Below are 262534 nucleotides of genomic sequence, written 5' to 3'. Positions count from 1 at the left end.
CTGCAAGGGGAAAATCCAACAGACTGAAGCAGCCATCCCCGAAGAAGGTCAAAGGTGACTTTGTCTGAATATCTATGTGGAAATCCAGCATGCCTGTGCTCTTGGCTGCCTCGGCCTCCTGATATCCTGTGCCCCTTCTGAGTCTGCTCGGGTTTGAGGAACCAAGAAAGAGCAGCTCGTTTTGCAGCCATAGGGTCCACAGTGAGCAGCCCTGGGGTTAACCAAGCCTCTTTGGCATTGACTAGACTGGTATCCACAACAATTCAGACCAAGTTTCTCCCTCCTGAGGCTCTGTTCGGGAGCCAGGCTTTAATTTTCTCGTTAAAGTACCATGACATAAGAGGAGAGGTTATTTGGTCAGTTGATTGAAAAACTGACTCACAGAGCCACACTGAGCTCCAGAGGACTCAGGGGGGCCATAGTGGCCATGACATGACACATAGACTCTTCCTGTCTAGGGTTTGGAGATCCTTTCCCCCAGTCCCTCAGCACAGGACAGACCAGCTAGCGTGCTCCCTTGCTGTACCTTCTCAGGGTTCTTTGCATCCCTCAGCAAAGGTCAAGAAAGGCCCCAAGGCAAGGGCAGTGTGATGCGCTAAGGACTCCAGGTGCTCACAGCCCTGCCAGAGTCTCACCGCGCACGGGGGAGGGGGGGGGGGACGACACAAAGCCTCTGTGATCGCCTTCTATGACAACTGCCTTTATCTTCCACGGACCTGGAGATGCTGAGAACATAGTTCGGCTTCATTGCTGTTTGAGGGAGAAGCAAAGCTGAAGGAGTCCCCACCCCCACCCCCCAAAACCAAACAAACAAAAACACTGAGTGTGCAATTTCAGCTGCTTTCGGGGACTCAGCTTCCCTGGGTAATGAGGCTTCCTCTTCTGCCTTCCAAACACCACACAGGCTTTTCGATGGTGGGCCTGCAGATGTATCTGGAATTCTCTTGGCAAAGCCATTCTCAGGCTTCCAGCCGGGAAAGAATAGAGAGAGGGGTATAAAGTGTCCCTGGCACCAAGAGACAGTCCCCTGCACAGGTGGAAAAGAAGATGGAGAGAAAGAAGGAGAAAAGGGGGGATGGAAAGACCTGGAAGGGGGACTTGAGATTGAAATGGTAGGCAAGCCAAGGAACAAGGCTGGAGCAATATAAGCAATGCTGAGAGAGACAGGAAACCAAAGAGTGTGGGGGAGGGAGGCTGGTAGGGATGCTGCAGGTCGAGCCCACCCCCACCCCACGTGAAGTGCATGTCTGGCAGAAAGAAATACGGACCTGTTCATCACTCACCAGACTTAAGTAACTCTTAAACCCTCAAGGCCAAGGCTCCCACACGGTGTTGTGAACAAAAAACCCGTCTGGAGTAACTTGTCTTCAGAACAAAGCAAAAAAAATCTTCAAAGATTCCGATCGAGAAAACTCAAACCCAGGCCTGCGAGTCTGAATTTTTAAAGCTCCCCAGGAATGGATGTGGTCCTTGAGTGACACAGGGAACAACTGGTCTTCCATGCCACCGAATGGGGTGTCTCTCGGGGCTCTGGTAGCCAGAGGGGGCAGAAATGTCTGGTGAATTCCAGCAGGAGGTTTGCTCTGGTCAGAGGCCCCACCCCCAATCTGCTGGAGACACAGGCTGCTACCCAAGAGAGCTCCGAGGTCCCTACCACCCCTACTCACTTTCCCCTTTCCTTCTGGCTTGCAGAGAACTAATGTCCTGGTTGATTTTCTTGCCCTAAACAAGCTAATTAAGCAATAATCCTACCAGAATCCATCACTCTGACAAGGCTGTTGATTAATGGTCCCCCAGCCAAGCCCAAAGTGCTTAATATCCCAGCAGAACGGTCAATAATGAATGCGGCAGTGGCATGGCACGCGGCTGCGGGTCTGGCCACGTCAGAAAAGACGAATGCGGAATGGGCAATGGGGCCCAGGTTTGCGACCCGGTAGAAGGCAGAGGAGGGAAAGGAAGACTGGAGGAACTCTAACCACAGGCAGCAGTGGGCAACCTTTTGACACCGTGACCCAAGGCCATCATCTCTAAATGTGTTTGGACACATTGGTTGCTCTCCTGAGACTTGTGTGGCCCGCATCCATGGAACTCTGTATCCTTCCATCTGAGACCATAAAGTGCTCTCAGAATGTAACCCTGAAAAACTCTGGACCACAGAACGACCCCACACAAGGTAGATGAACACACGAAGGCTTTGGTTTTACAGTAGTGTCCACTCCGGAGCTGCTGGAGTGAAAGGGAAGACAGGCTACCTTTGAGAGGTAGATTTCAAGTGCAGACTGGCATACCTATTCATTCTCTGCACCCAGAACGTTATTGCAAACACTCTAGTCCCTAAAAAGATCCCAAAGTAACTTTCTTCAGTGTTGAGAGACGGGGGCCTTGATCAAGCAGAATGTGATGAAATATTGCCCCCTGGTGGTCACAGTTGCAGCTTCCATGGGTCTACCTTCCTAAGGAACCTGCCCCAGCAGGAAGGTTCAGGAGCCTCTGTGAGGACCCATACTTGGTATCATCTGAACTGCCACAGCAACATATACAACCATACGTACTGGCTAAAGTTCTGCCCATTGTGAAGATTTCCCTTTAATGGCGTCTTTCAGGGTTGTCCCAGAGAGGGGTTGTAACCCTGTAGCTGTCCACTTCTGGGTGGTGTCTGCACAGCGTACAGTACCATCAGTAAATCAAGCCCTGATCTTCTCTTCCTCAGTCAGATGGCCATAGGGAACACCCCCATGAGGCTATAGGTGCATGCTTTAGAGCAAAAGGCATTGTAACAGGAGTAGAAAACACAGGCATTTGGGCAACGTCTTCATGGAACTTGCTGGTGTCCTTAGGACCTGCTTGGGCCTGATCATGTATCTACCACTTCCATTTGATAATGGATTGCCTGTGAAACTGCCCACCATCTTGGAATCCTTTTTTTTTTTTTTCTTCAGAAAGAGTGGATGTTCTTGGCAAAGCATCCTTGACCAAAGAGAGGGAAATGATCCGCTCTCTAGCTCTGCTGCCCCCTCATACATGCACTGACTGGTTCTCTCACATGCCGGGGCATCTTAGGTCTATACAAGTGTCCAGTTCTGTTCAGCTACAAAGAACACAGCATACAATGATATCTCCATGAATGGTAAGAGCGTAGTTGATGGAGCATGGTGTAAAACAGGGGACATGATGGACTAGACAACCTTCCTCTGAACCTCCCAGCCTAAGTCTGTTCTTTCTCTATTCAGCTATGTGTCCTAGGGGAAAGACTTTCTCCTTCTGGGCCTCTTCTCTAAAAATTAAGACTCTGACTCAATGATCTCTAAGGTCTCTTCTAAATGACAGTGTTAAGGATCCAGTTCCTCATAATCTAACCAGCAATCAGCATTGAGGGCAGCCACAAAAAAGACCCCCTGGCACCACAACAGCCCGAGACTCATACTGTCTGGGGCAGTAAGCCAAACAGTGCTCTCTCCCTACAGTATGGGAGAAGATGCTTCTCTGCCTTGGATGTTTATGAACATGAAAACAAAAAAAACCCTTTCCACCTACCTGAAGCTGGCCATCAGCCAACTTCGTTCCCTGGACAGATGCTGGTGGGACAGTGACACCTAGTGGCTATCTCTACTAATTACTGTCCAGCCCCCCTGCTCTGCCCTGAAGGCAAGGAGGCACCCGGGAGTCCAGTCCCAGCCATGGCTAAACCAACAGCCTTAACTCACAGTGTGAGCACTGCGGAACTGATGTAAGCCTCAGTCTGACTTTAATCAGTTTCTTCAGTTAGTTTGGCGTGGCCCCCAAATCCTTCCCTTGTTCCCCAAGTCTCTCTCATGCTTATAAAACAGAGTTCTTACTGGTTAGGAGTAGCCCAAAGCCCAGTATGGGAACACTGGATTTCACCTATGTCCTCATAGCTTTCCATACCCACCTCCATGTGTCTGTGGAGTAGAACAATACAACCATGCTATTGACTGCAGACATTGCATGTCAAGGCTTCCCTTCATCCCAGATGCCAAAACAGCAGACACAACTAGGGTAAGCCTATCCCTGGACCACCGCAGAGGTCTTGTGTAGTAGTAACCCATCAGAGCCCTCCCAGAAGGAAGTGGTCATTGGCTCTGGCTGAGGACACAAATTCAGAGTTGCCATAGCTTCCAGCAATGTATGGCCACTTTCTGTCACGAAACCATGTTTAGCATCACACCTTCTAAAGGTGAGAGCTGGTGTACTGCCGTTTCAAAAATACCTGCTATGAATTTGTCGGAGTCTCTGTTGGAGACATAAGCGTCACACCCGCAACTTGAATAGGGGAATCTAATTGACAGGTACACACAATTACCAAAAGTAAAGGGCAGTTAACTTCTTTAAAGGATTGAAGTTGGAGCCCAGGAGGCTCCCTGCTGGCTTCTGGGGATACTCACTGGAGATGGTACCTGGTTTTTACGCTAAGCTTTGCAATGTCTCACTGGCTCCCTCTAGTGATAAAAGTGAGTGTTGCAAGTGGGGAAAGAAGACATATACAGGGTACAGCTCTAGTGTGTCAAAGTCTGACATCTAAGGACAGATTTTGAGTTGGGAGGCAATGTTAGGTAGGCCCTGTGTTTTGGATGTCTCTCGTGAATTTATCATGATTTTGTTTATAAATCTTTTAACTAGAGATTGCAATCCATTCTAACATTAGAAAAACACAAAAAATGAAGAGAAGTAACTCCAGGTGAGCTTGCAAGTAATTGCTGAACTGGTGTTTAAACTGATATATGTGTGGATCTGGAGTATGCATTTCCACACCCAGCCAGCAGTGCCTTTGCTTATACAGAATTTGGGGCAGTAATCCCTCCCTTTCCAATTCTCCCAGCCCTGACTCAGACTCTCCTTGGAGAGACAGACCATGAGGCAGCCATCCTCTGGGTACAATGATGCTCAAACCAAATCACTGGAGAGCTTTGTGAAGAGTGTCCTGGGCCTGCTCTAGGGAGTCTCATGATAGACCTGGGGTGCTGATGGAAGCCTAGAATTTGCATTTAACCACCCTGTGGTGATACTTGTGCACCCCAATGAAACTTGTCTGGGGATCAGAGAACAGAGTCAACCACCAAATTAGACATAGAGGTCAGGCGTGATGGTACACACCTTTAATCCCAGCACTTGAGATCTCATGTCTGCTTGGGAAGGACACACGCCTTTAATCCAAGGAAGTAATATGGCAGCACACAGAAAGGTATATAAGGTGTAAGGAAACAGGAACTCACACTCTGGAGAATAAGGAGTTGGTAAGGTGAAGTTGGCTGTGGCTTGCTCTGTTTCTCTAATCTTTCAGCTTTTGCCCCAGAATTTGGCTCCAGGGTTTTTTTTTATTAATAATACTATTTAGCAATTCATGTTACACCACCCCAAGTCACTGCTGCACCCCAGGAGAGGATCATAGCTCCTCACTGGGCTAGAAATAGCAAGTGAAGTACTGCCTACTGGATTATAGGAGGGGACGATGAAGGCACCTCGTGGGAAGACTGATAGTGACATCTGGTGTCTGCAGTGGAAATCCAGTAGGGACTGGAGATCCACTTTATGAATGATGGAGTTGTAACACCTCTAACAAAAACAAAACTGATCGCTGTTTGTCGGGCTGGTCAACAAGAGAACTGAGCTTTGAGACACCCTGGATTTTGTCTGGCAGTCCCATCTGGCATACTTTCTCGATGGGAGGTACTTCAGAGTTAGAGCATCTTGCTCGGGGATGAGGGCTTCTGGCTGCTGAACACACCTGTGGAGTGATAGGAATGATGCTGTATTCTCGGACCCCTAAGCACTCCTCATGGACTTACACCACAATTATCAACTAAGGACACAGGGTTGTGCCCAAAGCCATGAGCTAAAGGGGTGAAGCATGGATAACTGCTACAAAGCCACACTCTTTCCACTGGTCTGCACAGATGTAAAAAAAAAAGAAAGGAAAGGGAAGTCTAGGCTGGCTGCCCACAGGCCAGTCCACACAGGCTAAGCACTTATAGACCTGAATGGTTGGACTGCCTACCAGGAAGCAGAACTTGACCAGAAGAACACATAAATGTCCTAGAGGAACAAGAAAGGACACTTACCCTATGCCCCGAGTCTGAGGGTGAGGCAGCATAGGGATGTGCCTTCCTATGGGGCAGGGATCCAATTCTACGGTAATAGACACCCACCAATATTATTATATCAGATCAGGAGCCCTGAGTCACTGCAGGAATGCTTCCAGCACCAACCTGTCCAGTGATTCTGTTTGCCTGCCAGCCCATGCTCCATGTGAGAAAGCCCAGTGAGTGTGGGCTAACTAACAGGAGACCACTTACTACAAAAGATAGGCAAATGAGGTGCATCTGTGACCCCACAAAGCTGTGGCCCTCCAAGATGGCAGCTCCATCCAGCAGCCAGCCTATGCCCGACACATGGTGGACCTTCATCAGGAAGCCACAAAGCTGGGAATAAAATCCTGCAGATCCAGGCTGGGATCCTTGCCACCTTTCACTATATGACCTTCATCCCAGCTTCTGGACCCAGCTGCCCTCCTCTGTAAATAGACATGAAAACACACAATTGCTTGTCTCATGACTCTAATGCCCAGGGTGCCCTACAACAGAATGTATGGACTTGGGGGAGATAATGAGGTGTCAATGTTGGTCCATCCGTTGCATCAAAAGGACCATTCTGGTGGGAGATGCTGATGTTGAGGGAGGCTGTGGGGCCATGGGAAGGAAGTCTACACTTTCTGCTTAATTTTGTCATGAACCTAAAACCTCTTAGAGAAAATGTACTCTTTTTTAATTTTTATTTATTTATTTTTTTTAATTTTTATTTTGCAATACAATTCAGTTCTACATATCAGCCACGGATTTCCTTGTTCTCCCCGCTCCGGCCCCCCTCACCTTCCCCCAGCCCACCCCCCATTCCCACCTCCTCCAGGGCAAAGCCTCCCCCGAGGACTGAGATCAACCTGTACTCTTTAAAGTGTATGTCTGGGGAGTTATTACCTCTTAAGGTTACTGTGAGAATTACGTAAGACAACATCAAACAGCCTCACCTGGTCTTTTCAACACTGTGGGATCCCATGCTAGCTGAATAGTCGATTATCACCCTCTTACACCCCAAGATGCCCCCACAGCAAGGGGGATAGCTGGTTCCATCACAGTCATCTCCCATGGGAATATGGGAGTGGGGACAGGTATCAAGGAGTAGACCCGGCCAGAGAATAGCAAGCCCTCGCTTACTCCTCAGTCATCATCTGGCACACAGGCCTTCCCTTCACTTGCTCAACCCTGTTGTATGTAGCTCCAGGTGCCACTCAGCAAAGCAAAGAGAGAACAAGCTGGTGTCTGCAGACTTGAATTTCAGGGCCGACTTCACGCTTCAATGTGTGGCTTTGTAACATTCTCTTTCCTCTCAGTGCCCTCGGTTTCCCTGGAATGGATTTCTCTCCTTCTGTCACTGAATACATTTCCAGTTGCCAGCGACGAGCCAGGCAACATCTAAAGGTCCTTCCTCCTGTGATAGCGTACGTGTTTTTTAATGATAGGTCGATGTACGGAGAGAAATAGAAAAGGCACGATGCACGCGAAGCCACAGAAACAAACATCTCCATCACCACCTGTCCTGCAGCCGCTGTGTTTCTTCCCTCGCTTGCCTTTTGAATCTGCACTATTGTGGGGCTGTGGTTGCCAGTGCTTGTTTGGAACATGTGTGGATAGCTTTAAGGACTGCGGGGCTGTGATCCTGCTATTGGTATCCGTTCACTACTGGTCATTCTCCAGGCTCTGCCATGAGGGCAGCATGAAGCCCAGACAGGCAGGGATGCTTCCTGGACCACAAATTTGATTTCACTTCTATCTCCCTTTTTGGCCATATCTGTCCTTCCTGCCAGATGCCTACCTGAGCCCAGAGCCTGTACAGCAGTGGTTCTCAACCTGCCTAATGCTGTGACCCTTTAATAACAATTCCTCATGTTGCGGTGACCCCAACCTTAAAGTTATTCTTGTTTCTACTTCATAACTGTAATTTTGTTGCTGTGTGAACGGTAATGTAAATATCTATGTTTTCCAGTGGTCTTAGGTGATCCCTGTGAAAGGGTCGTTCAGCTCCAAGGGGTCACAACCCACAGGTTGAGAACCAGTGCTGTAGAGGGCTCCAAAGCTGCTCTGGGGGAGGTACAATGTGGTAGGACTATCCGTGAATTTTGGTTTCAATCCTAGATCTGTCTGGGTGGTCCTGGGAAGGTATTTAGCATCTCTGGCATTGTGGTGCTGTATCTCAGTAGTGGAAAGGATAAATCTCCATCTGATAGGGTTACACAGACTAAGTAGTGTCAACGGTGATGCCTCCGACCACATACACAGCAGTGTCACTTTATTTAGTGACAGGCTGAATCTAATCATTAAGTCACGTGTCAGGGGTAAATCACATCATATGTCAGGCCCATGCCTAGATGATTACGCTGCATCTAGTAGCGTGATCAATAACTTTTTAGTTTTCTTCATCTTCGGTTATTTTTATTTCCTTCCCCATGACCTCCAGATGGCAGCATGGGCCGCAGAACCAGAGCTTTGCTTTATAGGCTGTTGCTTCACAGGCTGCAGATGCTGGCAGGGCCAGAGTAACAGTAACCACAAGGCTGTTTGCTGGGTTCTTACTATGCTAGGGATGTAGGGAGCATCTCACACAAACAGAGTTCGAGTGCTTTGACTTTACGAGGAATGAAAGGGGTCTCTGACAGAAGGAACCCCTGACAAGGAGAACCAGGAACCAAGCAAATTAGAGCCCAGTTTCTGGAAATGTCCCATCATGCAAGGCACCAGTAAGAGGCTTGGTGCAGGTATGGGAAAGCAGAATCCCTGAATCACCCAAGAGAACCCCTTTCCTACTCAAAGCGATCTTTGATCAAAAGCCAAAATGGGTTGTGGGAAAGTCCCTGCAGCCCTCTGCTGAGCATCCTCTTTCACTGAGCCCGTTAGCCACTGCATTTAGAACTCAGCCTCTAATCCTTTCATCTCAAATGTTCCTGGGGAATCTCTCAGCCAGCCACCTATACAAACACGGGTCCCTCCTGGGGCTTCTTCCATGCTTGCCTTACATTCCCTTCCCATGAAAGCGGCATAGGGCAACGCCTCAGACCTGTGTGTGGTGTGTCTGGATCAGGCATACTGACTCTCTTTCCACTGTGCTCTGATTGGCTCTCAGAGGGATGCTCGTGTGTGAAGTTGGGTCCTCAGTTTCTTCCTCTCCGGAATGAGAAGAGCTCTAGTGTTGCTTTGAAAGGAAAGCTATGAAGAATAAAGTTGTGTATGGAGTCATAGAAAACAACTGGAGTTAGCTGTGTGTGGTGGTTTGAGTAGGAACGGCCCCCACAGGCTCATAGGTTTGAATGCTTGGTCTCACCAGGGAGTGTCATTATTTGAAAGGATTAGGAGGAATGGCCTTGTTGGAGTGGGTGTGGCCTTATTGGAGGAAGTGTGTCACTGGGGGTGGGCTATGAGGTTTCAATGGCTCAAGCCAGGCCCAGTGTCTCTCTCTGTTCCTTCTGCCTTTGGATCTGGATGTAGAACTCTCAGATACTTCTCCAGCACCATGTCTTCCTGCATGCTGCCACACTCTTTGCCATGATGATAATGGACTAACCCTCTGAAACTGTAAGCAAACCCCAATGAAATGCTTTCCTTCGTAAGAGTTGCCATGGTTCACCAGACAGTGGTGGTACATGCCTTTAACCCCAGCACTCGGGAGGCAGAGCCAGGTGGATCTCTGTGAGTCCTAGGCCAGCCTGGTCTACAGAGTGAGTTCCAGGACAGGCACCAAAGCTACACAGAGAAACCCTGTCTCAAAAAAAAAAAAAAAAAATGAGTTGCCATGGTCCTGGTGTCTCTTCGCAGCAACAGAACACTGACTAAGACACTGTGTCTAACCTCGAGCATCCATAGCTGCTGTTTTCATCCCTCGAGGACCACCACCATCCTCTTCCCTCTCCACCTCTGGAAGTGTGGACCCCTGAGGGACCACAGCTGCTCAGAAGCTGAAAGACATGCTGGTATGGGCAGTTGCTGGGCAGTTTCTGGATGTTCTGTGCCCATCAGTGATTTGAGTGCGCAGAGGCAGGCAGGGCTTTGAACAGAACCAACAGTTATGATGTGGTCTTTGAGCAGAAGAGATAGTCAAGGCGCAGGCACCACTGGGCTTGAAACTCAGTGCCCTGAGAGAGGTGAGGGTACAGGACTAGGGAGGCCGACACTGAGCTGGGATCACCGTGCCTTCCCACCGGCCTCAGTCTGGGGAGATTTTCAGACAAGGGAGAGGTGGGAGGCTGGTCAGTTGGCTCCGCAAACTGGGCAGTTAGCGTTTATTTTGTAACCCACAGATTAATGGGGCTCCAACTGCCCCTGAAGAATAAAATTCAATTGGTTCAAGCCCTGTGTGGCAGGGAGCTCAACTCTTCCCCTCAGATTTATGTGCATGCCCTGACTTCCTGTCCCGGTACTCTGTCTCTGCTCTAGGATCTGATGCTGGTCCCTTATCTCCTCCACTACCACGTTAGTCACAGATTCTTACTTTCCTTATGGAACAAATAAAATAAAAACAAAACTCCCACTTCTCAAAGCAAAGGGTCCTCTGCATTCTCTGGAGCTATCCTCTGCCTGGCCCACACCACAGAAGTGTGCCCTAGTCAGCCAGGGGCAGCCCCCTTACAGGAAAACACTAACTCAGCTTCCACCATATCCTGAAGATGTACCTTGAACTGGAATGTCCAGGAAGCTCAGACTGGACCATGAGGAAGCCCATGTTTCATATTCTCCTGAAAAGTCTCTCAACTTAGTCCCTGAAACCTCACCCATATCAACCAGAAATGCTCACCCCTCTGGTCACTAAGGGACTGACCCCCTACAGAGGGAAAAATACAACAGAGGACTTCATCCCTGATCAGCCTTCAAAGTGATTCAAAATGACATTGCTTCAATCAGTAATTTTTCTGGGCTTTTTAAAAAAATGTAATAGTGGTGAATCTCTCCATCTATCTATCTATCTATCTATCTATCTATCTATCTATCTATCTATCTATCTGTCTGTCTGTCTATCTCTATATCTCTGTATCTCTCTCTCTCAGCGCACACCCATGGAGATGTGATCTCCCTTTTCCAACCATCTCTCTCCCCTTAATGCCTGTGCTTGAATTTATATTCCAATTTTCAAAATGACTTGATAAAATCCAATTCTGCAAATAAATAAATGTAACAGAAATATTTGACAGACATGAAAGCTTCACACAGTAACCCCAACCTTCTTGTCTGAATCTAGAGAAGGCAGAAGGTTGGAGAAAGCTTGACCCTAGGGAGGGTCTTCCCCAAACTCTGTAAACACATCCCAGGCCCCTCTGTCTTCTGCAGAAGCAAAAGGTGAATGCAAGTGTTTCTTTAACCTGCGTCAGGATGCCCGGTTTAACTCTTAGTGAGAGAAATGCCAATGAAATCCACACTGAGATACTATTGCGGCTCTATCATCAAATCCGTGGAGGAAGACATTCTACTCTTACAAAAGTGCAAAAACAGACCAATTCTCCTGCGCTGTGGAGGAGAATTGAAATGGGGGCAGCCCCTAGTTTGGCAACAACTGTAATACAAACACACATGTGTGTAGGTCCAGGAATAGCATGGGCAGGCTTGTATGCCACAGATAATCTCTATACATAAGGGAAATGACTTTCAGTGCTGTTTGTAAACAGTGTCAAGGCCAGTAACCAATCTAAATGGCCATCAAGAGGGAGTGGCTGTGGTATGTTTCCAAATAAATAATATGCCCATATAATGGAATATTCTGTAGCCATTAAAAGAAACCCCCTTATTTTATTTTATTTTTTTAGATTTATTTTATGTGTATGAGTGTTTCCCATGTCTGCATGTATGTGTGTGCACCATGTGCATGCTTGGTTATCCATGGATGTCAGAAGAGGGTATCAGATCCCCTGGAACTGGAGTTGCAGATGGTTGTGTGCTGCCATGGAGACGCTGGCAACTGAGCAAGGGCTCTTAACTGCTGAGCCTTCTCTCCAGCCCCCAAATCCTTATTTTAATTAGAAAAGAGGGGCTGGGGAGATGACTCAATGGTTAAGAGCACTGGCTGCTCTTCCAGAGGACCCAGGCTTGATTCCCAGCTGTCTCTTGTCCGTGAACCACCTTAAGTGCTCACAAAAACGAATAGGGAAGGTACGACCCACAACAGCCTCTCTCCTGGTTCAGATCTGAGAGAGAGAGAGAGAGAGAGAGAGAGAGCCAAAGCAACTCTAAAATGACCCTTTGGGAAAAAATGAGGCACTGGGGAAAGGTAACATACCCTAAATCTTCATTATTATTATTATTATTTTAATAATCCTGAAGTGATCAGGCACCGGATGGCCTGGGACTTGAACCCAGGTCCTCTGGAACGTCAGTCAGTGCTCTTAACTGCTGAGCCATCTCTCTCCTCTCTATACCCTAAATCTTGAAAGCATGGTTGAACACCTGCTGCAGCTGAGGGGAGAGAAAAAGAAAAATCCTCCATCCCTGGCTGAGAATTGGAAGCGCATGTAGATAGAGATCTGCACATGAAGGAGAGAAGTATCTCCACGGAGGGCCAGATCTCTGTTCGAGACTGAAGCCAAAACACAGCAGCCAGGCTGTTCCTCTTTTCCCAAGCACTAACTCCCATCTAAAATCCATTGAGTAACGAGTAGTAGCAATCTATTTAGAAAGAGGATTGGAAAAAAAGACCAAAAACAAACAAACAAACAAAAACAAGAACAACTTTCTTGGTCTGTGAGCCAAAGAAAAGCCCTAAAGGTGAGATAGAACTGACATTAAGAAAAGCCTTCTGACCGATAAGGCAGTGTGAGAAAAATTAAATCCGTGGTGCACTGGGGGTAACCATAGAAACACCAAAGTCCAAATGCATCTTGACTCCTGATGAGACTGTTCAGCCCTCCATAAAGAAGGTCCAGTGAAAGATAAGGTGGCCTGGCCAGTCCCAGTATTTACTTCAATCCATAGTGTCCTACACAAGATGCTCAGCTCTCAGCAGCAGCAGCAGCAACAGAGTTATAAAGCAAGAAAAAAAAAACCATGATAGATAAATAGATGGATGGGTAGATGATTGATAGATAACAGATAGGTAGGCAGATAGATAGTGATAGAAGGAGGTAGATGATAGGTAGGTAGGTAGATAGATAGATAGATAGATAGATAGATAGATAGATAGATAAAAAGATAGATGATAGATGACAGAAGAAGACAGATACACCTATCAACAGAACTAAACTTAAATATGATACAAATGTTTAAACTATCAGATAAGAAATTTAAAATAACTATGGCCAATGTGTTAAAACTTTTAGTAAAAAAGTGGGCAAATGTGTGTTCCAGGTGGTAATTCTAGAAAAGAGATACAAGGGGTGGGGGAGCTGGCAGGTAGAAAGACTAGAAATGGAAAACAAAGAGAATGACATCCAAAGTCTCATCATCAGGCTTGATATAGCAGAGTAAACAGTGAACCAAGACAGAGCAATAGAAATTACTCAAACTGAAAAGCAAAGAGGAAAGCAGAACAGCATTGACGACGACGAGTGGGGACAATGTCCAAAAGCTGAACGTAGAACTGCAAGGTGAAGAGCAAGAGTAAGCAGTGCTAGCATTCTAAAACATGTTGACAGCCGGGCGGTGGTGGCGCACACCTTTAATCCCAGCACTCGGGAGGCAGAGCCAGGTGGATCTCTGTGAGTTCGAGGCCAGCCTGGACTACAGAGTGAGTTCCAGGAAAGGCACCAAAGCTACGCAGAGAAACCCTGTCTCAAAAAAAAAAAATGTTGACTGGGGGCAGAGAGCTTGCTGCCCAAGCCTGATGCCCTGAGCTTGATACATCTGTAAAGGTGACAGGAAAAGAACAGACTCCACAGAGCTGTCCTCTGACCTACACACACACACACACACACACACACACACACACACACACACACACACCCCCACATTAATAAACCTATATATGTATTTCTATATGAATAATTAAAAAATTACTAACAGATACTGGACCTTACAGATCTCTCAATCTAAGCACTGTAAAAAATGATAAACAAAAACAAGGTGTTGAAGGATAAAGAGGAAAAGGAGCATGGGAAAGAAGAGGGAGAAACTGACCACACTATATTTAAAGAATTGAAATCAATATCCAAAAACAAAATTTTGAAAATAGACAGAAAAGTAACAAAGAACAAAAGACAGAACACGCCATCTGTCTGCAAAGTCTAAGCCAGCCAGAAGACCGCAGAATGACATCTATACAATTCCGAAAGAGGATGTGGGAGGGGGGTGGGGAGTGCCCACCTAGATTTCCACTCCGTGTGATGAGACCTTTCCATCACAAATGTCCAGCAGAAGCTGTTTCTGTTAAAAATTAAAGCTGAGGGGACCTGGTGCCAGCTGACTGACACTCTAAGAAATAATAACATGTATATATAAACAGCCTGCTTCATTCATTTGGTGTTGCTCGGATGCATGTGTGTCTAGGGCTGACTGCTTGGCGTTGAATAACTGATCAGGGGTGGTCTTGTCTCTGGAGAAGACTGATTCTCCGTCTCTTGGCAGTCATCAATTGCCTACAGCTCTTCTTCTAGGGGTGAGATCTTGTGAGATTTCCCCCACCTACTTTGGCATGTCAGATGGTTTTGTCAATGTGCAGCTCTTGTTTAAGCCACCGTATTGTGAGCTTTCATAGGTACAGCTTCCCTGACATGTATAAAAGACACTGTCTCACAGCAGACATCCTGGTCCTCTGGCTCTTAAGATCTTTCTGCCTGACCCTCCTTCTGAAATGTTCATTAAGCCTTGGGAAGAGGGTTTGTGTCATAGATGTATCCATTGAGGTTAGTGACCCCACAGCAAGTTTTTTTATCTGAATTTTGACCAGTTGTGGCTTTCTGTAAGGGAATCCATCTGTGGTGTGGCCAAAAGAACTTTCTTTGTTGAGAGGCGAGAGCTACTTCTCTGGGGGTTTAAGGATAAGTATTTAGAATACAGTTAGAAAGAATATTGGTTTAAGGAAAAAATGGCAGTAATAAATACTTTCTTAAGGCTCACGGCCTTGACATCCATGAGTAGTTGGCTCGATTTATAGTGCCAGGCATAAATCCCCTCCTACCGAGTGGACCTTAAGTCCAATTAGAAAGCTATTGGTTACCCCAAGATATAAGCGCCACTAACGCACCTTTCAGGAGAGCTTGCCATTCTTGCCGTTGTGGTGTTTCATCGGCATTATAGCTGGATCGGTTGCTTTTCCCTCTTGGAAGCTTAAGCAGCTCCCCCTAGAACTATGAGAATTAGTCCTCAAGGAGGAGGCTTCTGGGACGTTTCCAGATGGATCCCTCCAAGTCCAATGTCTGAAGTGTGTGGTGTCTTCAGCGACGCAGTCTTACTTTCAAGTTCTGACCCAACCAAGGGCAACTGCAGCAGACGATATTCTAATTCTAGAAGTCTCTTTGACCCCCCCCCCCCGACCAACAACTGGAAAGGAATCTTCCTGTGCCTAGCTTTGGGGATTTTGTTAGGTAGCCACCCCCCAACCCCCCTCCTTTGAGACATGGTCTCTTCACCAAACCTGGAACTTACTCATGGGCTAGAATGGCCAGTCAGGAAGTTCCTGGAATCTACCTGTCTCGGCCCTACTCCACGCCAACACCAGGGTTACAAAGGTATACAAGTCATACTTGGCTCTTTACATGGATGCTGGGTATGTAAACAGCAGCAAGCACTTTACCCACTGAACCGCAGATTGGGTTCTTTTAAGAGACGAAAGTAAATTCTGTCTCTTAGTCTAAAGGCAGAGATCAAACTAAAATTGATAAAAAAAAAAGAATATGATGTAAAACCATTCGAAAGTAAGTTGGAGCACTCACATTAATGTCAAGCAGAATAAACTGCAGAAGAAAGTATATTTATTGCTGGTGGCAGAGGATGACAGTTAACAGGGATGGTAGGGTCATTTTCCAAATAGGATAGCAATCCTGCCCTTGCGTCTACTAAAGCCAGAGCTTCGAAATATCGGAAGGAAAGTCTGATAGAGCTAAAAAGAGGACTAGAAACTCCATATTGTGCTTAACAGCCACCATGGTTCTCTGGAAATAACAAATACAGCAAATGGTCAAAAAGAGTCTCCAGAGACACAGAAGGTCTAGAGACCAGCTTAATCTGAGGGATGCTTGTAGAACATTCCACAAACAGCAGCAGTGGGATACCCATTTTTTTTTAAGAGCACATGGAAACAATCACCGAAATAGACCATATCCGGGGCTTAAAAAAAAAAAAAAGTAACACATTTAAAGGAATTTAAATAACACCAACTATGTTCTCTGACCACAGAAGAATTAAACTAGGAACCAAAGCCAGAAAGTATCTGAAAAATCCCCAAATATTTGGGAAGTTTAAAACGACACTTCTAAATAACCAATGGGTCAAAGAGGAGGTAACAGGAAATTGGAAAATAATTTAAAGTGGATGAAAACAAAGCCCACAAAGTATTTAGCTTCGTGTGAGACATTTAAGACAGTGCTCTGAGGGGCATGGGTAGCTTTAAATATGGTACAAAGAAGACATATGTAAAATAAATGACTCGTTTTCCACCTTAGGGGACTGAAATAGAAGAACAAACACAACTCCAGACAGGAAGAAGGTTAGAAGTCTGAAAAGAAAGGGCAAAAGTCAACAAAAACAATAGAATAAAAACAGAGTGAATCTGGGCATGGCAGAACACATCTGTAATCCCAGTACCCAGGAGACTGAGCCAGAAGGATTGTGAAAAGCTTGAGGCAAGCTTTGGCTTATGGTGAGACATGGTCTCAAAAACATGAAAAGAGAAAGGAAGGAGGGAGGGAGGGAGGGAGGGAGGAAGGAAGGGAGGGAGGGAGAAAAGAAGGAAAGAAGGAAGGGAAGGAAGGAAGGAAGGAGGGAGGGAGGGAGGGAGGGAGGGAGGGAAGGAAGGAAGGAAGGAAGGAAGGAAGGAAGGAAGGAAAAGGAAGGGTCTGGTTTTTTAAAAAGAAAAAAAATAGAGTTGACAGACCCTCCCCCCAACCAGACTGAGAAGGAGGACCAAACACTCAACACTTCACATAATTAGCATAGCTTTTGCAATATATACAATATACATATGGTGAAAATTAAAAATACTTCTGAAAGACATTTTAAAAAATGGAGTCAAAAGATGTTAAGATGTCAATTCACCCCAAACTGACATGTGGATTTGATTTAGTTCCAATAAAAATGGAGTATTTGCAAAATTCTCTGTAAATTTTTTATAAATATTGACAAGATGATGCTAAACTTTTATGCAGAAAAGCAAAGAAATTTGAAGAGCCATAACTGTCTTCAAAAACAGAACAAAGTTGGAGGAATCACATGGCTTGATTTCAAGGCTTATTAGGCTTGAAGACTTCGCAACAACTGAACCTAAGTGATACTCACAGAATGTTCCACTCAACAGCAGAAACCTGTGCCAGGGAATGTAACTACAGTAATAAAGAGGAAAGGGTGAGCCAGGCAGTGTTGGCACACACCTTTAATTCCAGCACTTGAGAGGCAGAGGCAGGTGGATCTCTGTGAGTTCAAGATCGGCCTGGGCGACAGAGCGAGATCCAGGGCAGGCACCAAAACTACACAGAGAAACCCTGTCTCGGAAAAAAAAAAAAAGAGGGAAGAGTGTACATACATGCACACGTACATTTGTCTGTTTATATGTACACATATGTGTGTATATACATAATATATAGTTTTCATTGTCAACATGACTGAATTTGCATATGCCTCCTAGGTTTGTCTGTGAGGATATTTCTAGAGAAGTTGAACTAAGACAGCAGTTCTCAACCTGTGGGTCACGACCCTTTTGGAAATTGAATGAACCTTTCACAGGGGTCGCATATCAGATATTTACATTACGATTCATAACAGTAGCAAAATGACAGTTATGAAGTAGCAATGAAGATAGTTTTATGGTTAGGGGTCAGCACAACATGGGGAGCTGTATTAAAGGGTCACAGCATTAGGAAGGTTGAGAACCACAGCACTAAGAGGACAGACCTGAATGTGGGCGGACCATCCCACAGGGTGGGGTCCCTGGCTGTATTAATAGGAGTAGGGGGTGGAGCTAACTGAGCAACAGCATTCATCTGCTGTTTTAGTGTGAGGGGAAACCGGCCCAGAGTAGAAGAGGTGGTCTCAGGTCTCAGGGCTGGGGGCTGGGAGATCCAGTCAGAATGAGCAGTTTTCTTTCTGGCGCTGGACAAATCCCTAGGAAATAGATGTTGTCATCCCATTTTTATGAATGGAGAGACTGAGGGCAAGGGTAACTTAGTTACTCATGAGCACACCATCTGGTCAGTGACAGCAGAGGGAAGGCCTTACCTCTTGCAGGTGTCCAAGGAGGTCCCCTTCTCCCCAGCTCCTCCCAGGAGCAGTGTGACAGTCCAGCCTGCTGTCAGCTAGAGTCTGAGCCAGCTTCGGTTGCAGGGGTCTACACTGGTCCTAGTTCCCGTGGGAACAGGAGCTTCGGAGTAGGTGTGGGTCCTCCAGAGGAAGCAGTGGGGACATCTGTATCTGTGAGCAGCACAGCTGGGACTTGGGTAGAGCGAGCCCTCCCAGGCCTCCCCCTGATGCTCGGCATCTGCCCCTCTAGCTGGGTGGGACCGGGACTCCTTCCTTCCTTCCTTCCTTCCTTCCTTCCTTCCATTTATTTTCTTCTTCCCTCCTTCCCCCCTCTGTCTGCTTCCTTCCTTCTTTTTTCTTTCCTTCCTTCCTTCTTTTTTGTTATTATTTTCCTTTTTATTCATTCTTTGAGAATTTCAATCTATTTTTATCATATTCTTTCCCATCTCCCAACTTCTCCCAGATCCCCACCCACCCAACTTCATGTTCTTCCTCTCCATACCCACCCCCCCCCAAAAAAAAAGGAAGGAAAGGGGAAAGACACTAAAAAAAAAGCATGCAGAGGGTCAACTCCTGAGCCTGGAGCCTGCTCTGAAATGTGATTGATATACCCAGTGTCACTCCATTGAAGAAGCCTGATTTTCCTTTTCCCAGCAGCTACCAGTTGTAAATCATCTCTTGGCCATGACTGGAACATTGTGCGTACTTCATCTCCTGTGTGCTGGAATTTGGGGGTGGGGCATCTTTCCTACCCCACCAGGCAATGACACCTTTGGTTTCAGGTTCTGAACTCTCATGAGATGTTTCTTAACATCTGGATCCATTCACTCAGGCTGCTGTCATAAAACACCATAGACTGAATGGTTTGAACAGTAAGAATTTCTGCCTCATGGTTCTGAAAGCTGGAAATCGCAGGTCAAATGCCAGCACTTTCTAGAGCAAATCCCTTTCCTGGCCTGCAGATTGCTGCCCTTGTGCTAGTTAGTGTCCACACAGTGTAGGAAGGAAAAGGCTCTTGGGTAGCTTTAATTCTGGGGGCACTAGTCATATTAGATCTCGCCCTAGCCTTAGGGCCTCATTTAACATGAATGCTTCCTAAAAGGCCTATTTCCAGATATGGCTATGCAAGGAGTTAGGAATTTTAAAGGAATAGAAGCATCACTCAGTAATATTTTTTAGAAACAGAAAGTCATGGGTTCTCTTTCCATTTCTGTCCCTCTAACCCTGTGGCCTTGGGGGAAATCATGCCTTGAGTGTTAGATTCCTAGATGTTGGTACTGACATAAATGGCCCCTGGTTTAAAACAACGCAAGCAATACTTCGTAGCTCTGAAATCAGAAGCCAAACTCAGTTTCACTAAGTTAAAACCATAAGCCTTCTGGCTCCCAGACTCTCTCCTTTCCTTTTCCAGCATCTAGAAGCTGTTCATGCTCCTCAGCCTCAAGTCCAGTATCATTTATACAACAGTTTCCATGGCCATATCTCCCTAATTCTAAACTCCAGCCACCCTTTTAGAAGACCCTATGGGTGACACTGGACCCACCATACAACTTTTCTCATCTCAAGATCCTTTATTGTGTCTACAACATTCTTTTTTCCATGTAAAGTGAGTCAGTCACACGTTTTGGAGCTGATAATGTGGACATTAGTATGGTATTACTCAGCCTACCATGCCTCAGTTTCCCACTTGTAAAATGAGGATGACAATGCTCTGTAGGGAGGTCTTGGAATGTTGCTAAATGCTCAGCACCATACCTGACACCGAGGTTATATGAATACATGGATGGGTAGTTCCTGACTTTCTATGTTTTGAGTGCATCTGGGGTCACCAAGGCCCAACTCCATGCCTGCTTCTAAGAAGTGACTCAAGATACCCGGCTGAAATAACATGCCTGGTGGTGATTGACGGCTCTGACTCTCAGGTGTTGCAGTTGGACTCTGCTCGCCCATCTGAAGGCCTCTAGGCAGCAGCAGAAGGACTGTGGGTGGAATGTGGAGCACTCTGTGCAGAGACACAAATGCCACGTGATTTTTGTCAGGAGTGCTGAACGCAAACTCATTCCATCTACCTCCCCCATATTGGAACTGCTCTCCCAGCCGTCTTGGTAGAGACCCATTCTAGCCCCCAAACCTACCTGAGGCAGAAGTGAATCCCTATATAAGTGAGCACAGAAACCTGAGTCCCATGTTCCTGCAGGAGCTGTCGCTGTCCCACTGTCTGGGCTGCGGACAGTGACAGATCACAGTGGCAGGAGCTGAGCCACAAGTGTTAAGTCGAGGCACACAGTTGGAAAGACCTCTGGCCTCATTCCTTCCCCGCCACCCCCTGGTTCACCATGTTAGAAGTGAACTTAAGAACATTGATACCCAGACAGTAGAAAGTACACTGTACACAGCTGGTGCCTAATAAAATCAGGGAACCGTTTCTGAACACCTTGGAAGTCCACTTTATAGAAAGCCCCTCAAAGAACAAGACAGAGTACCCACATTTCCTGTACCTCAGAGTCCCAGGAAAGTGGGTCACACCCATACCTTGCTTTTCCCCAGTACCACACATGTCAGAACAGAGTGGCTGGGGACCCCTTGCCCAATCCCTGAAGTGTGGGATTTTGTTCTTCTAACTTCGAGTCTAGATCTCTGGGTAATCCTGGAGCCTGGGGATGCTCCAAGCTGAGAGGGTCATGTCTCCTCAGATGAAGAAGCTTCAAATGCTTTATGGCTAGTGGCTTGCACTTCAGCATCAACCTTACTCCAGAGGCTGGTACAAGGTGGTGGGCAAACTGTTCATTGCTCATTTCCAGAGTCTTTGGCCAAGTGTTTTGCCTGAGGAGGGCTCATGGAGTGGCAATTAAAAAGTCTTGGAGGCTCCCTCCAGGGCTGGGTCAAATGCAACACCTGATTGGTGGAGGGTAGGGTCAAATGCAATATCTGCTTGGTGCAGGGCTGGTTCAAATGCAACACCCGATTGGTGCAGGGCAGGGTCAAATGCAATATCTGCTTGGTGCAGGGCTGGTTCAAATGCAACACCCGATTGGTGCAGGGCAGGGTCAAATGCAATATCTGCTTGGTGCAGGGCTGGTTCAAATGCAACACCCGATTGGTGCAGGGCAGGGTCAAATGCAATATCTGCTTGGTGCAGGGCTGGTTCAAATGCATCACCCGATTGGTGCAGGGCAGGGTCAAATACAACCCCTGATCGGTACCTTAAAGTCATTCTGAGAATAGACTTGGAGACAGGAGACCCAAAGCAGAGGCTTATGTGGAGTGTCTTGAGTCTAAGAAACATAAAGCAAGATTAAAGAGCTTGATACAGCCAGCAGGAAGCCTGCTCTGGTCACACTGGTTACACCACAACCCACACAGTGCAAAAGCAAAGCCTACTTGATCGTGGTCCATTTCCAAACACTGGCATTGGATGGTGCTGGATCAGGGATGAAGTCAAGGTCAGAGTCCTTGACGCCTCCACCACCAGGTCAGAAAGACTTGTCACTCTGCATGGGAAGGGCCACCAGGGCCGGATCCGCCATGCTATGAAGGGGGAAAGGGAGTATCAGAGTACTCATGGGTAGAACCATCCCACCAGAGAATCCAAGGCTCACATCAGGTCTGGCCAGAGAACAAGGTACAAGGGCTTCGGGAATGTGTTCTGACCTGAACCCCTAGCAGCTAGCTTTTTTTTCCTTATATAGGCACAGAAATGATGGGCTGCATATCCTCTGATGTCCCAGCTGGACATTCTTGGCTTTTGTGGGGGTGTGGGGGAGTCATCTCATCCCTAGCTATCTTCTAGCCTGAGCCGAGAGCCTAGTAAACAGTATGGCACCTAGAGGTGATTCGGCACTACTAATGGGATTCTGAGATGTGAAAAAGGACTACATTTACTTGCTGAGAGGTAGGGAAGGCACACTAAGCCTTGCTCTTCCCCATCCTACCCTACTTTAAGCACTGGAGAAAGTACCACTCTGTCTGGTAGCCTCTGTGGCATTCTGTGAACCAATCTGAAATACAACATTAGAGACAGGAAGCCATAACCACTCCCCTCCCAATGGCCCTCAGAAGCTCTGCCTGGTACCTCATCCAGTGCCTCTGTCACATATCCATTGGCAGTTTTGACATGGAGGGCACCTCATGCATCTGGACGGTCTCTCTTAGAGGATGAGCGGCATCAGAAGAACAGACCGCATCAGGACCAAGGTCTGGTTCTAGAGTGATGGACAGTCTCCATGGGCCTTGGATGGAAACACTGCAGGCTTCCTTCTGTAACTTTCCTTAGTGGAGAGTTAGGATACAGGCCAGAGGCATGTTGGCCAAAATCCTGTGAGAACAGACATGGAGACTTGTCCTGTCTCACTAGTCCCCAGGACCTGGGGCTGAAAATATGGAGTAAGGAGTCAGATCACCAGCACTGTGCCTGCAGAAAACCCTAGCAATGATAGTTAGCAACAACAGTTCAAATGGCTGACATACTCTGTGCTGGTAGATTTCTGTGTCAGGGTGGAGGGGCCGGTGGATGGAGTTCATGGGGTCTGGGAACTTGGATGGGAAAAAGTTACATCCTTGATTTCACTGCCCTTGCTCTGAACTTTAGCTGCATTTATGGATATATGGAATGGAGCGCAGATGTTCCAGGAGTACCTGTGATTTGTCACCCATAGAAATCAAAGTCCTCTTCCATAGCATAGTGTACTTGTTGAAAATATTCCATGCTCCTGTTTCAGCTCATCACTGCTCTGGAATTAGGGAGGTTGTTACACCTTGTGTGTTCACACACACTTGTATTGCAGCATCTCGAGTTTGGAGTTGTAAAATGTGTGTGTGTGTGTGTGTGTGTGTGTGTGTGTGTGTGTGTGTGTGTGTGTCTTTTGTATTTCAATCTGTTTGGTTTCCTGTATAATCCCATGCATTCTATCTTATGCATTTCACACTGTTGCTCTGAGGAAGGGTTCCTAAGTTTGATCCAGCTGTGCTAAGTATCAGAGGTTGGAGAGATTGCTCAGCAGTCGAGAAGAGCGTGCTTGCTTCTTGAGTATCACTTTGCATAATCTTCCCAGCTAGCCAGTGTGCTGAGGCAGTGTTGAAAGGACCTAGGTAGACCTGTGGACATTTTACCGATGCTAGTCCCCGCGTTCAAACAAAATGTTTATCAGGAAGCCCCAGCATGGTGCTGTCTAAAGGTGGGACTTCTCTGGTTGAATTTGGGTGTGGGAGTGTGGCTGGGAGCTATGTGCCTTCCACCACCCGGCCACAAGGTGCCTGCCTTCCTTCCTTCCGAGAATGTTCCATGTGCTTCCTAGGGTTGCACGGAGCACACGTGCAAACCACAGACCTACGCAGCCCCTCTCTAGGAATGAACAGTGAGTGGTGTAAAGTCCCACACTTGATTTCCCATACTCATGGAAAGACCAGGATGCTTTTGGCCCAGGTCTGGAGATTTGAGGTGAGGTTGAGTGAGATCTCATCCATGACTCCCTTATGAGCCCCTCATGTATTGTTTAAAAAAAAAAAAAGAAAGAAATCCCAGGAAAAGCAGGGCTTCCTGGCAGTTAGGAGTAGGAAACAGGAACCAATAGGATCTAGGTTCAAAAGCAGGCACTAGCACCTCCCATTAGCAAGGCATGTCAGCCTCAGTGTTTATCTGCTAATTACAAATTAGTCCCCACAAAGTTGTTTTGAGTATTAAATTAAAGAACTAAAAAGTGCTTTAGGGGTGTGTCCAGCTGCTGCTCTCTGGGAAAGAGCCTTGCCTCCCCCCCCACACACACACCCTCCATCCCTCCCCTCTCAGGAATCTAGCTCCCACCCACCACCAGCTTTTCACCTTCCAGGCCTGAAGTATGTGCTTCTCCATCTTTTCAAACATGACACTTGGCATCTTCAGCGTATTTTGGTAGCAGTGGCGTGTCTCTCCCAGATGGTCCACACTGTAGCTATTATCTAATCATCTGATAATTAGCTTGACATTTATAAAGGGCTTCAAGGGCCGCGGGATGACTGTTGTCTTCAGATGCGAGGAGAGGGTGCTCTAGTTTTGCATATGTACGTGCCAGGCAAGATGCAAACAGAAGGGACCGGTGACCCATGTTTTGGCATATCCTCCATCATCCCTAACATGTTGCGAGCAGAGACACATTTAAAGGACAGCGCTGAGATACAATCCTTAGGATCCCTTAATTGTATAGTCCTGTGTTTTCTGTAAAATTGGCAAAAGTAGTTTTCTTCCTTTCTTTCCTTCTTTCCTTTCTTCCTTCCTTCTTTCCTTCCTTCCTTCCTCTTTCTTCTTTCCTTCCTTTTTTCTTTCCTTCCTTCCTTCCTTCCTTTCTTTTTCTCCACTCTAAAGAGGCCCCCTAAAATTGAATAAACACAAAACCTAATCCACTTGTGTTTAGAGAGAGATTATCTCTTGGCTCTACCCTATTGTTGCCTTTAAAGACTTGCAGGTGGATTGTGGGAAACAAGTTCTAAGGAGCTGAGCAATTTGGTCATTTGTTGGACCAGAATAAAACCAGAGCCTGCCAAGGAATCAGCGTGTTCTTCTCTGCCACCTAGTGTCTGGAGGACTCACATGCAGCCACATTGTCTCCATTAAACTGTAGTGGAGAAGCCTGCCCCACTCTCTTCAATTGAGCGTGAACGGAACAGATGAGCCGTGTGCTGGTGCGCTGTAGAACACGCGAAACACTGAGTTAGGTGTGGGGTGAAATAGCCAGAGATGAACTCTCCCCTGTTTCCTGTCCAGTCACGCCCGGAGCAAGCCACACAGCTGATGTCCCCACCTCAGGTAGGAGATGAGGTGGGAAGCACAGACTGCTCCATGGTCATCACTAATAAAAGCATGGGCAATATGGACTAAAAAAAGCAGTTGCCCATCCTGCAGGCCTGAGGGCAAATACTATAGCCACAGACCTTTGGGTATAGAGCTGGGACAGGCGATGGCATGTGTTTGGCCAAGACTGGGATGAAAGGAGTGAGTGAGAGGTGCAAGGCTCTTACAGCCCCTGACCCACACCCCCAGTTAGGCTGGAACCCCAGAGCCCTCTGTTTTCCCTACCTTAAATCAGTTGTTAGGTCGAAAATCATCCCCTCTCAGTATCTGGTGCTTCTCCTCCTCTGTGTGCCTACAAGCTGTCTCCTTCTGGCTGGGACTGTAGCAGCCAACAGGCTACAGGTATGCTGGAGTAGCATTTCCTTTCTATATCCCTGGGCAGCCAGACCGGGCCTGGGAAAGCTGGATCCTGCAGACTAGCATTTTGTAGCCTTAGGAGGCTTTATTCGGTGTTCTCAGTATACAATTAAAATGTCATCATTTTTATGTTTCATCTATCTATCTATCTATCTATCTATCCATCCACATATCGATATAGATGTACAGTGCAGCTCATTTTCAGAAGGGCCATCAGAATTCCATGTGGCATGAAAGTGACTGAAACCCACACACAGTCACAAGGGCAGGGCAGAGACCCAAAGCCAGGATCCATTCTTGCAGTACTGACCTGTGAATTGAGATGTATAGGAAGAGGCAGCCATGTGGGGAATGGGGTAAGGCTGTGTTCCTTGCTCCTCCTCCTGGGTGGTGGTTCTTAGATGCCACAGTGTACAAGCATCACTGGTTACCTTATGGAAAACATGGATTCCAGGTCTCCTGCCTCACTAGAATATTCATTCAGGGGGTTTCGAGCAGGATCAGCAGTCTGCATGTTAGAAAGGGCACTGAGGTGGATACTGGTACAGTCCAGATTTAACTTAGAGGAGGTATGTTCTATGACCTCCCCTAGTCATTCTGAAAGGTGAAACACCTAAGAACTTAAACCAAAGAGATCATGGAAAAACATTCTTTAAGAATAGGGGTCATTCAGTTGGTCTGTTTGTGGGGCTCCTAGCAGTGGGATCAGGGCCTGTCCCTGGTGCTTGAGCTGGCTTTGGGGAACCTATTCCCCATGCTGGGTTGCCTCGGCCATCCATGATGCAGGAGGAGGAGCTTGGTCCTGCCTCAAATTGATGTGCCATGCTTTGTTGATGTCCATGGGAGGCTTGCCCTGTTCTGAATGGAAACGAGGAAGGAGGAAGAGTGGATGGAGGGTGGGGTGCAATGGAGAGGCTGGGTGGGGGAGGGAGTGAGAGGAGAGGAAGGAGGGGAAACTACAGTTGGGATGTAAAATAAATGAAAAAATTTAATCAATTAAAAAAAAAGAATAGGAGTCATTGAAATATGACTAGTGGTTAGAAGGAAAGCCGTTAAGGCAAACCAGAACAGCTTTGAGGGACCAAAATAAATATTCCTGCTTAAGACCTGCCTCCCAGAAAATAGCATTAAAATTAGAAAATATATTCCTAAGGAAAAGGGAAAGTCTTTTGGACTTTGCAAAGAAATTATTTATAATCTATAAGTGATGCTGCCCTTTGGGCCGGCAAACAGAAAATCTCTCTAGAATGCGACCAGGTAGAATTTATATAAAAAATGATGCCTGATGCATGTACACATGGTCTTGTGCCAAATTACCTAGAGGATTCCAGACTGGAGCAAACTTCACCAATGGCATCATGACCTACTACCTGGACAATGCTTCAGCAACAGCCTAGCCAGCATGAAGACCTGTCTATGGACACAGAGAAATGGCCCTACCAGCTATTCCATCTTTTCCAATCCCCAGATGGAGGCATCGCTTGGTCCCCAGGAATGTCACAAATGAATTAGCAAGTGGTCCCCAACCTATGCCACCCTGAGTGGCTTGAAAACGGAGACTGCTTGCTGGTCATAGTCCTCTTGGGATGTGTGCATCTTTCAGTTGGCAGGCGCTTGCCATCCCTGCAGGCCACTGTACTGCTCCATTGTTCTCCTTTTGCACATTGCAGACGCCATCTCAATACTCTTCAAAACTCTGCCCAGAGCAGGGAGCAGAGTGGAAGACATGAGAAGTGACTGCAAGCTTCTCTGCACGAGGACAAACATGGAGGTGTCTTTCTCATTGCTTGGGAGGCCAGAGGAGACTGGAACATGGTTCCAGAAGGAGCAGATCCATCCAGCCTCTCAGAGTGGGAGGACACTCACAGACACCATTTCCTCAAGGAAGTGTACAATTTCGTGACTGGCTCAATTTGAGGTCTCCGTACTTGATCAATAGGGATGATTCAGAGGGAGGCTGAGAACCAGTGTGAAGATGCAGCTAGAGAATAAACATGTTTTTAACTTGGATGAGATATTTGTCCAGGAAGAAATACAAAAGGTACAGAGGGATCCTTTTCAAGGCATGTTGAGTGGACATCTTGACCAAAGGCAGGCAGGCCAGTAGGTGTCTGGAAAAGAGATGTCAGTCACATAGAGCTCGCTAATCAGAGAGAGTCCAGGAAGACTGTGAGCTCCGCAGGCTATCAAAGTCCAGAGGATTTGCACGGTCACTAGACCAGCAGCTGGAAGCCAGGTATACCCACTAGAATAAAGCTTTTAACAGACCTCCAGACTGAGATCAGAGAAGGGTCCAGACAGGCCTACTCAAGGTCAAATCCCTGGAGTCACTGGACTTTAAAGATCTATTTTTATGATTTAAAAAAAAATTACATGTATGGGGATGTATGCACAGACTTACAATATTTATTTTTATTTTTAATCATGTGTATGGGGAACAGGTGTGCACACATGCATGTGTTGCCAGCAAAGGCCAGAAAGTAACATCGAGTCCCCTAGAGCTGGAGTTACTGGCAGCCAATGGGCCACCCAACATGGGTGGTGGGAATGGAGCTCAGGTCCTCTGGAAGAGCATCAAAAGCTCTTAAGGCTAAACCATCTCTCCAGCCCAAGTCCTTGGACTTTAAATTTCTTGAGTTGCCAGGGACTGCAGCAGGGCTGAGCCCATGCATGGGTGCTCCAACAATCCCAGGAAAGAAGTCTAAGGGAACTTAAAGGCATGAAGCTAAAAATGCCATTGCACTTAGCAGGGAATGGAAGCCTGTGGGTAGCAAGCTATGTCAGGCTGTGGTTGAGATCTGCCCCCCTGGTTGGTGAACATACCAGCTGATGACCACTGGCCAACAGAGAATTAGTGGACCTGCCTCTGTGTACCTCCTATTTGGGGCCTAGAGGCATGAAACAGTCTGTGAAGAGAGAAGTATTTATTCAACTGTCTTCATGTAACACTCCACACTGAGCTGAAAGCCACTGTGTAAATGCTTTGTAGCCAGAAGGCCTGAATGTGGGCAATATTGGCCAAGGAAGGCTTCCTGGAGGAGATGGAGTGTGCTCGGACCTACAGAATCCCTAGGTACTATGGAGTTCTGATAGTTGACCAAGGTCACCCTGTTGGTTGGTCAACAAGCAAGAGCATTTCAAAGTCCAAGATGGCTCCAACTACCATCTTGTGGGACACAGAAAAGCCCCCCTCCTTCTGCTAATGGGAATGCTAGGCTTCTTTACATAGCGGGAGGGCTGGGCTTTTCTTTACTTTGAAGAGTGAAGTACAGGAGGAAAGGGGCAAGGAACATTTCTTGTTTTCTTTGGTGGTGGGGCCAGATCTGCCTGCTGCAGGCAGAAAGACCCCTCCCCTGGCCAGCCATTGGGTACCACTGCCATGAGCGCCCCACAGGCTTGTGGCATCTTGTATTATTGCCTCACCTCAGGCTTAACAAGACACTATCATCTCTTATTAGAATAAAATAACATACATTTATTTATTGCCTTAGAAGTCCTTGGTCAGAAGCCAGCCTGGATGTCCTACAGGGTACATTTTTATCTGGATGCCCTAGGGTAGAATCCATTTTCTTGCCTCATCCATCTTCTAGTGGCATCCTATATTCCTTCTCAAATATCTCCTTCCCTCTTCAAAGCTAGTGAAAAATCTAGTCTCCCTCAAATCTCATCGCTGCAACTTTTTCTTCAACATCTATTTCCACTTGAAAGGTTCTACATAAGCTTCTTTTTGTTCCTGTAATGAACAGTCTGACTTTATAAGCAAAGAGGTTGGTTGAGATCACGGTTCTGGAGGTTCCAGGGCATGGCACCACTATTCCTTGGCCATGGTGGGAATGTCGTGGTAGGTGACAAGAACATGTATGTAAGGGAAAAAAAATCACACCACCAAACAGCAAAACTGACAACTTAGAGATCAGATGCAGGTTTCTATAACAGCAGACTCTAGTGAGAATTCACTCTAGGACTCCCACATTCCCCTGAGGATAGCACCCCCAGTGACATAAGAGCCTTCCACCAGGTCCTGCCTCTTCTATAATGTTTCCACACCATTCCCCAAGATGGCTACAAGCTTTCAACTCATGAAGCATGCTAGGGGACACACCACATTCAAACTATAGCAGGTCTTTTGCGATTGCATTGGATCACCCTACCAGAATCATCCAGAATACAAATTCCTCATATGAAAGGTAGTCAGGTAGCAGACTAATTTGAAAAAAAAAATGCATGGGGGATTATGGTGTAACCCTGTGTCAGGCGAGCATTCCTAGAGCTACCGCAATTCACCGTTTTAACAGTCTGGTGACATGGTTTATAATGTTGAGTACCCTTGGATATTGAATCTGAACCCTCACCCTAGGCCTCCCAGACATGATGGGGGCTCTGTGGGAAGCAGTGTGTGCCCCATGGTAGCTGTCCTAATGGTTGCTGATGGAGTAGAAGGAGCAGAGTCTTCATGTTTGGCTGCAGCTTCCCTACTGGACAGTTTCCATGACATCTCCACCCTCGTGGTCCTGTAGAGAAACATGTCACCTTCCCCATCTTGTTTCTGCTTCAAACCCAGTTCTCTGATTCCTAACGTTTCACTCTCTCTCTCTCTGATGCCTTTCCTCTCAAGTAGGCAAATTCTGGTTCCTTTTGCTTTTTACTCTTATATAAAAAGGGCCAAGGCAAAGAAGGGATGAAACCTCCTACTCATCCCGGCCCCAGTAGTAAAGACACAGCAACCAATGCCAACTCCCCCCCCCCCCGCCCCCCGCCAGGAAACCAGAGCTTGGATTACATCATCCTGCAGCATATCTCTAAGCAACTGTGGGATCAACATCTGTTTCCATGGAGATGTCACATCATCACCATTGGCCAGGCAGGGCGGAGAAATACATAGGAAGAAATGAATAAGCCAAGCTGTGTCACAGAATGACAGAAACCTTGTCATCTTTGTGGGCATGAGAAAAAAACTTATCATCAGTGTGAAAGGTGGATGAATGTGGGAAAAACTGCCATGAGGAAGAGGGGAGCAGACCTCAGATGGGATCCAGCAGGGGTCCCTGGCCAGCTGGTATCACCCAACCCAGCTCTCTTATGATGACGTGGTAGTAGCTGAGCACCTCAGTCCCTTGCTGATCTCATTCAAAGGTTCATGACAGAATCCAAGCCCTGGGCCTCCTTGCCCAGGACTTGCCTTGTTAGAAGGGAAGGCACTATAGACCGCTGATGCCTTCTCTGAGCTTAAGTGGTCCTTGCTCCTCTAGCTCCATCCCTAGCTCTGCTCTGCCTTGGACAGTTCTTTCCAGTATGGTGGCCCCCACCCACTGTTGACAGACTCTGCGATCCTAAGGTGTGGCCACTCACGTAAAGATGCTGCACAGATGGAAAGGAATAGCTTTGCCATGTGCCAGGCTGTACACTTCCTGTGTGTTGGAAGCCATCTCCATCAAGCTTCAAATTCTGCCTGTGGAATAGTATCTCTCATCCTTCAGTCAAAGAACTGAGGGGGAGATGCCACTTTTCTGATAGTGATAAGATTCTGAAATACTTAGAAAAGACAACATGCCAGCTCTTTCAAGTGTTGATTCATGTCTTCATGAGACCAGGCATCAAGGTCAGAGCTGAATCTGGAGTTCCTTTTCTGTTGCACTGCGCTGACTCCCTAGCCTCGCTGAACTACCTAACAGTGCCAGAGCTAAGGTCAGACACACAAGGATGAGTTCATAAGGGACTAGAGAGTGAAACAGCATGCCCAGTGGGATTTTTTCCTTGTGTCCCAGGATTACAGTCATTGGCCAAAGCTGAGCAAAAGGCATTGAGAATCTGTTACAGGGAGTTCAGAAGCCCGCACGTAAGACCAACTAGTACCAACTCCCATCTACAGACTGTGGGAGAACTGCTCACACTGATACCCACTGCTCAGCCTGCTTCCCACTGGCTATGCCCAAGAGTCCAGGATGTCGGGGATTTAGGGTCTCCTGGGAAGATGAGGTTTGTTGGAGGTACAGAGTGGTGCTGTGGGATGTCTTTCTGTATGCTGTGAATATGTATTGCTTCCATTGGCTAATAAATAAAGCTTTTGGCCTATGGCAAGAAAGCTTACAGCCAGGTGAGAAATCCAAGCAGAGAGACAAAGGAAAGAAGGGCAGAGTCGGGAGAGATGCCAGCCCACTGCCCAAAGAGCAACAAGATGCCAACAGACCTGTAACATCATGGCCACGTGGCAACATATAGGTTAATAGGAATGGGTTGATTTAAGATGAAAGAGCTAGCTAGCACGAAGCTAAAGCCATAGGCCATACAATTTGTAATTAATATAAGCCTCCGAATGGTTATTTTATAAGCGGCTGTGGGGCTGCAGGTGAGAGAGATTTGTCTGGACCTCAGGGCCAGGTGGGACCAGAGAAACTTCGCTCTACAGTGTGGGGCCACTCTTACAGTCTAATCAGGGGACTATCTAGGATTCCCTTCTTCCTAGACAGTCTATGGGAAGCTAGTGACTCAGGGTTAGAATATGCCAATGTTCACTGAGCCACAGACACAAAATACTATTAAGGCTGTTGCTGGAGAGGGTAGAGAGGAACCTCAGGCATGGGACCTCAGAACAGAGGTGTGATGCAGGACTTTTCCCAGGACAGGAAGGGAAAGGACACATGACAAGTTCCCTTGGTGTGTGTGTGTGTGTGTGTGTGTGTGTGTGTGTGTGTGTGTGTGTGTGTGTGTGTGTTAGGTGAAGTAGTTGTTCACTGCACCTTGGAAATCAGTGTCTACCTCTTGTAGAGGCCTGGTGATGTGGTCTTTTGTGCCACCGACCTCAGGCAGCAGAGATGGGGGGATGGTTCTTGGAGGAAGGTGAAGAACCCAACCCTGTCCTCAGAGAATCCACATGAACACTCTAAGAAGGTCCAGGATCTATACAATGGAAGTACAGAGGTCAGCAGGGAACAAGAGTCATGTGACAAGTGTTGGCATGCCCAGCTCTGAGTGGGGCTGAGGCCACATACACACACACACACACACACACACACACACACACACACACACACACGGAGAGACATTCAGCAGGGCTTGGACTCAGCTACAGAGTAGCCATGAAAGGCTGGCCAGAAAGCCTCCTGCACCAGCAGTTTGGAGATACCATACCATACCATCAGTACCACCAACACTGGCCAAAACACTCAGACCCAGCATGAGACCAGGGACAACCTTTTATCCCCACCGGGAAGGGGCTAAACTCAGAAGTTCCTTACCCTCCCAAGGTCTTGGTGAGTAGGGCAGAGAATAAGCCATGTGCATTTAGAGCCCAGAAGAGGGGAGCAAGAACTGATATGCAAAGAGATGGGATATGTCTGAGCAGATTCCTCCCCACCTCTTCAACAAGCCTCATCACAGAACAGTCTATAAAGGGAAAGGAGATGAGCTTGGAATTCAGCCTTGGTGGGAAGCTTGACATGAACAGAATTGAATCTAAAATACTAAACAGAGGATAGAGGGGGGAGGGCAGAAAATATGACAACTGGCCAAGATGACATGGAGAGGCACCATAGAAAGGTTTTTATATATTGAAAGAGGGGGAGGAAAGAAGGGAGGCAGAAAGAGGCAGCCAGAGGTTGTGTGTGGCCTGAAACACCTCGCATATTAAACCATATGGCTTTTGTCGGGAAAGTTTGGCAGCGCCATTTACAGCCCAGTTGCTGGGGAAGACACAGCTGTGGAAAAAAGGAAAAGCCATGAGTTTCTTGCATTCAGCATCGTGTTTATAGGACTCCTCCATGTTGATAAGCAGTATAGACAATTGGCTGTAACTCCCACGAATGCAGATATCACAAATGAGTTGCAGTTAATTCATCCATTTCCCTGTCCATGAAGATGGGGGTGGTTCTGGTTTATCTGGGAACTTCTTTGTTGCTCTCTCTTTGTGCCCAGGTATAGTTTCTTTGGGCTCCTTACCTGAAAGTGGAATTGCTAAGCAAGAAATGTGTATAGCTCCAGCTTTGCCGAACATTATAAAAATATTTGGTATTGACCTCCACTACCACCACGAGCTGTCCTTTAAAATCCGTAGCCATACTTGGTAGGGTCAGGAATTAGACATTATTGTGTGAAGAGTCTTTCCCAGTGGTCTTATTTTGCATTCAGGTGAACAAAAAGAGGATACTTCTCCAGTTGGGTCCCCCTTCTGTTCATTTTTTGTTCATTTGTGCTATTTTTTCCCTTGTATTCTGGATATTAGTTCTTCTAGGTGGGAGTTATGGGTTAAGTATTTTTTTTCTCAATATGTGATATGTATTTCGCTTTGATTTTGAGTTTTTCGGGAAAAAAAATCAATGCTAAGTTTCAATACAGTCAAAATTCTCGGTCGTTCTCTGAAATTTGGGCTCTCTGTGTCTTGCTTAAAAACTTTCTTTCCTGGGCCTAGAGAGATGGCTCAGCAGTTGAGAGCACTTGCTGCTCTTGCAGAGGACACTGGTTTGGTTCCCAGCACCACATGGTAATTCAAAAACCTCTGTAATCACAGTTTCAGGGAATCTAAAGCCCTCCACAACCTCCGTGGGCACCAGACATGCACATGGTACACATACATACATGCAAGAAGACACTCACTCATACACATAAAATAAAAAATAAATCTAAAAAAGATTTTAAAAATTACTTCCTGTCTCAATGTGATGTAAATAATCTCCTGGTACATTTATAGCTCCTATTTTTTTTTTTTTACATTTGGATTTTTAGTTCATCTAGAAATTACCTTTTAGTGGGGCAGAAAGTGAACTTTAATTTTCTCCATTCAAATAACCGGATATATCTGTCCTTTCACACTGACTTGCAATGACACTTCTAAATACGTCATGCCCACATGACTATGTACCTGTCCCCATGCCTCCACGACACTTCTGTAGTTACTATGCTTCTGCAAGTCTTGGTGTCCGGCCAGAACTCCCCCCATCCCTCTTCCAGGCACCTGCACAGTCATTCCTCCTGTGTTTGTCCAGCTTGACCCTACCATTGGTTTCTAGGCTTCCATAAAAGAAAGTGGTTTTAGTTAGAACATCATAGTCAATGTAGACCAATTAGGAGATCATTTACACTGATGGTTGTTTCATTTTCTCCACCTGTGATGTATCTCTTAACTTCTTCTATGCCTTTCAATAACTTTTATATTTGAATGTGATAATGGGAGATCAAGCCCCAGGCCTCATGTAAGCCAGGCAGTTACTATAACATTGATCTATGTTGCTAGCTCATAAAAACAGTTTTATTGTTGCTGTTGTTTGGCTTGGTTTGGTGTGAACTGGTTTTTTGTTTTTTGTTTTTGTTTTTCTTTTTTTTTTTTTTTTAGAAAGGGGCTCTCATGGGATTAATCCACGGAGTCTATTTAATGATCAAAGGAATTTATTTGGGGGTTAACTCACAAGTCAGAATAAAGGAATTTGTCGCAGGATCCTGGAAGGGTGAGGCATGGTCCAATGCGGTTCTTTGGCGAGCTCTGTCTGGTTCCGTACCAGCATCCAGAAGCAAAAGAGCATATGTGCATCCCAGGTCTTAAGGGTTCCCCAGAGGCCATGCCCCAGGGGCATGTGCCTCAAGGTCATAGGCAGGTGTAACAGCCACCTGCTACCTCACTAGAGGCGGGGCTTTAGAGCATGGCTCAAACAGCCACCTATTACAGACTTGTATAGCACAGGCTGGCCGAAAACTCATTGTGGAGAGAAAGATGCCCTTCAACTCCTGATCCACGTGTACCCACCATGCTAGTACTGCAACTACAGGCTTATATCACCATGCTCAGCCCACAAAGAAAGTCTATTATTATACATGTATGCTTTGTATTATCTTTGTTAGATGTATTACCTATTAAATTAAATTAATAAAATTAAGTATTTTCTGTTTTGACAGATGTGCTGATACAGCACTCAGGAGGTAAGGCAGAGAGACTGCTTGAAGTTCTAGACCAGTTTGGGCCATGTAATCGTACCTGTTCAGCCAGAGCAAGATCCTGTTCCCCTTTCCCCCACAGAAACAATCCCACTGTGTATGCAGTTTGTAAGGGACAGTGGTTCACCATCCAGCACAAGTCTACAAGTCTCTTCTACCATGTGACGTGTACTACAAATGACCGCTCAGCTAGGGGTAGATATCTCAGCTTTCCTGGTGTCTAGGTGTAGCCGTGGTGAACAGAGAAATAAACATGACACCCCTAGACCCCTCCCTGTCTGCCAGCTGAATGTAGGCAACTCCAAGGTGCTTAGGGGAAGGTGGAGCCATAAGATGGGAGGAGAGGAGCCTGAATTTCTGACCCTCCAACAACCGGAACCATGTTAATAAGAAAGGAATTTCACTGGCTGAGGTTTGATGCAGCAATTGTCCTGGCATTAGTTATAGAATAGTTGGTAAGGTGTAGCTCCTCCTAAAAAATAACTCTACTACTCAGTGCTGGTGGTGAATAAAACAATATGTAAATAGATAGATAGATAGATAGATAGATAGATAGATAGATAGATAGATAGATAGATAGATAGATAGATGTAGATGTAGATATAGATATGTCTGTATGTTGTTTTTGAACTAAGAAAACCCCTTTAGTGTCTGTTAACTTGTATTGTCAGATTCTATCACGAAGTTGTTTTATCCACAAAAGTAAGGACCCATTCTTCTTCCATCCACTCTTCGTCCTTATTTTTCTTGTTTATTTTTCTTGTCTCGCTGCCCCGGCCAGGACCTGCAGTTCTCATCTCCCCTCTGATTGTAATAGGAATGCGTCTCCTATTTCTTCATAAAGTCTGAAGTTGGCTAGAGCTGGGCATGAATGCCATTTGCTAGTGTAAGGTCGTTTCCTTCTACGTCTAGGGAGCCAATAGCTTTTATTGTGAATGGGGCTGAATCATAGCAAGCTCATTTTCTGCATCTCACTGAAATAACTGGCTTTTTCATTTGCTCTTGCAGTGAGTCATGTTAATTCTCCAATAGCAATTCACCTTTACAATCGTGGTCTGAACTCAGTTGTGAGAGATTTCTTTTACACATGAATAAATTTCTTTATCTAATATTTTGTTTAAGATTTTTGTGCTCTTTGTTTTTATTTTCTTTTGATGTTATTTATTTTTATTTTGATATTGTTGAGACAGAGATCCACCTCATTCTGCTTCCCAGGTGCTGGATTAAAGGTATGCACCATCACACCAGATGAGTATTCATATTTTTAAAAGGCGTATCTGGTTGTGAAATTTCTCAGGGGGAGGATAGCGTTTGACTAACCTGTTAAGCCACCGGATGATAATTTTTTTTCTAATTTTATTAGGCGATGAATTTATTCAAATATATACGAGTTTCATATTTATCCTTGGACAAGATCTTATTTCCACCATCTCTGAGTTGTCGTCTGTTTTATCTTAATATTTTTAACCTATTCACATAAATTTGTCCATACTTCTTAAAGTCTGTAATTTTTTTTTTCTGATATTGTTTGTGGCTGTTCTTTTCTTCCTTGACAAATCTTGGTAGAGATTCTCCCATTTCACTCATTGACCGATAGAACCAGATGTGAACGTAAGTGGTTTTTTTCCTGGTGTGTGTTTGTGTTTTGCTGTTTTCGCTCTTGTTCTCTGATCCATATGGGGATGTGCTCTAATCCCCCTTTTCCCTCTGGGAAGTTGCATAGTAGTTCATTAATTTTTATTTTCCCCAGTTTTCTAACACCAATATTAAATTCCTGCCTTAGCGATATTCCACGTTTTTTTGAAATGTTTTCACGATGAGCCGAGCACATGGCACACGTGTATGGAAATGTCAGGATGAAGCCTAGTAATCTGTAGACTAATTAAAATATTTTCACTAGTTTTGTTATGAAATTTCTAACTTGGGGGCTGAGCAACCGGTGTGGTGACAGAGTCTCTACTTGCTTAACGTGTGCAAGCACTGGTCTGATTTCTGTCACTAAAAGTGACATTTTCTAGAAGCTTCTACAAATGTAATAATAAAAGACACACTCTACATTGTTAAGCTTTCTCCATTCAGAGAATGTTTTGAGATACATACATGTTCACTCCTTTCTGTTACTGAGTAGAATAACACTGTATGACTATGCTTCAACTTGCTTATTCATTGTCCTGTTGATGGACAATTATTACAATAAAACTGTTAAACATGTTTATCTTTGTTAAACATGTTTGTCTTTGTCGCAGACATGCTTTCATCTGTTTGAGTAAACATCTCAGGTAACAGTGGCTAAATCACATGAATGTTTACTTAGTACTTTAAGAAATTGTCAAACTAATTTCCAAAACAGTTGCATTATTTTATATTTCCACAGTGTACAAGAGTTCCATTTTATTCCATGTTTTCGTCCTAGCTTGGAATGAGCAGCATGATTGCATTTCTCATAGAGGCATAGTGGAATTTTCATTGGCAGGTACCTAGTGATTATTATAATGGACTTTTTTTTTTGGTCTTTAGAGACAAGGTTTCTCTGTGTAACAGCTCTAGCTGTCCTGGAACTAGCTCTATAGACCAGGCTGGCCTCGAACTCACAGAGATCTTCCTGCCTCTGCCTCCTGAGTGCTGGGATTAAAGGCATGTGCTACCATTACCTGGCTGGACTTCTTTTCTTGTGCTTGTCTCCCAATTCAGTAAGATGTCTATTCAAGTCTCTTGATTATTTTGCACTTACAGTTTTTGTTGTTATTACTGATATGTGTTTTCTTGTTGTGTTTTGAATAATGTCTGTATTCTGTATACAATTCTGTATACAAGTCCTTTATCTTATCTCTGCTTTGTACATATTCTGTCTCATTCTGTGGCATGTCCTCTCATTCATGAATGGTGTCCCTTAAAAGGCAGAGGTTTTCATTTTAATGTCAAATTTATCAATGATTAATTTTATGGACTGTGCTTTCAGTAGCGTATACTTTAAAGTCTTTGCCTGATCCAGCTATACTAGGATTTCCTCCTGCCTGTGCTTTCTTCTAGATGTTTGATAATTTTAAGATCTATGATTCAACTTCAACTGTGGTGTGAGGCATGGGTTGACATTTGTTTAATGCACGAGCATGTGCAAGTATGGCTGAAAAGTAGAGAACTTGCTCTATTTCCTTCTGGAGAGTTTCTCTTGCCAAACCTTGAAGGACTCACTCGTAAGCCCTTCCCCATTACCTTCCCTCAGAAGCTTCTGAGAAAGACTGGGGAAGGCAGATGGTGGCATCCTACATGGGCCAGCAGGCTTGAAAGTGAAGTAATCCACAGTCACTTGAGAACAGATGCAAAACACTACTTTCTAGACCCTTCTCTCATGCGAGAAAAACTGAGTTAAAATACTGAAGGACTGGAAACAAAAGGTTTGGGCAAAATTTCAGTGCCCTGTGTAGGTGGAAATTTCTGTCCTGCCAGCAACTCCCAAATACCCAGCAGCTGCTTCCCAAATTACCACACAGAGGCTTATATTAATTATAAATGCTTGGCCAGTAGCTCAGGCTTATTACCAACTAGCTCTTACACTTAAATTAACCCTAATTCTTATCTATGTTTAGCCACATGGCTTGGTACCTTTTCTCAATATGACAGTCTCATCTTGCTTCCTCTGTGTCTGGCTGGCGACTCCTGATTCCACCCTTCTCCTTCCCAGCCTCAGCTTGTTTGTTTTTTTTTACCCAAATTTATCCTGCCTGAATATTGGCCAAACAGCTTGTTTATTAAACCAATCACAGCAACAAATCTTCACAGTGTACAGAAGGATCAACCCACAACAGCCCTGCAGTCATTTGATAGTGGAGAAGGATGGGGATAGTTTGGCTTACTGCCTGCCACAAGTGATTGGCAAGGAACCCACTCTGGCTAAGTCCTTGATGACACGAAACAAATGTCCTTTATCTCTGAGGATGGATGGAAGGTGAGGCAGAAAGATCTTCCCAACTTGAGAAGCTCCACAGGCATGATTCGAGATGTGGAAGTCATGAAAGAGAAGAGCAGGCATAATGGGGGCCAGGGACAGAGATGGTGCCTCTGTAATGCTAAGATTGACCAGATATTCTGAGAACCCCACATCCTCTTATGTAGCCTCACACTAAGCAAGAAGCAATACACGACCTGTAGCTGAGGAGGATAGGTCCCCTCTGTGCTGCAGACTATCTAGTCAGCATCCTGTGATTGACTGATGCTTAGCTCTTGAGACTGGCTGAGAATCAGTTATTTATTACAATTTTTTTACTTTTAAATTAGGTTGCGATTTGTTTACATCCTAAGTTTGGTTACAGTTTGCTATGTAGGAACTCAGAGTTCTGGGACTGCAAAATTCAGGAGATGAACTTGTAAAGGCAAGCCCACACCCTAGTTTTCTGACCTCCAGGCCAAAGCTCTTCCAACATACCTAGTGTCCTGCCTGAAGCCTCCTTGGCCAAAGGGTTGGGAAGTTTAAGGTTTTTAGGTCTTCAGGAAGGGAGACAGTAGGAAAGCAAGGCTCTGGATGTATGCAGCCAGTGAGATCAAGCAGCCATCATTGGAGCAAGGGATAATAAGAGTCTCCTCCCTGTGGAGATCCTAACCTGTTGACCAGGACTGTCCAGCACGCACCCACAGTCCTGGTTCTCTCTAATAAACTCTGATCTGTCCACTAGCGTAGGCTTCACTGCGGTTCCCAATCATTGCAGTTCTCCTTCAGCACACACTCAGTTCTGCTGCCACCACCCCAGGCCTGTCTGCTTCTAAGTGTGGATCCCACCTGGCTATACTGCAAATACTACTGTTGTGGCACCCAGGAGATGGGCCAAGCAACACCTCCAAACCTAAGTGTGGATCTCCTTAACGGACAATTGGCACATGGGATGCAAAATCAAGCCTGTACAGACAGGCACAAACTGTGCTCTCTCTGTTCCTGAGTGGATGAGAGAGCAGGATGGGTGCCGGAGGTGTCGCTCAGTGGTAGAGCACATGGCTAGCATGTAGGAAGTCCTGGATTCAATCCCCAGCACTGCATCAAGTGGGGCATGCTGGTGCATGCCTGTAATACCAGCACTCGGGAGGAAGAGACGGGAGAATCAGAAGTTCAAGGTCATCCTCGGCTACATCGTGAGTTTGAAGACAGCCTGGGCTACTTAGAAAATGAAAATTATATATGGGTGAGGGGAATGGGGGCAAGAAGGATGATAAGGACTATCATTCCAGACCCCAGTCCTCAGTCTCCATCTTTGGGAAGCAAGCTCTGTTATTTATTTATATACTATATATCCTTATTCTTCCAGCTACTGTGCATACAAAATAGAATGTGTATATATAGATGTGTTTTGAGATTACACACAAACACACACACACACACACACACACACACACACACACACACACACACACACATACACTTGCAGATTGCATTGAACTTCAACCTCAAGTGGAGAGATTCATTCACTTTCTCATTCAGTTGTTCATTTCAAACAGACTTAACACCAAGGAAAGATCGATGAGCGCCAGCCCGGTGCCTGCATCCACAGCCTGGGGGCAGATGCAGTCAATTACTGATAACCACACACATAATAAATACGATAACCTGAGACCTGGGTAGGAAATACAGGTGAATGTCTGGACTGTAAATCCCCCGTCCAATGACAGTCACACCTGTCACTGTTTAAGGGCCAGCTGTCAGCAAGCTTGACACCCCAGACCTGTCTGTGGACACGGTCTCTGTGGGTTTCTAAGCTGCTTCTGATTAAGCATTGGAGCTGTGGTGTGACTCACGATCCTCCGCCATCTGCGGAAGTGGCTCACATGACTCAGCCTCCACCCACTCTGCCTGTCCCTTGGAGCCGCTTCAGAGTAACAAGACACAAAATACATTCCATGTGACTCAGGCAGAAAGACACAGCCCGGCCTGGCTGACCCACACCTCCTGCCTCTCCATGCCCGAGACGTGGTAGAGTTTTCTCTGGCTTTTCAGGAACGTGGTCTTCAGGTGACAGATGAGTCAGCAGAAAGCTTAGTCAGTCTGAGATGCTAAAACAAAAACACCACAGACTGGGGACTTAAACAGCATCACTATTCCCCGCAGGTCTGAGAGCAGGTGTATGCAAGGCAGATAGAGCGTGTAGTCAACATTTTCCTGCTATGTCCCCCAACAGTAGAGGAGCTGGGCAACGCTTGGTGCCTCTTGTTACAGTTATATGCCTGAGATAAGGTCTGGCTTTGTAGTCCTAGCTGACCTCAAACTCACCATCTTCCTGCCTCAGCCTCTCGGATGCTGAGATCACAAGTGTGTGCCACCGTGCCCAGCTTTATAGTGTTTCTTTTATTCATTTATTTTCAAATACTTTTTGCTTCTTTAAATTTTTTTTTTTTTTGTTACACATGTTTCTTTGGCAGGGGAAACTGGGAAGGAGTGTCGGGGAGGCATGTGCATGTACAACACGGGGCACGTGTGGATGGCGGTGGACAACTTGCAAGAGTTGTTTCTCTCCTTTCCCCGTGAGTTCCGGGATTGAACTCAGATCATCAGTCTTGGCAGCAGGTGCATTTACTGGGTGAGCCATCTTTCCAACCCCTGTCATTTCATTTATCAAGGCACTAATCTTATTGATAAGGGCTCACTCCCTCGTGGCCTAACCACCTCTTCAAAGCCTCCCCTTACTATAGATAGCATCACCATGAGGGGGTTAGAATTTTAATGTATGGACTTGGGGGTGGCACAAACCTTCAGTCTACAGCAGAGATCCTCCCAATACAAGCCACGGTTGGCTTCTGGGGCCCGGAGCTGAGTTTGTAGGGAGCAGAGAGGAAGCTCAGCTCCCTCCATTCTGTCTTAAGCAGAATCCTCACTGATTACACACAGTCAGGGAATCCCAGACCTGTGGCTAGTTCTCTAGCATACCAAAGCCTGGGTCTGGGCTAGTACACACCGAGCATTTATCAGGAGTTGTACCTACCCAAGTACCTCAAACACAGAGCTAGGCATAGCACCCCCTGTTCTCTCTGGGCCCCCAGCTCTGCCCTCTGCCCCTGTCTCCCTGAACAATTCTACCTTCTGCCCTGAAGCATCCTAGAATTTATTTTGGCCATGCCCTTCCCTTATCCTCCTTACCTTCATCATAGTCAGTAACTGGAATTCTGCGATGTCTTCCAATGCACGCTTCTTTCTAGGCACCTGATTCTGTCTCTGCAGGCCCTTCCCCCTGCAAGTTCTCATTCAAGAGTTCCTCTCTGCACTTGGCTTCTGCAGCCTAGAGACTTTTCAACTCTTAGGATACATTCTTCAATACAGGCCTGGAGGCAGTTCCTCCACATAGACCACGGAGGTCCAGCAGATGACAGAGGCGGGCATCCCAAGGGACAGCTTGTTGAAGGGCCCGCTCTAGAAAGTGTTGAGGAATTGGTAAGATTGAAGAATGACTGTCCTGTCTAGGGGTAGCCACTCTGCAGCAATCACTAAGTATAGGTACAAGGGAATAGAGACTCCACATTCTAGACCCTTCAGACTACCACAAGATCCAGGTACCCAGTTATGTTTACGAAGCAAACTCACATCCGTGAATAGTTTTCTCGTGCCTGCCTATTGGCCTTTCCATGCTCCGGGTCTCACTTTACTTCCAGCATCATCACCCATCACAGCCGTCCTCTCTGCTGATGGCCACAGGTATGCCGTGCCCTAGAGACCTGGCTCTTTGCTGTTCTCTGGGCATGGCTCAACTGTCTTGTTTCTATGGCCTTCTGGCTGATGTGCATAGCACTGTACTCTGCCTTCCACATCTACCTATGCCATCCCTTCCATCTCCTGCAAGGAGGTATCCCTTTGCTCCAAGTCTGATTCCTCCTTTCTGTCTTCTTTGCATATTGTACCCATGTCCTAGTACAAGACACAGCCTGATCTAGTCATTATGAGCTGTGTGTGTGTGTGTGTGTGTGTGTGTGTGTGTGTGTGTGCATGCGCGTGTGTGCGTGTGCGCTTGAGTGTGTGTGCATCTTCCTTGTAAAGCCAGAGATTAAGATGGAAGACACCGTGTCTTGATCTCAGAGCTTACACATGGCAGGTGCCCCAGAGACATTTTAGGAGCTATAATATCTTAGAATTAAAGATCCTCCAACATCATGTTGTATGTGTTTGACTCCATCCCTCACCATGTCATCTCACAAGTCTTCTCAAAATCTTTCCATTCCTTACCATGGATTTGGATAAAAAGTGACCCAACTCCAAAAAGAGTCATTGGGTAAGCATCAACCTTCTCGCATTGCAGTAACTACAATATCTGACAAGAAGAAACTTACAGGGTGTCATAGTTTTGTTTGTGTTGTTGGGATAAAGGAAACTCTGGCAAAAATCAACTTTGGAAAGGATTTATTTCAGCATACAGGTTAGTCCATTATTAAGGGGACATCGAGGCAGGAACTCAAACAGCTAGTCACATCACATCCACAGTCAAGAGCAGAGAGAAATGAATACATCTTGATACCTATTTTCTCTCATCTAACTTTTTTCTTATATAGTTTAGGAACCCCCTACCTAGGGAATAGTGTCACCCGTGATGGACAAGACAATTCCCAAAAGACATACCCACAGACCAACTTGATTCAGGTAATTTCTCTCTAAAACTCTCTTCTCAGGTAATTCTAGTTGCTTCAGGTTGGCAATAAAAGCTAACCATCACAAGATAGGATTTATTACAGTTCAGGAAAGATACAATCTATCATTCAGGGAAGCCACAGTAGCAGAGTGTGAGGAGACTTGTCTCATTGCTACGTTGTTACAGTCAGGAAGCAGAGAGAGATGAATGCTGATACTCCGCTGACATTCTCCTTTTCATTCTGGTACCCCAGCTCAGGAAACTGCTACCCACTCTTCAGTTACCCTTTCTAGAAACAACCTGGTAGGCCCAGGGGTGTATTTCCATGGCGATTCTAAATTCAGTCAAATTGACAATGAGGATTAACCGTCTCCATGTCTAAGGAGCCACATGTGAGCCGACACCCATGTGATGCTGTATACCAAGGCTGATATTGTATAACCCAAAGCTTCAAAGGTCACCAGTAAGTGGACAGTTCCTCACATTTCATTGGAAATGACTTCTCTCTGCTCTGTACTGGTAGGCTGGTTCAGTCATTAAGTACGCTTGGAAAGAAAAAGAACAAAAGGGAATGAACGGATACCACAGCAGGTGGATGTTTGGTAAATTAGGGTGTCTGTGTGTTTGCACAACCAGGGTGGGCCTCTTCAATTTCTACTTCCTCAGCTACATCCCACCTACCGAAGGCCTCTGGCCCCTGCCTGGCTTGCTGCGAGGTGGAGATCAGCTCTGGGGAAGCTCTGAGTCACTGTCTGAACTTCCTCCTAATGCGCTCTGCAGGCCTTGTCCTTTGCAACCCGGCCCACCTCTTGCTCTGCAGTTCCCTGGTTTACGGCTGAGAACATCTGTATGAAAATGGGCTCTGCCAAAGCAGTTACTCCCCCACCCTGCTCCTGCACCTGAAGTGCTGGGCCCCTTCCGGCTGTTTACGACTGTTTGCTGTGGAAACGGCTGGATTCATGGCCCAACAGGGAGCAGGTGCAGAGGGGAACCGGGAAAGCAAGTGAGTTCATGAGAGTCCCCGTGTCTGCCTGTCACTGAAGATCAGGGAATGCAAGGCAGCCGGATCCACTGAGGGAGGATGCGAGCATAAGAAAACCCAGGGGCGTGAGCTGGATATGAAGTGGCCCCCAGATGTGGGGCTGAGAAATCCCCTCATGTCTGAGGCTGAGCTTTGAGCACTGTACCTGCGAGGATCTGGAGAAGCCCTCAAGCTATGATAGTGTTTCTTCTTTGCATTGTAGGCCTGGTCTGTTGGACCAGCCTGCTGGGCTCGGCTGCTGGGCTCTGGGTTGTGTACATCCCATGGATTCTGGCCACTCAGAGATGAGCTTCTAGAGAGATACAGAAGCAGCCCACCTGGTCAGCTCTCCTGTGGGGGCTCCCTTCTACCCCGTGTGGAGAACATTTAGATAAGAAGGATCAAGGTGGAAGGCAGAGACACTGGGTTCATTATGCAAATACACACAATCAGTGCCCTCACTGTTCTTGGGAAGATTAATAGGCTAATTAAGAATAAGACCCACCAGAAAGAGACTGTCTAGAGAATCCCATGAAGGAGGGCCCCTCTCCCTCCACCATGTGAGAACACAAAGCCCCATGGGCAGGTGTGCTGGAAGTAACTTTTTTCCCACTAAGGTATACTTTCATTCCAAGCTGTTATTAAGCTCCTACTGTGTGCAGAGCACAGTGTTAGCTTTGTAAAGACAAAACATGGACATAGGCCCTCCCTGCTCTCCAGGGAAATAAGAACATGAACCCTTCTAGTGCCAAGGGGCCCAAGAAAGGATGATGGAAAGGGAGGGCAGTGGTCAGTGTGGGTGAATCACCCTTGAGGACAGCAGAGGGAAGCTTGGAGCCTCATGCGGAGATTTCTGGGAAAGAGTGGGCAAGCGAAGTGCAGAATGCAGGTGTGTGAGGAGGATGGAAGGCTGAGGGGAATAGCTCTGAGTCCACAAGAGACGTCCAAGAAGGCAGCCTCTTCAAACGCGTGGCCACAGGGCCTTGTGTGCACAGCTAGTTGGGAGAGAGTGTCCTCCACTGTGGGATTCTCTGACAGTAGCTGTCAGTCAATGGAGTAGATGACTGATGAAATGGGTCTTCTATTTTGGAGCCAAAAGCCTCCTCCACTGATATGGAATGGCAAGCCATAATGGACCAATGACAAACTCAGAACCCATTAGCAATGTTGGCTTGGAGAAGCCAATTCAGCCAGTCCTTTGGAACCAGGATGCAGAGCCTAGGTTTGAGGCCAAGCTCTGCTCTTTCTGTTCCTAGAAGAAGGAAGTTTCCCCTCTTAGCACACAGCCATCTCCACAGCTACAGCCCCTGGGACCCCCATGAAGAGTTGTGTTGTAGGGAAGACGGGCGTCTATCTGGAATGTTTTAATATTCCTTCTATTCAAGGTCAAGGCCGTTTGAGCCCAACTCACATTCTTCTGTGGTAGGAATGGTTATCTGGACGATAACCGTTACTCCATCTTTCCTCGTACTTCTCATGGTGACTTCACTGCCTTCTCTGAGTAGTTCTTCTCTTGGAATTGAAGGACTGAACTTGTTGGGATGGTGGGCTTTAGAGGCCCTGGCATTAGAGGTTTGAAGACTACTCACCAAGCTTTCCCTAAGGTCTAGGAGACCAATGTAGACATGACCCTCCCTCCAGTCCCCATCCCTCTCCTCATCCCACAGTTCCTAGGGCAGCTGTGCAGAGCAGTCACTGCTAGGAAAGCAGGCCACACATCTAATGAGGATCCTCTTTGTGCTTCAAACCCCATCTGCCTCTTTTTCTGACTTAGCTTTCCAGACTGCTGATACGGGATATCCCTAGAGAGGGGCCCCCTGTGTCCTAGGCTAGCTATCCAGCTTACAGCTACTGGGGAAGATGAGACCTGCATTCTCCATAGCCTTCCTTTTTTCATGCTAAGACTGTCAGGGTCTCTTTTAGTGGCCCTTGTGACCAGTTGCCTACATTTGCACAAGATCTCTGTAAGAGTGAGTAGGCTATGGAACCTTCATTTTGGAGGTACACCACAAGGTTTTTAGTGCGACCTTCCTACCCTCAGATGAGAGGATACTGGGGTGTTCTCATGTAGAGTTGTATATGACACTCAGCTTGTCCTCACACCTTCAGATGAGGGGACACTGGGGTGTTCTCGTGTAGAGCTGCATGTGACACTCGGCTTGTCCAACAAAATTGTAATATCTTCTTGCCCATGTCTATCTCATCACTATGACACGACTTCTATTGTTTAGAAGGAACTGAACAGAAACCCTGTGAGTGTATGCTGTCTACATCCCTGATGGCTTTTGAAGAGATCCCTCTCTTCTGCCGTCTCCATCTGTCTATAGGACCCTGTGTGTGCTTGTTGGGTCAGAACTCTGGACAGGCACAAAGCAGGTGGAAAAGAAGGCACGAGCCCAAATTTTAGACCAACCTGGAGCTATGTAGACTTTTGCAGGAAGCTTGGGGCTAGAATAAATCTCGAAACGGTTCTTCAGGCCTCATCTGGACAGCCTGGCACTGAGATCTGAAGCTAGCTGGGGACTTCAATCCCCTTGTCCTCTTCGGTTCAGCTCTTCTAAGCCCAAATGAAGGCTGGCCAAGAGACCAGATGTCTAAGACCCAGAAATCCTGAGCTGCAGGCCCAGCTCTGCCATTTGAGTTAGCTCTGGGTAGACTTGGCAAATGCCTTTATGTGCCATGGCTCTCCGCTCCCATCTGTGTCCTGAAGCGACTAGAGCGGATGGCCCAGAAGACCCGTCCCAGAGCATCGTTCCACAGGGGCTTCTTAATGAGGCAACAGAGAGCTGGCTGGAAAACTGGCCACAGGCCACTCTCTTGAGAGCACATGTATCTCTCCCACAAAGCTCTACACTGTGCCCCTTCCAGACGTTCACTGAGAAGCATATGAAGGTCAACAGCCCTGTGCTAGTTCAAATGCTAAAAGGCAGGCAATGGTATGTTTTCATCACTCACCATGTACTGTGTGTTTCATATATTTATGGTTACTGTATATACACCATAACCCTAAGGCTGGGTCTTATCAATCCCAATCTTCCAGCTAGGGAAACTGAGGCTCAGGAAGGTTAAAGAGCCCTGAGCTCTGCCAAGCCCATAGTGTAGAATCCAGATTGACCTTCATGCTCAGGGTCTGTGTTCCCTCCATGACATGGGACTGCCTTCAGTAAAGCTGGATTCTACCCACAGCCCTTAGGACCTTGCCTCTCTGTTGAGGATGGCAACTTGCATATACGACTCAGGTGTGGCAAAGCATGCTGGTCTCCAAAGTTTACCTGTGGTGTGAGTGGTAAAGGAAATACAGGAAGCTGGGGCAGCAGAACCCAGCGCCGTCACCAGGGCTAGGGTCCACGGAAAAGAAGGTTCCTTAGAGGAAGGTGACAGAAGCAGGCAACATCCATCCTAGGTACCCCTAACCTCAGAGAGGTCTGCTCTAGGGTGGAGACTTTTGCCAGTGTAGAATACTTCTTTCAATTCTCCAAGGTTGCCTGGAACATCAGAAACATCTGCTGTGGACTATAGTTCTGTACGCTGTGAATGTATGTTGCTCTCATTGGTTGATAAATAAAATGCTGATTGGCCAGTAGCCAGGCAGAGAGTATAGGCAGGAAAAGCAGACAAGAAGAATTCTGGGAAGAGGAAGGCTGAGTCAGGAGACGCCAGCCCACCATCCAGGGAGCAGCATGTAATGGCACACAGGTAACGCCATGGAACACATGGCGACATGTAGATTAACAGAAATGGGCTGAGTTTAAGTGTAAGAGCTAGTCAGTAGGAAGTCTGAGCTAATGGCCAAGCAGTTTTAATTAATATAAGCCTCTGTGTGTTTACTTGGGACTGAGCGGCTGTGAACTGTGCAGGACACAGGAAAATTTCAGCTACAAACATCATCCACAGCATGTTTGTTCTCGGCCGTGATGTTGGAGTAGACACCGGCTGAGGGTAGGAGGCAGGATTCTGAACCTGAAAGCTTTACCTGGGTCAGCATGAAAGTGAACGGAGGGAGGGTGAAACCACCATGCGTAGAACAAGGAATGTAAGCCTTTTGCTAGTGGTTTGTAACAACTGAAAAAAAAATCAGAGAGCTGCACTCTACCCCTCCCAAAGCCTTTGGATACTGCTCGAGTGGGAAGCCTCCATCAATCACCTTGCCTCTCAGTAAAGCCTGCTGTGGCCTTCAAGAGCCTGTTCCCAGCTCAGGCTCGGCTCAGTGCTGGGAAAGCAGACTCATCATCCCTGATGAATTCCACACAAATAAACACAGAAGGACTTCCCGGAACACACACAGGCGGGCAGTGTACTTCACACATTAGAAAAAAAAAAAATAACGAGTATATTGAAAATAAATCTGACTTGTTTATACATTTTTTTTTAAAGCTTGGGACATTTAAAATGGCTAATAAATCCACTTTGAATGGGGCTGTGATAAAAGTGTCATTGTAACGCTGTCTCTAGGGTTCAGGGACAGCAGATTCATTCCAACCAGGAGACATAGCTGTTCTCTTGCATCCCACTATGGTTGGAGGGAAAAGAAGTGGTGTACGTTGGTCAATCCAAAGGCATCTTAGCCTCTGGCTTAAGGAGTCAGTAGTAAAACAAGACCTTCTGTGGGCTTTTGTTTGTGCCTTTGCTTTTTAGTTTGAATGAGTTAGAGGGGACAGAGTGTATCTAGAGCCCTAACATGTCTCACAGAGAAATCAGATCTGGCCTCTCTGTCCTCAGGTCTCGTGGGCAGTGGACGGGCACTGGACTGTCTACGGGGCTGCCCCTAGGGCATCCCTGGAGCAGCGGTGCCACAACCCAGCAGGACTTCTCAAAGGCTACCCACCCCGAGTTGGAGAGGCATTGCTTGGAACCCCCGTCCTCCAATCTGATGTGTGTGAGAATCATGTGGGGAGGTGCGTGGCTTCTTCTGAGGGTGGGGCGTGGGTGGGGTAGATGTATGTGCTTCCCAAGCATCCCAGGTGATGGCCATGAACAGCGGGAGGTTAGGATCTCAATTCACGACCAGACTTTCCCAATTCTCCAATAGCAGCCAGCATAGACTTGATGATATGAATCATGGGGCTCAGTGGAAAAGGGAATTGGGGCTCAGTGGAAAAGGGACGGCCTTTGCTGAAGTACTATTAGAGCTTTTGAGACGGTGATGACTGCACGTTGAACCAGGTGTACAGGCAGACCCTGGTGATTGCCCAGGTTAGCTCCCATGCAGTCTCTCCTTGGTCTCTGGCCACTGTTCCCACAGCAACCTCCTCAACATGGTGGCTCTGTTGCTTCCCCAGGCAGCTGATACAGTGGTTTAGGGCAACCTGGAGAGGAATGAATTCCTCTCCAGGCAGGGCAGGGACCAGAGGGAAGGCCTTCTCAGCTCTTCCCAAGCTCCTCTCCTTTACACAACGAGCTCTATCTCCCTCAAGGCCTGGCTGGTGGTTAGAGTCTGCTGTCTCCAGGCTGCAGACCCAAACTCTCGTGAGCCCCTGTTCACCATGGTCAATAGCCCACTGCTATCTCTGGCCTACTGCTTGAACCCAATAGAGGCGGGGCAGGGGGACGGAGTCTGCCCTCCAGTCCTTGACAGTGGCTGCTCAGTAAAGGGCATTTCCAGTGGGACTTTCAATCTTCCAGAATAAAGGAGTAGAAGAGGAGAGGGATGTTCTCTCTCCAGCCAACCCCTGGGACAAAATGTCTGTAACGAGCCAAAAATGCCCTGGTTTCAATCAAGAGGGACGTAAGTGGCCACAGGGAAACAGACTGTGCTCATCTGACAGTTGATGATGGTTTCTGGAAACCATTCTGTCTGTGACACTCTGGGCAGTGGGGAGGTAGCCTTGTGGTGTCTGTGTTGATGGCCTCTGCTCACCAGCTGGGGACACAGGACCTTCAGCCCGGCCTGCACACAAACTTTGGCACCAGAGTCCGCTAAGCCTTGGCATAGAGCGCCATCTCTGATTTACTCTGTTCATCTCTGTCCAGCTGGCTTTATATACCCTGGAAGGTGGCACTTCATAAACAGTGTGGTTTTTTCTTTTTGGTTTGGCTTGTTGGTTTCCAGTTTTGAAGGAAGGAGTGAACGTAAGGGGTGTGAGGGGCAAAGAACTCAGCATGTCCATCTTTGCTTCCTCTTGGTTCCAAGCCAACACCCCACAGCTAGTAACGCTTAAAATATTTACAAATGAAGTCAACCTGCGCATCACACGTTGCTCCTACAACATCTAAGGCCCCATGCTCATTTTATACACAAGGGGCCCGAGGCCCGAGAGTGGAAGCCTCATTTCTGACAGCTGAGAACAGCAGAGTCCACTCTTAATTGGAGTCAGCTGAAAAGCTTGAAAAAACCCTGGGGTCCAGGCTGCCCACCTGACCCTTTAAAGACTACTGGGGGGTGGAGCATGGCTGGGGGTGTTTCCAGTGTTACCGTGGGACAGGTGCAGCAGATTTTGTGAGCACTGGTCTTGGGGGAAGGAAGTAGAGACAGGGCTTGGGGCCAGAATGGAGTGCAAGCACTCTTGCCCCACCACTGATCCAGCCCCTGTCCACTTCTACAAATCTCAGCCCTTGTTGAGGCGGTAGAGGAGCATCTGGGGAGAGCTTGCTGGGGGAAGCCTTTCAGAGGTTCTATTGGTGGGTTCGAGCCCATGGGTTTAACATGTGTTCCATGGGCCTCCCTCTGCCTGTTCCTTTTGAAGGGCTGGTGTTTTGGCTGGAAGGTTCCTGATAATCTGGGGTCCAGCAGCTCACTGGAGAAGATCGCCAAGCCTCTCTGTGGTGTCCTCTGGGCAGATAACCGAGGCAGGAAAGACTTGCTCCACACGCTGGCCAGTCCTGCTGCAACTGTTCAAACTCAACCCCCGATTGCTTCCAAGGCCTACTCAAAACCACTCACGGTAAGTTACAAAACTTTTAAAACTTATGTAGCATTTATGAGACTTACTAGATGGAGGAAATTCCATTTACGTTTTCTGACCTGTTTATTTCACTTAGCATAATGTCTTTCAAGTTTACTCATGTTGCCATAAATGGCTAAAATTCCAGAATAGCTACGTATTATCTGCATCAAGGGTTTTGTTATCGTGTTTGGGCTGACTTCCCTATTTTGGCCACAGTAGACAATGCTATTCTCAATATCTTTTTTTATTTCAGTTATTTGAATATATTTGCAGAGGGAGGTTGTGAGATTGATTATAGGAGTCTTGTTTTTAATTTTTTTAAAGGAATTTCTTCCATGTTGCTTTCAACGATGGTTGTAATTTTTATCCCCACTAACTGAGTTCATGAGCTGAAATTCCTCCATCTTTGCAACTGTGAGGGGACGGTTACTATACTTTTGATTTGCGCGTTCCTGACGTGACATTGGTATCATTTCATATGCTGCTGGCCTGTCATCTGTTGTGGCTGGAAAAACGTCTGCTCAAGGACCGTTTCTGAGTTTAAATTGGGTCACAAAGCATTTCGCTATTGAGTTGTAGAAATTCTTTAAATATTTTGAAAACTCGTCCCCTACCAAATATGTGGCTTGTGAATATTTTCCCGTACTCTGCAGGCTGCCTTTTCGTTCTGTTGATTGACTGACCGTCTCCGACGCTGTTGCCTGAGCATGTCATGTCTGAGAAACCATTGCCAAGATCAATGCCATAACCTCTGCTTCTCGTTGACAGTTTCAGATGTTTTATGTAGAAGTCTTTAATCAGGGGTCAGGTGTGGGTCTGGTTTTATTGTGGGTTTTTTGTTTGTGTTTTGGTTGTGTGTGTGTGTGTGTGGTTGGCAGGGGGATATGCAGTTTTCCCAGTATGAAGATAATGTCCTTTTCCTCACTAAGCATTCTTGTTGCTTCTGACCTTAGATATGTGGGTTTATTTCTATGGAGCACATCTTTACAGAAAGAAGATTTGCTGCCCTGACGGTTGAGCTTGAGGCATAGTTCATATAGAAAAGAGAACCAGCATGCTGAGTTATCTGCCGTTTTATCTGCCATCATAGGGCAGTTTTCACAATAATGAATGGGTCACCCAGACTGTCCAAATGAGCGTAACTAATGTGGAGTGTCATACCTTCCTGGTTTTGACTCCATCTCCTATATTTCCACTTCTCTGTTACTGTACCATTGTTCTAGCTGTTTCTCTGTGGCGGTAGGAGCCTCTTGCGTTTGATCCCCCAGTTCTTGTGACTTGGCCTTGGTGGTCTTTGAGAACTTCCTTGGCTTTCGGTATTTCAAAACAACCCCACCGCTCACCTGTGTGTCTAAGCTAGGTGCAGCCATGTGTCCTGGAACCCTGCTCTCTTTTACTGGAAAAATAGCTTTCCAGAATTGGGCACGAGGATGCTGGGGGCCATTGCTACTGGTTGGTTATTAATTCTGAGCCTTTCCAATGGAGAGCGTTAGCGCTCACAAATGGTTTGTTGTTTCTGTTGGTTGGGTTTTTATTTTAGTTTTTTGTTGTTGTTGTTAAAGAAACATTTAGGATTATAGGGGTTTTACATAATTGCTTTATGTTTTTGTATCTTTTATACTGAAAATTTTGGTTCCTGGTAACATCCCAACTATAACAAATGTGACACTTTCAGAGAATAAGCCTATATATAATTACTAACAATATAAAGATAAAACAGTTTCAGTGGTTTGCTTTTTTTTTTTTTTTAATCTTCTGGTAGTTCTTCTGTCTTTATCACATTTACTGTTTACTGTTGGGGCTTTCCACCCCTCATCAAGCATAGCCACTGGGGTCTGAATGTTCATGTGCACAGCCCCAGGGTGATGATGTCAGGAGGTCGGACCTCCTGAAGGTTGTTAGGTTGCCTAAATGGACTAATGAGCAGGATTAGTATTAACTACCGTCATATAAAAGAGGTGTCTTCTGAAGGGGACATGTGAAGACACGACATGTGAAAACACGGCAATAGTCGTCTATGAAACCAGGCTCCCCTCACTAGACTATGCCTTTGCAGGTGCCTCAACTTAGGACTTCCCAGCGTGGGACCTTTGAGAAATACCGGCTCCTCACAGTTTGTGGTATTTTGATATGACAATAAGCAGACCGAGACAGTAGCCATTTTACCTTGATTTATATTATTTCTAATTTTTGATATAAGCTTATGTCGTATCACTTTTTTTTTTTGAATAAAATCGTGTGTGTACATGCACACATGTGTAAGCCACCGTGTATGTATGGAGATCAGAGGACAGCTTTCAGGAGTCAGTTCTCTTCTTCAAGCTTGTAGGTCCTAGGTAGCAAACTCAGGATGCCATGCATTTTGAGGGCTTTTAACCTCTGAGGCACCTTCCAGCTTCACCTTTTGTTTTGGTACGGTGTTTTAACAGGGTATCCTTATGTAGTCAAGCCTGACCTTAAACTCTTGATCTTCTTGCCTCTGGCTCTGCGGGACTGAGAACACAGGCATGTCCCACCCAGCTCAGTCCCTTACTATATCTGGATGGTCTTCTCTGATAAAGGGTAGCATAGCTGTGTGTATCCATCTCCTTTCTTGTTTCACTTAATGTGATATCCTGGAGATAACTCCCAGCTTCGGGCTCCTGCATAGAACCTGGTGATGTAATTACAGGAACCAGGGATGATTTCATCAATCCCCCAGACACTGAAGTTTTACATCCTCAGAGCCAGAGTGAAGAGCAGTGTGTAACATCTCATGCTGTTTAGGGCAGTGTGTTTGAGGAACAGGTTTCTAGAAGGAAGACTGTGGGACTGGAGTCAATGCAGATATTAATTAGTGATGAATTTTCCTTCAGGGGTGAGGATGGAAGATGGGGAGATAAATTAGAAGTATTTCTCACAGGTATACATTTTGAGCTGGCTTTTCTACTTTTAATAATTCAGATCCTAGTATATTTTGGTAACACATACTGTCAATCAAAAATGATTTTCCAATATACATATATATCTAAAACAAATGTGTGTATATGTATATATTTGCTAAAATATATATGTATATATGTTGGAATATATATGTATATATATTTGTTAGAATATATGTATATATTTTATTAGTCTCTGTGTGTGTGTGTGTGTGTGTGTGTGTGTGTGTGTGTGTGTGTATGTGTGTGTGTGTGTTAGAAAAAATTTACATGTGGTTTTTTGAAATGGTGCCACTCTGTAGCTCTGGCTGTCCTGGAACTCACTATGTAGACCAGGCTGGCCTCAAATTAACTCTGCCTGCTTCTGCCTCCCGATTGCTGGGATTAAAGACGTGCACCACCATGTCTGGCTTTCTACCTAAAATATTGGCAGAAATCAATGAACTTCCAAGCCTCAATTGTTTTTTTTCCATTTTGGACCCATAAACCTCTGTACTCACCCTGTTTGGTACAGAGGCTTTGTGAATGACTTCCAAAAAAAGGTTACCATGAAGAATGGATTGTGCAAATGAGCATGGCTGGGCTCAATGGTTTGCCGTAAGAAAAATGTGAGGCGCCCTTATCTAGGCTTTCTCCAGAAGCTTGTACCACAGTGGAGGTGGGTAAGACTAAAAAGTAACTGTGACCTAAGATAGTGTGTGACACAGGAGGACAGTGCTGCAGGGAAGGATTGTCCAGCTAGACTGATCGGGGAGGTTTCTGGGAGTCAGTTGAGATATGCTAGGTCTCAGGGTTAGGGAAACAGTTTCCTAGGTACTGGAAAAGTCAAGTGGATGTGATGAGGTCTGGGAGCTCAGGCAGGCTTTGAGCACCCATGCTGATTGAAAGGCTTCCCAGGGCAGAACAAGCCTGAGAATAACGAGTTCCAGTTGGAAGGACCGTGGGCTAGGTAGAAGAGAATGGGTCTGTGCAATAGCCATTAAAAAGCCCTGGGGGACTGAGAAGGGGACTTGCGTGATTCAAATGGTGTGGTGCTGAGGTCAGTGGGTCCTGGGAGTTGAGAGCAATGTGGGAAGAACCTGGCCAGGCTTGCTCAGATAGAGTGTCATACAGGTGTAGAGAGATAAACACAAGGAAAGGCTATTCTGAAAGACAGGCATGTTGAAAGCTTGCATGTCTAGGCTCGAGCGGAAGGAATGAGCAATTCTATAAGATTCTGAGTCTGCACACCAGGCAACAGCGAGGGTCACTGACACTGCAGTATTTCTTTTTCTTTTTTGGGGGGTGGGGGTGGGGGTGTTGAGACAGGGTTTCTCTGTGTAGTTTTGGTGCCTGTCCTGGATCTCACTCTGTAGACCAGGCTGACCTCAAACTCACAGAGATCCACATGGCTCTGCCTCCCGAGTGCTAGGATTAAAGGCGTACGCCACTCCGGCCCTGCAACGCTGCAGTATTTCCATCTCAGCAAACTTACCACTGCAGGAAGGAAACTGCTCAGTGCTGTGATGCTTGAATCTGGGTGGTCTTCAGGGAGGCAATCGGTGAGCTATGCAGGTGGACTCATTTAATTCCTTCTCTGTGCATGTGAGTGTGTGTGCATGCGCATACAAGTTCATGTGTGGAAGGCAAAAGAGAAACGTGTAGCTCCTCAGGGGCTGTTTCCCTTTCTTGAGATGGCTCGGGTCTCTCATTGGCTAAGAGCTCATTCAGTAGGTTAGGGCTGTCTGGCTAGCAAACCACAGGGAACCTAGTCTTGGCTTCCCCAGCACTGGGATTACAAGTGGGTGTCCCATATTGGTTTTTTTGTTTGTTTGTTTGTTTTTTTAATGTGGGTTCTGGGGATTGAACTCAGGTACTTGTGCTTGCCAATCAAGCACTTCACTGCCTGAGCCATCTTCTCTCTCCCCAGACCTCCTCCCCCACTGATATCCCTTTTTGAGATAGGGCCCTGCTATGTAACCCAAGCTGACTCATTATGTAGCTCAGACTAGTCTTAACCTTGTGATCCTCCTGCCTCTGTCTCCCAAGTGCTGGGATTACAAGCATGAGCCTCCATGCTCAACCCAGGCTGACGAATTATTGATGAGACTCTCCACATACAGCTCTAGGGAGTCTTTGACTTCCCACATATATAGCCACTGTTGATACAAAATGCTGTCAGCCTTCTCAATGACTCTCGCTATGGGGGGCCTGAGAGTACTGCACGCCCACCTACTCTGGCGGATTTGAGTGTCATAGGTGGACATTTGTGGTCGGTCAGTTTGCCACCCATCACAAATGTGCTATTCTCAATAAAATTCTCTTTGGTTTTCCTAAAATGCATCTCCCGCCAGCCCCCAGTACTTGTAATCCAGGAGAATGTGTCCTCTCCCCAGATTCAGAGGATGTCTAGTAACTCGGGGACGTGACCCACACGGTGATGGATCCAGGAATGAGTCCCGGATTTAGAGTTATGTGGCCCACGAGAAGACAACCTCTCTTGTTCTTTCTTACTAGACTTAAGCCCAGAGGATGCATGTATCATGTTGCCATGGGGATCCTGTGTGAGGTCCACCAGGCGGGAGAATACAAATGGTCTCTTTAGTAACTCTGTATTTAGAACGCACTACAGAGGCCGTTTCTGTGTCCACAGTTGGCATCTGAGGTCCCCACATCAGAAATCCATTTTCAGTAAAATGGGCGAATTGAGTGTGAGTGGGGCCTTAGTCCATGTTCTTCTCAAGTCCCACTCCTTGGGACCAGCGCTCTTAGGGCCAGGTTGACACTCTTTTGGCCCATGTGCCTTTTTCCCCAGGGAACATCATGGCTGGCACACAAAGCGCTCCTTGGAGGGCCAAAGACGGTTTCCCTGGTGCTGTGTGCTCTTAGCTAAGGATGTTCTTTGTGCACCTGTCACACTGGGGTCTGAGACTGGCGTTCGGAGTTCTCCTCCCAGGCAGAGGCGAGGGAGGGACAGAGTCCTCGTGCCCTTTTCCTTGAAGAACCTGTGTCCCACACTTGTGTAACCGATAACTGTCCTGAGGAAAACAGGTCATCTTGACACTGGGGCAGGAGTTCAAGTGTCTCTCACCCCCAGCTCTCTAAATCAGGGAATAATGCATTCTGTATTAGACCACTCTTTAACACCCGTGGGAGTCCTAATCCTCAGTTCCTCCTTAAGCCCAGGACAATCTGGGAAACAACAGCACTAGGACCTTTCATGTCCGTCATTCCTGTCAAAATAGAATCACAACAGCTCTGAACAGTGTCGTTCACCCCACTTTATTCTGGATGCATTTTACAGACAACACCTCACAAGCATTCCAGTGGACACTGAACGCTAAGGCCATTCTGTGAGTTGTTTTTCAAACCTGGTGTTCTCCAGATAATCATCTTTTTAGAAAACGAGGTACCAAAACCAAGTCTCTGAAACAAAAATTTAAGGTAGGTTACAAGACACCTTCAGAGCCTTATCTAGTCTGAAGTCCATCGCTCGGCCAAGCCATGTTCATCTTAGAGTGAAGAACTCCAAGGCAGCCGCCAGCTCAGCACCCAGCGCTCTTCTCCAAGTTACAATATAGTGTTTTGTTTCTGGCAACCAGGGGCCAGGATGGAGATACCATTTTTCCTCCTAGTGAGTAACAAGGAGAGACTTTATCTGAGAACACATTATAGAATTCTTGGAACAGGAAAAGAAAGGGACCTGTAACTAAGGCACCGAAAGCACATTATTTTATAAAGAAATGTAAACAATTTAATGCCAACAGGCTCCCCCGCCACTAGTCCTTATTGTGACTGTACTGGAGCATCTCTGTTGGGCCAGAGCTTGAGAGCCGGTGAAATGGGAATCTGTCTGTCTGCAGAACTCAGGCTTGGCTACCAATATCTGATCTTCATGTGGAGTGACCACCATTAGAGCACATGAGTGGGAGATGCTAATTCTTCCTCGTGTATGTTCTGAGAGCACACAGAGGCAGGATGTTAGTGAGTCTTAAGTGATGAGTTCTTTCGGGTGTTTACTCATTTTGTTTTCAGCCTTCCCTATTGTTGCCTGATTAAGGGTCAGGATTCCTTGGGCTTATTTCAAAGATACCTAGTGTGGGAACTCAGCACTTAGCCAGCTCCCCTTTTTATTGGTTCATATTTTAAAGTGAAATGGTTAACATTGTAAATAACCCACAACTACTGTACTTAAAATCTCTCAGAATGGGGTCAACTAGCCAACTAGTGAGGTGAGCATTTCGGTCCCTTAGGCTCACTATCACAGGGAGCAGGGCTGCCAGCTGCTAGAAGCTCTGGCTGACAACCATCAAGGATTGATTTAAAGCAGTTGTAAGCTCAAAATCATTATATATGTATATATACACACATATATGTATATATGTGTGTATATATTTTAAGTTAAATAAAAGGTTTTAACATACTAAATAGGTAAGAACAAATAATTATAATTTAAAAACTTTTATTTAAAAGGGGATTTCTTGTTGGAGAAAAATCTCTTAAAGCAATCTCTCTAGTTTTAATGTCATACTCGGAATTATGAATTTGGGGTAGATGATAAAGTTAAGGTATTTTCTACCTTAAGCATGTTTTCTATGATCAAACGAGGAGGAAGATCTTCCTGTTTAAGGGAGAACAAGAGGTAAAGAGTTTGAGGGCACACAATGAGATGGACATCACTGCTGCCTGATCCCAGGTGCTGTGGGCAGAGAGAGCAGCTTTGCTCTTTTACCTGGGGAACAAAAGTAATTTTAATTGTTAGCTATTTCCATGTTCAAATTTGATCCATGGAAGTCACAGAAAAACTTAAAATTAGAAGTCTTTCTCATTAAGAGAAAGAAAAAAAAAAGTTCTTTTTTGTGTGTTTTTACCCTTAGAAACTATAAAGTCACACAGCTGTGCTGAGAGCAGATGTGTACAGGAACTAATTAGTGAGCTCCGGGCAGGATTCAAATGAGCTCTGGTGGAGCGGTTAACTACAGGCTGGTGTGTTTCACTAGAGGCACCACTTAACACTCCCACTGAAACATACACACAAACTCCAAAAGAACCAAACAAACATGATACGCTGACGGTGTTCTGTCCCCACCAGGGCTTCCTCAAGAATGTGCTTGGTGAGCTGAGCAGGAAGGTGAATTCCTGTCTGAGGACACAGGGCAGTGACAGCTGTTCAGACTGCCCGGGGTGGGGTGACAGGTTTGCTAACAGCTGAACTATTTTATGTGCCTCTGTGTCCCCCGTCACAAAAGCCAGGACCATGCAGCTCAGTGGAAACAATGGCCACATGCTTCTCTCACCCAGGGCACTGGTGCTATGGGTCTGCTGGGTCTTCTCTGCTTCCAGATGACAGGATGATGTGATAAACAGTTGGTCAGTGTGGCTTTAAATGTTACTGTTGAGAATTAGAGAGGAAGTCCTTGCTATCATTGAAAGGGCTCTTTCTGGGTTAGCATTTTTGGTTTTAAGAGTAAAGTTGATCAAGGCTTGGGGGCTTTGGCTATGCCTTCCTGTCTGCGGGCATTTTTGTTGTAGCTCTAATGGCGAAAGGTGGACACCCTACATGCACAGGACATACCTGCCTTCCATTGTGTGTAGGTTCTAAAAAAGTATTTCATAAGACAGTTTGTGTCTGAAATACCAGAATGTTCTTCTAGCACATCTTTACATGTGTCGTTCACACTGAAGATGAAGTTACACCTGCTAAGCGCAAGCTGAACCAGTTTCTGACCTTGAAAACCCACATGGAGAGCCTGAAGGTGCTCCTAACCAGAGTGCAGGTGTGACTTCCCAGGGAGGAAGAGGGGTCTCCTGCTGTCTCATTCAGCACAGGAGACCATGAGCCATGGAGGGCTCCCTATGAAATGGTGATCAGTTTAGGACACGACAATTTCAGTTTGACTGCTGGAAAAGGATAAAGACCGTGCCCATGGGGAAGCCAGGCTACCACCTGCCTCCGCATGCTGGAGCCCATGTTCATGGTGCCAGGCCTGTCCCTGGGCTGGCAGCCTGTCAGAAGCGGGTTGACCCTTTCAGAAAAGCTTGCCATCTTGTCTCAACAGCTTGCTGATTGTTGCTAATATTGTGGCCCGAGTTATTCACAGCGATTGACCCTGCTACATATGCAGCATTGGAATTACATTCAGAGGTTTTAAAGAAACTGTAGCAATATTTCCCCCACAAAATTAAGTGCAAAATATCTTTAACAAAGGATGATGATAGTAAGAAACATTTGACATAGTCATGCAGAACTCATCTTGGTTTACAAAGGCTGTGCATTTCCATAACGCCCCTAGGGTTTCACATGTAAATGTGACCGGCAGGCTTACTTGTTTCTCTTTGAATTTAAATGTGTGTGCTTGTGGAAAAAGCGGTAACATGCAAGTTCAATGATTTCCAGTCCACCAAATATTCTCTCCTGCAGCACGAAAAACACGATGCTGGTTATGAAATACCACCAAACAAGACTGTACAAATATACGAGCAGGCACATTGCAGAGCAGAACACGGTCCAGTACAGTATGGAGAGCAGCTTGACCACAAGGACTCTGAGCTCAGACTTGCAAGGTGGAACTGTGCTCTGCCCAGTAAAGTGAAAGTTTTTTTCTCCTTGGTAGAAGGACCGCAGTCTCTCTTCCTTCTCTTCCCACCTCTTGTGGCACCAGAGCTGAAGGTCCTCCTTGGATGTGGGAAGGGTGTCGATTGGATACCTCTGGACATGGAAGTGGATCTCCTTGGGAAAGTCTCCAAGCAGGAGGTGTTTCTCAGTCTGAGGAATGTTGTAAGGATATGCCACAGTGATGTCATGGACAGCATCGAGGTTCTTACCTAGGATTTGGAAAGATGAAAACATCTTTGCTTTAGCAACAGTCAGTGCGGTGGTAATGCTGATTCCCTCTGCCAGGCAGAAGCCTGAGCACGAAGAATCAGGACAGAGTGAACAAACACGAGCTAAAAATACCAGGGTTTCTGGGTACTTAGGTCAATATTTACCAGCCATTTTTAGCCTTTTTTCCTGTCTGCTAATTACCACAAAGACCTTTAGAAAGAAATTATGTTCATTCCCAGAAATGGTAATCTGCATTCTAGAACTACAGGGATACACACAGTGAGCTGGAGCTGAGATAGGATTAAAGGGTATAGGCTAGCCTTTCAGCCACAAGATTTGTTACACTGACACTGTTAACACACTCATCTCATTAAAGACAATAGAAATGTGTTCGTCTTTACCTTAAAATGACAATGATAATTACTGCAAAGGAACCTCAGAGACAAACTTGAAGAAATTGTCAGTCACATGAACATTTCTAAACAACAAGCAAAACAACTTTGATCCTGACCTGAAACACCAATGTGCGTAGGTATTTAATAGGGTTGTTTTTGAAGCCACACACCAGATGTTGGCAACGAAGACACGGTAAACATGGTCCCTGGTGTCCTTCAAAATGTTCCCAACAGCATCAGGGGAACAAGTATGCACAAGATCCCAAACAGGCCCATGGGGCCATGGCAGATGCGGTGGGGAGGAGCAGGTTCTGCAGAGGGAGTGGACTGGACACCATGGGAATGGTGTAGGCCCCCCTGTACACTGTATGGGCAGAGGAGCATCTTGGGGGCAGTGGAGCACCAGCAGTGTGGAGACCAAGGGCAAAACAATGTGGCTGTTACACAGGCCAGAGGAGAGGCGGGGCCAAAGGAGGGGGAGGCGGGGCCAAAAGAAGGGACTCCTCTACAACGGTAAGAACTGATGTGATATGTGCTCCACTGGAGGAGGGGGACTACACAGGAGGGAGTCGGGCTTATGTTTTTGTCTCAGCACTGAACTAATGGTGGGGCCTTTGAAGTCAGAGAGCTGGTGCATTATATGATCTGCAGAAGACAACAGATACCGCTCAACTGAACCCAGTACACACAGACCCAGGGAAGCTTAGTGTTTTGCCCAAGGGCACAGCACTGTTGGTGCTATCTCTGGATGTTGTCATTATTTTCAGTGAACAAACTTAAGTGTTTTTACTAGTTGTATAAAATAATGGGCTTTGTTAAACAGTTTCACACAGGTACATAATGTACTGTGACAGTACCCATCCCCTAGTCTTCTCTCCCCTTCAGTGAACAGACTGGATGAGGACATGAGTTTCTTATAGAAACAGATGACGCGGGCAGGACTCATGTGTGGCGACAGCAGTCAGAATAGTGGTTCTTACATGGGGAGGAAGTACCGAGAAGGCACCTGAGGAAATCTGGGGAGCACCAAGAATATTCTAGACTGAGGTGTGACAGCACAGCGTTTGCCTCTATCAGAATCAAACGGCATCTAACTGAGAATATTTTACTCTGTTGAAGTTTTACCTCGATAGCAGCAATGGCAAAGAAGTAAAGCCATTTGCCCCACACTCCTTCAACTGCACCCGTCACTCTTAAAAATGGTTCAAGTCTTCTGTACCTGTCAGTCTTGGCTACACTCCGGTTTGCTTTAGGGTGACAACCAGGTTTCGACTTGGTTTCTTTGCTGTCTTTACAGGACCTTCTCCCTGACTAGAAAGTCAACGTACTAGCGCGCTCTCCACACAGACCGGGCTCTGTTCGCTTCTGCCACTCGCCACAGCCAGTGTGCTTGCTGGCTGCTGGACCGAAACTCTGCCCTCAACTCCCCACTTTCTCTCACAGCGAGGAAAAGATGGTCACCATGTCAGTTAGCCCGAGTCAAAGTTATGTTGACATTTCATTTCTCTTTAAAACTCCTGGGGCTCCCTCCTTCCAGCCAAGCCTTCTCGGAGCTACTGGCATCTCCACAGTAGTGTTCTGATCCTGACCAGACTGCAGCTCTCTGTAGCTCTCTGGCTTCTACTCATTCTGCACTGGTTTCACATTTAACCTTTGGATCTACCTATTCTTTTTTTTTTTTTTTTTTTTTTTGGTTTTTCGAGACAGGGTTTCTCTGTGTAGCTTTGCGCCTTTCCTGGAACTCACTTGGTAGTCCAGGCTGGCCTCGAACTCACAGAGATCCGCCTGGCTCTGCCTCCCGAGTGCTGGGATTAAAGGCGTGCGCCACCACCGCCCGGCAGGATCTACCTATTCTTAATGTCCTAGTCTTTCTCTCGTAAGTGTTCATCTATGTGTCTGATGTATACAAGTAAGGATGCGGATGCACATGGAGGCCAGAGTCGGATGCTGGGTATCTCCCTATCTCTCTGCTTATCTCTTGACATAGACACTTAATGAACCTGAAGCTTGCCATACTGGCTAGACTGGCCGGCCACTGACTTCCCAGGATCAGTATGTCCCTGCTTCCCAGCTGTGGGTTACAGGCACCCAGGAGCATGCCCAGCCTTTAGCAGGTGCTAGGGATCTGAACTTAGGCTCTCATACTTACATAGTAAGGGCTCTTTACTCATCAAGCTAGCTCCTCAGCTCTTATAAATGGTTCTTAATATTAATAAGAAATAGTCACAGATTGTCAGAAATGATCAGAACTGTAAGAAAAGTAGCTTCCTTGCTCCAGTGAGAAACTGAAGTACTTTCCCACACAATGTGTGCGGTGTCCCTTTATGTTTATGAGGTGCTGATGCTTGGTAAATAAGTTGTACGTTTTGACACAGTGACAGTACCTCAGACAGAGACCTCCTAGCCTCAATGCCACGCAGAGCATGGGGTGAGGGTGCGGCGCTGTAGAAGTGACAGCTTGGGTCAAAATTCTGGCTAAGCCTCCTGAGCAAGTTACAAAGTCTCTCTGAGGCTTATTTGGTCTTGTGTCTACAAAGTACATCACTGAACGGTTCTGAGAGTTACATAAGACATCCAGGAAATCACTCACGATCATGGCTCAGTAAGTGTTAGTGAATGCCAATATCACTATGACAGGCCACCAGGTAAAGCCATAGCCTCTCTCTCTCTCAGAACAGTTCCCACCATCATGGTGTTTGTCGGAGAACTGCATTCACATCCCTCTCTGCCACTACTCTGTTTGTCTAGACCCTGAGGGTGCCAATCAGGACCTTCCATACTCAAGACTAATGTTCCAAGTGCTGTTTTACAAGGCGTTCTCCTGAATTCCTTCTGTTTCAAATATGTAATTTCTCTTGATGAAATACCTGATTTCAATGTGTCCAGCTCTAATGAAGAGCCTTTACTAAAGGCCAAGGCCCAGGTAGCCCTGCCTGCTGTGAGACCCGGCTGCCACTGTATGCTCAAACAAGAGCCACGTGTTTGCCTCTTTAGTACCTAGTTTTCAAGAGGGTCTAGAAATTTGCATGTGATCACTATTTGTGTGATTTATCTTCTCATCTGAAAGTATGGGAGCTAATTATGCCTTCTTTGTTGGAAAGTTATAATAATTCAATGGGTGACTGCAGAGTGAGTTCTTGGACCCAGGAAGTTCATAAATGTTAGGATCTACTACAACACTTCTATTTCCTTTACTAAGACTGAGTTGACCTCTCGATATTTTGTTATTTCTAACTTGAATTCCACAAATTGTTGGTCCTGAAAGGGCAATAGTCTAAAAGTCTCTTAGAAATTGTGTGAGATTTAGCACTTTGGAAGGCTATTATTATAATTCAGTATCATTAAAGTATTACCCTTTTACATGGCAAGCAAGTGCAGAACAGCATTATAGTGTTTAGAATAAAAAGATAAATTAAAGGGAAGGGGAGCTGGCAAGAAGACACTTCTTGACATTCACATCCCGAGCTTCACAGGTAGCTTAAGGGCTTCCTTAAGCCCAGACTCGGACATGGGTAAACACATTGGCAAGAGAAAGGCCTTTGGAAGGAGAGTCAACAGTCCTGATGCGTTTTAACCTTTACATTAAGTAAAGGTCTCTAGACAACACAAAAGCTACAAGTTACTGTTTTGCAGAGTGGGAGAGCCCAGTTCCCTGCAGGCAGAAGAGCACTTACTTTTGTATCACGTTTCATTTAGACCCCTTGGTCTGTGCCCTTGAGCCCAAGGGAGCCAGTGCCACCAAGGGAGCCAGGACCACGAGATAAGGAACAGGGAAAGGGACAGCATGGCTGCAGGGGCTGGGCTCACATACAGGACAAGAAAGAAAGGGAGAGTCCAAAGCTGAGATGAGCTTCCACTCACCAATGAAGAGATCGGGAAAAATATTTCTGCTATCAGCAAGGTTTTAGATCATCCTCACGCCCAGCTGCCATCAATAGAAAGCATTTTTAAAAGATCTCACTGCTTTTCCAATGAGTTAAATTACAGACATGGATGCCGTCTACTTATCTTCATCCTGCACTGGGCTCAGAATGGAGATCTGTTCTGTTTTGGATACTGTACCTGATGGAATTATTGTATAAAGCTAGCACTCCGTTAGAACAGTCATGCTCACTGGGACCTCAACTGTTTCTTTTAGTGGGAGGAACAAAGCAGTCGCTTACTCTTCCAAATCTTCCTTCCAAAACTCTGGCAGACACTAGGGGATTCTGAATACTCTAGTCATGTTTAAATAACCAACAGAAGTTGAAAACTAGGATTGATTTTTTCAAATGTAATATCCATAAGGGGATGTCTCTAATCATCTCAAGTTGAAGTCATGGTCTTTAAAAGAGTTCTATCTAATGTCAGATGCTCACCAGGAATAGGAGATTGGCAAATCTTTACACATTTGTATGCTTAAAAGAAAGACCTGCAAGAAGCTTTCATGAACTCTAAAGTCGTATCAAAGGGAAGGGATGCTATTGTGCTCATGCCTACTAAAGCACATAATCCAATTGTACAGCTTGATGACAGAATAATACACATTCCCAACAGGGATCTTAAAGAGAACTAGCAAAGACTGCAAATTTCCCTTTCTTTCCCCATTTCATAACCAAGTATGTATAAAATACACAAAATATAACTTTCCATTTCATTTTGATATCTTGATTAAATAAAATCTAGCCAGATCTGAATCCATAAATTTAACTACAAATAACAGCAACTATTAAAGGAACTTTTCACCCATGATGTGTTTTATGTTAAAATAAAAAGCTGAAGGCCACTGATTTTTTTGTTTTCATATTTAAAAAAACCAAACAGAAAACTCATCATCCCCCAGGGACAGAAGTTGGGTTTCATAACTAAGCAACCATTGCCTTGAACTAGCACTGACACATAACTGTACTAATAAACCACGACATGCTGGCACTAGTCAACCCACGCAGAAGAGCGTCTTGAATGCATGAGCCACTTAAAACTAACTGGCATGAAGACTCCAACAGCACCATGTTCATAACTAGAGAAAATTCTATAGTGTCCTACTTGGAACATTATTCACTGTTTTTTTTTCAGCCCAAGTTGAAAATGTATGGGACAAAAGACAGACATACAGCAACCAACCCTATACCATACTGAAGCACTATTTTATACTGCCCATCCATGTCATTTCAGATTTCCTAAAATGTTTTATGGATGAATGTTTGGGAGAACAAAAGTCCCTTGTTTCCGGATACATTATTCCCATTCACATGGCATTAAGTAGATATTTTTGTAATCAATGATGATGATTTTCTAGAGAATGTTGAGACGTTAGATCAAAGAATGTAAATAAATACGTTAAGAGATTTTTGCTACAGACATATGAGCAAGTGACTCCACAAAATGTTTGAATACACACAAGAAACTTACTTTGTTGTGTGATTTTACTAATGCTTGTACTGTATTTTTTGAAAGTTTCTGAAACACAATTTAGATTTGATTTTTATGTCTTTGATTATACATTACACATTTATGGGATTTATGTACTTCTAATACTTCTGCATGTTTTCAAAATTCAGTTATGTGTCATTTCTTAAGCGTGTACAAGCTTTTTGAAGCAAAGACATTACATTTATGACACCTGACCACCAAAGAGTGTTTTCTTTTTAATTAGTTCATTTATCTGTGTGTGGGAAGGTGGGGTGGCTATGAATGGAGACCAGGAGAAGGTGCCAGCTGACCTCTTGCGTTACTCTCTACCTGCTCCTCTAAGGCAGGGTCTCTCTCTGAACCTGGGGCTCATGTCTCAGCTAGAAGCTGACAGACTCCAGAAATCTCCCTTCAGAGCTGGGGCTACAAACAGACATTTGCAGGGAACTTGTGGCTTATTTGGCAGATGCTGAGATCTAAACTGTGGTGTTCATGATTTAGGGAGAGTAACTGTGGGGTTTATTTCTCTGTGAATGCAGCTTCATTTCCTGCAGGTCCTTTATTCCTTTTATTCCATTTGCAAAGCTCCTTATCATAAATCAGTATTTCTCTGAACATTGTGTTGCAAATATCTTTACAAATATTATCTTTTATTGATAGCATCTTCTCCAATATAACTGTATTTTATCAAGAAATTTTCTCATGTTAGAGGTTTTCAGTACTTCTGTCTCTCTTGTGTCTACAATGTATGGATCTTTACATTTCTTTGCAAGATGAAAACAAGTTTTTTCACTTCTTGTATTAAACAGCTTCCCTCCTCTATTACACTGCTACATTAACGTGGCCATGGCTCAAACCCCTTGCTAGCTGGTGTCCTTTTCCTCCATTGTCCACAAGCCCCATGCCTATTCCTGCTGCAAGACCATACCGCTTTCTTCTACTGGCGCATGGCTGGTAAAGTAGGAGTGCTTTTGTGTCTCCTTTTGCAGACTTCAAAAGTCGCTGTTAGGCATCTTAAACATTTTAAATGTCATATGCAGCAGATCTCAAAGATGTTAAAGGACCATAATTTGTTATTTACATCCTGAGTACAAAAAGTTAATTCCTAGTTACCTGATAGAGACTCAAACCTGAAATCATGTACAGAATGCTAGATGAAGCCTTTTTCTAGAATGAGTTAGTACTCTATATGACCCATAAAATCATGACAAAAAGCTTAAAATATATTAATCTTATAAATTTTGAGCTATTTATACCTTTAGAAGAGTTTTAAAGAATCAAAATAAAACCAAAAGATTGTTATGAGGTTAGTGGCAATAGAATAGTCCTTATTTTCGTTTTTCTTCTTTCCCATATTAGGTGAGGTGTCTCTTCTGACATGAGACAGATTTTAGATTTTTCTTTTAACAACATGCTTGGGTTTAGAGGAGAGAGCCATGCTCAACTCCAAAGCCAGCTTTAATTTTTAATTGACCTGGGACTACAAAAAGACCATTTGCATTATGTGTCTGAAGAGAAGAGCAGAAACAAACATTCGGGAAGATTTATAAAATTTTATCCTGTTGGAAATGTGATATCCCAACAGGCCAATTTACTTCTTTTCTTGGGACATTTTCTCTGGGTGATTCCTTTTTCTTTGGATGTCTCATTTGTCCAGTGGTCTTCAGATTCCTAAGCTTTCATTCTCCTGCAAGACAAAAACAAAACCCTGCCTCAACCCTAACTTTAGGGAGTTTTCCTTCTGGCAAGTTATATCTGATCAAATGAAAAGTATGTTAGTTTTATAAATTGATTTAGATTCAGTGGTCAGGCTGGCTTCTAATCAAGACGTCTCTGTTAATTTTGATGGTATCCATCAGCTTTTCTTCTCTTGTGGAACAAAAGCAAATCTCTTCCCCAATGTAACACATATCCTGGTTTCCATTCTGAGGTCAACACATCTTTAAAGTACACAGGCTGATTTAATTCAGTAGCTTTTTCTATTATCCAATGTCTCTCTGCAGCTGTCATTCTTTTTCATTAGCATTTGGAAATTTTAAAGTTAATAAAGCATTATGTAACCTATCTCTGGGGTCTTTATTAACCCTTTCTGTTTATTAAGTATATCTTTTTAGAGTTCAATTAGATCTTTCTATAACTGCTTGCCCTGTAGGATTGTGTGTTATACCTGTAATATGCTCTATGCTATAATATACAAAAAATGTTTCATTTTACTAGAGATATATATTGGAGCATTGTTAGTCTTAATTTATACAGGTATCCCCATGATGGCCATTTTGTCTGTGATCTAACAAACTTTGCTTGAAGATCAGAGTGTGGAGCTAAGCCACTAGTTAGCCATACAGGCGAGGCAGTGGTGGCACACACCTTTAATCCAAGCACTTAGGATCTCATGCCTTTGCCCTCAATACTTTCTGCATATTAAAGGTCAGTAACTGTATTAACAGGTTCTGGAAAATCTAATAATACCATGAGAATGGCATAGAATTCTGACTTTTGAACAGAATCATAAGGGCTTTGAGGCACTTTGTTCAAATTTCATGATTTATAACCTGCCTTTCCTGATTTGTTTACATCAGTATAGAATGTAGGGGCTCCAGAAATTGGTGTTCACTGTACAATGTGAGGAAGGATCCAGTTAGTTCTCTTTATAAACTGAAATCTCTTGCTTTTGGGATATTTGTTGCTAATCTTTCCCAAAAAATTACTGCAAGCTCCTTGCCAATGTTCATTTTCTGTGCACAAAGAGGAAATTTAGGCATTAATAAGAGATACTACAATTTCTGCTGGGTCTATTCCTGATAACTGATGAAGTCTCAATTTTCCTTTTAGAATCAACTCAAATCTTTTCTATATAGGTTTTTAAGTTTTCACTGTTTGTGTGGTTAAAAATATCCATTCTAAGATATTATCTTCTCTCTGCATTAAGATTCCTGCAAGGGAATGCACAGAAAGTAAAATAACCAGAATGCAATCAAGCTCTGGATCCAAATGATCCACATGTGCATCCTCTAATTTCTTTCTTTCCTACCAAAGCCAATTCTTTCTCAGCTTCAGCTGATAATTTTCTTTTTTATATGCATACATAATGCATTTTTATTATGTTTTAAATTTTATTTACCATGGATTAGACTATCTTGTTCTCACACTCCCACTGATGCCCTTCTTAGTCTCAGATGGCCCCCATTCTTTTTTTTCTTTTAAGAAATTTATTTATTTTATATACCAACCACAGACCACCCTCTCATCCTTCCTCCTGCTCCCCCTAGCCTTCCCTCCCTGACCCCATCACCTCCTCTGAAAAGGTAAGGCCTCCCATGGGGAGTCCGCAAAGCCTGGTACATTCAGTTGAGGCAGGACCAAGCCCCTCACCCCTGTATCAAAGCTGAACAAGGCATCCCACCATAGGAAATGTTCTTCAAAAAGCCCAGCTGATTATTTTCTTGGACTGTTTAAGTCCTTGTCACCTTGTAAGGTTTGAAACAAATTACTTAGTTCTTGAGTTGTTAATCCAATGTGGGTCATAGTCAGTAAATGTCTCCCAGCAACTTTTGAAAGTCATTAAGAGTCTGCAATTGATCTCTCCTGATTTGTATCTTTGGGGGTTGAATTCTTTGTAAACCTATTTTATATCCTAAGCAATTAATAGAATCCCCTCTTTGTGTGTGTGTGTGTTTTTTTTTTCCAGGAGCAATTTGTAATCCCCAACAAGGAAAAATTTTCTTATTCAAAAATTTTCTCTGAAGTATTTATATTTGAATCAGCTAGTAAGATATCATCCATATAATGGTAAATTATAGTTTGAGGAAACTGTACACAAATCATTTCCAATGGCTGTTGTACAAAATACTAGCACAGGGTGGCGCTGTTTAACATCCCTTGTGGGAGAACCTTCCATCGATATCTCTTAACAGGCTTAGAATTATTATATGTAGGCACTGTGAAAGCCTATTTTTCTCTATCCTTTTCTTGAAAAGGTGAAGAAACAGTCTTTTAAATCAATAAGTATAATACACCATCCTTTAGATAATAGAGAAGGCAGGGGAATTCTTGGCTGTCAAGAGCCATTGGCTCTTAGATCTGTTACCATTCTCCATTTTCCAGATTTCTTTTTAATAACAAACAAAGGAGAATTCCAAGGACTAGTCGATTCTTCAATATGTTGAACATGTAGCTGCTCCTGTGCCAGCTGTTCTAAGGCCTGTAATTTTCCTGATGTCAAAGGCCATTGCTCTACCCAGACAGGTTTGTCAGTTGACCATTTTAAAGGTAGGGCTGTTGGTACCTTTGATAGATCAGCAGCTGTTGTGCCCTGTTTTTGTACAACCTGAATGGTCAGGAACTGTTCTTTATAATATCTTTTAATGTGTTTCCCAGAAATATATGTTAGTTTATGGTTTGTTTCTGAGACCAGAGGAATGTTAATCTGGATATTCCATCGCTGTAACAAATCATGTTCCCGTAAATTCATTGCTGTATTAGCCACATATGGCATTGATTTTTCCTCTCTGTCCTTCTGGCCCTATACATTTGACACATCTCACTCTTTGTTTTACCTGAGATAAAGTTCCAGTCCCTAAATGCTGAACATTTACCTCCTGAAGAGGACAGTTTGGATGCCAAGATTCTGGTGCAATTATTGTTATATCTGCCCATGTGTCTACAAGACCTTCAATTACAATGTCATTTATTTGTATTTTTAGCTTTGGTCTTTGGTCATTTATAGTTTGGTCTTTGGTCATTTATAGAAGTTTGCCCAAATATTTGCTTTATGGTTTTCCCTGAAATTTTTGTTTTATCTTCTAAAGCTTTCATATCCTCCAGAGCAGTTTTTTTCCCCAACAGGCACTAAGTCCTTTAATTGCTCTAGGAAGGAGTTTGCCTCCCCCACTGTGACAGAGAATGACTGAACCAAATTTGACATGGCCTGCCAGAGCCCACCAACCGAAAGGTGTTTCCCAGTGGCAAAGGGTTGATGTGCACTCATTGGTCCAATGTTGGCCTTTGCCACACCTTCTGCATACTCCAGAAAGCAGGGACCTTCTGTTTGGATTATTCCTAGAAAAAAACATTGTTTCTAGGAAGGCCCTGTCTACTATCCCTTTTTAGGTGACCTTGTTTGCTACAATTAAAACACCTGACATTTTGATTTTTCTTCAAGCTTCTGGAAATCACCTCTCCTATCCAAGCATCATCATGGTTATGAAATTCAATATTGACTGTATCTTGGATCCATTCCTCTGTGGGTGCTAATTTCGCCTTTAAAGGCCTAATTATAATTATCTGTTTGTATTGTGAAGTAGCATTTTCAAAAACCAAAGATTCAATTATTATTTGTCTAGCTTCTGAATTTGGTATCATTCTATTTAAAGCTGAAGTCAATCTTTGTGGGGGAAAAAAATCAGTGAAGGTTTCTTTTAGGCCCTATATAACTTTAGTAAATGACTCAGTTTTCTTTCTGACTTCTTCAATTCTGTTCCAAGCATTTCTGCGGCTGCATGGCATAGAGCCAGTGTGTGGTCATCATATAGAGACTTTCTTTGTACATCAGCATAATCACCCTCTCCAAAAAGTTCATCTTGGGAAATTTCAATACTCCTATCCCTACTTCATTGTTCAATGGTCCTAGCCTAGTCTTTCCACCAGGTCCTCCACTGTAATTAAAGATCAGGTTCCAATACTGCAGTAACCAAGTCTTTCCAGTCTTGTGGGAAAATTCTGTTACTAGTTACTACAGATGTTGAACATGAGTTTAACATCTGAATCACAAAAGGTGAATGCATATCATGAGACTATCGCTTCTTTAAATCTCCTCAAATCTAGCTCTTATATAACCTTGGGGATACCTGTCATTTGGCAGTTGTTCCTGTAAGGCAACTGGACAAATTAAGGTTGGTTGTTTTATAACCTTGGGCTATTCCTCTCTAATTTTATAATGTAATGGTGAGGTTGGTTCTCCTTTAAACTCCTCTATCTTTGTCTGAATATTTCTTATATCTGTTTTAGTACGTTTTTCTAAGGCTTGTAACTTACAGTCAAAATGGCAATATTTTCTCTAGTAACTTTTTCTAAGACCTGTCTCTTGGCACTCATATCAACCAAATGTTTTAGGGATAAAACAAGAATTATCAAACCAGTAATGATTATAATTAACATTATGTAAATCACAGCTAAGTTATTATCCCCTCATTTCATTATTCCATTTTTAAACGATCAATTGTGGAATCATACAGAGACCTAACTCCCTCCATCATAATAGTGTTTCCCGTTTTTTTAATGTGAGAAAAAGAAATTTTTTTTATTTTAACTAATTTCCTCCCTTTAAGAATTCACAATTGGCCAGGTGGTGGTGGTGCACACCTTTAATCCCAGCACTCGGGAGGCAGAAGCAGGCAGATCTCTGTGAGGTCAAGGCCAGCCTGGGCTACCAAATGAGTTCCAGGAAAGGCACAAAGCTACACAGAGAAACCCTGTCTTGAAGAACCAAAAAAAGAATTCCCAGTTGTCTCACCAGATCTGCTCATGATGACAGTGAAGTGTGAGGCTGGCTGCCTCTGCACAGCACAGCTGGGAAACACAGGCAGTACATAGCCTGGCTGAGGACCGCTGCCGATGACTGAGTGTCAGCAGCCTGAGGAGGGGTCCAGGGAAAGTCCATAACCCATGGGGGAAGAGGAGCCAAGGAGCCAACTGTCTGCATGGGGGAGTGTGCAAAAGCAGCACCTGTGGCCCATGGAAAGTGAACTCACAGAGCTGCCTGAAGGCAGAGCTCGCCGGTGGTGAGGGGCTGACTCTGGTGGTATTTGGAGCCAACGTGCAGGAGGCATTTAGAATCCAGGTGACTGTGGAGACTGCTGTAGAGAGGCTGCAACAGGAAAATCCCAGACTTGCTCAGAGAGAGGGCTTGGGGAAGAAAAGGGAAAGCCAGCCAGGGGTATAGTGACTCCACTGGATGCAGTTTCTGCATGCAGCTCCGGCAGGTGCTGGTGGCTGCAACACCACAGGCAAGAGCTATTTTGTGAATTCGTGCCCAAAAGTTGGACACCAGATGATGCATAAATCTAATTAATCTTATCAATAAAAACCAGGAGTCAGATATCGGGGTAAACCTGAAAGATCAGAGATGCAGGGGAGCAGCCACCAGTGACTTCCTACCTTTTCCATTCCTCTAACCAAAAGGGCCAAGATCCTGCCTCAGCCTGCCTTACCACTTCTGTCCCTCTCTCTACAATCCTCCAAACCTCTATGGTTAGCTCCACCCTCTGACTCCAATGAAGCTTTGTCAGAACACAAACAAAATATCACACAACAAGACATACCTCCAAAAACAAAACAAAAAGAAAACCTACCTGGAAACTTTATATTATATTTGCATTATAACTTTGAAATAACTGACATTTAAGTCTATTTATTCAAGAAAAGGGCTATATAATGTCTTTCTTGTCTTATGTTTAGTTTTCAAGTCTTTATGGTAGTTTTTTATTGCTTTCATTATTAACATTTACTTAAAATGTGGGGTTTAGTGCTTCAACTTTTTAAATACTCATTTCAACCTGTTATTATAGAACTGAACTTGGGTCCTCTGCAAGTATATGTTCTTAATCACTGAGCAATCTCTCCTGTCCTGACTTAACAACAGCAAGGAAAGATCAACCAATGATCTCTTCAGAATTTATGCATGATAAAGTCAAAAAGTTTACCAAATACCCACAAAATTAAATTAAGTCTTACTAGTTAAATATTTAAAAAATAGAAAGGCAAAGAGTAATTGAAAACTAAATTGTAAGCTTCAAAATGTCTTCCCTAAGTGAACTCCACTAGATAGAAATTAAATGAAGGAACTTAGTACTGATAAATTTGAATTAACATACTTATATGGACCCATATATTCTCCCATATGTGGCTTATATAAAATTACATGTAGAAAGAAGCTTTAAATACTTTTGAGAATTTATAATATAACATCCCCATATCAAAATTCCACAATAGCAACAATTATAATATATTTCCCTTTAGAAATCTTTTTGATAATCTTTGGGTAAAGGAAGAAATTGAAAGGAAAATTATGAATGAAAATGGAATGAAAAGGAGAATCTAAGAGCTACTGTGAAGACTGTACTCGAAGGAAAACTATATGACTTTATAAGCCTGAATACTGGAAAGAAAAAAAGAAAATACCTTGGAAACTAGAAGAAAAATACAAAAGGAAAGAGGCAAAGAACATTATTAAAAGTAAAGATCTGTAATTAGCAAAGCTAAAAATAACAGAATAAACAAATGACAAGATGAAGTCAATACATCCCGTGGGTCTGAGTAGTAATGAACCTGAGTGACATGAAGGCAGTGAAGGAAGCCAAGCGTGAGAAGAGGAAAGGGGTGATGAGAATCCAAACCTACCCACGTGGCAGAACTGCAGAGGATTTGCAAGCCTCACACACACAAACCACAGCTGATCATGACATGTATATATACTGCATGTGACACTAGAAATCTGACTGCCGAACATTTGTGTTCCATTAAGAAGTCATGTCATACCACTAAATCAGCATAGTGCATAGGTGCTAATGACGTGGCAGGGTGGCCTAGCAGTTCCCTGTGACTCAGAGTCTTTCCGCCTCTTAATTCTACTTTCTCAGAGCTGTGTATTAAGAACAGGAGCTACAGTCAAGATTGACATAGTTCTGAAGCTTCTGCAAATGAAGTAACTTCCCTGGCCCCAGGTTCCTCATCTGCTGAGTGGGACTATGGAGTCTGTCAGCTAGCATGTAAAGGCAGTTCCTACATGTGGAAAGTTAATTCTGTCTATATGAAAGGCCATTTTTATTTCAAGTTTTAGACTCGGACTGCATTATCATCATCTTTCAAAGTACACTGTGCACATGCTCTAACAGTTTTGATAAAGCTGTATTGGAAGTATTAAACCACTAGGGCTTATGTACACTTCTCAGCAATGCCTAACCTATCAGTCTATCAAACCATAAGATAGGTCCTATCCTCCACTGTGTAGTAGTCATCTGAACTAGAGCACAAGTCCAAACTACCAAATATATGGTAGCAATAAGATGCTTTTAATACAAAAAAGGGGCCCCAAAGCAAAGTCTAATGCTACTCTTTTAGTATCCTTAGTTCTAAGGCTACTCTGCAACATTCTTATTCCTAATGTTACTCTGTTAGCATCCTTATTTTTAAGGTTACTCTTTCAGCATCTTTATTCCTAATGTTACTCTCTTAGTATTCTTTTTTCTAATGTTACTCTCTTAGCATCCTTATTTCTAACTTTACTCTTTCAGTATCCTTATTCCTAATGTTACTCTTAATATCCTTATTTCTAAGGTTACTCTCCAAGCATCCTTATTTCTAAGATTACTCTCTTAGCATCCTTACTGTGTGCATGAATTTTCAAATAATGAAAGCCAGCTCTCTTAATTCATTCTCTTCTCCTTTGAAAGGAAAAGTAAGTTTTGCTGGGAACAAGTGAAAGTATCTACTGAGTTTGGTCCTTTCCTCAACTCTGGCTCTGCACTACGAGCCATTCTGGTCTCAAGGCAGCGCCAAACTGCCTTCGGTTTGTGTTCTATCTCTTGGCTAGTTCCTCAATGCCTAGAAATGGAGTTGCTTTGTCCTCACTCACTCAGCAACCAGAACTCCCATTCAGTATGTGAAGCCTCAAGCCTGATGGAAGACTGGTGAGCTTAATCAAAGTAGATTTCTTTCTTGGGCCTCCTGAACGCCCAGTTCTCGTGTGCAAAGGCTGCCACTGCTATGAGCAGAGTGAAGCTCTGGAACTTTTACTTCTTTTCTCCTGAGAGGATGAAGAATCAGGGTATTTGTGGCCCAACTATAGGACAAAAGTCTCTGGTTCTTCCCAAAGCAACAGGCCCTCTTCTTTATGCAGTATATGGAGTAACTTTTGAAGTTAGGAAAGAAAATGGGCCTTACGTATTTAAAAAGGTAAATTTCAAACAGAGCAAAAAATGATGCTGACACCATCATAAGACATCTTGACACATTCGACCAAGAGTTTCACTTTCCTGTCTCTGTCTTCCTTTTCCTTTCCTTCATTTCTTATTTCAAAAGCAGAGGCTAATATTACATCACAAAATCAACCCAGTTGGCTGCTGTTCTATGCTGTTCTAAGACTATGACTTTGTGAACATTTTACATACTGATGCTCTTTCTGTGTTTGAGTTTATTCCTTAGATAAAATTCTTCTACAGAAAGGAGAAACACACACACACACACACACACACACACACACACACACACACACACACACACAAAGCAAGTCTGTGAATGAAGTGGCCTTCTGGAGGTGTCAGAGCAGTGGTCCTCAATCATTCTAATGCTATGACCATTTATAATACAGTACTGTAATTTATAATACAGTACAGTTCCTCATGTTGTGGTGACCCACAACCATAAAATTATGTTGTTGCTACTTCATAACTATAATTTTGCTACTGTTATGAATCATGACGTAAACATGTGTTTACTGATGGTCTTAGGCAACATATGTGAAAGGGGTTTTGACCCACAGGTTGAGAACAACTGTGTTAGAGTTTCTAGTAAGGTTTCCTAAACCTACCAATGAGAAATCTCTCAGTATTGACCCTTTTCAAAGCAACTTCTCAGCAAAGCAGCAGTGGAGTGAGCAGGGACTGACAGCTGAAATATAAAAGCTTATTTTCCAGTAAACTACTGAGATATCAACAGAAGGCTGAAGCCTGGGATGGTGCTACAGCCCAACTGTTGTGACGTAACTGCTACATCTAAACAGAGGAGTAGAATGAGGCTTGGGAGATGGCTCCGGGAAGCTGAGCTTAAGAGGTAGTTTCATTCTTTGCAAATCGTACTCCAGGTACAGATTCTCAAATTAACACCTTCACTTGATAGACATAGAAACCACGTTCCTGCTAACTATTCTCCCATTACTAGAGGCAGTGTCAGAGAACTCAGCTACCTTGAAACACCAGTCTGGCAGTGGCCCAGCAGTCAAAAGCTTACTTGGGCATGTAGCCCTCACACAACCAAAAAAAAAAAAAAAAAACTAACAAACAAACAAAAACAAAACCACCAACAAACTCAATCTCACATAGATCCCTGTATGAAAATATTCTTAGTAATTTCATATATTATGCACAAATCACATGTGTATCAGTCTGTAGACAGGTAAACAAAATGTGATATATTCCATACAATGGAATGTCATTCAGTAATAAAAAGGAAGAAAATATGCAGCAATATGGACGGAAGTTAAAAGTACTTCTGCTAAGTAGAAGCCAGAAGCAAAAGGTTATATATTACATAATTCTATCTACACAAAACTCTAGACAAGGTAAAGACATAGTAACAGAAAGCAGATCAGTCATGACCAGGGTCTAGGGGAGGAGCTTTGTAGAGGGGCATAGAAAAGAACTTTTGGGAGTGATGAAATGTTCTGTATTTTGACTGGGAGCAATGAAATGTTCTGTATTTTGACTAAGGTGTTACGTGTTGCTACATATTTATCAAAACATACAATCTTTAAATGAATAGAATTTATAACAGTGAATTCTAACTCTAAAAGTGTTAGGTTTTAAAGCTTGGGCCACTGAGGTAGCTCAGCACGTAGAGGCATTTGTACCCAGGCCTGATGACTTGAGCTCCATCCCCAAGTCTCACAAGGTGGCAGAAGAGAGCCAACTGAAGAACTGTCCCTCTGACAGCACCATGGCACGGGTGCATGGAGACACATGAAACTGGGGGGTGAACTGGGGAGTGGGTGGCTTCTCAAATATTTGCCCTGAAAACATTTCAAGTAATTTAACAAATGTGTTATATGTGCAATAAGCTAAAGAGTTTTATAAAAAGCTACTCTGGATACTTACCCAATCAAAATGTTAGAAAACAAAGTTTGAAACAAGTCTAGAATTCATTCCCATGTTTAAGAGTTTCTTGATGCGGGGTTGGAGAGATGGCTCAGAGGTTAAGAGCACTGGCTGCTCTTCCAGAGGTCATGAGTTCAATTCCCAGCAACCACATGGTGGCTCACAACCATCCATAAAGAGATCTGGTGCCCTCTTCTGACCTGCAAGTGTATATGCAGACAGAACACTGTACACATAATAAATAAATAAAGAGTTTCTTGATGCTAGGATTATACTGGAAACAGGATTTGGCCACTCATGAAAACAGACACTAGCATACCCATAGGCTGTGCCTCATATTTCCATTTTCTGTCCAGTGCACAACGCAATTCCCTAGTTGTGTTATATGTAATCGAACAGTTTAAAACTTTGACTGCCCTAAGTTTTTCAGGGTCATAAATATGTTTTCTTGATACTATGTAGAAGGAATAACATCACACAATTTTGAAGCAATTGTAGATAATTCAATTAGAAGTGACAAAAACAAAAAAACTCAAGAATAAAATTGAGAAAAGTAATGGCCAATGTGTCTGGAGACAGATGTTTTAGAGGCAGACAGCTCTCATTTATTAGGTTATCACAGTGGACATGGGGCTTCCTGTTTGCCAAAAAGGTAAACACACACATCCACATGCAAAACTTCCCAAGAAACTCAGCACATATTAAAATGACAATGTTTTAAAGCTGTTTAATAGTTGGACCAAACCCTCCACTCACACGTTCTATCTCATTTCTTTTGTTAACTCAGTAATACAGCCCCTCCCTGCACAGTTCCCTGTTATGACCTTGATTGTCAACTTGACGGATCTCATCATCACCACAGGAGCAAACCACTGGGCATGGCTGGAAGGGATTTTCTAGATTAGATTAACCAAAGTGGGAAAACCCGCCCTAAGTGTGGGTGGCACATCCCACGGGTTGGGACCGCAGACAGAAGTGAGCTCTGCAGCAGCATTCATGTCTCTTGTCTCCTGACTGCAATGCAGTGTGACCAACCGCCTCAAGTTCCCGTTGCCATGACTTCTCCACCGTCCTGGACTGCACCCTAGAACTAGGTGCCAAAATAAACCCTTCCTTTCTTAGGTTTTCTGTCATAGCAACACAACAAACAAATACACTCTTTGATCCTTGTAACTTGCCTACCAACTTGTTATAGCTTCTCTCATTATCTCCTGACACAATTTTATCTTCCTTCTGGCTACCACTCATTTCTCCGGTCACTTACACAGCTATACTTCTTGAGCTGTAAGCCAGTGATCTTCATCCTCCACTGTAGTGAACCAATCAATGTCAATGAAGCACGAGACCTCACCATTTGTGGGAGTAAGAACGAAAGTATCCCTCATGGGCTCAGGCATTTGAAAACTTGGTCCCCAACAGGTGGCACTGTTTGGAGTTTAGGAAGTGTGGCCTTGCTAGAAGAAGTATACCACTGAGGGTGGCCTTTGAGAGATTATAGCCTTGACCTACATCTAGTTCACCGTTTCATGCCTATGGGAAAAGATGTGGTTGCTCTGCTTCCTGTTCCTGCTGCATGCCTACAGAATGCCATGCTTATCGATCATGATGGACTCTTACCATCTAGAACAGAAAGCCAAAACAAATCATTTTCCTACAAGTTGCCTTGAGTGTGGTATTTATGACAGCAACAGAAAAGAAACACACCACTCTCGCAAACGGTTCTCCTCAGTGACTGCCATGGAATCCCATCCAGTGACTCCCTTTGGCTTCTTGTGCTTTATGCTTAGCCACACAGCTCTCTTCAGACCACTCTGACCTCTGTGGACTATTGGCTTACATGACTGCTGAGGAGCAGATGCTCTAGGGCTTGGCTTCTACTCTTCTCCATCCCTGGGTGACCTCGATACCAAATATGTGCTGCTGACTCCCAAATTCCTAACTCCAGCTGGTCTTTCATTTTTAGACTCATGTATTTGACCACTAATCTTTACATCATCTTGGATGTCTAATAAGTATCTCAAATCAATGTGTCCTAAAATGAACTTCAACCTAGTCTTTCTGCTAAAACCTATGCTTTCCTCAGTCTTTGTCTCAGTTGAGGTCAAATTATCTTTCCCCCGACTCTTCTGTCCAGTGACCACCCATCTCACTCAGAAGGCCCGCAGGCCTCTGAAGCCCTGTGCTGTGTGTGAGCTTTCACCGTTTGTATCCAGTTCCTACTTCCCAATGCCCTGCTCTGTTCCAACCACAGTGAGTGCTGTGTTCTTTGTCCTACTGCCTGTTCTTCTACCAGGGAAGCCCTGGCCCTATTTTACTGAAAATAGGCTTCCTACATCCTTGGCACATAGAGTTATCTGATATACTATAGATTTTACTTACTTATTGTCCCTTTTTCTTCTGCTAAATATAAGCATAACAATGACAGAAGTTTCCCAGTGACTTCAATAAATATATTTATGGATTAACATTCCAGTAGGCAGATACGGGTAAACCGAGCTGAGCCTCTCTGGGATACTTGTGCTTGAGAGACAGCCTAAGAGCATTTTCTCTAACAGTCTGCAGTGGGAAGAGACACAGATGAGAGGAGCTGGAGAGTGACTGTGACTAACAATCCTCCAGACCAGAAGAGAGAAGCCACTAAGGGTCTGTGTGTCTCCTGTCCCCGTCTGGGCAACCATTGTGACATGGCTCTCTGCAGGCTCTGGTGTTCTTCCCAGCTGTCCGCTGACGTGCACTGATAAGATTTCACACAATACAGTGGGAAGTTAAGGTCACAAGTGTGGTATTAGCAGCCAGTCGTGGGAGCTAACTGAAAGTATCAGGATGTGCACAGGGTTCCAGAAGGCCCACAAGTCTAAAGAGCTCAGTGAGTTTGATAGGTCCCTCTCTTCTCTATCCCCTGGATGAGGACCTTCTTAGCCATGGTATGTTTGACAATGCTAAGTATATAATGCTATTTTAAGATGGAATTATTTTCTGAAATTCTAGAATACAATCCCCTGTGCTTTGTGTATCAGTTCTCTCTGATAACAAAAGGAACCTATTAAAGATTCAGGAAAGCAGCCTCTCTATTCAGATATTATCATAGGAGCATTTGTTTCCTAATTAATTCCCAAGGATGTCTTTAAATAGAATCATTAACCTCCTTACAGCGTTTTTCATTCTCTGCTGTGCTATTTTTTTCCCTTCCTATCCATAAGACACATGGGCCCCCCCGCCAGGTAGAGAAATAGTCTCACAGAGCATTTGAATCGGGGCAGGCAGACACCTCCCTGCATGCTGTCATTGCTGCCTTACACGTGACAGTCTTGTTCGGACTCTGTCCCTTCTCCGGTGTTAGAGACCCTCCTGTCACTTCAGGTGGCCGCTGTGTGGCTTGACAGCTACCTCCTTTGCTGACCCGGCCAAGGTACACTCTGCTGTTGGGCAGCTTCCAGCTCCTAAAACCTCACCAGGCCTGCGAGGAATCCTAACGTGGCCTGTGCGCCCTCAGCTTCCTGGACTCATGGAAGTCCCTTCTTCTTGGTCTGGTCTTTATTCTGTTCATTTGGTTTCCTAACATGGCAGCGTTCAGGGAACAGCTCCTACGGGCAGAGAGCATGGCAGAGAGAGGGGATGAAGTGTCGGCATCTCTCGGGGTTCCAGGGAACCTGTGGACTAAGGGGTGCAGCTAGAAATGGGGCCTGAGAAGGTATAAGGATGCCCAGTGCCTCTCCTGGCATTCCCTCCCTCCCTCCGTTGATGGGATGAGCACAGGTGCTCTGCTCTCCCCACACACACTACCTACTCTCATTCTATCTGAGGCTTCCTGAAGCAGGCGCTTGGTACAACACTTCCTGGATTTTTTTCTCTCCCGGCAGCAAATCAGTACATATGTTTTGGCTTCATGTTATTAGTTTACTTAAGTTTATCTCTATTTACACACAGGCAGCAATGCAAACTTTCATTTACACATGAGCAGAAAGAGTTAGAACTAAACGAACCAAGAACAAAAAGAAGGCTGGACAAGAGGTCAGAGGAAAAGGCTGAAGTTCAAGAGCAGGTGATGAGACCAGAATTACACAAACGGGGGGAGACAATGAAGACAGAAGTTAAGGATCCCACCAATTAAATTATTTAACATCTCCTTAACAGTCAGCACAGAGGGAAGAAAGGTGGAAGAGAAGTGTGGACAGAGCAAGGAAGCAACAATGATTAAGTTCAGCAGCTTTAAAGGAAAGGCTGGGACACTGCTTAGAGGTAGAGTGCTTAACCAACCCCCACACCAAGATACATTCACATCCACAGAGAGCCTTAACTCCTCGGAGTGAGTAGCTAGAGCTACACTGAACTTGTGGTAAAAACTAAAGAGGCACATTAAATGTGTACAACCGCCTAGATGGAATGAAAACCAATTCTCAAACCCAAGGAACACAGCAATGTAATGACTTTAGGCTCCAACACATTTTAGAACAGGATCAGCAGGTTGAATTCAATGGAACTCTCGAATTAGCAGTGTGACATTACACCTAGACTTGCTAACTACTACAACAAGATCTTAAATATCCCAGAGACCTGTGGATATAAAGATAATCTCACTATGCCCAGTCCTCTGGTGTTACCAATTTTCCCCACTTCGATACATAAGTGGACAGATCATACTGAATTAAATCAGCCTGTACTTGAGGAACTATCTTAATCAGAAAGAGATTTAATGAAAAGCCTTACTTTGTCGAATACTCTAATTATTACAAGCTAATATTTGTCCACAGAAAAGGAATTTGTTTCAGGATTAGTCAGAGGCCAGGAGAAGCTAGAGGCACTAATTCAATAATGGAATGCCTAATTAAATGATAATGGATCCTAATTATAATGTATTGCTTTTCCCTGCACATGACTGATGGAGCACATAGCTTTTCACACAGTTCATTAAGGAAACCTAAATAAAATGCAATTACTAAAACTAAGGGAGGAAAGATAAAGAGAACTGGTAAATTTAAGTTTTCTTTTTTAAAATATGGAGAAAAGTCAAGTGTAACAGGAAGTTTAAAGATTAGAGGAAAAAAATCCTACTGGAGAAAGTATGTTCAAATGATGCATATCGAAATTATGTTTGTGTCTCCTTCCTAAACTGCATGTTGTTCTCATATGTTTACAATCCATTATGTTAAAAAGGCATTTGCTCATCAAATTCCAAGTACAATGAAGAGCCTATTAAATGCTCACTAAATCATGGTTATGATGATAACCTTAGATGCCCTGTTAGCTGAAATGGCCAAGACAGAGTCAGACATACGAGCAATCCGTGCCTGTTCAAGGTTTATAATCCAGTTGAAATACAAGATATAAACACGAGAAGAGCTATGTAATAACACAGGAAATGAATAAACAAAAGATTTCAAGAGATGTGAAGCGAATGTCATAGGAAGTAAGTGCTCTGAGTTCGAGGAGGACAGTGGAAATGTCCAACCTGTTCCAGATAAAACATGCAGGACAAGTTCTTGTGACCGAGAGGACACTAGGTCTTCAATGGCTGCAAAGAAACAAGCGTCAGGATGTAAGGGGCAAGAGAAGAAGAGGGCAGTGCAGGAGGGTAAAGTGCAGAGCCAGTCTCACGGGCATACGGGAACTCAGTTTACATAAAGATGATCACCAAGCAAGGGAATAAAACTGTTCAGTATGTAGTCCTGGGGGGAAATAAAATAAGATGCACACCAAACAAGGCATTTAAAGGACTCGAGATGAATAAAAACTTATATAGCTAACATTAACAAAAGAAACTGAAGACCAAGGAGCACTTGGAAGACTTTCTTTAAAATCAAAAATTTAAGAACATAAACAAACCATAAGGCAAAATTGTCACTATGATTATATTAAGAATTTCTGTTCAAGTCGGCATGCTGGCACAGGCCTATAACCTCAGCAGCAGGCAGGGATTGGCTTCAGAAGGGTAGGAACTCAAGGCCAGCCTGAGCTAATGGCACCCTGTCTTTAAATACACAAACTGTTCAGTAGCTACATAATACAACCATGTTTGTAGTATCTAAAACTGATTTTAAAAAAAACACACACACAGAAATTACTAGTTAGTACAAATGAACAGGCCACACAGTTACCTCCAAAGATATAAAGAGGCAGTTCAATGAGAAGAAATCTGCAAAGGGGCAGACATGCAAAAACCCTATCATATAACAAGAAACTGAAGCCACAAGTTACCATTTAAAATCTGTTCAAGTGGCTTGGACCACACAGCAAGGTAATACCAAAGGCTGGCAGGAGGGTGCAGAGGTGCCCTCAGACATATCAGTGAGAAGTCAAGAGAGGACAGTCAAGTTAGAGGAAGTACTGAGCAAGTCACACACCGCCAGCCAGTACCTCCAGACAGTTCCACTCTTGTGTGGCAGCATCCACAAGAAGTCTCAGCACTACAGGGAACTGGTGAGGGTATTCATGTGATGACGGACAGGGTGCAGGATAGAGGTTACCTGCACATCTGTCTTTAGAAGCTTCAGGAAACGGGATATGTGGAAGGGACACACCAGGGAAAGACTTACCGGAAGTCAAGGACATGGACATGTGTGTGCTAAAAACAGAATGCCATTTCAAAAGCAAGATAAAGAACGGGATAACAATCCTACTTGTGTAAGTGAAAAAATACATAGAGCCAAACATGAAGTTTACAGGAACACAAGCAAGAACAATACTCATGCAGTAGAACAGTTGGCTTATGGAAGATGAAAGAAAAGGTACAGGGAAAAGGTATATCAGGAAAACTGCAGAAGTGGCCACACTTATAACTAGTAATGGCAAAGCCCCAGAAACCAAGGACTATGGTGACCTTCGTCCCCCGGAACTGGAGTACTATTCTTAAATGACCGACAACTTGGAACAAAATCAGGTCCTTCACAGTACTACTCCTCCAATCTTTAGCCTCTTCATTCAGAGGCAGCATTTAAAGGTCACTTTTCCTATCTCAGCCATGGAACATTATGCTTTATTTTTGTTTGTTTCTGCTTTTGAGACAGGGTTTTGCCATGCTGCCCAAGCTGGCCTTTAACACCTGGGCTAGGTGAGTCCCTGGCTGAACACTACAGTTTTAGAACATACCATGGAATGAGGGAAGAAGGGACTGGCTCCTCGTGGCCAGTCAAACCTAGTCTAAGCTGGAATAATGTAAGGTGCAAACAGAAGATGATTCAGAATTCTTTGGTTTTATGTGAACCATTTAATTTGGGGTTTTTGGTCAAATGATACCTGTCAAATATTGTAAAACATAGGAATGTCTGCACTGTGACCTCTCCTCTCCCTTTAATTCTAACATATGACTATTTTATGATGGAGTCACCAAGACTCTGGGGTTTGGGAAGAACATGACTTTGTTTCCCTTCTACAAATCTGTGCCTCTCTTACAGAACTCACCATTTTTTTCTGGTGGAGACATTTCTTAGATTGGATTATGGACCCCCAGGTCAGGCTGCCTGGCCTTCTTACCCTTGACATCTTAGAACATACTCTTCATACAAATAGCTGTAAAGGAAGGACCTTTCTGTATATGGAGGACTAAGGACTAAGGGCAAAGAAAGTAACAGTGAAAACCACACACCTGCTGTTTCCTCACTATTTTACGATATCCGCAGGATCCCCAGGAGTGAGCTTGAGCCCTGACACTCAGCTTGGCTAATCTGCTGCAATACCGTCAAGGTGCAGATTCCAGCCTGCGTGACTGTAAAGGCCCTGGGAGAAGGCCAAGAATTTTAACACTGGGAGACAGGTGGTGCACGCCTTTAATCTCAGCACTTGGGAGGCAGAGCCAGGTGGATCTCTGTGAGTTTGAGGCCAGCCTGGTCTATAGAGCACCAAAACAACAGAGAAATCCTGTCTTGAAAAACAAAAGAAAACAAAAAACCAACCAACAAACAAACCAAAAAAAAACCAACAACCAGAATCTCTCCCTTTCGATTGGAAATGGAAGAAAGGGGGCTCAAGTGGTTTTCAAGGGTCTGGAGTTGGCTAAATGGAAGGACTACACAGGAAACCAGGTCCCGCCTCCCAGTTCTGCGGGCTCTTTTTATGATGCAAAGGGACTGAGTAAGGACTCCTGGATCGTACTTTGATATTCCTGATAAACACAACTTCCGAATGTTAAAATCTTAAGGATACAATTGGCCTTTATATTATTTTTAAGGTTGATAGCAAAAGTCTTTAGACACACTAGAGTTATCTTAATTTTATTACACCAATAATCTAACTGAAATTCTTTCCATTTCTGAAATACAAGCTTCAGTTACTCAAAGTTTGAGGACCAACGGTCATATTTTGAGGCAGGATCTCTGGGGCTCTCCGTTCAGCCTGTGTCCCTCCTCCACAAGCACTGGGGTTACAGGCAAGAGCCAATGATGGTCCTTTTTACAGGGGTGCTGCAGATCTGACTTGGGTTCTTATGCTTGTACAGCAAGCTCTTTACCCCCGGAGCCATCTCTCCAGACCCCCCCCCCCCCCATTTTCCTATTTAAATGAATAGACCTGCTCTCTACTAAATTGTACAGGTAGCCCCACAGGACAGACTACAGGCTCATCAAGGAGTAGAAGAGCCACAGCACCTGTGGTCTGTTGTCTCTCCGCACTGGGGTCTGTGTAGTGCTCCACTTACCACCTCAGGAAACCCACCAGTAACTCTTGGGCAGTACTGCCTTTCTCACTTCAGAAAACAGAAACACTGTGGGCAGTGTTCTAACAGTTGGTTCGGCTTGGTCCCAGGATGAATTCAAGTCCCTTTGACTTGACACTTTTCACATCTCCTTTTAGTTATAGCTTCCAATTTTCTTGCTTAGAGGAGTGTGTGTGTGTTTGGAGAGACAGACTGACAGACAGAGACAGAATGATTTGTGTTGCTCACTGGCAAAATTAGAAAAGACAGCTTGACAACACGAGGCCATCCATTAAGACTCAGAACTGAATTGCACATTTACAAAGAAAGCTAGGCGAGAACAGTCTAGTCATTCTAGGGCTATCTGTTTCAGTATACTGGGGTGAGCACACATAGATGGAGGCTCCTCCCTTTGTTGGGGTGACTGGTGATCCTCACCTAAAGTCCAAGGCCCTAGTTTCACACTAATCTGTCTTTACTCTAGAGCAGTGGTTCTCACCCTTCCTAATGCTGTGACCCTTTAATACAGCTCCTCAGGTTGTGCTGGCCCCCAACCATAAAATTATTTTCACTTCATAACTATCATTTTGCTACTATTATGAATCGTAATGTAAGTATCTGAAAGATATCTGATCTCTGACCCCCAAAGAGGCTGTAACCCACAGGTTGGGACCCGCTGCTCTAAGGGGTCTCCGAGATGTCATTCTTGACCTGATTAGTGTTTGGAATGGTCTTGAAGAAGTCACAGAACCAGCTCCCGACATGTAAGAACACACCTAAGTGAAAAGGAATACCTGAAACTGCCCAAAATGTCACAGATCTTTCTTACAGGATCCATTTCTGAATCATGAGGAAGTAACGTACTTTTAATTGCTTCTTAAAATTTACAACTCATTCAGAAATTTTACCAGATGACATTGGTCCCTAAAGGATGTCTGAGTATTTTAACTGTGTGTTTCTACATCACTTCATCCAGTGCTGACTTATTCAATATTGCTAACAGGTGGCTAACTTGACTGTTTGGCTTAATGAAGGTTTCTCAACCTTGGTGACTATCATCTTGACTGAAATAAACTAGGTTTTGAAATAGTGACTTTAATCTGATGTACTCACAGCTTTTATGTCCTAGTCACCTGAGACAATCAGTGGCAGTATTTTCAGATAGTTAGAGTAGAAAAATTCCTGGTCAAGAAAATACTCTAGCTGGGTGTGGTGGTGCACACCTTTAATCCCAGGAGACAGAGGCAGGTGGATCTTTGAGTTACAGGCCAGCCTGGTCTACAGAGTGAGTTCCAGGACAGGTGTTTTAGACAGAAACCCTGTCTAAAAAGAAGAAGGAAAGGAAATACTCTGGCCTGGGTGGAGACTGTAACATTCCATTCCAGTTGGGCCTGGTCAATCACCTACACAAGGGGTCACCTCTAGGAATGTGGACTCGCCTCTTGACAAGCTGAAGAGACAGGTGGAATAATCAGTCATTTCATGAGATTTTGTACTTTTCCTTCCCAGATTCCCTACCCAATGAAGCAGCCTGCTGGACTACAGCCATATAGCTTTCTAAATATGCCCACTTTTCTGAATTGTTGAGAAAAATGTGCTTTTTTTTTCCATTTCTCTTTTCTAAGCATGCTGTCTTAAAATTTTGTGTTTCCCCAACATTTCGGGTCTCCTCACTCTTTCCTTAAAGTCTTCCTCCCAGCCAGATGGCTTTTGTTGGTCATGCCAACATGCCTCCATGCCAGCTATTTTTTCCCTCCTTCCATTCTCTAGGCAGCTCCTGAAAACAAAACAAACACTAATAAACCTTTGTCCTGGAGTCCATTCTTAAATCCTTTTATTAATGAAACCAAGAATGCCAAAAGGGGAGGACCCCAATTCCCCTGTGTCAAGACTACCTAGAGAGCTAAGACAGTCCTTTTCTTTTTGTATCTAACTATAATATAAGCCTCTAGTCCTGGGAAACTTCACTAAGAGTTAAGGAATTCTGAATGAGATGCTATTGGCTAAAGTCGTATTTTAAAAAGTAACTAGCGTAGATCTACTTATAGCCAATAAGAAGATGGATACTCATCATCTTAAGAACAGAATAATTTCAGGGCCCTCTGGAATTATGTGAATTTTGGTAATTTTGGGGGATTTAAATAATTTAAATAATTCTTTATCAAATTAATCCCCAAACTGGAAGACAGACAAGATCAGTCTATATGGTTGCTGTGGTGGTTAAAGTCTGAGGGCTAATTCTAATCTCACTGTGTCATTATCAATGGGAACAGCCTCCTATGGATATCCTGAGGATAAGAACCACTAAAATCTACAGGTTTGGCTTAGAACAAGACACATTTTTGACACTCATCAAACTAAGATGAACTATTTTGGTAATCTGCCTTGAACTTCAGTGTACCACTTCCTGGGACATTTCCAGTGTGCGAGTATATAAAAATGGTGGTACTTCTTCAGTGAAACACAGAAGGCAGGAAGAAAGGAAGTTCCTGTTAGACATATTATATTTGAGGTGGTAAAGCAGTGTCTAAAAAAGTAATCAACACACTTATTAGAAACACAGGAAGGTCAGACGTGAGGAGACTGACTGGCCAGAAGCATGCATCTGAAAATCATTAGCAAGAAGAAGCCAGTGAGTCATGGCTGCAGGTATACTCTCAAGGAGCCACTAAGGAGACCAGCTGGGGTGGTGGTCACAGCTGTGAGGAATGGTTTTCACACAGAAAATCAGAAAAGGAAGGGAAACCATGCAGCCAGAAGGCTAACATCAGAGTACTATCTTGAGGAACATCAGTGACGAAGACATTGGCAATCATGTGGAAAGTGCAAGACCTCTAGGCCAAAGCCTTGTTAGGTGGCTCTGTCTGTCCTTTCCAGGTTTAACTGCATTACTGTGGGGATGGACTAGGGCAGCCTTAGCATCCACCAGAGCAGCTAAAGTCCCTTGCTTAGTGTTTTCAATGAACTTTCCTTTGTGGGCAATCAGTCAGAATTCAGGATGCGGGAGAGTAAAAATGGAAAGTTGCTACTGGTTACTTTTCAAAACCAAAGGAAGGTCAGTGGGGCCCTCACAGGACCACAGGGAACTGGGCTCCTTCAGTTTTTACCAGGCACTGGATTCACTCAAGGCCTTCAGTTCACTGACACTGCTACCGAATCTTTCTTTCCAAGAGCAGCTTTAGGACTGTAGGGGGGAGGAGACATACTTCACTCTCAGAATGGGTACTTGTGTTACTGATGAGGAAAATAGCTTTCAGAATTCTTTTAAATTAATTCTGCAAGCCTGAAATTGACTTACATATTTATTTTATATATTTGAACACATTTTAAGCACTAAAGCAATTTCTAAGAATAGTAGTAAGAGGGAAAAAATCTGGAGAAATGAACCAAAAACACAGCATGCGAATTAGTCTGCTTTAGAATACATCTGCATATAGTGTCCTGCAGTGGTATATTTTACAAAGGGAATTAAAGACATGAAATTAACATTTTAATGAAGCAGACAGACTATTGACGTCAGGACTACTCACTGACTGCTGCTTCTAGGTGGCCTAATAAGATGAAAAGGGAATTTATACCTTCAGCTAGTCTAAGCTAGGGCAATTTGGAGATTATCACTGAATTTAAATTAGAAAATACTGCTGTGTGCAAACATAGTAGGCTAGTAAGTAGTCTTTGCAAACCTTGGCACTATTAATGCTTAATTTAAAAAAACTAAACACACACACACACCAAATTTTTTTCTAAAGCACTGTCTTCAAACCCAGGGAAGTAAGTGCACTTTGAAAACATTATAGGCTTTATCTGCATAACTCCTCCTAATTGCGTAGAGGTCCAGGTCGGGTAAGAACTAAAAAGGGGGCACTAAGAAGTTACCTGGGCAACTTTCCACCTGCATGGACACTGCAAGGACACAGGAGCAGCTTCTCCACTGCAGCCAGAACTAAGGGGAAGAAATGTTCTTAGTACCCAAGGAAACCGAAGGCTGCAATCGGTCCCCATCTCCAGGCTCTCACTCTTTAGTTTGTCCTAAAAGAAGAGTATGACATTCTTCAAGTGGTGTGAGGCAGGGGTCGGTCAGTAAGGTGAAACCCATGGGTCACTTCTTCCTGTGTCTGCTGAGGAGCTTGTGCACTAAGGATAACTTTTTACTTTTCCTTTCAAATGATGAAATTCTCAGAATATTATGAACCATCAAGTTCAAGTTTCAACTTCAACAAATAGTTTCATAAAGACCCGCTCATGTGTTCTCATTAGCCAGTTAACACAGCTGGAAAGCTAAGCACGTGCCTGCACAGCCTAAAATATTTACTAACTGGTCCTTCACAGGAAAAGCTTGCCAGCATGGTTTCTCCTAGCCTGTCCTCTGTGAAGTCACAGCTCCACAGAGCATAGAAAAGAGTTACAGATTACTTGAAGGATTCCAGTCTGACCCTGTCCCTTTCAAGAAATGACCCTCCTGGGCACATATGCCTCCCCAGGGAGGAGAAAGGAGCCACATTCCTTCATGGACTAGGATACAGAGCTACAGTAGAGCTACAGATCAATTCTTTGTAAGGTCACTATTTAGCATTCACATTGTATAGCTAGGTAAATACTCATGGTAGAAAGTGTATAGCAATTGCATTTCTCTTCTGTCTCACTAATCTTTTTCCAGAAATTATAATTACCTCACTTTTCTCTCTGCCGAATTTTCTAGAGACCTGTCACGTGCTCATCCCCAAACCATCTGCTAAAGGTTCAAATCTCTTCCCAGGTACTCAAACATCAGCTAACGCATCAGTCTCACCTTCGTGGGGTCATTCTCCTTGGAGCCTTCCCTGCTCTACTGAAATGGGACCAGATCTGACATCTGGTGTCTGGGCTCTTCTTCTTGTCCCTCACCCTGAGGACTCCTTCCTGTAAGCGTCCTTGTTATTGTTAAGATTAGGTTTACATCCCTTACACCTTTCTTATTGTGATGTGGCTACATAGAGTATTCTGAATGCTTAAATGCTGTTCCTCTCAACTTGCTTGAGACTTTGGCTCTGTTCACTATGTTCAGAATTCTTAGCTGATCCCACTTTTCTTAGAAATGGAAGGATTTTCACTTTTTTTTTTTTTTTTTTTTTTTTTGCCAGTATTAGCTTGAGCAATGTAATGCCACCCCAATGTGTGTTTTTCTAGAGCTTCTTTCTTCTCCTTTGCAGAAAGAAGCTTTGAGTTTTGCTGTTAGAGCTCTAGTACCGGATGGACACTGCACTTTCTTATCAACATCCTTCCTTGGATCGTGCCTCTACCTAGAAACTTTTACCCTTAATTCTCGAACAGTTTCTTTGATACTTTATTACCTGTGGCAAAGTGCAAAGATTGCAGTACTCAGAGCCTGTTTTAAGTATTTACTCTGGACCAGGACTGTTTCCTACATAAGTTTCCTCAGTATTTCGCGTTGTATATTAATGCTAACTTTCTTGTGTATTATTTGTTTCACGGAATGGAAGGTCTTGATTCTCCTTTATAGATAAAATGGTAAAAATCTGCCATCCAGATGAGGCGGGACATGCCCCGTCTGAAAATCAGATCGTCTGCCTGATGCAGCCTAGACTTGGTGACTCCCATCGCCCTCGCTGAGCCTAGGGTAAAGCTCTAGGTAGTGGGTAAGTCCATCACCTCTCTGGTGCACACGGGAGCTACCTATTTTGTTTTCACCTCTCACTCGGGTCCCCAAATTCCCTCGCCAATTTCTGTCATGGGGATGGACAGGACCCCCTTACTTTCCACTTAAGACCCTGTTACTTGCAGGGCGATTCTTCTCACACACTTCTAGCCATACCTGCTTGCCCTGTACCTCTACTTGGTTGTGATAGTCTCAGCCACTTTGGGGCCGCCCCCACAACCTCTCCTGATTCCCACCTTCTTCTCCCCTTAATAGTCTCACAGGTTCCTACCCCAGACTGTCCTGTCCCTACCCTTCCTTATCCAGTGGACCCCCAAGTATAGGTATCTCCACCCTGATGGCTGCTACTCACAATCAGCCAGTCCTACGCCTTAAGGAGCCCTCTTCCTTCCCAGATCCCAGTTTCCTATTTCTGAAACCCATCACTGAGGCCTCAAGCCCATTATCACCTGCCTTTTATTTCAGGGACTTTAATTCCTATCCACTTGCCCTGCAACACCCCCATTCTTCCTGTGCGTAAGCCTTCTGGTGCTTACCGTTTAGTACAAGACCTCCGCCTCATTAATGAGGCAGTTATTCCAACACACCGGTGGTTAACAACTCATACAACCTCCTTTCTAACACTCCCCCCACCCCACCCCACACACACACATACACACAACTTCCCATTTTACTGTCCTGGACCTAAAAGATGCTTTTCGTTTTAACTGTCCCCCTGCACCCTGACTCATAACTCCTCTTTGCCCTCACCTGGAGGACCCTGAAACGGGACCTCCAAGCAGCTTACATAGACTGTACTCCCTTAGGGTTTCTGAGACAGCCTTCATTTCTTTGGCCAAGCCTTGGCTCAGAATCTTTCTACCTTTGACCCTGGTCCTAGCACACTCCTCCAATAAGGAATCAGTCATTTCAAGACACCAAACAAACTATCTGAAGGATAATCTGTATTATGCTCCACTCCGTGTGTAAATATCCCTGCCTCTCCATTAATGCAGACGCTTGGCTTCAGAACCAGGGCCAACATTTACCTAATGAAAAGATCTCCACGGGGGCTGTCTCGTTCTCCTTGGGCCATGAAAAAGATCAATCCTTTATGTAAAGATCATTATCGAAGTGTGTATCAGAAGAGACTGAGTGATGAAGCTAAGATTTTAGAATCCTTAATCATCCAAACACCACAGGGTCTCGTGCCTTCCTGAAGCCAGTGACAACAGCCTGTGCCTCGCTGTGGAGTGTGGAGGTGAAGAGTCTCTGAATGTGGATAGAAGAGCACGCCAGGACAGGGAAGTCCTCCGGCAGCAGCTCAGCTCTCAGAGTTGCTCTGCACATGCCAGAGGGCTGCGGTGCAGCCAGAGCACGGCTCCATTTCCCTCCTCCTGACAGTCTCCACTCTCCCGGGGCTAGTCCCATACACAGGGCCACCTATTCCCTTCTCCTGACAACCTGCCTTCCCAGCTTCCTCAAGAAACAGATCCCTGAGGTCTCCAGGGTGGCGGTTAACCTAATGCTTCTTCATCCACACCTCTCACTGAGCGTGAGCCCACTGACTCCCAACTCCCCCCTCCCACATCATCCCATGCCAGCAGGAAGTACCCATATACCCAAAAAGGTTAAGATGTTTAGCTGGGAATTCCGCTCCAGCCCCCCCCCCTTGTAGACCCCACCTTCAGAAAGCACACCAAGCTGCAGCTCCTCAAGACCAGGCCTCCTGGAGAACAGCCACCTGGTTTTTCCTGGTCTCCTCTGCTGATCACATCCCTGGGGGCGGTCACATCTCTGCCCCCGCCCCACGTTATACCTGGGTATGTTTCTGCCCAATAAACTTGGTCTTTTATTTTTATAATTCGGCTTGAGTCAGCAGAAAGACTTAATATTGGGGTACGGAAACCTTTCACAAAGGTCGGGAAAGCAGTATTGATCTTGTGATTAGGAATCAGCACTTGCAGACCAAAGTGCTGCTTCAGAAGAGTGGCCCAGGTAGAGAGCCATGATGTTTACACGCTCCAGTACCAGAATCACTCCTTTTAGAGCTGCAGAGGCAAAGCCCACACCAAATGTGTATGAAAGCAGACACTGAGGAGAATTAAGTGCTTTGACTCTGTGAAACACTCTGAATGAACGGAGGCAGAGGCCATGGCTTTGGAAAAGGTCAGCAGCTGCACAGTCCCAGCTGTGTCCAGGGAGAGGTGTGAGGTGACCAGAGCCTCAGCTCCAAGCTGCTTTACTCAAAGACAGAGTCACAAGGAAACTTCTCGAAACCCTGTCTTTTCAGTTGCAATTCTTTGCACCCAGCACCTGACACAGACTAGTCACGCAGCAGCACTAAGTGCTTGAACAGCTCGGCCGCCAACATGACCTTCCTTAAAGCCGCCTCCTTGCCTGTTGCTCACTATGAAAAGATCTTGCGGGTTCCACTGGGTCACCGGATGAGATCCACCAGCTACAGCCGACCACCTAAATTCCTCTGAACCAAAAGCTACATGGGGAAGGCAGGGAAAGGCCAGGTAAGATGGCTTTTGTTTTGTTTCGTTCTGAAACGAAGTTTCTTCCATTTGTTTAGAGATTATTTTTTACATTTTATTTGTGAGCATGTGTTTGTGTCGAGGTGTGCCATGTGTGTGGGTAGCCTAGAAGGCCAGAGGAGGGCTTTGGATCTACTGGAGCTAGTCGTACTGGCTTTGGTGAGCCACCAGTGCTCACCAGTGAACCAGGTCCTCCCTAAGAGGAAAAAGTACTCTGACTGGTGAGCCATCTCTCCAATACCCAGGAGGTTCCTTAAGTGACTCATTCCAACCCTTACCATCGACATTAATCCTAAGAGACCCATTTCAGCGTTATCCCCAATCTGACCTAGTCTCAACTATGTTTTTAAGTTTTGAATGTATATAGTTTAACAATCATTTTATATTATATGCCAACTGCATGACTACAAAACACTTGAATCCAGCATTTATATCACTCTGTTGGTATGTCTCTGGCACTGTTTTAAAAACAGAAAGAAACTTGGCCAAATAACTTGAATGCTTTTGTTAATATGCATTATTTCAACCTTGAAGTGTGATGCTTATACGGCTTAACTGGGATAAAGAATTTGTGCTGAACTAGTCACGTTCTACAAAAACAACATTTCTGTTAGTGCACTTAGCTCCCCCGGGGGGACCGAAATCTCCAGTCTAGATCTTAATGTTCACTGACCACAGGAAACACTAAACTGAGGAAAAGTCAGGGCTTTGCTTGGGTTGTCTCAGCACCTCAATAATTATGAGCATGCAGAGCAACCTGGTGTTGAAAAGCAGCCCAGAAATATGACAACAGCTCTCAGCATGTAGAAAATAGTTGGAAAGTGACAGCATGCAACATTCAGACTTGGCATCCAAAACTGTAGGTTCTCTTTTGGGAAAGAATACAGATCTATTGTTTGAAGCTCTTGGTATAAATATCACCCTGACATAAATAAACCTAATGTGTGTGTATGTCTGGGGGGGGGGCGGGTGGGAGACTACTGTATCTATTAAGTTCAGTAAAAGGAGCTGTGTACTGAAGGATACTGGTAAGAAATAGGGAGGAGGGGCGCAAGTGGCTTTGGAAACCAAGGGAAATGTTCTAGCTAGGAAGAGGCATGACCCATCCAGAAAGCACTGAGAACCCAAGCTGAGCACAATGATACTAAGACTCAAGTTTAGTGCTTGGCACTTACCTACACAAAATCAAGCCAGTCAGCATTGCAGCATGGAGAGGCTCATGAGGCTCTACCCCAAGCTGGGGAGCTACTGGCATCTAATGGCTGTATTGTCTTAGGAAGTGTGGCAGCGCCAGGTTGCCATGTGCACGTGGGTAGTACTAAATAGACTAGGTGGTTTATAAAAAGTAGGGATTGAGAGTTGAGATGAATATGATTAAGATGCATTATATATATGTATGACACTGTTCAAGAAGATGTTAAAAACCAACAAATGTTACAACAGCCATAGTAATACCAAATCAAGGTAACAGAAACAGGAAGTAGCATGAACAATGAATCTTATCCCTAAAGAAGACACACTAGCTTGTTCTTTAGTTTCATCACGTATAAACTAGATTTTCAAATGTTGATTTTAGAAATAACCAAGAGATAAATTTACCAGGGTTTTTTATAATAAAACATTGGTTGACTTTTATCTATAAATTTTGAGTTTTGAAGGGCTCTATGAACCCATGCTCCCCAAACCAGAATATACTGTTTCATCTGGTTTTAAATTATGAAAATCCTTTTACCTATAACACTCAACACCACGGGTGAGGAGCTCATTAACTTGGCTAACTGAGAAGAGGAGGAGCTTCTATCCACGTCACACTCCTTAAAGTATAGTTCGCTGAAGGAAAGTGCTAGTAGTAGGCTGGCAGTAACAAGAGATTTCTGTTAATGAACAGATGGCTCTTCTTACTTGTAACAAATGAAATGACTGAATTTACTGAAACAAATGCAACTAAAATGTATGGAAGGAAGTAAACAATCTTTTCTAAGTTTTATTCAATCTATTACTATGCTGGGTAACTCCTCCCTTCACAAATGAAATGATACATTTCAGCTCAGTTCTAGAAACAATGTAATTCATTTTGAATTGAGAAAATCACATTAATAGAACTTTATAATACAGTAATATAACTAAGTTAGGAAAAAGAAATGCTCTCTTATCAATTACTTTTTAGGATTCCATTCTGTCCTTACTGTTACATCCGTCTTTGTAAGGCACGTGCTGGGATATGGGGACTGGAGTAGAAACCAGAGTAGACAGTATCCACTCCGATCCCAGCAACAAGAGAAACAACCCTCACACCATGAATGGTCTGGGAGGAGAGATCACTTGTAGCCCAGATAAGTCTTGAACTTGTGGTCCTCTTGGTTCAGCCCCAGTTGAGATTACAGATTGGTACTGTCGGACCCCACTAAAAGAAACCATCTAAGAAAAGCATGAGTCAAACCCAGTTTTCAAGGAGTATAGATAGATATCCATAGACTACTTGGGGCATTTCAGACAAAGATAGTGTGGTCCATTTTTAATTGTTCGTGTCTGCCTGTCATAGTCTGTGAGCTCTATGCTAAGCAGTGAGGCAAGTCTATGATTCTTTTCTTTTTTCTTTTTTTAAATCTGGGTACTTTCATGTGTACGTATGTGTGATGCTGGTACTTAAACTTGGACATTGAACAACAAAATATGTCCTTTACCAGTTATCAGAACATTCTAAATACATCACATAAATACAAAACAGTTGTTTGTAGAGTGGTGAGTCAAGAATTAGAAAAACATGCTACCCTATTTAATGTGGCAAAAGCAGTTCCAAAAGTCCTCTCATTTGTTTGCATTGAGATGTACAATATGAAGATTCACTTCTAGTGGTGGTGATGCTCACCCTTAATCTCAGCACTTGGGAGGCAGGCGGATCTCTGAGTTAGAGGCCAGCTTGGTCTACAGAGCCAGTTCCAGGACAGTCAGGGTCACAAAGAGAAACCCTGTTTCAAAAAGCAAAGCCAAAAAAAACAAAAAACAAAACAAAACACCCTCAGCGTTCAGAAGCTGCAAACTGTTCTGAAACAGATAACCAGGAGCAACTGACAATTTAAATGGTCCAGCACTGAGCTAAAGTCTTCATGTAGAAGTCACACCCCTGACAATCCTGTGAGGCAAACATCTTCATTTTACAGAGTCAATAGGCATTATTTAGTAAGCTAATCACCATTTTTTCAATAGCTATAATATTTACATTTCCAAGTTGAGTTACAGGAACTGGTCCTTAAATTGTTTTTTTAACATGTAATTAATTTATTTTTCTTTTGTTTGGCAGAGGATGTACCATAACACAAGTATAGAAATCAGAGAACAATTTGCAGGGTCTGGTTCTATTCCTTCCACTGTGTGAACTCCAGGGATGAAACTGGGGTTCTCACACTCAGAGGCCTGCTGAGCCACCTCATCAGCTGATGGAACTGTTTTTACCAAGCCCTACTGTGAGAGTAGCACTCACACGTGCAAAACAAATTACATGTCCCTTATCTAGTCTGCGTGTAAGACGGAGGACTGAAAAGCAGGGAAATATTTAGGACGTTAAACATCATTGCAGCTTTGATGTTACGAATCCCAAGTGACTTTCTTGACAACCAATAGGAAGCATATTAGCCTTGGCTGGTGGTGACATGCTGGTTTATTAGCACTCACCTTTTAGACATATGCTATGTGGTACCATTAACTGTCTAATGTTCTGCATACATGATCCACTGCCTCTGTTTTCTGTGTGCTGCATATATTTTCATATACTGAAACCTTTACTTAGCTTTGCACATGTGCGAGTTATCAGATGCTGTGTCAAGTTTCCATCCCAAAGTAAATATATTCTGCTTTTGTATCCCACTCCTCCAGGCAAGCGCCTGCTCATCTCTCCCGGAATGTGATTAGGCCTAGTTTCACACAGTAGTGGGTATAATTAGGTCACTGCCTCTTGGTGGGGCAAGTCTAACCTTCTATGCTAATCCACTAGACGCTTTTTAAAAATGAAGTGCGTGCTCTGTGCCACCCACCAAAGTGCTTTCAGTCAGAGAATAATGAAGCAGCTATTTTTACTCTGACATCAAAAGAAACCCATCAAAAAATGCAAGTTACGAGTATTTTTAAGGTCAATGATAGAAGTTTAAAACAAAACAAATAACTTACAAAGAAATTTAAGTGACAGTTTCAAGTCACATCTTCTTCCCCACAAATGTTTTAGAATCACAAGTTTATGTGGGTGAAGGATGCACAAGAGCCCCGATTTGTGGAGTTGGGGAGCTGGCTCAGCGATTAAGAGCACTTGATGCTCTTGCAGAGGGTCTGGGTTTGGTTCCCAGCACCCACGTGGCTGCTCACAACCATCTGTGACTCTAGTTCCCGATGGGCCAATGCCCTCTTCTGGACTCCACAGGCTCCTGCACATGACATACACTCATGTAGGAGCAAATACATACACATAAAAAAAAAAAAAAAAACCTCTATTTTAAAATCTGAATGCAGAAACCCATAGACAAAGCAGGTTCCAAAACTCCTGTCAGGTGACCCCAGTGTACCAGCAAAGCCTTTTGAAGGCTCGTGTCCCTGTGCCCTCTGGCTCATGAGAAGTCCTAACTACCATCTTCTTCCAAAGCAAAGTAATTGCACCAAGTAAAACTTAGAGCAGTCATCTGGAAGGTAGAAACAGGAGGAATCACATCTTGGATCCCAGGTTTTATTACCAGGGACCTTTTACACATGGGGTGAAGGACAAAATAGAATCCTGGACCGTTACTTAAGTATCTGCCAAAGACACTGTTCACCCTCGCTGGACACAGTAGCTAGCATGCACTTGCAATAAGCACTTGGCAGGCCAGGTGAGGGACCCTGAGCTCCAGCCTGGCCCACAAAGCCTACCTCAAAATAACAGAAGCTTGCGCCCTGTATAAGTACTTCCTATGCTTTGATTCACAGAGATAAAGCAGACACAATCATGAATGAAACCATCCTGTTTGGACATGCATTTCTTGTTGTTTTACCTACTTTAGAAAAAGAAACCCAGTGTACTACAGATCCCCTTCCCACATCCTTAAATACTTTAGTTCAGGCACTTAACATCAGATTTTAAGAGTAAATCTCTGTTGTTTCAATCGACAAAGAATTTGTTACAGCAACCCTGAAATCCAATACGATTAACGACGAATTTACTTTGGCAGTAATCTGGATGTTTTGGGAGACTCCAGAGTTCAAAGCCGAGGTATGTCTAGAGGAGGAAGGCTGCTGGCAGGTGTGTGCCCGTCGGGGCAATGTGGCCAAGGTGACCAGGATACTGGCAAGGGTATAGTTGAAAAGGTGGAATACAGGATACACATGAGATGGGAAACAAGAGTGAAGAAAAAAAAATTTTTTTTTTAAAGATTCAAGTGGATAAATCAGAGGTGGGGTAAAAAACATCGTAACGTGGTAACTGTGGTAGTTTGAAAAAGAATGGCCCCCACAGGCTCATATATTTGAATGTTTGGTTCCTAGTTGGTGGACTACTTAGGAAGGATTAGGAGGTGTAGCCTTGTTGGAATAGGTATGCTACTGGAGGTTTTAAAAGCCCACACCAGGCCCAGTCTAGTCTCTCTCCTCTGTTCTTTCTTTCTCTCTCTTTCTCTCTCTCTCTCCCTCCCTCCATCCCTCCCACTCACTCTCTCTTGCACACATCATCTCTTCACAGCAATAAAACAGTAACCAAAATAAAAAATAAATAGCAATCTCTGGTTCATGCTAAATTATAGCATCCACATCCTATCAGAGAAGCCAAAGTGAATGCTGCATATGAACAAAAGCACGCACACACACACACACACACACACACATTTTTAAAGAAAAGTAAGCAGAACTAACATTCAGTCAAGAAATGTCACTCCTGGGAATGTACTGGAATGACTCTAAGTCAGTACAGTAAGAGTCACCTTTGTGTTCATGTTTATGGCGGCACTATTCACAACAATCAAGTTATGGGATCTATCTAGGTATCTATCAACAAGTGAATATGTAAAGAAAATGCTATATACACAATCAAGTTTTATCACAACCTCCAAAAAGAATGAATTATGTCATCTACAAAAAAATGGACGAAACTGAAGATTACTATATTAAGCAAAATAAACCAGACCCAGAAAGATAAATATCATATGATAGGTTTCTCTCACATGTGTGTGTGTGTGTGTATGTGAGAGAGAGAGAGAGAGAGAGAGAGAGAGAGAGAGAGAGAGAGAGAGAGAGAGAGAGAGAGAGAGAGTTGTAGGAGAGGGACAGGAGAGGGCAACAGGATGACATAGGAATGCTAGAGAGATTGCTCAGTGGATAACAGTGCTTGCTGTACAAGCGTCAGGACCTGAGTTCAAACCCCCAGGATCCACATACAAAGCCAGTCATGGCGGCACAAGTGCCTACAACCCCAGGACTGCAGGGCAGAGAGAAGAGGACTGCCGAGCTTGCTGAGACTGGAGAGCATTTGGTGAGCTGCTTTTGCCCGTTTCCCATAAGAGCTGCTTCAGCCTACCCACCCGCCACCATCAGATCACCTAACCTGATCTGCTGGAGAGAACAGAGCAGGCTCTTCTCCACCACCCAAACCAAAAATTATGTCGAGGCTCAACCCTACTTCTGGCCTTGGAAAACTTACTGCTATTCCCATTCCCCTCCGATTTCTCAGAAAAAGGCTCTATCATTAATCCTTTACTTTCAGCTTTTGTTTGGTGAATCTCAGCTTCAAAAACACTATGCTTGGGGCTGGAGAGATGGCTCAGCGGTTAAGAGCACTGGCTGTTCTTCCAGAGGACCCAGGTACGATTCCCAGCTCCCACCTGTCTGTAACTCTAGTTCCAGGGGATCTGACACCCTTGCACAGACATACATTCAGACGAGACACCAATGCACATAAAATAAAAATAAATCTTAGAAAAATATGAAAAAATAAAAAATAACCCACTATGCTCCCAAGCCATCCTTGATGGGGCTTTCTTCCCTTCTGGTTACTTGAACCCTTTTCTCTTTATCAGCAAGCCCCCTTATACCTCCACTTGTATCATTTCACTACATTCAACTCTGGCTTCTGACACTTCAGTCCTATGCAACTTATTCACCAAGGTCACCAAATAGATGGTTGTTGCTGCATTCAAAGGCTTCTTTCAGAATCTACGCCCAAGGGTATTTCTGGCTCCTAGAAACCGGTTATCTGAAAGACATCCCACAGAAGGCATATCCACTGTCTGTATGTACCCAGCCGTGCAGTCAGACCTATTACTGTTGAAAAGATTGATTCAGATCAAATCAATGCTTACAGATACAAACATGACCATTTATCGCCATACAGGAGACAAGTGGGTTGTTTTTTAATCTCCATCTACTTTGTAAAAACATAAATAAGGCATTTCTTCGGTGACTTTTCTAGCATCTTTGGAATCAGGATGAATCATCCTCTATTCCTACTATATGTCATCACATGCTCTGTAAATATCTCACTTGTGGTTCAAGGCAGATTTAAAAATCATGAGGTATAATTACTTTTACTGAGTCTCCTTTAAATGGAACTCAATTACTGCAAAACTCTGAAAAAGAGGAACTATTTTGGGATAATGATAAAGCCAGAAACAAGTAGTAAGTGGCTAGAAGAGTAAGAAGGGACGATCTACTCCGCAGTTCCGGATAGCTACAGTCAATGCTGCTACCTTTCCAGAGGACACAATTTCTGATTCCTTTTATTTTCTGTTTTGCTGGAAGTAGACTTCATGACAGTACAGACAACTTTACTACCTTAGCTGCTCTGCCTCTTTACGAAGACCAACCCTGGGCTCCAGCCAGACCAGTCTCCACATAATGTATCATAGTACACTTTCTATTCAAACAGTCAAGAACTAATTCAACTTCTGACTCCCTAAATTTTCTCTCTCACCCTGCCTGTCCTAACAGTCCTCCTCTGCTCAGCAATTTTGTGTGTCTGTGTGTTGAGATGTGTGGATGCATGGGCACACATGCACATAAGCACCTGTACTGTCAAGGCCAGAGTTCCTGATGTCCTGTGTTCTCCTCACTTTTTACATTATTCTTTAAAGACAGGGTCTCTCACTGAACCTTCGTTAATTGGCTAGTCAGCCAGGCCCAGGGATCCCTGTCTCTGCTTCCTGAGTGCTGGGGTCACAAGCTTGTGCCAGTGCTCAGCCTTTTATGTGGGTGCAGGGAACCAAACTCAGGTCCTCCTGCACAGCAAGCATTTTCCCAGCCCCCCTACTTGACAATTTGCACATGGTTCTGACTATTGGATCATACACTATACTTTATACACTGATCATACAATAGTACTTCTGTATTATTGGATCATACACTTTCTAAATGTGCTCATCATAAATTTTTATGCTGATGTTGTCACCAACATACTTTGATCACATGATACTGACTACAAGACAAAGGCCTTGAAGGGAAGGCATAATATTATTCATTAAAATTAAATACAAATTTATATATTTAAAAAGACATGTTTGGCCGGGCGGTGGTGGCGCACGCCTTTAATCCCAGCACTCGGGAGGCAGAGCCAGGCGGATCTCTGTGAGTTCGAGGCCAGCCTGGGCTACCAAGTGAGTTCCAGGAAAGGCGCAAAGCTACACAGAGAAACCCTGTCTCGAAAAACCAAAAAAAAAAAAAAAAAAAAAGACATGTTGTAACAGGTTTATCTTTCTCTGAACTCTACTCATCTTTCAAAGTGAAGCCACAGTCCCAGTGTTTCCTGATTATTTCAGATCTTGTCAGTGTCCATCCCTGAAATATTCAAATCATCCTTCATTAAAAATACTAACATAGGAGTTGCTATAATACACCTGAATTGCTAAAGAAACTAATAATGGCCAACACAGTAAAGATGCTTTTTACAGATAAGAAAGGTTTTAGATTTTTTTAATTGCATGTTGTATGTATGTATGTATGTATGTATGTATGAAAGTATATATATATGTGCATGTGCTGATGGAGAACAGAGAGTCAGATCCCTTGGAGCTGTTACAAGTTACCTGACATGATTGCTAGGAACTGAACTCAGGGATCCTAACTTCTGAGTCATCTCTAACATGTTTTTAATTTCTATAACCAAAATTAAGTGGGAAAGTTCCTTAAATTTAACATTATAAAGCCTATAATGTTAAGACACTGTTAACAGTTAAGACACTGTTCTATGAAAACATGCATCTTGTAACTCTGAAAACAATGTCATTCTTTTTAGGCACATGGATTATACATCCAGGGTAATTCCCAGGCACTCACAACAGGAATAACCAGACATTCCTTTGTGGCTGTGTAGCATGGGTGGATTGTTGGGTCTTCCATAATGACATCTGAGAACAATCGGCAAAAGCAGGAGTACTTTAGTGGCCAGCTTTGAAGAATGCTGGTCGACAGAGGAGTTCAACCACAGGAGACTAGGAACTACGACAAAGTTCACTGCCACTGTAAACCGTGACGCCTTGATGCAATGAGGAAACAGGAAGACCTTGATGCACTCAATTCTAAGAAGGTCAGTGCTAAGGCTTGTGTTTGACTAACTCGTCTTTCCTCAGCTTGGATAATGCCATGCCTTCCCTTCAAGCCCTATGCACACATACTTTATTACTTGACTTTGGCACTTTGGACCACATTTCACTTATTTTATCTTCTGGTAAAGGCCATTTAAAATTCTATGAGGAAAGAAGGATAATATGTTATAAATAACTATGAATGAGGGATTTTTAAGCTTCTGTTCTCAAAAGTTCTGTTGAGTTTTTCCATGGAATCCCATATTACTGATAATATCACAAAATTAACCCAAAGAACTGTGGGTGTGGGGAGACTAAATTATTTCAATCAAAGTGGCTTTTAATCTACAGGTAAGACAACACAATACAAATGCCTCAGATTTAATAACTAAGGAATTCTGTAGCACTATCACACTGTCAAAGGCATGTTGTTTAAAAGTACATAAATAACCACATAATACAGATTATTTTAAATATGATAAATGAATCATAAGAAATTACAGGCAAATATTTATGTATTTATGAAAGAAAAGTATTTCAGTACCCACAAGAAATTACCCTGAGCAGCAAAGACAATGTTCATGGGCAAAGACAAAAAGGACTAGCACACATAAGAGTTTCCTATATTAGAATGGCAATATAGAAACATAATAAATTCATATTGTTTAATACATATGATAGCCTAAGCAGAATGCAAGTGAACAAGTTATGCATTTGGTGTTGTGTTTTGTGGAGCTGTTATGATTTACTTGAAAAGTAAAGGGCTATGCACTTCTTTTGCACACCCACACACCATCAAGATTTGAAAGTGCTGTAGTATTACTTTATAATATTCCAAATAAGTTATGCCTTTTTAATGCAAGAAAGTACTATCTAGAAAAAATGCAGAAAGAATATTTTGAATAAGAAAGGATTAAAATCTACAAACCAAAAGAGAAAAACTGCAACCTTGATAAAAAAAAGTACTATCTAGAAAAAATGCAGAAAGAATATTTTGAATAAGAAAGGATTAAAATCTACAAACCAAAAGAGAAAAACTGCAACCTTGATAAAAAAAAAAGAAACTTGACACACATCCAGATTAACAACAAACAAGATAAACCTTTTTTGGACAAACCCAAAAAAGAAACACAGCATGTTCACAATGAAGTTATGTACAAAAGCAAAAGGCCGCCATATGCTCCTGTTAAAATGAATTCCTTGATTGGAGACTTCAGTGAGTTTATTATATTCAGGTCAAAATTGGACCTTGCTGAGAACCAATTTTCATGTGAACAGGAAGCTCGAGAGCATTGTTCCATACACTTCAGATCCTTCCCTGCACTCTCCTCTAAGTCGCGTCTGAAGCCGTTTCAAGGCATTTTGCATGCTGCTGCCATCACTCAGTTGCCAGTGTGACAGGCCAGCAAAGCCTCTCCTGTGCCTCCTTTTCTCACTTTTGCCTCCAGAGGGAGGAGTGGGAGGACATGGCAGTGTATGGAACAATGCTTTCACGGTCAGCGCACAGTACAAGTCATCACACAGAGCCAATACCACAAGTTGTACTTACAGACACCTCTTCTTCCACAGTTCTGAAGTTTAAAATAAACATTTCATAAATGTCAGTAATAAGCAATTTCCAGGGTGCTACCCTTAATATATATATCCCAATATGTGGGGATAGACAAGAGTTTGAAATGAGTCAAATGCATCAAGTATAAAATGTTCACTGTTTATAACAATGGTAACTCTGTAACAACAGAACACATTCTGGGAATCTTTGTCAGTGATGCTATAAAGCAAGCAGACCTAATATCCAGGCCCTCCTTCCATTATATCCACATCTGGACCCTCCTTCCATTATACCCACCCACTCCTTTACATCTGTCTGGTATTAGGAAAACAGTATCTGACCAAGGACAAAATCTCTCCTACTGAAGGCTAGTGGGACAGAGTGACCCAAAGCTGTCCGACTGTCCCTATGGCAACACCTCAGAACTAAAACTTGCTAACAGAAAATTCTAACAATGGAAACATTAAGAACCACATTCCCAATGTATAACACAGGCTTATTTGAAAATAGTCTTGTGTAATAAAGTACCAAGTATGATGAAAATAAACAATGAAGATATTTTAAAAGGCATGTTTCTATATCGATTTTTATACAACCAAATTTAATTACAGTTACAGGAAACATGTTTCTACATTTCTCTTCTAAAAGTATACGGGGGGGGGGGGGGGGTTCACTCTTTTGTCTGAAATAGTGGTTATTAGCTGTAGCCACCTCACGTGGCCTTCCAGACTGCCCTACATCTCACTTCACAACAGAGCAGTCCTGCTGCGTGAGTACCTGCTGCCTAGTGTTCAAGTTCCAGAACGAAAGTGGCAGGGTACTATCGTTAAGTAGCAGACAACTCTTTGCTCTGGTGACCTGGGTGGCACAGCCTTTGCTGTCCTTTTAGGAAGGTTGGATGAGACGGTACTAAAGCCACTATTTAGTAAAGATCAACGACGCGGAATGCTCCACTAGACAGAAGCACAAACAGAGAACAGACTGGGGAAGGGCCTTAGAAGAGAGCGAACAACTGTAGGATTTAATGTGGACAAAGTAACCAGAGGAAAAATTCAAACGCAAAAGGTGTAAGTGGGAATGGCCAAGTGATTCAATGTCCGGCTCACAGTGCACGAAGGGGCATTCAGATAGTGAATTTTTAAAAGTAGAATGGAGCGCCATCTCTTACAGACATGTCCACCTTCTTCCATGTCCTTTGTGTCCCACGGGTGGCTCAGCAGTTAAGAGCACCTGGGTTCCCAGCACCCACACAGTGGCTCACAACCATCAGTAACTCCAGTTCTAGGAGACCAATGCTGCCTTCTTGACGCCACGGGCACTGCACACTTCAGGGAGTGCACAAACACATGCACAAGCAAAATACCCACACATTAAAAAAGAAGATTAAAAAGGGACTTTCTTTCGATCATTAAAACAAAAGCAGACTGGAACCATGCGAAGACTTGGTCAAAGCCTATGAAAGTGCCATCAATCTTCAAATGCCTCTCTGAACAACGCCTCACTCTCCAACTCTCCCTTCACAGGCTGCATGTCTCTATGTCCCTAGGATACTTTCATTTTTACTTCTGACGACAATGCACGTCTTGTTTTCTAAACTCTACAGTCCTCAAGAAAATGAGTGTGTAAGAACATGTTCTGAACAAATCAACACATACGTGATGGTCCGAGAGTGGTACTTGACTCAAGGCAGCCGGCAGCAGTGTCTGGAGTGGGTTAGCAAAGGAGCAGTCAGGGCAGGCAGTGAGAGCCGGAGGAACACAGAAAGGGAGAGGCGATAGGCGATGGCGCCCACACCAACAGGACACGAAGGCCATGGCAGAGGAGGCTGTGTGCGGAAGAGATGGCCCCAAGGCCTTCAGGGGAACTGAGGGTCAAATCAGGAAAGCAAAAGGTTTTGCCAAAACCTGGAGAAAAGTTACACATTTCGGTAATTAGGCTGAGGAAATTTCCCCCTCAGAAGCTATTCATGAGGTATTATTACTGGTAAGGACAGGAAAGTTGGAATCTAGTTGAACAGTATTCTGATAGAGCAGAATGCATATATTAACAAATGAAAGTCATGTTGTCAATTATTACAACTTTGAAAACAGTTCTAAAACAGGTGCATGACTGGACCAGTCTAGTTAGTTCGCTCTGTGCACACTGAAGCAGAGAGAGAGAGAGAGAGAGAGTGAGTCTCTCTCAGAGGCGACTACTTAAGGCTTGGGCTGACTTTCCTTCTGCCTCATTTTCCTACTTGTGACACATGTTCTTTTTATAATAAAAATAGACACCTTTATCTTTAATAGAAAGAGACCCTATACTGTAAATATCAGGTTATGAGGCATATCTGAGACTTAGTGGCTAAAACAAGGGGAAAATGGAGCCCTGGTTTGAAAGAATGGGCACTTCAAATATGATTTTGGGATTGGTTGCAATTGTTTATACTCTGGAAGAAATACAAACAAATACACAAAGACAGTCAAGGTACTTGTAATAAATAATCCAATAATTCCAAAAAGAACCTATTTGTACAGTGTACTGGACATAATTGGTGTTATATTTTAAGGTAAAAATATTCCATTCCAAATGTTCACTGATCCTTAGAGAAATGGAAATGGACTCGGTAAATAAAGGAATTAGACCAAACAAAAAAGTTACTATAATGAACCATGCCCCCTACACACACACACTTAAACAAAATTTATAATACACCCGAGGAGCTCAGAGTGAAATCTTTGATTGGAGAGTTGCTGCAGGAACAAATTTTGTAATATTTGAGGCAGAAAAACTGTGACCTTATATTGAGAAGTGCATGAGCTTTGGCATGAAACAAACCAACTTCAAATTACAATCTTTCTACTCACCCACATGACCCCAGACAAGTGGCTGAAAGAAGCCTATCTGTAGAGGGATGGCACACGGCTCCGTTGGGAGAATTAAGCAGCATGTGTGACAGTGGGTTGGGAGGTTGGGGACTATGAACCCAGGATGGCACCACCAGACGGAGTCAGCAGGTCTGCGCTGAAGCTAAGTGTCCACATTTTTACAATGCAGAACAACTGATTCTACTACATAGGTAAGGGAAGGGAAACCATCTATGACTCTATGCCTGGAACATGATGGGCATCTGTTAATGTTAGGTGGCTGTTTCATATAAACTAGATGTCTTCCATCATTTTCCACAAAGGTTGTCATAAACTGGTTCATTAAAAAGATAAAGACAGAATCTGTCCACAATGAAAAGCTCAGGTTTTTTTCTTTGTTTGTGTTTGGTTTTGTTTTTGCTATAGACGTGAGTTAAAAGGAACAGAGTCAACAGAAGTGCCATTTACAGTGTGTAAATCACCAAGTCACTTAGGTGGCCTGTGTACTCACCCCACTGATCAGGACATAAATCTCCTCTTAGGTGTTGCTGCGCTTACGTATCACAATCAATAGACAGGATTTGCTCCTTATGACATGACCTCAAAAGAAAGCCAACTGCTAATCTACAAAGATATCTGCAAGTGTGGGGAAGCAGAATAGGTCTCAGAAAATATTCCTGCAAATGTCAAAGGTCTATTGTACGATCACATTTTTTAACATAACGGAAAGGTCTTGGCATATTTATAAATGGCTCTCAGCAATTAAGAAAAGTGCCATGAAAGGCCAGGGTGCATGGTATTTGATGCCCCCAATATTTCAATTGTTTGTATGCCTGTCTGTCTTCCTTACCATCTTTCACATGCTGCTAAGAAGGGTGGCTGAAATTCCATCCTGGGAGAGGCTAACTGACTAAAATAAATGGAGTGTCTGCTGCACAGGGTGGTGACCTATGCTGCCTTTACTTCTTCCCTATACCCAGCCACTGCAGCAACAGACCGTCAGCAGGTAGGCGCGAACCAAGCCTCAAGGTGAGGCAGGTAAAGCCTGAGCTGCCTGTAAATGTACGGCTGTTGGCTGCAGTTTTCTCACAGCAAAGGAGGGCTACAATAACCAACACAAACAAGAGAGCCAGGAACAGGTCCACAGATATCAAATATCCAGCATAAAATCCAGCATTAAATGTGGGCAGTTCTCTTTTCCTGAACAAACTGAAGGGCTCTGTTCAAGTGTGCTGATCCAAATTACTTGGTGGGAATTTCCTTTATCTTTAGTGTGTAACTCAGTGCCAGCCAGGTTCCTAGAAAGGCTATATCCTCCATTTCCTCCTATATAGATTTTATGCATACAAGCTAAGTACAAACAGAAATGCGGACGTGTTTTAATTTTTAAATAGAAATGACCGATTTCAAACCTAAAACTTAAATATATCTACATGCTCATTTGGAACCTTAATAGATAAGCCTATTTGCTTGGTGACTCAACCTATAAATAGACTGAAGTTATGAATACCCGAGGGATTACGTTGTTAAACAGCCAGGCTCCAAACAACATTTAAAGTACTGACTGTCACTTCTCAAGCGGTCTTCAGGTCCCGCAGGCTGATGTCTACAAGGTGACTGCTCGGTCCACACCGGCCCTGACTGCCCTTTCTTGTACTCCCCTCATTCATGAATGCTCTTTCTGCCTATACAGCTCACATAGTCTCCATTGTTCAAGAGGAATTCAGCTGCTTACAAGAGTCACCAATTCAGTACCACAGGACCCTCTTAAATGAGTACTCTTCATACTATTTAGCATAATATCTGCATAAAACTTAGCACTTAGCATACATGTTAATTTGGACATTTTTCACAGTGTGTCATTTGTATCTCTATCCATTAGGACTATAAACTTCTTGAAGACAAAATCCTGTCTCAAACTGGACCATGCTTTAAAACAAATGCTTCTATCTCCTTCCTCTGCATAGTCAGGAGAGCCTTATTTCCAGGTCATTTCAACAGGACTCAGAGCTTTCAAATGAGCACACCTGTGCCTCCTACTGGTGACTATGACTATTACAACTGCACCACCTATGACAAAATTATAATGGCTGGACCAAATCATTACTTGTTGAAATCAAAGAAAAATTACAAATCATCGGAGATTATAATGAATAGAGTGTTTGAGGGCAATCATTTCAAGGTTTAAGATTACATTATACATTTTATTATAAGTGATAATTAAAACAAAAAAGTGAAGCTTCTTTCCTCTAAATTAGTAACTATTTTTGAGTTTGGATTATTCCAGTATTTAAAAAAGAAACAACAATGATCATATACTGAAAGATTCTGTGATTAGGAGTCTGTATGAATCACCCACACCGAATACCTACTAGTATAACATATAATGTTCTGAAAAGCATGCTAGGACACTACTTTGTATTACTTTTGGGGACTTTTTTAAAGATTTGGTGCAACTAATACCGACTCTCTTCATTTGCAGGGCAATTCCCCAAGAAAGAATCCAGCAAGATGGTAAAACAAGCACACAGCACACAGATGGTAACAATGAAGTGATTCAAAGAAAACTCAATGACTACCACAGAAACAACCTACTTGTAAAACATTACGTCATTAGTGTTCCATTCGTAAGTTAGTTTTCCAAGTGTTCTCTGTCCTGGTCAAACGGACTCTAAGGAGAGACCTGGCCTCCCCTGCCTTGCTCCCCACCTCCTGCTCAACAATGCTGCTCTGGCTTTATCCTTACCTCCTGATGTTCCGAACCCATGTTTGCCGGCCTCTGCTGTCTGTGCAGTAGACAGCTGCAACACTAAGCTCGGCTGCAATTGAGAATCATGAAGATGGCACTCTATGGTCATTTGTTTTAATGTGCAGTCTCTGGGGTTCTATTGGAATACTAATTATAAGATCATTTGTTATGACAACAAGATTGCTTTTCACAATGTACTGTCAAAAGCAGATCTCCACAACCTGAAGATCAGGAAGCCATGCTGGGCCTCCTTTTCTAAAGGAGCACTCTGGACTCAATGGCCTCTAAGACTCACTCTTCACTGCCCAACCGGGTGCAGATCTTCCTCTCTGTTCACTTCAAATCCTGTCGCCTCCCAAGAAAGCAAATCTGTCTCCAACACCGCCAACTGTGGCCTGCTCCTGTCACCTCGCACAGCATCCCAACCCCCACCTGTGGCCATTGACCTTCCATCATCTGGCCGCTGGCCTCCTGTGCCTTTCTCTCTCTCACATCCTCTCTCCAACCATGCAGCTCCCTCTTGCTATGACAGTGTTTTTTTGGTTTGGAGACTAACTGCAATTATGCTATAAATGAAGGCGCATAGACTCCTCGGTTCAACACTGTTCCAGTAACTGGTCACTCCCTTCCCCTTGCTGTCTGCCCCTGTTTTGTGAGATAATGAAAACTGCTCTGGAAGCTTGTGAGGAGGAAGGGAACTGAAGACATTAAAAATACTCAGCACAACGCCTGATACTTATAAATACTCAATGTTAGTGCTATTACTGTTTTAACAATCAACATGTTTCTTCTTTTTCAGCACAGGTTTCTAGTCCACAATTCTAAATGAAATTTAAAAAAATATATAGTCTGGTTTTCTAGCCAAGGCAAATGAGATCATCATGAATTTCTCTCTCTTTTTTTAATGATATACAGGGGGAGGGGAGGGGGATCAGTCACCAGTTCTGGCAGGAAAAAATGACTGCATGTGGTTACTGACTAGTGTTCTGAGTGACAACTAAGCACTATACATTTCTCAAGGGTGCAGCAAAGTTATCAGGTTGCTAGATTTCAGAACACAACAAATATACTCTGATCAACTACAAAACAATCTCTCCATTATCTTTCTGTATTAAGGATGATCTTTATAAGTAAAAGATATGTCCCAAAGTCAACCTCTATTAACTGAGAAATGTGTTTCCTGATGTCACATATTACTAAACACATACACTAGAAACCACATTGTCGAGTCTACGTTAGATACTAAAGTGGTACTACATCAGAGAGAGGGGAGGAGAGAGAGACAAGAGTGAACACACGGGTGTGAGCAAACCACATGAATGCCTCTCCACCACATTCCACAGCTACAAAGAAGCCCACCCTTCATGAGCTTCTGATGTAGACAGGCAAGAAGGCAGTGTCCACTGGCAGAGTGGAAGTCAACACCACAAGTCTATATCATATTAGTTATAATCACAGAGTCTCAAAAATAACCCAGACTGCCCATAGACAGTTCTGGTTTTACCATCCCAATGTGATTTTGGACCAGTACAAAACATTTCTTCAAAATCATGGTACTTAGATGTAAAGACGCTTTCTTTTAGCAGATTATACTGGGTATCCTAAAGCACTTCAGACTCTAAAAGAACAGTGATGCCATTTAGGGAAAGAAGCAGACCTTCTCTTACATGGTTCAAGGCCTTTCATGTTGGGCACAGGCAATTTTATGGCATGTACCATTTAGAAGAGGAGGGTGATTATTATTAGTCACAGGTGAGCACTGTCCTAATAGGGCTCACTAGATGTCAGAGAGCTAGCTACACATAAATCTCAGAAGAATGTCCCACATTTATTTTAAAACACATTTTAAGGTAAGTGCTTACCTTCTCTTAGACGGTCCACCACAAAAGTAAATCCAGTAGTTCTTGGATGTAAGACATATTCGTATTTTTGAAGTCCATTCTTCTCAGCAAAATCATTACTCCGAGCCTTGTTATTTTCTAAACAAAATAATAGACTGTTAGTAAAGTAAAAGATGGTAGTGGGTAATGAAAAACAGTAAGAATTTCTTAGATAAAAATACCACTTATGACCAGGCATGGTGGGCACACCTTCAAACCTTGGACTCAGGAGGCAGAGGCAGGCAGATCTTCAGGAGTTCAAGACCAGCTTAGTCTACATAAATTCCAGGACAGCCAGGACTAATAATGAGACCTTGCCTGCCCCCAAAAGATATTTACATATTCCATTGTTACAGACAGTATATGAAGATGATGTAAACATTTTGCATATGTGTATGAATGCTTTGCTTGCATATCTGTGTACCAGTGTGTGTGATGCCCAAGGAGGCTAGAAGAGGATGTCAGATTTCCTGGAACGGGAGTTTCAGACAGAAGTGAGCAGCCATGTGGGTGCTAGAAACCAAAGTAGATCCTCTACAAGAGTATCAAATGCTCTTAATCACTGAGCCACTTCTCCAGCCCCAAAATGCAAACATTTGTGATAAGCCCTTACAAAGAACTCAATCTATTGGTATGTGTGTAGATATATGTAAATATATGTTAGGAACAAGGCCTTCATAAGTTCCCTTAAATTTATATCGCAAAATTTAAAATTATTTAAAAGCCAGTATGTAACAAAAATTAAGATGTAAAACACAAAAAAACTACTAAGCTCAAATGTTCATTAACCTTTACAGAGGCGAGGATGTAATTCAGTGTTAAAGCAGTTGTCTACCATGTGCAAGGCCCTAGGTTCAATCCCCACCCACCAACAGTAATAATAAAAAAAATCCCTAAATAATGAAAGTTCAAATATAATATAAAATGCTAATAAAACTGAAAATTAACAAAAGTCAAGGATTTAGAGACATCCAGAAGAAATGGCCAGCAATCAAATATATCAGATCAATGTTTTCTTTAACCCAATAATTTAGGCTTTCAAAGCAGAGTGAAATATCTGCCTTGCTCAAGCACAGAGGGGCTAATATTACTAACCAAAACCACTGCACAACAAAATAAGCACATGATTAGCACATCATGTACAAACATCTGAACATGGTTTGGCCGAATATAGTTACAGAGACAAGTATATGTTCCAATTGTTGGCAATAACTTCTTTTTCCATTCCATGAGGTCACTTTACAAATTTCAAGAAGAACCAAACTCATTATTCAGCAAATACAATTGGAAAATAAAGTGTTCAAAAATGTGGCCTGGACTAGAGATCATGAAACACCTTCTGATGACAGCAGACATTAGGGCCTGTAAACCAGCTCTATTTGGAAACCTACAGGCTAGTATAAGAAACACATCTACACAAACACAGCTTTCCTGGGAGTAAATTTAAGATTGGGAGTTCTGCAGCCCTCCAGCAACCACAGATGCCTCCCCCAACACAACAGCCAGCAGATACTCTTAGAGGCCTTGTTCATTTCTGACAGAGGCACTGAGTCCAGTGTCCACAGCTTCCCCAGCAACTAAAGGGAAAGGCCTTGGACATGAAAATCAGTCAGCTCTTCTCCAATAGTCTATGACTATCCTGGGCACGGGGTGATAAAACAGTACTTCTGGTTCACCAGCTGGCAGACCTTAAATGGGATTAGCAGTCCCAGAGGTACCAGAGAGGTGAGCAGTCTGTTTTCCAGTTGTTGGTGACTTGGGGTTCTCAGATATAAATGAATTCTGTTGCAGATGTGAATACAAACACACACAGCTCTAAAATGTACAGTCACACTGTGGGAAGTTGGAAATGATCAGACCAATGAGTGTGGCGATGTTCTCCTCCTCCTTCATCTTCCCGTTCCCAGGCCGTCATTATTAGTAACTGCACTAGCATCCCATTTTCCAGCCGCAGCCTCTTGCCAGCTCACTGCCTGCAATGTTCCCACTCCAGCACCGCCTCCACCCACACCCACAGCACTGCCGGCCACTCATCTTCTCAAGCCAACCTGGCATGTTCCGACCTCAGGCCTGTGCAGCTGGTGTCCAATTACCCAGAAGGTCTCCTGCTGTTGATGCCGTCTTCTGCCTTCTACATATGGTCCCTACTTTTTAAGAGAAACTCAATAGAGAGGCTTGCCCTGATCACTTTACAGACTAGCATCCTTTACTCTCTATCTACCCATCCTGCTTTATTTTTCTATACAAACTCTTACAACATCTGTACAGATTATTAGCTTATTCCTCATCTAACATAAGTTCCAAAGAAGGGAATTAATTTTGTATATAAAGTTTTAGACACTAGGATATTTACTACATAAAGAAACTTTATATACAAGAGTGTCAAATTACATGTAATATCATTGTTAAAACCAGAAATAGCTTTTTTTTTTCCAACTCAGGAAAATGGAACTAAAAATTATACCCTAACAACTGTGATGCCTAACTTTGTGTGAACCTGACGAGGCAGCATGTGTTGCTTTCTTAACTGTCAACTTGTCACAACCTAGAAGAACCTGGAAAGAGTCTTAATGCAGAATTATCTAGATCAGTGGGCATGTCGAGGGGGGACTGTCCCCACTATGGGTGGCATCATCTCCTGGAGAGGGGTTCTTCACCAATATGAGAAGAAAGGGAGCCCACTGCCAGCAAGGGCGCATTATCCCCTCTGCTCTGACTGTGGGTGTGAGTGGCCGTTTGAGGCTCCTGCCCTGACTTCCACCCAGTGAGAGACTGTGGGCTGCAGCTGTAAGCTTGGGACCTTTCTCCACGGGCTGCTTTCAGTTAGGGTATTGCTCATTACAACGGAAAGGAAGCGAGGACCGTACAAACATCGGTTCCAGAGGCTTTGGGGAGGGTGTTTTCAGATAGGATCAACAGTTCAACCAGTAGAGCAGCACGGCAGATTACTTACTCCACAATGCAAATCAACTGTCTTAGAAACGGGGGTATCCTTACCTGCCCTACAAGGAAGGAGACTTCTGCTGTGGACTGCCTCCTACAGCTGCTCCTCTTCTCGGAGCTCTGAACTTGCCAGGCCAACCACCCCCTTAGGGCAAACAAACCTTAATCTTTGCTCAAGCATATCTTAACAGAGCTTTCTTTAGACACCCCATACACAATATAAAACCTAAAACCACAGTCTTTCGAAAGACAAACGATGTGAAAGATCACAACATGATAAGCTTGGGTACCATTAATTAACTGAGTGACGTTGGGGGTCGTCCATTAATTTTGTTGATATTCACATACTTCATGTTAGGAAAAGAAGATTTGACTAGTGGTTTCTAAGTTTTTAAATTCTATGATCCAAACCCAGGCTGCCTTACCTGTGAGGTCAGTTCCTTCTGGAAAGATGAGAAGTTGTAGTGGTTCACGGATGTCACAAAAATAATCAATCATGTCTTCAAAATGGTTCTTATCGTCCTTCCACTTCCTATGAATGAAGATGAAGGCAGCAGCTTGCATGGCCCAGCCTAGGGAAAAATTAACAAGCATTTGCATGAACTTCAACAGTGATATCCACATCCTACTAATCATAATTTTCAGATCTTTAAGTTTTGACTATGTTTACTATCATAAGCATCCTATGACATACCATACATTTAGCACTAATCTTGGATTAAACTGGTAACACATAAGCCACAGTATTTTTTAAAGGAGTGTGGTGATCCTGAGGTTCGCAAAATTCTTTAAAATCTCCTTTAAGCCATAGCTTGTCACTATAATCTCAAGGCACTACTATTTACCAAGCAGTAAAAAAAGAACTTTCTCAGGTCACAGAAGAATTCTCTAACATTTCATTTTCTATACTCTTAAACTAAACACAAGTGCTAATTTCAACAGTCGTCACCAGGTTTTACTTAAATGGAAAGGGGCATTCTGGAATGTTACTAAGCACACTCCTTGGTGGGTGTATGTGGTCACACTGCCTATCTCAGAGGCAGACCCACCTTATTACTGAAAAGGTAGCCTTGATAAGCCCATCTGTTCTCCATGCCCGCCCACCCTACCCTACCCATTCTTCCCAGGCCTCTGTGGGAGATGCCTGACTCAGGACAGCCTATGCAGTCTCTGAAGAGCTCACACAGCATGATAAGCTTGGGCCACACAGAGTAACTCTGTAGGCCAACTGAATGTCCACCCTGTCTTAAAATTATACCTGGGACCATGGGAAAGTAGAGAGTGTGAAGCAAAGGCAGTCGGGCAGTAAAGACAGCATGTGTAGTGAAGGCCAAAGCCTCTTGCATATGAGCCAAACAGAGCTAATTCTGATTCCCAGCAAAGCACCTTGGTCCCCATTCTTGGCAGCCTATGTATGGGGTCCAGCTCCACAATGCCCATGAGAGTCTTCCTCTCTAACTCACACACAATGACTACAACACTCATCTCAGCAGCTAGGGATGAGGGGTAATGCCTTGCAAGCATGCATGCTGTTCTGGAATACAGATATGCTACAGTTTATCTATCCCGTTCGCTCCTAATTTAGGCTAAACGGAATCTGAGACTCTCTTTTCGCTACTAGAAATCTTTATTCTGGTCATAATTTTTAGGGGTAAATTTTCCTGACATTTTTCATGTTTTCCTGTTACACTTCTTGGTGTCCTCCTCTCCCATTGTTTCCCGTCTTTGGTTGAAATGAAGGATTTTTTTGCCCCTTCTCTTGTTCTCTAAAATCCAGGCTTCCCTAGAACTCAGCCGTCCCATTTGTTCATGTACACTATCAACAGTTCTTTCTGTCTAACAATGTCAGGGAGCATTGGGTGCCACAGGGACACCATGGCTGCCACAGGACAGTATTGCCCAGAATATTAAACATGAACTTCCTACCCCATGGCAGACAATGTGCTGACCTCAGCTCGATTGGCTTGGAAACAGAACACCCCATTTCATTCCTTGGCTTTTTTCACCCTTCTATATTTGGTAAGCCTGCTGAACCACACAACCCCATCAACACTGAGTTCAATTATCAATCTCCACCAACCAAAGCAGCTCTTAATTCTACCACTGTGTAAACAGGAAGACTCCAGTTTAAATTTAAGTTTAATTTTTTAAAAGTAAATAATGCCAAAAATGTATGCTGCTTACCACCACCCTTCTTACAGGACTTGTAGGAACCACTCAATTGCTCCGAAGACTGTTTACTTCTCCATTACATTCCTAAACTAGACGGAAATGTTTTCGATATTCAGATCTGACCCCAAGTCTGCCGACCTCTTTGTTTGTACCCTTCTGTTAGTCCTTTCTTTTGAAAATTGTTTCTGTCCTCACATTCCTGAAATGGATTTTTGGTTCTTAACTTTGGAAGCTGGTTTGGCTAAAAATAGAATCTGAGGTTCCAAATCACTGTTTCCTCAGAATTTCAGAACATTTCCCACAGCCCTCTATCCCTCAGTGCAGCCAGTGCGGCTAGCATCCAGGAAGAAGCCAAACCCAAGCTCATCCATGCGACAGCCTACCAACCACTCCCTCAGCTTTTATGATTTTTCTCTTCTGTCCCAATAACTGAGCTAATTCCAACAATCATATTTTTGTTTTTAATATTTGCCAATGGTTCTTTCCCACACCAGCTATTTTGTGAAAAAAGAGTGTAATTATAAAAATAATGTTTGGTGAATGCTAACAACGTGCTTGGTATTTATTATCCTGAGCATTTCATTTCATTAATTTTTAAGACAACTATGAATCAGTAACAGTTACTATCTTATCTACTGCATAGATGAGGCACTCTGAAATGCCTTCACTATGTAGCCCAAGCCTGAGCTAGCCTCAGATTCACTTTGTAGCCCAGGCTGGCCTTGAACTCACAATAATCTGATTCTCATAACTGTCTCCTAGTATGCTATTTATCTTTACTTTGTTGGCTTGAAATCACAGCATCAAATGTTTTAAATCAGTGTGAAGGGGCTGAAGAGATGGCTCAGTGGTTAAGAGTACACACTGCTCCCTCAGAGGACCCAACTTTGGTTCTCAGCACCCATGTTGGGTAGTTTGTGACCACTCATCACCAGCTCCCAAAGACCTGCCACCTCGAGGTATCCACAGGCACCTGCACTCCTGAGCACATACACACGAGGACACACACACACAACTTAAATATTAATAAACCTTTATAAAATCAGTGCAAGGCATACTCTAAACAGCTTGCCTCCAATATGTACTTGAATTTCTCTAAGTATACTAAGTATAGTGTATATGCTCAGAGAATTATTACTCATATTACAAGTCCAATTGTATACAACATTCAACCCTTTAAAGCTGTACAGTTTCTACAAAGGTTATTTATACTGTGTTCACATTTGTAAAGAATGTTCTCGGGCTGGCAAGACAGCTCAGAAACTAAAGGCCCTCACGGCCAAGCCTGATGTCCTGGGTTCAATCCCAAGGCCTCATGTGGCAGAAGAGAAGTGGTCCTCTGACCTGCACATGTACACCATGGCATCCACATGAACACACACACACAGATGTCAGGAAAAGAAAGCATGCCGCATCGCCCACCTCTCTCCCCTCCGTAGACTACTCTCCTTCCCTGGAGCCTCTACCATTTTCCTTACCACTTAAACGCCGGGCACCAGTGTTTTCAAATCTCTCACACACAATTTCTTTTGTTGTTGTTGTTTTCATAAAAACAAAAAATAACAAGAACATCTTGCAAGGAATTGTTTCCTCATTTTACTGTCACCAGTGCATATTTTATCCGTGTTTAAAAATACTTGGATTTTACTTAACCTTAATGAAATTTTCAAAACCTGTATTTTCATAACATTTACTTAAACTTTCAGAGTTAGTTAATGGCAGTGAAATGTAAAATTATAAATCAGTCTGCGTCTCAAATTTTCACACTTTCCCATGCATTGTCTTCACCTGGGTTTCTACAGAAAGAATGTGTGGTGTCAGTTAGCCCCACCAATACCATCTTCGTTATAAACCCAGTCACAGCGTCAGCATCGATCACCTCTCAAGGAGAGGGGTAAAACCCCTGGGTACTCTGTGTCCTACCACAGTCATAATCTATAATTTAGCTTTGGTCTTCCTTACATTTCTTTTTATTGAGATGTAGAATTTGCTAGAAGAAACTATTCATATGAATGTATTTTTGTTTTGTTTTGTTTTTCGCTTCTCTGTGTAGCCCTGGCAATCCTGGAACTCCCTCTGTAGGGCCTCCAACTCAGAGACCCACCTGCTTCTGTCTCTCAAGTGCTGGGATTAAAGGCATGCACCACCACCAGCTGGGTCAATTGAATATATTTTTAACTTAATACATCCTTTCCTTTAAAAAAAAAAAAACTTATTTATTATGCATACCGTTTTCTGCCTGCATGCAAGCCTATGTGCCAGAAGAGGGCACCAAAGAGAGACACCAGATCTCATTATACAGGGCTGTGAGCCACCATGTGGTTGCCAGCAATTGAACTCACAACCTCTAGAGGAGCAGCCAGTGCTGGTAACCTGAGCCATCTCTCCAGTCCCAATACATTGTTTCTTAATAAGTATACTTCTATGGCATTTTTTTCTTTCATTCATTTTAGTACAGACGGCATACAGTAAAGGAATCATAAAAACATCTGCATTACTCATCTACTACTCTCAGAACTGAACCTTGGTGATAGCTTGGGCATTATCACTGCTGTCTGTATATCCGCTAATGCATGCAATAAGGCATCTTCCGTAGCACTATGAAGACATCAGAAACCAGAGTAGCTAGACAATTGTTCCCTTCCATGGTATTTTCGATTCTGAATAGAGGATAAGGAAGAAACCAAGAAATGCTACCCAAAGGCCTCTAATTAATTGAGAGTGAATAATATAAGCAGATGCAGACTGTAAGTGAAAACACTACCACAAAGTTCCCGAGAAACATTATGACTGAGTGGGTGCCTGTGTGCAACAGGAGCTATACAAATAAATCCAGAAACTAACTAACCAGCAGTCACAGTTCCCAGAATGCCAACCTCAGTCGTGACACTACTGTCACATAGTCAAAGTCAGGGAAACACCATCTTCCTGGGACTTATGTAACAAATGGAGTAATGCTCTCCGTTCCTCTTCTGAGAAGATCAATTTCCACAAAGCCTCTGGCTTTTCAAAATATCTTGACTGGAGGCAGACCATTAATTTATGACCTTTCCCTTCAAGAATTCTATTGCAGTATGCCTGTGATGAGGCTTCACAGATGCCTGTGCTCAAACAAAGGCAAGGCATAAAACGCAAGTAAGCAAGTAAACGATCTTCTAAAGCAAACATTTTAAAACACAACTCCAAACTTGAAAAACCACAAAACTGAGAAGGAAACAAACCAAAACAACAAAAAAAACATGCATGGCACCTCCCGTTATATTCAACAAGAGTAGAGATTACACTAGAAACTACCCCATCTCCTGGCAGACTCTGTACCCTTGTTTGACATTGAGGAAATAAACATCCACTGATGGCATTTGTTGGCAAGACAAGGATTCTCATTTGTGGTGCAATTTAAGGGTCCATTCTAACACAGGCCAATAGTTTTTTTCATCCTTTAGATTTGCCATTGATCAATTTCTAGATACTTTATCATCTATCCATAACTTCATAGAATTCTCAAACTAAGTATATCACTAGCTCTGTAAGATCCAGACTATAACAGCACCTCCAATGTGGGAGACAGAACCATGACAAATCCCTCAGCATAGCCACATGCCAACTCTTGAACTACTGCATATGTCACATTACAGACAATGGGCAGCAGAGGTTGCTACATAGCTAATTTTAACACTAGAAGATTAATCTAGATTAATTTAGTGAGCCAAAAGTAGTAATAAATCCCTTAAAAGTAGAAGAGATTGAGGTGCGGAAGGGGGACTTCAGTATCAAAATGAAAGGGTAAATAAAGACTCAACTTGCCACTGCCGTCTTTTAAGATGGAAGAAGAGGCTACAAGCCAAAGAATGTATGTATCTACTAAATACTGGGAAAGGCAAGAAAACAGCTCCTACAGAGAGCATGGCTAAAAGGAAGTAGACCCAGGCAGGGTGGTGCACAGTTTTAACTGCAGACTCAGGAGGCAAATGGATCTCTCTGAGTTTGAAGCCAACCTGGTCTACATAGTGAGACCTTGTCAGAGAAGGAGGGAGGGGGAGTCTTAGAACATCAGAATATAAGCAGGTAAAAGAAACAAGATAGGTATATAAAAAAAAAAAGACAGATGTATCAGTCTGCAAGAATTTCCAACACCCAAAGCTAAAAAGTTTCCAGTAATAAATAAAATAATGATAGCACTAGACAATAAGCCAAATAATAAAACAAATATGATGAGCATGGATTTTTAGTGATGAATTTAATATGGTTACTGGTGAATATACAAAATATAGTATAATGAATGCAGTACCAAGGCAGCAGAGAAACCTGGCTGACACCACACCACATCACTCAAGTGATTAAGGAAAATGTCACCAATGGCAGAGCACATGCCATCATGAACCCCTCTGAGAGGAGACTGGCACTTCACCTCTGTGGTACTTATCCCCCAGATGCTTGACCACCACCTAATGTAGAAACATGAAAAAACTCAACTTAAAATGAAGATCCTACTCAGAAGCACCATGTAAAGCAAGTGCATAATGACATGAAGTGTGCCAGCAGCAGCCATGCCAGAGGAGCAGCAGGTGTCAACTGAAGTGCAGGTGTCAGCCACCAGGAGGCGATCACTGACGGGTGAATCTCCAGAATGTCTTTGGCTTCTGCTGTGCCTTTACACGTTTGCTGCTGACATCTTGCTCTGGTATCCAGTATGGTATGAATAGGTGTGGGGAGATCCCCACTGCCTGTAATGTAGTGTGTTTATCTCATGGAAACATCCTGTTCTATTAGGCATTTTTACCTGTAGATTATGATGAAGTTGATTTCTTCCTAAGATGTACTGTCTAACTGATAATAATAGTTAGTTTAAATAGAGTTTTGATGATAAAAATACAAACAAGGAAGTGTCACACAGCCTGAACACATGAGTTTCTATTGAGGAGCTGTATAGACTGTGGCTTAGGTTAATGATTAAGAAAAACAATTGAGTCCCAGTAGCCCAGCTAGCTTAAATTCTTTTAATCTTAATGTTGGGAGATGTGTTCACAGGTTTCAAAGTGCATCATAGCTGAATCAAAGCTTTGAAAATAACTTAAGGTTAGACTAAGATGTCTTTATTAAATAGCTTTGAGGTGAAAAACCCAAGAAGACAATCCAAAGTTTTATAAAGGCACATACCTAAGTGAGGAACTCGTTAAGGTCAGGGAACAAGAACAAAGCAGCCCAATTATCATTAGCTGACATGCCTTTCTTGCTAGGATTGGTCGGTGATCAAAGGCGACAACTAATTCCTTGTACCCATGTCTGCCTTCAATCTCCTGATATAAGAAACTACTGATGAGTGGGTATGCACCCTAAAGATTTAAAGTAGAGCTGACTGGTTCTTTTTCATACGTAAAAATTTAGATTTGTGACTCCTTTAAGATTCTTTAAAAGATTACCTTTCAAGATAAGTAATAAAGTGACTGGTCCTTTCTTTGTAACTGCAAAATGCAGCCTGCCAGTAAAAGAATATCTTGCTTGCTTACACATGGGTAACTTATAACAAGTTGCTTAGGAATGAATGTACATGGGTTCTTAGAATAATTTGTTTTTCATTTGTAATATGTAAAATGTTTAATCATGTAAAGGATATAGAAAACATGCTGTTTTTTACTTATATTTACTGTAATCATTCACTTGAAAAACAGAATGTAACCACATTGTAATTTTTATATTGGCTGAAAGATTTTGCTGGGGTATAAAAGCTATAAGGGAAAGAATAAAGATAGAGTTAAAATGAGTTAGGAGGAAACCATCAAGAACAAGAGAGTTAGAAGGAATTAGATGGAAAACATCAAGAATGAGAGAATAAGGAAAAATAAAGACAGAGTTAGAAAGAAAACATCAAGAATGAGAGAAGGAAATCACCAAGAAAAGAATAGAGAATGCAAAAAAAAAGAATAAAGAAAAGGTCTGAAGGAAACCGTCAAAAGACTGTGTAGTGTCTTTTCCCTTTACCCACTCAGATAGAAAAGTCACAATAAGTGCAGACTCTGTGGATTCCCTTTGAGCCCTGCGCTGCTGGTGGCTGGTCCCCCAGGCAGCAATAAAAGTGGAGCAAGAACAACTAAAAGAAAAGTGGTTCCTCAGAGGGATCCGAGGACAGAAAAATGACATGGAGAGACAGACTTGTTGACTGTTTATGACTTCTACAGTGCCATAGATCTAATCTTTCATTTGAATGAACTGCTGCAATGAAAAAAACTAACAGCATGGGAGACTGGGTAAATGGGGACATCCTTTACTACCTTTTTATTTCCAATAAATCTAAAATTATTCCATATAAAAGTGCTTATTTCAGAACATTTACTTGTTGATGCAAAATTCTGCTTGATTAAAAATATTTAAGTAGTGACCATTTTCCATCTACTATCAAAGCCTAAATATTTTACTAGAAGTCATAGGAGCTATATTAATTGATTTCAATAGTTAGAGAGTTATCAAGTAACAATATTTTTTAAAAGATCTTTAAAATTTATTTAATTTTATGTGCACTGGTGTTTTGTCTGTGTGTGGGCGTCAGATCCCCTGGAACTGGGGTTACAGACAGTCGTGAACTGCCATGCTGGGTGATGAGAACTGAACCTGGTCCTCTGGAAGAGCAGCCAGTGCTCTTAACCACTGAGTCATCTCTCCAGCCCCAATGTTTTGTGGGGTTTTTATTTGTTTGGTTTTTTTTTTTTATCTTTTTGAGACAGGGTTTCTCTGTATAGCCCTGGCTGCCCTGTGGAACTCACTCTGTAGACCAGGCTGGCCTGGAACTCAGAGATCCTCCTGCCTCTGCCTCCCAATGCTAGGATTAAAGGCGTGCGCCACCACCACCCAGCTGAAATACCTGATTTTAAACATAAGGAAACTATTTTCTATAAGATTTACTAAAAGAAATAAAGAAGATGGCAGCGCAAAACTTTAAAAATGCCACATGCTTATAATAAATGTAACAGCTAATCCATCACAGCACCAAAAATGCAATCACAGTTACGTACTTAGTCACAAGAAAAGGGATAATGAAAACCATTGGTCGAATAATCCACTGAAACTCAGGTTAACAAACAACTGTCAGGTACACTGAGTCCATCTTTGTGTCTTTTTACTATTATTGAAAAGTTGGTCATTGCATTGTTTATGCCTCACCAATAAATACAAAGCAAACTAAAAGCCTTAAAGTTCACCCAGATAATTCCTTTACTGCTCTCCTAAAATGACTAACAAAAGCACACCTTCTAGATCATTTTAGAATGCAATTACAAATTCAAGAAAAGGAATTATTTGATTTTCAGCCGACCTAAGGATGCAAACTACGCTTGTTGCTTTCCCATGCCCCACATGCAGCGACGCACACCCGACTGAGGGACCAGCTGCAGCACACACGACACTATCCAACAACAATACCCAAGTTAAGGAATGGACCGCAGTAAGTTCAGTAAGGGCTTGACGGGGTAAACCCTAAAGTCATTTCTCTGGACCAAGGAAACTTGTCAACTTCCACTCAGTTTTTATAAAACCCTTAACTCATGCCAAGCAGTTAACCCACCAATGAGCATTTCACAGCATGCAGAAATGGTGGGAAGCACATTATCCACAATGTTTATGGCTGTCAGGACCAGGAGAGCCAGCTACCAGTCTAGACCTAAACAAGCTAGGCTTAAGTCTCCCACATAAAAGGAATCTGGCCCCAAGGCTGGCTCAGAGCCCAGGATGTCACTTCCTAGCTGCCATGCCCTCCTGTGTGTGTGTACCTCACCACAACTTGTTTTGTGGTTGGCCTTTCTGTTCCCCAACATATGCAGCCAAGTCTTTTCATGTCCTATATACTGTTTTAACAGGCTTGGCTGGTCTACATTTAAGTTATGAATTCAGACTTTGTCAGCTGGGCATGACAGACACTGTAACCCAAGCTCCACAGGAACAGGGGTTTGAGGTGTGAGAATGTGCAGGACCTTCTGTTCTTGGCTGTCCTGGTCTGGAGTGGGGTCTTTGAGAAGGCAGGGAATGGAAAGAAAGCCTTGGGATGAGAATGTTTCTGCATTTGCTGGGGACTCTTGGAACTACTGCCAGAGACGTAAGGTAGTTCAGAATTTTCACCATGTCTTTTTTTTTTTTTTTTTGAGACAGGGTTTCTCTGTGTAGCTTTGTGCCTTTCCTGGATCTCGCTCTGTAGACCAGGCTAGCCTCAAACTCACAGAAATCCGCCTGCCTCTGCCTCCCAAGTGCTGGGATTAAAGGTGTGCGCCACCACCGCCCAGCTTCACCATGTCTTCTGGGGAACATATCTCTGGTGGATACTATAAGCTGTTAAGTCCCTCCCAGCTCGTCTATAATATCTTCAGTTATCTTTTAAGTATTACCTTTGAAATGTTTAAAGTCACACTGGTTTTTTCCCGGAATGACTTCAAGTATTAGTTGAGTGTGCTTTGTCCTAAATGCTTGGTGCCACAGATGGTTTATTTTATGTATTTTTAAAAAGTATTTTCATATACATAATTCAAACCAAGTCTAAATACAAAATTCACTTTACTCTCGTATAAATCTTATAATCAGAGCCTGAATGATTTTAAACAAGAGTTTTATTAATTTTGTGCATTCTGAAAGCCACATGAGGTCAGGGATAGAATGTTTGGCTTGCGGTATCATGTTAGTATTTAAAAACTCAGACTTCTGAGCATTTCTGATTTCAGATCATCTATGAAGGTGCTCAGGCTGATGCAGGTGTGAGAGCACCTGTACCAACCTGGTACTCCATCGCATCCCCTGGCGCCACTGCTTCCTAATTTTGGTTCTCTTTGCCTTCCTTGTAAAGCACTATGAAATTTCCTGTTACTATGCTTCCTGATATGATTTTCTTTTTCCTCTCTGTTCTTCTTTAACTCAGTGGATTCTCACATTTGATCTTATTTTCCTGTCAACTATCATTCTTTGTATTTCTCATTCAAAGGGTTTTATTCAAATGCCTGCATCATAGTATTTGATTCATTTTATAGTGTTAGGGTTTTTTTTTTCTGCTTCTGTTCTACATATCTACAACAAATAAGGCTGAAACTAATTTAAAATATCCCAATTGTAAAAAATAGCTAAAAACACTCTTCCAACTAAGAAAGTTGAGGCATCTCTATTTGCAGATATTAATTCTATATGTAAGAGCCTCTAAAAATTCCACCAGAAAACAGAGCTCATAAACACTCTCAGCACAGTGACAGGATATGACATCAACATATAAAAATCAACAGCTTTCGTAACGTACCAATGACAAATATACTAAAAAAGAAATAACCCCATTCACAATGAACTCAAAAAAAATTAAGAAATCTTGGACTAAAGCTAACTAAGGAAATGAAAACAAAACACCTCTAAATGTAAAGTATAAAACACAGAAGAAAACACTAGCAGACTGAAAAGCCACCCCATGCTCACGGATCAGAATAATTAATATTGTGAAAACAGCTGTCTTGCCAAAAGCACTCTACAGATTAAATGCACTCTCCATCTACATTGCAGCACTATTTTTCATAGAAATAACGGGAGTGGATCTTTAAATTCATATGGAAGATGAAACACCTGATACCCAAAGCAATCCTGAGCAAAAACAATGATACAGAAGAGAACCTCTGACTTTAAGCTATACTACTGAGTCATAGTAATAAAAGCAGCATGGCATTGGTACAGAGACAGACATGGATGTCAGTGGGATAGAACAGAGGACCCAGAGATGACCTCACACAGCTACAGCCACTTAATTTTTGACAAATACGCCAAAATACAAACTGGAGAACAGACAGCCTCTTCAACAAACGCTGCTGGGCAAACTGTACATCTACAAGTAGAAGAATGAACCCAGATCTTTATCTTCCACCTGTACAAACATCAGCTCCAAATGGAAAAACCTCAATGTCAGAGCCAGAACTCAGAAACTGTTAGAGGAAAAGCAGAGGAAACACTCAAAGGTACAGCATAGGTAAGCTCTTTCTCAACAGGACTCCAGCCCCTCACAAAATAAGTGACAATCCACAAATGGGGGGCAATCATGAAATGAAAAAGTTCTGTGTCACAAGGACACAGTTGAGGAGTGAAGAAATCCTCATGAGCTCTTCATCTTGTGGGGAGAATGTACAAAACACACAAAGGGCCTTATTAACAAAACGAGAAAGCAGATAATTCAATTTTTTAAATGAGCTAAGAAGTTGAACACACAGTTTGGTTTTTTTTTTGGTTTTTGGTTTTTGGTTTGTTTTTTTTTTTTTTTTGCATGAATCCCTGCAGGCCAGAAGAGGGCACCAGATCTCATTACAGATGGTTGTGAGCCACCATATGGGTGCTGGGAATTGAACTCAGGACCTCTGGACGAACAGCCTAACCTCTGAGCCATCTCTCCAGCCTGTTGAACACAAAGTTCTTAAAAACAGCAATACAAGTGGCTAACAAACGTTTGAAAATGTGTTCAATATCTTTACCCATCAAATAAATGAAAACTAAAACTACTTTGAGGGTCCGTCTCACTCCAGCGTGAATGTTGGTTATCGAGGAGACAAGAGACAACAGACGCTAGTGAGGACAGAGAAAAAGGAAGAACCTCAGTCAGTATCTGTAGGAATGTGATCTGGGGTAGTCACTGGGTAAGTCGGTGTGAAGGTTTCTACAAAACCTCAAAACAGGGCTTCCAAAGACCTAGGCCATGTCTACAGGACTCCATATCCCACCAAGAACCTTACGCATCCATGTTCACTGCTGCTTTATTCACAAGAGCAAGGAGATGGAAACAGCCCAGATGTCCATCAAGTGATGAATGGGCAGAGAAAGTGTGGTCATACACACCACAGAACTCCATGCAGCCACAAAGAAAACTGAAATTATGAAACAGCATGAAAATGGGTGGAGGAGGGAAAGAATGTATTATGTGAGCTAACTTAGGGTCACACAGGCAAATTCAGCTTTTATTTTATGTATATGTGCATTTATGAAGAAGTAAGGAAACTACAGACTCTTTAAAGAGAGCTAGTTGTGCAGCGGACCACATGTGATGTGAAAGCAGGGGTAGAAACAGCAGGAGGGAGAAAGATTTAAGTGGGTGGGAGGAAGGAGGAGTGGGGAAGAGGAGGTGGGGAGGAAGGGTCAACCAACACTAATGATGTCTGGAAAAGAGGAGGAAGACTTCTGATACTCAACAAACTAATCTAAACGTTTTCCTTTAAGTGTTTGAAATGAAAATGCCCTGGGTGGGTAGATAAATCAGTTCCCAGAAGCCACATGTTATTAAACAAAAATCCCAGTGCAAGGAATTCTCTCTCTCTGAGATCTTCAGTCAGTCAGTAAGGGCCCTAAAGCCCCAAACAATACAGGCAAATGTCATCCAATTGGTTCTTCTCCAAAATCAGAGCAAGCCCCTATTGCTGAAAAATGCCACATACATTGATTGCAGGACACAGAGAAATGAAGCTGGGAAATGGGCTAATGCAACCCCCCTGCTAGCTAGCTTTCATAACACTGCAGGGTGCCACAGAGATTGCTGGGGGAGGATTGTCATCAACAGTCTTACAGAGCGTGTGTGTGTGTGTGTGTGTGTGTGTGTGTGTGTGTGTGTGTGTGTGCGTGCGCACACCAATATCAAATGTAAGATGTGCCAATTAGCTCAATAGTGGCAAATCATTTATGGAGATTACCAACTGCTTTTCTGATTTGATGTGATGCCTAATTCACAGGAAGGAATGCCCATCTGATACAGTAAACTTGTCAAAAGCCCGTGGCTGGGAGGTCATAGGCTGTAGTGAGAAAGTTACTGCTGCTGTTTTACTAAATGGGTATGATGTGCCTTCAAAGTGTCTTCTAATATAACTACATCCATGCAGCCGTCAGTGCTACTCAGAGAAGCTTCTTTTTCCAGGAAGCTATGGTGATTGCAGGAACTCCTAATTGGTAATGTCTTTCAAATCTCCAGTTATAAATGAGACATCTATACTATCTCTCCAAGGCTCTGGAAATACCATGGAAGGAGCAGAAAAAATATAAGAGCAACAAGAAGGGACTGAGCACTGTGGACCACGGCCTTCTGGAACGGCATGACTGCTATACTGACAGCAGCTACGATTACCTGCAGAAGACTGGGCCCTGTGGTGGAAAGGGCGAGCCTCTGGGACCTCAACCCCATGAGGATTTCTATGCACTCATAACAGGTGGAGGAACAGGCATTTTCTAGTGGTACAGGCACTGGAAAGGTATCTGCACTCCTGTGAGCAAGCTCTCACCTATGCTCCTGTAGACAAGTTTTATATTCAGTCACATCAAAATAGAAAGAGACACCAAAGTACGAGGTGGCCAACTCAGAAAATGGAAAAGGATTAATGAGAGTGGGGTGAGACAAAATAAAATGGAGTGAACCTGATCAAAAAAACATATGTGCATGTATAAAAATGTCATAATGATATGCTAATAAAATATTTTCCAAAAGTGAAAGAAGCAGAAAGCATGTGGTCTTGCCTTCAGAAAAGAAGTCCACTGTCAAAAGCCTCAACCAGCCTGGTGGTGCACTGCAATCCTAGCACCTACAAGGCTGAGGCAAGAGGACTCAAGTTCGAGGCCAGCCTGAGGTTGTCTCATAAAAACAAACCAAGAAAATCCAACAAAAAGATCAGACTCAAACAAACAACTAAGTAATACAGGACACGGTTATAACAAGTGTGAAGAATAGAGAGGAAGCTGAGATCAAGCCTGCCATTGTAGGGGAACCTCCGTGGGACTGGTCTAGGAGCAGGCAAGCTAAGGAGACAGTGGCTGATTTTGGACTCCTGACTGCCTGAGAATGCGTTTGTGTCATTTTAATTTGTGAATGAAGTTTTACAAGAAAGTAACCAATTTTTGAGATTCATGTCCTTCAGTGTGGTAGTCCTAAGAAATGATCTACTTCCTTGATGACAGTTTATTTTCTCCTCTAGAGTCAAAATAGTTTTAAAACAGAAATTAAGATAAAATCACCATAAGAAAGCCATTAAGATAAAAAGAAACTGGAAATATTTTTAGCTTATGAGAAAAGCTGAGGATAACATACAGTTCAGCTTACCTCATTTTAGTCTTAGAGCAAGCACATTATATACAAAAATGAGTTAATCACTTAAAATAACGTATGAATAACGTACCAAATCCAGGAACACTTTTGAGACTGGATTTGAGGCAAATTTTCTCCAATCTGAGGTAGCTGTATCTCATTAGACAATTCCACAGGAACATCCAGTCTACTCTTGTCCGATGGTTCATGATGATGACGCTCCTTTCTCCAGGTACAAATGCATCACCTGTGATAACCACTTTTACACCAAACATGGTCTCCAACAACGCCTACCAAAAATGAAAAATGCACACATACAGCAACTTAGGATTTCCAGGTTTAAGAAGCCAGATATGAGATTATGAGATATGTTTATGAATTTATTAGATATTTACAATAGCCAAAAGAATGAAGATATTTAAAGTTACGGATCTTTTTCATTCTTGCTAACCTTGTCATGCTATATTGCTTTTATAATACAAAAAAAAAGATGACACTTAAAAACTAAATAAATGACTCGGGAGGCAGAGGCAAGCGGATCTCTGTGAGTTCGAGGCCAGCCTGGTCTCCAAAGCGAGTTCCAGGAAAGGCACAAAGCTACACAGAGAAACCCTGTCTCAAAAAACCAAAAAAAAAAAAAAAAACCAAAAAAAAAAAAAAAACTAAATAAATGATGAAAAAAATTGTCTTTGGAAAAGCAAATCTGAATCCAAACTAAATGATTTAATTATTTTTTTTAAAATTACTGCAGTTTTCCATAGATAAATTCTATCATGTTATATCCTATGATTTCTAACATATAAAACATAGTTTTCCACATTCTTGCTTCTGTTATAAATGTGGGAAGGTGTTGATCAAGTATAAGAGAATGAAGTACCATATACATTCTTCCACTAATTTTAATTTCTGGAAGTTTCATAATAGAAAAACATGAACTACATTTCAAATCTTCAATTATATATTATTAAGTTAAAAGAAAGACAAAATAAGATTCTACTAGTACTTTTGAGGATATAAAGATAAGATTATTACATAATTTTTCTCGAAAGAATAATCAAAAATATAACACTGTAGGACTGAAGAAACTAAACTTCATTTTTTCTGTAAGATGATCTTTTGCTACTCAAAAAGAATACATAAAGACTAAAATAACTGTGTCTACTACAATCTTTCAGCCTACCACCTACGGCAAATGTCTGGCACATGTGAATGCTCCAATGCTTGCTGATTTTGTTAAACTAACATTCCTAAGGCCTGTGGATATAATCTAGATTAAATATTCAGAAGAAAAGTGTGTATTACATCTAGAGTTCGTAAGAAGTGAGCTAGCACCTCCTCCTTTTCATTTTCCTTGTTTAGACTGTCCAGAATCTGCCTTCAAGCTCCCTCTACTAGTTTTCCAAGAAGCCAAGACTACAGGGTGCATTACATTCCCAACATCAGTCTCAATTTCAAGCTATTGTATGTAACATCCTACTTTAATTCATAACTAATCAAGAAAGGGTTGACAGAGAGGTTAAAGGCTAAGAAAACCACACCTCTCTAACACCTTGAAGTCATTCAACATCGACAGCAAAGAGCTCTGAGTATCTAAGGTAGCACGGAGCACAAACATAACAGTGAAGAAACAAAACAATCATATATTTAAACATCCACGTGGAGGCTTTCTGCAAGAGTAGGATAGTTTAGAGGGAAATTAATACAGGGAAGAAACAACTATTTAACAAGTTATAGTCATGGCTACTTCATCCCAAAAAGAGGACATCTGGGTTGGATGGCTGGGTAGAGCTACCACTAGAGCTGGTCACGATGCTTCTTGACCTGCTTGTCAGTGACAGTTACTCTGAGGACTAGGGAGACAGGAGGGTTGCTGGGGCTTGCTGGCTACTAGTCTGAGAAAATGTGAGTCCCAGGTTCAGGGATAAAAGCCCACACCTCAAGGGGATAAGTGAACAGTGATGAAGCAAAATACAGGACACACTCACTCTTCTAACCTACTTGTGCGTGCACGCACACACACACACACGCACACACACACACACACTAACACACACATCAATACACACATATTACTCATTAACATGTGTGTTTGTATTTATTAACCTTTTGATGTTTTTTTTCTATTTGAAAATTAAAAGCTTTATGGGCTGAGCATGGTGGCACATGCCTTTAATCCCAGTACTTGTGAGGCAGAAGTAAGTGGATCCCTGTTTCTGTGATATAATAATAGTAACAATCTACTTCTATTCCATAAGAAAGGAAAGAAGTTTTTCATTAAAGAGAAAGGTAGAAAAGACAAGGTGTGTAAACTTAGAGTTGAGGATATTTTAGGTTAAAGGACTGTCACCTCCACAAGGTGGATATCCTTATCTGTCCTGTTCATCATTACATCCAAGAATCTGGCTCCATTCTGCCTGTGTCCTCAGAACGTTAGGGAAGGGGAATTTAAAGATAATGGACTAATTTGTTTGGCAGAAGAAATTTTAAGGCAAGGGAGCATTTACTCTGTGGCATGGCTACTTTTTACTATATTTACCCAGGTGTATAGTTAAAAAGAGAATAAGAGCTGGGCAGTGGTGGCACCCACCTTTAATCCCAGCACTCAGGAGGTAGAGACAGGAGGATCTCTGTGAGTTTGAGGTCAGCCTGGTCTACAGAGCAAGTTCCAGAACAGCCAGGGCTACACAGAGAAACCCTGTCTCTAAAAACAAAACAAACAAAAAAACAAAGGGGGGGGAGAGAGTTGTAAACTTTACAGCAAAGAACAACCACGTGGCTCTGTGTGGGACAACAGAAAATGTCTCTGAAGAGAAAGACTACCCAATAAGGGTTCCAACTTGAGAAGATGAAAACTTACTTGAAAAGAGAGATCCTGACTGGAAATGTAGCTGAAGGTGTTCCCCATGCCTTGAAAGCAACGGTCTGGGAAAGTGCTGCCCAGTGTCAGCCCACGGGAGCTGACAGCTGTGCTTCACGGGGACCAGGCTATAGCTCACACTGGTAGAAGAATGTGACCACACTGCCATGTTACTAGCTTTGCAGGCATGAGAGATCCAAGATTGAAGAGGTCATGGAGTCCCCTTCAGAGAGCAGCTAAATGTGTGGCAGAGACAGACTCTCTGCAAGAAATTGCTCAGAGGACAAATATGAGGCTGTGAAGGTGAGCCTAAGTTTCTACGGAGACCCAGGATATTGAAGGTGTCAGGATCCTTTCCCCCTTAAGTGGTTTTTGTCAGAGTATTTCATCACAGAATGAGAAAAGCACCTGGTTCAGCAAGTGATTGGCAAATGACTGAATCCCTAAAAGCTTCCACTTCCTTCTCTGTAAAATGCTAACAATGGCGACACCAGAAACAAAGCCATCCTCCTTAAGCACTTTACGGGGTCACATAAGTGGTCAACTGGTATTACCATCATTGCATCTGGATTCTTACACTGTTTTTCTTTTTAACAGAGCCTTCGAATTCTTTTTGTACCTGAGCTAAATACACAAGCACACCATGGTTACTCGTGTCCCAGGCCACTAGCAGCCTTCTCCTTGTGCCTGCAGAACAGATCAGTTTAATTGTGAGGGGAGAAAGGAGGTCAGAAGCAAGGGGGTCCAGGCTGGCAGTACTGCACTTCATAAAACACATACATCTGTACAGAAATCTTAGACCACAAACAACTTTAAAAAGGGAAGAACAGCTTTTAGCAAGTGATGAGTGAAAGTTTAAAAATCACTCACCCTAGGACTCACTTTTAAATATGGAAAGTATACCGTAAATGGTTTAACAGTCAATTATCAGGAAACTTTCACGAAGAATCTATCCTACCCCAAGCACCATTTCAGTAACTACTGAGTCAACCTTCATCTGAAGGATCCACAGCAACTGCGTGGCACTTCCATCCTGTGGGCAGCCAAACTGCCTACTGCCTGACGGGAACAAGCAAGCAGCTCAATGAAATGGGGGTGGGGGGTGGGGAGAACAGTTCCCTTCTTGTTTTCTTTGTCAGGTACTACACTCATCATCTCTCTACCAAAACAGACTGGTACACCCAGCAACCTGAGGAGAAAAGAGGAATAGCTGTTGCTAGGAGAAAAAAGGACCGGAAGAGTCCCCAAGAGGCCATCCAAGTCCCCAAGGGCACAGTGCCCACTGATGCACAGTCCCAGAGGAGGGGGAACCTGGACTGGACACCGACAGTCATCATCTCAAGATCAGAAGGAGATGTGCTCAGAGTAGTTATAGCACCTTGGTCCCAAAGACTCTACTGAACACTGTATGGACTTTAATCTTACTTATGCTATTAACTCCATCTGCAGATAGAAATCACCTTTCCTTGATTTTTATGTTCCTAATTTTTGTCATTACTGGAAAGAAGTGAATCAATCACATCGCTGTCATAAGTTTAAAAAGATGTTTCTTATTCACATTTTTATTTAAAATTTTTTCATGCAATATAATTTGACATTCTTTCCTCTTCCCCATAGAATCTTCTTTGTCACTGCTTTGTAAAACACAAAATGGAAACGGAGAATAAAATTCAGTGATGTAAACATTCTTCAGTCTTCAAAATTTACCTATTTTTCTAGATAAAAATTATACCTTACATTATATAAACTATAAAAGAAAATTCACGAAGAATTCAGAAAGAAGCTCTTCAACATTTACATATTTTTCTAAAAATTATACCTTATATAAACTATAAAAGAAAATTCACGAAGAATTCAGAAAGAAGCTCTTCAAAATTTACCTATTTTTCTAGATAAAAATTATACCTTATATTATATAAACTATAAAAGAAAATTCATGAAGAATTTAGAAAGAAGCTCTTAATTTTCTATACTTTTTTTTTAATAAGGGTTTGCTTTAAGGACATGAATGTTTGTATTTCTATTTTTCCTATTTTCCCACTTCTTTTTAAAGTCAGATATGACTATTATAGAACACCAGGGACTTCTGTCTCCCTGAAAACCCAATCTCTGGGGCTAAAAAAGTACAAGAGATGGGCCACCCAATACAAGCAGACAGACTCTTCCCTGGTGTGGAACTTACCACAGGAAGCGTGAGCCATGTAGCCACAAGGCGGCTGCTGATCCAGCGATACCATGACAGGCTTATAAACATCAAAGGAATAATGGGACCCAGCATAAAAATACTTCCAAAAAAGCTTCCCGCAAACAGGAAGAGTATAAAATAAATCCCCTTCCATGACACCATGATTCTGAAACATAAAACAAAAACAAAGATTATGTTTTATTACTATGCATTTAGCTGTTCCAATTCCATCAAAATTATACATACAATAATCTTTAATGAGGCTACTGAATAACTCTGAGGAAGGCTAGAGAAGACTGAAGTCCCCGCTCTACAAGCCTAACAAGTTGCCAGTATTCTAGAAACTGATCCTCTCAAAGGAGTACATAAATGTCTGTTCTCCAGAAACACATGCTATCTGGTGTGTAAGACGCCTTTTTAAAACTCAACTGCCTTTAACACAGGAGGGATCACTTTCTTTCCTGGGTTACTACTCCAAGGTTGTTTTCTACCTAGAAGCCAAAATAATGCAGGAAGATTTGCAGAAGAGCTTCCAAGCGGGAGCACACCTAAGAGCAACAGTGGTCTCAACAGGGCACACTAAAGCTGAGAGAGAGGACTCTGGAAGGGGTCACTCTTCACAGGGACCCGAAAATTCCATCTCCGGGCCCCTGGTCTTAGACTGCCTCTTTACGAGCTTGCTGGGTAAGTCAGCTGACCCTTTACTTTATCCAGACATCTGCCAAAGTATTACCTTAACGGGACTTGAAACCAAAACCTAACACGGATATTTTTAAACAAATGCCTGGAAACATAGCTGAAAATGAAATCTCCAACATTTGATTTTATAACCTAAACTAAACAGAACAAACTGACCCAGAATGAAGTTTAACTTGCTACCAAGTGTATGTTTTCAATTTCTACCAATATGTGATGTTATATACACAAAATCCTACAAATATTTACTACGAACTTCTAGATCTGGACCTTTAGGGAGAAGGATGAAGGAATCATAGGGAAAAAGACAACTAGGAAGCAGTGGAATGAACTCCAACCCACACAGGGCTAGAGGCATGTGTCCCACGACCTCCACATCACTGTCTCTGAGCCTCTCTGCATTAAAAATAGCAGCAGCAGCAGCGGCTTCTCCTCAATCCTCAACTTAAATCTCTTCAATAGAAAAAAGGCACACAGGCTTTAAATTCACTATTTCAGACCTGTTTCTTATACACACACACCCACCACCACCTATAATGCTCCTCTCTATCTGAAAACCCTCCATCTACCTTTCCTATCTGATATTTTCTGTCAGCCAGCCACCAGCTAACTCTAGACACTTGTTCCTAACCTCCCTGGTGGAGCCACATTTTACACTGTTATCCACTCAGACAGTATCCTCATCAAAGACTCCTGCATGCTTCTTCCTTACCAATTTCTGATTTGATGCAATTCTAAGGAAAAATATATAATTAAATGGCCTAGCTATCATCAGATGAAATCTTTCCACTGTATAGCAATGAATCTGAGCCGCATGGAGGCTAAAAAGGCTTTCCTAGTTCAACACAAAGCATCCAGTCCTGCCTAGAGCACCTTCCACTGCTTCATGCCACCTCCCTCCTGCCATTCAGCTGAGAATTAGACCAACATCAACCTTTAATCGTGTACTTAAATAAAGACAAACGTATATAAAGGGATCTATCACATGACTGCAGTGGGATTCTATAGCTCCAATCTAAGCTAAAATTCTTTAATATTTATTTATATGAAACAATAAACATATAAGGAAATCCCTACTGTGTGCCAGCCATGGTCCCTACCATTACCATTACCCAGACCATTACCAAAGGTCTCACAAATCTAGGAATGGAACTCAGGGCCTCTTGCATGCAAAGCACAAGCCCTACCCTCCTCCTGGTGATCTCATTTCTAACTTGTGTGCTCCTCTCTGGCTGTATTTCAAAGCCTTTTTCTCTGTCTTCATTCAAGTCCTAATTTGGGGGTCAACTAGGTTAAGAATAGCTACATACTTATTTGGAATAGTTAAATATTGAATAAAAAGGACAATGTCAAGAACTGACACAGATGTGCAGCAACCTGAACTAACACTCATTGCTGGTGGAAACTCAAAATTATACAAAACTCTGGGAAACAGCTTGGCAGTTTTATAAACTACTACATTGATGCTCACCATATATAATAGTAAATCCACTGACTGTCCAGTACAAATAAATATTATCTTCATACAAAAGGTTCTACACAATCCTTTATAAGCACCATTTCTCATAATTGCCCAAAACTAGAACTACCCTGTCAGTCAATGGTGAGTAGATACTGAATTAGTACTCATCAATGAAGATATATGCCTAATGCAGGTCTCTTGAGCTATTCTCAAATGCACTGTGCTAAAGGAAAGATGCCAGGCTCAAATGACATTTCTTTTAGGGGACATTCTGGGCGAGGCCAACCCATAGGAGAGGAAACAGATCAGTGGTTGGCAAAGGTTAGGACGAAGAGATGGTCTGAGTACTGAAGGAGAGCACAGGGAAGCCTGCTAGATGAGCAAACTGCTGCTTCCTGACTGCACAGTGCACGATGGTGGAAACATGTCCACTACTTTCCTTCCTTTCCTCCTGTGGAGCTCAGCGTTGAAACCAGACTTCCTGCATACCTAGTACAGCTCTGCCACTGAGCAACATGCCCAGCTCGCCTGGGTATTGTAAACTGTGATCCTGCCTGTCATCTAGCCCTTGGGAGGCAGGGATCATGAGTTTAAAGCTCCAGAGTGAATGTGAAGCCAGCCTGAGCTACATAATGATACTCTGTTTCACAAATACAAACTCTTAAAATGACTGAGATAAAAGCTGTGTTCTTGTGAAATCCTATACTTCAGATTATTTCAGTAATAATGATCTAAAATATTTTTCTAAGCTTTTTTAATACGCCAGATATTATTTCATGTATTTGGTTTGAATAGACTTGAACAGTCACAATAATCTCATGGCGTGAGTATTTTTAATACCTCTGTTCTAGACATCAGGATTCTGTGGCACAAAAATGTTAAAGTAATGTGCTCAAGGTTAAACAGCTACTAAATAGCAAAGCTGAGAACTGGCTCTGGGGATTTTGGTGTTGGTGTCTATACTCAATCTGCTGTGTTATACATTTTTTTCAAGACTGTATTATTTTTATAATTAAATACACATACTTTAAAAGAATTATACTATAAAGACATAATTGGAAACCAAATTTTAATACTTTATAAAAAAAGTATTCTGAATTTTACAAGTTCACAGGAGCTAAATGAGAAAGGCTCATTAAGTCTCTCTTAACTTAATATCCTTTAGTTCACACACACAAGCGATATAGGTTAACCTGTGATTCCGGTTATAGCAGTTATCATGAAAAAAATCATGAATGGGGCAAGGATAATGGTTGCTTCACTAAGGTACTGAAGAAGGCATCCTCCTGGAGGAACTGGTGGAGGGAGCAGAGAGAGAATTCAGGCAGACAAACAACATACGATTCTTAGAAATCAGAAACAGCAAGCTGTAGAGACTTAGAAACTACTGACGTAGAAGAACAACAAGGTTCAGAATGCTGGTATGCAAGAAATCGTAAGAGCACTGGCCCTAGGGAGAAAGCCGCACCCGCGTCAGGATGGGGAAAACAGCACTGCATCTTGGCACACAGAGTGGGAGACAACCACCTAAGGCTTAGGACTCATCTTTTGAGATAAGTGTTACAAGTGACACAAACATGGACACCCTGGCTTTGTTAGGAGTCTTCTCTGGGCGGGTGGTGGTGGCGCATGCCTTTAATCTCAGCACTCAGGAAGCAGAATTAGGGGGAATCTCTGTGGCCAGCCTCGAAAAACCAAAAAAAAAAAAAAAAGAGCATTCTCTGGACTTTGCAATAGATAACTCATAAGACATACTGGCAAAAATTACGGGACTGAAAAATGCCACTATCAAAAAGGTCTTCAAGGCAGGACCGACACCAACTGATCATGAGCACACACTTCCTTACCTGGACACCTCACCTGTAACATGAGGAGGCTTAGGGCAGATCCCCTCTAAGACCTCTGCTAGTCTGAATATAGGCTTCCTTTTCTTTATCAGACACTTTATACAGGCAGGATGATAAGTATTTACCTACTTATCATCTAAAGGTTTGCCTTGCTTGCCAGCACAGATGTGTCGTCCCAGCTACCACTCAACAGAACCAGGGAAATCCAGGTTCAAGGCCTGCCTGGCTACAGTGAATGTACCAGCACCTGAGTAACTTTCATGGACCCTGCTCAGTGGAAGAACACTTGCAAGGTAGTGGGTCTAGTCCCCAGCACTGTAAACAAAGTCCACAGACTTCACATTGTATATACAACCCAAACATCTATCACATGGAAGAAATCTGTAATCTTGCTCAAATTCAAAGTTGAATTTTAAATACTACAGGGAGTCTGCAAAAGCAACTCATGATATGAAAATATCATACTGAAACCATTGCTTTGTATACTAACTTTAAAAAGTGAAAAATAACAAAAGGCATTCTAGTAACAATGACTCTAGCCAACTGGCTAGCACCCACTCAAAGGACCTTTATTCTAGTCTACTTCACATTCTCTTCTGGGTATGTACTATGCTACAGTGGATTTGTAAATCTGAGGATTAAATAAAAGGACTTTCCTGTAGCTCCTGACAATGCCACGTGTCCTAAAATAAACACTTAACATTTCCATCCAATCCAAACAAAAGCCTCAAATGTGGATTGATTGTGTGTGTGTGTGTGTGTGTGTGTGTGTGTGTGTGTGTGTGTGTGCACGCGCACGCGTGCGCGCACAATTCCTACAGGTGGATACAAATATTATTAGGTGAATTTTTAAAAGTCTGATGGGGAGACATATGGCATAATAAACCCAAGATTACTCCACAAAGAGGCTGACCAGAAATGCAGACAAATCCTCATGCCAGTCTCCTGTCCCTTCAGCTCCTTCAAAGACTCCTCTTGACCAACCCAAAAAGAATGAAGAGCCCTGTGCTGCCGAGGAGTAAAGAGCAGATTCTAGGGCAGAACAACACAGAGCTAGCGAAAATCGGGTTGTAAACTACATGATTACCATTTTCTAATGACAGTTGATTTGTATATACTTTTGTTTCTTGGGGTATATGCAGTAAATCTTTCTCTCTATTCCTGTTACCTATATCCTTTTTGATAAACAAGTTATCTTACTGTTTTGTTTTAAGGTGGTGAGGATCAAATCTAGGGCCTCTCACATGCTACATAAGCACTCTACCACTGAACTACACTCCTGTTAATTTTGATTAAAACGCAATGTGTCAGGAAAGGAAGTACCTCCTGTAGATCCTTATCTTTATCCCTATAGGTCAGTGTACGCCTCAACTCTCACCAGAGGAGTTTCTTATTGCAGTAGATGGTGACCGAGACAAGAGACGCACAACTTAAGAGAGACAATGGAAGACTCTGCTCCGCGCTGCTAAACAAAACATCTCTCTGAGCCCCGAATGGAAGGCCCAAGTGAGTCTGGCACCAATTCTAGTTTGAACTTGGCTTCTTGACCACAGGATAATACAAGCGTTGCTGTCCTTTCCATACCTGGTTTCCGTATCAGCAGATGACACTTATATTTTATCTGTCTCGGGCATCTGTTCTGACACACTCCTGTGAGGTGGAAGGCAGTCACCATGAACTAAGAAGCAGAATGAACACACATTCACTCCATTGGACAGCCAACACCCAAAGGGTCCCACCAGATGCCCTGACTGCTGAGTATGTTTACCAGAAATCACCCAACACTTGCCCACAGCTTCCCCAAGAAGAGGATCTGATCAACTCTCTAGAAACTGGTTTTATGATCATTCCCAGCTGCCCCAGCACCTTTGAGAGTCTCAGAGTCTTCAGCTAAAGATGGCAGTAGCAGAGTATGCTTACCTCTCAATTAAAACAAAACAAGCAGACAAACAAGAACACCTAGGTAAGTAGGTAGGTGGGTGGGTGTGTGGGTGAGTAGGTAGGTGAGTAGATAGGTGGGTAGGTGGGTGGGTGGGTGGGTGGGTGGGTAGGTATACAGATAGGCAGATACGTAGGTAGGCAGTAAATTTTTAAAGAAAAAAATGGAAATGACTCATAAATGGCTAATAGCTGTGGCGAAGCACATAGGAAGCTTCTAAGGTACTAGTAAGGTTCTATTTCTTAAGGATTGTGACTAACATGTATATTCACCGTGTGTTTTTAGATTATCAATATCCATTCTTCACATATTTCATATACATGTTACATGAGCAACAACATAAATATTTATTTTATAGGTCTTCCCCACTCTTGAATGAAACATGGAGAGGTCAATCCTTGATTCATTTACTTTTGCATCTAAGTTTTTAAGAATAAACATGCATTTTACAATTTAAAATATTTTAATTATAATAATTTCAAGAACACACTAATTAATCCATGGTTAAGAATATTCGTTACAACCCCTAATTACTTTACAAAAAAAACAATCCTTAAGAGTTAGCTGAGACAAATATATCAGCGAAGTTCATAATCTCTAAACTAGTAAGTAAGAAACATGTAAATCTTGACTCCCATGATAAAATCAAATACACTAATTTCTTTTAAATCTATGCATGCATACTAATTTGCACAGCCCCATTCTCACGGACACATCCGCATTTTCCTTGTGACCACTGTTTACGTAAGCTTCTCTGCACAAAACAAGGACCCGAATCATTTTTATTTTTTTCAGAACCTGGTAACATAAATACATCTGCCTTGCCCAGTAAACTAGAATGTCTCTTTATCCCCCAGGAGAGTGGTACTTGTTTTCCTTTCCAATGTCAAGGGACAGAAAGATCTTTCTAGAAACAAAGCTGATGGTTATTACCTCTTTCTTCTCTGCAGTCCTTCATTTTTATTGTCGATGGCATTGTCACACATGTCTTTTATTATACCCAACTTTAAATTCTTTCAGGAAACAGACTACTCATTTAAAATAAATTAAAATCTAATGTCACCAATGTTATTCGTCTTTACTTCCTGGTCATGCAAATGAGTCTTTATTAAAGCACAGTATCAGGAAACAACTTTATTTAAAAATCCCATTCAAAATATTCTGAAGATAAATACACAAAGCATCAGGACAAAGGCTTCTTTAGACAAATAAGTCAAAAACTTAAAATATTTTCTGTTGAGTACTCAGAAGAAGCTACAAAAATAACATAGAATTTGCTCTGGACCATTTTAACTGTTTGGAAAAAAGACAGAGACACTATAACTGGGAAGAGACAAACCATGTCAATTCTTTCTTCCTACAGTAGCAGGAGAAAATAGGATTTTTCTCAGGTACAAAACATACAGGTAAACAGGCATCATTGTCGGAAAGGTCTTACAAGAAACCAAACCACATTTCCCCATTCTGACAAACACAACAGGACTATGAAGGAGCAGAATTGGGTCAAGCTTCAGTTCCATCTCCTAGAAGAAAGTGAGAAGTTTCAACACCCAGCAGACACAGTCAACAAGCTTGCTCTAACAGCTCCTTTCGGGGAAGTCCACCCTGGCAGTTCCTCGAACTAGGCAAGAGCAGCAAGGGTGGTGTCCAAATGAAAGTGCTTATTTCATTATCTACCTTTGATGTTTGGACAGAGAAGAATTGTATGTGTCTGCATGAGACTTACCTACATAGTCTAAGTAAACACTTCATACAAATATTCAGTTCTCTAACTTCCGATGCAATCTTTTACTTCAAATGTACTCACAAGTCAGTATGCAGAAAGAAGAAAGTAGATGTCATAATGTGACTCTTTTTACTGAAATTCCAAAACAGATAAGCAGTCTTGGGAGGGGGGACACCGAAATGCTGTTTCTTGATTTGGTGCTGGCTACACTTAGGAATGGAATAACGGAAGTTTCACAAAACTGTGCCCTTGAGATACATGTGCTTTATTTGTGCCTCTCCACACTGTTTATAAAAATGTTACACGTAATAACTTAGATACTTTATAAACAGCCCAATCAGATACATGCAGTCAGGAGAAAAAGTATCTGCTTTGCCTTCTATATTCTGAAACTGCCAGCGTCCTTCCCTTCCCAGTTGAAGGGGTATAAAGTGGAACAAGCCCTTCACAGGGCAAACTGGTTAAGCAGCTGTTATGGCACCAAGCATGTCTAGCATCATGAAACAGCTCTTAGTGTTTACCTCAGAGAAATCCTCAGCTGTGTGTACAAGCATGGTCCACTGTCACACCACAGAGAAAAGGTGAAGTCAAACAGTCCACTGATGGGGCAGGCCAGATGAGGGTACGGCATCCCACGCTGCAGACCCCATGCAGCCGCTGGAAGAAATGGGCTGGCATGCTTCCTACACCGCACTCAAGAGCTCTTGAAGAGGATTTCTTTTGAAACCTCAGACTTGAGATCCATCCCAAGTGCTGAGATTATAAGCATGATCCCAGCATGCCTGGCTCCAAGATACACTGCTCACAGAAAAAGACCATGATTTCATTTTGGGGGTGTGAACTTCCCTCTCCTAAGCTCCCGATGCTCTGTGGCTAATATAGATAACGCAGACAGACACAGAGGCATTGGAGTATAGTTCTGGCGCTTCTGAGGCTGGGGCAGGAGGATTACTTGAGTCCACGAGTTCATAGCTAGCCTGGACAATATCAAAAACCAGTCTCTAGAAACCAAACAATATTAAATGAAACGCACAGAAATCTGTCCACGAGGATGGCCGCCAGGGCAACGGACAGTCTCCTCCATAGGATGGGATAGTCCACAACTGGGATAGTCAAAGGGAGTCGAGGTTTCCCATAATGTTTTATAAGGAAGGCATTTCCACCTGGTACTTCACACTAAAAGGAAGTGTAGCCAAAGATCTAATCTCAGCAAGGCCCGTGGGTTTCCATTTTACCCCAGTATCAAAGTTCAATCGGATATCAAGTGATAAAGCAGAAATAACCCAAGCTCTTAGCCAAATGACTGTTTGCTAGACCCTAAGCTCAACGTAAAATTTTACACTCAAATTTAAAAACAATTTCAAAATACATTAAGGCAGGAATGATTAAAAAAAAAATCTTCTCATTGACCTAAAACTGTAGTGACACCACCAATAATCCTGAGCCTGACCAAAGCAACTCGAGGCCATCATTGAGCCAGGCTTTGTGGCACTCTTGTAACTACGGCATTGGAGAGGCCGAAGAGCGATGATCATGAGTTCTAGACCAACCTAAGCTATATAAGGACACCCACCTTCAAAAGAAAACAAAACTCATCCAACTGACTTCACGGCACTTAGGCCCATTTAAACTTGATGTTTAAACCCGTGTTCAGTTTCTCCCTTCATGAGACAAAACTAGCTGGTCAACACGTGCAAAGGAGGCCCAGGGATGTAAGCAGCAGAGAGTGCTACCTGGAATGCACAGAGCCCTGTCCATCCCCAGCACCACATAAACCAGGGATGGGGGTGCACGCCAGCATCCCAAGCACTCCAGAGACCGAAGAGGCAAAAAGATCCCAGGTTCAAGCTACTGAGTGACTAACAGAAGTACCAGCGACTGTTAAAGTAAGCACAGGCTCTGGTAAAATCATATTTACAGAGTCTGAGGTCATCAAAACCAGACAGAGTGAGGTAAGAGAAAGATGTGGGATGGAGGATTGAGGAAGCAGAGAAGGGAGTGTGGGGAGAGGAAAAGGTGAGTCCTTACAGGTAAGGTTCTAACAGGAAACAATTGTTAAAATGTGAGGAAAATCAAAATCAGCACATAACTGCACCCCTGTTTACTCTCAAGTATTCATGTGTTAATTGAGAAAAAGGAAAACCCGGAAGATTTGCCTAAATTTGCCCAAGTATTTCAAGCATTTGCAGAAAACAAGCACCAGTCACTCTCCAAAGCTAACCATCCTCAGGCAGGGTACTAGGAGGGGCAGCAGCATGGGGCCCAGCCCTCCCGCTGTGTATGGTGGAGTGCACTCAGCAAGGACTGAGGAACACTGAGAACACAGTAAATCAATTCACAGAAACTCAGCAGCCTGTCTGTCTGTCTGTCTGGGGCTGGAATTAAAGCCACTGGGCTTTATAAACATGTGGTCTGGCAGCCCAGTGTCTCAGCTGACACACAATGAAGAAAGTGAGGGGTAGGAAGGTAGGTCCGACTTGTATCTAACAGGACACAGCCAGCTGTGACAGGGTGACCATTGAGGACACCACAGTAAGGGAGCCACTGAAAAGGAATTAATACACGAGCAGGGCCTGGGCCTGGGGGAGGGACAGTCACAGTGAACTGGGACCACGACAGACAGGAGTGGGCTGGTGCTGCCGTCCGTCCTTATGGTCCACACCATGGGGGGGGGGGGGGGGGTGGAGGGAGGTGACTGGCAAGTCCTGAAGAAGCTTCACTGAACTCTTTGGATCTCTGTTGGATTCTGTTGCTTCCAAATTATTTCAAACAATATATGCGAGATTTTTAATGAAATGTCACCAACATTTTCCTGTGTAAATGGCAAAAACACTGTACTTCAACAATTTCCTGTTATTACAAAAGATTTCTAAGACCTAAAAGTTAAAACCACATACACCCACACTGAGCGGAACACAACCAATGTGAAACCATCTCAGAAAGGATGATTAGGGTAGCCAAGATGCCATCCAGCCGGTATTTAAAAGACTACCTTCCTTTTCCAATTACTTATTACAGCCCTCAAAACGTTAACCATAGAGTTCTATCATGGCCCAGGAACTCTACTCCTCAGTGTACACCAAGTGAAATGAAAGCATACAGCCACACAAGATCAATTACAATTCATAGGCACACGGTTAATAACAGTCTTAAAGTGAAGTTACACAAATGTTCATCACTTACTGAATGGGTAAGCAATAGATCAGATAGATCTACCAGTGAATACCTCAGAACCCCAGAGGGAAGAAAGTACTGCTCCATGCTAGACAGACTGCCTCCAAACACTGTGCTAAAGAGAAAGACGTAGCCAAAGGTTCATGGACACTCCGATTGTGTTTCTAGGAAATGTCCAGATAGACAAAGCTACAGAGACAGAGGACAACAGGTGGGTGGCCCCCTAAGGCAGAGGTTTCAGGAAATGGAAAGTGACTGTGAGTCCAAACTTTATTTGGGGAACTTAAAAGAAAGGTTCCACACTTAGACAGCGGCTGCACAACTCCAATCTATAAGCCAGTGACTAGTAAACTTGATAAGCAAACACCACTTTAACTGTGTGGTACGTAATTATATCTGAAAACAAGAAAGCCAAATGGTGATTACCAACACAGGAATAACGCTAGCCAAATCTACTCTGCAGATCACAAATGCTGATGGAAAAGAGAAATTATGAGATGTTGTAAGAAAGAACTACTACCTTGGAAACTATAAAGACAGCTGTAAGTCTGTTTCCTATGTGGGATGGGGAGGGTTGAGGCAGAGGAGGGGCTATCAGGAGTTAGGTTTCAAACCTGGGACATCGCTGAAGTGCCTACTTAACATATCAAAGCAGACCTGGCAGCCAGGTTCTCCCTGCATCCCTTCCCTACCTGTTACAGGGCCCTCCTGGCTGGCACAGGGGCCCCTACCCTGAATTCTCCAGCCCCGGGGCTAGGCGGCCCTTCCTTAGCTGTTCTTCCCTATGTAATCCAACCGTTTTGGCTACCTGGTCCTTTCATCTACTCTTTGGGCCTCCTGGCTGCTGTACCTTGTCCCTTCTCCCCACATGGCTCAGTGTCATGTCCATTCTGGACTCTCCCAAGTGTCTCTGCCTCTGGCTTTGCTCTCCCTTTTATCTACAATAAACTTTCTCCCCCACCATACCTAGGAGCAGTCATGTCTTCTCCTTTTATTTTGTTTTTCATTCACCAGGGAAGAGAAAAGTCAGGGAAAGGGAACTTATGAGCAAAGTGGGGCATGGATATCATCAGAGTGCATTTTATACATGTACAAAAATGCACTGCATCGTTTTGTATAATTAGTACTTAGTACCAAAAATGTTAAAATATGCAAAATAAATCAGAGAGCAAAGGGGGACCAAAAAGTAGATAAAGTAACGTCACTGAAAGGAAGAAAGATCAGTCACTCAAAACACTACTAACAGCTGTCCCTGTGTAGTGACCACGATTGCTCATTTTCCAAACGGTGCAAAGAGCATTATTTTTATTTTTTATTTTTTCGAGACAGGGTTTCTCCGTGTAGCCTTAGCTGTCCTAGAACTCATTCTATAGTTCAAACTGGCCTTAAACTCATAGAGATCCACCTGCCTCTGCCTCCTAAGTGCTGGGATTAAAGGCATTCGTCATCAACCCCCAGGGATTTTTATATAATAATAACAAAATCCCCAACAATATTTTAAAAGGATACTCAGAAGTCAGCATTTCTTTCATTGGGGGTCTGAATAGAGCCTATCACTGATACATATCTTAAGAGTAGTATTGAGCAAGCCGGGCTGTGGTGGTGCACACCTTTAATCCCAGCACTCGGGAGGCAGAGATCGGTGGATCTCTGAGTTCAATCCCAGCCTGGTCTACAGAGTAAATTCCAGGACAGCCAGGGCTACACAGGGAAACCTTGTCTTCAAAACATACAAACAAACGAAGAGTAGAATTAATCACTAATGGAAAGTATGAAATTTGAGTCACGTGGTATTAGAAGACATTGTTCCAACGTTTTAGATGTGCGAGAGCTGATATTCAGGCTGCAGACTCTTTTTCTTTACTCCAGATGCAGAACTACTGATTTCACTGGGTCAGCAGGATACCTAACAACTCACAGGACAAAGAATAAATTGCTTCCCTCGTGAAATTACACTTCTTCAAACAACATCCTGATCATATTGCTTCTACGGCTCATGGTCATGCCGCTGCCTTTAATAAAAGATTTTTAAGGTACAGGTTATGATAACTAAACAAACAATATTTCAAGTAAAACAAAGACAGCAATCATTCATGTCAATAGACACAAGCAAAATGAAGTAGTCAAATCAGTGCCTCTCTTTTAATCCACTCTCAAGGCAGAGTAACTCTGCCTAGATACGCTCAGGGATTTGACATCTAGAACTGACTGCTAAGCCATATGTGTGTATTTTTTTCTTGAAGAGAAAAAGTCTCGGGTGCTGGAGAGATGGCTCAGTGATTAAGAGAACTGGCTGCTCTCTTCCAGAGGTCCTGAGTTTAATTCCCAGCACCCACGTGGTGGCTCATAACCATCTGTATCTGATTCCCTCTTCTAGTATGCATAAAGACAGAGCACTCATATACATAAAATAAATAAATCTTTTTAAAAAAATCCCTAACATGTATCAGGCAGGGACTTCATAACTAGAAAGACACAAAGAACTAGTCCTTAGAGAAACACTCACCAGCGGCCTCAAAGGCCTGCTGCTGGGAACAGGTCTAGAGTCGCCTTAGGACTCGAGGAACCATGCCATGTGGGCACCATGCCGGACGGAGCAAGAAGGTGGAACCAGAGATACATCACATGCATTTTCCTTTCTAGAAAATAATTCTAAACTGGAAATTTGTTTTAAAAAAAACTGACAAAATATAAAAGAAAAAATAGAAACAGGAGATCTGCTCACAAAAGATCATGCCACTATATTCTTTATATCCTTGTATTAGGCTTTCTTTTAAAACCATTTGGGATGCCGTGATAATTATATAGTACTTGTAATTTAAATGAAGTTATCCATTTTTATCCAAAGCATGTCAGATTGAATTCTATCAACCATGAAATTCTCTGCAACTGTTACAAAACACTTTTTTATGGCTTATTCTGTAAAAACAATGACTGGGTTTCAGTTCATGTACAAACTATATTTTGTACAAATAATAACAGGGTTAATATCTGGAACGTCTGCTTTGCTATTAAAGTATTACATCTGTGACCCTTTTTTTCCTTAGACTAGCAAAAATGAAAATAAGGAGCAGATGGAGAATGACCGGAACTCTATCCATCTATTTTCAAGTGTTTCATGTAACATGTTCTTATCATTAACAAATAAAAACATAAATGAAGAAATTAATGTGAAGGCCTGTAAAAATATAACAAAAGCTCAGAGGCCTGAAGAAAACTAACTAATAGTCATAATATTATTTAAAGTATTTGTCGGAAGTGTAACTCTTCTATTTGGTGAGCAGAAGCAGTAGGTTTCAGAGCAATACAGTGCAATCATTAAGATATTATTAGACATATCTCTGAAAATTTAGTCAATTTAAAAGTCATGCGGCCTATAAATTCACCATGGAAACTCATCTGCTCAGAGAGGCACTCAGATAATGGCCATGGAACCCTTCATTTAAAAAGCCCATGAAAACTCATGGCTTTTTTTTTTTTCAGTGAATAGCAAATACCTATCTTACAATTTGGGATGAAAAAAAATAATCCAAGTAAACAAGAGTAGTCAAAAACTATGTCCTACAACACACTCCAACCGTTTGGCTTCTCTAGCCACAGTAGATGAAGAATTATATTGGGACATATATCCAGAGTTGCCCAAACTGTAGTCTAGAGACTAAGAGAGCATACATACATTCAGTTTCCTTAACAGTGCAGGATGATGTGCTGTCCTACAAAGTTCACACTCAAAATTGCACAACTGAGTTACACTCCCCCCCAAAAAAAATCACAAAAAAGCCTATAATGTTCTAATTAAGTTTATGGTTTTGTGTTGAGCCATATTCCTAGCTATCCTGGACTGCAGGATGGACACTCACAGAAAAGGAATAAGTAATAGCTAACACAGCATTTGCTTCTTGACATGTGCCTTCGTCCTTTCTAGTTGCTGTGATAAACACTGACAAAAATTAATCTGAAAGAGATGAAGTTTACTTTGGCTCACAATCCCAGGTGCCGGTCCATCACTGCAGGGAAGTCAAGGCAGCAGGAACCGGAAGCCGCTGGTCACATGACATCCACCGTCAAGAGCTGGGGCAGAATGCATGCACGCATGTTAACGGTCACTTTGCTCTTTCCTTTGTATTTGGTCCAGGGCCCAGTCTATGACTGGTACTGCACCTCAACCTATTTTTTAAAAATCCCTCACCAACATGCCCACAGGTAACCCAATCCAGACAATTCCTCACTAAGACTCTCTTGGAGGATGATTCCAGATTGTGTCAAGTTGACAAAACTATCCACCATGATATGTAACAGTTACAGGAGTCCTTGGGTTGGTAGGCAGCTTTCTCCTCCCACAGAGCCATTCAGGGGTCTAGGTTACTTGCACTGAGGCTCCTCGTGCCCAGTTCATGTTCATCCTACATATAACTTTAAGGATGTGAGGGGACAAAGTCTTTCTAATCACACCCCACTGTCTAGAACTCAGTCACAAGGGAAGCAAGTTCCACTCTCAGAAAGATGGAAAAACCAAACTCTAGTGGACAGCTTGGCAGTACCCTCACAAAGAAAATTCAAAAACAACCGTACAGGAAGGGTCAAAGGGAGCTGGGAAGAGGGAGGCTCGTGAACAGAAACAAGCCAAAGTGAAGCAACAGTAATCCACGAGAACAAGGGCGTGCCTGGACGAAGCCTGCAGAACAGGGATGGTGAGGCTGCTTAGGGATATGGTTTTCCAAAATGTGCCAAAGTTTCTATCTGTCTACAACAAAGTGAAAAAACACCAGCTCATAACTCGTTAAAAATGCTAAACTATTATTCAATTTTCTATTACTTACATGTGTGATACTATGACACTGTGAAATAAAAATTTCATGTCCTAACTTTATACTAAAAATATTTTTAAAATATGTCATTTAAGGCTGTGACTGAAGTTTTTCTCAGTTAATGCCCTTTCCTGACTACAAGGCAATTCAGTCTTTATCCCATAAGCAAGAGGCACTAATTTCATCTTCCAGTTTATCCACACATCAGTGCTTCGGTGTCTGCTAACAAGCTTGTACTGCTCTCTATTAGGCTTGATTCTAACCAGTCACAGAGTTCAAACATGAGCATGAGTTACCAGAAGTGAGCAGAACAGCTTACCAGCCAGTATAAACTATAATCAACAGCTATGTTCAAGCCAACCTGAGCTACAAGAGGATCAATGCCGGTTGAGAGAGAGAGAGAGAGAGAGAGAGAGAGAGAGAGAGAGAGAGAGAGAGAGAGAGAGAGAGAAACAATTAGCAAGCTAAAATACACTCTGCTACAAAGCATTAATACAAACCTCCTTTTGTAAAGTACAAATACTAAAGCAAGGGCCCAAGGGGGATTCATGGATCTCTCTGGGAAGGGGAAACAGAGGAGATCTCCAGGTTGGAATGGAGGCTGGTAGGCATGGGAACTTGGGGGATCGGGGAGGGGGGTGGGTGGAGGGAGACAGTGCTGGGACAGATGACTGGAAAGGGGAGCTTCAGAGTCAGGTAGAAGACTAATGCAGCAGTGGATGCATAGCCTGAACTGGCCCTCCCCTGTGATCTGACTGGTGACTACCCCGGTTGTCACTGGAGAGCCTTTATCCAGTGACTGATGGAGACAGATTCAGAGACCCAAGGCCCAACATTGGGCCCAGCTCAGGAGTCCTGCTGAGGAGAGGGAGGAGGGATTGTTGGAAACAGGGGGGTCAGGAACATCACAGGAAAACCCACAGAAACCACTAGGCTGGCTCATGGGAACTCACAGTCTGAACCAACAACCAGGGAGCCTGCATGGCACCAACCTCGGCCCTCTGCACATACTTGACAGCTGTGTGGCTTGGTCTGTATGTGGGACTCCTGGCAATGGGAGCAGGGCTGTCCCCGAGGCTTTGAGTGGCTCTTGGGGACCTACTCCTCATGCTGGATTCCTTACCCAAACCGAATACAGGGGGAGGTGCTTGGTCTTATGGCTGCTTGATATGCCATGCTTTGCTGAAGCCCATGGGAGGCCTGTCCTGTTCTGAGCTACTACAGAGGAGGAGTGGGGAGAGGGGAAGCAGAGGGAGGAGGGGAGAAAGAAGTAGGAGGACAGGAGGGAGGGGAGGCTGTGGTCAGGATGTAAAATAAATAATAAATAAAAAATACTAAAGTTTAAAAAACTGGCATGATATACACACTGTTTCTACTCTACTCATTAGAGCAGTGGTTCTCAACAGACCTAACACTACGATCCTTTAATACAGTTCCTCGTGTTGTGGTGATCCCCCAACCATAAAATTACTTTCATTGCTACTTCATAACTGTAAATTTGCTACTGCTGTGAATCATAATGTAAATATCTGATATGCAGGATATCTGATATGTGACCCCTGTGAAAGGGTCGTTCAACCCCAAAGGGGTCACAACCCACAGGTTGAGAACTACTGCATTATAGATTAGAAGGGAGTATTCAGTTACCATTACAAACAGCCAAAAAATTGAACATGTTAGCTCACTCTGTAATCCCAGCATTTGAGAAGCTAGGATAGGAAGACAGCCTCAAGTCTGAGGCCAGTCTGGGCATATTAAGTCCAAGGCCAGCCCTGACTACAATGTTGAAACCCTCAAAAAAGGGAGCGGGGAGCAGGGAGCAAGGCAATAAAAAAAAGTGAAATGATCTTTTTGCTAGAAAAATTCAAGCATTATTCAACAATAAATGTAAGAATTTTATTTGAAATCTAAGAGTGTGTATTAAATTTGAACACTGAAGAAAGTAAACGTTAGCAAGTATTTATAACTAATGGGAATACGTGCTGATTAAAAATACGGGCTAAAAAAAGGCCAATTCATAGCCTCTAATTAAAACCACAGCTCTTTAAAATGTCACTTTTCAGCCAGGCGGTGGTGGCGCACGCCTTTAATCCCAGCACTCGGAGGCAGAGGTAGGTGGATCTCTGTGAGTTCGAGGCCAGCCTGGTCTTTTCTTTCCAGGAAAGGTGCAAAACTACACAGAGAAACTCTGTCTCGAAAAAAAAACAATAAATAAATAAATAAAATGTCACTTCTCCCATCTCCCCGCCACGTACCAGGAATGGCGAGAGCTGGGAACCAGGGCACTGCACAGCCCACCTTGAGTGCAAAGGAGGCTCGGACTCCAAGGGAAAGCGGCACTAACTCCATGGTCTGCCGACCTAGAGATCGGCTGCAGCAAGCTGCTAACGTTCCCGTAACTGTCGCATCTTTCCAGGCAGTTAGAATTAGTTGGCCATGGGAGGAACAAACCAAATGGAGCCAACCAGGCATGGCAAACACCTGCTGAGGATCTCCACAGTGAGTGGCTTCCAGCGGTCGGTCCTGCCTATCTTGTATTACAATGATGGAGAAGGTTCAAGTATTTGCTGGTGAAAGATCACACTGTGTTAAATGGAAGGACCATCAAAATCCACTACTACTATCGGTCTGTTAATGTTTAGATAATTTAATTAGGTTCTGAAAAGAGTCTGCATAAGTGAGAGGTGGTTTTTTAAACTTAACAAACACGTATCATTGGTATAGTAAAATATCTAAAAAGTTATTTTCACAAAAAGAAAGAAATTTCCGGGTACTTAAATTTAATTTACCTGCACATTTGGAAAACTGAAATTGCATTTAACAAATAGCTCAAATTTTAAAGTGAAGCTACTTAAAAAGAAAGTCTAGAAAACACGTTGTTACTGCTACATTCTCACGCAAGTGTCCACAGCTACATCCTCTCATTGCGGTGGGGGTGCACTTTGAAAGGGGGGAGGAGTTAGCTATCACAGCTCTCCTCCCCCTGACTGTGACACAGAGACCAGCTGTGTAAGAGCGCTCCCGCTGCCTCGACTTCTCCGCCATGATGGACTGTGCTCTGGAGCTGTGAGCCGAAGCCAGTCCTTCCTTGTTGCTCTGCTTAGATATTCTGCCGGAGCACATGAGGAGACAGGCACTCTGCTGGATACTTACTTCCCTTACCTCCTTTACTCCTCTCAACAACCAGTAAGAGGGCACATGACACAGTGTTTCCAGTAAGTTCATATAACTGAAAGCCAGTCACAGGTGTGGCAGGTTGTATTTTCCAAAGATAGCTATAAAAAATAGCTCCTATGTTCTTTTTTTAGACAAACATTTCTTTTGATAGTTTAGATTGCTAGAAAAAATGCAATGGTCAGAACAAAATCCTCGTATACCACGTATCCATATTCCCCTAGTATAGCATCTTAACATTAGTCTCATATAGGTGACAACCGTTATTATGAATCAATATTAATACTCTGTATTAATTAAAATGCATACATCGTTTACAGTACCTTAGTTTTTACTCAAGGTGGTTGTTCAGTGCTAGAGACCATCAGGACGCCACAGTACATTTAGTTGTTATATCTCCTAGGCTCTTCTTGGCCATGACTACTTCTCAGACCATTCTTGTTTCTAATGTCTAACAAAGCCAAAAAGCTGATATTTTACCCCAGACAGGGTAAACGTCCTAAATCAATGGCTTGTCTTTACCCTGTAAAAAGGTGTGCATGTTGGTCAATGCAGTGAGCCTGACATGGCAGACAGACCTGCTTTGGAAGCTGTCCCTATGGCAATGCTCTCTTCCAGTGACTGTCTTACTCTACAGTATATTCAATATGTGAATGGGCTGCAGTAGTGTGTAAGAACGTATGATTCTGAAATACATGACTTCTAGCCCTAAGTACAAATGATTCCGATGACAGGACTAAGCAAGCTGTGTTATCTTTGAACTGCTAGGTGCCCTTCCTGCTGTTTTGGAATTTTTTTAAATTCAAATTCTATTTGCTTCCATTGAATGGTAGGAGTGCTTGGTAAGTGTTATCAGATTCATTACACACACTATTTAGGGTTAAGCTGCGAACAGTGCTAATTATAACAGGCTTGAGGAAAAACTCTGACCTACACCGATTACAATTCTCTTTATAAAGGCAAAATCAAAACCACGGAAACAATGCTGACTTTAAGCCATGTGTGTAACTGCCAAATGCAATCCCTACTTACATGCTGGTCTCACTGCAACACTGTCATTTTTTAAAGTGGATTTCTAAGTGTTTCAAGATGAGACAGACTCTGCATAATTTTCAAGGCTTATCATTATTTTCCTGAAAAGGTAATTCATTTTTTAATTTATCAAAATACTAACTCTAGAAGTTAACCCAGATTGAATATTCAATTTTACTCTTAAATGGAAGATGCCTCTGACATTCAGAATCTCTTAACTCCTAACCAGGGAAAAACTACCGGGGGTCAAAGGCCAATGCTAAGTTCCTACAGCACTTTCTGGACGACGCAAACCCTACTACATGGGTTGCTAAGACTCTGCAGGGAAGTCAGTGTACTCTCTAAACTGACTATCCAGAGGAATGTTAAGGTGGCTACACGCGGTCTCTGCTTCCCCAATACCACTTCCTGCTCGGTCAGTCCCACTCAGCTCTTTTGTCCCTGCCATCACATCACAACTACCCTGACCTAACTAGGGCACTCCCATGCTGCTGCATCCAATGGCCACTTCTCTCTCATTAGGAGCATTCTACACCCACTTACTCCCTCTTTGAAGTGCTAGCCTCGCTCACCTTTTCTGACAGCACTACCTCAATGGTTCTACCGGCTGGGGTGGCTCTTCCTCTACCACAAGGCACTAAATTCCGGCATCTACCCCTTGGGCACTGGCTCTCCTCCCTCTACCTCTCCCTGCTCCTTTTCTCCACAGTAACCTCATGGTGATCTTTCACTAAGGATACCCAACACAGTCCTCTCCTGAGAGCTGCACTCTTGCTTACTGGACACTTGGACAGTTAGCGTGAGTGTCTAACAGTTCTATGCACCCCAGTCATTCAAAATCAGCACCCTAATCATCCTTCTCTCACATGTCCCACTGCTCCCAATTCTCTCCATTTCAGTAAACAGAATCACAGCATCCACCCACCCAGATGCTTGACCAAGAAACGTACAAGTTTATTCTTCCTTTTCCCTCATTCTCCAAATTCACTAAAGTCATCAAGGGGCCTGGTAACTTTATCTCCAATCCTAAATCCATCATTCTTTCATTGCCACCATCCATGTCAAAACACTCATCTTTTGCTCACACCACTGTTGACATCCTTTCTTTCATTCCTGGTCAAATGGCCAACATGTCTAGTTTTTTCTTCACACTGTAGACAAATGTAAATCTGATCGTACCATTCCTCAGTTCGAAGGATTTCAATGGCTTTTCCTTTGGTTTTATGGTTGTGTGTGACAATCAATCCAAATGCAGACTGTACAAAACTCAATAGGACTTTGGAGTCTTGGGGATTGTAATCTAAGAGACACAGGTTCAAAACTCTCCAGTTATGCTAAAGAAGGGAGGAAAGGCCAGGCAGTGGTGGTGCATGCCTTTAATCCCAGCACTCGAGAGGCAGAGCTAGGTGGATCTCTGTGAGTTCGAGGCCAGCCTGGACTACCAAGTGAGTTCCAGGACAGGCGCAAAGCTACACAGAGAAAACCTGTCTCAAAAAACCAAAAAAAAAAAAAAAAAAAAAAAAAATGGGAGCTCTCCTATGGGGTAGGGAAGGTAGAGGGGTTACAAGGCCAACAGAGGATAAAGACAAGAAAATGTCCGCAAAGCAATAACCATTTGATATTGTTTTGTATGTCTACGTACAAGAAACTCTCTGACTCTTCCCATGTCAAGATGACCAGAGTTCCCAGCTGAGGCAAACCTGCATTCCTACTTCCCAGGGGCCTCTTAACGCCATTTTGAGAAGCTCATTCAATGTTGCTCTCATAGTAGTTTTCCTTTTCCCTTACAAGGGCTCTCAATACTGTTCACTGACAGTGTTCACTGACACTGTCCCCCCCACTGTAGCCAGCACACATGGAAAGCTTCCTCTCTGCTTGCTGAAAGGCTTAGTTTTAAAGGGGAGTGGGGAGGCAGTCAGATAAGACGCTACAGCTTTTTTGGTGAAAGAGTCAAACAAATATGGTTCAGTGGATCAAAATGTCATTCAATAACACTTTGGAATTTATAACTTCCCAGGTAAAAGTCACATTACAACAAATACAAAAGCACAACAGAAACATAATGTCACTTTATATCCAGAGAGTATTTCCTCTAGCTGCCAATGTGCCTTCATGTTTTGCCTGAATTGATTCTGATGGAGGAAGCAAGTGTTGTCTCCACCTTACAGATATGACCACTAAGGCCCAGAGAGGGAGATGACAGATTTTTAGTGTGAGGAAGCTGAGATTTAAACCTAGTTCTCACAACATCCCCATCGCCTTTTCTTGTTTCTTTTACTGTGTGTGTGTGTGTGTGTGTGTGTGTGTGTGTGTGTGTGTGTGTGTGTGTGGTGGTGGTGGTGGTGTTTTGGTACACATTTTCAGCCTTTAAAACGGAAGATAAAGGCACTCTCAGCGGCAAGGCAGACGTCTAGGAGCTGGAGAAGGAATGCCAAGAGACCCCAGACATAATCTGCAGTCACTTTAGTACTGGCTGTCAGCTTTGGTCAGAGAGGTTTCTTTTTGAGGTTGGCAGTACTAACTACAGAGATGCATACATGATCAAAGTGCTGAGAGTAAGTGATTGTTGAATGTTTAGCCATAAACAGGACATCAACGGCATCCCCTCCAAGACTCAGAACGTCGAGGGAAAGAGGGTGGAAAGAATCTAAGGGCTGGAGGATGGGGTAGTACTGTGCAATGCTGTTTTCACACAGGACAACCATGGCACTCTTGAACTCACAGCAGCCTGATCACCTGCACAAGGGCTGTACAAGACTGAGCCTGTCAACATCCTGTCATGGGGGTGGTGGCTCACAAGGGCCCACAGCCCTCTGAGGATTTCTAGGTAGTTAAGGGCTACTGGGAGAAGGAGAGACACTTTCTTCAGGGTGTAGCCACTGGTAAGCCCACACTCTCCTATAAATACCCTCTCACCCAGACTCCTGTAAACAACCCATGCATGAACTTCACTGGGAAGACAAGACAAGACCTGAAACTGAAGACCAGTTAGGAAGAGAAGACTAATCAGCAGGAGTGGGAAGGAGCAAGAGGGAGTAATGGGGGTAAATATGATCGACATACATTCAAACATAAAATGTTGTCATGAGGGGCTGGGGAAATGGCTCGGAGGTTAAGAACCCTGGCTGCTCTTCCAGAGGTCCCAAGTTCAATTCCCAGCAACCACATGGTGGCTCACAACCATCTGTAATGAGATCTGGTGCCCTCTTCTGGGCTGCAGGGATACATGTAGGCAGAACACTGTATACATAATCAATAAATAAATCTTTTTAAAAAATACTATTATAAAACCATTATGCATAATTAATATATGCTCATAAAAATAGGAAAAGCTAAACTATCTACTGAAAATATACAAGCCCTACATATAGATTGTGATGAGTTTTTATGAAGTACAAGATTAAGACAGAGCACTGCCTGCAACCCTGGAGCCTCCTGGTTCCAGCATGTCCCTCACAATGATTAACCATTCTAAATGGCAGCCAAGATTCTAACTTCTACAACCAGAATACAGCTTAACTATTGTTTGCCTTTATTTAGATGATGTTACAAAATACCTATCCTTCTGAATGTGACTTCTTTTACTCCTCATGCCTATGTGACTCACCCATTAAGAAAACAGAGGAGGGGGCTGGAGAGATGGCTCAGAGGTTAAGAGCACCGACTGCTCTTCCAGAGGTCCTGAGTTCAATTCCCAGCAACCACATGGTGGCTCACAACCATCTGTAATGAGATCTGGTGCCCTCTTCTGGCCCGCAGGCATACATGCAGACAGAACACTGTATACGTAATAAATAAATAAATCTTTAAAAAAAAAAAAAAAAAAAAGAAAACAGAGGAGAAGTAGAAGTATGGTCTCTTGCACTGGAGTAGAGTATTCCACTGGACAAACACAGCAAAGTGCCTTTCTAGCACCTGTATCTTTCTGGATTTAACTATATGAATGGTAAGATTATGAGTGCTCTTTTTTGTATAGAAGAAAGATAGATTCAGAAATGGAACAAGGACTTCATCAAAGAAGCAGAGTAACTAGGCAACCTAACTAGATTCCACAAAGCATTTCTCCTTTGCCATGTACTCAAGTCAGGAAATCTATCTGACTCTTAACATAAAGGTTTTAATTTTTATGTGATACAAAACCAAATCTTAAGCACAAATACTATGCAAAATACGACTGTAGTTTGTGACTACTATAATTACTTAATTAAAAGCTTTTAAGATAAAATTCAACCTTAACCTAACTTGCAGAAGCCAATGAGACTTGGGGTGGGAATATTTTCATGATAGGTCTACTCTACAGATACTTGCCTAATTTACTGTCAAATAAAAATATGACTCCCAAATGAAAAATTAAATCTGGAAAGACGGGTCTTGGCTCATGAGCAAGGACATTCCAAAGTATCACATTTCTGAGTCAGCATTTCCTCACTAGAACTGGAAGACACCCAGTGATCAAATTTTCACATCAACCTACAAGAGTCAGTTGACTCCAATGTCCCTTCAAACAGCACTGGTGACAGCGAGACAGGGCCTAGCATGGAACTGTGGGCTATAACCTTGCCTCCTACCACTTCAACCTACGTGTTAACTCTCCCCGACGGTGGGAGACCCTTCCTATCGCCCCGTCTATTCTGTTGAACACCTCTGTGACTGCCTTGTGCCTATTTTTTACCTGTCCCCAACACTCTTTACTTTACACTCCCAGATTGCAGGCCACAGAATTCAGACCACAATTTATTTCTTCATTTGTACACTCTAAGTTCCTTTTGACATTTTTCACAGCTAGAAAAACCTTTGGGAACGAAGAACTGAACTAGAAAAATAAGAACTCTTTAAAAGAAAATGTTCTGTTTTCATCAAAAGGCAGATGGACTCAGGTGGGATTTTTCTCTGCTTCTCCTGTCATGGAAATGTTTTCTAGACCCCTCCTCTTCCAGACTTTAAATCCCAGGCTGGGCACTGCTGAGCTTCTGTCTTTCTACTAGAAAAGCTTCCAGTTCTGTTCCTTATCAGAATGCCTCTCATTTCTCCTTTTGACTCTAACTAGAAAGTGGGGAGACATGTGGAAAGCTAGTCTGTAGGGACACAGAAAATGGAAGTGTGAGGAGGCTAAGGGCTTGCACTTAACCTAATTAAGTACAAGTTAGGGACTATAAAAATGCACTGGAGCAAATAAGAGCTTCATTTAAAAAAATACACAACTTTCCAGAAATGAGAAACACCTCTCCTATATATAGTATATAACTGCTCTGGTTTTCTGGAGGCTTGTCTTATTATTCCAGTAATGAGATATATCCTAAATTGTGTCCACATAACAAAACCTGGCCTGAGTATACACAACCACCGACAACCTGGAATATTAAACAGCTAGTTCTAACCTGAGATTAAATTATCTACAGATGGAGAAATCAATTTCTATTTAGTCAACTATAAAAACTAAAAGGACACGACCAATGCAGAGGGGATTAAATGGCTCGAGGCCAAGAGTCCTTAAATTTATGAACACCAGGGCTGGGCGGTGGTGGCGCACGCCTTTAAACCCAGTACTCGGGAGGCAGAGCCAGGTGGATCTCTGTGAGTTCGAGGCCAGCCTGGTCTACAGAGCAAGATCCAGGACAGGCACCAAAACAACACAGAGAAACCCTGTTTTGAAAAACAAACAAACAAACAAAAAAGTTATGAACACCTTGAAGGAATCTGACACCTGTACAAGCGGTCACTTCTCCAGATCTCAAAAATGTTAACCAAAGCATAGTTAGAAAAGACTGCATCGGCTGGCAAGGAAGTCTTTACAAAGAACCTTACGGGATGAAAACTGAAACCAGACTAATATTCAGACAGGCTTAGGAATCTGCCGCTTCTATTTATTTATTTGTGACAGGGTCTCACTGTGTAGCTCAGGCTGGCTTTGAACTGGCAATCTTCCTATCTCACGCTCCTAAGTGCTAGAATTGTGTCCAGCTTAAGCCACCACTTCTACCATTGAGACTCACAAGAAACCACACCATTAAGTGCACAAGTGTAAAGACGATGTATCAAAAAGCAGTTGACAGTGAGGGGTGAGGGCAGCAGTCTGTCCCGGTACTTGGGAGATGGTGCTAGAGAATCAGTTCAAGGGCAGCCTTGGCTACATACCAAGTTCTAGGCCCGCCAGGGCTACTTGAAAGCCTGACTCGACAAAGAGACTTGAGTTCGCCTGACAACTGGGTACTTGAGAGAGAGCTGTCAATTGTAAAGCAGCTGGGGCCACTAACCTGCTACTCACCCCACTGCTAACTTACACGAGCTGGTCATAGGTCTCCTACTTTCCATACAACCTGGCGCAAATTATTTATCCTTTCTGAATCTCAACTTCCCTGGTTTTTTAACCAGGATCTCAAGCAGCCCAGGCTGGCCTTGATCTTCTGACCCTCCTGCCCCCACCTCTCAAGTGCTGAGACCACAAGTATGACCATAATACCTGGCTCTTGATTTCTACACTAGGGGTACAGGACTAAAATCTGTTAAATGACAAGACAAATGGATGTGGGCAACTCTGGGAACCATCTTCCATACACAGGTAGCTACTCTCAAGCCCATAGCTGACATATAGGACTTTTCAAACTCACACGGCCCCCTTAAGTAAGGCACGCCAGAGATGCTCAGGACGCAAGGTCTAACTGGAGCCTCTGAGCTCAAGAGATTTGAAATGCCACCTGCAAGAGTCACTCAAGTCAGTAAGATGCATCAGAGACAGTCAATCTTTACTTGAATATGTGGGGGGTCAGAAACTTACCATGTTAACACAGCATGTGGGGATTGCTGGAATGTTCCTTGTCAAGATTTCATTGTACTGGTTACAGCCTCTCAGTCATGTTTCTGAAAGGCTAACTTCACTAGAGGGCATCATATATCAGAAGAAATCACATCAGAGAAAAACATGTAAAGGAAAGACTTACTCAACATTTACTCATACAGAGAAGTTTTGCACCCAACTGTACAAAACACACATGTTAACGTAAAGCTGTTCACTTTAGCATACATTAAAATGTTCAGGAGAGATTAAAGGAAACTTTCGACAAGGTAGGTAATGGAGCCAACAAGGTAGTGTTCCTGTGTTGTGAAAGGCCAGCGGAATTATTGGAAAGCCTGGGTTCTTTCCAACCCCGTACACAACCTCTGTAACTTTGCGCATGGTTCATGCTTGCTCTAAAGTCACACAAACAGCACAGCACTACCTCTTTTTCCTTGCTGTAACCACCAGCTGTTCCCTCTCCCCCTCAAAAAAAAAAAAAAAAAAGCCACAAATCCAAAGGGAAAATTAGCAAGTTTCTATAAGACCAGCAAAGAAAATTTAAACCCAGGTCTGTATATAATCAAGTATTTAAAGCCAAATTATTTTAAAATGTTTTTTTCATTAACAACATAATGATACGGCTATAAAAAGTCATGGAGTTCCAAGAGTATCCAGAGAAATGAACACAAATACCCCAAAGCTCCGCCCACCACTACAGTAACAGGCAAATACCCCAAAGCTCCGCCCACCACTACAGTAACAGGCAAATACCCCAAAGCTCCGCCCTCCACAATTGACAGTAACAAGCAAGGAAAACCTGGAGGCATGCCCAGCATCCCTCCACCTCACTCCACAACCCTGCACACCATGGGATCCTGAGAGAGGCAAAGGTTCCACCGTCAGGTAAAATAGTCAACTGACTTCAGCCTCCAAGCCCCTCCACCCCCACCAAACAGCTCCATGTGCAATCCATTTCAACATTCCTTCACCCCACATAAACTTGTGGGTTGTTTTACTTTTCCTTTGAACCAGTTAAACCATGTGCCTCATCCCACACTGACTATGAGTTACATGAAATCCTTAACACATGTTTATTTTCATGTCTGCCTGAGTCCCTCATGGCAACTTTGTTACTAGGAAGCCACTACTCGGTACTGAGATATCCTCATAATTAGAAACTCCTAACAGTGAAAGCAAATTACAATGGAAGGGTCCACCTCCCAAGGCATATTAATACACGGGCGTTTGGTTTTTGAAAAGCATCGACCCTTTGTGAATTTGGTTGGGTGGAAGTACTGAGCACTGGATGAAGACAGGAAACTTGATTTCACAATCTGCAAAACCCATCTGCAGAGTGCAACATGAAGATGGTTTCAGCATCCATCCCCAGCATCCCGTTGCCCACTCATATTTACTGAGCACTTAGGAGTCCTTGGAAACAGTTGCACCAACTGAGGAAAATGATACTCAATCCGGTAGCACAATCCCCTTTACAAAGAAGTGTGATAGTCTTGCATGCGCTGTAAAACGGTTCTCAAACTGCCCCCCCCAGTCCTTTAAATGCATCCATGTTCATCAAGTCATCTGTCACAGTAGCTGTTTTATTCCACGAAGGAAGAAGTAAATGGAAGAGTCCATTTAGCTTCATGAAGTTCTAAGACTATAATTATGGAGAATTATAAGGCAAGTGAAGGCATGAAAAGGTGTGGATAACAATGGATGCAGGTGACCCAAGCCAGAACAATCGAGTTGTATTGAAATCATCAAGTCCTCCCCTGCTTTCTGTACCCCCAAAATTAACTTAAAAAAAAAAAAGAAAGAAAGAAACTGGGCTGGCAGGAGGGCTTAGCTGGTAAAGGTGCTCGATGTAAACCTCATTCCCTGAATCTGATCCCCAGAGCCAAGACGGAGAAGAGAGAACCAAGCCCAAAGTGGTCCTCTGACCTCCATATGTGCATCATGGTGTGCATGGGCCTGCACTATACACACACACACACACACACACACACACACACACACACACACACACACACACAAAACATACTAATAATGATACTAGTAATTTTAAATCATAATAGAGTTCTTTTTATTTAAATTCTTTTATTTACTGAGTGTATGAGTGTGTGTTTACATGTGGGCACATCCATGACACAGTGCACATGTGGAAGTCAGAATACAGCTGGTGGGAGTTGGTTTTCTCCTTCCACCAAGTACAATCCAGGGATCTCAGGCTCTCAGGCTTGGCAGCAAGGGCCTTTATCTGATGCGCCCTCTTGCTGCCCCTATAATAAATTTAAACTCTTTTTACTTACAAGAGGTACTTGGCCTATTTTCTTTGTTCAAAACTGTTATTTTTATATATATATATATATATATATATATATATACACATATATATAATATTATATATGTATATATAATATATAATATATATTACACATATTACATGGTACAGATACACAAATACCTTGCAAATACATTTTAATATATAGACATCTATAACACATATAAACATATATAATTCTCAGACATACATAAGACCTGGTCCATCAGAAATATTTGTGTAGAACCTATTCAAATGTTATCAAAATGCCCACAAAGACAAATAATAAGACAGTTTATCAAATGCAATAACTTTGTGTGTTCTGACTCTAGGGCATTTGTTTTCCTAGGACATGAGACATTTCATAGCAGTCACAGTCCTTCTTTCCACTGTAAGCAAAAGCATCAATAAAAGAAACTGGCTAACGCTTAAGAGAGATCAAATCAAGCAAGAGACACACACGCAAAAGTGTTTAAAGCTCCAAAGGGTTAACCTGGGCAAACTGTCCATTTCTGTGAGCAGTGATAAAAAGTGAAGCATTAGAAGCAAATGCCAAAATCCAGAGTGAAGGCGGGTGGAATCCTCCATTCCATGAAGCCTGGGGCTGCCATCTCTTTTGACTGCTTTTCATTGACGCTTTTTGTGTAGTCCAGACCATGAAACTGCCAACTATAGAAATTACAACCAAGTGAAAATGTCTTCTACTCTAAAATTTGGGACTAGCAAAAACTAATAAATTGCCTTTTTAAAGGTTGGCGATTAACCCGATTTCTAACCATTTTACAAATTTAAAAGCTAACACAGTCCAGGAGGAAAGACTGAATACGTAGTAAAGTCAGGAAATCAAGGAAATCACTCTCACCACTGCTGTTCAGGCCTGTGGGGAGGAGTTCTAGCGAGGGCGAGTCAAATAAGGAAAGAAAACTCTTCCAATCAGAAAGGAAAACGTGATTTCTACAAGACGTGATCTTAAGTCTGGAAATCTCAGAAAGAAATTACAAATCTACCAGACAGAGGGGCTAATAGACTCAGCAGAGTTGCAGGGAACAAAAATCAACACAAAAATCAAAACACAAAAGCCAACTGTGAGTCAAGCATGGAGGTCTGTGCCCATAATCTCCACACGTGAGAGGCTGAGACACAAAGATTACCATATGTTCAAGGCCATCCCTGTCTACCTAGAGAGTTTCAGGCCAGTGTGGGGATTACAGTAAAATCCTACACAGGAAAAAAAAGAAAAGAAAAGAAAGAAAGGAAGGGAGGGAGGTGAGAGTAAACCGAGAAAGAACTTAAGAAAACAATCCATTTTTATAAGTACACTCAAAACATTAAGATATCTAAGAATAAATTCAACCAAAGAGGAAAAAGACTTAAAAACTGTTACAAATTAAAACTCCAAAGCACTGCCAAAAGAAATTAAAGACAATTTAAATATTTAGAAAGAATCCCACATTTATGATTACAGCAACAAAACACAAAGTCATTTATAGAGGCAATATAATTTATATCAAAATGCCAATGCTTTTTTCCAGGCATGTTAAAGAAAGAACTCTCCCATCCCATCCGTATGAAATGGAAAGGCGTTGCCAGCAGCCAGAGCACTGTGGAAGAACAACGCTGAAGACCGGCACTTGTAACAAAGGTACAGCAATCCAAACAGGGACACCATCGGCACAGAGAACCAGCACTGATCGGCAGCAGAAACTAGCCAGCAGTGAAGTGCTGACAGGTAACTGCAGAAGAGAAATTAGGGTTTGTTACTAACAGAAGACAGCTGGCCCTCACCTTAGGGTACACCAGTTTCCTGCATCGGTAGTAATAAATTCTCAGTGACCTAAAACAAGCCTCTGCTCTAAGTGAGGGATCCAAATGTCTGAAACAGTGTCACTGGACCAAAGTTCAGGTATATGCCATTCTTCCTCCATACTGGGGAAGGAACAGCTCTTGCCTCATACAGCTGCCATAATTCCTTGACTGAGACCATCTCCTTCCAACCTCTGCTCTGCGGTCACTGTCCCTGTTCTTCTGTGCATTATGTCCCTCTACCTCTCCTTGTATCAAGGATGTAAGTGACCTCTTGTATGACCCATCCATACAACTCAAGACTGTTATCCTACTCCAGAGCTCCAAATCATTAAGAACTCCCTTTGCCATAAAAATAATGTATCTGAGCCTCCAGATTTCAGATTACAAGGTCACAGGCCTTTTTCCCACTGAAACGCAAGCATCTCATCAGGTATATGAAAAGCTACCACACAGCACACAACTGTACTTTTAATACAAGGGTTTCACCTCTTCTGTATAAAGAGGGTGCAATTCTGCTCAAATGGAGTCTGTCCTGAACTACCTGTAAGCACGCATCTGACATGCCCACTCAGTAAGAATCCAGCTTTCTTTCTACTGCACTAGTACAGGAGGGTCTTCCTGTTACAAGCAGGATTTACAGAGCTGCCTAATACTAACTAAGGCTTTAAATAAATCTGAAACAAACTACTCTCCAAAGGCAACAAGTTTATTTTTACCCTCTAAATTTTTCCAGACAATTTCAAGGCCCACTAGCCCTTGAATCTCCTCCAGAATCAAGCAGTTTTCATTCCATGAAATCAAAATAAATTCCAGATGAATTAAAGAGTTACATGTAAACTATGAAAGCACTAAAGAATTAGAATAAAATATAACAATAAGAAAAAAAATGGGCAAAGGATCAAAATAGTCACATATGAGAAAATACAAAAAAAGATCAAATTAAGGCAGCGTGAGACATGTTTTCAATTACTAGTTTTTTCCCTATTTGTCAGGGATATATGTAGCAAAAGTGAGCACAGAGGGGAGGGGACAAGGACACTGTTACTACGGGGGTTAACAGACGGGGCTCCTTTCAAAGACAACACAGTAAAGCTGGTACTTAAGTGGATATATATATATTTATACCCAAAAATATCATTCAAATTTTCTATCTTCGCAAAACACTCATAAAAATAAGAAACTGTATTGTAAAGATCTTCACTGATGGCTGCAGCTGTAGCTCAAGGGAAGAGAGGCCATGGATTCAATCTCAACACAATAACTAGGGAATGAATAAATAACTTGCTGGAGTAGTATTATGTGTATATGAAAATCAGAAGAGTAAAACGTCCATCAATAGAGAAGTGGGGGCTGGAGAGATGACTTCACAGTCCTGAGTGCTTAGAGCTCCTCAGAGTTCAGTTCCCAGCTCCCAAGTCGTGTGGCTCACAATCACCTGTCACTCCAGACCCAAGAGATCCAATGCCTTTTTCTAGCCTCTCCCAGCACCTGGACTTATGTGCACATAACACACACACACACACACACACACACACACACACACACTTAAAACTACATCTACAGAAAACAGAGAAATGGCTAAGTTATGACCAACAGCCTTGTAAGGGAGTACTGTGGGGACAGTTTTAAGCAGTGAAACCACAGTTAGAAAGCCATCAATGAAGTAAAATGAGCAACTTATAAAACTGGAAATAAATGATTCTGTTGTTAGTCAAAGGAAAGAAATCCTCCCAAACTCTATATATGATGTTTATATGTTAATAGAAGTCATGGGGAAAAAAACATGATACAGGAAAGATACTGGTAATATAAATTAGTGAAAAAAGTGGGTACAGAGTTGTATAACTATATCTAAAAATTATACAACATAAGGATATCAACTACCTGAATAATGTGATTTTCACTGTTCTTTATATATTATTTTTCCCAATGTGTATAAATATTACATAGCACAGCTAATCTTCAAACAAATATCAACTAGATTCTTGTGTCTTCAAAGCAGGCGGACAAATGACCAGCAGCCAATTCTGATGCTCTCAAGAGTCAGGAAAGATGTCACAAACCTGCCCTTCCGAATGCCAAGAGAATCATACATGGTTAACAATGTGCATTCACACAAAAGCCTTTAAACTACTTGTGAGAACTTAACCAGCCTTCTTCAGACTGGCTGTTTTGATGCTCACGGCAATGCTTCACTACTAAAAGTAGTTTTGAACTATTCTAATTTAAAGCTTCCTTTGGTGAGCTCGAGTAACATATAAAGTAAACCTCGATAATAGTCACACCTTGTGTTTAGCAAAACTGTGACTGATTAACACACTTACCCAACCTTATCGCTGGCTGACCCTAAAACAGCTTTCAGTGTGTTTAAAAGGGGGGCAAGAACCAAGATCTGGCCAACGTTCGCTACAAAACCATAGCACAGCTTTTCAAGACTCATTTGGGGCAGGAAACAGACCCTGGCTCAAGAGAAGGTTCCTCCAGATAAGGTAAGGAAGCCTCTGCCTTCAGCTTTAATCCAAAATCCCTGCCATCCCTTTGACTCACATTCTTCCTGCCCAGGAGCATCGCCTGCCCGGTCACAGGTCTCAAAGCCCTATATTCCCTTCAGGACAAGCTCAAACAGCCCTGCTCCATGAAGCTGCTTGTCTTTTGACCTCTGGAATTATTCACATGGTCAGCATGTGCTGTTTTCATTCCAACATCCTTTTTCGATATTCTGATCTCCCATTATATTTTACCAGGGGCCAGAACCCACATAGTCCATCCCTAACATGTCCCCTGTAGACACAGAATGGAGCAGCCTACCCAAAAACACAACAGTGTTTATTTTGTTCCCTATGACATTTGGGCAGTATTGCCACTTTGGCCCAGAATGGTTGCCTAAGGAGTACTGCGTGCGATAGGGGGAGCAACTGAATAGGTCCTGAGCTCAAAAATGATGGCCAAGCTCTGTGGCCCATTCATGTAAACCCAGCACTTCAGAGTGCAGGCATGACCCTGGGCTTCAACACAGACCCTGTCTCAAAACAAAAAAACGAAAGAAATGCAAAGATCACACCTGCCAGGTCACAGGACGGTTTTAATCTCTAAAGCAAGAACAACGGCAGTTGGCTCAGCACAAAGGGTTAAGAAATGAGGTCTGTGGTCAGAAAGCATGGGATTCTCCCAACAGCCCTAGTTCTGTGGCCTGGACTACTATGACTCCACCTTCCCTACCAAAAGGCCAAGGGAGACAAAAGCAGGTGTCACCTTCCTAAGGTGCCACATGAAACGATGCACGCAGCACACAGCCACAATACTGGAAGGGGGCACACACTGTGCTGGCACCAGCCACATGTCCTCCAATGTCTACTGGATTCTGACACTCACTGCCTGGAGGTAAAATCCGATCCAACAAGTGAAGACCAAGAATCTACCCAAAGCGCTCTTACTTCAGAGATCTCTACTTGCTACATGAATGCCCACCTAACCACAAGGGCTAAGTTTCTCTAAATTCTTTCTCTGGTTCAGTAATTCACTACAATCATGCTCATGAAACAGGGAAAGCGCAATACTTGATTAAACAATCACAGCTTTATTACACTGTAACAGGCTCAACTCAGGAACAGCTAAATGGAAGGAAGAGGTGCACTGAGAAAGGTCTGGGAGAGGGAGAGTGGACACAAAGCATCCACGCCTCTCAGGAAATCCAGGTGTCAACTGCCCTCCACGTTAACACGTTCTCCACTGTTCCAGGCTTGCATTACCTAAATAGGACTAGCTAAACCAGAGACCCCCTAAATAAACTCAGTATCTAGTTTCCTCTTCCCTTCTCAGAGACTTGGGCAAGCATGCATGAGGGGTGGCGGGAGGGGTGGCGGGGGGGGGGGGCGGGTTGGGGAGTGCTGAAGGTTCCAAACTTCTAATTTTGGACCATTAGCACAAACTCCCAGTGTAATCAAGAGACACTGGAGATAACAGAAGCTATTCTTACCATTCAGAAAATTCCAAGGTTTTTTTTTTTAAGCCCAATGTCAAGAACCAGAGGAAGATCAGATACAGTTTATCAAATATGCAATAAATAGAAGTTGCTATTTTTAAAACCAATCAGCAGACTACTGAAATAATGCAAGCATAAAGAAGAGGGGGGAGCCCAAACCTTACAAAAGTAGCAACAACAGAGAAAGTAGGGAGACGTGCAAAATTGTATACAAAAGTTCAAAACAGGACAATTAAATGGACAAAAACAGACAAACCCTGCCAGGAAATGGGATACTGGACTGAGAATAGATTTAGCTCAGCTAAGTGAGATAGAAAGTGGTGACTAAGGATTTCAGAGGGACACTAAACAGGTAGGACCTAGAGCTGTACGGACAAGGCCAGAACTGTCAGCTATCCACACAGGTAAGGCCCTCCCACAAGTCCCCACTGCTTTAAGCACTGATGGTACTAGCCAACGATGTCATTTAAGCCAGTGTGTGCCCTGTAAGAGTCACATAAGTTGGGCCAATCAAGTAGCACAGGCCTGTAACTCCAGCTGCTGGGAAGGCTACAGCAAAAGGGCTACAAGTTCGAGACCAGCCTAGACTACTTTTAGACACTTGCTTTCCAAATATACATACATACATAAATATATATGTTACCTAACAATCAAGCCAATTCCTCAGCCTCCAAGGACTCCCTCTTCTAAGTCAACTTTGTTTTTCTCCTCTGCTAGTGATGGAAACCAAACCCTGAGCTTTGCCTACGCTAAGCAAACACTCTACCACTGAAGTTACCCCAGCCCTGGAATTCACCAGTCTCATCCCACTACCACCCACCACCCTCCCAGCCCTCTGCCCAGAAAGCCCTTAAGGAAAACATTTTTAAGCACTAAGTGTCAGAAGGAAAGGCCAATGCAAGAAGCAAGCCTGGAAGAGTCTTTCCAATCCCAATCCCCACACACTTACCCTCCCAATGCCCCGAAAGCTCTAGTGGTTGTCCCTACATTAAGGGATTCCCTCTCCCGGAAGAGCATGTCCAGCTCCACCGTGGTGTTAGCAGCTCCCCAGCATTCCATGAGGACTCCTCTCTGCACTGCCCTATAAAACAGCATGGTCAGGTAAAATACTATGCACTACACATATTAAGGCAGAAATGGCTAGTGGTTCCAGATGGATATCTATCAGGGCAAGGAAGACAGGGCACGGCAGCAAGAGCAGGAAGCTGAGAGCACATCTCAACCCCACATAGAAGAAACAGAGAAAGAACAGGACACAGAATGTCCTAATTAGTGTCAACTTGACACAAGTTAAAGTTGTCTAAGAAAAGGAACCTCAATTAAGAAATGCCTCCATCAGGTTGCCCGGAGGACATTTTCTTGATAAACTCATGACGTGCAGGGCCTAGTCCATTGTGAATGGTGCCACTCCTGCGCAGGTGGTCCTGGATAGTATAAGAAAGCAGGCTGAGCAAGCCATGAGGAGCAGGCCAGTAAGTAGCATTCCTCCATAGTCTCTCCTTCAGATTCTACCTCCTGTCTTGAGTTCCGACCCTGACTTCCTTCAATGGCAGACTGTGATATAGAAGTGTAAGCAAAATCAGCACTTTCTTTCACCCTACTTTTGGTCATGGTGTTTTATCACAGCAATAGAAACTCTAAGACATAGGGCCAGGCTATAAATCCTCCAACTCTGCCCTCAGATTGTGATACCGTTCCTGTAGCAAAGCTCCACTTCAGAAAGGTCCCATGATTATCTCCACTTGTGTGACCAACTGCAGACCACGCGTCCAAATAAATACATGAGCCTGTAAGAGATCTTTCATCCCTATTCTTCTCCATTATGATGGTACCAGAAGAGGCTTCTACACTGTCAAAGCTGTCACTGATGCCAGGAGTAGGCAAGAAGGCCATCGCCCTGACCCAAGGTGTCAGCTAAGACCATTTGAGGGGCAGTAGTGAGACATGATCACATCAACAGAATTCAACAGCCTGGTGATACTCACTGCCCTTCTAAAGCTGCCTAGCAGGAGTGAGGAACCCTGCTGTGCCAATGGCCAATTCCTCAAAAGCACTGAGCAACATGAGTCACCCAAAATGAAAAGATAAATCTGAATACCCCATAATGACCATGGGAAATGAACTCAGATCTAAAAGGCTTCTGAAAAAACTCTCCTAGCCCAGACTGTTTCATCAGAGAATTCTATCAAAGGAAAAAAGAATTAAAACTAACTCTTTATAATGTCTCCTAGGAAACAGATGATGAATTGGAAGCACTCAATTTTATGAAACTAGTATCACCTCAAAGCAGAAACTAGAAAAACAGTATAAAAGTACCATAGAGATATAAACCTTCAGAAAGCATTTGAAAAGGAATTCAATGATATTAAAAACTGTTTGAATCCAGGATGCAAAGCTGTTCAATAGTCAGCAATCAATACAATACACAATACTAATAGGTCCAAGAAAAATAAGCACATTGTCATACATACCAACATACACACACACACACACACACACACACACACACACACACACACACACACACACACACGGCTATTTTGTTTTTGGGGTTTTTTTGTTGTTGTTGTTGTTTGTTTTTGGTTTTTCGAGACAGGGTTTCTTTGTGTAGTTTTGGTGCCTGTCCTGGAACTCACTCTGTAGACCAGGCTGGCCATGAACTCACAGAGATCCATCCACCTGGCTCTGCCTCCCGAGTCCTGCAAAAATGGCTTTTGAAAACAATCTATTACTTGCTGTGATCGTGTATTTTGACTGTCAACCTGAAAGAAGCAACTAGAAGGTTTGTACCACACCTCTAGTCATGTCCACAAGGATAGTTCCAGAAGAACTGACTATAACAAAAAAACAAATAGTAACAAGTACTGATGCTGAGAAATAGAAACCTGGCCACATCATTAGTTTCATACAACCATACAACCAGTTTGGAAAACTATCTAGTAGTTATTCAAAAAGTTAAACACCATTACTCTGTGAACCAACAATTCTAGTTTTAAGCATATACAAGAGAAAAATGAAAACACAAACCTATACAAAGCTTATACATGAATGCTCACAACAGCATTATTCCAAATAGCCACTAAGCAAAACAACTCAAGAATCCACCAGCTGATGAATGAATAAATGGCAGGCTGGGTGTGGTGGTGCACACCTTTAATGCCAGCATTCAGGAGGCAGAGACAGGCAGATCTTGAGACTGAGGCCAGCCTGGTCTACATAATGAGTTCCAGGTCAATCAAGGCTACATAGTGACACTCTGTCTCAAAAACCAAAATAATAACAACAACAATAATAATAAATGTGGCACTATCCATACAAAAGATGGTTTGGCAATAGAAAAAAACTAAGAACTGTTGTATCATACCATGTGTGGTGGTGTGAGAATATCCTCCAAAGGCTCATGTATTTGAATAATTGTTCTCCAGTTGACAGAACTGTAAGGGAAGGAGTAAGGAAGTGTGGCCTTGTTGGAGAAGATGTTTCACTGGGGGTGGGTTTTGAAGTTTCAAAAGAATGCACTATTCCCAGTGTGCTCTCTCTCTTTGCCTCCTGCCTGCAGATTAAGGTGTGAGCTCTTGGCTGTTCCTGTTGCCCTTCCTTTGCCTACCATCATGGGCTCTTAGCCTCCTGAAACTATTAGCCCCATTAAATACTTTCTTTATAACTTACCTTGGTCATGTTGGTTTGTCACAGCAACAGAAAAGTAACCAAGACACTGTGCACAGGAACCCTGAAAATATTGTGCTAAGTGAAAAAAGCCATTCAAAAATGACCAGATAAAGCTAGCATGATTATGTGTAATCCCAGCATTTGGGAACCTAAGACAAGAGGATAACCGTGAGCTCAAGGCCCGCCTGGGATACACAGTGAGTTCTAGGCTAGCCTGGCCTATAAATATAGACCCTGTACCAAAAAAAGGAGAGGGTTACAGAGGGAGGAAGTACGAGAGGGGGAAACAGTATCTCATCGGTCCATTTATATAAAATGGCTGGAATAAACAAATCTAGGAGAAAGCAGACCATACTGCCTCGAGAAAAGGAGAGTTTGGAAGAGGGCAGAAGTGTCACTGCTAATGCACACAGGGATTCTTTAGGATAACGAAAATGTTGTAAAACTGATCGTGGTGAAGGCTGTACAACTTAACGAATAAAAGGCACTGCCTGTCAGATCCCCCAGCAGCCTACACCGTAGAAACTGACAAATTCTAAAATTCACAGAGACTGCCTGGCACAGTGACACAATCCTGCAACCAATCCTAGCACACTGGAAGTAGAGGTGGGAGGTTTAGACATCCAAGGTTAGCCTGGATTACCCAGGGAGTTCTGAGATAGCTTGGATTACCCAGGGAGTTCTGAGATAGCTTGGGCTGAGTGAGAAGTAAAACAAACAAAAAATTATACAGACTTGTAAGAAAACAAAAACAAGTTAAAAATAATCATAATGAAGAATAAAATATGAGCCGGGCGGTAGTGGTGCATGCCTTTAATCCCAGCACTTGGGAGGCAGAGGTAGGCATATCTCTGTGAGTTCAAGGCCAGCCTGGTCTACAGAGTGAGTTCCAGGATAGGCTCCAAAAGCTACACAGAGAAAACCTGTCTCAAAAAAAAAAAAAAAAAGAATAAAATATGTCAGGCCAGATGGCATGGCTAGTAAGGATCCTTACTGCCAACCTAGTGACCTGAGTTTGACTGCTGGGACCCAAGTGAGAACCAACCCCTGGAAGTTATCCTCTGACCTCCACAACACACACACACACACACACACACACACACACACACACACACACACACGGAAAATTAATAATAAAAATGGAGTAAGAAATTATTTCTAAAGAACGAAAAAGGATTCGTGTTTCTGTTTTCAAATCTCGGTACAGAGCAACAGCAAAGAAGATAGTGTGGTGCGGCCATGAAAACACAGAAAGACCCAGGGAAAGGAGCTGAGGGTTCAGAAATAACCCACAGATCTACACAGTCTCCATATGGCCCGGCAATTACACTGCTGGGTACTGACTCCCGGGAAGTCCAAATTTACATTCACATAAAAACATACACACACACAAATGTTCCTAAGAGCCAAACCCTGAAAACAACCCAGATGCCCTTCAGTGTGCACATCGCTACGGAGGAAGTGCTAAGGAGACTGGGACGCAGGGATGGGAAAAGAACAAGCTCGTGCATACTACAATGAATCCCGAGAGAATCATACCAAATGGGGGTGGACAAAAGCCAAAGCCCACGGACTGAAAGCTGTTTAAATCCACTAGTATGGCATTCCTTCAGTGACAAAACTGTGAAAACAGAAAACAGACTGGTACTTGTCAGAAGTCAGGAAGGGAGGGAACGTGTCCATCAGGGGCAACAGAATGAGGCCTCAGGGCAGAACTGTTCTGTATCCTGGTTGTGTGTATGTTTGGGGGTTTGAGACAAGTCTCATTATGTATCCCAGAGTGAGCTGGAATTCACTATGTGACCCAGAGTAGCTTCAAACTACCAATCCTCCTGCCTCAGCCTCCGAAGTACTAGGACTACCGGTACATATCACTGCACCTGGCCCTGCATAGTCCTAGTTTCTGACAGGAAGGAGGGTAGAGAGAGAGAAGAGTAACAGGCATCTCCAAACTTTGTGACTTTAGACAATTCATCTTGTTTCTTCACTTAGAAACACAAATTAACAAATATCACTATGGTTGGACTGTCAAAGTATATTCACATTCTAGGAGTATCCATTCTCAACACTTTTATTCAACATAGTGTTTGAGATCATAGCCAGAGAAATAAGACAAGAGAAAGAAACAAAGGGGACACACATAAAAAAGAAGCTGAACTATCTACTTGAAGCTGTCATCTTATAATTGAGGAGCCCTAAAGACTCCATAAGACAAGTAATATAATAACCCTTTCCAGTAAGATACAAAATCACACAAGAATCGGTAGCTTTTCATACACCAAGAAAAAATTCCAGGAGTAATGCCTTTAATCTCAGCACTCAGGAGGCAGAGGCATGCAGATCTAAGTTTGAGACCAGCCTGGGCTACAAAATAGGTTCCAGAACAGCCAGGGCTACACAGAGAAACCCTCCCTCAAAAAACAAAACAAAACAAAAAATATCTCACTGAGAAAGTATTCAGGAAAATAATTTTACTCACAATAGTCTTAGGGGAAAAACCCTAAGCATAAACCTACCCAAAAACATAAAATATAAAACACTAAAGAAATATACTGAAGAAACACAAGAAAGGAAACACTGTTCATAGAGTGGCAGAATTTCTACTATGAAACAGCTGTGTGATGGTTAATACTGTTAACCTGACAGGATCTAGAATGGTGTGGAAACCAGCCTGTGGACATGGCTCTGAGGGATTCCCTAGACTGGGTTCATTGAAACGGGAAGCCCCACCTCACTGTAGATGGCACCAGCCTGTGGGCAGGGATGCTGGACTGAACAGAAGGGCTGAAGCAGGGTTTGAGAACTCCAGTGTGCATCACTGTCTCTATCTGGACTGTGAGACAATGTGACAGGAGCCTCATGCTCCTGTCCCCTCTTTCCATACCATGATGAACTGTATCCTGTAACTGTGAGACAGTGTGACCAGGTGCCTCATGCTCCTGTCCCCTCTTTCCATACCATGATGAACTGTATCCTGTAACTGTGAGCCGAAATCACCTCATCCTACCCTAAGCTGCTCCAGTCAGCTACTTTCTCACAACATAATAGTAAATAACACAGTATGTCTGAAAACGTCAAAATTAAACTCATTCTTTGATACAATTAGCATGTGCTAACTGAAGAGACATGAAAACAGCAGCACATCCTAATCTCTGAAAATTATAAATGTTACATAGAAAGAAAGAAGACTGGAAATGTGGATATATGGAGCACTTTACAACAGGAGGGTTATGTGAATTATTAGGGAAGGCCTAAATACAGTCACATACAGCATATGCTTTTAAGAGGAAGGCAGCAGAGAAGTCGCCAACAGAGAGGAGAAAGAAGCTGTGACAATACAGACAAGGACTGGGGTGCTCAACCCATAAAAAGGAACCAGCAGTCACCACAGGCTGTGAGACCAAGAGTGATCATCCTTTGGAGCCTCTGAGGTGCCACAGCTCCGCTACTCCTGATCTTGGCTAACTAACAACATTTCAGAGTGTTTGTCTCCAGAATGCTAGGAAAATAAATTTGTGTTGTTGAAAACCACCGTGTTTGTAGGAATTTATTACAACAGCTATAGGAAACTAATGTAAATATGTATCAATCTCCTAGAAATGCTAGTAACTACCTGTGGTGGAAAGATCCTTGAGAAGTCTTAAGAATAACCCCAAAAGTCAGAATCAGACATTTAAGAGTTCAAAGTAAAAAGACCCCCTTTTTTCTGAGACTTAACAAAATTCTAAATCAAAAAGAAAGAAAGAAATATAGCTTTAGGAACAATTGAATCCAATGGGGACTCAGTTCCAATGAAGATCAGTACCTTCAACAGACAAGAATTCTTCATCACAGGAGCAAAGAGGAAATATAATAATTCAAAAAGGAATAAATAAATATAGCTTTGGGAACAACTGAATCCAATGAAGACTCAATTCCAAGGAAGATCAGTCCCTCAATAGAACTTTCCATCACTGTAGCAAAGGGGAACTCTAAATTCCACCATCTAGCCTTGGAAGGAACCAGGAGCTGGTTGCTGATTTCATTACTACCTTAAGGAAAGCTAACGAGTAAGGCCTGGCCTACTGTACTTCAGCTGTGCCCTGCCCCACAAGAGAACAAAACACACATTTTTTCCTTAATCAACCGGCTTTAGTGAACAACTTAAGGTTTAGGGAGGTGTGGTGGCTCACAATGTACTTTCAGCACTAGTGAGGATGTGGCACCACAGTTCAAAGGCCAGCCTAGTCACATAAAGACCCTATTCAGAAGAGGGGAGTAGGGGAGAAGGGGAAATAATACATTCTTACTAAATTTCAAGATTATATAATGAAGCATTAAGACTGTTCAATAATTTCAAGAGCACATGAAAGGCAAGAGGCAGATTTCATTTAAAAATCCCACATCACAGAAAGAATGGCCCTAAGCTGTCACAGGAAGGCATACTCCACATGGATATTCAGAAACCTTGGGCATAATTTGTAACACAGGAACGATTTTTGTTCAAGCAATCCCTTAAAAATAAAGGCACAAGAGTGGCATATATTTTGAATTTACACTGAGCTAAAACAGGCATGCATGCGGCACAGAAGAACACAGGCTGGACAAAATGGCACATGCCTGCAATCAGCACCAAGGAAGTGCAGTGAGGAGGATCGGGAACTCAAGTCCAGCCTGCTCCACTTGGCATAGTTCAAGGTCAGGCTGGGCTTTGTAGCAGGACCCTGACTCCAAGGCGAGCTTTTTAAAAAAAAGTGTTTTAGCTACTCCTACTGTCCATCTTTTCTCCCTGTCCTAATTAAGGTTACTACTGCTGCAAAGAAACATGAAACACTATGACCAAAGCCACAGCATGTCGTCAAAGTGACTGTACCTACCATTTTACACTCCTATCAGTAGGAGTTCCCGCTGGTCTGCACAACTACACTGGTAGGGATCAGCTTTTGTAAGGTTATTGCTTTCTGAATCATTCGAGTAAATCTGTCTAATCTACCCACAGTGCTGATTTCTGTTATGATTGGAATGGCTCTGCAGCATGTTCAAAAGAAATCAACGGCTGCACCTGGGCCAAGTTTGCACTCTCACCCTGAGTTGACTGCCCTGCATTGTGGTGGTGTCGGCACTGAGGAACTGTCGTGCTATACACATCTGCACGATCCGTTTACAACCAGCCCATGTCATCAGTGACTGCTTCCACATTAAAATCACTTCTGTGCAAATAGGTAAGTACTCAAAATAAGCTGGGGGTGGAAGCATGTGTCTATAATCCCATCATTTGAAAGCTAGAGGCAAAGGATCAGGGGTTCAAGACCAGCTTCAGCTACATAGAGACTTCAGAACCAGCATGGGCTACATGAGACCTGGTCTCAAAATAACAACAAAAGTCTAATATTAAAAAAAAAAAAAGCCTTTAATCCCAGCACTCAGGAGGCAGAGGCAGGCAGATCTCTGAGTTCAAGGTCAGCCTGGTCTACAGAGTTAGTTCTAGGACATCACAGGCTAAACAGAGAAACCCTGTCTCAAAAAAAAAAAAAAAAAGGTGGAGGGAGGAAGGAAGAGAAGAAGGGAGGGGGAAGGAAGGGGGGAGGGAGTTAAAACAACCTAATACTCATCCTCCTGGCAGTATTCAATTTTCTCAAAACTTACCTTAGATTCTTCCCACTCACTCCCTTGGAACCCTCACAAAGAATTCAGTTAGCTTCTCCTTATCATCAGTCAACAGTACCTCCAATTTCCAAGCATTAGTTATAAAATACACAACTTTTGTTCTGCAGAGGAGTCCCACCTCTGACTCTCACACCTGACTGCTCTTCACACCCAATCCATCTTACATTCTACTCTGATTGGAAACATAAGGAATCTAAACTCAGCTCTGCCTCGGCTCATGTCCAGTCTATACCCCAAACCTGGATTATGAAACGGTCCTTAACTGGTGTCTTCTTTACATTCTGTTACTAGACACCTCTCCAGAACATAACTAGGTGCCATACCGTATATTCGCCTGTAACCTCAGCACTTAATAAGTGCTGAGGCAGGAGGATAACCTTGTGTTTGAAACCAGCTACATAGCAAGTTCCAGGCCAGCCTGAGCTACAGAAAAATAAAGCCCAATAAATAAACAAATCAGCAGAACAGAAAGTTGATCATATTACTCTATGTCTTAGGTAGGATTTCTAGGGCTGCCATAAAACACCATGACCAAAACCAATCAGGGAAGAAAGGGTTCACTTCAACTTACAACTCTCCACCACAGGACGTCACTGAGCAAAGTCAGGGCAGGAACTCAAGGCAGGAACCTAGAGGCCAAGGAGAACTGAAGCAGAGGCCAAGGAGAAATGCTGCTTACTGGCTTGCTTCCCATGACTTGCTCAGCCCACGTTCTTATCCAACTCAGGACCAGCTGCCCAGGGACACCACCACCCCCAAGTAGGCTGGGCCCTTCCATATCAATCATTAATTAAGAGTGTAACCTACAGACTTGCCTACAGGCCATCTGATGGAGGGATTTTCTCAACTGAGGTTCCTCTTCCCAGGAAACTCCAGTTGGCCAGCTGACAGAAAAGAACAACCCTAGTTTAGCTCTAAACTTAATGTCCTTAGGAAATCCTTACTGCCAGCAGCATAAGGTCAATCTTGGCTGCGAATTCACAGCCTGGACCTAACTTTCCCTGTTCCTCTCCCTGAAGGGATACACTCTCTCTGCCTTGACTGAGTTCCTCCCACCCAGAAGCCGGTCTCCCTCACGTCTGCTTGGCTAGGTCCGTGCCAGCCCATGTTCCCACAGTTCTCTGTACCCACGCTGTTACAGCTGAGTGCTTAGCACACCATAAGTTAATCATCTATCCTTCCCCTCGTCTTCAGATTGGACTTGGGCCCCTCCTTGAACTCAGGGATTAGATGAGCAATTAATTTTACATTCCAAGGAGGTAGAAAGACTCCAGGAAGAGTTGAGGAAACAATGAAAGTCACGGCCACTCCTATTTATGTCATTTTTTTTCTATAAAGACTGAGAAAAAAAAAGACAGAGGCAGGAGGCAGAGGCAGGCAGATCGCTGTGAGTTCGAGGCCAGCCTGGTCTACAGAGAGTGTTCCAAGACAGCCAGGGCTACACAGAGAAACCCTGTCTCAAAAAAGAAAAAAGAGGCCGGGCGGTGGTGGCGCACGCCTTTAATCCCAGCACTCGGGAGGCAGAGCCAGGCGGATCTCTGTGAGTTCGAGGCCAGCCTGGTCTCCAAAGCGAGTTCCAGGAAAGGCGCAAAGCTACACAGAGAAACCCTGTCTCGAAAAACCAAAAAAAAAAAAAAATTAAAAAAAAAAGAAAAAAGAAAACAAAAGAAACAAAAGTCTAGGAAACTTATTAGCATAGCTTGGCAATTAACTGTACTAAAACCAGTTTGTTTTTAAATTCATCCATCAAATTATTCTCTCAAAGAATTTAACCGGGGTTGGGCAGATGGCTCAGTGGGTAAAGTACTTGCCACACAGGCATGAGGACCTGAGTTCAGAGCCCCAGCACCCAAGTAAAACCCCAGGTTTAGCAGCATGTGGATGTATGTAATCCAAGCACCAGGAGGCAGAAATAGGAGGACGTCAGGGGCTTGATGGCCAAAAAAAAAAAGGCCAATCTAGTCAGTCAATGAGCGTCAGGTTCAGTGAGAGACCCTTTCCTCAAAGTCTTTACATGGACACGTGCATGCCCCCACACACACATGCATACACCAACACAAATACAAAAGACTTGAGTAAAAACTAAAATTACTGCCGGGCGGTGGTGGCGCACGCCTTTAATCCCAGCACTCGGGAGGCAGAGGCAGGCGGATCTCTGTGAGTTCGAGGCCAGCCTGGGCTACCAAGTGAGTTCCAGGAGAGGCGCAAAGCTACACAGAGAAACCCTGTCTCGAAAAACCAAAAAAAAAAAAAAAAAAAAAAAAAAAAAAAAAAAAAAAAAAAAAAAAAAACTAAAATTACTGATTTGTGTTTCCTGGTAGGTATTAGTTACAATTCTGTTTTTAAAAGTTTTTAAGAATATTGGACGTCAAAGCTGGCCAGGATAGCTCATTCTTAGAGTCCTAACTCTCGGGAGGCTGAGTGTCTAGGACTGCCTGGGTTCAAAGCCAGCAAGGATTACAGATCCAAGTTCCCGACCAGCCTGTCTCACAGATGCCATTGACGTCTTAAAAACAAAGTAAACTGGGGTGGTGGCGGGGGGTTGGGGGGGAGGGGTTGAGGGGGGTGGGGGGGGTGGTGCACATGCCTTTATTGCCAACACCCGCACTTGGGAAGCAGAGGCAGGCAGATCTCTGTGAGTTTGAGGCCAACCTGGTCTCCAAAGCGAGTTCCAGGACAGTCAGGGCTATTACACAAAGAAACCTTGTCAAAAAAAAAAAAAAAAAAAAAAAAAAAACCACGAACAAACAAAAAAAGTAAAATGAATATACTACTTAAGCAACGTAATTGTAGCCACTGCCACACAAATTACAAAGGATGTCAAAAAAAATGAATCATAATTCTTTATACAACAAAAAGACCTTGAAAACTCAGCTCACATATCCCCTTAGCACATGAGACACCAGTATGCACACAGTGAAGGGATGGAAGAACACAGGGGCCAGGCCTTGTGGTGCAGGACTGTACTTTCAGCTATTCAGAGGGCTGAAGCAGGAAGAAGATCACAAGTTCAAGACCACCCTGGGCTACAGAATGAGTTCAAAGCTAATCTCGGCAATTCAGTGGGACTCAGTCTCAAGAAGAAAAGGGGCTGGGGATAGATCAGTGATGGAGCACTTTGCTTAGCATGTGCAAGCCCTGCATCCAATCCCCAGTACGAGAAAGAGAGATAAAGGGGCAGACAGGGTGGGGGTGGGGTGGGGCACACGCTGGACTCACAATGCTAGCTGAATGGTTTAGGACAAATGACTTAAACTTCAGTGTGCTCCAGTTCCCTCACCTGTTAAAGTAACCACTTTTACACTGGTGTTGAGTGGTTGAATTGACACTTAGAAGGCCCTGGACACACAGCCAGGCTGAGTAGCGTCTATTAATAAATGTCAATTTTCACTACTGCTTTTAAGTCTTTTATATGCACTGGCTCCCCTCCCCTTATAAAACCTCAAGGAAGACTGGCCAAGAACTGTCTTCTCCCTTCAGAGACAAAACACCCACAGAAGTTACCGAACCACCATATCTTAAGAAGCAACCTAGTTATCACTACATATAACCTCAACCACAGGCCAAACTGACCCTAAGTCCCCAGATTCAGTTTCGAAGAGTCCCCCTCCTGACATCTGCAGTAGCTAGCCTTTCGACCTCGTGGGAAAAGAGGGATCCCCAACATTTGTTCATCTTAAAGAAAGAAGCCATGTGAAAAATCACAGTGCCAGATGTACACTGGGCACTCCTGAAACAGTAGCTATTGATGACTGAAGCTAAGCAAGAGTTTTCAATTCTTTTACTAATCCCAAAATACACAAGTTTAAGGGCTGAAGCTATAGCTCAGCGGTTAAGAGCACTTCTTGTTCTTTTAGGGGACCAGGGTTGGGTTCCCAACACCCACATTAGGTGACTCAAAAACATCCATAATCCAGCTTCAGGAGGTTTCCACATTGCATGATGCATATAAACTCATGCAGCCTCAAATAGACAAAAATAATATTTTTAAATACACAAATTTTGCAAAGTCTTTCATTAAAACAGCAGTTTTTTAAGTAGCCCAACTATTGGTTTGTTTGTTTGTTTGTTTGTTTGTTTTCGAGACAGGTTTTCTCTGTGTAGCTTTGGAATCTGTCCTGGATCTCACTCTGTAGACCAGGCTGGCCTTGAACGCAGAAATCCACCTGCCTCCGCCTCCCGAGTGCTGGGATTAAAGGCGTGAGCCACCACTACCCGGCTTAAGTAAGTAGCCTAAGTATTTAAACTTTTTATGACAAGATGTTTCTCTGCCGAAATACGTGAAGGACGTGAATGGGAAGCATTTATCTTTGGTAATCCCTTCGCCAACATGTCTTCAATACTTTTCCTGGACTTAAACTGAACTGCAAAACTACATCCATTCAAAGCACACTGAATACAGTAAGTTAACTTTAAAGGCAACTAATCCTTCAGGAAAGGACAAGAAAACTAAACAGCTCCACAACCACAAGCAAGCACCGTATTTCTTTATTGCTTCTGGCCAAATATAATCTTAGATGTTGAGATACAACCGGAAAGACTAAACCTGGCAGGTGGGCGTGGTAAAGCACGCCTATTATCGCACCAATACAAGGGCAGAGGGAAGAAGGACCGTGAGTGGGAAGACTAGCCCTTAGCAAGAGCATGCCTCAAAAAGCGGACCGAAAAAAACCCGACTCGACGTCTGCCTACCATTCCTTCTGTGGAACTGCCACCTAGACCTAGTGCACACCTCTAGCACTCGCAGCAAAGAGGCAGCCTGAGCCCTGGATAGCTTTATTGTGTGTTTCCCACGTGGCGGCCCCAGAGGAGCCTTGTGCATCCGGGGCCTGGCCCCTAGCACACCTCAGGTGGTGTCTGGGGACCCAGCAGCTCCCGGGGTCCGCCAAGGTGTGATGTGGACAGAAAGGTGCCTGTCCGCGAGCCCAGACGGGGCACCGGGCGCCCCTCGTCCAGCAGCCCGCTCGGCTCCAGAGGCCTCCGCCTGTCTGGAGTCGCTCGCCCTAACCCTCCGCCCAACTCCCACGAGTGACCGTCCCCCCGGGCCCACCGGAGGAAGCGTGCGTTCAGGGGAAAAGCGGCCCACGCCGCAGCTCCCCCTCCGCCCACTCGGGGATATCCCCGGGCCGCCGCCATGTTCCCCCGCGCCGAAACCCGCACCTGACACCGCGGGCCGCGCACCTGGGCCACGCCGGGGGGAACCGCGCGACGTTGCGGGGACACTGGAGAGAGAGACTGCGACTCCACGGGGGGTCACAACCTGCTAGCAGAACCCGCCGCTAATTCATCCCGGAGCGGGGAGGCGTCCAGCCCGTCGCCTTAGTAATGCGTCCCGCCAGGCTCCACCCTGATTGGCTGCGGGCGCTGTGACGCAGCGGCGTCCCCGGCTACGTAAAAGCCCTTGTGCGGAGCGCCCCGCCCCTGCTCCGCAGCCCGGTGAGATCCCGACGTCGTCGTCGTCTGGGCTCCTTTAAAGGGGCCGTGCCCAGATCTCGGTCTGGCCTGCTGCTGGTGGCTGGCTGAGAAAGCAAGTGGGGGGGTAAGAGCGGCGGGAAACCAGGATCGGAACTCAGTGAAGATCTCTCTCTCTGTTCCCGGGAACCCAGTTGCTGCATAAGGCATATCAAATCTCGAGCACTCATTTGCAAGCCTGCTTTTTACGCCCCAAGTCAAAGAGCAAATTAGCATCCAGCCAGTTCTAGAACCCCGGGTCCTGATGGCGTAAAACTAAAGGCACCTTCGACCTCTGAGGTTGCCTAATGGAGAACACATTCGAGGCACTAATTTACAAGCCTTGTTTCCTTGCCCCAAATCAAAGAACAAATCCACAGTTTCTGGCGCACAACTGTTGCTAATTCAACCGTGTTTGCTCAGCTCTCAATTTACACCCCCCACCCCCGACCGTTCACCTTTTTTTTTGGAGCATAGTATTCTTGGAAGGTCTTCAGCTGTTGCTGATTCAACCGTGTTTGCTCAGCTCTCAATTTATACACACACACACACACACACACATTTTTTTTTTTTTTTTTTTTTTTTTTGTAGCATACTCTTCTTGCAAGGTCTCCTTGCCTTTCTACTGCCGTGGATCTGACCCCAAACCTACTAGATGGATGGTAGCGATTGTGGTTAATTTAACCTCTCTGCACTTCCCCTGAACAATGCCTTTCTGCTGGCAAAATCTTTAAACATAATAAACATCCACGCATAGTCCACAGAACCCTCAACAGCCACTTTCGTATGTTTATACTTTAATTTGTTTGTTTAACATGGAACAGGGAGAAACGAATTTTTTTTAGTACAGGGTAGCCTTGTGTGGCAGTGCATGCATGTAACCTCAGCCCTCCCTGTAGCAGAGCCAAGAGGATTGCCTCAACAAGACTCTGATTGTTGTTGTTTTGGTTCTGTTTGTTTGTTTGTTTGTGTTTTTTTGTTTTGGTTTGGGTTTTTTTTTGGTTTTTTTGTTTTTTTGTTTTTGTTTTTTTTTTGGTTTATTCAAGACAGAGTTTCTCTGTACGCACGCCGTTAATCCCAGCACTCGGGAGGCAGAGGCAGGCGGATCTTTGTGAGTTCGAGGCCAGCCTGGTCTAGGGAGCGAGATCCAGGAAAGGGGCAAAGCTACACAGAGAAACCCTGTTTGTTTTTTCTAGACAAGGTCTGTTCGTATAGCCCTGGCTGTCCTAGAACTCGCTCTGTAGACCAGGCTGGCCTCAAACTCAGATTCGCCTGCCTCTGCCTTCCTAGTGCTAGGATTTTAAAGGTATGGCTACCATTTCCCCACAAAATTCTCAATTCTTAGAAAGGAGTGCTAGGTACTTTCCTGCACAGAATCAGCATTACATCTCCTTTACTTTTGTTCAGTATTTAAGTATTTGAGATGTGCCAAAATTGTATTTGAAAAAGAAAAATAAAACAAAGGAATACACAAAAATACAGTTATCCCTATGAGGTTGGATGGACCTCATTTTTTTCTCTAAAATTGGAGTTGTGGACATTCTTAGTTTTTTAGGGCTTGTCATTGTTTTAGAGTGAACATGGTGATCCCCCAGAACCCTCAGGGATGTACTGTGACTTCTTTGAGGACTTGAGGAGACTGGACATGGCCCTTCCTCTACTGGAGAGTCCTCTTGTGCGTTACAAGGGTAATGTGGCTGGAGAGACAGAACTGATGTACCAGTCAAGACATCCGGTTGAGCCCTTTCTTCTTCTGACCCCTATTCAGAAGTAGCTGCTCTCCACATGAACTGCTAATGGAGAGCTCAAAGCATGCTGATTCTTAAACGTGAAAACATCATCCAAGTCTTATCCTTCTTTTCTTGGCAGTAAAAGGTGCAAGCTGCAGTAACTCATTCTTCATTTGGGAGAAAACGTCTTAACAGGACCAAGACCATTGGACCTCTTCACCACCCAAATGAGGTCTATGAGCTAGATAATAGCACAGTGTGAAGATTGTTTTCTTTGTTTTATTGTTTGCCCGGTGCTCAAGATTGAGTCCAGGACCTTGCATAGTCTTTTGTTGTTGTTGTTGTTGTTTGGGGGGGCGGTTGTTTTTGTTGTTGTTGTTTTCAAGACAAGGCTTCTCTGTGTAGTTCTGTCTGTCTTGGAACTCAATCTGTAGACCAGGCTAGACTTGAACTCACATAGCTCTGTCTGCCTCTGTCTCCCAAGTGTGTCCAGCTTGACCTTGGATATTTTAAGGAAGCTGAATTATACATCCATTATTGAGAGACGGGCTCTCACTAAGTAACCCAAGCTGGCCTTCAGCTCACCAAGTAACAGGTTGACATTGATCATACAGCCCTCCTTCGGATTCCTGAATAACTAAGGTGCGTATCACCACACCACACCATTGTCTTTGTTTTGCTACCTGTTCTAGGCTTACACAAGATGTTAACAGAGGAAGGACATGAGGAAAATCTCTATCCTCTTTTTCCATCTCTCTGAAGTCTAAAATTATTTATTTAAAGAATAACAATTGCTATTTAAAAATTTCATCCATGTAACCCACACTTGAATTTCTGTGAGCTTTATCCAACCTCTAGCATGCATGTGTCTCATCAGGGCATCCAAAGTACTTGAGTTTTAGGTGCATCAGACCTGACTGGCATGATGTTTCAGTATGGTAGACCAATTTGATGCCAGGTGGTCTGGGTCCTTTGGGAATATATTAGGACAGTGACAGGAATTCCAGCCACACCCCCATGATCGCACGTGCCCTGGCGGGACACTTAGTCATTTCCACCTAGTCATTTCTGGGTCATATGTCCTATGTCCTACATAACCCATGCACTGCGTTGTCACATAAATCGCGAGCTGTGTGACCTATGCGTATGTGGGGAGTAGCCACGTGGGCCTGTGTGCGCATGCTCAGGGTGGTCCTTAAAAAGCAGGCCTCATGTGCCCCCCCTTCTTTCCTCACGTGTCCTTTCAGCAGGCCTGATCACACCTGTCCTTTCTCCCTCAATAAAACTCTTGTTAGTGGATTCTGTCGTGTTTCGTGCTTTTTTTTCCCCCTCTAAAAACCATCATACAGAAAACAGGAAAACGAGCCCAGCCTTGGAGCAAAACTGCACAAGTCTGTCCCATTGGAATGTTATCTTCCCCTGGACGTAAAACTGGTTTTGTTTACTGTCTTTGTTGCTAGGGGAGAGTCAGGGGGAGTTCTGAGGGTGCTTGCTTAGCCTTTTCTGCTTCAGTCGATGTTACTCTTCAGACTGAGCACCAGTGTGAGACGTTGATCAACATCTCAGTATATCCACACCAATGACACACTCAGGAAGTGGAGAAGTGGCCTCTAGGGTGGTGGCAGGATCCAGGAGACCCACTAAGACAGACCTGGGTGAGGACTCTCTTTATTATCAAAATTCAGTAGTGTCCCATTCTAATGGCGGATAAGGGAGGGTATTGAAATAAGAAAGGATACTTAGGACTCCTAGATAGTCCCAACTTAGATCCATTAACCAACTTTTCTCAAAAAGAAAGAATTAGAGGACTTCTCTTCCCCCAGTCTGTGGTTATTTAAAACAAAAACAGACCAAAAAAAATAATGATGTTTGTAAGACACTTTGGAGAAAAACCTAAGAAACGTGTGTGCTGGGTCCTCGTGTATAGCAGTTTCTTCTTCAGTCCTTGCAGTCTGTCGAAGAATAGGCTCAGGCCTTGAAATTGGGTAACAGATTATAATTCTCCATTGGAGTGATGTCTGACTCCACCCTTCTACTTATTCCTGATCAACTGAGACTATATATTATACAGTACCCTTATTGTCTGCCCGCATAGCTCCTTCCTAAAAAAAAAAAAAAAATGTTATGTTCCATCAGCCATCTTCATAAGGTCAGGTCACGACCCCTGGCTGCCACTTAGACCTTGCTATCCATTATGGTAATTAGATGGCCGCTGCTTCTCACAGATGTCTCTGCTATTCTGGCATCTGTCATTCCCCCAATGCTACTAAAGGTTCCTATTTTATAACATCTTTCCCATTAGCCCGGTCCTGCTCTTAGAAGACGAATGCCTCAGAGCTTCTCCATGATGTTGTTACTCCCAGGCAGAAGCATCTCTCATCACCTTAGTAAGCAGCGTCATCCAGGCCCTTTCTGAGGGACACAGCGAGCCGGAAAGTTTTCTAGTCCGTTGGCTGATGTTTTTTGAAGCTTCTATAAGGTTTTTCATTCCTACGTCCATGTTGTACCATGAGGGTTCCGGCATCTCTATTAATGTGGCCGTTGGCATTTGCCAGATTTAAAGAACCATCCCCGTAATATGTTAGAATTGGCTCCCAGAACTCTGACCATAGTAAGAAACACTTTGCCGTGGAAGATGTTCCTCTGTCTAGTTAAATTATCCTATCCACACTTTTATATTCTGATTCTCCCTAAACCTAGGCATAACCCTCCCACTGTGAGAAAACCCTTACAGTCCCTTTTCCCTCACACGTCATCAAGATAAGCTTTGACCCACAGACCCAAGTAGAACCTGTATCTTCCATCAAGTCAAAGAGGCCTGCTTGAATCTGAGAGTTCAAGGTTCTCAAGAGAGCCTCACCCCAAGGCTCAAAGTTCTGCTGTTTCTGTGTCAGCTTTGACACTGGAAATATGCCCAAGATGAGAATCTAGCCAGCTCTAAAGTTCCAGGGCTATGACTGGTTTTCAGTTTGGATGCAGGTGACAAAAATCTTTTATAAAATTCTGCTGAACATGTCTTCCAACTCCAACATATTGTTTGCCATCCATCTCCAAGTCCTTATAGAAAGTACTCAAACCTGTCAGACACCAGAGACCACATCAGCTAATGCACCTTCTTCTCCTGCACCCTTCTCTTGTTCAGCAAAGTCATCTGCCACAGTATCCCAGGTACTATTAATACTCCAGTAACTAGCCACGAGCTCAGTTGCTGTTGCCTAGCAATGGGACGCGTCCTGGTTACCACCCTGTCCTCTTGAGAATCCCATCTTATAGTCTGCTTCCTAGGAACACCTCCTACTGGTGGCTTCCTGGAAATGAGGGGCTGAAGTAGAAATCTGCTTCCAAGACTCTTGCTCTCAAGGTGGGGTGAAAGAAACAGAATATGGAGACGAGAAAGGAAAGTAACAGTGTGGTCTCTGCAAGAGACAAGCTTTAGCTAGAACCCATGAGAACTCTGGAGCAGAAATTACTCCACATGCTCACTCAGAGACAAAGGAGTTTATTCTCTTGTGTTATGTTCCAGTGTTGGTCAGTTACTAAGTACGAGTGACCTGAGGATGTGGTTACAGAACCAGCGTAGCAAGGCACCCACATTCTTCCAATGGTTGTCCTCTGGAGAAGAGGGGCAACTGGGAGCCATTAACGATCAAAGTTCATGGCAGCAGGAGGATGGGCACCCCATATTGGAAGGACTCTGACAGATCCACAGCAGATACATAAGGACCACTAAGTCAACACGAGCTTCTTGAGTGTACATGCCGGGGAGTCTCTGGGAAGACACAAGAGAAACTCTTGCAATAGTTGCTTCTGGGTGGAGGAATTGATACCAGCAGACTGGCATGTCCATATTCCCTAATCCACAGTTAGAATTTTATACAGGTGTATGTCTTTTCAATTTTGAAGTGGAAAATAAACAAATGAAACCCCCTCTTTATGTACCCATAAGTTTATAGGATGGTATTAATCTCCTCTACTGCCCAGACGGGTAATGTCTCCCCTACTTTCTGAATCTTTCTTGATTCCTACAATACAGTATGCAGCTGATGAATGGCTCAACCTCATGAGCCATTGATTTAATAGGCCCATTTAACAGGGCACTGTCTGCTATGCTCAGGGAAACAGGATCACAAGCAGCAAAACTCATGTCCTAGTTCTTACTGTGCTTGTGTTACTGTTAAATACCTGTATGGCCATGCAATTGCTTCTGCTGCTTCTTCCAAACGTGATAGTAATAAGGTAGACTATGTGCTCAGTAATAGACTTCAGAGAAGGGCCGAGTGAGTTGCTGCCAGCAAAACTGGAACTACCCTCTCCAGGGGTAATGAGGAGAAGGAACACACAGAGCTGGCAGAGGCCACGGACACTTAGCTGAAGCCCTCAAGCCATCCGTCCCTTCTGTAGCCCACAGCATCCCTGGTTCAAACGACATTTGAAATAGGACGTGTTGACTTCCCGAGAGGCAAGTGTTGTCACTGATAGTTCAGGAGTTTGGGCGCTACAATGAATGGGAGAGGTTCATGCTAACACACACACACACACACACACACACACACACACACCCCAGATCTTGCTTTATGCTAATCTACCCGGCTGACATCTCCAGAAGGTCTTGTCCACTGTCTCATGATGGGCACACAGGTACCTCAAGGTGTGCATGGCCCTGCTCCCTCCTCGGGGGAGGGGAGGTAAAGGGGGGAAACAGGGGTATGGCATGTGCCTGAGGCCATAGTTCCATCTCTAAGGCTTTTCTCTCCAGCGTTCTAGAAGCCACTCCTTCCCCTTGTCCCTTGAGACAAGGCCCAAATGCAGGACTAGCTTCGCCGCCTCTTCTATTTAGTCTTGAGGTGCGTCAATATCTTTTGTTAATTTCCTTTCATGTCAATTGTTCCCTCTTCCCTTCCTTCTTCCCTGCCTTTCTCAGTCTTTCCTCTCTCCTCCCCTCCTCCTCTTTCTCTTCCTTCATCTCTCTCCCCTCCTCCCTGCCCCCGCTCTTTTTCCCCCCAGGAATCCAACTGACTGTACCTAAATGCCTTCTACTCTCTTCCTTTATCCCTCAGTCAAGTAGACTAGTTGCTTCTTGACAGAACTCTGGCTGATAGATACATCGATAAACCTCCCTTTCACTTGGGCTAAATGGGGGCGGGGTGTGGCGGGGAGGTCATTTATGCAACATAGACACGACCATTTCTCTTGCAGACACAATGCAGATCCTCTGTGTCTGAAAGGAATTCCCCAACGATAAGTAACAAATCCAGCTAACCGTGACTTAAACTACAAGGACATTTATTATTGTTCCAAGTATAGAAGAACCAGCCAATACAGAATTGGTTGTGTAACTCAAGGATGCCACCTGAGTCCAGATTCCTTCATCCCGCTCTGCTTCCCACGGCTCCAAGGCTCGCAGTTAACACCGGAAACAGGAAACAGGGAAGAGGTGTTCTCGGTGGGAGGCTTTTGTTTGGTTCCTGGTTTTGTCTTGTTTTCTGGAGACAGTCTTTTGTTAAGCAAGGCTGACCTTGAATCCGAACTCCTGCAGCCACCTCCCTCTTCTGAGATGACCGGCTCAGATCACCACTTGCCCAAGGGTTTGTAGTTTTACTTGGGGGCAGGGGTCTAACCAGAACCTCCCCAACTGATGTCCGTTTTTGCTCAGTTATCTAAAACACTGGCCACCTTCATCTGTAAGGAGGTGGAAAGCATGTATCTAACCTTCTAAACTCTGTAGTGGAAAATGGCTAAAGAGAGAAAGGTTGGGGTAATAATCGCATAGTCAACCTATGCCTCAAATGAACCGACCCTCAGACCGATTGTCCCTCCCTGAGAAATTCTTCTGCTGTTTGTAAGAATGATAAGCGGCACTGGTTACCAAGTGGAAAGGTCACAATCACAACAGAACCCAGTATCAGTATAAGAGCTTTATTAAGAGTAAGAGGAGTGGAGGGGAATAACAAGAGCACCAGGACTGGGGAAAGAGCCTGTGCAGAGAGAGAAAGATGGTGTGGGGGGAGAGAGAACAGAACAGAAAGAGCTATGCTACCCACGCGTGCACAGATTGTGTGACCACGCCGCACATACATAATCACCAGCACACACTGATGACATAAGATGCAAGACCCCTTGTCTAGCTCCTGAACTGCGCATGTGCAGTCATGCAGCTGGAGTGCATCAGAATCCTAACACTGTTGTGGGGGGCCCCAAAACAGCTTGACCACACAGCTGCCATGACAGGCTCAGAGGCCCAGACATAGCTTTCTGGCAGACCCCCACCCAGTGGGGCCTGTGTCTAAATGGAAATACCTGATGATGCCCAGACACAGCTTCTGGCAGGCAACACCTAGACCCAGGAAGAGCCATAAGCTGACCCCACCTAATGGGGCCTGCATCTAAGAGGAAATACCTGACATTCCAAACATTACCTATACCCCTAGACAAATGTCAGTCAATCAGGGTCCTGAGCCCTGGAAATCCCTTCACCCCAACCTCTGCTATGATAAAAACCCCACCCTGCCTGGGCTCTGGGCTCTCACCACTGTGTTGAACAGAGACCAAGCTCGGAGCTTGAAGATAATAAAGGTTCTTTGCTTTTACATGCAAGACTTGGTCTCTGTGGTTGTCTTTTGGGGGTGCCCCGCGATCTGGGCATAACACTGTTACTATACTTTTTACATTTCTTTGTTGATTTGTTTTTGGAGGGCACACTGCCACAGTATGCATGTGGCATGTGGAAGGTGGAGAACAACTTGTCAGAGTTGTTTCTCTCTTTTTCTGCCCTGTGTGAATCCTGGAGAATCAAATTCCGGTAGTCAGGCTTGGCATCTTTTAGCCTGAGCCACTGAGGCATTCTTACCCCATCTGCCAATAGAATTATGTATTATCTTTCCCATATTATTTCTCCTAACAGTAATAACCTTTAAGACCCGATGGCAACCTCTTGAACCTCTATTTGTGAGTGCATGGCATTGAGGGGGCCAGGCAAACATCATGGCAGGCCCCTAATAACTCAGTTAAGAACTAGGCCTCAGTTCCTACATGTGTTAGGCCTGGGCCAAATCCCTCTCCCCACAGAGGTAATAACCAAATAAGGACAAAGCCCAGGACTTGTCCAGACTTGACCTAAAATGGAAAAGCTATAGCCTTAAGCCCACCCCTGCTAGCCTTAGCCAATTAGGAATGTACTAGCATAATTGCCACTTGCTTATGTTGATTGTAGGTAAAATGACCCAATGACCTAACTGCCCTAGGAACTCCCATTAGCTGTGCTTAAAAAAGAGCTTACACATCTCTCTCAAGGTCATCACCATTTTGTACAGGTGAGTGACTCCACATATATGTGGTATAACCAACGCTCTTGTTGATTGTATCACGACAGGTGGTCTTTGGGGGACTTCTCGCAGACACTAACAGCATGACCTCTGATAGCCACACAATCTGTCTAGGATGGTCAACCACAAATCCATATTAACCATGTATTTTATTTTTGTTTTCCGGATGCATCTGGAGCCTCAAGATTGGGAAGGGGCTGTTTGTCCCAGGTTAGCTAATTCACAGAGACAGCAACCAACCTTCCGGGATAGGAGCCTTTCCTAAGCAAACCAACCAATCTGGAGCACCCCATTCCCTAGGTTTTATACTCCAAGCCAATATCTGCCTTTTACAATCCCCTCCCCCTCCCCCCACCCCCTGCCCCAGAGCTAAGTATCTGTAAACTAAGGGTTTCAGCACCAGATGTATAAACCAACAGGATGACTACTTCAAGGTATGGTTGAAGGGTAAGGTTTTTATTATAGATATGAGGGAGAGTACAGCCAGAGACATCTGAAAGAGTCCAGAACAGGGAGAGGTTGCAAGCAGTAGAATGAACATGGCCAGCCTACTGGACTTGACCATGAGAGGAGAGAGACAGGAGGAGATAAGTGACAGAGACATGCAGAGAGGACCAAGGAGGGCAAAAGACAGAGCATAGACAAAATAGCGGGGTTATAAGGTCAATGAGAAGCTGGGGGGGAGGGAAGCCCATGAGCCGGAGGGAGTTGGGGTGGGGTGGGGGGAAGTTGAGGAGAAGAGCTAGGATGTCAGCATGGGCTCTGAAATGTGTAACAGGTGCTTGTGTTCTGAGGGAGCCTGGAGTCTAGTACTTGCTTCCTTGTGCTGATAGGTACCACAGATAGCCATGTGTCCCTTCTGCCAGTGATAAGGAAATGGATCCTTTGGTAGATGGGAACTGGCCTCACAAGTTTCTGAGGGATGCTGGATTTTGTCTAGCCACCAGAATTTGGACCTGACAGTATCTTCTAACAGCCTGTACTCCAGAATCAGCCCACTCCTAAGCCTGCTTGCCCTGCCTCACCCACTCTTTTCGTGGAAACCACAGTGGCTTTTGTCCCCATCTCTTGCTACTTTTCCCTCCTAACTTACCCTGTTGCTTCCCACTGAAGCCCCAGATGGCCTGCCAATCACTTCTCTTGGGAACCATGAACTACGAACTGTCTTTTCCATGGGCATCACCTCCTGATCTGTTAGCTTCACCATACCTGAGTAATAATATACTCCTTTTAAATTTGTTCAGATTTATCTTATGTGTATGAATGCTTTGTCTGCATGTATACATGTCTACCACTTGTTTGCCCAGTACCCCGTGAAAGCCAGAAGAGGAGCACCAGGTATAGTGGCACACACCTTTTATTCCAGCACTCTGGAGGCAGAGGCAGGTGGATCTCTGTGAGCTCAAGGCTGGCCTGTTCTATAGAGAGAGTTCCAGAACAGCCAGGGCTGTTTCACAGAGAAACCCTCTCGCAAAAAAAAAAAAAAAAAAAAAAAAAAAAAAAAAAAAAAAGTAAAAAAAAATAAAACTGTGGGCTGGAGAGATGGTTCAGAGGTTAAGAACACCGACTACTCTTCCAGAGGTCCTGAGTTCAATTCCCAGCACCCATATGGTGGCTCTCAACCATCTGTAATGAGAACTGGCACCCTCTTCTGTGTACATAATACATACATACATACATACATACATAATAAAAAAGCCAGAAAAGGGTGTTGGATCTCCTGGAACTGAGTTATGGATGGTTATAAGCAACCAATGATGCTGGGAATTGAACCTGAGACCTCGGTAAGAGTGATAAGTACTCTTAACTGCCGATGAGCCATTTCTCCAGCCCCATGACCTATGTTTTAAAGTAAACCCAAGTGGGTTCCTCTGCATTTGCTCTCTTTCTCTAGAGGCCAGCTCTGTGAGATTACTGTTCCTTCCCTACAACGTGCCACTTTCTGCATCCTTCCTCAGAACAAACCTGAACCACTCACCATCTGCCCATCACCCTTGCTACCAGACAGGTCTTTCCATGCTTATGTTGGCCACCTCCAGAAGTGTAGCTTAGCCAGATGTCATGGCACATCCCTGTTGATTATAGCACTGAGGAGCCTGGGGCAAGAGGTTGATGAGGCAAGACTAGGCTGCACAAGGAGTTCAAGGCCATCTTGTACTACACAGTGAGAGCCGGTGCTGGTTAGTTTTTGCCAGCTAGAGTCAGTTGGGAGGAGGAAACCTCAATTGAGGAAATGCCTCCAATAGACTGGCCTGTGGGCATGTTTGAGTAACATTTTCTTAATTGATAACTGGTGTGGTAGGGTCTGGTCTACCATAGGTGGCACCATCCCTGATAGATGGTCCTGGAAGGTGTAGTTGGTTTTTTCTTTTACTCTTTAGAGATGTGCCACCCAGATGCCAAATAAACACAGGGAGACTTCTTCTTACCTATGAATGCCCCACCTTAGCTTGACTTGTTTCTAGTCAGCTTTTCTAACTTAAATTATTCAGTTTCTCTTTAACTGTGTTTTGCCTCTGGGCTTTTTGCCTTTCTTTATTCTATATATCTTTCTTTCCTTCTTACTCCGTGGCTGGCTGTGTGGCTGGGTGGCTGGTCCGTGGTGCCTTCTTCTCTTCCTTTTCTTGCTCCTTGCTCTCTTCTCTAGATTTCTTCTCTCTGCCCACCAGCCCTGCTATTTCTCTCTCCTGTCTAGCTGTTAGCCATTCAGCTCTTGATTAGACCAATCAGTGTTTTAGGCGGCAAAGTAACACAGCTTCACAGAGTTAAAAAAAAAAATGCAGCCTAAAAGAATGCAACACACCTTTGCATCATTAAACAAGTGTTCCACAGCACAAACAAAGGTAGCACATCTTAAACTAATATTCCACAACAGGGAGGTATAAGAAAGATAGATGAATATGAGCCTCAGAGCAAGCCAGGAAGCAGCCCTCCTCCGCGGGCTCAGCTTCTGTTCCTGCCTCCAGGTTCCTGCCTTGAGCTCCTGCTCTGGCTTCCCTCAACGATAGACTCCAACTTTATGGGGAAATAAGCCTTTTCTTCCTCATGTTGCTTTTAGCCATTTTATCACAGCATTAGGAAAGCAAACTAACACAGGCCCGGTCTCAGAAAACAAAGGGAGCCAATAATTTTTTAAAAATACGCATTTTCATAAAGAAGCTTTTGGGGCTGAGGAGAACCACACAAGGGGACATTAAAAGAAATGAAGCATATCTGCTATAAATGTATTAGTGATTTAATGTTATCACAACCCCAGAAATAATGTATTATCTTCATTTTACAATTATCATACTAGAGTTAGTGTATTAGTTTCCTGTTGATGCCGTAACAAATCTGACATAAACTGAGTGGCTTAAAACAAGAGAAATACAGCACCTTGCAGCTCAGGCATCCAAAGCAAAGGGCCTAGGTGTGTGAATTACTTTGTGTCAATGGGACAGAGCCCTTGACAGAGATGACTTGAAGGAGACAGTTTTCATTTGGGTAACAGTTTCAGTCTACTCTGTCAGGGAAGCCATGGTGGAGTTCTCAGCAGCAGGGGTGTGTACTGGAGGCCATGCACATGACGGTAGACCAGAAGGCCCAGAGTGGCAGAGACTAGGGGCCCAGGCTGCAACCTTCAAAGCCCAGTGACTTATTTTCAGCCAGATCCTAGCTCCAAAAGTTTGTATGGATGTCTGAATTAGCTACTGGATGAGGAATAGGGATTCAAAACATGAGCCTATTGGGGACATCTCAGATTCAAACCAGAACACTGAGCTAGCATCTAAGGGGTAGGACCACCGCTGCCTTCTGGAGGTACTGAGAAAGATGTCGTCTCTTTCCTCTTTTCAGTTTCTGGTGGTGAGGTCTACTCTTTGTTTTACGGCCCTTCCCTTTATCTTTCGGGTACGGGGCTCCAACCCCTGCTTCCAAATCACTTCTCCTCAGCCATCGTCAAATCTCCCTCTGTCCTACTCTCATAAGGACACTGTGATTACATTAAGGCCCACCGGATAATCCAGGATGATCCCCTCATCTCGAAATCCTTCATTTAATTGCAATTTCCAAGTTTCTTTTACCACGGAAGGCAGTATTCATAGGTCACAGCTCTAGTGCCTGGATGGTTTTAAGGGCCAATCCAGGTGCCTGCTGGGCTGCGTTCCTTCCAGTACAGAGACGATTCCATGACCTTGCCCTTTTCACTTTCTAGAATCCACCGGCACTTCTTGCACTGAGACTCCTTTCTCCACCTTCAAAGCTTCATAGCATCGTCAGATCTCTCAAGTGAACTCCAGTCCCCCACGTCCATTACCACAGTTCACTGTCTAACTCTGGTGGCCCTCTGCTCTCCTCTCATCAAGGAAAAGCCTAATGTAAAAAGTCACGTTTGCCATATAACGTCACATTTTTACAGCTTTGGAAAATGATGCTTTGGGCATTTGGGGAGTCAGGGGAGTACTACATTATCTCGGCTACCACATATAGAAGGCAGCTTGGAGGTTATTGGATACAAAGGTGGCAGAAGCAGATGGGAGGGATTACAAAATAAGCCGGAGAAAACTTAGGGGATTGACGGTTATGATTATCTAATTGGATGAGCTTCGTGGGTTTCAAATTCTGACATATGTCAACACCTAAATTGTATGCTTTAAACATGTGCAAAATGCTGCATGTCTTTTATATCTCATTAATCTGATTTCTAAAACTTCATAAGAAAAGAAGGCTGAGACCTGGACACCCAGAAGCAGTGCAGCCAGGATGCACGCTTATTCTTGTGTTTGATGCCAAACTCGGTACCTGATAGATGTTCAACAAATGGCCATTTCCTTCCTTTTCAAAACCTTTGAGATTATTGATCGGCCAGAATTTCTGAGAATCCCAGGAGCTTAAAGAAGCTGTGAGTGGCTATTTTCTGAGAGAGAGAGAGAGAGAGAGAGAGAGAGAGAGAGAGAGAGAGAGAGGAGTCAAAAGACTTTTCCTTGAGGAATTATTGATGATGTACAAAAACATAATCTCAGAAATCTGGTTTGGTTCATTTTGCTACCTAGTGACTAGAGACAGTGCCCATGAATGAAGAAGAGGAGGCAAGCATATGGAAGCTGCCACTAGTTACAAGCAGGGGGGATGTGCAATGACTGTTGTGCCCAAGGACACTGTCCCCATTGGTTGATGTCCATGTGTGGCCCCATAGTGGTGAAATGCAGTGCAACAGTATTCTAAGGCTGCTCAGGTAACCCAAGTCTGTTGCCAAGGTTACGTTCTAAAGCAAGAAAATGTCAATTATGTGTCTTCACCATTTGTCATGTATGGATTCATGTGTTAGTCCAAGACCAGTTGGAAATGTCTTGAAGTGTCCCTGGAATTCTAGATTGCTTTCTGTTGATGTGATTAAAAAACAAACAGAAAACCAAAAAACAAAACAAAACAAAACAAAAAACACTCTGACTCAAAGCAGCTGGGAAAGGAAAGGGTTTATGTCAATTTACATTTCCAGTAACAGTCCATCACTAGAGGAAATCGGGGCAAGATTTCAAGCAGGCACTAGAGGGGAAATCATTGAGAAACAAGGCTCACCAGCTCCCTCTGGCTTGTGTTCAGCTAGTTTCTTATTCAATCCTGCTCAAGTGCCCAGGGATGGTACCACCCACAGTGAGCTGTGCCCCCCAACCCCATCCATCAAGACAATCTTTCAGACATGGCCACAGGTCAGTCTGATTGAGGCAGTTCTTCAGTTGAAGTTTTCCAGGGTGACTCTAGGTCATATCAAGTTGACGATAAAAGGTAGCTAGCACAGATACTGGTTACTGTGGCTGCTCCATCTTTACAGGGGCTGCCTTGGTTTTCTGATCCAGAATGCATGGTTGTAGAGTTCACTTTGGAGTTATTTGTTGTTTGTGTGGGTTTTTTTAGGCTGGGTCTGACTGACTGGGTAGCCCAGGCTGGCACCAAACTTACAATCTTCCTCCTGCTTCAGTCTCCCAAGTTTGGAATAACAGGCATGAACAATCACACTTTAGCCATTTGCTATTTCTAGATCTTTCTGTCTCACCACCTAAGGAATCACACACAGCTTATTTTCCTCATACCAATCTAGTTAAGAATTTTAAAGAGAATAAATAACTTGAGGGGACGATCAGAATTTTTTTTTAAAAAAAGGGAAGAAAATGGCAGATGCTGCAATACTCAGTTCAGTGTTCTAAAACAATGCAGCGCATAGGTCTGAAGGCAAGCTGTGGATCGAAAGTGAACAGGAGTTTTAGTTTAGGTTTGGTAAACGGTAAGCATAGCACAGTGACCCAGATACCGTTGAGTCCCACGGCTGCTTCCCAGCTCTGTCAGTGAGGTGGATTGGTTTTGCTCTCTTGTGCAATGAAAAGAATAAATAGTTCCAACCTCGTGGAGCTGCTGTGGGGTGAATCTGCCTAGGAGACGAGAGTCGCTTACTAGTCTTCCTAATTGGGCTTATGAATTTGTTCCGGCTGTGTCTCAGGGGAAAGGAAAATGCGAGTATCAATCAATCTGATGACCCGTGGAGAAACATTAGCCTCAAAAGCACCAGGAGGGTAGGTAGTTGTGGCCTGCTGCCATACTATGGCGCTGAATCACGTCCTGTGCTGCATTGTTGTCTACCGTTTCGAGTCATTTCCCCTCTCTGAGATTCGGTTTCCTAGCTGGTTACAGCTTGCGCTTGCACGGGATTCTTTCAACTTACTCTCATTCCCGGTTCTCATTTCTACGTATATCTCTCTATTTGCATAATGGAAACTCAGGCTATAACGACTGCCATGGAGGGCTGAGCATAGCTCTTAAGCAGACCAAGTTCTTTGCTCTAACGTGAGATCTACATAGGGATCAGAGAGCCTCTAGCCGCTGCCCACAATGTTCAGTATCTTAGATCACCCAATTACCAAGTCATCACTCATGAGAGTCAACAAAGTGCTCACCATTCAGAGGATATCTGATGGAAAAAGAGGAATGTCTCAGCTCAGGGGGTGGAAGACCAGAAGAGCCCTGCTAGAAGCAGTTGGTTCTGAGTCATGGCAGTCAGGGCTATTTTCCTCATAAAAGAACTGAGGTAGCCAATACTTTCTGCTCACAGGAACTATGGTTTCAAGCTTTAGCTGCACACGAGACTCACTTGCCGAGCTTTTAAAACAGCAGACAGCATCATGGCGTCAGCTGGGGATGGGATCTGGGACGCTCCCCAGGCAATTCTAAGTACATTCAATATGGAGAATCATTGATCTAGGCCGGATCCTAGGTGTAATTACTGGGACCTATACCTGATTGCCTGCACACACCTACCTGTAATGTGATAAGCCTTTAAGTATGACTGATGTCGGATGAGTAAGTGAAAGAATGAACTAATAAGTATGAGACAATCTAAGAGAAAGAGTTTGAGATTAAAGGTCAGAAAACCTTACACACAGCCTTGGCCCAATTACTCTACTAAATAGTAGCAATTATTTCCCCCAAGTTTCCGTTCATTCTCTTGTGAAAAGGAGATAATAGCACTTGCCTTATCTAAATCACTGTGAACACAGAGTATGATAAAGGGCTTTGCATATTTGTTCATTCTATAACCTTGTGAAATTGTCTAAAATACAGCATAGCAGTTATTCTAGCTGACGGGTTCTTAGCCAAGCTAGAAATATGACTGAGGCAGATTTGTGAGGGCTGATGTAGGGCTCTGGGAGGGAAACAGAGCCTCCTCTGCAGCAGCATCATTCTCATTCTCCTGTCTCCACCTCAGTATCCCTACTCTTCCTTAGGATTGGTATAGACAGAGTGCTTATGTCCTCTCAAAGTTCCTGTGATGAAATGTGATCCCCAATAATCCCTGATACAATGGTATTTAAAGGTGGGTCTTTGGGGGAGTAACCTGACAAGGAGGGTGGAAACCATGTGAAAGGGATCAGTGTGTTTCCAAAGGTCACTCCAGAGAACTGCTTCCCTTCCCCAATGAGAGGTCACAGGAGAAGTCACCCAACCATCTAGCCTATCAACAGACAAATGGATAATGGGATAGATACACAGCAGAGCTTTATTCAATTGTACAGAAGGATGAAATGGTGTCATGTGCCAGAAGAAGGATGGAACTGGAGATCAATGCCTTAAGTGAAATAAACCGGACTCAGAGAGACAAATATTGCATGTCTTCTCTCATAGGCAGAATCTAGGTTTACATGTAAATAACTACACACACACACACACACACACACACACACACACACACACACACACACACCATGCATGTAGAAGGGAAACTATGAAGTGAGAGGAGAGGAATGATAAAGATAAACAAAATACTGAATATTTTCCAACTGAAATAGAATCTAGATTTGTGTGACTCTGTGTGTGCGTGTGCGTGTGCGTATGTGCGTGTGCGTGTGCGTGTGTGTGTGTGTGTGTGTGTGTGTGTGTGTGTGTACAAGCATGTGTGCATGTATGATAGGAAAGCAGAAGAGAGACTATTTATGGGGAGGATGGGAACCAGCAAGAAATGGTGAGGTAGTGGAGAGGGAACATATGCCAGGTACAATAACTTCCAAGTTGAAGATGTCATAATGAAAACCATTATTTTATATACTAACTGCAAAATTGATTTTTTTTTAAATGAAGGGCTAAGGGCTCATGAGAGTGCTTGCCCAACACTCATGAGGACTGATTACAATTCCTGACACTTGAGAGCTGAAGGCAGGAGGATCAGAAGTTCAAGGCCACCCTTAGTGAGTTTGAGGCCAGGCTGCGAGATGTGAGATCTTGTCTCATAAAGGAAAAGAAAAGTCAGGAAGAGCACCCTTGCTAGATACCACATCCACCAGTAACTTGGCCTTGGACTTCCCAGCCACCAGCATCTGGAGCAATAGATCTGTGCAGCTGAGCAAGCTTTGGTTTTAGGATCCTGTGTTCTCTAGTAGTTCAAATGGACTAGGACATGGATCCTTGCTGACTAAACAGCACCCCCAACCAACAAGCCTTGAATAGCAGCTGCTACCAGGGGTCCCCCCACCCTGAATGTCCTCATCCCATATACCTGCTGCTCCACACAACACTGACCGCCATATGTATTCAGTGGACACGTGCTCAAACGTTGCTTGATTTGGGGTTCCAGTTTCCAGGTACAGTTTCAACATCTATCTGTCAGGTTTTAGCAACTCTCTGGATCGCCTACCTGGGTATTTGGGAATAGTTTCTTATAAGGCCCATAGCCCTGCCAGCTCTTTAGGCTGGATGGCCCCTGCTGTCACCTCTGAATGCACCCACCCCTTGTTCCCAATCCTCTACTAATGAGGCCTGTCCTCGGCCCCTCGTAAAGCGGTATGTGGAATTCAGACAAAAACATACGGTGTTTGCCCAGAATCTTACAGTTTTTATTTATGTTTTAAATAACTTGTTTTTCTTATTGTTACAAAACAGCACATGTCTGTTTGGAAAAACTAGGCAAGCAAAAATTAAGTACAAATCTCTCATAAATCCCTCAGTCTAAGAAAATCACTGTTTAATGTTTCTGGCTTTGTGTACACACATACACGCGCGCACGCGCGCGCGCGCGCACACACACACACACACACACACACACACACATTTTGAGAAATGGGGTCATCCTGTGTTTAGTGATTTGTAACCTGCTTTTTCATTTAACCATGTCTCACTGCCTTAAATGGTCCTCTTGCACTATTATGTATGCCCGCTCCCATGCATCCCCTTCTGCATCCATCAAGTCCCTCCAGCTATTTACAAAACAAGCCCTAACAATCAGAACAAGCTAAACCCATTGACAACATGAAGGGCTCTCCTAGCTAACTGGTGCTTCGGCCCATGGTGGCTGCTCAGACACAAACCCTGTATCTCATGAAATGTTTGTTTCCTGCAGAGCTCCAGAGCCCAGGCTGTCACAGAAACAAAGAGTTTATGGGGCAGCCATACCCTTAAAACGGCTACAAGTTTCTAGGAAACTGGAAAATTCCATTGCGACAGCCAATGTCAGCAGCACAGGCAAGAAGGAATGAAGGAACTCGAAAGGAGGAAAGAATTTGATTAACAGACTGGGGATAACTAGCAAGAATGCCATGAACAAGACCAGAAGACGAGGGCTCCCAGCATTGACAGCTAGAGATTGGAAAAGACTTTTGCCTGCCCTGGAGTGAGTGGCTGAGTCGGCAGACATAAAGCACATGTTGGTCTCAGGAAGGATTGTAGAGGTTGCGAGTGTTAGTAGCAATGACTCTAGCTAACAGCATCCCAGAAAATCCCCCATCTTGGCTTTGGGCCTGTCTGGATACTGTCAAGACCCTTAGCCTAGGACCACCTGGGGATTCCTACAGATGCTAAGCCTCAGTAAAAGGGATCCTGCTGGAAGGGAGGCGGGAGAAGCTTGAAGAAAGAGGCGTGACATTCAGGCTGAGACGTAAGGAACAAAATGTCGCATAAGGAGAGAGTCCATTTCTCTAGCTTCTCCCCACCTTCCTTCGCACTCTATTGATGGCAGAAGCTGGACCCACCTGTCTCCTGATGCATTTCTTTACAGTCCATTCAACAACAACGCTATCCCGGTGATTTTCAGTTTTGTTTTTGTTTGATTGTTTTCCTTTTGAGATAGGGTCTCATTAGGAAGGCCAGACTGGCCTTCAATTCTTAGTGATCTTCCTGCTCCCTGGGATTGTAGGCATGTGCCACCATAGCCAACTAAAAATTTTAATTACCAATTCTATTAGAGAATTTCTGGGCTTAATCCCCAGCATATCAGAGACATACACACAATTAATAGAGAACCAACAAGTATACTAAACAAAGTTTTTGGATAGTTTTATGGTTTTCCTTGAGTTTATGATTGCCTCATTTTATGGTTCTATGGTTTTCCATAAACAAATTTCTGGTTCTCTTTGTAAACTTTGAAACATTCTCTAACTTACTAGCTGCTCCTGCAGTTATACTTTTGTGCTGGTTATCTTTTCTGCATATCTTCCATTTCCCAGCTTCAGAGTACACTTGTCTCATAACCCTTGTGCCCGTGTCGCAAGACCCCTGAGCAAGACCACCACAGAGCCGATATCCAATGCAAAATACACAGGGATTTATTGATAACAAGCAAGCTCGGGCGTGGTCCGTGTCCAACACTCCAACACAGTGGGTGGAGGAGGACGGCCCTGAGCTTTCAGGGTGAGGGTTTTTAAAGAGAGAAACCGCAAGCAGGGTGGTACAAGCCTTTGTGTTTTATGATTGGGTGAGGGTATGTAACCTTTGAATTTACTGGTTGGGGGTTACAGTTATCATTTTGGGGCAGGCCTGAACAAGTCCCAGACTTTGTCCTTGAGCTGCCAGGGAGGCTGGCTGGCCTCGAATGTTCACATTGACCCATGCATGTAGCTCTAAGTTGGCAAGGGGTCCCAGGCAGTAAAACAATTGACTGAACCTTGAGCAGTCCGAGTATGCGCAGAAAGGGAGCTACTGCAAGGACTATGTCTTTTGTTTACGGCCCTCCCAGAAACTGCTTGCTCAAGTCTCAGGAAACTGAAATTGAGGCCTCATCTCTGAGAGAAGACTGAGCAGCCTGTTATGGCGTCCGCTTGGTCTTTTCACCCTCCTCCTGAATCTTTTTTTGGCTAGTGTTCTTTGGCTCCATTCTGTTGTTGTTATGTTGAGACAAGTTCTCATGTAGTTCAGGCTGGCCTTGAACCCACTATGTCACCGAGGATGACCTTGAGGATGACTCTGATCCTCCTGCCTTAGCTTCCTGAGTGCTGGGATTGGAGGCATGCATCCCACTCCTGGCTTTATTTACCACTAGAGATCTAACCTACAACTTCTCTCATGCTAACTAAGTAGTCTACCAACCAAACTGCATCCATTTACTTCTGAAGTTGATAGAGTCCAGTTCCCAACAAACAGTATTTGAAAGATGGGCTTTCTGAGTTTTGCATTTCTGTTGTCAGAATTCATAAAATTTATCAACTGTTAAGAAATCCAGGGTGCCAGCGGTGGTGGTGCATGCCTTTAATCCCAGTACTCGGGAGGCAGAGTCAGGCGGATCTCTGTGAGTTCGAGGCCAGTCTGGTCTACAAAGTGAGATACCAAAGCTACACAGAGAAACCCTGTCTCAAAAAACCAAAAAAGAAAAAAAAGAAATCCAGGGCTATCCTATGGGTCCTTAAAAATGAACTTCTTTGCCTATTAATCAACCTTTTTAATCTGGGTACTTAGATCTTTTAGTTTTGGGAAATTTTTTTGGTATTTTGGTTAATAATTTCCTTCCCCTTAATGTGTCTGTTCTCTCCTTTCTGGCAGGCTGTTAGATAAAACACAGGGCGCTCAGTTCCATGTGAACTTCAGATAATCAATAAGTAATTGTGTTTGTTGTTTGTTTATTTTGATTTTTCAAGACATGATTTCTCTATGTAACAGCTCTGGCTGGAACTCACTCTGTAGAGCAGGCTGTCCTAGAACTCACAGAGATCCGCCTGCCTCTTCCTCCCAAGTGCTGGGATTAAAGGCGTGCCCCATCACTGCCTGGCTAATAAGTAACTTTAAAAGGTAAGCTCTTGCTATACAGCATAGGCCAGCCTGGAAATTTCTATATAAACCATGTTATCCTTGATCTGGCAATTCTCCCAATTGCTGGGATTATAAGTACGTGCCACCAAGCAAATAACTTTAGCAGGGATATGAACCTTGCAACATTTTTTTTTTGTTTTACTGCAAATGTGATACTTATCCTAAGGAATTCAAACTGAACCAAGCATGCTATATTTTATTAACTATATCTGAGCAATCTATTTACTGTAATTCTTTTTTTTTTTTTTTTGGTTTCTCGAGATAGGGTTTCTCTGTGTAGTTTTGCGCCTTTCCTGGAACTCACTTTGGAGACCAGGCTGGCCTCGAACTCACAGAGATCCGCCTGCCTCTGCCTCCCGAGTGCTGGGATTAAAGGCGTGCGCCACCACTGCCCGGCTTACTGTAATTCTTATTATTGAGTGTTAGCCTGTAAGGTTGAAGCTATCACTTTTGTTTGTATTTCATTGTCTTCTAAACTATTTGTTCAATTTCCTTGAAGAGCTTAATGAACTTGGCTTTATTATTGTTTGTTTGTTTTTGTTTGTTTTCAGATAAGCATTTCATGCAGCCCAGGCTAGCCTCAAGATTCCTATTTAGCTGAAGATGACCTCAAACTCCTAATCCTCCTGTCTCTACATCTCACATGCTGAGGTTACAGGCTTGTGCCACCATACTTAGTTTAGGTCATGCTGGGGATTGAACCCAGGGTTTTTTTTTTTTGCATGCTAGGCAAGCACTCCAGTAATGAGCTATATCCCAAGCCCTATGTTTTAATGTGACTCTGATGACCTTTTCTGAATCTTTTTCTATCTGCTTTAATCTTTTAAAGATGTCTGTTCTCATTTCATTACACCCATTCTTATTTAGACATCTAGTGTCATACTATTTTTCTTCAGAATTTCCATCTCTATTCTTTGAACTCCTTTTTAAACCCTGGAGATTTCCTCAAATGTCATATGATTCTTGGTCATCTGTACATAGTTAGGGTTGAGTGGTAAACACTATTGAAAGCCTTGTGGAGCCCTTCTATGTGTCTGAAGGAGTCTTTGAGCTCCATCCAAATGAGAAGATACTCAGCAACTAACAGGTTAATTATCTCCTATTGCTGCCAAGTGTGCTGTATGATCTACCTGTCCGGTCAGCTCTCCACGCACCATCAACCTCCAGGTTATCTATTTCTGAAGTGCCTTCTCCCACATTCCTTTATGAAACCCTGCTCACGTCCCCAAACTCAGATACATAATGCTCTTCTATCTTCCTCTTATGACTCACTCCCCATGCCATCCACTCATAACCAGGCTTATTAGCCAGCATCTTTTTGTGTCTCCATAATCTCTCATTTGTGTGCACCAAACTATGACCACTATGGATTATAATGGTCAGCAGAGAGTCACAGAAACAGAAACTTTTCATGGTGAAATGGGATTGTCTATGAAGTGGGTCAGATACAAACATTAAATATTTGTTCCTTAAAGATACTGGTACAGAGGAAGTACATCCTGTGTCCCCATCTCCAGAGATTAAGGAAGAAGGATGAATAGGGGGCAGCTATCACAACTGACTGTCACTTGGGCAGGAGAGTTCAGTGGTTAAGAGCACTGGCTGGTTTTTCAGAGACCCAAGTTCAATTCCCAGAATCCACATGGCAGCTCACAAATTTTCTATAATTCCAGTCCTAGGAGTTGGGACATCCTCTTCTGGTCTCTGTAGGCATCAAGGACTTGTGTGGTACACAGGGACACACATAACAGGCAAACATCAATACAAATGAATAAATAAACGATCTTTTAAAACATTTGCCATCACTTCCAATTTTGATTCATGAGATGGAAAGTTCTTGTCTGCATAGGAACATTGCCCATGGAGACAATGGAAGCTGTATTGGACTTTGAGTTCTGACTCGAGGTACTGTCTGATATTTGGCCCTCAGGCCCCAAGAGATGTGTTCAGATAGGAATTAGCCCACCAGTTGGAGTTACAGCCAATTTCAAGTGAGTAGCCAGTACTGCTTCTGATAATCAAATCAAAGGAGAATCGGAGAGCAAGCTATGGACTGTCTCCATCACTTCATGTCCTCTCTGTTGATAAGGAAAATAAGCAAACAGTTCCCTCCTGGGTCATCATATTTTGAAGCATACAAAAACAAAACCTGGAAATCCTATCGGACGGCATCTGAACACGAGACAGAGAACTGAACATCAACAAAAGCATTTCTACCCGAGATGAAAAGATGGAGGACTCAGATAGCGGGCACAGGAGTGTTCTCTGCATGAGACAGACAGCTCGGGATCTAGATAACAAAGACACAATAGTTATTGCCTGGGCTCAGCCACGGAGATAAAAGCTAGTGGGTATGCTGTGAAATTGCAAGAACAACAACAACAAAAAAAGTCAGCTCATCAAAGGTTTCTGTCTAAGAGCAGGCAGGCAGGAGCTCTGAAAAGCATCAGTCATGTGACTGTCACATAGTGGGTCCTGACTTGAAAGGGGCCTCTCAGTTAGGTTCTTCGGGGCAAGAGGAAATCTAGTAACAGCAAATCATGGTTTGGCCAAAGGTCAGGGAAAAGGGGAGGGGGTAATAAAACCAAGCCTTCCAAAGTAGAAAGAGAATGCTGACAAACTGCCTGGAAAAGAGATTATGGAAAACGACCTTTTATTGCTTTTCTGTGTTGGCAGCCAATGTATCATACCCAGGTCCCCTTACAGTGTGATAATAGAGGCAAAGCAATAAGAAAGGACAAAGCGATAAAATAAAAAAAGGTTTGTTTTATTTAGTTACTACGACTGGCAAAGACACAATCCAAATGGTGTAAATACATGGTGGAGACCCGTGTGGCTGGAGGGAAGGAGAAAGTGTGAGCACCAAAGAGGAAAGAAGACAAAAAGGAACTTAGAGGGGGCCATCTGTGGGAGAGACACACAAACTAGAAGCAAAAGAACTCTATGGTCCTTTAACACTATATCCAATCAAAGGATGTGGACATGTGGGGACCACAAACACCAAGGATATAATCATGTGGGGACCCCAATGCCAAGGATGTAGACATGTGGGGACCCCTAGTGCTAAGAATGTAGACATGTGGGGACCCCTAATGCCAAGGATGTAGACATGTGGGGACCCTTAGTGCCAAGGATGTAGACATGTGGGGACCCCTAATGCCAAGGATGTAGACATGTGGGGACCCCTAATGCCAAGGATGTAGACATGTGGGGACCCTTAGTGCCAAGGATGTAGACATGTGGAGACCCCTAATGCCAAGGATGTAGACATTTGGGGTCACCTAATGCCAAGGATGACCTGGAGAACCACATAAAAGCCCCATAAACTGCCTCAGAGAACCTTCGCTTTGGATACCCACAAGTCTATAATTCACATGTGAAGAGGCATAGGAATCGTTTGTTGAACCCCAACAGGGTCAGATTTACAATTGGCTTTTTAAATCCTATACACATGACTGATTGGAACCATCACCTCTTCTTCACCCAGATCTTTACTAGAGCCCAGGGTAGATTCTGGGCCCTGGCTCCCCAGCAGAGGCCTTGAACCTGATGCTTCTAGCCCTACCTTCTAGATCTGACTCTCAGCTGACCCATTGCTTTACTACCCCAGAATGACCAATTCAATATCTCCATCACCAGCGAATATTTACGGGATGACCACAAAGTATAGTACCTTCCATTTACATGCTGAGGGAGAAGGGAAGGGATTTAAGATTGGGCTAAGAAGACATTTGCAAACAGATCCTTTTAGCTCCTCCCCTCCCTCCTCCCCTCCCTCCTCCACCTCCCCTCCCCTCCATCCTACTCCACCCCCGCAAAACACAAGAATCTTTTTTTCTTCTCATCATCACCATCATCATGACGATGATGATGGATACAGAACAATTTCTGGTCACCTAGGCAACAGCTTTATGGTAATACACAAATAGCCATTCTTTCAGTGTTACATACAATGCTCTGTTGTCATCCCCATTATACAGGTGAGGCCACCTTCACATTTAAGAATATTCTATTTATCCTCTTTCACCTTATTTTTCCTAGCTTAAAAGTGCTGTTTCCCTCTACGAGTCTGAACTAGACACACAGGAGATGTTACTAAATCATTGCTCCATGCAGTGGAAATATTTCATTGGCACACACAATGCTATTATGAATTCTCTGGCCGGGATGCTAATTGGATGGTTTTACTCTGCGTCTTTCAGCAGCTGGTCAGCCTTGGATGAAGTAACACTTGTCAGGCCTCAAGGCCTGGGCCACTGTGACCTGGTGGGAGAGGAAGTACAAGGGTTCTCATTATTAGCTACTTAGTATCTTGTCTGCCATGGGAAGGGACATAGTAAAACTCAGATGTGTGAGTGGCTGCCAGTGTGACTTGGTGTCTTGGCACTCTTGACGACTGTCTGGGAAAAGCTGAAGCCAGTATGAACATCTGCCCAGGCCAGTCAGAGAGGAAACAGACTTGCTCAGCTAATCACTTGATTTATCATCTGCTGCAGATGACTCCATTTTAGTGCGGTGGTCTGAAGGCAGGGGCCCGGAAACCTGACTCATTCTTTTCGTATTTCCTTGGTAGGACCAGTAGGTCCAAACACCTCCCAGATCGTGTTGCATCTATTTGGATAGGCCCTTGAAGAAGAGGAGCTAACACCTGTCTGAACCAACTGGGGGGCTGAAACAGAAGGTACAAGAAGTGAGTGTAGACAAAATACAGCCTCCAAAGACATGTCCCTAGTAACATGCTTCCTGCTCTTCCTCACCATCCAACAATATTAGTAACATTGCTAATCTATCAAGAGATTGATCTATTCATTAGGCTAGAAGGCCCATATCTGATTATCTCTAGAAATGCCATCACCACTGACACACCCTGAATCGTGCTTTGCTAATAACTTGTGATGTCAATCCAATCAAAATGACAATCAAGATTAACTCTCAGATGGCTTGCTTTTCCTCAAAGGAGTGTACGTTAGCCCTGGAAGCATTATAGCCTACATTTGGGGGAGTGAGGCCCACAGGTGCCTCTCACCGTAGTTTACTTGGTATCACCACACATTATGGGACATAAGTTACAATCCGAAACTCTTTGCACGTCAGGAGCTTATGACCCAGGTGTGTGTATGTGTGTGTGTGTGTGTGTGTGTGTGTGTGTGTGTGTGTGTGTGTGTGTAAGAGAGAGGGGGGTGAGGTCAGGGTACAGATAACGTTTAAGCATGAAGTAGTGTGACAGCAAAGTTTAAAACAAGGTGTGTTCAAGGTCTAAATTGCTCTATAGTCATCAAGAGAGTGGAGAGCTCAGTCTAGGCCTTTGAAGGATAAGAGAAATGTAAGGGAATGGAGGACCTGGGAGCAGCAAGGTATTTAGGCAGGGAGGGAGCAGGTTTACTTAGGAAAGTCACAGTCAGCTCTGGAAAGTAAGAGAGCAATGGTATTATGCTTTCCTGGCAGGGATCATACTGGGAGACCCAGGGGTCTCTTCTCTAAGTATTTCCCAGGGCCCACAGAGCTCTAACTGTTCCTTGCACAGAGCTCATCTAAGCCTCTATTGACCTGTGATAGCTCTGTTCCTTTGTCTTTAGTATTAATTTCTAAACAGGAACATCCTTAAAGCTCTGGACTCTGGTTTATTTGTCGCCACTGGGTTCAGCACGCATGCTTAAGGATGTTGTTGAGTAAAAGTAACGGATGGAGCCATCCCTGAAGGGGAGACTGTATGAATGAACAAGCTGGTTCTGCGATGAAATCCGCTGTGTGTGCCAGGCATGCTAATGCATTCAGAGGACGCGGTATGGCAACCTGGGATTATACAGGTTTATTTTTTAAAGCATCCGTGTATTCCATAGAGAGTTATTGAAAGCCCATAATGTTCCTGACACTGTTATAGAGGCTTAGGATATGACTGTGGTAAAAACAGCCAAGTCCTACCAAGGTAAAGCAGATGTTTTGAGTGGGGGAGACAGCCTGGTCTGCTACATAACTTGGAGAGGCTAGTGCACCATGGGAAAAAGTGGCTCTGTTTAAACAGTAGGAAAATGGGTGCTATTAAAGTTACTAAAGTCCAAGACTGCATATTTTCAGCATACTTAGCATGCTTTAAGCCTTGGGTCAACTCTCAGCACACACACACCTTTCTTCCTTCCTTCCTTCCTTCCTTCCTTCCTTCCTTCCTTCCTTCCTTTCTTCCTTCCTTCCTTCCTTCCTTCCTTCCTTCCTTCCTTCTTTCTTTCTCCCTTTCTTACTTTTTTGTTTTTGTCTTTTTGATATAGGGTTTCTCTGTGTAGCTCTGGTTGTCCCGGAACTCGAACCGTAGGCCAGGCTGGCCTCGAACTCACAGAGAGCCACCTGCCTTTGCCTCCCCGAACACTGGGATTAAAGGCAGGTGCCACCACAGCCCGGCTTACTTTCCTTTCTCCCCTGCAGCCTCCCTTGCAACTTGTCACTATAAAATGTCCTAAGAAGAATCATCATTTTACCATGATCGCCATGATTTTGATCATCCTTGTAACACACAGTGCCAGTTTCAAACGTAAAATAAGAGCCACTTAATGAAATTACACAGTTCATATTTCATAGCTCATACATGCATATGGACTTAATTTTTGCCAGAGCAGTAGAAACTGCATATGGTTAGTTCAGTTGTTTATATTTTGGTCATTGACATACAGTACTCTACCTACACTCCTTAGTTTTGCTTTACTGATGAGTGAGAAAGGTCTGAAACGGAAAGAACTATGGGTTGCTCCTTCTTTTGTGTGTGTGTGGTTGTGTGTGTGTGGTTGTGTGTGTGTGTGTGTGTGTGTGTGTGTGTGTGTGTGAGAGAGAGAGAGAGAGAGAGAGAGAGAGAGAGAGAGAGAGAGAGAGAGAGAGAGAGATCCATTGAAGTCCTGAAAATCCTCAGAGGCTACACAAGAATTTGCTTTCAAGGCAGAGAGAATACAGTATATGAGAATCATGCGTGACTGAGGAGCTTCATCCATCCATCATTCCTGACTTGTGGTACTTTCCTGTGTTATGTTAGGACTGGATTTGAGCGTGCCGACTGGAAGCACTGTCTGTTGGAAGCAACCAAAAAAACAAACAACCCCCCCCCCAAAAAAAAAACAACTTGACCCTCTTTCAACTTTGTCTTTCTAGTACAAGCTGACTAAAAGTGGACCCTGGAAAGCACCTGAGAATCTTGCACACGTTCATCAGAAAAGCTCAGACTTGACTATCAGTCCAGTGAGATGGAAATGAAAGGGTTCTTGATTACAAACATTGTGTGTGTGTGTGTGTGTGTGTGTGTGCGCGCAAGTGTGTGTTTGTGTACATGCACCTAGAGTACCTGAGCAGTGTCCTGGGATGGTGCTAGAGTTTTTGCAATGTCGTGCATGGTGGTGAGCTTGTGGCATGTTCTAGTGAGGTTTAGGTAGTATGGTGTTTGTATGTACATGTGACATGTATATGTTGTTTGTGGCACATGCTGGCCACATGTCTGTGTGATTGTGTGTAGGCTCTAGGGCATGTTTATATAGGTGTGCAATGTGAAATGAAATTTGTTTCAGTTTTCCTGCACACTTTGTCTCCAGGCTCCTCTGTACATCCATTTCCCCACCAACACACACACACACACACACACACACACACACACACACACACACACACACACGTCTCTTCTCATATTCGTCTCAGTAAAATAACACACAGGTTTTTGACATTCACAAACAAAGCCGCGTGGTTTTTATCTGAGTCAAGTGCTCCCCGGGGCTTTGTGTTTTTTTTCTTCCTCTCCTTCCTGTAAATCCATTTTATGCGTTGGAGTCAGAAGATGACATCTTGTTACATCATGTTAGACAACACCATTATTTTTTCCAGCAAACCATTTCCAATGTGGCTAAGCAGACAGAATTGAACAAAAACAGGCGACCCAGCATAAATAAAGGATCGGCTTGTAGCCCTTTGGGAGGGACCCAGAGGAGCCCTGGTCCCCATTTTGAGGCTGACTTGCTCTGTTCCACTTTAACTGCTTAGATTGGGGGCTGAGAAACCTCTATAAGCTCAGAACCTCTCCAGTGACAGTTGCACAGGCCCCCTGTCTGCTGGAGTTGAGGCCGGAGGGAGGTATGCTCTGCAGGGGAAGGAAGAAAGACAGAGACTGATGCTCACTCAGAGGTCCTTTCTATCCTGTGCACAGGTCAGGCCTGTCTTTTGCTTTCCAGATGCGGCTGCTATTTATAGTTCTGTCCTTTTGCTATCCTGCCCATACCCCCCGTGGTCAGCTCAATGCCTATATTTAAAAAGAGCTGTTCAATGCTCAAGTTCAGACCATTCCCTTTTCTTAAGCAATCTTCATTCTGAATCTCAGGCACAAGAACTCCCTAGGAGTCCTTTTCACCTTCTGGCACACCATACATCTATGCACCTGAGAGTGGACCTGGAGTCCTACAACCTTGGCATGGGTCTATACTGTAGCCTGTGCTGTGATGAGGGTTTTTTCACTCCCTAGGATGGAGTTCGGCTGTGTTCTTCAGATCTTCTTCTAGGTGGACTGGGGATGTGGCTCAGTCGGGAGTGGGCTTGTCTAGCATGCACAAGACCCTGGGTTTCATCCCTAGCACCACATAAATCAGGTATGGTGGCACCTGGCTGTAGTCTCAACACTTGGATGGAGGCAGGAGGATCAGAAAAAACAGCCCGGGACACATGAGACCTTGTTTCAGAGAAGGAAAAGAAATCTTAATTTTGGTGATATACTTATGTGCCCTTTCCAAACCCAGGTCACCACGTCTGCCCTTGGCCAGAAAACATTCACTGTCTGTCTAGCTATACTGCCTAGACAACTAAGACATAAACCTTGAGGTCTGTTCTGTACAATGAGGGAGCAATGAGATTGGTAGAGATCTAGGTGTGAACCATAATTCTAAGACAGGTGACTCTGGCCAAGCCAATGAGATTCCTCTTCCTGTATAGAGTGCGCTTGTCTCCTGGGGATACCGTGAGGATAGAAATGAAATCATGCACTTGCTAAAGTAGTCTAGAAACTTCCTTATTTCCAGACATTAGCCTTAATTCTTGTACTTCCCATGAGAGTGTTGCAAGAAGGTGGCAAGGCATTGAGATGTTCTAGAGCAGTGGTTCTCAACCTTCCTTATGCCGTGGCCCTCTAATATAGTGCCTCATATTATGGGGACCCTCAACTGTAAAATTATTTCCATTGCTACATAGGTCATTTTGCTACTGTTAGGAATCATAATGTAAATCCCCGTTTTCCTGATAGTCTTAAGTGATCCCTGTGAAAAGGTCGGTAGACCCACAAAGGGGTCACAGCCCACAGGCCAAGAGCCACTTTTTTTAGATGAAAGAGAATAACATCTTAAGGAGTGATTCAACATCCAATCAATAATTGATTTTTTAATTAAAAATACTAGAGGTTCAAACTTGGCAGGTATTTACAAATACTTTACATTTAATGTAAGTCAATAAAGATTAATTGAGCACATTATAAATTAGTCACTACAGTCAACACCAGCGATATCAAGGAGCATAAACAAATAAAATGAGTGATTCTTATCACAAAAAGGAAGATAGATCAATATAGCTAAAAATAGAGAATCCAGAACTCAACCTCACTATATAAATTTGAAATGTAATAAATAAGAGCGTAAGGAGAAATTATCTAATTATGATGTAGGTATCACTGGGCATTCATTTAGGAAATAATTTCATTTAATTAAATCTTTTATATAACAAAGGAAATGGCAATTTGGCTAAAATGACATATGTAAATAATCTAATTACAGGACAAAATTGTACACATTAAAAAAAACAGTGTAGAGACTTTACCCAACCAGTGGAGTGATAGCGTCTAAATTTTGAAACAGTAGAGGAATCATAAAGAGGGAGAGGGACTATGCTCGCTCTCTTCTCTGTCACTGTCGCAAACATACCTGGGGAAAACGACTTAATGGGAGAGAATCTTTTTCACGACTCATGGCTTGACGGGCTTCTGTCTCTATTCTGTCTCTGTTCATGAAGCCAAACACCATGGTGGTGGCAACATGTGGAAGAGCTTGGTCATCTAATGGGGGAAAGAAGCCAGAGAGGAACAGGAAGGAGCCAGGGCAGAATTCACCCCAAAAGGACGTGCCCCAAATGACCCAGTTCCTCCAATCAGCTTCTAGCTCCCACAGTCCCACTGTCTTCCTATAGTCTATCCAGATTCAGAACCTGTCACAGAAAGGATGAATCCATTCAGAAAGGAAGAACTCTCATGAGCCAACCTCTCCTCAAAAGATCACCAGTTGATGAACAAGAACCCAAGAAAAGGACCGTGAGGGAACTTCCACATTCAACCCAGAGTGGGCACAAATGAATTGTGGGTACATGCATTTGTGTGTGTGTGTGTGTGTGTGTGTGTGTGTGTGTGTGTGTGTGTGTGTGTGTGTGTATGTGTGTGTGTGTGTGTGAGAGAGAGAGAGATGCATGTGCCTAAATACTAAAATATGGAAACCAGAGGATGATGTCAGGTGTCTTATTTTATCGCTTTCCACCTCATTCCTAGGCTGGCTGGCCAGCAAACCCCACAGATCTCTCTGTTTTGACATCCCCAGCACTGGAATTACAGTTGCATATCATCATACCCAGCTTTTATGTTTTTGATTGGCAAGTAAACACAACGCATATTTATGAAGAACATAAAATTTGACATATGTACACATTGTACAAGAGACTAAATCAAGCTAACTAACATGTACTTTGCTTCACAACTCTCTTTGTGATGAGAACATTTAACATCTCCCCTCAGCAACTTTCAAGTCTACATACAATACTATTTTAAACATTTTATTTGTGTATCTGAGGGGCGTGTGTATGTGTGTGTGTGTGTATGTGTATATGTGTTTGTGTGTGTGTGTGTGTGTGTGTGTGTGTGTGTGTGTGTGTGTGTGTGTGTGTGTGTAGGTGCATACATGCCATGGTGCACTCCAGGAATTAGAGAGCAACATTTGAGAGTTGATTCTCACCTTCCTCTCTGTTAAGGTGGGTCTTTCTTACCATTGGCCACACAGTGTACTCCAGGTTAACTAGCCTATGAGCTTCCAAATCATTCTTCTGTCTCCCATCTCACCCTAGGAGTGCTAAGATTACAGATGTGTGCCACCGCATTTGGCTTTTTGATGTAGGTGGCATCTAGGAATCAGGTGTGACGTGATCTCTCAGTGGGACTTTAATCCCCCCACCCCGACAATGATTACTGATGACCAGTGTTTCATACAGCTGGTAGCTGTTTGTGTGTCTTCCCTTATGAAATGCCTACTCAAGTCACTTGAGTGTCTTTTCTTCTTTGCACATTGCAGTGGACTGTACGCGTCAGGCAAGCGCTCTACCATTGGGCTGTGCCCCTGGGCCCTTTGCTCTTTTTAATTAGGTTGTTTATTTTCTCAGTATTGAGTTGTTTGAATTCCTTCCTTATATATTTATAGATAGGAAGAAAAGACAGAGTAGCAAAGCCCTCTCCGTGTTCTGTTGAACTTAAATTCCAAGCATCTTGCTATTTTAGGGCTTGCTACTTCTGTGTCTATTGTATTTGATTTTGATTTTTGGGGTACTGGGGATTGAACTCAGGGTCTCACACGTGCTAAGCAAGCACTCTGTGACTGCGCTGTCTCCACCCTAGCTGCTACCCTTTGACCTGCTGCTTGTGGATGCATTCTCTCATCACCCTGCCCCAACTTAGCTCTGTAGTGCAAACTCCAATTATTTGGCTGCCTGTTGGCTTTCTGATGTAACTTTCTGTATCAAATGTTCCTTTCCAATCATGGCAACTTCAAATCTCCCAGATTTCATCTTTTGCATTCTATAAAAGCATCCCACAGTGTCCACTCCAAAACAACGCGTGCGTCTTGCCTTGGCTGTATGCTCCTCTGCTTCGTTATAGTGACAGGAGAGCTCAAACTAGCTGTTTAAATCCTTGGGTATACCATTTGCAATGAGCTTGGAAGCAGAAAGAAAATACCAGAAGGAATTACGTGCTTTTTCTCATTCCTCTTCCTTTTGACTTCCTCGTTGCCTAGGGGGCCAACCTTTGAGTCCTTGTTCAACTATAAGTTCACTGACACTGCACCTGCAACCAGATCAGCAGTGCATTAGAACCACACACCATGCAAAGCACACAGCTTCCAAAGATGAAGAAGATGCAGCCTCTGTCTCGTGGAGCGTATTACCTAGTGGGGAAATACACATTAAACTCTGCCTTACTTACTTTTCTGTTGCTGGGATAAAACACCACGACAAAGCAACTTAAGGAAGGATTGTGGTGATATTTGGTTTGTGCTAAAATGTGATATTTTATTTGTATGTTAATAAATAAAGTTTGCCTGGAGATCAGAGGTCATAGCGAGGCATAAACAGAAGTCAGGCAATGGTAGCCCATGCCCTTAATCCGATCACATGGCAGGCAGAGTCTCTGCGTGTTCAAGGACACGGCCAAGCGTGGTGACACACACCTTTAATCCCAGTACCAACCATAGAGACCTGGAGGTCTGTATAGACAGGCAGTGATGAGAAAGTGATGTGGCCGGGTTTAGAGCCAATGAGAAGGCAGAAGAGGAAGGCAATAAAGGTGCAGGTTAGACAGGAAGAGGCTCTCTTGGGAAGCGATGGCGGTGTGGTGAGCTAAGGTTAATTTGGTGGCTCTTACTATTGCTCTGATCTCTATGGCTTGCACCCCTGTATTTGGCTCTGTGTTTCTTATTTAACAAGACTGTTTAGAAATTTGTCTACAAAGGATTTATTTTGGCTCAGTTTGTGGGTGCAGTCCACTGTGGGGGGTAGTGGAGACAAGGCATCAGGTCACACTGCATCCACAGTCAGGAAGAACAGAGCAATGAGTGCTTGTGCTCACCTTTCATTCTCCTTTTTATACCATCCAGGGTCCCAGCACAGGGAATGGTGCCACCCACAGTGGGTAATACCCCACAAGCATGCCCAGAGACCTGTCTCCCAGGTAGTTCTAGATGTCATCATCTTGACAATTGAGATTAACTATCACAAACCCAATTTTTTTTTCTATATAAATGTGCTAAGTCTAACATTTGGCGTTATGGGAAACATAAGCAAGTTACTGACCCAACACAGAAATTCAGAAACTGTATGCACTGAGATTAGCTAGAAAAATAAGGGTAATGGAGGTGTGGGGAAGGATTACTCCATAATGTGTTTGCTTGTTTGTAACCAATGCTTGTTACCTGAGTTTGATTGCCAGCACTTGTGTAAAAAGGTGGGCACAATGGTATGTGTTTGTAGTCAGCACTGGGGAGGCACAGACAGGAAGATCTCTGGGACTTGTAGGACAGCCAAGCCAGTATAGCCAAGTGATGAACTCAAGGTTCAATGGTAGACCCTATTTCCAAAAATAATGTATAGAAGCAGTTGAAGAAAATACCTAATGCCCACCTCTGCTCCCCTCCCACATACACACGCATAGTGCACACACCCACACCCATGTGTACCAAGACACATACTTGCACACACAAGATACCTGTGCACACACGTACCATACACATACCCAAAAGTTTTTTTAAAAAAAGAAGGAAAAGAGAGAGAGGAGGGTCAAGTAGACTGATGAATGATGTGGGATGGGATGACATGGAGTATGCTTGACACAGCGACACTCACAGTCAAGGAGTGACTGCCATTTGTTTTCACTTATACCAGCCCCCAGCAGGATGTATCCATCTGTGAATGGTAGGAGATTGGCTCTATTTCTCTTAGCCAAGACCAGCCTCGAAGACATAAGCACAGTGGACTTAAGGGGGATTACATTCAGCATCCCGGTAGTTTTGGAAAAGGAAGTTATTTTAGCATCTGAGACCAGAGTCTACTCCTTCCCAACTCCTTAAATGATCCATTTTTTGCCAGAGGAAGCCCTCTCGCAGATGGTACATTGGCCCCCTCCTCAGTTCTTGGCTCGCTTTTCACTCCTCAGATCTGCCTTTGTTTTCTCTTCTTCTGTTTGGAGTATTTGCCCTTTCTACACCTCGGACACCAATCTGCCACTTACCATGGCTCTACCACCCATCTTCATTCCTCTATACATACATCATCCATTGGATTGGAAGAGTTGGATTCAAAAGGGCAGAGAGGAGAAAGGATTTTCACCCAACTACTCACAGCTAAGGAGGGGCTCTCATTTGTACTTTACTTATACAAGATCCCAACAAGATGAGTCCATTTTTGAATGGTGAAAAGTCAGCTCTCTTTTTCTCACCTGTTCACATTCTCTGTCCACAAAACATACCTTACAATTATTCTAGGTGTAGACTTTTATTAAAAACAAAATAGTGTGAAGGTCTACACTGTTGATACTAGCTTAAAATTCCAAGGGCTTTGGATCACTTGGGACATTTGTGAAAGATGTTCAAGCTTGGTGGTTGTTGGTTTTTTTTTTTTCAGATGGATTTTGATGTTGGGAGAAGACAGGTTGAGACAATTGTGTATTTTAAAACTCTCAGCATTGTCAGGTTTCCGTATCTGTCTCAGGCTGAATGACCCTTTGTTAAGTGATGAATCCAAGTATTAATCATTTAACAAAGGTATAAGGAGTTCATTTTTAGCCACAGTGCTAAAATCATCCACTAGGGAAAGAACAAACTTTTCAACAAGTGGACACCCACATGCAAAAGAATGAATTTACACTCCCACCTCATCCCGTATACACAAAGACACTCCAAATAACATTTTGAAACCTAAATATAGGAGTCAAAGCTCTTCCCTTTGAAAGGGAAACAGTTATAAATCTCCACGACCTTGGACTAGGCAACAGTTTCTTAGATTTGACACCAAAATGCATGCAAAAAAAAGAGAAAATAGATAAAGATTTCATTATAATTAAAGACTTGTGCATCAAAGGTTACTACCACGAAGGTGAAAAGAATTTGAACCACAAACCATGAGGAAACATTTGTAACTAATGTATCTGTCTAAGGTCTAACATCCAGAATATATAAATAACTCTTAGAAGTCAACAACAAGATGTATAACGTAATTTAAGAGTAGACAAAGGACTTAAATAGGCACTTCTCCAAAGAAAATGGCCAAAAAGCACAGTAAAACCATCTCAACATCATTAGTCATTAGGGGAAAATGCAATTCAGAACTGAAATGAATTTACATTGGTTTTTATACCCATTAGTATAGCTATAATAAGAAGAAACAGAAAAATCACAAGAAATGGTGAGGATGTGAAGAAATTAGAGTCCTCATACGTTGCTAGTGAGATGGCAAAATGGCACAGCTGCTCTGGAAAACAGCTTGGCAGTTTCTCAAAAAGTTAAACATAGAATTACCCATAACCCTGCATTTCCACTCGTAAATATATACACGAGAGAATTGAAAACATATGTCCACACAAAACCTCGTACATGAACGTTCACAGAAGCATTATTCATGCCCATCCAGAAATGGAAGCAACCCAAATGTCCATCAACTGCTGACTAGGTAAGCAAAACATGCTGTCTTGCACAACAGACTAGTAGTCAACCATGAAAAGAAATGAGGTACCCATCCACGTTACCACATGGATGAACCTTAAAAACATGATGCTAGGTATATGAAGCAGATACAAAGGGCTGAGTGTTGTATAACTCCATTTATGTGAAGTATCCAGAATAGGCAAGTCCATAGAGACAGAAAATAGCCTAGTGGTTCCCTAGGACCAGGAGCCAGGGGACACAGATAAAAGCTAAATAGGCAGAGGTTCTTTTGGGAACATGAAAATGTTCTGGAATTAGGTAGGAATGATGGCTGTCCTGCTCTTTCAGCTATAGGGAAGACCACTGAATTAAAATGGTAAATTGTATGCTACGTGAATTTAATCTCAAAAGAAAGAAAGACTGGCCACCTATGTTTCACTGTGCTAGCCTTCAGGACTCGCCGTGACCACGAGATGATGCGGTTCAGAGGTACATTTTCTGCTGTGTTCAGAGACAGAAATGAGTGGGGGCAAAACACCAATAGGATGTCGGCTCTGCCATCAAGGTGCTCATGCCCCTTTGGAGGACTCAGACCTATTCTTCACTAACTAGAGCAACAGCCCGAAGATCACAAATGGAGAGGGCTGGTTCTCCTGAAGCCCACGGGGAGTCCCACCTTCTGACTGAAGAAACATGAGGGTGGAGATGTGACTCAGTTGGTCAAGCACTTCTTGCTCTCTAGGCTTAGCATGCATAAGGCCTGAGTTCGATGTCCAGCACCCATTAAAACTGGTACATGCCTGTAGTCACAGCCCTCAGGGGGTAGAGGCAGGAAGATGAAGAGTTCAAGGATCCTCAGCTACATAACAGATTAGAGGCTGGCCTGAGCTACATGAGAACTTGTCACTATATACAGGTGTGTGTGTGTGTGTGTGTGTGTGTGTGTGTGTGTGTGTGTGTGTGTGTGTGTGTAATATGGGCGGGCCTTACAGGTTAAAAAAGGCATACACACTTGAGGTGTTGAAGCATTGTAGGCAATGGAACTGACTTAAACAAAGGCTAGAGACATGTAAAGCATTCACAAGGGGCCATGTCATGCCTGGATTATGACTTTAGCTCTCTGCCATTGCTTTTTATTAAACATCAGAACCACTCTCCATTTTGATCCTTGGCTCTTATTGCAAAGAAGATGCCTTCTTTGTGAAAATTGAGCCCTGGTGGGGCTTGGCAGGGTCCCCTAACTCCCCTTACTTCATCAAATCCCATTTGCAGTTGTCTGGGCACCTGGGACAGACCCAGAGCCCAAGTCTGGCCCACCACTCTGTATCTCCTCTCTTGACCCTCTCTTGGCTGCCATGACTAGATCCATCCACCTGCTGGACAGATGTCCTCCTTCCCTCTTACAGAGGCTTTTGATCCATGGATGAGGAAGCCAGGGACAAAAGGAGACCCACCCCATTCTCCTGGGAAGAGCTGGAGCTGTCCCATCTGGCTCCTTTGGAAGGTAGATGTATTTGGCTCCTATTTGGATAACAAATCCACTGCCTGGAGGTGGAGAGCGTGCTGGGGGGAGAGGGGGAGAAGATTTGGGGAGGATTGTGGGGCCTAATGAATTGTTCAGCAAAGAGTGCGCTGCAGAAGGCAAGGCAGGGTCTCAGTCTGGAGCCACAGGCCCCCTAATGCCTCCCAGATGAGCAGCTAGCCGTAGACCTCCAAGGGTGTGCTTGCTGACATTTGCTCCCACACGCACGGGGCATAAGCCTGTTTTACTGTGTTTACCATTGCGTATGGGGGAGCATAACGGATGCATTGCAAACATGAGCACCCTGGACGACGGAGCTGGCCCCTGGCAGACTTTCTCTAAAGACCAGAACTCCAGTGTGATCAACTGGTCAGTGTCTCAAGCCCCATGTGCTTACAGGAGATCAAACATCTGTCTAGTCTACTGTCTATCCAGGAGAGGATCTAAGCATGATATACTTGTGCCTACCTGAGACTGGATTTCCTACCCTGGGGCAGTGGGTGGAGGGTAGAAGACCCATAGCGTAGTAAATATGCTCTCCTTTACTCTAGACCAAATGAGACATGATTTAACACTGACCTGTCCTTGAACCAGCAGATAATTTGTTTTTAAAACCCAAGCAAGCTCGACTCCTATTCCACGGCCTGTCTCTCACTGTCGGGGGATAATGGCCTGACAGTGCTGACAAGGACCAGATGTGCCGTGGATGGGTCGGTCAGTACTAGGAAGAAGAGAGGAGGGAGGGAGGGAGGGAGGGAATGAGCTTGAATGTCATTACTTGGAAGGGTCACAGGGTCAGTGACAGTGGCAAGAAACAGATTTTTCCAGCTGCTTTCAGGCTGAGATTTGCTCTGCATAATCTGGATGCTTTTATCTGTTTCTGAAAATAGACAGGAATTTTTTCCACAGGCTGCTCCAATCTGGCCATGGAGACGTGAGGGAGGATGGAGGAGAGAGTGGCACGTGGTCCGGTGTGTTCGTTTGGAGCCCCTATCCTCCATGAGCCCTTCCCTGTGCTGACCCTACGGGACCACGTTATCTTAACGTCCCTTGAAGATGAGGAGAGTCAGAAACGCAGACGACACTTTCCACTCTGAGTGCCGCTTAGCACCAGAGTGAGCAAGCCTTCCTTCTTTTGCCTTCAACACTCAAAATCAAAGGCCCTGGTGAGGTCAGAAGCGTGGCTCCTTGACCCTATAGAACACCACACATGGGAGATGAAGGATCAGGAGAGAAAATGGCTCCGTCGGACCTGTGGCATATGGTTGTCACCAGTTCCACAAATCATTCTCCACCTTTGTCCCAGGCTACAAAGAAGCATCACAAATTATCTACAGAGATCTTCTGGAAGGTTAACTCTGGACTAAATCAGACTCATCTCTCAGCAGCTGGTCCCTCTCATCTGAGATCAAAAGGATCTTGAACCTTCCAAGTGAACTGCTGTCAAGCGAACAGCAGGAGGACTTCACATATTATTTACATAGCATTCTCTCCCTCCAATTATGCATTGGTTTCGTCTTGTTACAAACCTATCTTATAAACATGGGAACAAAGACACAGAAGGAAAACAGTGTTCAGGATGATGTAGGCACTCACTAGCCCAGAAACGAATGTATCTAGACCCTACCTATGTTTATTCCAGTCATTCATTTCCATTGCCATTCATCCCCCTACCAAGAGATAGAGGTTATTCGTTTTGAGCATGCAGGAGATAGGCCAGCTCTGCTTTTCAACTTGGAATGTCTCAGGCCTCCAGGAAACTGGTCTGAGCCTTTGAGAGCGGCAAATGTGTGGAGCTTATTTGCAAGCTTCCTCTAAAGGAGACCTTGTTACTAATGGAGGCAAGAGAAGGGTGCTGCCCGATGGTTCTAGAATGCTGACAATGCCCCGTGTCGCTGAGACACCTTCTTTGCCCTTATGAACAAACAGCCTCCTAGCTGCCTCAGAGAGCAGGGAGGGGTAAAGAGGGTAGAAGTGTGAACTCAACGCAATCACCCACCACAGCCAACCTCCTCGGAGCACTCTCGTTGATGGCCGTGTCTAGAGCCTGCAGTGTGGGAGTCAGTTTCCTAATGGCACAGATTGCAACATCGGGCCATGCTAGGGATCGAGTAGAAAGTCTTGTTTCCCAGCTCTCACACCTGGTATTATGGGGTAGCGTGTGGGAAAACGACTTCAATCGGTTGTGTGTGCGACGCTGTGTGTCTCACCCGTTTTAGACCTGGTCATCAAAGAGGAGAATGAGTGGGGAGGAAGGCACAAAGGTCAGAGGGAGATAACAAAGAGACGGGGGTTGGGGGGACTAGAGAGATGAGAAAAGAACTGGAAAAAATGGTAATAGCAAGGTAGTCAACGGCCTTGATATAACAGGGCAGGGCAAGCCAGAGAGAAAAGGAGCAGAGGCATTTTAGCAGGGAGTGGATCCTACAATGGCTCCAGCGCTTGCCGTACCCCTCAGCCCCATGAGAGACCTAGACAAGCAATCTGACCAGCCCTGCCAGGATCTTCCAGCCCAAAGCAACTCAAAGGAATGGGGAACGGGGAGCTGGCTGGTTTCAGGCACATGGAAAGAAGTGGGCTAGCATCCGACTCATCCCTTCTTCTAGAAACCCTAGCAAAGGGTAGGAACCTGCTGAGGACATCATCCAGCGGTGACTTGTACAAGAGGATTTGGGGGCACTCAGGGCCAGGCACTTGGCCACACTGTTCTGTATTTTCCCTAGTACTGCTCAAGGTATGCACAACTGCAGCTCTCTTACAATAATAAACGAAGTCATAGAAGGGAAAAAGTGGAGTACATGGAAGGACAGACTTTTAAAAAGGACATTTGCAGCAAGGAAAACAGACATTGTTCCTGGTGGTCCATTGGGAGGGTATGGTGTGCCGAACAGCACGTGAGCTTCCTCCTGAGGAAGATAAAAGCTTAAGCCTACCTGTGCCACACAGCATCCTTGGTGTCTTTGAACCTCAATGTTGACATCCACATCTGCTCAATGGGAGCATGATACCTGCCGCGCAGAGTTCTTAGGAAGCCTGGTGTACAGGACTTGGCATATGAGAGATGGATATCTGTTAGCTAGCAACACCCTTTCTGCCGAGTCCCACCCTCAGCCCAAGAACCAATTTTCCTAGGGAGAATTTTTGTTAGATGTTTCCACCTCCCTCTTTCTACTTCTTTTGTGCTATTCTGAAGTGGAGCTCCAGGAGCATGGAGTCCAAGTCGTTCCTTTTCTGGCCTGTACAGGTGGGTGGTTGATTCAAGACCATAAACCAGGCACAGAGCTGGGGTTGAAGCACCTGGCTTCTTAGACAGTATTCCTTCCTCCACACCTTGTCTGTGGTCTGTCTGTACAGGTGATCTAGATGGTTCTCAATGTTAGCCGCATGCCTTGCCTCATCACAATGCTAACTCACAGTCCTTGTCTGTGATAACCTGAAGAAGAAAAGATGGAGATGAAAAGGAATGAACAAGAGGTCTACCCTTTTGTTTGTCCCTTATCTGAGTGAGGGTCAAAGCAATTAATCCCTCCGTCTCTTGGGTGCTATTGGTGGTGGTGGTGGGGGGCCCAGTGGGCAGCTGAGACTTTCATTGGTCACTGGGCTCATGGCTATCTTTTCCACGGGAGCCCTTTTTCTGCTTCCCCGGAGGGAGGGAGGCGTCATGACACCCTGCTGTGGAATGCTCTAGCCACTTGCTCTGGATTTTAGGAATCCATCCAATGACCACGCCGAAAGTCACCTCAGTCTTCCTTGCCCGTAAGTAGCTTAAAACTGGCCAGGACCTCGGGGGCAGTTGAGCTATTAATGGAAAGTGAGTCAACTCTGAAGCCCTTGAAGGTTTACACTACTCGTGTAGTGTAAACCGCATTCCCATAAACCCTGCTGGACATCTAGGAAGCCTTGTGGCTTCCTAGAAGAGGCAGCCTCCTCCCAAGCTGGGCTGCGTTCTGCGTTGGTATCCTGAGTAGGTATGCATCTTTAACATGGGTGAGTCTGCACAGGCAGAGGCAGGACCGGAGGATATTTCGAATGAGACCTAGAAAGAATGGGAGCACACCCTTAGCCCAACCATGTCAGGGCCCAGTTCGACCTCAGGATTTCCTTTTCCTATAGCTGGTAGAAAAGAGGGCCAGACACTTGCAAACAGGGATTCTTTTAATTCCAGGCAAGGTTTGTGTTTCGGAGTCCGGGCCTGTGGGAGCTGACTGAGGCAAAGGTGCTTCCAGAAGCTGTCTACCACTGACACCCAAGCCTGGAGTCTTCATGTTGGCTAGGCAGCTCAGAGGCCTGAATCCCAGCTACCACATGTGGGAGGAGGCTGCTTAGCCCTCACTTAGAGAGACTGAACTGATGTTTCTAAGAAAGCACACGAGAGAGACCCGGGAGGTGGTGGCGCATGCCTTTAATCCCAGCACTCAGGAACCAGAGGTGGGCAAATCTCTGAGTTTGAGGCCAGTTTGGATTACAGAGTGAGTTCCAGGACAGCCAGGGCTACACAGAGAAACTGTCTTGGGGAAAAAAGGAAAGAAACTAAGAGAGAGAGAGAGAGAGAGAGAGAGAGAGAGAGAGAGAGAGAGAGAGAGAGAGAGAGAGAGAGAGAGAAAGAAAGAAAGAAAGAAAGAAAGAAAGAAAGAAAGAAAGAAAGAAAGAAAGAAAGAAAGAAAGAAAGAAAGAAAAGAAAGAAAGCAAAGCAAGTAAGCACAAGTCAGATTGTGGGCTACCAGAGGGCCCTTTCTAAGCCAAATACCTCTTCCAGCTCCAGGCAAAGATGAGTTCATTGCCCTTTCTCCTCGACAATCACCTCCCTGCTCCATTTCTCTCCTTGTGCTCACAGAAAGGGTTAGGTTTAGGGCCCAAAGTTTAGGGGGGAAGGCTTGCCTGCCCCCTTTTCTACGTGCCTACCCAAACACAAGCATGCTCTCCTGCTTTCTACTCCTGACCAACTCTATCATCGGCTGAGCCTCGTTTCCTTCCCCGGGCAGGGTCTTTGGAGCCCAGCGCCGAGCTGGTGTTGCTCTAAAAATAACCGTGTCCGCAGTGATGAATGGGAAGGCATTTGCTCTCCTTTCCCCGCCTCAGCGCTGAGCCTGACTCATGTTGGGAAATGACATTCTGTTAACACAAGCACTTTTGTTTCCTCCTGTGCTCACTCACCATCCGGAGAGGGCCCTGGCTGGGGCTGACTTTCAATTTTCAAAGCCTCTTCCGGTGGCTTCTCTCCCTATCCAGTGATACCAAGGATACCTCTAGACAAAGAGGAAGAAGAGAAGCATCTTGTACATCCCTGGAGGATGCTAAGGATGTGCTGGGTATGGGCCCCAGCAGCACCTAACCCAGTCTACACCCATAATCCTAGTACTTGGGAAGTGTAGGGAGAAGGACCAGGAGTTTTAGGCCATTCTCAACTGTACAGAGAGTTTGAGGCCAGCCTAGACTACATAAGACCCTTCCAGCAAACAAATAACAAAAAAATCAGGCAGATGCTGTTGGACAGAAGGGCAGGCAGACATAAGAGGAGATCCAGGTCCAAACATGGGGCATAGGGTTGCATTGTCCAATGAGTCTCACCTTTGGCGATTGATGGGGAATTGGGAGAGGTCGGACTTAAGGAGATCTTGGCTCTAGTAGAGTTCCAGCATTAACTCTTGTTCTGAACCCAGGCGCCTTCACTGGGCTGATAAGGAAGCAGGGTTGGGGCCTAGTTCCTAGATGCAGGTACTTCTGTATTCAAATTTGGATGCATCAGCCAACAGGAGCAGAAGGGCCGCCTCTGTGGCTCTCCAGATCCGTCTGGGGAAGGACCAAGTAGATCCTTCAAGGCGGCTTCCTTCTGCACTTACGGTGTCTCCGCTCTGCTCTGTGACTCCTTGTAGCAAGCAGGTCAGGAGACAGCTTTCTCAGAGAGCCTGGACTTCACCTTTGTGGTGAGGTCTTCTTCCCTTATGTCCCATTCAATATTCCTTATCGTCTCTCCATCTTGCCCCTTCTTCCTTTCCTCTCCCAGTTGGAAGACATGGCTTTAATCCTCTTGACACCTGCTTACTAAGCAAGCAAGGACCATTCTGCTTGAGTTCTCTGTTGCCTTTAGAAGGTCCCTGGGCCACCTGAGTGGCGTTCATCCTTGGTCTCTTTCTCACAGGCATTTCCTTAGAGTTCTGTGGTTTCAATATGTCCCCTACAAGTTGATGTGTTTGGAGCACCATCTCCAACTTCATAGGTCAGTGGTATTTTGGAGGTGGAGCCTTTGAGAAGGTTTACATGAGATCATGAAGATGAGGTCCCTAGGATGTCATTAGTGCCTTTGTAAGGGGACAAGAAATCTGAATTGGCATGCTCCTTCTTTCGTATGATGGCACGGCCCTCCTCCGTGTTATGACACGGCAAGAGGGTCCTCACCAGATGACAGCATCTTAATATTGGACTTTTTGGCTTCTAGAAGAATAAGAATTCAATTTCCTGATCCATGTCCCAGTATCAGGTGTTTTGTTACAGCAGCAGACAAAGAAAAGCATTAAGCCAAGAGGCATGCCCATATTTAAAGGAATATCCTTGTTTCTAAATCAGCTTCTCTGAAGACATTGATGCCCTTGGCTGCTCTCCAAACTATTTTGGTGGCCACTTACTTCCTGAAGGCCGGGCCTGAATCAACTCATATTGCTTTGTATTTCCTGATGGTTCTTGCTTGCACACATATCTCTAACTTTGTGGTCTTGCCCCTCTCCAAGACTTTCATTCTCTGTAGTTACTAGAGCTCGTTGACTAAAGAACAAGGATAAATGGGAGAGGCATATCCAGAAAGACACATCAGGCAGAGATCCCATCTCTCCACCCAGGTATGCCTCCTGAGGTTTCTGTACTGAGAAAGCCTCCAAGAGTCTGGGGACACCTTACCCAGTACAAGCTAAGATGGCAGTAGGTCCCAGGGAATTATCTCGGAGGTTTCCAGAGTGGAGCTAAAGCCCATCCCAGGATATTTATATGATGACAGATGCTTCCAACACTGATCAATGCCATGCACAGTTGAGCAGCAGTGACTCCTGCCAAGTCCTCTCCATTTGCAAAAGTCTCCCGCTTGCTAAACATGTCACTTCCTTGCTGAGGGTTAACTGCTCAGCAAGTTTTTGATCTATATGTTGAAAAAGCAACCAAAGTCACTCCTGCAGGCAATCAGCCTGCTGCTTCTCACCTTTCCCTCTCTGTCTCTAGATGACATCTGAACAGCCCTGTTTTGATGGGTGCCAGAGAGTAACTCTTCTAAAATTAGAGGACGCGGAGATCTTTTTCATTTCTTTTTAAACTTGGACCTTGTAAGTTAACCTTCTCCCCAGTGAGGTAGGCATCTAGACAAGCTGGTTTCACTGCTGTAAAGATAAATGAAAGGCTAAGTGGAACTGTGAGCACCTCCCGGGGCTATAGCTGATGACTTGACAAGCCATTTATTCCAGGGCATAGCCTGGCTTCCAGCCAGGCCCTCCAATGTAAGCTGAGCTAAGGAAAAGCCCCAGTGAGGTGGATGACCCCCAGCATGGGTCCTCTGCTTTCCCGCCAAGGCCATCCAGCATCTGGTGGATGCGCACAATTAGTAATGCTTTTGAGGAGAATGATATGGTCTCATGGAAAAAAGAGACTTGGTCCAAGATAATGTCTGGTAAACTCTGACATTCCACCCTGACATGGCCTTGTACTCACATAGAATCACTAAACAGCTGTGTGATCACATTACAGCATCTTCCTCCAGAACCAGCTTGTCATTGAATCCATTCCCGCATCCCGGTTTTTCTCAAACAAAAGAAGCCCTGATGTGGGAGGAGCTGGGATCACCAGATGGAAGAAAGGGTGTGGGTTGCCAAGGCTGCAAGAACCTTCTAAAGGTTTTGGTCCAATGTTATTCATTTTATGTATGAAAAACCCAAGATACAAGAACAAAGTGGAAGAACAGGATGGATATGAGTGACTTTCACACCCTAGGCCAAGGTGCCCACTCACCTCTAAAAGTTGCAGAGCCATTTTATCCCCACTCTTAAAGAACCCCTGAGGGTAAGTGTCTAGGTCAGGGGGCAGTGGTGGATGAAATCTCAACAGTTGAAAGAACCGAAGCTGTCTCCATAGGCTTGGCCAGTACATGGGATCTTGCTGTCCAAGAGGGAGAAATGAAGAAGAGGTGTTGGCCGAGTCCAAATTTTACTAAGCCACAAGCACAAAGTTCAACAAGACGAGATGAGTCACCGCAGTCTGGGACACGGGTGAAATGTGTCACACCTGTGACTGTGAAATCTTTTCGAAGGACCCAGTGAAAGAGCAGATCATGTTGCTTACTCAACAGCAAGTCCAAAGCACCTGTAGAGCATCCTGCTAATGTGCTGTTGTTATAGGGAGTAAACAGGATGGAGCAGGGCAGAGTGACCAATCCAAGCGCTAGTTGGCTGGCTAGGATGGGGGTATTTTTACAGGTGCGCACCAAGTGCATACATGTCAAGGAATGGGCTACCTGAAGGCATCATGCCGTCATTTCCTATCTATTTGAGGCTGTTACTAACACAACTCCAAAGATTTAATATTATCCTTGCAATAAAATGTTGGCATCTCACTCAGGGTCCTCTGGAGTCTTTTGAAATGGTGCTGGGTGATGAAATCCCCAAGGCTGGCAGTCGTAAATGTAGTCGAAAGGACTTAGGCTCCTGGGACAGAGAAACATGGTCTTAAATCTGAGTTTGTTTATTAGTTATGTGACCTTGGAACACTTCTTCCCACCCAGAGCCCATATCCTATCTGTGGTATTGAAAAGTCTCCCAAAGCATGAATTTCCATGGAAATACATGCCTGGGTACCTACAAAATATATCCCGTATCTTCAAAAAAAATTTCACGGGTATTTACAGGCACATATGTATTGTACTAGGTACAGTGAGAGAAAAAGGAGACTTTTGAAAATCTTTATTCTCAGGGAGACAAAAATGTGGCTGGCGAGAGTAGCCTCTGCCCCAGAAATCACAAGCAATGTAGAAAGCCTAGAGCGTCTCTCCTCTGCTCCAGCAGTTTCTTCGCTTGGGTAGCGGTGGCAGGAACTTTCAGAGGTTGCCTTCCACAGTCCACATTACATTGTTTTTCCATGGCTGGCTTCAGTTTATACTAGGGCTCCCTCAAAGCTCATAAAGTTCCCCTAAAACCTCGTAACATTTCACCTGTGGAAGTTTATTGCCCACAGGATGTGAGCTATGTCCGTTTGGTTTTGATAGGTTTGCCATTATTAAACATGCTTTCCCATTTCCTACCAGCCTTGTGAAGATGGCCTCCTCCTGATTGGACAGAGCAGGCAATCTCCTTTATTCTCCCCCCCGCCCCTACCACTGCCTCAGAGAGGAAATATCTCAAATCCTTGAAACTGAGCTTAGGTAGTTAGCAAAGATTTTTGTTCTCAGGTTCCTGAGGTTCAAGAGTTTACTCCAGCTCTGGGCAATGGGTATACTCCATAAAGTTCACCCCAAGCTTACTCCAGCTGATCAGACTCCTCCCAGCTGTCATTCTCAGGAATCTATTCATGGATGTATGCTGACCTGCATAGTCAGAAGTACTGGAGACTTGAGAGGGATATTAAAGATGCTTGTGGTAGCTGAATAGGAATGACCCCCACAGGGTCATAGATCTGAATGCTTGGTCACAGGAAGTGGCCCTATTAGGTGTGACCTTATTGGAGTAGGTGTGGCTTTCTTGGGGGAAGTGTGTCACTGGGGGTGGGCTTTGAGGTTTCAGCATCTCAAGCCAGACCCAGGGTGACTCTCTCTTCTTGCTGCCTGCTGATCCAGATGTAGAACTCTCGGCTCCTTCTCCAGCCCTGTGTCTGTGCCCTGCCATATTTCCTGCCATGATGATAATGGGCTAAGCCTCTGAACTTGTAAGCCAGCCCCAATTAAATGTTTTCCTTTATAAGAGTTGCTGTGGTCATGGTGCCTCTTCACAGCAATAGTAACCCTGACTAAGACAATGTTCTTCCTAAAGTTAAGGGCAACTCTCAAGTGCATAAAAGCAATCCTAATGGACGAAAACTCATCTCTCTGGAGCAGTCATCTACCTGGTTTGGTGTTATGTGATGGTCCTACAGATGTCAGCGCAAAAGAGAGTCCCTCCTTTTAGGTGTGCGTCTTAGTCATGGTGACATCAAGTAGGGTGTGTAGGGGGTGAAGCTCAGTCGGAAACACTACATTCTGTTCCTAAGATGATGGACCTGGCTATACAGAGACACTTCAGGGATAACCAGAGAGTACCATAAGTACATAGTCAGTTCAGCAAAGGCCAGCTGAGGCAAGTCCAAATGCAGATAAAGCCCCTTGATTAGAGAATGCAACTCTAGAAGTTGAAGCTATAGAATGAGAATCAAGGAAATGATAGATGTTCTGGGATGAGGTGGAAAGAGGAAGGGAGGCTCTTTAGTTAGATAGAGATAAAGTGCCTTGGCCTGATGCATGGGGGATACTGAGTATGGTAGTTTGAATGTAATTGGCCCCCATAATCTCATCAGGAATTGCATTACTAGGAGGTGTGGCTTTGTTGGAATAGGTATGGGCTTTGTAGTAGTTTGTTTGTGATCGGCCCCCATAATCTCATAGACAGTGGCACTATTAGGAGATGTGGCTTTGTTGGAGTGGGTATGGCCTTGTTGAAGGAAGTGTGTCATGGTGGGGGTGGGCTTTGAGGTTTCCTATGCTCAGTCGACTTCTTGTTGCCTGTAAGAAGTAGGACTCTCAGCTGCCATCTGCCTGCATGTTGCCATGCTCCTGCTGTGATGATAATGGACTGAACCTCTGAGATTGTAAGCAAGCCACCCCAATGAAATGCTTTTCCTTTATAAGAGTTGCCATGGTCATGATGTCTCTTCACAGCAATAGAAACCCAAACTAAGACAGCCTTGTTGGAGGAAGTGTGTCACTGTGGAGGTGGGCTTTGAGGTGTCATATGTGCTCAAGCCACACCCAGTATCTCAGACCACTTCCTGTTGCCTGCACAGGATGTAAAACTCTCAGCTACCTCTCCAGCACCATGTCTGCCTGCACACACCATGTCCCACCATGATGATAATGGACTGGACCTCTGAACTGCAAGCTACCCAGTCAAATGTTTTCCTTTATAAGAGTTGCAATGGTCATGGTGTCCCTTTACAGCAATATAAACCCTAAGGCACCAAAGGTGGCGCTTTCTCCAGGAACTGTTAGACTCAGGTGATTGTCTTATCTCTTAGTTCCTAGTTGATGATCTTTTCAGGTTGATGTTTCCAGGTGCTAGCTTCTAGAAGTTTTAGTTCACTTCCTCCTAGTTTCACATTTAACTGAACATGAGTCCTTGTTTCCTGAGAATTCTTGGGTTTTTTTTTTTGTTTTTTTTTGAGACAGGGTTTCTCTGTGTAGCTTTGCGCCTTTCCTGGAACTCACTCTGTAGACAAGGCTGGCCTCGAACTCACAGAGATCCGCCTGGCTCTGCCTCCCGAGTGCTGGGATTAAAGGCGTGCGCCACCACCGCCCGGCTCCTTAAAACAGAAAAAAAAAGTTGCAGAATTGGGGCAGGTAGACATCTCTGGAGTTCAGAAGTAGAGGTCTAGCTCTGGAATGAGGGAGGATAGGTTCCCCGAGGGAAATGGGTGGGTCCTGGTAAAGCACACATGGCAGATGTCTACACTCTGCCCCATTGCAGATGAGCTCTGGAGCTAGGGGCACCAGGCCTGAGAGGCAAGAGCTGCCAATGGTGAAGAATGGAGAGTGTCTGCCAGCTGGAAGACCTCCTCTTTGTCAAAGCTCAGCCCAACACTTCAGACATGAGCCAACATGCAACACAGACAAAGGAACTCCATTGCTATAGTTCAGGCCTTGTCCATTAAGGAACGCCCATGCCTGGGATGCAGGTATTCTGTGGCCTCAACACACCTGTCAGGCATGCAGACAGTATCCCCACCACAGGTCTTCTGCTCGGGGACCCTCTTTAAGACAGTCCCCATCTTTTCACAGCTGCAGTATTTGAGTTCATTCTCTCTCCATCATCAGGGGATAGTTTGCAGAGTGAAGAAAGAACATGTAAAACGGCCTTATTCTGCTCATCTTCTTCTTCTGGCAATAATCACAACAGTACTTCATCCCGCTTTTAAAATGCAAAGCTTGGCTTTCGGCTGGGTGAGGCCAGGCCAGACTTGGGCATAAATGCCAGCATAGAACTGCTCAGTCCTAGAAGACAGACTGCTGAGTTGTTCAGTACCCCCTGATCTTAATCGTGGGGTTCCTTCCTTCTTTCCAAAGGTTTTTGGAGAAGAGGGGCACTCTTCCAAGCAAGGGGCTTAATGGGGAATCATCCATATCACTTCACTCCCCGCACTGGTGACATTAGAATCTACCCTTCCTTCTCCACCCCCCCACTCCCCCCAACCCCCACCCCCACCCCCCACTCCCCACCTCAATTCTTCTATTCTCAGAGCTGGAAACTTTCCTGACAGAGGTGACAAATCTTGTAGGGGTCACATTCCTGTATCTCCCCCTCTTGGCTACCCCTAGGCTAAGGGAGTCTGGAAAACATCAAATGATTCAGAAACTGAGCTGAATGGTTCTTCATGCTTCCTATGTGGGGTGCCAGGGGGCAGAGCAGCAACGGATGCAAGAGTTGGACAGAGCAAGAGTTGAGCTCAGGTCTCCCCACAAAGAATATTCAGACATGCGCAATGGAGCTGTGTGTGACTACAGGGCTTGGCTTGCTGTTGGAGGCTGGGCGGAGCTGGGTTCTGCTCACACAGTGTGTGTGTGTGTGTGTGTGTGTGTGTGTGTGTGTGCGCAGTCAGTGTTTACTGGATCCTTTCTCTGTTCCTGGGGCCTATTCCATTGAAATAAGAGTAATGGTGCTGGGTAATTAGGGCATCTGGGACAGGCTCAGCAAAGTCTCTGGGGTTGGAGAAATGTCATTTATCTCATCTAGAGGTGACAAGCAGGCAGCGGGGCGGGGGTGGGGTGGGGGTGGAGAGAAGGTCTCTCATGGGACAGTGACACACTGCATACAAGTTGTTCAGCATGTTCAACAGGCTGTGTGTGGTCCAGCGAGGCAGGCGCCTCCTGGCACACTCTCCTAGCTTCAGCCTCTGTCCATAGGGAAGACTCCCGGGATCACAGCTGAGCCATTATTTTTCTTAGAAATTCCCTAAGACCTTTTCTGCACTCCGATCTTACTCCACCCATTAGTAGACCCTCGCCAGGACCCTTCTCCTGCTTTCACCCTCTTCCAGATCCAGTAGGACCTTCTCTGGCTCTCCTGGGGTTGGCGCGGAAGTGGATGCTTCAGTCTCCCCTATGCTCTTCCCAGTCCGTGTGGTCTTGTTTGCTTTGAGGCTGTCCTCTGTGCCTGCCGTATAAAAATTGGTTAGCTTCAAAACTGGTTTTTCAAATTTGGGAATTGAAAAGGTATAAACATTATTCCAGTCCAGAGGAGTGCATGGAGGCACAGTATCTAAGTGAGATGTGTCTTACATGGGATCCCAGAAAAGAAAAGAAGTCTTTGTTGAAAACCAAGACAATCTGAGTAAAGGATTTTAGTTGACAAAAGATTAAAAACAAACTGGCTTTCTCTCCTATTGCAGTCCTGTTTGAATAATCCCAGATTCCACCCCCCCCCCCAAATGACAGATATCTTGAGAGAATTAAGACCAAGAACTAGAAAAAGGGAAGTATAAAGATCAATTTTCAATGGGTAATTACATGTATTTTTTTCTATAATTTCATTCTTTCTTTGTAGCCAAATAATTCAGTGGTAGAAGACTGACCCCCACAAACAGTATTTCTTTGTTTGCATAATGATTCTATTAAGATATACTTTCATACACTGCGTGTCACCCGTTTGAAGTGTGTGATTCAGTGCTTTTAAGCTATCACAATTTTCCAGCACAAGCAGTTTGCTTATTATTTATTTACTTATTTTCACTGGAGTTTGAACCTAGGACTTGACACATGCCAAACACTCTACCACTCCTCCGTATTCCCAACACTGTTTTCATTTTATTATTTTTTTTTTATTTTGAGACGGGGTCCCGCTAAGTTGTCCAGGATAACCTTGAGCTGAATCTATATTCAGGCAGGTCTTGAACTCACTCTAAAATCTGAGCAGACTTTGAATCTACAATCCTCTTGCCTTAATCTCCTGAATAAGGAGGATTACAGACCTCCAGAACCTGACTTATGTAAGCAACATTTTCAGAAAACAGACAATGGGGGGTAATGGGGTGCGTGTCTACACGTGCATCAATATTTAATTCTATAGAAATTCTATTTTAGATATGCTGACCTGCCCGAAGTAAAATCTAGCTCACAACTGTGTGTAAGAAACCAGGAAACATTTTCCCTGTGGCTTATGGGAAAGGGACCATCCATTCCATAGCTTTTGTCACACAATCATTTCAAGAAAGGTCTCCCTGTAAGGGCGACTACCGTCTCCATTTCTCAGATGACATAGCGGAAGGTTCAAACTATCCAGCTGCTAAGTGGCAGGGTCACAGATCTTAAAGCAGGTTGGTTTGAATTCATGGCCACTTTCATAAAGCCTCTTCTCCTACCCTAGACTGTTTCAGAGGACAGAAGATGGCCAGAGGCCTGCTCTAGAATGGATCCCCCTATGAAAGGGGGAAGTTGGAGTCTGGACTTCTCTATCATCTTGAGGGCCACCCAGAGGGAAGCATTGCCAGGCTTAGATCTCCAAAGTGTCGCTCTGAATCCCTGGATTGCCCAGCCAGTCAGCCTCAAAGTCAAAGTCTAGAGGCTTTGTGAAGACTCTAGTCACAGGCCTTCTACCAAAGGAGCAGCGACATGTCCTAATTTCATGAATCTTCCCATCCTCTCAGGTCATGGATAGCGAATGCCTCTAGAACCTTCCTGCTCCTGTCTTAGTCTTAAAGACCCAATAACCAAGGTGGCAGACTGTGGGGGGTTGGCCCTAGACATGAAGCTGTCTGCACAGGAGCCCGTTAAACTTCTGCCCTCAGCTTCCCCTTCCTTCCTTGGACTTCATGACCCCTTTCGTGTATCTTTCCATTTATTTACATCTTGTTTCACTTGTGTGTGTATGTGTGTTTGCACAGACATCAGTGTGCTTAGGTGTTTGTGCACACATGTATCCATGTGCACATGGAAGTCAGAGGACAACCTTGGGTAGCGGTCCCCAGGAACACCAGCTGCTTTATTTTGAGATGGGATCTCTTATCGGCCCCGAGATCACCAGGTAGGCAGCTAGGATGCTAGCCAGTGAGCCTCTGGAGTCCTTCAGTCTCTGCCTCAATGGGATTCCAAGCAAACTGCAGGTCCTCATGTTTACAAAGCAGGCACTTTTCTAATGGAGTTGTCTCCTAAGCCCCCTTTAAAACATTTTTTACTTTCCCACCTTCTTGGGGATGGTTCCTGTTCTTCTCTGTTCAAATAAAGCCATCATGTATAGGTTTTGAAGACTGACAGTACCTAGTATTGGTAACTAGATCAGAAACAGTCTCATTTGTAAGTGGAATTTAAAATGGAATGCCCCCTATGGAAAGCAATAGGCAATATTCGTGAAAAACTTATATAGGTAAGGCCATGGACTGAGCAATTTAAGCTCCTGAAATGACTAATTATGGACATACATGAGGGCGCAAAGATATGCAATGTTGTTTGTTAGAATGCTTGGAAATATTAGACGCATCTGTTAGTGTGAACTGGTAATAAACACCGGTCCAGCCACACGAAGATAATTGGTAGTCATTGGAATAGGAATTCTCTATATTTTCATAGATCCATACAAGATGATGTGTATGTAACTGCTTGAAAGCAGTATACCGTAATGGTCAATAATCATTAGCCATTTACTCTGTGCCAGACACGTGTGCTTTGGTTCATTGTCTTATTTAATTCTCAAAGTAGTCATGCACCTGTCGTAATGATCTCTACTTTCAGACTAGACTTTAAACAAAATTTACAGACCTCACCCACATGCCACACACCTAATAAGCAACCACACCAAGATGGTAACTGAGATCTGGCTCACATCTCAGCTTTCCAGTGTAGCCACTTCTGGTTCATTTATTTTGAGGTAGGCTATCTTTCACTGGGTAGCCTCAGCGGGCCTTGAACTTGTGATCTTCCCTGCTTCCAGCTCCTAAGTGCCAAGATTATGAGTGTATATCATCACCATGTCTGGCTTTGTAATTGTGTGTCTATAAGGAAGATAAGGAAAACATATATATGATACAGGTCAGCAATTGCTCTTTATCCTTCCAAGATCCTTGGGAGTGTGCTTTTCTTTCTTCCATTCTAGAAGGAGTTTGTCATCTTTTATGGGGTGTCTCTCAAGCTCTTTGTCAATGACCAACATACTCAATTCTAATCTCCGTATGTTTGCTCGATACCTCTATTACTTTAAAAATTACTCATAGGCTAAGTACTGAAATTCCATTTTACAATTCTCATGTCTGTCACCAGGTAGAGTGTTAGTTTTATGAGGCACTGTTTACCCTTCAAGAAAGTTAGGAGGCACAACAAAACCCACTGTAAGAGTTTATCAGGAGAAGGGAGGGACAGGAAAGAATGTGCTTAGACCTATCTGAAAGACATGTGCAGAAAGAGGGGGGCGGGTACGTGGAACCCGCCTTTTACGGACTCCCCCCGCGCATGCGCATATGGACTTACATAGCTGTGCCACGCATGCACATAGATTACGTAATCATGCAGTGCACAAATTACATGACTACACAGTGCAGCGCAAGGACATAGGACAAACGGCCAGGAAACGATTAAGCATTTTGCCAGCGCAGGCATGGTCATGGGGGCGTGGCTAGAGAGCCTGTCATAGAGAGGTGGTCACAGAGCATTGGTTGAAACCATAAGGAAGTTTTGTGCAGGAGAGACAAGGGCCCCAGGGTTCAAGTTCAGAATCAAGATGCCCAGCCCTATGCTGAGTGCCGTTGCTATTCTGTGGAAAGGACCTGTTGGCTGGAGCAGGGAGCTCATCTCAGCTACTCTTTAGGATGGCCTGAGCAGTTCTGAGCCCCAGAGGAGTCTTGCACAGGGCTGGGACAAGTTTTTGGGGAAACTGGTAAACCTAAGACTGTGACTTTCCCCCGGGAGACGTTAACAAATACCTACTTCAGATAGGATGCAACACTGGATCAAAGAAAGGGCTCCTAGCTTAGTGAGCTGGTGCGTTTACTGCAGTTTCTTACAGCAGCCTGGATGACTGCACACCATCAGCATCACAGAAGAACCCACTGAAAGCTGAATCTCTGGAGCTTCCTGCATGGTTTGCCGGCAACTCAGCCGGCGGGAGAGCCACTTCACCCCAGCAATTGTTCCTGCTCTCATAACCTCACACAAAGGCTTTCTGTATCTGGTTTCAGGAGCCTGAGATTTGTGAGATTTCTCTACTTCCTGGGCCTTGTAAGTTTCATGTACTTCCTGCTTCTAAGAACTCCCTTCCTCTCCGAGGGACTGTTTCCATTCAGAGGAAATAACTACAGGAGCCCAGTGATGTTCCTTGTGAATTTTGCTCTTGTAGTTTCCTCGCCTTTTTGCTAAGTCTACCCTCCTCCTCTTAAAAAAACAAACAAACAAACAAAAAAAACAAAAACCAACACAACAGCAACAAAAAACAAAGACAAAAAATGAAAAACAAAAAAAAAGATGATGTAATGTTCCAACTTCACAAAACCAGCACAGCCATTCTCGGTGGAGAACTTACGTCTCTATCCCAGGCAGGCCATCTCTCTCCTTAGTGGTTTTCATCTGTGCTTCAAAGCACTGCTCCCCAGGAGGGGAGGAGGAATGTCGTGGGCTTCCTGGGGTGTTCAAATACTTGAGAAAGCTCAGGGAAGAAGCCTATTTACCCAGCAGACCTTAAAGGTCATTTGAAATGTCAATTGGCGGTGAGCAGTCTGCAAGGTACCATCTCAGGTGGGAGGGGGCATTGGTCCCTCATGCCATCAGATGCCTGACAGACATATCCATTGATGATTAATCAGGTCACGGAGAAACAAGATTATTTTAATGTTTTTGTTTTTTATTTATTTATTTATTTTTAAATCATTTTACCACTTGAACCTCACCTCAAACCTTTGAAAAGCAGATGTTTCAATAGGAACCTTTGGCAGTGAGACCCCTGGAAATCCTTTCAATTTCTCTGTCCTGGTGAATCTTCTCATCAGCTGGATCCCAGAGCCAAGAGACAAGGACTCTGAGGACAACAGGTACGAGGGAATAGAAGACTCCACATAAGGCAGCTGCCCTGCTTCCTGCTAGTTGACTAGGGCCTGGGCTTTGGAGGGATGTCTGGGACTGAGTGGATGGCTTTGGTTGTAAGGAAGTGATAATTGAATGTTGCCTGTCCAGTTGCTTTTGCAAGCCTGGGAGCTCATCAGCCTGATCTTCCAGTTGGAAGGAGAAGCTATCTATATGACACATGGCTTAAAGGCAATTTATTATTTTAAACCCCCCCCCACACCCACACCCACACCCACACATCCCTTAGCCCCATATTATATGCCTATGAATATTCATCGGCCAGAAGAGGAGAGTAAGTGAAGAAAGGGAGGGCAGAGAGAGTAAGAGAGAAGGTAAAGAGTGATAAGGAAAGAAAAAGAAGACGAGTATAGGGAGGAAGTCAATGGAAAAGGAAGAGTGAACTAGAACAGAAAAGGGAGACAAAGACTCATGAGACCAGAACAGAGCAGGCCATGATACAGACACGGCAAAGTGAATTATTTTAGAACCTCCCATGAAGAGAACATCATGCTTTTCCTCCCAGTGTGATGAAGGTCCCTCCATGGTCCAGGTTGTCCCCCACTCCTCCTCCAGCACCAGCATGGCATTCCTGTGGAACCTGCATCCCTTGTTCCAGTGCCTGATGCCAGTTTCCACCACCTCATTCAGGGCCAGACACAAGCCTTCCAGGATCACCATGGGCTTTTGCAAATCCCAAACAACACGTAGCAAAGCAATTGCTCAACTGATTCTGAAGATACCACCACCTGGGGTAAATGCAGGCCAGCTGTTGAACAGCTGTCCCACATCAGCCCTCAGCGACAGAGGTGGAGCAGAGCTGTAATTCAACAAGATAAAGAGAAACCTCAGAGGCCAGGGACTCACAGCAAGAGCTGAGGCCTGCAGAGCTGCAGCCCGGGCTCTTGGCCTGAGTTTTCTTTGTCTTTGCAGTTTTATTATAAATATACTCATAAAAATAAGTACCACTCTTCTTTTGCAGAAACACTTTATAATTTAAGCATTTCCCATGCATTGTTTTCATTTGATCCCTTTGCATTTAAAATTGTTTTAAAATTAGCTAAATGTCAAATATATTTATACTCTCCCCCCACTTGACCTACATAGTTTGCACAATGTCTGTTGCTTTCTTATAAATGTAGCAAAGGAAGAAAAATAAAAAAAGTCTTTGCATCTCTTCTCTCCTCTGGCCACTTTCCTTGACACCGTAATTACAGGTTTTTGCAACTTTGTTTTCCTGTGTGTGTCTCAGAGCTGGCAATCCTTCCTTCCCTCCCCCACCTCCCTTTGAGAAAAACGTTTTTGTTCCTTGCACCTGTGGCTTGCCCCTTTTACTTCCTCCAGTGTCAGCGCAGCAGCTGAGTGTCACCAAGTTCTCCAGCACCAAAGGACAACGAGAGGCACAACAATCGTGACCTAGTCGACTTCCCAACACGGCCCTCTGCCCACAGCTGCCCTTCTCTGCTCTGCCTTTTATTGTCTTGGGGCCAGCTCTCGCTTTACCTAACTGGGCAACATTCAAAGTTAGTGAACCCCTCTGAGCAGAGGTTCCCACCCCTGTAAAACCAGAGTAGAGTCCAGGTAACTTTATAGGCTTGTGATTAAAAGTTAAAGAGGGGGTGTGAGATGTAGCTCAGGTGTCAGAGTGCTTGCCTTGTGGGCATCAAAGCTGTCCGACCGTCCTCAGTACCACATAAACCAGGAATGATGGTTCTTGCCTGTAATCCCAGCACTCACCAGGCAGAGGCAGGAGGATCAGAAACTCAAGGTCATCCTTCCTCAGATACATAGGGAGTTTGAAGATATCCCAGGCTGCATGAAATCTTGTTTTAAAAAAAAAAATGCGAGAAGGTAATGATGCATAGGTACCATAGAGCCTTGTATCTGGCGTGGCGTGATCATGTATGCATCTCCCAGTCTCTCCTTTTGCACTTTCACCTCCTTTAGAATGGTAAGAAGAACATTGGGCTGTGGATTGACAAGCTCTGTGAGTCATCCCAGACTTTGCCCCCTTGGACTAGATACTCATTTTTGTCTCATTTGGCACATACAAAAACTGGAAGGATGAACGTCTTCGGCACTCAGCAGTCAATGTGGTTGTCAGGATCAAGTACCTTCTTGAGTAGCAGGAGCTCTACCAATGCAACTCCTAGGCATCACGCATTCCCTGGGCAGGGCGGTTGTCCTACGTCTTGGTAAAACTTCCTGTATATTCTTAAAGACATTTATTATTAATATTTGCTTTTTGTTTGTTTATTTGGGTTTTTTTTTTTTTTTGAGACAAGGTTTCTCTGTGTAGCCCTGGTTATCCTGGGACTCTAGACCAGGTTAGCCTTGAACTCATAGAGATCCACCTGCCTCTGCCTCCCAAGTCCTGGGATTAAAGACGTGTGTCACTACCACCAGGCTCTTGAAGATATTTTGAAAGCAGTAGAATACACGTATAAAAGTTATCATCCTAAACATTTTCAGTGTACAGCTTAGTAATGTTAAGTATTTACATTATTACATTACTATAGAACCAATCAGCAGAAAATTTTTATCTTGCAAAACTGAAGAGGATTATTAAACGTGCTTAATCCGTATAGAACCAGCATCCAAGGAGTAAACTGTTTACCCTCCGAGATCCCACTCTTCAGCCTCCTAGGGCTGAGGTGGGTCATTGAGCTGGCATATCCAGCAGAGGGTTGCTTTAGAGTTACCCAGTGATGGCCCCATGAGTTTCCTCTATGCCATATTTTCTCCACAGGAAAACTCCCCCTTCCCAACACCGTTGCAACAGCAGAATTATCATTTAGCTTCTCGTTAACTACTTTGCCTTTTTGTTATTGAGAAACCAAAACACAAAAACAAAAACAAAAACAAAAACAAACAAACCCTTACAACCCCGGAGTGGTGAAAATAATTGTTTATGCCTCAAGGGGCAGAAAGGCCACAGAGAAGCTATGCCCACCTAGAGGAGCCACAGCTTCTCGAGCCCCTGGTTTGCTTCTGTGCTGATTCGTTTTCCCTCGTACTGATGAAATGAAAGACGCTAAACACCCGTAAAGAAAAGAGGCCTACTTAGCTCACAGTTTTGGAAGTGGAAAGTCTGAACAACGTAGTGTCAAGTCTGACAAGGGCCCCCCCATGGCTCCATTACACTGGGTCAGAGTATCATAGAGTTTTTGTGAGGAGTGGTGTGTAGCTGTTTCCTCCTCCCCAGGGAAACACTCACTTCCAGAGGAAGGCCTAAGAATCAGGAAGTGACCTCAATTGTCTCAGGAAGTTCCCAAGACAAGATCCACAAAACCCCTACTGTTGTTACAAAAAACAGGCTGAAGAGAAAGCAATAGTCAGCCAGGCTGCCTACAAGTCATTCAGCAAGCTCCAGTTCCACAACTTTTTTGAGCTGTCACCCACGGTAGGGTGGACATTTTTTGGTAAACTGTTGTCTTCACCCATGCTCCTGTAAGTAACCTCTCACCCATATTCCTGTTAGTAAACCTAAGAAATTCACTTGTTCACTAAGCTAGACTTGGGTGGCATCATCTCTTTGGCCTGCCATTGGTACCTAATCTGGGATAAGTTGACATTTGTTCATGTCTCCCCAGGAAAAGCCACACAGGAGTCAGGTGGTCAGATGGGGAAACCAGGGAATGATTCAGGGACCAGTTTTGCTCCTGTGAGACCTCAGGCTGCTCCAAGAACTACCTAAATCACTTCTAGGGGCAACACCTTTAGCCTTTGGTTAGACCTCCCACCACATCCTGCCTCTTAAGGATCCCACTGTCTCTTAAAGCCATCATGATGGGGAACCAAGTTCCCAGTGCATGTGTCCTTGAGGATAGAGCGTATCTAAGAGACTCTTGACTGGTCAAAGTGCTGAAAATAAGTGAGTCCTCAGTGCTCATCCTTAAATAGGACATCTTATATCAACTTTCTGTCCCAGGCACAGGAACATCAGTGAGAAGGGGCCAGAAAGAATGTAAGAGCTGGAGAATGGGGAAGGGAGAAATACTGTCGTCTGGACATGGCCATTGTGCTCATGCACTCACTTTAGTTGTAGTTACCTGATACAACTATCAAGTTAGCAAGATCTGGTCAACATTCCAACAGGCAGCATTCATTACTTAGACTCAGTGGGTTATATACAAAAAAGGAGAAGATGTGGCATGGAGAGAGAGAGAGAGAGAGAGAGAGAGAGAGAGAGAGAGAGAGAGAGAGAGAGAGAGAGAGACGTGTTGGTGTGCCTGGAGGAATGGCTGGGGCACTGGGGGTTCATCTGATCGAGATGCATTGTTTACATGTAGGCAATTGTCAGAGAAGAAACAAAAGGCATACAATTTTAAGAGAGGAGCCCTAGGAGCTGGAGAGATGGCGTGGTGGTTAAGAGCACTTGCTGCTCTTCCAGGGGATCTGGGTTTGGTTCTCAGCTCCCACATGACAGTTCACAACCATCCTTAAGTCCAGCAGGGGATCCAATTCACTCTTCTGGTCTCTGCAAGCACCATGCACACCCATTGTACACATGCACACATACAGGCAAAATGTTCGTACAAATAAAAGATAGAAATAAAATTTTTTTTAAAAGATGGAGATGTGTTCTGAAGTATCTATTATAGCCATTTTTGTCTTTTCTCCTCTCCCTAATCCTGTTTGTAGAGACTTCCCTCACTTGTCCTTTGAGTTTTGCTATTTCTGTTCCATTTTCTCCACCTTTACATGGGGGAAAAGTACATCGATCACTTCTGTGGAAGGGAAGAGCTATTCTGTTATTTAAAGTCCTTGGCTCAATGCCTCCCTTTGAGCTCTTTCAGCATGCCCTACTTCTTCATGTTATCTTGGAGGAGAGGCCGAGCTACCTCTAATGATTCCTTTAATAATCTTAATTTCTTCCGGCTGCTTAGGAATTTGCAAAGTCTCTATTTGATCTTGCCAAGTTTCCAAGACTATGAGAATGTTCCCCTTTTGATCAGGAGAAAAACATCTTGGTCATCACTCTATTCTAAGGAACCGTGAGACACCCTGTCAGTCACTGAGCTCTGTGCGCCCTGGGCTACCCATTTCCACACAAAGACAAACATGCTTTACTCAGAGGCTGAGTGCTGGGTATGGGAATTTCCAGCATCTTTGGTGCTCTGTCACCTGGATCTCCTGATCAGAAGGATACATTTGTAACCACCTCTAGTTCATGAATAGCTGGTCCTTTTTACTAGCATATTTCTGCATCCCCTTTTGCAAATTTTACGCTAGATTATTGGGACAAAAACCATCTGTGTTTCATTGTTCCGTTTTAAATACTTTCACACGCTTTACGTGGGTTGGCTCCATCGCTGGTGCACCTAACTAAACAACCTCGACTCCAGCATCTTTAAAAATTCACATGTGCAGTAAAATCATGCGGTACCTCTGGTAGATCCTTACATTATCCCATGTAATATTTTTAGCAGGAGCCCATTGAAAAGTTTCTATATTTAGCTTAATTTTTTTTCCCTTTTCAAGTTTTCTTACATTTAATATTTTTTTAAATTTAGTATGTGGAGTAATGTGTTTCATTACGGCATTTTGTATATAAATGTCACTGTTGGTTATTAGTCATTCTTCATTACTATCCTTCCCCTTAACCCTTCTTCTCTACCTTTTGTTGATCCCCTACAGCCCGCCCCCCCAGTTTCAGTCCTATGTTATTTCATTACTCTAGCTTTCGACTCTCCTTCCTTTTCCTTTAGATCTCTTCCACCCTTCTATGATCCCTTTCTACCACCATACAGACACAGACACACAGACACACACACACACACACACAGAGACAGAGACACACACAGAGACAGAGACAGAGAGACAGAAAAAGAGAGGAGAGGAGAGGAGAGGAGAGGAGAGAAATTTAAATCTACAGCCTACATATGAAAGAAAGCATGCAGAATTAGTCTTTTGTTATGTCTGGCTTCTTTTGACTAACGCAATGATCTCCAATTGCATTCATTTTTTTTCTTGTAAAGGTCATGGTTCCATTTTCTTCTAAGACTGACTAGAAGTCCACAGCGGATGCATACCACTGCTCTTTCTCCGTTCATCTATTGATACACTTCTAGGATTGCTGTGGGATGTTCTATATGGCAAATGTGTTGCTCTGATTGGTCAATAAATAAAACACTGGTTGGCCAGTGGCTAGGCAGGAAGTGTAGGCGGGACAAGGAGGAGAATAAAGCTGGGAAGTGGAAGGCTGAGTCAGAGACACTGCCAGCTGCCACCATGACAAACAGCATGTGAAGATGCCGGTAAGCCACGAGCCACGTGGCAAGGTATTATAGAAATGGATTAATTTAAGCCGTAAGAACAGTTAGCAAGAAGCCTGCCACGGCCATACAGTTTGTAACCAATATAAGTCTCTGTGTTTACTTGGTTGGGTCTGAGCAGCTGTGGGACTGGCGGGTGAGAGAGATTTGTCCTGACTGTGGGCCAGGCAGGAAAACTCCAGCTACATAGGATGGTTCCATTTCTTAGCTATCATGATGTCCATAGACCTAGTAGTGGTATAGTTGGGTAACACAATAGTTCTGCTTCCAGATTTTGAGGACTCCCCACACAGACTTCCATAGTTGCTGCGTCAGCCTATTTTCCCATTAGTAGTGAATAGGGTTTCTCATTCCTCAGCATAATTCACAGGTTTAACCCATTCAGCTAACTCCTGTATCAAAGTTCACAACAAAGAAATGTTAGTTATGATGACCCTTAGGTCATTGTCCAAAAATAGGAAAATGGACAAATAATTACGATATATTTACACAATAAATCTTATGTATAACTACTAAAATCTTTTTCCTAGATTTATTTCTATTCCTATATTCCTGAGCTGTTGGCTATTTGAGAAGATGATCATGGGAGTCATGATCCCATACCTGCTTTAAAAAAACTGAATGAGGCCGGGCGGTGGTGGCGCACGCCTTTAATCCCAGCACTCGGGAGGCAGAGCCAGGCGGATCTCTGTGAGTTCGAGGCCAGCCCGGGCTACCAAGCGAGTTCCAGGAAAGGCGCAAAGCTACACAGAGAAACCCTGTCTCAAAAAACCAAAAAAAAAAAAAAAAAAAAAAAAAAAAAAAACAAAACCAAAAAAAAAAAAAAAACTGAATGAAGCTGCTTCTTTTCGTAGGCATTGAAAGTTGACAAGAGTATTTCGGTAATTGTCTCTGGCGTTGTAGGATGAGAGCATACTTTAGTACTGTCTAATTTTTTTTTCTATAATGATCATATATTTTTAACAACAAAGTTAAAACTCAAATATAAAAGGAAATCCACATTGATCAGAAAGGCCTTTTATACAATTTGAGAGAGAAGATTGCTACTATTGAAATGATTTAAGCCCACTTGATACTTAGCTTCTCTCAAGTTTTACCCCTAAATTTACGTAGACTAATCAACTTTTTCCTCCCCTGTTTTGGTAAAGTCGTGACCATTTGCAAATCTTTCCTTTCACTTCTATTTCTCCTTTGTATTTGTTCAGTGTTCCACCCAGACCCTGTGGCTTTCAAAACCCACATTCCTCTCAGGGTCTGACTTCCGCCTGTGGAGACACAGGGTTGAAACAGGCACTTAGAAGCTCCTTATGCTAAAAAGCATTGGCTCGACTTGGGCCCACGAGGCAACTAAAAGCAGTTGGAAGCCTGGCAGCTCTGCCTACATTTATGGCCACACCCCGGCTCCAGGCACAGAGAGGTAAGTACATATCCTCGCCTGAGTCACCTTGAACTTCAGGAGGAGCAAAACCTTGCCGAACAGACCCCATCTCTCCCCGGATAAAGAAAGTGCAACCTCAGCAACAAACAGACTAACACTTTAACGTCTTAATGGCTCACCATAAAAGACCCGAGTGAGATAATGATGAGTTCTGATGAGCAGTAGCACTCTCGACCAGACTCTTTAATTATGCATGCCTCGTGCCCTCTACTTACATGTGAACTCATCTCAGCACCCCAAAGATGGGCTTGGAGTCACTGACCTTCCCTAAGCAGACATATTGAATAAGACTCCTTTCTCTGTTTTTTTTCACCGTCATAGTCTCTTTAATTGGCAAACATAGATGAATGTATAAAAGGCCTAAGCCAGAGCCAGGCTTTATGCTAAAAGCACTGGTAGCATTGCCGTACCTTTGTCCTCCTGCCCATGTCTCCCGGCCCTGTGGAGTTGCTATGCAAGTCTTGTACTCATTTTGTAGGGAACTAATTCTAGTAAGTACACAAGATTAACTGGGGCGTTATAGTCCTAAAATGCTTTCACATGCATAACATTATTTAATTTTTCCCAGTTGGTCTTTTCAGGGAGTGGATAAAACCTTATTAACCTTAGCTGACAAGGGACAAAGCTAAGCTTTCCCGTGTTTGCCCTCGAAGGACCACACAGTGAGCAAGTGGCCACCACAGGAGCAAAACCCGTTTTCAAACTCAATGGTTTCCTTTCCACTCTTCCATACTACTCAGGAGCAGAGTTATCGGATAGGTGATTACCATAGTCCAGAATAAAAGCCAAGTCCACCTAACACCCAAATGGTACCCAGGAAGGAAGAAAAACCAAGGTAACATTATGTTCAAAGGGCAACTGTAGGCCTGAGAGATGACTCAGTGGTTAAGGACACTGGATGCTCTTCCAGAGGATCGGGGTTCCTTTCCCAGCACCTACACAATGCCTCACAACCATTTTTAACATCAGTCCCAAGAGATCTGGTGTTCTCTTCTGGCCTCTTTGGGTACCGCACACATGCGGTATACATGCAAGCAAAAACACTTACACACATAAAATAACCAATAAAATGAAAAACATTGCCAAAACAAAACCAAACCAAAAAACCGGGAAGGGGCCTCTTGACCCCAGCCAGAGAGCACCTCAGAGCTATCCATGGTCCTGAGATCTCCTGAGTGAGCCCACACTGACCACTGGGCTCTCTAGAGCCCATCCGACCTGCTTTTCATGGTCCTGTTACGACACCACTTACTCTTTTGAGTCTCAGTCATCATTCTGTCTCGTGTCCCCTCTGTTTCTCTTTCTTGCTGTCCTTTAAACAAGTGTCAGGAAACAAGTCTGTCGGTATACAATGCATACATTTTTTTTTTTTTTTTTCTGGCAGGATTGCCGTTCTTGAACTTATGGGGTAAACCTAGCCTTGATAAATAATGAATTACTCTGTTCATCTTCAATTTTGAAAAAAAAAATCAACCAATGTCTAGTTGCTATTCTTAACTTTCAGAGCACTTGTGCTGTTTATCCCATGCATTCAACTTCTGCTCCACCAACATTTGTGTTTTTCTCTTCTGGCCTTCCTTTTCTTTTCTTTCAAGCATTGCCTTCTCATCTCTTCCTTGCTTCTCAGGCTTTCTGCAATGCCTCACCTCTGTTGTCACTTTCCTCCTACTGGGTTTTGGGTTCCAGGAACAAATACAAGTCTTGGTTTTTCTTTGCCTTGGTTGATTTAGCTCAGTATTTCTCGAGAGAGGAACCCAAACTCACTTGTGACATTTTGATTTCCCAGTTCTATCTCTATCTCTTCTCTCTTGGATGGGGGCCTTTCACAATCTGATTTTCCTTCCTAAGGACTTAGAGACTTATGGCTTTCATACAACCCTGGCTAGCTAGCATGTGAGAAAGCTTGTGTCATCCCAGGACTCCACCATCACCGTGCTTACTGCTGTCTGATCTCCGATGAACTGTGTGTGGTCCATGATCACATAGCACTCTTGCATCCATGCCCCCTCTTCTTTTCCTTTCCTTTTGCTGTCTTATCTCCATTGAACTGTGTGGTCTAAGATCACATAGCACTCTTGCATCCATGCCCCCTCTTATCCTTTCCTCCTCCTCTTCCTCTGTGTCCTCCACTTCAGGCCCATGTTTCCTTTGTTCCTTCTCTGGATAGCTTGTCTGAATTGCTTCTAGCATTCCCACAGTTCCAATTTGACCAATACCAGCATTTCTGCCCTTCTTCTATCCTCTTCCCTGATTTCTGAAGAAACATGTGTTTTCTCATCAGAATTGGCTGTGTGTGAATCAAAGCCAGTGTAACTCTAGTGATAACAGTTGTGAATGAGCCTGTTTTACTCATCTGAAAAACTGAGCTGGAAAACAAAGTCAGCATGGGGGAGGAGCTGTGGCAGAAATCTTGTCTGGAGACATCCATGCAGCGATTCAGTTCCATAGATACTTCTGGAATCTCTTCTATGTGCAAAGCACTGAGTCGAGTACCAGAGAGGACATCACACAGGAAAAAAGAGGATCCTCTGTTGTTTCCTAAAGCTTCCAGGGTCACCAGGAAGTCAAGAAATGCCCCAGTCACACAGCTCCGAGGCTCTTTGTTCAGTAGCTTAACTGTTGAAATGTAAGACTCAAGAAAAAGGAAATGCTGACTTATTTAAACTCTAGAGTAGGGGGAATTGGCACAAGTAACTGATTGGACAGAGGAACTTGAAATAAGCATGGAAAACCATGTCGAACTTGAAGTAGGAACTTACTGCACATTTGGAGCGTTTCTGATTTGGGGGTGAGAGACTGAGGGGAGCAGCTTTAGAGAGGTGACCTAGGGCCACATGAAGTAAGTTCTTTAATGTCTAGCTAATTTAGAGGTGAGTGAGACCTAACCTCTTATGCTTGTCTCACATTGCACGTGATACACACAGAACTGAAGCAGAATTTTGCAAATGTTAGTACCAGTTCAGGCACATGGATGAACTTGCCAAAACTGGAGGTCAAGGCCAAAGCAAGAACCCTTAACAAGGTGCTGGCAGCAGTTCTAAATTGTGTGTGTGTGTGTGTGTGTGTGTGTGTGTGTGTGTGTGTGTGTGTGTGTTACTGTTGTTACTGATGTTGTTGTTGACTAGAGAGATCCTCCTCCTGTTTCCAAGAGGAAGATGACACATGCTGCCTAGGGCTTTCTCTTGAATCCCTGGAGAATGTCCTGAATCTGAAATAAGACATTTATGTTCTGCATCGTGGAGTCTTTGCAGGCATCAGGGTATTGTGATTCTAATAAAAAAATTCCTGCAAATGCTTTAAGATACTAGAGCAACGAAATGAGGCTGGGGGTGGTGATAAAGGTGATGTTTAAATACAAAAGCAAATATCTGATTTTTCCAAGGCATACAGTAGCGTGTGACTAAAAATAGCCACCTGTTTCAGGTTGGGTCCCAAATTGGAAGAGCTTTTCGCATGCCAGATTCAAAAAGCATCTGTCACTGGTAACCATGGCAACAGCCATCCCTGAGCAAATGTGGAGAGATGTTTTTGGAATAGGGCTGGAAAAGGAAGTGGACGTGACAGTCTCTGGGTGAAGGGCGAACCTCCCTGCTCCTCCCGGGGTTTGAAGTCACATCTGTCTCTCCTATTCCACAGAACTCTAATTTCCTAGTCATTTGTTTTGATTTTCTCTGTAGGTGAAGCTTGTAGAGCCAGTCAGTGCCTTTCCGGTGGGCTGGGTAGGGAGAGGAAAGGGCTGGGTAGCCCACTGGTACTGCAAAGACTAGGCGAGGCTGCTCGGGGACCTTGGGACTCCTGGAGGAGGGGCGTGGTTCTAATCCACTGTGTTCCATGACATTTTGTTGTCTATGTTTTGCTTGTCATAGATGTTCTTAAAACACATTTCATGTGTGTTTTGGTGACTGTGTGTATGTGTGTGTATGCACATGTGTGTTCATGGAGTCCAGAGGATAACTTCTCGCTTATTCCTTCATAGCCATCCACTTCTGTTTTTTTGTTTCTGAGATAGGGGTTCTCACTGGCCTGGGACTTGTCAATTAGGCTAGACTGGCTGACCAATAAACCCCAGAGATCCTCTCTACCTCCCAGCACTGGGATTATAAGCACACACACAACACTGTGCCTGACTTTTTCTGTGAGCTCCGGGGATTGAACTTGGGTCCTCATGATTATGGCAAGCACTTTACAAACTAAGCCATCTCCCTAGTCCCTTAAAATGATGTTACTTGTCACCTCATGTTGACAGTACTGGGTCCCATGCAATTGTCCTTTAGTTTCCATGCTTCATAATTCCTTGCAAATACCTTGAGGACAGGAAGACCTCTGTTGGATGCCTCCATATTTGTGTAATTCTCCAACCTCATAGAGTTGCCTTGGGAGGTGTAGCAGCCTAGACTTCTCTGAAAGACTACAGAAAAGGTGTTCTTAGTCCTTGCCCCTCCAGCCAACTCTTAGCATCTCCAGTTCTGACCATTGCTTGGAAGGTGTTGAGCAGGGTTCTCTGGTACTGTCCCACTTTGAAGACAGTTGCAAATTATGAAGGGGACAGCATCAATCATAGCGATCAGGGTATGCTATTCAATATATGAAAAAAATGTAGGCAACTAAAGATCCTCGAGATGGCCTTGGAGCCAAGGGCAGGCACGTGAGGATGAAAAACTGGATTCTGATCAGTGTATTCGCAAGACAGCTAAATTAGGAAGACATTTGGTCCCCATAGAGAACACTAAAATCAGAATAACGGTTAGGTGAGGGGTCAGGATTGACTTTTCTGAAGACAAAGCCAGGAGTCACTGTGGCATTCAGGCCTCTCTACTAGGCAATATCTGAATGCCCTGAACCCGCAAAGAAGAGCTCTTCATGATTACAGAGTTCTAGATCCTGGCCGTTATGGTTAGGCAGAAACTGTTTGCCAGCATGGTCCTTTCAGCCCCCTTGCTTATCTGATAAAGAAAAGAATGTATTTACCAAGCATGCACATCTGTGTGCCCCTTAGAGTATAGGAAGCCCTAGGCTCAATAGACTTCATTCATCCATTCACTCATTCATTCATTCATTCATTGATTCTAAGGAGCCATCCCAAGAGTTACTGTGTGCCATGCACTGTGCTGGGTGCTTCATGATCCCTGTCTTCATGCACCTTGCATTTGGGTAAGAATGGGAATTCTAATTGTTAGGATGGTTCACGATGGCAGGAACCACCCAGAACCAGTAATCTGGATCAGTTGATTAAGTGTATCCACTCTGTTTCCTTCCATTCTTTCTTCTTAAAGTATTAGCACAAAGAGATTTTCTAGGGAAGGAGAGATGGCCTCTCTAGGCCAATTTCTAGACCTAACAAAGGAGAGTACACCTTTTTCATGAAAACCAACCAACTCAGGGCCCAGAAGGGCCCAATATGTCCCTTTTAGAGCTTCCAGATTGAACTACCTTTCCGCAGCCCAAATCACTCTGGGGCAAGGCAGCAAGTAGGCCAAGGAGCAGTCCACATGCCCTTAAGAGCTCAGAAAAAATCATGGAAAGCAGCCAGGGAAGCATCTGATTGGTCTCCCTACCCTGTATCACCATTATTCCTTCAAACATCCATATAGAATCCATGCTTTCCTCAACCCTGGCCAACCCTGTTGCCTCCCATGTGGTCCTGCAGGTTCTGGTAGCCCTTTCCTCTTGGAAACTGCATTGGCAATAGTTACCTAATCTATTGGACTCAGCAAAAACAAACAAACAAAATCGAAATGAAAACAAAACAAAAGGAAAACAATAATAATAAAAATCTCTGTTTTGAAACATGAGCTTAAACCCTGGAGGCAGAACTCTTATCTTCAAATTCTCATCAATCACTCACAGAGTCATAGCGATAGTTTTTTTTTTTTAACCTCAAAATACAACAACTACAACAAAATCTATCCCAGAAAGTGGTTGTCTGAATTAAAAGAGATAATCCATAGAAAGCATTATTGCAGAACAACTGCCGTGTGGAAGTTCTAGCTAAATGCCATCTATAGACGATTGGACCCATGTATTTTAAAGCCTAGAGCCAGATGAAACTTTCCAGAATATTCCATCTTTGCATTTATGATCTCACTCGTTCCCACAGCTCCGTGTAGGTGGATGGTAGTGGGCACTTGTGTTTTATGGATAAGGACATTGAGAATCAAAGAGTACTATCTAGTGGAAAGGGTTGGATGAGAACGTAGCTCTTGCAATAATGAGTTCTTCCAGATCGGATGTGTTGTGACTAGTACTTGGCTTTCAGATAGATCAGGCTTAAGAGCGGGGCTCCATCACATACATATTAGCGAGGTGCAAGCCGAGGAGGCTGCTTGACTCCATGCTTTTAATCTTCAAAACTGCTATGTCTCTTGAGGTTGTAGACAAAGGGGTTTAATCAGAGCAGGTTAGAATATGGGGAAATGAGCACCCACACATTCTTTTTCTTTCTCTCCCTTTCTCTTCTATTATTTTGAAACAGAGTCTTGCTGGGCTTGATAGCCCAGGATAGCCTCAACCTCATCATCTTTCTGAACTGGGATTGTAGGTCAGTGCCAACACACCTAGCTAGTAGTATTTCTACGTTCTTATAAGGTGAATCTCAGATAAGAAAGAGGCTCATGTACATGGCTGCTCATCAAAATGCTGCCTGAATAATAGAAGTTAGTAGAAAATGATATGCTCCCATAACAGGGAAATTAAAAAAAAAAGAAGTGTGATATCTCTACATGATGGGGCCATATATAGCCATTAAAAATGACATTTACCAAGTACAAAACATAAACTGGGTTTACTGTTAGATCAATACAACATGTCTTCTCTCCCTCTTGGAAGCTAATGTTTCATTTTATCACAGTTGTATATGGCTTAAAGATGCAGCAAGTGCCCCAGCCTCCTTAGGAAAAATGAAGAGTTTGCCAGCCACACCTCTCCAGAGACAACTGTCTTCAACTCCTTTAGCTGAATATTTAGCTTTCTTTCTTTCTTTTATTCTCTTTATAAATATCTAGCTCCTTTTTTTTTTTTTTTGCATTTTCTTTAATGCATCTAAAACAATAACACTAAAATGTTCCTCTGGGGCCAACGTGATGTCTCCGTCGGTAAAGTAGTTTGAACATGAGGACCCGAGCTGGATCCTCAGAACCACAGGAAACAAGCTGAGATTGCAAGTGTGTGTGGTGTTACACACTTGAAATCCCAGTGCCCAGGAGCGGGAGAAGGAGGGTGCCTGAGGATCAGTGGTCAGCAGGCCTAGCCTATTTGGTAAGCTCTGGGCCGGTGAGACACTGTCTCGAAAGTAACATAGATAGTGCCTGGGGAGTAACTCCTCTGAGGTTGACCTCTGGCTTCTACACACATGCTCACACACATGCACATGTGCTCACATGAACACACACAAATGCTGCTTTTAGAGTATTTTACACTCAGAAGTTTGGGATGTTCGGTCTCCCCCACAGAAAATGTTCACAGAAGTAATGATCTCCGCAAATGTGAAGAACAGGGAAGAAATGCTTGCTGACCGGAAAAGAAGCTAGAGGGACTTCCGTGAGAACCACACGAAGAGAGGATCTGGGAGAAAACTGCAACTTCCAGATGGTTTCTAGAGAGGAGTATTATTAGACAACCCCCTGCCCCATACTTTTCTGTGATGATCATTCCTTTCTCTTTGTGGATCAAATATTTCATTCTAAAAACTAACAAAAATCCTACTTGCTCTCAGCAGGTTGTAAAGCCAGACTCTCACAGGACCCGAGATGTCTTCATCAGACTCTCAGAAGTGGTCGGTCCCTTCCCTGGGTGGGCTTGACCAGCACTGGGGGTTCAGGTCCCGGCTGCATAGACAGAGGGGACTATTGGAAATGGATCCAGGAGTAAATCAGTGGGTGCTTTGGATCTGCTGCTGGTGTTTGACTTCTCTGCAGAATCTGAGCCAAGCCTGCAGAGACACGAAGGTCTGAGATGTGGGTGGCCAGCTCTGAGCCAGGCATGGCCTGCTTCATGCCTCAGTTACCTGGATTCCGGTTCGTGACTTTTCTTTCACTGTGACAGGATACTTTGACAGAACATCTTAGCAGGGAAAGGTCTTATTTTAACTCATGGTTTTGGGGGGATATAATCTATCATGGCAGCCAAGAAAGAGGGTTTCAAAATGACCAGAGCGTGTTTATGGTACAACAAGTGGAGAGCTAGATGGAACTAAAGACAGATGAGTGTGGCCTTGAAGACCCACCATGATAGCCTACAGCCACCAAAGCTCTATATCACAGAGGGTCTGTAACTTCTCCAAACTGTACCACCAGATGGGGACCGAGTGATCAAAAAGCAAGCCTGTGAGGGACATTCTGCATTCCAGCTAACACAATCCACTGCAAGGTTCTGAAGACTTAACCTGGTGTGAAGACTTAACCTTCTGAAGACTTAACCTGTGCTCAGAAGAATTGGGTCCCGGCAGGAGCATGCAGCAGATGGATGGCAGAGGCTTGTAAGACAGGGTTGGCTGAGAATGGAGTACACAAGAGAGGAAAAGAAGGGAGATAAATAACAGTGAGATCTCCTAGACCCTGAGAAAAGAAAAAAAAAAAAGAGCTCAGTGCTGTGGTTCTCAATCTGTGGGTCACGACCTTCTGGGTTGACTGTCAGATATCCTACATTTCAGATATCTACCTTACAATTCATAATAATAGCAAAATGACCATTATGAAGTAGCAACAAAAATAATTTCATGGGGCCAGGAGGTGGTGGCATACGCTTTTAATCCCAGCAGTCGGGAGGCAGAGCCAGGTGAATTTCTGTGAGTTCGAGGCCAACCTGGTCTACAGAGCGAGATCCAGGACAGGCACCAAAACTACACAGAGAAACCCTGTCTTGAAAAACCAAATAATAATAATAATAATAATAATAATTTTATGGTTGGGGCCTGCCACACATGAGGAACTGTATTAAAGGGTCCCAGCACTAGGAAGGCTGAGAACTCCTGGCTCAGGGTCTTGGCTGTAATGTGTCCTGAAGGGGACAAAAACATTTCTTCAAGGACAAGAAGGGGAAGAATTTCTAGATGGAAGACACAGTCCACATTTAGGGAAGGCTGCATAAGAGGAGCGCTTGGTTGGGTGCCTGTGAACTAACATTATTCCAGGCTGCTGGCTACTATTGATGACCAGACTTCTATTTCCGGATATTTCCACACGAGGAGTACAAGTACTAATGAGAGCCAAAATGTGGAAACAGCCCACATTTATGTGAATGGATGAATGGATAAATAAAATGTGGCATATGCATAAAATAAAATATTAAATGACCATTTGAAGGGATGAAATTCTGATATATGCTATTAGCAAATGAACCCTAAAACCATTATGCTAAGTGAAATATGCTAGGCAAGAAACAACAAATATATATGATTCTGTTTGCATGAGGAACTCAGAGTGGGCACATTTACATAGAGAAGAAATGAATAGTGGCTATCAGAGCCTGGAGGGAGGGGTGGTGGGAAGTGACTATTTAAAGAGTATAGAGTCCCCGTTAGAGAAGATGAAAAAGCTCTGGAGATGAATATAGTAATGGTTGAGTAAATGCGCTTGATACGACTGAATTTTATACATTTAAGATGACTAAAATAGTAAAGCATGCATAATTGGCACAACTTTAGAAATTCCTATTTTTGTAGAGCTTTTGTGAGGAGGAGACAGTCAACAAGCTGAGATCTGATTAGACCATCACATGACGATAAGTTCAATGAAGGAAGAAAACAGAGAAGGAGGAGGAGCAAGGAGGCATTATTTGGGGAGATTCAACATGTGCTCCCAATAACCGTGTGGTACCTGTAGAGAAGGAAGAATAAGAGAAGAACTCGAGAGAGGAGGGTCACGGGTTACATGACGGAGCATCGCGAGTATTGCATGAAGAGCTTTTGGCTCTACCCCGAGAGCCAGTGCAGGGTTTAAAGACAGGCAGTGGTTAGCTTTGGCCAGCACACAGGAAACACCCGTGGCTGACCAGATGAGAACACGGCACAAGAGGATATTTATCCTCTTCTGGTCAGGGAGGAAGAAGGCGTCAGATTGGATGGTGGGCAAGTATTCCAGATGTGGAGTTGGCAAGTCCCAGGGACTGGTTAAAGGTGAGAAGTCAGGGAGGAAGGGAGACAAGGTTTCCTGCTTGGGACCTCAGGTGGATGGTGGTACCATAGTTAACGCAGGGATTGTAGCTGGGGAAAAAAAGACCATGAATGAACACGCAATTTTTGGAAGGCTCAGGGAACCCATCAGTAGGTAGCTCTGTGAAGAGACAAGCAACAGAATGGAAGAAAATCCTTGCCAGCCATTCACCTGACAGAAGATTAATATCAGGACTACATTACAATTAAAAACTTAATGACAGAAGAACAGTAAGCCAATTAGCAAATGGGCTAATGATCTGCCCGCATTTCAGAAGATGTATAAATACATAATATGTTATATATATTACAAACTACTCAACACCTTCAGCCACCAGGGAAATAAAAAGCAAAACTATATCGAGATTCTATCTT

General features: G+C 43.8%; 1 protein-coding gene and 1 long non-coding RNA gene across 4 annotated transcripts; one reads left to right on the top strand and one right to left on the bottom strand.

Annotated features, from left to right (window-relative positions):
- Positions 1-58197: 58197 nt before the first annotated feature.
- Lclat1 (lysocardiolipin acyltransferase 1) lies at positions 58198-187376 on the bottom strand. Of its 3 annotated transcripts, none has more exons than XM_052746231.1 (6): positions 187220-187376; positions 137977-138145; positions 133029-133227; positions 118137-118283; positions 114751-114867; positions 58198-61756 (listed from the first exon to the last, which is right to left on the bottom strand). In XM_052746231.1, exons 2-6 carry the CDS (start codon positions 138139-138141, stop codon positions 61254-61256), a joined length of 1131 nt encoding a protein of 376 aa, XP_052602191.1. In that variant the 5' UTR covers positions 138142-138145; positions 187220-187376; the 3' UTR covers positions 58198-61253. The 3 variants fall into 3 exon arrangements, with proteins under 3 accessions (XP_052602191.1, XP_052602190.1, XP_052602192.1); XM_052746230.1 differs by having other exon boundaries at positions 187199-187375; XM_052746232.1 differs by lacking the exon at positions 187220-187376 and adding an exon at positions 142898-142918.
- LOC128115497 (uncharacterized) lies at positions 95434-113805 on the top strand. Its single transcript, XR_008220184.1, has 4 exons — positions 95434-96196; positions 102930-103027; positions 105453-105743; positions 112622-113805. It is a non-coding gene; the product is annotated as an uncharacterized LOC128115497 (long non-coding RNA).
- Positions 187377-262534: the final 75158 nt, after the last annotated feature.

Source organism: Peromyscus californicus, unplaced genomic scaffold (assembly GCF_007827085.1).
Source record: "Peromyscus californicus insignis strain IS unplaced genomic scaffold, ASM782708v3 Scaffold_1__1_contigs__length_55948999, whole genome shotgun sequence".
Taxonomy (NCBI): domain Eukaryota; kingdom Metazoa; phylum Chordata; class Mammalia; order Rodentia; family Cricetidae; genus Peromyscus; species Peromyscus californicus.
This window is presented reverse-complemented; position numbering and strand designations above follow the sequence as displayed.

Excerpts from the sequence above, each read along its gene's own strand:
- Lclat1 (XM_052746231.1), bottom strand. The coding sequence starts at position 138,141 with ATGGTGTCATGGAAGGGGATTTATTTTATACTCTTCCTGTTTGCGGGA. Across the intron at positions 114,868-118,136 it reads AGAAGGAACTGACCTCACAG|AAAATAACAAGGCTCGGAGT; the intron begins GTAAGGCAGCCT and ends TATTTTGTTTAG. Across the intron at positions 61,757-114,750 it reads GGTGGACCGTCTAAGAGAAG|GTAAGAACCTCGATGCTGTC; the intron begins GTAAGCACTTAC and ends TCCAAATCCTAG.